Consider the following 252,260-nt stretch of genomic DNA (forward strand, 5'->3'; position numbering starts at 1 on the left):
GCTCCTCGATGTTTTGTTTTACTATGAGCAGTCGTAATTGTAAACTCTTTATCGATAACTTTATTATTAAAATTCCTATTAGACTTCAATATTGATGATCCAATAAGGCACCTATTACTACCAGAATCTATTAAGATTTTTCCTCCCCATTCATCTATAGTGATATATGGGAGATGATCTTTATCTAAATAATTTAATTTTACGTCAATTCGTTTTGTGGTCCTGTTTCTTGAAAAAAATCATCGCCATCATACGTGTTGGGGTCATAATTATGTTCGTAATTACCATTATGTTCATTGGTATTTATTTGTGTATTAAAAACTTCTACCGGTCGCGGTCTTGGCGGACGATTTACAGGTCGCCTACTAGTCGCGGTTCTCATTGAAATGTCACTATCTAAATGATCAGTTAATCTTTGAGGTTGGTGTTTTGGCGGGTATGTTTGTCGCCATTGTTCCGGAGTTGGTCGCGGTTGGTTGGCCCAATGCATTTGATTGTTGTTGTTATTTAACTGCAGATTAGGATAAGATATTTGTGCGAATTGGTTAGATTGGTGTTGATTTACGCGGTTTTGATTGAAATTCGGTTTTAGTACAGTATGTTGATTATAGTTTTTATTATTATAGTTAAATCTTGGATTAGATTTAAATGATTTTTCTTGTTTTCTCTGGAAGTACTCGGGGTGGACTTCTAACTCGTGTTTTAATTGATTATACGCGTCATCAAAAGTGGTGTGTTGCGCGGAACGGATTAATCGATCAGTCGCGATATCCAAGTGTTTACATAATTGGTCGATGCAAACGTTCTCCAAAATGGCTGTTGCTTGCGGTGAATCCGCTTTATTTTTCGCTGCGTACAAAAGTTCTTTTATTTTATCAGCAAATCCTAGAGCACTTTCGTTAGGGAACCGTTTAATGCGAGTGATTTCAGAAAGAATTTGTTCTATACTTCTAGTGTCACCAAATTTAGACCTTAAGGAATTTACAATTTCTTCTACCGTGTTGTTTGGCATGTGAGCAATTGCTTTAATTGCTTCCCCGCGTAACTTGCTTTTTAATATAATTGGAAACAGGGCCCTTGCGTCAGCGTCTGCTGCTCTAGCTAACATAGTAACTTGATTTAAAAAGAAATCTAAAGTTTGTCTATCACCTTCATATTTGGGCAAATATTTTTCGATCGTAGTATGATTCAGAGCCATTTTGATATTAAATTAATTAAATCCTATCAAATATGAAATACAGAATGGAACTCTTCTTTTTTTTTTTTTTTAAAGAGAAAAAAAAATTGTGGAAATGCGTACAAAATAATTAGGAAAATGAAAGGAAAATGTAGGAAAACTCACAGGGTAGCCGCCAGTGCGATGAGTACTGTGGTCTTCATAAGGCAGTGGTCGAATCTCTTCAGGTTGAAACCTTCCAGTTCGCGCCGACGATGTGTAGCCGCTGCTCGCTGGGAGACTCGCCCGTCGCTGTCACCAGTTAAGTGTCTTGAGAGAACGGAGGTCTTCTTATAAAACACCGATGAGGAGGTATTTACTTTATTTGATTTTACAATTACGAGTTTAATTCAATATAGTTTAGAAGCGCGAGGGTGTACCGGTACACCGAGCGATTCGGAGCTCACGTGTAGCCTGGTCGCTGGATGCGAACTAGATGAGGACTCGATGAGAACTCGATGAGAACTTGATGAGAACTTGATGAGAACTGGCTTCCGCTGGTCGAGATGGCCGCTTATATTCGTCCCGAAACCGTGGGGATGCGTTGTCTGGAGTCACGTAGGCCATGAGAAGTTTCTGGAGCGTTTATGCTGTCGCTGCCATTAAGATAATGAAGAGTCGATCCCGTGGGAGCGGCATTAATTGACAACCGCCATAAAATAGGTGATGCATTACATACGCCTGTACTTGTATCAAAGGGTGCGTTTGTTTATCCCATTAGGTGCGTCTGCATTCCTTCTATCGACGTTGAAGATAATCTTTAATGTCTTGCCGTCGGTGTGTTGCTGGAGGTCGGGGATACGTGGGAAGCGTTCCTTAACTCATACAATATTTTTTAAGTGGTGATTTCACGAAGTATCGTAAAAGTACCAAAAAGATACTGCGTGTATGCACAAATACTTTTTTGGGGAATAGACTAAAGACTTGTCTTGACAACTATAACATAGGGGTTTAAAGGTGTGTGTACGACCTTTTAAATGACAAATAAAGGTACGGGAGTAGAAAAAGATAATATCGCTTACCTCATCTTTATTACCTTAACATATTTTTCAACCACATCCACTGACACTGTAATTGTAGATTTTCAACTTCAAATGATTCTCGAGGAAACGGGTGTTCTAAAAATACGCCAATAAACTAACACAAACATTTATTACAACTTAAAGTTAATATCACATAATTAGAAGAGGTCGTAGAAGTAGTCAAGTCCCTGCCCGAGCTCCCAAATGGCGACCCCGGTGCCGTACTCGCGCGCTAACTCGAGCCGCTTTTGTATGGAGTATAGCGTGGGGAAAAATATCTTCTTTGTACCCTGCGATGTCCTGAAAGAGGAAAAATTTGTTTAATTAGCTAACTTGTATATCTCTAGACACCCAGACACCTATAAAGAGGCATTCCAATGTCTTTTGAAACTTTACTTTGTCAATAACCAATTTGTGTAGAAACAAGATATATACAGTGTATGACTAAAAGAAATTAAAAACTAGCTTAAATCTAAAATAGGCCCTTGAGGCATTGTACCAAGGATGCTGGCGACATTTCCTCGCTGTATCGCAATGCTGATACGTTGTGCGAGGTAGCCGCCAGCTCTTTGGTCACCAGTTACGTCAACCAGACGCTTCGCGATTTCTGCGAATAACTTATGCGCGCTGGGACCCCATGGACCTAGAGTTTCAACTCCAAATGGTACAAAATGGTACTCTCTACCGAGGCTCTTATATTTGTTACGTTTTAAAATTTCGGCGCTTTCCGCTGCCCCGCCCGCTTTTACATTAGTCCGTTGGAGGTGGGACGGTGCCAGTGTGTCTACGCAGGTAGCATCCCACACTAACATCCGTCCCAAACTCCAAGGAACTAAGGACACTCCATCGGGCCTCTTGCCATCGTCTCTGAAAATGCCAGTCGGCTCAAGAAGAGCAGGCACATTGACGGTGGCAAGAGACCGACGGATTATGTCATTAAGCGACGCATGTCTCGAAAAACGGCCTGCACTTTTTTGACAAGATAATCCATGGTGTCCCAGTCGGTCCACGTCCGTGCCACAAGAGCATATGTGTGGCGTACACACCGCCATTTGTGTAGGCAAGTTTAGATTTATGGGCAGCTAGATGATTATGTAAAATTGCGTTTTTTGAAAAACAAATTATAGCCTGCCTTCTATGTAGTATGATACCTCTGGTGCCTTCGGTACCTTTGGTATGGTGCTTTACGCACACTAGCGTCCCCTCCCCTCCCCCTGACGCAACCCCCCCTATATCTATGACTGAAACTCACCGGATTTCGACATAATTCTCCGCCGTATTGTTATTATACGTCAACGCCTGATTTGCCTTAGCGTTTTTGAGTAGCTCTATGTACTCGGTGCCGACGATGGGCCCGCCGCCGTTGGCCGTGTACGAGTTCCCGTAGAAATTTAGCCCGAGTAGGATTTTGGAGCGTTTGGCGGGGTTATCGTCATCGTCAATAAGTTTCTCTATGCAGAGTTTCATCCAGTATAGTGGTGCGTTTGGTCCTGGAAGCCAGAATATAATAAACTGAGACCTTTGGACGTCAGAAACACCTAAAATTGTCAAGAGTATTCGTGCCTATTGGTTGGTTATAAGCGTTAAGGTGGCGCACGCTGTTAATGTACCTAACCATTATGGTTTCAGATAAGGTTTATATTCGCTCGTTTGTGGAAGGCCTGAGTGGACGCTCGGAGCGGAGCGTTCGGCGGGAGGTGCAGCGTGGCTGTGGGCTCACGCGTGATGTGAGCAGCGTGCACTAAGGCCGCTCCTATACGCTTGCATTTGTTTAACATGCACGCCGCACGCCCCGCCCCGCTGCACACCCAACATGAGCGTCCAATCAGGCCATACACTAAGGGTTCAAGGTCAGTTAAACGCTATTGCAATACAACACCGTAGCTTTATCGCTCCAGTTGACGCCGTCACCGACCAGCCAAAAGGCAGACATCCAACAGTTCAGTCATCGACATAAATTTCAATATACCATCGATATATTTACTTTTACTGTATATAAAAAGTTCCTTACCAGGCTTCTGGGGATTGGAGAAGTCGTACGTCATGACCGACACGGCTCCGACGTAAGGGTAGATGTCGTTGAAGGCCTGGATGAAGAACTCGTCCGTGGGGTAGCCTCGGAAGGGCGGGTACACTAGGATCAAACTGAAATCGTCCTCTCGCATTTCCAGACCTGTAACATTTCATGAAACATTATTAATTACTATTGAACAAGTTTTTTTTTATTAATTTTGACTTTTCTACTAAGTACATAGTTTTGGCATGCCCTCCCATTCCGAAGGCCGTATAATTCTTTTTAAATCGATATCATAGATGGCGCTATATGTCACAATCGGCGATAACGAAATTTTTATCTTACAGATTAAGATGTATTAAGAGACATTTAAAGTGTCATAAATTAAAAACATTATAAATGAAATACAAACATTAATAACAACACGAATTCAATGCATTCATTTTCAAAATTTGAAATCACAATTATATCGCGACTGACTACGTTATGAACAACAGCGCAGGACAGTTATGTGGAGCTGTCGAAGTAATATTGAATATTGTCACTAGATGGAGCCACCACGGTTCTAATATGTGGAGTTTGATTTAGAATAATTACATTTGAGTTATGAATTACGAAATTTAGTACATAATGTAAAAAAAATAGATCGGTCAATAAACATGCCTACTCTAAATGAGTACCTATTTTTTTTAAAGTAGGCCTGACGTTAAAATATAAATTAAAAAAACTCGTAAGCCGATGTTTTTCAAAAGAAATGAATGCTTTGTTTTTAAACACAATGCAAGTTTTTATTTCGCTTGATGTCCAAGTCAAACGCACATTTTACTCCTTTATTGACCGACGCGTTTGCGAAGGTCTCCGTTTTAACTCGGGCCAAATTTCGTTTGAGGAGAACGTTCTCCTCGGTTTAATTCTCAATCGATTCTCATCAAATTTTGTGACCAGATTCTAGGATAAAATAGTTTTTTTTTTCAATGTGATTATTTCAAAATTGCGGAAACAAATATGTAGTCGTATCAATATTATAAGAGCATTTCTTTTCTTTTTGAGATATATTTACAGTGCTTGGCAAAAATGTAGAAATGTTGTAATGGTATAGGCGGTATTTAGATATGTATGTAGGTTTTTACTCGAAAATAAGTAGCCAAATTTCGTCAAATTGGCTAAGTGCTATCATAGCGCAGTTTGTAAACAGTTGCTTTGATGCATGGAGGTTCCAAGTTCGAACCCCAGTAAAGTGCGCTGCTAACTTTTTGTAAATTTTTACACTTATATTATTGTATTATGTATTATTATTTGTGCAAAGCACGGGTTAAACGTATTCGTTTCATTTTTCCAATCTTTTATTAAAATTTTTGTTAATTTAGTTTTTCTAAATAATTCTAAACGGCGTACCCATATATTTTTTATTCAGTTTTAAGCTATGCTCGCGAGGTCTACAGTTTATTAATTTCCTTGTTGTAAACGATGATCGGCTTAAACCGCGAAAATCGAAGTTTGTAAACTTCATGAGGTAGAACAAACTAAATTGACAGCGATTTTGATAACACAGACTATGCAAGTGTTCTTTTAATTACATAATCTAATAGAAGTTTGATGTTTAAAATAACACTAATAAAATATGCTTGGTATGACTCATGCAACTATCTTTGTCACTCGAATTACAACTTAATGTGAGTAAAAGAGCCCAAAATTTGCAATATTCGGTGTTCGCGGGTCGCGGGGCCTGCCTAGTCGAATTTTTGTTGACGGACAAACTCCGACAATGACTGCACTCATGACTACGACGGGAACTGGGAAGTATGGGGGTGGTCATGATTTGGTCATGGACTGGCCACGGTGTGACATGCGAGCTATCCTTGAAAAAAAAAAATGCTACCTAGGTGTTCGTATTTCCAATGCAAGGTCATGACCGCTATGACTGGTCAAAAGTCGATGTTTCGCTTCTAAACTGAACACAGACTTGAATTGACAAGACGGTGTGTTATATCTATAGGTTTGTATTTATTTTTAATTTAACACGAGTACTTATGTCCTCAATCGCTCCAGCGTCTCAAAGCCGCACAGCGACGTGCACACGCACACTCGGATTAAGTACTAATTGTAAGGTGCGTCTGTGTGCTTACGAAAACTACCATACAACTAGGTACATAGGCGTGAACGCTGAACGCCACAGTCATTCGTGCCGTCCTCTTCTTCTTTCTAATAGGAGCGACAGGGACAGCATGCACGGTTTGAAACTTCTAACAGTTCTAACCATGTTAATAAAAGAGGGACGGGCAATATATCTCGCCGCGAGATACTGTCGTGCCTATCATGGGCTAGCCCGGCTGTAAATATTTGTTTTTAGTGCAAATATTCCCTTTTTGTATTTTAAAATACTACAAAATAAATCGTGTTACTGCCATTTGTACGAGAATGTAAATTTTTAACATGAAATAAATGTTTAATAAATAAATAAATATTATAGGGACATTCTTACACAAATTGACTAACGATACAAATGTGTAATATACAATTAATACTTAAATACATAGAAAATATCCATAACTCAAGAACAAATATCTGTCTCATTATATAAATAAATTACACTTTATTTTCAATATAAAAAAATCGATCGAGTAGGTAATTCAAGGTCACTTTTTTTGTAACGTTGTGGACCTGCTACTTACGGGTTAAACACCCTGCTTGACCATGGAAACCGGCATACCCTTATTATTTTCCCTCCTCTTTTTTATTTCCGAGACTTGGTGCGCGACTGACACTATCAATAGCTGGCGCGCTCGAGTAACATTTTTAATAACTAATCCGTTTTGTATATATGTTTTCTTAGGTACAGTCAGCAGCAGAAGTTGCTAAGCGGGCGAGGCGTTCATAATTACCTTGACGCGCTCTTATTCACTTAACAATAAAGTCGCGTCAAGATTATTTTGAACACCTCGCCCGCTTAGCAACTATTGCTGCTGACTGTACATGATAGGACAAGTACGGCTACCATTAATTGATGTTTGACTTTTACGCCACCGACTGCGTGAACTCGATCGCACCAATACATCAATGCGAGTGCGAGCGAGATAGACTGCGATCGACTTCATGCAGTCGCTAGCGTACCTAAATGTCAAATGCCAACTCATGAGCCGTAGCGAATAAGCTACAAAACTTTTAGTAGCTAAATAAAAAAATGAATAAATCGGAAATACAATTAGTTTATTTATTAATTTAAAAGCATGGCAAAAAAAACGTTACACACATTTTTTATTGCAATATTACGAAATAGAATGTAAAACACGCAAAGCAACGTACATATATGGGGCATTATCTATGAAAAGGGACCTTATTGTCGATGGCGCTTACGACGCACGGCGTGGCGCGGCATTGTATATATACCGGAGCATCGTTGATAACGATGTAGGCGCCATCGACAATAAGGTCCCTTTTCATGGATAACGTCACATATGATCTGTGATCCTTACAAAATACCTACTCCTTCCTTTCCTATATACATGGTCTTTTTAGGGTTCCGTACCCAAAGGGTAAAAACGGGACCCTATTACTAAGACTCCGCTGTCCGTCCGTCCGTCCGTCCGTCTGTCACCGTGTCACCAGGCTGTATCTTACGAACCGTGATAGCTAGACAGTTGAAATTTTCACAGATGATGTATTTCTGTTGCCGCTATAACAACAAATACTAAAAATAGAATAAAATAAAGATTTAAGTGGGGCTCCCATACAACAAACGTGATTTTTGACCGAAGTTAAGCAACGTCGGGCGGGGTCAGTACTTGGATGGGTGACCGTTTTTTTGCTTGTTTTGGCTCGACTCGATATTTGTTTATGGTGCGGAACCCTCCGTGCGCGAGTCCGACTCGCACTTGGCCGGTTTTTTATTTCATAATAAATCTAAGAAAATACCGCGTAGTATTATATCTATATCTCTAGGTACTAATATGGGGCATTATCTATGAAAAGGGACCTTATTGTCGATGGCGCTTACGCCGCACGGCGTCGCGTGACCTTTTATTTATATCTGAACATCGTCAATAATGGCGTAAGCGCCATCGACAATAAGATCCATTTTCATAGATAACGTCACATATAAATTTAGATTTTAATATGCGCATATTTTTTCAAGTTATTACTTTCGATTTTATTTAACGGACGTTAAAAATAGATTGTTTCGTCGGCGCGACCTTGGGCTTTGGGCCTCTCAAGGCTATGTGGACGGCACGCGGCAATGCAACGCTTAGCTCCAAGAATTATTTTATTAAAACAGATCATACCGCAATGCCGTGTTCTTTCTGCCCTAATGTGAAGCATAGGTACCTACTAGATACCTTCAAACCAGCATAAGAGTCCTCTTTGATTATGCATTATTATTGTGTATCTCAAAGTCACAGTTATGCTGGTTTACCCGAACGCTTGTCGTGCCGATTTGCCGAAGCAAGGTAAGCGATAAGAATACGACCTGTGATTTGTAACGAAACTTTGACGCCTTCGCTAAAGTAGGTACCCATTCAAACTTCTATTTACAATACAAAAAAAGTCAAATTGATTTCATAATCGTAAATTATGATATGTAAATAAATTTCAATTTTGTCGCCGATGGCTGAAACGCCATCTAGTAATGATTGACCTTAAAAATGAATGTGATGTGTAGGTTTAGTGCGTGAAAGCTACAACAGATGTCGCGCGAGAGGTGTTTTGACGCCATTTCAACGCATGTTTGTCGTAAGAGTTTTATTAGCTCCGTGGGGCTCCGTGCGCCATCTAGTTTGTTACTGTGAACTAAAAAATTGCCTACAAGTATTTGCTACTTAGGACGGTGCGCGTTTTTAGTATGGGATTGGGTATCTGTACTAGTATTATATGATCTGTGGTTTTGGGCAGCCCATTTGACCTTTTTTAGGGTTCCGTACCCAAAGGGTAAAAACGGGACCCTATTACTAAGACTCTGCTGTCCGTCCGTCCGTCTGTCACCAGGCTGTATCTCACCAAACCGTGATAGCTAGACAGTTGAAATTTTCACAGATGATGTATTTCTGTTGCCGCTATAACAACAAATACTAAAAACAGAATAAAATAAAGATTTAAGTGGGGCTCCCATACAACAAACGTGATTTTTGACTGAAGTTAAGCAACGTCGGGCGGGGTCAGTACTTGGATGGGTGACCGTTTTTTTGCTTGTTTTTTGCTTGTTTTGCTCTATTTTTTGTTGATGGTGCGGAACCCTCCGTGCGCGAGTCCGACTCGCACTTGGCCGGTTTTTTAAATGTTGTGTATCTATTACTATTAGTACTATTACATAATTTTAATACTAACTGAGAGATACTAATATGTAAATTGTTTATCTTTTCATAGTTAACAAGATAACAGTAAGAATAGCATTTTGTTTATGCCTCATTTTGTTAGTAAAATAGATATTTAATTCAGGTTCAGCAGCATTATTAACACAGAAACACTAAAAAATTCAAAGAGAATCTAGTATACAGGTTAATGTACCTTCAAAGCAATTAAAACCCAAATTGGTAATAAAATAATCAGAGCAAGTGAACTCACCAAACTGCTGTATGAATTTAACAGAGCGGTCAGCATACTTCCCGACCTGCGAGAGCATCTCTAGCACGACCCCGTCGAACTTCCACTGTTTGCAGGCTTTCTTCACCTCTTCGATGAGGGCTTTCTGTTCTGCGAGTGACGAGGGCTCCATGAAGAAGGCCTTGAGGTCTGACAACTGCCAGTTGTCAAATAGGATTCTTGGCAGAACTGCAAGTGAAATTTTGGGATTTATTTCATTCAAATGTATTAAAATAGAAGTTTTGCACAAAAGATGAAACAGAGAAATCAGAAAATTGACATAATGGTACAAAAAATGGTTTTCTATGAATTTAAAAATATTTATTCTGCAGAAAAGTATTAAAGGCTTATGACTCTACTAAACTTATGTGTAATATAACATACTAGCGACCTGCCCCGGCTTCACACTGGTTAACAAAGTATACATAAACATTCCTCTTGAATCACTCTATCTCTTAAAAAAAACCGCATCAAAATCCGTTGCATAGTTTTAAAGATCTAAGCATACATACAGTCAGACAGACAGACAGCGGGAAGCAACTTTGTTTTATACTATGTAGTGATAAAAAATAAAAATATCTGGGATCAAAAAGTTGAATACATATGATAGTTAAACAGTTGTGAGATGGAAATTATATCCAATAGAAGAATTTTTGGAAACAAAATCTTAGTTAAGTAACATATGTGGTTACACTGGGTTCAGTGTACTTTGATAAGGGATAAACTTATATCACTGACTTTTTAAGTTTCTATCAGATCCCTTTTGGCGGAGAGATTTCATCCAAGCATGGTCCACATCATGCAGCCCCGAGATAATGTAGATGTTAGGGCTCTGCCGCTTGATCTGCAGCCACACCGGGGAGATGTAGTTGAACTTGGGCGCCCAGGTCTTCGCCACATCATAGCCTTTGTTGTTCCACTGAAGCAGAATAAGTTAATTTTTTTTAACATGTCAAAAATCAGTGTAATCAGTGCTTTAAAGTTGCGCAAGATCCCTTCAGGCACATTGAAAGAAAAGGGCCTCGCAGATGTGACTTCACCCACAGCTAGATTAGTTCACGCTAGGCCACTGATTACATAGAAAACATCCATAACTCAGGAACAAAATTTGCATTAGAATTCTCACAGTGAATGTCTAAAACAAGTTTACATCCATCTCACAGTGAATGTCCATAATGGCAATGACAATGCATCTACTAAACGAGTGTTCCCTTTTACATCGGCCTTTTCTTATTTGTGAACATGCAACCATAGGGTATTTGGAAGGTTGCAAAAATCAATGCATAAAAATTCTATTCTTAGAATTTATAAATGCATTGATCGAACCAAGTGCTGGTTAATATTAACTATTCTATGATAAGATTGATAAGAAATAATTCATTCATGAAATACATACCGGCGTTACATAGCCCAACACAATGTTCTCAAAGTTCTTTGTAGAAACGTCTTGATGATAAGTGGCATGATATTTTATTATGTCTTTAATGTAGGGTGCTTCATTCACTAATTTCCTGTCCAAAACATTGTGTTTTCGAGGTCCTTCCTGAGGTTTTATACCTTTTTGTCCCTTCTTATCAGACGGTGGTGATAATGTCGCTAAACAGACGCAAAGCAAAACTAAAACATGTAGAATAATTTGAAAACATTTCATTTTTCTATTTTATTTACACGCCACGTTTTAATATTAATATATTATCTCGGAAAATAGTTATTGCAGATTTTATCGACTGATGCGAAAACAATCAATTCGCCGCCGGCCACGATTTGAGGCGAAACGTCAACACTAGAGTTTGGTCCAAACCGTACGTTAGTCAATGCCAAATTGCCAGTTAAGCCCTTGCTACACGGTCGCCGACAAGCCCCTCAGACCGCGTGGCCTTAGTCTGGACGGACCGTGTAGACAGTTGTTTCCAACAAAATTTGACCAAAACTGACCAAGGTCAGACCAAGGACAGACGGTTAGAAGGCTTGTCGGCGACCGTGTAGCAAGGGCTTTATTGGATAACAATCGGTCGTCAATCGGTCGTCAATTATACTTGGTCAACCAGATCTTGACAGTAGAAAAAGGCGGCAAATTTGAAAAATGTAGGCGCGAAGGGATATCGTCCCATAGAAAATTTGAATTTCGCGCCTTTTTTTACTGACAAGATTTGGTTGACCAGCTATACCTATTATAATGGCTTCTTGGACATCGAGGCGGGAGGTGGATTCCACATAGTTCAAAAACATCGTGCAACGATACAGAAAATGTCACTCTACCACCAACAACAGTAGTTACAACAGTAGTTCAAGTTATCTCTGTAAGTTAATAACAGTATCACCCCAACTTCAAGTATTTTAACTCGTTAGTACGATATTGTTAAGACTCGAAAAAAATATTAGTTTAACAAAACAATAAAAATATCATAGGTAAAGTCCGTCAACCAAATCTTGTCAGTAGTAAAAGGCGGCAAATTTGAAAAATCGCGGGTTAGCAACACTGTGTTCGAATAATTCCAAAATGCGTGTCATCTGTGTTTTATCTGTGGAATGTGGATCGTGAAATTCGTGAACGACAGCCGTCACCTTATTTGTTTTCATTTGGTTTTCATTCTGAATCGTTTCTGTTTCAAGAGATATTTCTGCTGTCACCATTAAATACCAATACATTAAATGAGAATAAGCAAAGCTAAGGGGCCTACAATGTACAATCATGCTCGTTGATGGTAAACATTACTAAAAATTGAGGTTATGACAAGTACATGGAAGAACTCTTTCGAACTTTTAAGATTATGTTCAGTTTTTTTGTTTTAGGGTTAAAAGGCATAAATAAAATTAAAACGTATGCCTAAATCTATCCAACAAGACCATAAATTGTGTCCTGGAAACCGTCCATAGGCCCACATGTCTAATATTTTCAGGAATCAGTTGTGACTATTTACAAAGATGCAATAGAATACTACAGAGTATTATGCTTGGTTGAAGTGACCCGGTAACATTGGTAACTTCATTATATTTTTTCAAATAATGACCTGAATTATAGTGTAAGCTAAAGTGACCCTTATCTTATTTACCTTTAAATTAAATAAACACCCAAATATCAGTTGTTTTATTTTCAATATGTAATCCTATTTTACAATATATACCAATCAAAAAAATTACACAGGTATGTCATATTCATCCAGAAGAGTACACTAATTTACATTAACAAGTGGCATATTATATTGTAAATAACAAATATATGCACTATCTAATTATCTGCATTTTGATATGATTTTATTTTAGTAAACTTAGAAGACATATTCATATTTATATTCATATTCATATTCATTTTATTGGTAGTATTCAATTACATGTCAACATTAAGATATACAAATTACATAGTTATTATTCGAGCGTCTTACAATTATGTACTAGAGAATAACTCCCTATGGTCGTAGAACGCCTGTTCGAGAAGCCATTTTTTTAGCTTTGATTTGAATATAGGTGCACTTGGTGCAGCAGTAATGTCAGCCGGTAGGTGGTTGAGAACCTTACGACCCATGACGTTCGTAAGTTTTTTGGATTTTGCGAGTCTATGGGACACAAGGGGCAACTTTCCAGCGTGAGTGCTGCGGGTCGCGTACCTGCGCGTAGCCGCATTAGTGATCCCGGGTGTCGCATCTACCTCTTCTCGCGTAGTTACTGCCATAGATAGGGAACAAAGAGAATATAAGCACTACAATATAAGTTGTTTTTGATATCTTCAAATTTGTTCATCATTTTGATTAACATTGTTTTAACATCGCTTTTAAATTGTCCGTCCGTTTCAATTTTTTTCAATAAACCGCGAGTGACAATTTGAATTGACGTACGCAGGGCGCGCTCAGCGGAAAAAAAAATTATTTTGGTTCGACGTACATTGCTGCTTTTCTTAGCGCAATACTGCTCTTTGAGTGTTGCCCTACTTTAGTTTGCTTTACATTGCTACTGACAAGATTTGGTTGACGGACTATATCAAGCCAAGTGACATAAACACGAACCTACATTTGGGACCGTTATACTAGCGCGATAGTATAAAGACCCCTCCACACTCGTCTTGGGGATGCTTTTACTTAAAGTACTATGAAAATGAAAACTACTGAAGACATTGATATCGGAATTGACCTAATATGGATATAGTATTTACTGAAGACGTTTACCGGATTGAACTCACTGAAAAGAAAAAAAATCTACTTATGACAAGGAAGGCAGTATGGCTTAGAGCTTTAGCCTGTCCAGATGGACGAAAAAAAAAGAGTGGAGGGGGGGCTAAAGCGCGCGAAAATTAACATTGTAAATATTGTAATGTCGGTCCTTCGATCCGGATTTTGTAGAGTTATACAACTGGAGAGTACACAAGGTTCTATGGTCTGTAAATAATTACCTATATTGAGCTCACGTTGAGAACTTATTATTATGCAAAAAAAATACATATGTTAAAAAGGTTAACATATATATATTATGTATATGTAGTCAGGCCATAATTATTATATACCTACTCATTGATACATGCTTTATTAGCTTTTTAGGTACTGTACAGGTTTGTTCAAAATAAATTCGAATCGTAAGGGTGAGACAATGAGGACAGGATAATAATTTTAATTATAAAGTATGTATTTAAAACGTCAACTAGTACCTACTTATGATATTAGTGTGTTTTTTAGTCGTTGCGATTTAACTTCACTGATTATGTATCTAACAAAAACATTTGATATTTAATTAATGCCTAATTTATAAAATCAGGTAGTTAAAAGAATGTGTAACACGTACAATACGCGTAGCAAAATATTGAGTATCCACTATTTATGTACTACATATGTATTTCATTCATGTCTTTCGCTCACGTACAACTTGAAGTCGCCATATTCGTTCCGCCTGGTCGAACGGCAAGCCGTCGTGGAGGTGGAAGAAAGTAACCCCCGACGATAATGACTCGTTGATAACTCAGTGCTTCCAAGCCCGAGCTCGCTACAGTCGCACCATGCGGCTCCTTCTCGCGACCCTCGCCGTGTGCGCGGCCTTAGGTAGTTGTTCGAAATTAAAGGGACTTCCGACTAACCGTAAACAAAAAATAATATCAGCGTTACGCGGCCAAGATCCCAAATTTCCATTGCTTTCGCCGGAGAAGCAGTTTGAATATTTGCTTTACATTAAAAAAGTTCCTAAAGGTTTCAAGCAACCTACCAATACGATCAGTGATTATGCGAAGTTATTTTCGAATTTAATTACAGGAGTGCAAGGAAAGCACAGAAATAAGAAACATGTGCTAAGCAAAAGAAGCACCAGTAATTTAAAGTGTCATGAAAATGGAAGATTTTACAGGTGTGGTTACAATACATTATTTTTCCTAAAAACATAAAGCTACATAAAACTTATTAGATCCAGCCATCTTTCGATCATTTCATATTAGGATTAGGTAATAGGTACAAATGGGTGCAAATACAATTTTTGCTCTCCTGGAAATAAAGGGCTGATCTGATCGTTGATGATGATAATCATTATCCCAGCATTTGTATTGGCACCAGGCAAAACATACTCGTAAGTTAGGCTAATAGGCTGACCGACACACCCACAAAAAGTGTTGCGAATTAATTCACCTCTTCCTTAACTTTTATAAACAGCAATAGTTAGATTAAAAAATTGATAGGTGGAATTGAGTTCATTAATTGGTTATTAATGTGTAGGTAAAGAAAAGGAAAAGCTTAACACATAATCGACCACAATTCATACCTTTCGAATAGAAATCATTATGTCATTACTCGGTAATACGTATCGCGCGAGGTGAAATCGGTCCACTTTACAAAAACTGGTCGAAAAATGACATTTATACTCATAACATAATACGAATATCCGGTCATTAAATAGACACGAAATTCAACTACTCACTAAAGTATACACACTATTACATAAGATAAGACGCAAACACGCACATAATTACCTATTATAAAAACACTAGTTAATGTTCAAGACGCAGCAGCTCATACCTAAATAGGTAGAGTCTGTACTGAAAGAGATGAGTCGTGAACACTGAAATGTATTGGTTCTCATATATTCCACGACTCTGGTCTTTATGCACCTACCCTAGGTACCTACCTATTAACCTATTCATAAATTAGTTGCTTATTAGCGGACGGGCAATCGGTAAGGTGCGGAAAGATAATTAGGTAATGTAGGTATACAATCTATTCCATTACGGTATGAGCTGCAAAATACCATCAGATTACGTTAACGAATCTATACCATAGCTATAATGTTTATCACGATCTGCGGTCAAAGAGCATTAAAGGTGCAGTCGCGTCGTAACCACTAACCTTTTAGTTTCATAATGCTACTTAACTGTTTGGTGAACCATGGCTGTTAAACAGAAGTAATAAGCATGTGTAATTCAAGATACAATGATACTTTGGATGACCGGTAACAAAAATTGTGGTTATCCGTTAAGGACATAATCGTTACTTATCGTATTCCGATTGAGAATAAGTACCTATCTATTTAAAAAAATACAGTAAAATAATATTCTATGGGGCACAAGGCAGATCGTCCAAGTAAGTCAATATTTACATATTTTTTTTAACTCTAATATTTTTGTTACACCTTTTAAACCAACCAACGATTGATAAACTGACATGTGTGATGACTGTGGTGCGGATTTGATCATTGATTTTTATCGTTTATCGTTTCAAAACACGATAAGTATAAAAGCGTGACTATAAGTATAGGCCAAATGATGTACTTTTAGCCTATAGAAAAATCTTAGACATAATCTATCAGAGTAAGGCCATAAAAAGAAAACAAAATACTCTATTTTACGTAAGACGTACATATAGATATATAGATATATACGGTATATAGATACCTAAATGCAAATAGACATGGACGTCAATCTTGTCCGCGAATTGCATTGATTGCAAATTTCCCAGCAGGGCAACGACCCCGATCGACTTTCGCCGCAACCTTGACTGACGCTACCGTACGTCCGCCGCATCTACATTTCCGCCGTCCAGAGAAACTTTCGCTCTTCATGTAATATTCACATACGTCACATAATCTCACTTCATGTGGCCAAGGCAAGACATAAAAAACTTTAGACAACCCTCGGGCGGTAATTCGTAAAGCCCCAGATCGCATATTTATGGTCCTCACCTTCGGTTCGGGCCACAAACTCCTGCGATCTGGAGCATTCACGAATTCACCTTCCTAGGTATGTAATGTATTATTCATATCCACGTGATAAAAATAAACGTCAACTTAGCTTAGACAAATACGCTCATCATATCCATACTAATTGATTGCCATGAATGAATATGTAAATGTAAGCCTATCATATGAAACTCTAACATTAGTTAATAGTTTTTTGTTCTGTGATCGATTGTCTTTTGTTTGTAAAGCTTGAACGCGCTTTTCCGCCCTCGAGATAAACTTTTCTTGAAGCGTGAATGATGACTGTGAATTTATGTAACTTTCCTAGAGTTGCCTCAGAAAGTGATCGATCGTCAATGGTTTTGTCCGGTCCGAAGGACCAGCTTTAGAGGGGGCCTAGCAAACGGCAATCGTTGGTAGAAAACGCTAATCGAAATTTAAATAATGTATGGAAATAGTTACGTGGCCAAATATGTAATACTCGTAAGTGAAGTACGTAATTAAGTTTCACTCAACGACAATAAAACATTTCCGATCCATATAAGAGTTAGGTGGGAGGTTGACAATATCTTCATAGACATTTAAACGCAACTTTTTGTAAATAAATTTTCACCTCAGCAGCTCGAACAAGCTTGTTCGGGCTGCTGAGGTGAAAATTTAATTGTTGGTATATATTAAGAAAACATTAGTGAATAGAGGTAAGTGATGAAGAAGGAATACATTTTTCGGGTTCTCTAATATGTTCTCACTGCTGAGGTGAAAAGTTTTGTGAACTACACGAGATCAAAGTTATTTACATCTCGTGCGCTTTTGAGTACCTTACTACGCTCATGATTCTAAATTAGATTCACGAGCGTAGCGAGCGAGAGAGTAGTATAGAATCTTTCGCTTGCACGGGCCTCAAAATAAGCACTCGAAGAAATATCAAACTTTGATCTCTTGTTGTACAAATAACTATTGTAGGTACTTGCCTTTTATTAACTCACTCATTTTCTAACCAGAAACCCGGATCGCACGGAAGGAGCAACGTGGACAAATGACGAGTGCGCCAAATATTACCTGTGCCTCCAAAACGAGGTGTTCGAGTTTCGTTGTTCCCCGGGCCTACTTTTTGACGTGAACAGGCAACTTTGTGACCAAGCGCAGAATGTTCACAACTGTGACGTGACTACTGGTGAGTTGTTTGTCTTGTATTGTTGCCGTGTATGGGCTCTTTATGAAGCCAAATATTACCTGTGCCTCCAGAACGAGGATATTGTAGCTCCGTGGTTTCCCTTGTTGTAAATGAAGTACTTAGTTCTCCCATTTGACGAGAACTCCAAGTCGATCCCAAGTTCCAAAATTTTCAACCTCAAAAGTGCGATATTTATTCTAAACAGTAATTTTAAGAATTTCTGTTCGGGTCAAAGTACATTATAACAAACCACGTCAGGCCAGATTTCGCGTACCTACGAATATCAAACTACCTTTGTTCCAGAGACACATATCCCGAAGCCTCTGCTAGAAAACGGTTCATGCGCTAACGAGACGCACCTCGCCTGTGCTAACGGGAACTGCGTGCCTGCGGAGTACTTCTGCGATGGATCCAACGACTGCGCCGACTCCTCTGATGAAGTAAAATACCTGGTTTTTATCTCAAGAAACTTGTATGTCGCGGCAGAACAGCCAGTCCAAAGTGGAAACTCTTTAGATTGGTTCTATCTTAAGCAACAAGCATTTTTTTTAATGCATTTACTAACTGGACTCTGCAAGATTATCTTTACATCCCAACATATTTCAATAATAGATCAAATGATAAAAGCTCTAAAAGTCATATGGCCTAAGGAAGTTCGTTTAAATTCTAATAAAAGTAATATTCAATTGAAAAGATGTCTTCAATTGAATATTACTTTTATTAGAATTCATGTCGCGTAGGTCAAGTAAGCGTTGTTTATCTGTTAATACTGGTGCCCAGTCAGTGTGTCCAGTCAGCTTTCTCTAGACCACACGTAACGGCTCAACTTTGCCAAAGAAAAAGTAGTACTAGATGGTTCACTCCAGTTGCCCATTTATAGATTCACCCGGATAGATGCTATGTTGTTTGACACAGAGTTTCTTGCAGTTAGCTAGTAATATAGTTTCTTAGGAACCGAGATCAAGTGGCCTAGAGAGTAGAGATAATGGCGTTAGCCGCATATTAAGATGAAGACGCATCGCGCAGGTTCGATTCCGGTCTCAGCCACTGGAAGGCTTCAAAGGCTTGGTCAATTTTTTTAAGTAAATGTCGTCTATATGTCATCTATCAAAAGTATATGTCATCTATTTCAGTTTACAAATTAGTTATCAAGGTAAGTGTAACTTAATTCCCTGTAGGCACGCTCTACGGATATACCCACAATTAGGTACTATAAGGGTTAGGTACTTTTGCGTACGTAACCACGAATTATGTGTTTTTAAATAAATTATATTGTGATGTTATATTATATTATATACAATAATCTGACTCCAAAAGTCTGTAGGTAAATATTGATTAATTAATGCAAATCTTGTGCCAGTTCTAGTCATCGAGTTTTATAAACACTCCGTGTCATGAGTTTATCTACCTACATAATCTAAGCGATCTTTCATCAGTTCATCACCCATGTAATAGGTGCAACCACAGAACATAATTAAAGAGGTTAGAACGGCTATCGCGCGCAGTTAGTATCGGAACCGGTGTCGCCGCTCGTTCCTCTCCACATTTCCACATTTCTCGCGCAACGGTAGTAAAAACTTGTGTGCCTGGTGAATGGATACGCCTCCTTTAGACAGATTTGATGTCTGGCTTCTTAATCTGAACGTTATTGTGGCGCAAAAGGCATGTTTACGTTTTTCGGTCAGCGCGGGCGAGTACTAGCATGCGAGCGTTTGCTCATAACCGGCGGCGACACGTACCCTGCTCGCATCGCCATTCTACTTGTTCTGTGGGTGCAACAGCACTGCAATTACTTTCTCTGAGCCTGACCAAGCATTATTTCAGGGCTGGTGCGACGTGCAATCTGACCCTAATTCTGCGGCGCCCTGCGACAAGGGCCTATGCCAGCTGCCGGACTGCTTTTGCACCAAAACAGGGACTGAGATCCCTGGTGGTTTAGTACCAAATCAGGTAAAAAATAGGTACCCAATTAAAAACGACATATTTTAGGTGTAACTAAATTTCGAAGCACCTATTTGTTGTGTTGTTTGTGTAATGTTTAGACTGAGAAGTTTTGGTTTTCCCGCCTAAAAAACGAAATAAAAATTTAACACATTCATTGCCACCCAGCTAAACAAGACATCCGGGCCAGGCCACAAAAATTTCGTCATAAGCATAAAAGCTGTAGTACCACCCGACTAACGGGTCGAACTAACGAAATCATAAAATACCCGATAGTCGGGTTTTCGGCACTGAATGTGTTAATGTAAGTAGCAGGAATCTGGAAATGCTCTCAGCAGCAGTACAAAAATCAAAAATTTCTTTGCCTACTCCAGCTCGAGTCCGAGTAAGATGAACACCGAAGGAAACCCTAAATTCTCTACGTCGTAGTGTTATTCTGTTGTAGACTCCTCAAATGATCACCCTGACCTTCCACGGTCCAGTGAACCACGAGAACTGGGACGTGTTCACAAAACACTTGTTCACTCCCGAGCGCAGAAGTCCAAACGGCTGCAACATAAAGGCCACGTTCTTCATCCCGCATCAGTATACCAACTACAGGCACGTGCAGAAGCTGTGGAACGAGGGGCATGAGATCGCTGTCAACTCTATTACGTAAGTTTTGTGTTCACATACTTAGTACTTGCTAACGCCGAACCCTGAACGGGTGCAGCACAAAGACGACGTTGTTTATCCTGCACCAGAACAACAACCAACAGGTCCGTGCAAAAGCTGTGGGTGGAACAAGGGGCATGATATCCGCCATCAACTTTATTACATAAGTGTACTTTTTTTCTTGTACAATTTCCCAATAGATATCTCTTGCAATTTCCCCAATTTACAATGAATAATTGAATAAGTACAAGACAAAATAATAAATTAAATAACCTTTTGATTACAGGAATCGCGGCCCCGAAGAATGGTGGTCCAAAAACGCCACTGTAGAGGATTGGTTCGATGAGATGGTCGGTCAAGCGAACATAATTAACAGATTCGCTAAAGTACGCATGGAAGACTTCAGGTAAATGCATAATACTTATTTCTTTGAATTGGAAGTGACTGAATGATAGTAATCATTCAGTCACTTCCAATTCAAAGACCATTTTGTATCCGGCTCGAAGGACCACTACGGTTATAAATTCGGAAAAGCATCGAAGGACCATATGCAGCTCAAAGGTGCAAAACAAATGCAGATTGTTAACGATTTTCAATTGTTTCAGGGGCATCCGCGTCCCGCACCTGTCGCTTGGCTGGAACCGTCAGTTCCTCATGATGCAAGAGTTCGGGTTCGTGTACGATGCGACGGCGGTCGCGCCGGTGTCCGACCCGCCGTACTGGCCGTACACGCTCGACTATAAAATGCCGCACAAGTGTTCCGGTAAACATTCCTTATGAGTACCTTGTTGATTACCTTCCTACTGAAGTTTAGGGTTGTTACTCATGCCTCATATGTTCGAGTTAGTGTAGAAGAAGAGTGTACTGTACGGCGCACGTGAATCGACCGTAGGTACACGACACGACCCACTGTGTAACCATGTAGCGTCATCGTCACTAAGAGTTTTAAGACTGGATGAAAAAGGAAAATCGAGGTCATAAAGGCTACCAACCTTAATCAATAAACAAGTAGAAAAATACAGCTTTTGAACCGTATACCCGCTCTAAGAGAACAAACAGATATACTAAAGAAAACATAAACAATGCAAAAAGAACTGTTAATTCTTTTTAATACCCGATGTTCATTGTGTACGAGACATCTTTGATCAACATGTAATTAGAGCGTGAGACCGATTAAGTAACAGTTATGCCGCTGTCGACTAGAAACTCGCTAGATGTACGTGTAGATTACATAACAGAAGCATCACACTACTCTTTCCTGGCATAAAAGTGCTAAGCCTTTCCGTAACGTAAACATGCATGACAATATCGGATTTCGTTAACGCATGTTTCCGCACACAGTTCCGAATATCGTCATGCGATTGCATGATAATAGCGCAATTATCATTCGACATTATTGTTTACGACTTTTTTTATTCGAGCCGTTATTAACAGGAAGGAATCTGCCTTCACGCTTGTGCGGTTTATTTCCTTAGGAAGACCTTTCCTTACATTAAAAGTGGAGCACGGACTTAAGTATTTATTAACCGAATGAGACGTGGTCCGTGGATTCTAGAATCGAGTGAACACCATGGACATTATTTTAGGCAATAAACTACTCGAACTCGAAATCCGGATGAGAATGGAAGTAGGAAGTAGGTGACAAAAAAAACTAGATACAGCGCCTACTAAAATATCAACTCCTTACTGCTTACACCTTGTTGACTTATATCGTCATCGTAGGTACCTATACAGTTCGCGCATTAGCTCCGTCTTTAATACAATACCTAATTATAGATTGGTGGGAGACATGGCGCCCGCAGGCTGTGTTTTAAAATCACATAAATTTTTAACTGTTTCGACAGGAAACCAGTATTGCCCTACTCGGAGCTACGCCGGCCTGTGGGAGATGCCCATAAACCCATTCCTGAACGAAGGAAAGGAAGGCGACGAAGTGTGTACGACCCTGGAACACTGCCCCAAGCTGACTGACAAAGACGTGTATGATGTCCTGGTCAGCAACTTCAAAAGACATTATCTGAAGAATAGGGCTCCATTTGGCATTCATTTGAATTCTACGTGGCTGAAGAATGCCGAATATTTGCATGCATTTAAGGTAATTCTATTTTTGAACACAGTTTTGAGGCATGGCAAAAGGGATGCCAATAGATAAAGTAATTTTTTTTATTCGGTAGACTAAAATGACATTTCATAGTATGAACATAAAATGACATTTCATACTATGAAATGCCATTTTAGTCTACCAAATAAAAAAATAGACTTTAGGTATCAGATAAACAATGTGCTCACAAATATTAAAACTAGAGTCTATTGCCAAGGCGCTATTACAATGCATTTTTGATTTCTGTACAACTTGCATAGTCCCTATGCCATAAATATTTTTAATGGCCGTTGTTCTACCCCTGAATAAATCGTCGGGTGACAAGCAAGTCACTAAGTACTGTCAAAAAATTAAAGTAACAATGCACTTTATTACACTTGTAACACGGTTTATTGTCCAATAATTTCAATGGTGTTAGTGACTTTTAAAATTAATAACAGTTAACAGTTTATTAGTTATTTTTTATTATTTTTAATTGTCACCCGACGAAATATCAAATATCATATGTTTCTTTCTCAGTCAGATGATAATGAAAAACCGTCAATTTTGCTAATTTAAAATATGACAATATGGGCAAAAGAAGAAAATGATTTCTCCCACAAACCTCATATCTCGTCTTCCTCAATTTAATTTTATTTTACAGAAATTTATTAGTGAATTAATGAAACTACCAGACGTCTACTTCGTGACAAACAAACAAGCCATAGAATGGATGAAGCGGCCAACGCCAGTGCTCCATATAAACAAGTTTGAGCCGTGGCAATGCAAAAATCACAGTTTGGACGATGTTGAATATGCCTGCCACAAACCAAGGACTTGCAAACTACAGTCAAAGGTTCTACAGCATGATAAATACATGATAACCTGTCAAGGTTGTCCACAGAGCTACCCATGGATACGAAATGAGTTTGGACTAGATTAATACTTAAAAATAATGTACCATCATTGACACAGTTAATTGACTATTTATATACCTTGTCGCAACTATACTTGCCACAAAACAAAGTGGAGAGTCTGGTCAGGTGTCATCACTTGCACGGCTTTATGGAGTGGGACTTGCGATAATAGTGCAGGTAGCCTAAGCATAAAAGGGACATGGTACCTGACTTTTATTGCCCAGCTATACCGATAATCAGTTAAATGTGTTGATGCTAGTATATGCTATAACTTATGACTTAAGTTACCAGTGGAGCAGATGACTTGATGAATGGATTTGGACATGGTTGTTCCATAGTATTATTTTAAATGTTAAGAATGTGTGCAATAATTTATTTTTTGTAGATAATAAATAAAATAAAAATAAATTGTTGGTTTTGATTTGAAACTTCAGAATGGTCCTTAAATTATTTAATGTAGACTTAAAGATATAAAACATACATTACACAGACTATCCTTCCTGGGTGATGAACGGGTTTGGAATTGCCTCCATTCCGTCCATGGGACAGATCAACACCACTGAGGTTCCTCGGCACACTACTAGTCCTAATGCTCTAGTGTCATCTAGCAGTTTGTATGGGTCATCAGGATCTGTAAGAGAAAAATAAAACTTATAAACAATAGCTCTACGATATATGTTTAGAATCTGATAAAAACACGAATACACTTTGGTAAGCATGTTATTTAACAAAAATATATAATTAAAACTGACAGTCAAGGGCTATTTGATTGAGGCAATAACTAATACTTAAATTTTTTTTAAACAATCTTATTAACTTGGTTTGCTTTCTGCACGGCATTGATAATTTTATCATGAATCATGTGAAAAGCATGAGAGCAGCCTGATTTTTGTTACACATTGAAAGTATTGAAACTAGAATTTAGATTTAAGTGCCTGACTTTGGTGATGTTGAAAGAACACATATTACTTCTTTTTCTTCTACAGATATACCGTTTTTCTACTAACCTCTAAGAAATTCCGTGGTGTTGTCGAGCACCAAGTTTAGCAGAGGATCATAACCCTTCAGAATGCCGGCGGCCTCGCGCCCTCCAGCGAACTTTACTCGTATACTCTTCTCCAAATATTTACTCAGGTCGAGAATAGACTCTTTCCTTCGCTTCTCTTTTCCATCTCCTGCTCCTTGAGGACCCTATGAATGAGGTATAAATAAAATCGTTATAAAAAAGCAAGAGAATATTAAACTTGTGTTCCATACAAATATTGTTTTTGTTACCTTTGCCTTATCACCGCCTCCTTCTTTTGAAGCCATTGTACGACAATACTAATCAATAATTGGCTAGAAAGTTCTACTGCTAAAGTGCTGCTGCTAAAGTTTTACTGCTAGTATCAGCTGAGTTTGCATGCAAATAATAGCGAAATATAGAAATATTAGAAATGCAAGTTCAAAACAATGTTTTAAGGTTATCTCAATTCTCAAACGCGAACGGCAGCTGACGCAGCTGTCAAATGATCAATCGCATATTGGAGGGAAACAACTAGTTTCTGAACGAATATGAAGAAAAAACAAGTTTGAGTGTCGCATTTTTTTTTTTTTTTAATTTATTTCATGACCATGGATACAAGTCCTTCAGTCGTATTCATAAACATTACATAAAAAACCATAAAATACACAAGAATAACCACAAAGAATACAATTGAATAGCCATAACAATATGAGATAAATTAGTACACAGAAGAATAACAATTTCATCAATTAGTCTTAACTTTTTTTTGAAACATTTTACACAAGCAATTTATCAGACATAAAATAATATAATTATATACATTCAAATTTAATTAAATTTCTTTCACAGTATTTAAAATAAAGTTAAATACTGGTATAAAATAAACAGGGTTAGATAGTAAATCTTGAACGCGGCGGGGAACACTTAGGGCCCGGCCACATGTGCGCGGTGCGGCGCCGCCGCCGCCTCGCGGCGCGGCACCGCAGAAATCTGCGGCGCCGCAAACCGCTCTGCGGCGACGCCCGCCGCAACGCAAAATTTTGCGGTGCCGCGCCGCGGCGCCGCAAAGCGGTGCGCGTCGCCGCGCGCGGTGCCGCGCGCGGTGCCGCAGCGCGGTGCGCGGCGCCGCGCGCGGTGCCGCAAAGCGGTGAGTTTCGCCGCGCGCGGTGCCGCCAAGCGGCGTGCGGCGCCGCGTGCGATGCCACGCTGCATAGTAAAGAATAAAATTCGACTACCAGTTGTTTAATCAGACATGGATCCCTTCACACGTGTTCTGCTCTTGCTGTTGTTATAGCGATAGCGGTTCGCCAAAAAACGCTGTAAATGGTGTTAAAGGTATCAAAATCGGTACGATTGATCTTTAGGACATTTGAAACAATTTGACCCGAAGCACCAACAAATAAAAAAACGAGAGGAGTTATGACGTCATCTTTTTTTGTATGAAATTAAAAAAAAATTGTTTAGAAACCTATCGTGTGTAGTATTAAACGAAAGGGCTTTCTAAGACGATTCCAAAAATATATCACATCATTACATTTGAGTAATTTTTTTTTTAATTATAATAAAAATATTTTTTAAAACATACCAAGTTTGGGTTTCTCCAGATACAATACCGTTAAAAATTTTTTTGTTAAATATACCTCAAATTATACCTAATATCCTCATATCTAATTCTAATAAAGCAATTTTGAAAATATTTACATTTAGTATATTTGTTTTAATTTTTTCTACTCCCGTACCTTTATTTGTCATTTAAAAGGTCATCTCATACACACACCTTTAAACCCCTATGTTATAGTTGTCAAGACAAGTCTTTAGTCTATTCCCCAAAAAAGTATTTGTGCATACACGCAGTATCTTTTTGGTACTTTTACGATACTTCGTGTAATCACCACTTAAAAAATATTGTATTAAATACATTGTTGCCAACCTAATTTTAATTGATTGATGAGTACTAAGTGCATTGCTGCTAATTTACAAAATATTCATTAGGTTCTATAGTAGAAACAATAAAATTCCTTCAGAAGTCAGAAACGCGCATGTGACACCCGTAATATAGCAAGATCCATAGACTACGAACACCGCTTAGCGTTGCTTGTTAGTCTCCATAGGCTACTGTGGCCAAAATCGAGAAAAAAAAAACTATCCAAAATTGTAATTTAACTAAGAGCAAGTACCAGGGCCTCACGAGTTACTAGAAGGTGTCGCTGACCATCCGGCCGTGGGGCGCGGGGCGCGGTGGCCGGGTCGCGTATCTTAGCTGTATACTTTTGGTTTGTTTACCTACATATATGTCCTATATGATTCCACTTGTTTAAAGTATTATTTTTGTTGAATGAAAAATATTTGTTAAATTTACAATTTTTAATATTTAAAGGTGAGATTTTTCAGTTAATTCTTACATAAATAATTTTTACTACGAATTATAGATTCCGAGATATAAGCGACTTTCTGGAAAACCGTTATACTTATATTAATTTTATGCTTTCTATTTAAATATTTAATTGAGAAATTCATAGATCACACTTTGTAAAATTGAAAAATTAAAAAAAAGTACTTCATGTAATTATTTTCAAAATTGCTTTCTTAGTGTTAGATACCTAATATCCTCGTAGGATATTAGGTATAATTTGAGGTATATTTTACAAAAAAATATTGAACGGTATTGTATCTGGAGAAGCCCAAACTTGGTATGTTTTGAAAATTATTTTTATTATAATTAAAAAAAAGCGGCCAAGTGCGAGCCGGACTCGCCCATGAAGGGTTCCGTATTTAGGCGATTTATGACGTATTAAAAAAAACTACTTGCTAGATCTCGTTCAAACCAATTTTCGGTTGAAGTTTACATGGTAATGTACATCATATATTTTTTTTAGTTTTATCATTCTCTTATTTTAGAAGTTAGGGGGGGGGGGGGGGGACACACATTTTACCACTTTGGAAGTGTCTCTCGCGCAAACTATTCAGTTTAGAAAAAAATGATATTAGAAACCTCAATATCATTTTTGAAGACCTATCCATAGATACCCCACACGTATGGGTTTGATGAAAAAAAAAATTTTTGAGTTTCAGTTCGAAGTATGGGGAACCCCAAAAATTTATTGTGCTTTTTCTATTTTTGTGTGAAAATCTTAATGCGGTTCACAGAATACATCTACTTACCAAGTTTCAACAGTATAGTTCTTATAGTTTCGGAGAAAAGTGGCTGTGACATACGGACGGACAGACAGACGGACAGACAGACAGACAGACAGACAGACATGACGAATCTATAAGGCTTCCGTTTTTTGCCATTTGGCTACGGAACCCTAAAAACCGGCCAAGTGCGAGTCGGACTCGCGTTCCAAGGGTTCCGCGCATTACACAATTTTTAACAATATGTTTTGTTTAATGAAAAGTCAGTAAAATGTCTTTAAAAAACCCGTAGGGGCCGGATCAAAAACTAAGTACTTAAGTCCGACTCACGCTTGACTGCATATTTCTAATAGGTTTTCCTGTCATTTATAGGTAAAGAACTATTTAGTGTATTTTTTCAATATTGTAGACCCAGTACCTAGTTTCAGAGATAAGGGGGGGAAAGGGTCATTTTTTGCCTATTTTCTTGAATAACTGCTAAACTATTTATCTTAAAATGATCATTCCAAAGTTTAATTAATAATTAAATTAATAAACTTTATTTTGAAACACTTTTAGGTACAGAAATTTACAAACTTTCCTCAAAATGAGCTCTTTCATTTGATATGTAACACGATATCTTAGTTTGAAAAACTTTATTTTTTAATTTGCTCTTTTACCTCCCAAAAGTGGCCTACATATTTAAAATTCATTTGTTTACGTTACATATATGTCCGTCTTTGGGTCACAAACTTACATAGGTATGTGTGCCAAATTTTAACTTCATTAAAAGTGAGTAAAATGTCTTTAAAAACCCCGTAGGGGTCGGATCAAAATCTAAGTACTTAAGTCCGACTCACGCTCGACTGCACATTTCTAATAGGTTTTCCTGTCATCTATAGGTAAAGAACTATTTAGTGTAATTTTTTCAAAATTTTAGTCCAGTACTTTCAGAGATAAAGGGGAGGAATGGTAATTTTTTGCCTATTTTCTTGAATAACTGCTAAACTATTTATCTTAAAATTATAAAAAAAATATATTTGAGATTCTCAAAATGAGCTCTTTCATTTGATACACACACGATATATTTTGAATAACTTTATTTTTTTATTTGCTCTTTTACCCCCAAAAAGTGGCCTCCATATTAAAAATTCAGTTGTGTACGTTACATGTCCGTCTTTGGATCACAAACTTACATATGTGTGCCAAATTTCAACTTATTGAAAAGTGAGTAAAATGTCTTTAAAAAACCCGTAGGGGTCGGATCAAAAACTAGTACTTAAGTCCGACTCACGCTTGACTGCACATTTCTAATAGGTTTTCCTGTCATCTATAGGTTAAGAACTATTTAGTGTATTTTTTTCAATATTTTAGACCCAGTACCTAGTTTCAGAGATAAGGGGGGGAAAGGGTCATTTTTTGCCTATTTTCTTGAATAACTGCTAAACTATTTATCTTAAAATGATCATTCCAAAGTTTAATTAATAATTAAATTAATAAACTTTATTTTGAAACACTTTTAGGTACAGAAATTTACAAACTTTTCTCAAAATGAGCTCTTTCATTTGATACACACACGATATATTTTGAATAACTTTATTTTTTTATTTGCTCTTTTACCTCCCAAAAGTGGCCTACATATTTAAAATTCATTTGTTAATGTTACATATATGTCCGTCTTTGGGTCACAAACTTACATAGGTATGTGTGCCAAATTATAACTTCATTAAAAGTGAGTAAAATGTCTTTAAAAACCCCGTAGGGGTCGGATCAAAATCTAAGTACTTAAGTCCGGCTCACGCTCGACTGCACATTTCTAATAGGTTTTCCTGTCATCTATAGGTAAATAACTATTTAGTGTAATTTTTTCAAAATTTTAGTCCAGTACTTTCAGAGATAAAGGGGAGGAATGGTAATTTTTTGCCTATTTTCTTGAATAACTGCTAAACTATTTATCTTAAAATTATAAAAAAAAATATATTTGAGATTCTCAAAATGAGCTCTTTCATTTGATACACACACGATATATTTTGAATAACTTTATTTTTTTATTTGCTCTTTTACCCCCCAAAAGTGGCCTCCATATTTAAAATTCATTTGTGTACGTTACATGTCCGTCTTTGGATCACAAACTTACATATGTGTGCCAAATTTCAACTTATTGAAAAGTGAGTAAAATGTCTTTAAAAAACCCGTAGGGGTCGGATCAAAAACTAGTACTTAAGTCCGACTCACGCTTGACTGCACATTTCTAATAGGTTTTCCTATCATCTATAGGTTAAGAACTATTTAGTGTATTTTTTTCATTATTTTAGACCTAGTAGTTTCAGAGATAAAGGGGGGGAATGGTATTTTTTTGCCTATTTTCTTGAATAACTGCTAAACTATTTATCTTAAAATAATAAAAAAATATATTTGAGATTCTCAAAATGAGCTCTTTCATTTGATATGTAACACGATATAGTTTGAAAAACTTTATTTTTAAATTTCTATTTTACCCCCCAAAAGTGGCCTTCATATTTAAAATTCATTTATTTACGTTACATCTTCGTCTTTAGGTCACAAACTTACATATGTGTGCCAAATTTCAACTTTATTGGTCCAGTAGTTTCGGAGAAAATAGGCTGTGACAGACGGACGGACGGACAGACAGACGCACGAGTGATCCTATAAGGGTTCCGTTTTTTTCTTTTGAGGTACGGAACCCTAAAAAAAATGACTAAAATATAATGATATGATATTTTTGGAATCGGCTCAGAAAGCCCTTTCGTTTAATACCACACACGATAGGTTTCAAAACAGTTTTTTTTAAATTCCATACAAATCAGAAATCAGAAATCTGCGGCGCCGCAAACCGCTCTGCGGCGACGCCCGCCGCAACGCAAAATTTTGCGGTGCCGCGCTGCGGCGCCGCAAAGCGATTTGACCCGAAGCACCATTAAAAAAAAACGAGATGAGTTAGCTTTTTTTTGTCAAAAGGAAAAAACGGAACCCTTATAGGATCACTGGTGCGTCTGTCTGTCCGTCCGTCCGTCTGTCACAGCCTATTTTCTCCGAAACTACTGGACCAATAAAGTTGAAATTTGGCACACATATGTAAGTTTGTGATCCAAAGACGGACATGTAACGTACACAAATGAATTTTATATATGGAGGCCACTTTTGGGGGGTAAAAGAGCAAATAAAAAAATAAAGTTATTCAAAATATATCGTGTATGTATCAAATGAAAGAGCTCATTTTGAGAATCTCAAATATATATTTTTTATAATTTTAAGATAAATAGTTTAGCAGTTATTCAAGAAAATAGGCAAAAAATGACCATTCCCCCCTTTAACTCTGAAACTACTAGGTCTAAAATAATGAAAAAAATACACTAAATAGTTCTTAACCTATAGATGACAGGAAAACCTATTAGAAATGTGCAGTCAAGCGTGAGTCGGACTTAAGTACTAGTTTTTGATCCGACCCCTACGGGTTTTTTAAAGACATTTTACTCACTTTTCAATAAGTTGAAATTTGGCACACATATGTAAGTTTGTGATCAAAAGACGGACATGTAACGTACACAAATGAATTTTAAATATGGAGGCCACTTTTAGGGGGTAAAAGAGCAAATAAAAAAATAAAGTTATTCAAAATATATCGTGTGTGTATCAAATGAAAGAGCTCATTTTGAGAATCTCAAATATATTTTTTTTATAATTTTAAGATAAATAGTTTAGCAGTTATTCAAGAAAATAGGCAAAAAATTACCATTCCTCCCCTTTATCTCTGAAAGTACTGGACTAAAATTCTGAAAAAATTACACTAAATAGTTCTTTACCTATAGATGACAGGAAAACCTATTAGAAATGTGCAGTCGAGCGTGAGTCGGACTTAAGTACTTAGATTTTGATCCGACCCCTACGGGGTTTTTAAAAACATTTTACTCACTTTTAATGAAGTTAAAATTTGGCACACATACCTATGTAAGTTTGTGACCCAAAGACGGACATATATGTAACGTAAACAAATGAATTTTAAATATGTAGGCCACTTTTGGGAGGTAAAAGAGCAAATTAAAAAATAAAGTTTTTCAAACTAAGATATCGTGTTACATATCAAATGAAAGAGCTCATTTTGAGAAAAGTTTGTAAATTTCTGTACCTAAAAGTGTTTCAAAATAAAGTTTATTAATTTAATTATTAATTAAACTTTGGAATGATCATTTTAAGATAAATAGTTTAGTAGTTATTCAAGAAAATAGGCAAAAAATGACCCTTTCCCCCCCTTATCTCTGAAACTAGGTACTGGGTCTACAATATTGAAAAAATACACTAAATAGTTCTTTACCTATAAATGACAGGAAAACCTATTAGAAATATGCAGTCAAGCGTGAGTCGGACTTAAGTACTTAGTTTTTGATCCGGCCCCTACGGGTTTTTTAAAGACATTTTACTGACTTTTCATTAAACAAAACATATTGTTAAAAATTGTGTAATGCGCGGAACCCTTGGAACGCGAGTCCGACTCGCACTTGGCCGGTTTTTAGGGTTCCGTAGCCAAATGGCAAAAAACGGAAGCCTTATAGATTCGTCATGTCTGTCTGTCTGTCTGTCTGTCTGTCCGTCTGTCTGTCCGTCCGTATGTCACAGCCACTTTTCTCCGAAACTATAAGAACTATACTGTTGAAACTTGGTAAGTAGATGTATTCTGTGAACCGCATTAAGATTTTCACACAAAAATAGAAAAAGCACAATAAATTTTTGGGGTTCCCCATACTTCGAACTGAAACTCAAAATTTTTTTTTTTCATCAAACCCATACGTGTGGGGTATCTATGGATAGGTCTTCAAAAATGATATTGAGGTTTCTAATATCATTTTTTTCTAAACTGAATAGTTTGCGCGAGAGACACTTCCAAAGTGGTAAAATGTGTGTCCCCCCCCCCCCCCTAACTTCTAAAATAAGAGAATGATAAAACTAAAAAAAATATATGATGTACATTACCATGTAAACTTCAACCGAAAATTGGTTTGAACGAGATCTAGCAAGTAGTTTTTTTTAATACGTCATAAATCGCCTAAATACGGAACCCTTCATGGGCGAGTCGCACTTGGCCGCTTTTTTTTAATTATAATAAAAATAATTTTCAAAACATACCAAGTTTGGGCTTCTCCAGATACAATACCGTTCAATATTTTTTTGTAAAATATACCTCAAATTATACCTAATATCCTACGAGGATATTAGGTATCTAACACTAAGAAAGCAATTTTGAAAATATACATGAAGTACTTTTTTTTAATTTTTCAATTTTACAAAGTGTGATCTATGAATTTCTCAATTAAATATTTAAATAGAAAGCATAAAATTAATATAAGTATAACGGTTTTCCAGAAAGTCGCTTATATCTCGGAATCTATAATTCGTAGTAAAAATTATTTATGTAAGAATTAACTGAAAAATCTCACCTTTAAATATTAAAAATTGTAAATTTAACAAATATTTTTCATTCAACAAAAATAATACTTTAAACAAGTGGAATCATATAGGACATATATGTAGGTAAACAAACCAAAAGTATACAGCTAAGATACGCGACCCGGCCACCGCGCCCCGCGCCCCACGGCCGGATGGTCAGCGACACCTTCTAGTAACTCGTGATGCCCTGGTACTTGCTCTTAGTTAAATTACAATTTTGGATAGTTTTTTTTTTCTCGATTTTGGCCACAGTAGCCTATGGAGACTAACAAGCAACGCTAAGCGGTGTTCGTAGTCTATGGATCTTGCTATATTACGGGTGTCACATGCGCGTTTCTGACTTCTGAAGGAATTTTATTGTTTCTACTATAGAACCTAATGAATATTTTGTAAATTAGCAGCAATGCACTTAGTACTCATCAATCAATTAAAATTAGGTTGGCAACAATGTATTTAATACAATATTTTTTAAGTGGTGATTACACGAAGTATCGTAAAAGTACCAAAAAGATACTGCGTGTATGCACAAATACTTTTTTGGAGAATAGACTAAAGACTTGTCTTGACAACTATAACATAGGGGTTTAAAGGTGTGTGTATGAGATGACCTTTTAAATGACAAATAAAGGTACGGGAGTAGAAAAAATTAAAACAAATATACTAAATGTAAATATTTTCAAATTTGCTTTATTAGAATTAGATATGAGGATATTAGGTATAATTTGAGGTATATTTAACAAAAAATTTTTTAACGGTATTGTATCTGGAGAAACCCAAACTTGGTATGTTTTAAAAAATATTTTTATTATAATTAAAAAAAAAATTACTCAAATGTAATGATGTGATATATTTTTGGAATCGTCTTAGAAAGCCCTTTCGTTTAATACTACACACGATAGGTTTCAAAACAATTTTTTTTTAATTTCATACAAAAAAAGATGACGTCATAACTCCTCTCATTTTTTTATTTGTTGGTGCTTCGGGTCAAATTGTTTCAAATGTCCTAAAGGTCAATCGTACCGATTTTGATACCTTTAACACCATTTACAGCGTTTTTTGGCGAACCGCTATCGCTATAACAACAGCAAGAGCAGAACACGTGTGAAGGGATCCATGTCTGATTAAACAACTGGTAGTCGAATTTTATTCTTTACTATGCAGCGTGGCATCGCACGCGGCGCCGCACGCCGCTTGGCGGCACCGCGCGCGGCGAAACTCACCGCTTTGCGGCGCCGCGCACCGCGCTGCGGCACCGCGCGCGGCACCGCGCGCGGCGACGCGCACCGCTTTGCGGCGCCGCGGCGCGGCACCGCAAAATTTTGCGTTGCGGCGGGCGTCGCCGCAGAGCGGTTTGCGGCGCCGCAGATTTCTGCGGTGCCGCGCCGCGCGGCGGCGGCGGCGCCGCACCGCGCACATGTGGCCGGGCCCTTAACGAGTTCTCTTCTGCAACATCACTAATGACACTGACAAGTAACAGCCTTTGCATGGCAAACGATTCACAATCAAATATAACGTGTTTGATGTCCGCATTTTCTTTAAAACAATAAGTACACTTATCATCAGTAATAATATTCTTCCTCTTGAGATGTGCTGGGACCAAACAATGACCAAAACGCAGACGGTTAAGGCACGTTATGAATTTCCTGTTGGTATATTTAAAGCCATAATACCACGGTGTTGTTGGTAAGTCTTTTTGTATATCTGCGTACCATCTTCCTTTATCCTGTACTTCTGTGTTATGCTTCCAATATTCTTTCCACATTCTCTTAGAAATAATTTTGAAGTTATGGTAATAGTCAGTAAATGGTACTTTAAACGATTCTGTGAGGTCCTGGTCATGGTCCCGACGAGTCGCCTGATCCACAACCTCATTCCCTGTTATGCCACTGTGGGAGGGCACCCATACAAATTCTACATTTTTGTCTAACTTACATAACATATCCTTAATCTGGTAGATAATATAATTTTGCTTATATCCTAATGAACTATTACACAAGGCAGTCAAAACACTCTTAGAATCACTTACAATAAGAATATTTACATTATTTACATTACTATTTACATATGTTAAAGCTTCTAGTATTGCCCAAGCTTCAGCAGTGAAAATACTACAGTTACTGTCTATTTTAATACATTTTGTGACTTTCATTTGTGGGTCATAATATGCAGCTTTAACATGTTCACTTTTAGAGCCATCAGTATACATGGTATAGAAGTCGTGTTTTTCATTTAAAAATGCAAAAAAGTCAAATTTGTTGTTTACTAAGTCTAAATGAGATTTAACATCAAAATAACTTAGTATAGTATTATATGAGTACTTATAAATTGGCCACTGGTTATTTATGTACATATTTTTTGCCACATTTTTGGTGTTCATCATTATTATGGATATTTCAGGCAAAGAACCTGTAATGAGAGTATTAGCCGAGATGTTAGCTGACTGAGCAATTTCTACTGGGTATAACACTTTATCCAAGACAACAAGATTCTCACAAGATAACTCCTTTAAACAAAATCTCTCAGCCAGCTGTAAACGACGCAAGGACAATGGAGGTATACAATTTTCAATTTCCATTGAGTTAATGGGAGTGGTGCGCATGGCTCCACTTATAACTCTCAAACCAATGTTTTGTAAGACATCCAACTTTCTTAAAAGTGTGCTACTTGCATTCATGTATGCTAGGGAACTATAGTCAAAATGGCTTCTGACTATGCTTTTGTAAAGCATGTTTAGTGTTTTTGGGTCGGAACCCCAGAATGTTCCTGCTAAACTTCTCATAATATTTATGCTTTTCATGGCATTTTGACTTATATAGTCTATATGTTTATCAAATTTCAATTTATCATCTATAATAACACCTAGAAATTTGTGATGATTGGCAATAGGAATTACATTATTATTATAACTAATATTTACAATGGACTGTGCATATGGGTCTCTACTGATTACTAAGACTTTACTTTTATCAGGACTAACTTCTAATTTTAAAATGTTGCTGTAGTACCTTTGTAATTGAGTTAAAGCAGTGTTCATATTCTCAACAGCCATATTTAGATTTTGACTTTCACAGTACAAAAGCAAGTCATCAGCAAATTGCAATATTTTAACTTGGGATGTATTTACAAAACTAAGGATTTGAGATGTGTAAAGGTTATATAATAAGGGTGATAAGGTTGCACCTTGCATTGTTCCTTTATTAGCTGTTGTGGGGCCATACAGCTTATTGTTAAATTTTACATATACAGTCCTATTATATAAAAAACCAAAAATCCAATTTAAAATTTTTGCAGGGAGATCTAATTGATGTAATACATTAATTAAGCTTTCATATTAACATTATCAAAGGCACCTTTTACATCTAGAAAAACACATATAACATTTGTATGACTAAGTTTAGCCTTTTTAAGGTCACTAATAAATGAAACAAAACTTTCAGTGCAGCTTTTGCCTTTTCTGAATCCAAACTGAACATCCGGTAGCTTTCCCTGAGTTTCCGCATAATAATCTAAACGTAACTTTAACATATTTTCAAAAAGTTTACCTAAACATGATGATAATGAAATTGGTCTATATGATGAAGGACTATTTACTGGTTTATTTGGCTTTAAGATGGGAATAACACATTGTGTTTTCCATGACTCTGGAATGACTAAATGATCCCATAATTTATTATAAATATGCAAAAGTATTTCTATAGCATTAGGATGCAACTTTTTTACTAACATATATGGTATATTGTCTAACCCTGGTGTTGTGTCTTTTCTACTTTTGAGTGATATAAAAAGTTCATTAAGTGTAAATGGTCTATTCAGAAAAGTGTTCCTTGGAGTTTCGTCTGACTGATTAATAATGTTATTTAAATGATTTTTATTTAATGGAGATGAGTCTGATAATTTTTCTAAAAAACTTGGCACCCATTCATCATTTAAATGTCTATTGTGAGAAGAGCCAATTCTTTTAAACTTTTTCATGTATCCCCATATCCTAGAAACCGGTGTCATCCTATTAAAACTACTGCATAGCTCTTGCCAAGACCTCACACGTTCTTCTTTTAATGTTCTTTTTTTCTGAGCATCAAGCTTTTTGTAATTTATAAAGTTAGCAATGCTGGGTGATGTTCTATACTGAGTTAAAGCATCTTTAGACTTTTTAACAGCCTCAAGGCATGTTTGGTTCCACCAGGGAACAGGTTTCCTCATGACCTTCATGGATTGTTTGGATTCTAGTTTTGGAACTGTTTCTGAACGAATGTCATATAAAATATTTACAAAATTATTATACAAATTAAGAGGTTCTGTATTATCATCAATGTCTAAATGTGAAAAACAGGTTTCTGATAAATTATAATATTTTGACCAATCTGCTCTATTATAAATATATTTTTCTTCCACAGGTCGGACTTCATATATGGATGGCTTCACATTTACATCAACCAGAGTTGGATAGTGGTAACTGCCCATTGGATCATCATGAACTCGCCATTCACAAAGTGGAGCTATTGTGGGACTGACAAGAGCTATATCAATTGCAGATGGATTCCTATTTGGATATTGCACTGTTGTTGGACTACCATCATTTAAAATACACAAATCAAATTCATCAATAATATTGTATAAACTATTGCCTCTACTTTTATTTGAATGACAGCCAAATAATATGTGATGAGCGTTAAAATCGCCCATGATGAGACATGGCTTGGGTGTTTCAAGCAACACCTTTTTCATTTTACGAACATCAAACCTGCTACCATTGGGTGGACAATAAACACAAAGAATGTATAATTTACCAATTGAAGTTTCTATAGCTACACAGATATTCTGAATGGACTCATAAAAAGTTGTGTTTATGATACTATATTGTAAGTTTTGTTTAATAAGTATACCTACTCCATTTTTAGCATTATTTGAAATTTTATGTACAAAATTGTATGGGGCAAAGTTAGGAATGGTACTTGAACTTTTAAGCCATGTTTCATTAAGTAAACAAATGTCTATCTGCTGCTCTGCAAGAAATGTATTTAATAGGGCTTTCTTATGTAACAAACTTTGAATGTTAAACTGTGCTAAATGTAAAAAAGTGTCCATGATTTAATTTAATAAATTTTCTTTGAGTATTTCTTTAATTCTTTTATTATTAATTGGAGTATCACTCCTGTCATTTCCCAGCATAACCAAAGATTTGATTAAAGCATTAATGATGGTCTCGTTGTTCAGTAGTTGCTCAATATTCAGGGAAGTTTGGCTTACGCCTACAGTAGTAGTATTATTAGGTTTGGTTATGGTTGGAAATACTTTTGGATTAGTAATAGGTACAGGGGCTGATGGTGCAATATTACTCACCACAGTGGCAAAACTACGGCTGAGGTTTTCATACTTAGCTTTCTTTTCTTCCATTTTCTTTTGTTTCACAGGGCAATCTCTGGAGATCGCCAAGTGATTGCCTTTGCAATTAATGCAAGTGAGTTCGTCTACATCACAATCTTTATATGAATGCTGTCCAGAACAAGCTGAACACATTTGTTCGCCTCGACAAATTCTTGCTGAGTGGTTGAATTTTAAGCATTTGTAGCATTGCAGCAGTGGTGGTATATACATATGTATCGGGTATCTGTACATTTGCATATATGCATATTGGGGTAAAGTCGTAGCCGCAAAAGTAACGGCAATGGTACCTAAGGGGACCAATTTGCCGTCCACTTTTCTCATAAATCTCTTGACCGAGATCACCTCCGTGTCACAGGTAATGTTTTTATATATCTCTTCATTACTCATCTCCTTAGGCACGTAACGTATCACGCCTGTTGTCTCTGTAAGGTGTGCTGGTACAAAAGCTTTCAACTTATGTTTGCCCAAAAAATTGTCCATTTTGAGAAAGTTATTGGCCGGTGCAGGTTTTTTAAAAGTGACGCCTACTTTATGCGCGTTCACTCGATGCACGCCGACTATTCCTTTAACATTGTCCGTGAATAGTTTAGTCAGAGCAATGGGATTCCTATTGCCCAACTTGTCGTTTTCCTGCGATTCTACGTACACGACGCACTCAGCGCTGTGATTGTCTGGGAATTGTCGCTTGTAATTTGGCTTAACAAACATTTTATAGTTTGCGGTAACGTCCGAAGCCGCCAACTTTCGTTTCTTTCTTTCTTTCTGTTCTTTATCACCGGGGGGCTGGCCCCCGCCGGTGTTTTCACCCATTTTTATTTACACAATGTTTTATGTACACAAATTTATTATTTACACCTAAATTAAACTAATATATACAAAGAAATCAATTTGAGAAAATCTGAGCAAAATTAAATCGCCCGCTTTTTTCGACTTCCCGCCAAAAAGTCTCCTCTACAAATGCAGGTCTAAAGTAGTTACCAGTTATTCACAAACAAAAAACAATAAAATGGGATTTTAAATATTATAAATAACATTGAAACTGATTTATAATTATTTTATATAGGTATAAAAAGTTTTTATTACGTTTCCACAATTTCTGAACGAAACCTACTTTAGGGTTGCTAGTAGTTATAACTTTACTCAATTTGAATATTTTATATTATTACAACTTTATACTCCGTTACTGTAGTTTTTACAAGGGAATTATTTAAGGATTTAATAAAACGAAACGGTAATTGCGAAAAAAATAAAAAAACTTGATTTATATAGGTTTTGGACGTATGTAAAATCATTTTTTCTACTCCCGTACTTTTATATGTCATTTAAAGGGTCGTGCACACACCTTTAAAACCCTACCTTATAGTTGTCAAGACAAGTCTTTAGTCTATTCCCCAAAAAAGAATTTGTGCTTACACGCAGTATCTTTTTGGCGATTTTACGATATTTCGTGTAATGACCACTTAAAACATATTGAATGAAATACAGTGTTGCCAACCTTATTTTAAATGTCATTTCTGACAAATAAGTGAACCATAGACAAGATTTTTTTTAATTTCATTCATTCATTCATTCTTTTCCCGCCCGTACCCTCCATTTTTACTACTTCTTGAATTAAAAATATTTGTTAAATTTACAATTTTATTTCAAAGTAAGTGCTTGGTCGTAGAAAAAGTATTGTATGCAACGTTGTTTAACCGAGTCAAAAAATACTCGTGGCGTCTTTATTAACAATTTTCGGCTTCGCCTCACATTGTTACTCACGCCACTCGCCTTTTTTGACCCCTCTTAAACAACGGTTGCATAAAATACTATTATCACTTCTCTCAAGCTTATTTGTCTCGTCGAGGGTGTTAAGTGGTTCATGGCAGTTTGTAGGGATTTTGTTTTTTTTATATGCCCACCCCAATTTGACGTTTCAATGTTTTGACGTAAACAAGAAATACGCCCGTAAAAATATTTTGCTGTTCAGTTATGTATTAATTCGAGATTCCAGAGCTCTAATTAAAACGGTCAGCTCCCGTGGATAATTGCATAAACTTTCCATTAGTTGCAATCCGATCCTGTAGTATTTCCTTCTTCAAAAGTACGTGAAAACATATCAAAGAGTGACCAAATGAGATATCAATGCGATCGTCAGTGAGTTACATCCTGTCTCACGCGCCCGGAGAGTCGGTGATGTCGCACCCCGACTACGCGCAGCAGGCGCAGCACCATGCCTGCCTACTGGTGCTCGTCAAAGGCGTCGGGGGCATGCTGAAGAACTTCAACAAGCTGTGGGAGAGGATACAGAGAGTCAACAATATTAAAGTTACTGGTGAGCTACTTTTGCCATACTAAGGCTGATAACTTGTTCTATGTGTATCTACACATTGTTGCCTTTAAAACCAGCGGTTGTGGATTCTGTTTCCAAACCTCATGTGGTAGAAATTATCTATCATATTTGTATTCATAAAGTAAAGAAAAACTGTATAAAGTAAACCTTAATAATTTATTTATTTAATGCGAGTAATAATAAGTCAATAAGTATTTATTTGAATAAATATCAAGGGACAATCTTTAGCCAATACTTTTTGGTTTGTTATTGCATTGTATGGCTTAATTTAATTTTGTTAAAGAAATAAGGATGTCAAATGTTTAAGCAAATATGTGGTGCTGGTATTGTGGTATTTATCTATGTGTTGGCGGCCGATCGTAAGATCAGGCATATTGTGAAATTCCTAGGCATATCGTGAAACGTGAAAATCTTTGACCCGTTCCCTGAGTCTACGGATCTTACGATCGGCCGCCGACATATGCACCAATAGTTGCCTGAAAATAAAGATTATCATTCATTAATTCTTCTTCTTCTTCTTGTTGTTAGGGGCTATATAAGGCTCCAAAGCCTATGTATCACTGCGACCATCGCTGATCTATTGTGATCGCCACCTACTACAACTCTCGATCCAAACATGCAACTTCAAATAGCTGCAGGATCTTTTTGAACTCGAGAGACTTTACCTCCTCCGGGCGCAATATGTGCCCGCCCAGGATTAAGTCACGAGTACGCATTAGGCAAGGGCACTCTGTGAGGATGTGCAAGGGCGTCTCCTCTGACTTAATAATTTATTTATTTAATGCGAGTAATAATAAGTCAATAAGTATTAATTTGAATAAATATCAAGGGACAATCTTTAGCCAATACTTTTTGGTTTGTTATTGCATTGTATGGCTTAATTTAATTTTGTTAAAGAAATAAGGATGTCAAATGTTTAAGCAAATATGTGGTGCTGGTATTGTGGTATTTATCTATGTGTCGGCGGCCGATCGTAAGATCAGGCATATTGTGAAATTCCTAGGCATATCGTGAAACGTGAAAATCTTTGACCCGTTCCCTGAGTCTACGGATCTTACGATCGGCCGCCGACATATGCACCAATAGTTGCCTGAAAATAAAGATTATCATTCATTCATTACACAACAAGCCAAGCCAGCAGAGCGATAATATAATAATTATAGGAAGAAAATTGTGCCACAAACATTGTTTTTTCTAGACTCCACTGGCCAAGTCAGAGACATCTGGGTGCGCTACGTCCGAGACTACCCAGTGGAGAACAATGACTGGGGCGACTTTCAGACACACAGGTAATGTGACTAAAATGCTAGTCTTCCTAATTTTTTCCTAGGTTTTTCAGTATTCCACAATTTAAGTAAATTATGGGGCATTCTGCTTTATTGATTGTGAACTCTGAATCGTGTAAATAGATATATTCACAATTAATATTTTATGTGCCATAGAATATTTTGTACTAATTTTGTCAAAAAAAAGACGTTTAAACAACATAAGTACATTCAGATCCACAGCTAAATTTTGTCAAATAAATAGCTGTATTTCTTCATGAGTTTCATGACATTCTTAAAAATACCTTGATGGGTGATATGCAGAAAAGATGTACAATTGCTTACAATGCTGTGATAAAATTGTAATTAAATAGTTTTTCCAGGTTTGAATTATTAGTGTCCACTCACTTCTTTGTGGGGCATCTCTTCCCCAAAACACCTATCCTCCATGAAGCTAACAGCCATATTTCTATTAAAGTGTCATTCAATAGAACTTGCTAACTATGTAAACAAACCGCCATACTAAAATTGACACTGAATGTCAATTTACTAGTAACTTTTGTTTACATAGTTCGCAAGTTCTATTGAATGACACTTTACTACTGATGTTTCAACTTTTGATGCAAATAACACCAACCAAAACCAAAATAAGAGTTCTTCTGGGGTGTAGTGTAGGGCTCAAATCATACTCTTCCACCAATTTCAATCCTGGCTATGCAATTTTCCCAAGAGAAAATCTGAGTGTTGTTGTTATTCCCGATTGCGTAAATATCTGATTTCAGGAGACTCCTTGGTCTAATAACACTAAGCAAGTTCAATAACCAAGTGGAACTGAACGAAGTCTGCCGTGTACATGAATCACTAAAGGTGAAGTACTCCAACACATTGTATGATTCCCGCGCGTTCATGTTCGGTCCCGTGAGCAATATGAAGAGACCAGAGCAGGAACCTGAGACTTACAGCTACGAGGATGACAAGTCGAGAGAGAGCTTTGGTGACAAGTAAGAATAAATTGGTTTAATTTTGCATAGTATACCCTCGTGCCGCCAATGTACATTAGGATGTACACTCAGTTTCGATGGAAAGTCAACCTTAATTAAAAACATTTCATTTGTCTCGTAAAATTTTCGAACAAATGAAATTCAACCTAATTGAAAATACACCAACATTCTAACTTCCTTGGTTATCAATTTGTATGGTGGGCGGCACGAGGATACAAATGCACTTGGACTCAATTGGTCCAGGTTTTTGTATAACTCAATGTCTATAAAAGACCAACTATAATTAAGGAATAAGAAGGGAGTGAAAGTTTCTTCAGTCTTCAATCTTCCAAGGGCATACAAAAAGCCTCGAATAAAATGGGGAAGTGCGCCGCGGCTGCGGTAAGCCGGAAATCAAAGCCTTGTTTAGCCAAGTGTGAAATACGTTCGCACATTTCTTTTCGTGGCGGATATGGTTAGTCAGGCTAAAATAATATCTCAAGAATCATAATCAAAATGTCTTTAACTGACATAAGGGTTGAAATAAATTTAAAAGTGGAAAAATTACTGTCTTGGGTGAGACTTGAACTCACGGCACAGTCTGGATCCAGAGGCCGTGAGGTCAAGTCTCACCCAGGACAGTAATTTTCCCACTTTTAAATTTATTCCAAGCTTAATAGAATCGTTCGCAGACGTTTCTGCTTGTTAAAAATTAAAATGACAAGGGTGTCAGAAATTATGCAAAATTGAAATAAAGCTCAAAGTTGTAAATATACTCCATTTGCATTGTAAAGGCTTGACATTACTACATTTAAATCTGTTATTTTAGGGCATCAATCCCCAGTGAACAAGCGGACAGCCTATCCTCAGCAGAAAGCTTCCCTCAATCTGCTTCATCAAGTGCTTCCATTCCACTCCCAGAGGAAAACTTTACCACCCCCTCGAACTTTAAGACCAACGCTATGTTCTATGGAGAGAACGACCCAGTGCCAGACTTGGAACAAAATGTGGCGGATCTGATCAATGCCCTGTTCTGGGTGGTAGAGTCTAGGAGGTTGGAAAGGTCTAGGGAAAAGCTGGAAAAGGTGTCACTGCTTTTGGCGCCTTTTGAGAAGAAGGACTTTGTTGGTGAGTTAATTTAGTGCTCGGGAAACTTTCTAACTGCCACTTGCACCCCACTAACACGGGGTTAACCGGATAAACCGTTAACCCAGTGTCAAAGTGTACTGGTAACCATGGTAACTCTAGGTTTAATTGTGTTATATATTGACATGTGTGGGTAGATAAGAAGATCTGCGGGTACCCCCAGTTCGGTTCTAGCCAGCAAGCCAGCATACGTACGTAACATTCTGGCGACGGGATTTAATTCGGAAATAGACTAAAAGTGCATTAAACATAGTGTTTGAATGTTTAAAAGTGTTATTTAGTGTGGTGAATAAAATGGCGGTAAAATTTTGTGAATTTCATATGGACAAAGACAATTGGAAAAATTACGTGAATAGGTTCGACTATTGTTTGCTCGCGAATAGTATTCAGACGGATGAGTTAAAAAAGGCGAATTTCTTTGCAGTTTGTGGTCGTGATTTATATGATCTCGTTGAGTCGTTAATTTCACCGAAAAAGATCACAGACATAACCTATACAACGGTAAAGACCACGTTAGACGATCATTTTAATCCAAAACAAAATGAGATAGTGCAATCGTATAAGTTTCATATGAGGTGTCAATCGAGCAGTGAAAATATAAAAGAGTACGTGGCTAGTTTGCGTAAATTGGCTATAGAGTGCAATTTTTCCGATTTGGATCGTACGTTGCGCGACCGGTTAGTATGTGGCATTCGTGATAAAGATATACAAAAGCAACTGTTGCAACAGACAACGTTAACTTTTGATCAAGCGGTAAAATTAGCGTTAACGGCTGAAACGGCGGACGCCGGAGTGATAGTCATGGCGACGCCAGCGACGGCAGCGACCTCTAGCGTGGCGCCTACTAGTACAGGCGGTGACGAGCCAATGGAGGTTAATAAAATTAAAGCTAAACCGTTGGAACCGAGCAAGGATTGTTGGCGGTGTGGCAAAAAGCACGGAAATTTTTGTAGGTTCAGATATAGTAGGTGCTATGTGTGTAAAAGAATGGGCCATATTGCAGAGGTATGTTCGGAGACACGAGACAAAAGTAAGTCAAAGGAATTGAGTCGGGTTAATGGATTGTATGAGGATGTCTCGTGTAATTGGGTGTCGAACAAAGTGGCTCCATTCTATGCAAATGTAGAATTAAATGGTCGACTAGTCAATTTGGAAGTCGATTCTGGAGCGGCATTTACCATGTTGAGAGAAAGTACAGCGAGGAAAATTTGGAATGGAAACTTGCCAAGGTTAGATGACTCAAGAGTTAGGTTAACAACCTGGACGGAAAATCAGGTGGAGTTGTTAGGAGAAGCCACAGTTGATGTAAGGTTTAAAAACATACATACAAAATTAAACTTGCTGATAGCGAAAGGCAATGGGCCTGATTTGATGGGCCGTGATTGGTTTCCAGAGTTAAAGATTGATATTCATGGAATTTATAACGTGAAATTGGAGGACGGAGGTATAGATACTTTACTGGAAAAATATAAAGAAGTTTTTCAGTCTGGTTTAGGAAAGTACACCGGCCCAGTAGTAACCATACCTTTGAAACCTGATGCGAAACCAAAATTTTTGAAGTGTAGGCCTGTGGCGTTTGCAATTAAAGAGAGAGTTTTACAAGAGATTGATAGATTAGTTGCAGAAGATGTTTTGGAACCGGTGAGTCATTTTGAGTTTGCCAGTCCTATAGTACCTATCATTAAGAAGAATGGGAAAGTCAGACTTTGTGGGGATTACAGGGCCACTGTGAATACGGCTACTGAGACTGATACTTACCCTCTGCCTACGTTAAATGAAGCTTTTGCGGTTTTGCAAGGAGGAATTATTTTCAGTAAGATAGATTTAGAGCAGGCTTACACCCAGGTGGTAGTCGATGAACCGACTTCAAAACTACTTACTTTAAATACTCCTAAAGGATTGTTTCGGTGCAAAAGATTAGCTTTTGGAGTTAAAGGCTGTCCTGGAATTTTTCAGCGCATGATGAGCAACTTATTGGCAGGCGTGTCAGGAGCAGCAGTACTGTTGGATGATATTGTGGTCACCGGACGCACAATACAAGAACACAGTGACAGACTTCAACGCATCTTGCAGGTCCTAAAGGAAGCTGGGTTAAGAGTCAACAAGGAGAAGTGCAAGTTTGGGAAGGCAAGTGTGGAGTTTCTGGGACATGTGATTGATGCCAATGGCCTACATCCTTGTGGAGACAAGATCAAGGCTATAATGGAGACGCCGGCACCAAAAAATGTAAAGGAGTTGCAGGCTTTTCTTGGATTGCTGAATTTTTATGACAGATTTATAGCACAGAAAGCAACGGTAGCTGAACCACTGTACAAGTTGTTATTGAAAGGAGCCAAATGGGTATGGTCACCAAATTGCCAACAAACTTTTAGTCTCTTGAAAAGAATGTTGACTACAGGGAACACATTAGTACATTATGATTTAAAGAAACCGGTGGTTATCACATGTGATGCTTCGCAGTACGGTTTGGGTGCAGTTCTGGAACACAGGATGGAGGATGGTTCTTTGAGACCAATCATGTTTGCTTCCAGGACGATGAGCTCTCATGAACGAAATTATTCGCAGATTGATAAAGAGGCTGCTGCAATTATTTTTGCAGTACAGAAATTTTACTCATATATTTTTGGCCGTAAGATAGTGATTCAGACAGACCATAAACCACTTTTGGGTATATTTGACCCAAAAAAGCCAATACCTAATGTGATATCACCCAGGATGTTAAGATGGGCTTTATTGTTAAACTCGTACGATTACGAGTTACAATATGTTGAGGGGAAAAAAATTGGGAATGCTGATGCCCTAAGTAGATGGCCCGGTCCTGAAAGCAGTGGAAAAGAAGAAGAGCTGCAAGAGGTGAATGTTTTGTTGCTCAATGAGACACCAGTGGAGTTACAGATGACGGCTAAGGATGTGGCTAAATTGAGTAAAACCGATGGTATATTAGCAAAGGTGATGTTCTGGATTAGGAATGGTTGGCCAAGTACAGTAGAAGAGAAATATAGAGATTATTATGTAAGAAGGGATGAATTAACAGAATACAATGACTGTATATTGTGGGGAGGTAGAATAATTGTGCCTCAGAAGCTACGTGAAGGCGTTCTTCAAGAGCTCCATAACAATCATGATGGTATAGTTATCACCAAAGCAATTGCAAGGAGTTATTTCTGGTGGCCTGGTCTCGACAGAGATATAGAGAGCTTGATAAATAATTGCCAAACTTGTAAGGAAGTAAGGAATATGCCAGCCAAAGTGACTCACAGATGGATTACTCCACCAAAGGCTTGGTCTAGGCTGCATATTGATTTTGCAGGGCCTTTCATGGGCAAAGTTTTCTTAATATTAATTGACGCTTACTCAAAATGGCCGGAGGTCAAAATAGTTAGTGACCAAAGTTCAAGTATGGTAATTAAGAAGCTAGATGAGATATTTGCTGAACAAGGGCTGCCAGACACCATAGTGAGCGATAACGGGAAAGCGTTTACGTCAGAAGAGATATGTCAATATTTTAAACAGAATGGTATTAGACATATACTGGTACCTCCATATCATCCTGCGTCTAATGGACAGGCAGAAAGAACGGTCCAGACAATAAAATTGAAGTTAAAAAAGATGTCACATCTCCCATGGTCAAACAGACTGCAAAAGATATTGTATGGGTTGCGGACAACACCCAGTTCTGTCACCGGTAAAACACCCGCGGAACTCCTTAACAATAGACGTTTCCGAACTAAATTTGATAGGCTACACCCTCTTTCGATTCAAGAAAAGGAGACAGAAGATATCCAGGAAAATGAAACAAAACGTGTGAGAGAATTTAGAGTGGGAGAGACAGTCTGTTTCAGGAACTATAGAGCTGGGCCGAGATGGTTAGAAGGGACAATAGTCAAAAGGATTGGAGTGTTAAGATATAAAATTAAACAAGGAAATAAATTATTTATTAGACATGTCAACCAAATGCTTGGTTTTACTACAAGTGGCACAGAAGAAGAACCACAAGCGGAAATCAAGGCAAGTAATAGTAAAGAAGTTCAACAAGGGGAAGAAGAAAGAGAAGATGAGGGTTTTGGCACATTAAGAATCCCTCCACCGAGTCAGTGGGCAGAGATGATTGGCGTTAAAGGTCCAGAAGAGTGTGTAGTACTGGATTCAGATGATACAGTGCCTAGAAATGAACTGAACAGTAATAAACGACCCCGGTCAAGTGAAAGCCCACCGTCCAGCAGACCATCCTTGAAAAAGATAGCTCTTCAAGAATATGGTAGTACTGACATTGAGTCTGATAGTGGAGATGATGAACATTATAGTGCAGATAGCCAATAGTTAGGTAGTTACTAAATAATAACAAAGACTATGAAAGCATGTTAGGGTATTAGTGAACAATATAGTTTAAGTGCATAAACAGTGTAGTGCAAAACTGACTTTAAATATTGAATTCGAAATATAGTGAAGTATCATCTATCCAGAGGGAAAGGCATGTTATATATTGACATGTGTGGGTAGATAAGAAGATCTGCGGGTACCCCCAGTTCGGTTCTAGCCAGCAAGCCAGCATACGTACGTAACAAATTGGTTAACCCCGGGTTAGTGAATGGTGCAAGTGGCCCTAAGAGTCAGCCGGAGTAGATATCACAGTTTTAGGAGTCACAAATGTTGTTTTAAGCGGTCTAAGAACACAAACTGTGAAGTTTTTAAGAGCCGCTATTTGCCGACCCCTGAGTTAGTTGATTCTTGTTATTTTTAGGTACTTGTTGAAAATGCAAAGTGAAATCGGAAAAACTTAGATGTTTAGCGCATACTTAATCGGCGGCTGCTACTAATGTGTATTTCTTGAAATGTGCAATAATGATGTTTAGCCTGGCAAAAAAGAGTAGAAATTAAAAAGTGGCAAAACAGTAGTGTCGTCCCTTTCAAATCAAGCTAAGAAAAACGGGACGACACTACAGTGTTGCCACTTATTAATTTCTACTCTTTTTAAATGAGCGTTTGATTGCCAGACTTATGAGTGTTTGTGATTGTGTGAATTCATTGTGTGAAAGTGTATCTCTAATCATTTTTTCCAGGGCTGGATATGGAATCCCGAAACAACAAAAAACGTTGCATGGGCCGCGTCACGAAGAACCTAGCAGACTTGACCCTTCAATCCGGTCTCGTGAATGAAAGCCTGAGTCTCTACCACTCGTCTGCGGAGATATTGAGATCGGTCAATGACTGGCTGTGGCTGGCCGCTGCTAAAGAAGGTATTCAATGCAAACATCAAATATATTTACGGCATTATTCATAAACGTCAGCAAAGTTAATCAGCTGATGATCTTCGTTTGTCCCTCTCTATGGCATAGCAACAGATAGGGACAAATGACAATCATTAACTGATTAAGTTAGCAGCCGTTTATAAATAACGCCATTAGAGTTCAAAAAGGGTGAATCAAATGGAACTGGGAGGTAAAACACCCCTGGAGTTGCAGGCCTGCATAGGCTACGGTGATCGCTTGCCATCAGGCGGGGCGTGGGCTTGTTTGCTATCGACGTGGTATAAAAAACAATTAAGTAGGTATTATGAATATTATGATTAAATGCAGATTTGCCATTCAGAAATTCAGGTGGTTCAAATTTAGACTGCACGCACTTGCAACGTTATTTGCTCGATTTGATCCGCGCTTTTTTGAAAACTCTTTATAACTTTTACAAGAGCCCTTTCATGGGTATTATTTGTCCTTGACTTTTATAGTATCTTTGCTAATAGAAGTATTAGAACAAATTTCGGTAGAAAATATTTCGGTTTATAGTATCTTGTAATTGCCTACTGAAAACTGTTTATTTTTTTCAGGCCTCTGCGCATCATCCGCCATTCTTCTCTATCCAAACTTGAGAAACCCCGCCCCTCTGCAAAGAAACGCAAGCTTACAAGAGAGCTCCCCCAACAAATCGAAATCTCTAACCCTATTCCAATCCCAAGCCGACCCTTTCAGAAAATTCAAAACCTCCCCTCTCCGGTCTTCAAAGACCTCTAGCCCAGTCAATCCCCCCGGTGAACTAACCCCTTCGTCATCAGACAGTATCGAATCCTCTTCGCGACAATCTGAAACTGACAATGCAGACTCAGAATCCTTAGCATCATCCAGTGACATTGAATACCAGAGTCAAAAATCCTACTTAGGTCCAGACTTGCCTTCGATACCTCGGCAGCCTCAATCTCAAATAATCAACCAATACCTGCTAAATGGGGATGATATTGTAGAGAAATATCGTAAAGCTATTATCCATTATAGCAAGTATCAGAATGCTGGTATAATTGAGACGGAGGCGTGCTTCAAAGCGGCGAGGATCGCAGTGGAACAGTGGAACTGTCTCCACGTGTCGGGGTTCCTTCAGAATGTGATATTTATCAATCTCACTTTGAGCGAGCAGGAAAAGATACAGAGATTTGACACGCTTGCTGAGCTTTACATGGAAATAGGTACGTTATTTTATTATAATAGATTGATACACAAAATAACTACAATTATTTACTTTTTTTACATCGTAATTTAATTAGGTACCTACATAATTTTGATTATATACTAAAGCATTTCTAGCAATAGGAACCTTGGGCATTTTTAGCTATATTACGCTGGGTTTGAAACGAATACATCAGATCAAAAAACATATTATTAAATTAAAAAAATCTAAATACATTTATTTCAGATAACTATGATCCATACATGATATATTCAAATAAAATTACAAAAACAATAATAATCATACATCACAATAATACAAATAAATGTTAAAAAAAAACAATTTATTAAAAATGTAATAATATTTATTTAGACAAAAATGCAGCCAATTTTATTCATGCGATCTTGGAGTTACCGAGTTGAAATAACGACTTATAGAAATGCTCTTATCTTGACATCATGACATGCAATGTGAGATTCTAAATGCTATACGCAACATACCTACAGTGTCAACCCAAGACCAAGGCCTAAAAGATTACAATTTTAAAATAGAATTGTATGTTTAGGGTTCCTTCGCAAAGCCGCATTCTGCCAGCGCCTGGCGGCATCTAGACACGTCAGCAGTAACAACCCCAACCCGGACTGGCAGCGGTGCTACTACCTCATGCTGCACAGCTTCCCGGGGCAGAAGCTCAGTCTAGACCCCAACTACGTCATACAGCATCAAGTTGGTGAGAGCTACGCTACTATTTCTGACACCACTGTTTCACTCTTTGGTGAAGAAAAACATCGCTACGAAACATGCATTTTAGATCTGGGAAGTAATTAAAAAGTGTTTTGTGTCCTAATCAGCACATTCAGCACTGAGAGTATAACCTAAACCTTTTAAACAACAAGAGCAGGCATGCACTGAGCAGTCGGCCATTGAAACAGTGGACCACTTTAAACATCGAACTGAAAGGCGTAAAAACTACGTGGGAAGGGTTAGGTATATGGGCCAAAATTCTTGCTGAGTTCTGCAGTTATTTTAGCCGCCTTGTATTAAGGCCAGTGATGATATGGATAATGATTAAAATCCCATGCAGTCAGCTATAAAAAAACTTTTTTTTTCTACAGGTTGGCCAGCCCTTCAAATCCAGTTACTCCAAGAGTTGGTGATCGCTGCACGCCGTATGGGGCACCCTGCGCTTGCTACACGGCACATGACGTTTTTACTGCAGACTATGTGGCCGCATCTCACCAAGCAGCAGCATAAGGAGTTCGCTATACAACTTCAGGTAAAAGTTACGATTTTGAAACAATTAACATGCAAATTCAGCTGCTTCAAGTGTACTCATGACGACAGAATAAGTAATAGTATTATCATACAGAACGGCCACGCACCGCCCCGCCCCGACTCGCATTACCTCGCCCCGCGACATGATTCTGGCGGATTTCTGGCGTCCTCAGTATAGTGACTTACCCACACATACACAATGACGCGTGTACAGACGTGCCGCGCACACATATAAACGCAAATGATTTTTGATGTATACAAAATACAAAAATACAACAAAATTCTTTATTTCATTAAAAACCATTACATATTTTTAAAAATGGCTGGTGTCTCCCTGTAAGTTATTCACAAAATAACCTGTGCTGGGAGGCACCGCTCTTCCATATCTAATTTACAATTTATTTAGTATTATACTATTAATTATATACATACTTAATTATAATGTGTGTGTGTGCGATTGTGTGTGTGTGTTTGTGTGTGTTCGTGTGTGTGTGTGTGTGTGTGTGTGTGTGTGTGCGTGTGTGTGTGTGTGTGTGTGCGCGTGTGTGTGAGTGTGTGTGTACTGATGTATGGCGCGTCCGCCCTGTGTCATGACACATGCATGACGATCTCATAGCGGATAATGCGGTCGGCAGTATTTTTTGTACAATTTATTGCAACAACGTCTAATAGTTTAAAAGATACGGGCAACAAAACTGAACAGAGGACCATTCCCTTCTTTCCTCCGTCGTTAATTCATCATCTCACCACTACTCACCAGGAGAACTCATTTTCGAAACTAAACGAATATTATTTCTGGTGCTTAACAGTAAATGAACATGTTTAATAGTACATTATTGTCGAGGTTCGGAAGTAGCTACTTGCTGGCTGAGGATTCGTTTTAAACGGACGACCTTGGGAGTCCGTTTAATTGAATCCGAAGCCAGCAAGTAGCCTTCCAGCCGAGTCATATATAGTGCTTTTCTCAAAAATGGTGCAAGAAATGTAATATAATACATAGAAATATTTTACAGAAGCAACGTTCTAATTTTCACAGAAAAAAGTAAAACCATTAAAAAGATTTCAGCTGAAAATACGCCAACCTATTTGAGACAACCTAAATAGTTGCGGTACCAACATTATAATAATAAGTACTGATCTCTGTTTGGCTGTTTAATGGACCTATGCCTTCATTTGATATGGCCATTTCAACGTTTAAAAAGTTTGGAACCCGACAAATAATGGAATTTGTATGCAACATTACAGTCCCGAAATCGAGACTGCAATGTTTTTAACTTTTTAATTCTTTGACTAACCATAAACTACGCACTTCGCGACCTATTTTTTAACCGGCAACGTCGACTTTGCCGTCCATTTTTGAGAAAAATAATATTAAACATAACTATAGATGGTCAAGCAGATCTTGTCAGTAGAAAAAGGCGGCAAATTTGAAAAATGTAGGCGCGAAGGGATATCGTCCCATAGAAAATTTTAATTTCGCGCCTTTTTTTACTGACAAGATTTGGTTGACCAGCTATAATTATAATTTCTTTACATGCACAGAAGATGGAGGTAAGATTATTTTATCTCATTGTTCAATGAATAGTTATGAAACAAGACAATACCTATTACTCGATGTGTCCTATATTTAGTCCCACTTGCACCATCCCAATAACCCGGGACTAAGCTGTTAAACCGTTAACCTAGTGTCAAATTGTACTGGTAACCATGGTAACTCCAGGTTTAACCGGTTAACCCCGGGTTAGTGGAATGGTGCAAGTGGGACTGTATTGCTTCTGCTTGTATTCGTAGAACGTTACAGACGTTTGGTTACCTAATACCTAGACCTACGTCTTCTTTTATGAATCTGGCGATTTTTTTAGCATTCCTGTTTGTAAAGCGTCTACTGATTTCTGCATGATTTATTGTTTTGTTTATGTATTTTGAATGTTACGTTGTATGTACTATTGATCGTAGGTTAGTAGGTAGGTTCGAGGTTTCGTTAATAAATATTGTTCCGAATATATCAGATCATGAGTCAGTGATCAGTGCACCCTCGATAAACTCTTTTAAAAACAAACTCGATGAACACTTTCGTAGACTACAAAACACAAGTGGACATTGATGTGCACGTATCAGCTTTAAGCTGCCTGTGCATTCACATATAATAATAATAATAGCTTGGGCCTTGCCCCGCTGCTGGCGGCACCCTAGGTTAGGTTTTTTTATAATATGTTTATAAGTATTTTGTATTGTTAGGGTTCCGTAGCCAAATGGCAAAAAACGGAACCCTTATAGATTCGTCATGTCTGTCTGTCTGTCTGTCCGTCTGTCCGTGTATGTCACAGTCACTTTTCTCCGAAACTATAAGAACTATACTGTTGAAACTTGGTAAGTAGATGTATTCTGTGAACCGCATTAAGATTTTCACACAAAAATAGAAAAAAAAACAATAAATTTTTGGGGTTCCCTATACTGGAGGCTGCACTTTTTGTCAGACAACATACAGAACTATTCCCACCGAAAATCGATACGTATAAAACTAGAAGCCAATATAGAAATAAGCTGTTAGTGCCAAGATCTACCTTAGCTATGTATAAAAAAGGACCGCAGTACAAATGTATACAAATTTTTAATAATATCCCTAATGCTATCAAAGCCGAACCAGATGACAAAATGTTTAACACTAGACTAAAAACCCTGTTAATAGAAAATTGTTATTACACAGTCAAATCGTTTCTCGAAGATAATACGCTAGATAATAAGTATGACATTGAATTAATTTAGGATTTAATTATTATTTTTTTTTAATTATAGCTTGACCTACTAGTACCAACAATAAATCTACTATTAACTATACGATTAGAAAAGACGTCCGGAAAATAAACTATACTATATTTTGACAAAATAATTCCATTAACTATTTAATATTCCAATTTATTTATTGACATTATAATCCTGAATTAATTTATGTGACTATGTAGATGCTATTTTATTAAATAATTGGTAACTTTAAATGATTATGTTATATAACCTGATAGAATCGTATAAAGTCCTATATAACTGTAAATATAAGTACCTACTATTGTGTGCCCTTACAGGGTGTCATGAACTGGCCTCTTAAATTGTAACACCTTATTATGTACATGACAATGCAATATTGAATAAATGACTGAATGACTACTTAGAACTGAAACTCAAAATTTTTTTTTCATCAAACCTATACGTGTGGAGTATCTATGGATAGGTCTTCAAAAATGATATTGAGGTTTCTAATATCATTTTTTTCTAAACTGAATAGTTTGCGCGAGAGACACTTCCAAAGTGGTAAAATGTGTCCCCCCCCCCCCCCTGTAACTTCTAAAATAACAGAATGATAAAACTAAAAAAAATATATTATGTACATTACCGTGTAAACTTCTACCGAAAATTGGTTTGAACGAGATCTAGTAAGTAGTTTTTTTTTAATACGTCATAAATCGCCTAAATACGGAACCCTTCATGGGCGAGTCCGACTCGCACTTGGCCGCTTTTTTTTTTGTAAATGTTTTTGTATTTTATTTTTATATCCATATTATAAAATAACCTAACTTAAGCTTGGAGACAAATAAAGAGAATAATAATACATATACCTACATTACATACATAATATATAATCACGCCTAAATATTTCCCGGAGGAGTAGACAGAGACCACGGATTTCCACTTGCTACGATCCTGACATACCTCTTTAGCTTCCGTTACTTTCATAACATTCCTCATACATACACGCTCGCCGGTTTAGGGTGCTCTTGACCTGGCCTTTCTTCTGTTCCGAAATTGGCCCGATATCGAAAGTCGTTCCGTACAACCACAGACAAGACATCCTCTAGACTGAGCATAGTAACGCTACCCCCTCTGCCACTTATACGGTAGTTTTACTCCATCTTCGAGTCAATCCCGTGCCGTGATTGGTCCCTGTCTTTGAACGGACCAATCACGGCACGGGATTCGCTCACCTCGTCCCCCGCACCCCCGTATTTTTGGCAGCATCGGTTTCATGAAATAATTGCTCTAAACTCCGTTTAGAGGATTCCTAGTAGGTTCGAGGTTTCGTTAATAGATATTATTCCGAAGTTGGCCCGATATCGAAAGTCGTTCACATTCAATGTGGACTGTTTTTCCAGGCCCTATCAGCGCAGTGCGAAGGCGGTCCCGTCCCGCTAGTCCTAGAGACGGGCGAGGTGATCCCCCCGCCAACTTCACGCTTAAAAACACCCCGCATGTGAATGTAGACTGTTTTTGCAGGCCCTATCAGCGCAGTGCGAAGGTGGTCCCGTCCCGCTAGTCCTGGAGACGGGCGAGGTGATCCCGCCCGCCAACCTCACGCTTAAAAACACCCCGCATTTGAATGTAGACTGTTTTTCCAGGCGCTATCAGCGCAGTGCGAAGGCGGTCCCGTCCCGCTAGTCCTAGAGACGGGCGAGGTGATCCCCCCGCCAACCTCAAGCTTAAAAACACCCCGCATTTGAATGTAGACTGTTTTTCCAGGCCCTATCAGCGCAGTGCGAAGGCGGTCCCGTCCCGCTAGTCCTGGAGACGGGCGAGGTGATCCCGCCCGCCAACCTCACGCTTAAAAACACCCCGCATTTGAATGTAGACTGTTTTTCCAGGCCCTATCAGCGCAGTGCGAAGGCGGTCCCGTCCCGCTAGTCCTGGAGACGGGCGAGGTGATCCCCCCGCCAACCTCACGCTTAAAAACACCCCGCATTTGAATGTAGACTGTTTTTCCAGGCCCTATCAGCGCAGTGCGAAGGCGGTCCCGTCCCGCTAGTCCTGGAGACGGGCGAGGTGATCCCGCCCGCCAACCTCACGCTTAAAAACACTCCGCATTTGAATGTAGACTGTTTTTCCAGGCCCTATCAGCGCAGTGCGAAGGCGGTCCCGTCCCGCTAGTCCTGGAGACGGGCGAGGTGATCCCCCCGCCAATCTCACGCTTAAAAACACCCCGCATTTGAATGTAGACTGTTTTTCCAGGCCCTATCAGCGCAGTGCGAAGGCGGTCCCGTCCCGCTAGTCCTGGAGACGGGCGAGGTGATCCCGCCCGCCAACCTCACGCTTAAAAACACCCCGCATTTGAATGTAGACTGTTTTTCCAGGCCCTATCAGCGCAGTGCGAAGGCGGTCCCGTCCCGCTAGTCCTGGAGACGGGCGAGGTGATCCCGCCCGCCAACCTCACGCTTAAAAACACCCCGCATTTGAATGTAGACTGTTTTTCCAGGCCCTATCAGCGCAGTGCGAAGGCGGTCCCGTCCCGCTAGTCCTGGAGACGGGCGAGGTGATCCCCCCCGCCAAGCTCACGCTTAAAAACACCCCGCATTTGAATGTAGACTGTTTTTCCAGGCCCTATCAGCGCAGTGCGAAGGCGGTCCAGTCCCGCTAGTCCTGGAGACGGGCGAGGTGATCCCCCCGCCAACCTCACGCTTAAAAACACCCCGCATTTGAATGTAGACTGTTTTTCCAGGCCCTATCAGCGCAGTGCGAAGGCGGCCCAGTCCCGCTAGTCCTGGAGACGGGCGAGGTGATCCCGCCCGCCAACCTCACGCTTAAAAACACCCCGCATTTGAATGTAGACTGTTTTTCCAGGCCCTATCAGCGCAGTGCGAAGGCGGCCCAGTCCCGCTAGTCCTGGAGACGGGCGAGGTGATCCCGCCCGCCAACCTCACGCTTAAAAACACCCCGCATTTGAATGTAGACTGTTTTTCCAGGCCCTATCAGCGCAGTGCGAAGGCGGTCCAGTCCCGCTAGTCCTAGAGACGGGCGAGGTGATCCCGCCCGCCAACCTCACGCACGTGCCGGCCTGCTCCGCGCTCGCGCCGCGCCCCGCGCCGCCGGCGCGCGCGCCGCACCTCATCAAGTGCAAGACGCAGAGCGGACCGTTCATATTCACGCCCATACACTTTGGCAGTTTGGAGAGGAAGGCTAAGAAGGATGAGGGGAAGATGGGTGAGTTTTACTTTTTTATTTACTAATACTTTAAAACGTGCTTTTCTTTAGGTAATAATGCATCTTTTCCTTTCTTTACGCTCTCAAATGTTTAGTTTTGGGTAACATTTAAAATTGTAATCTTAAAAAAAAAAAACAAAAAAAAAACAAAAAAAAAAACAGACTGTTGATTTTATGAAACAAATGAAACTCTAGGTCTAAACTTAAGCAATATTGTATATATAAGTACTGTTTGTAAACGACTGTATGTTTCTAAAATATAAAAAAAAAAATTACAATGTGAATGCAGACTAGTTCCCCCTAATCCTATAGGTACTCCGTTCCTGATGCCAGATAGGATTTTGAAGGAAAAATGGTTCTATGTGGCAGTTTTTAGGATGTTACTCATTCAATAAGTACCATTTATCAATAGGGTATTTGACTGTATATAAAATAGATTATTTCACACCATGCATAAAATAAAGCATTAGATAATTACTAGAAAAATATAGATATGGCAGTTATTTTTAAACATAAGTTCTATTTAATAAATCGTTTAGAAATATAATAAAAGCGGCCAAGTGCGAGTCGGACTCGCCCATGAAGGGTTCCGTATTTAGGCGATTTATGACGTATAAAAAAAAACTACTTACTAGATCTCGCTCAAACCAATTTTCGGTGGAAGTTTACATGGTAATCTACATCATATATTTTTTTTTGTTTTATCATTCTCTTATTTTAGAAGTTACAGGGGGGGGGACACACATTTTACCACTTTGGAAGTGTCTCTCGCGCAAACTATTCAGTTTAGAAAAAAAATGATATTAGAAACCTCAATATCATTTTTGAAGACCTATCCATAGATACCCCACGTATGGGTTTGATGAAAAAAAAATTTTTGAGTTTCAGTTCGAAGTATGGGGAACCCCAAAAATTTATTGTTTTTTTTCTATTTTTGTGTGAAAATCTTAATGCGGTTCACAGAATACATCTACTTACCAAGTTTCAACAGTATAGTTCTTATAGTTTCGGAGAAAAGTGGCTGTGACATACGGACGGACAGACAGACGGACAGACAGACAGACATGACGAATCTATAAGGGTTCCGTTTTTTGCCATTTGGCTACGGAACCCTAAAAAGAAGATAATTTGAGTAGTAGGAAAATACCCTATTATACGATCCCAACCTAGTTCTAAATAAAATAACGAAGAAGGCAATTTTATTATTTTAGCGACTAGTTAGTTAAATACATAGTTAGCGAATTGCGTTTAGCGAGATTTAAGCAAAAAAAAGAATTAATGGAAAAATATACAAATGAAATGAAATGAAATTTATTATTAATAACACATCGTTATAAGTCAGTATACAATAGTATTTAAGTATAAGTACATAGGTATCATAATTGCATATTCTTGCATATTATTATATTATATTCTACAATATACAAGGCTAGAGCAATTTTTTGTAGTTCTCAGCCGGTCTGGTCCAGTGTTCCAGAAGAGCACGAGTTCGAATCTCGTTCGAAGCAAAATTTCTGTCCATTTTGTTTAAGTGAGCTTTATAAACGTAAATGATTTAGCCACCGTTTTGACTTAGTAAAAAAATAGCTGTTAATGTGTTGTTCGCCGGATCATACTGTAATTTAAAAAAGTATAAAGTTTAGTTTTTATGTAAAGCAGGTTTTCCAATAAGGTGTATTTTTTTTTCAGAATACCTCTGGGTAGAAGACGACATATGCGAGGTCCAAATGAAACTAACCAACCCGCTGCCGTTCGAATTAAAAGTATCTAACATGCGCCTTCTAACCTCGGGAATAGTCTTCGAATCCATTCCAGAAACTATCATCCTACCCCCCGACTCCCCCACCACAGTCAATCTCCACGGAACTCCAAAAGAAGTGGGCGATTTACAAATTATGGGGTACTCTACACATACACTAGGCGTCAAGTCGAACTGTAGACTCAAAAACATGCCTACCCCTAACAAATTCCCAGCTTCATACACTATAGAAGTAATCCCAAGCCTACCCACGATAACTATAGAGACTACAGTGGCGCCATCTGGAAATTTGAACCTGCCTAATGTAGAGAATGTTGGGAGTATTACGAATATTTCGCTGCATAATGGTGAAGGCACGGATTGTACTATGAAGATAACTAATACGAGTAATGTGCCTATTGAGTATTTGGATTTGGCGATTCAGGTAAGGTTTTGACAATCTTTTAGTTATATTTCGCTATACCTACCTACAATATATCTAAAATAACGTCCCAATCGTACACTAAGTTTATTGACTGCCAAGTTTTCCAGTTTTTGCGCATGATCCATTATGTATTATGTTACAACCATACCCCGGTCATCCTGGGTTTTGGATGCGGGGATGTTTTACACTAGCCCAAAAATAGGTAAAAAACAGAAACTATTTGAACATTTCTGAGCACATTTACATATTTTTAATACACGTATTAATAATTTCTGCCCTTAAAAGTTCGGGTACAATACAATACAATACATTTAATCATTTAATCATTTAATCATTGCAATCATGTACAACATTATAAGTATACAAGGTACACATATGTGAACATGAACCCGGACAGGGTATAGCAATTAGTTTTAATCTTATACTAAAGTCTTATTACAATAAATGGTCGTAGTTTATATAAAAAAAAAAATTGCATTACATAAACCAACAATTACTCTAATTAGGTCTTAGATATATTTGCAAGATTATGAAAAATAGACCATGTAAATTGTGAAAGTATGGACATAAGATTGTTATTCCTCCAAAAATTCGGCTATTGAATAGTAGGCTTTATTTATAAGTAGTTGTTTTAATTTATTAACAAATGTATTATAATTTTCTTCTGATTTAATTTGTCTGGGAATGCTATTATATATGTGGATAGACCTGTAGTATGGACTTTTTTTAAACATCTCTATTTTGGGTTCCGGTAAGGCTAAATCATGATTTCGGCGAGGATTTGTATTGGATTCATAGAGGTTAATATTTTTACGTACAAATTTGGCTGTTTCTATATATAATATATATAATGAAGGGAAGGTTAATACACGGAGTCGAATGAAATGTGGTTTACAGCTAGAGGGTATTTTGATGTTAACTATGATGCGTATACACTTTTTTTGCATAATAAATGCGTCATGTGCATCAACGCTGTGTCCCCAAAGTAGAACGCCATAACTTAATAATGAGTGAGCATACGCGTAATAGGCTGACAGAGCACATTGCTCATCGGTATTTACTTTTAGATTATATAAGGCAAACACAAAGGAAGATAATCTGTTCTTAATTCGCGCAACATGTCGTTTCCAATCCAAATGAGTATCAATTGTGAAGCCTAATAATGTAAAGTCTGATACTTCTTCTACATTTAGTTTTCCGGATGTTGAACTTATATCTATGGGCTGTTTTTGATGGGGTCTGAATTGGACGGCTTTCGTTTTCTTATTATTAATTTCCAGATTGTGGTCTTGCAACCAATCGCCTATTGTTCTATATGTTTCGGTGATGAGAGTATTAGCGTCTTCGCTTGTAGGGCATTTAAACAGGAGGGATACATCGTCAGCGAACATAATGCATGTGTGTTCTGTTATTTTTGGTAGGTCATTTATATAAATTAAAAAAAGTACGCAACCGAGTACGCTACCTTGGGGAATGGAATTGTTTATGGTTCGGAGAGTAGATTTAAATGTCTGCATCTGATGAAGTTGGTTATTGTAATGATCTATTTGTACATATTGTTTTCTGTCCTGTAAATATGATTTTAGCCAAGCATGAACTGGGCCACGGATTCCTATATTGTATAATTTCTGAAGTAGTATGGGATGTGAAACTCTATCATAAGCTTTAGACATGTCTAATAACAATCCGACCCCGTATGTTTTATCTCTGATGTGTTCCAATATTGTTTGTATGTAAGTGTATACTGCAAGAGTGGTTGAATTATTTTTCTGAAATCCAAACTGGTTTTTGTCTAAGAGTTTATATTTTTCTAAGTAGTTATAAATACGATTGGTTATACATTTTTCAAAAATTTTTGATATTATAGGGAGCAAAGCTATGGGTCTGTACTGATTAGGATCATCTTTTTTACCGTTTTTCTTTATAAGGGGTCTAATTTTCGCTATTTTCAATTTTTCTGGGAAACAACATTCACGGAAGGATTGGTTGATTAATTTAGTTATTGGTGGGGTTAGTTCATCTGCGCAAGTTTTAATTAGTATAGGGGGCAGTTCATCTGACCCACAACTGTATTTATTCGGCATATTACGTATAGTTTTAAGTATTTCTGGCTCAGTTGCTGGAAGTAAGTACAATGAGTTAACAGGTGAGACTGCACCAGGCCGACTCGTAGTGCCATTGTAATGAGATTGCTCACTTATATCTGCAAAAAAATCATTGAAGTGATTAGCTATCTTTTGAGGACAATTAATATCGATATTTGATATCTTTAATTCAATATTTTTGAGCTGTGTTTTCGATGATTGTTTTCTCGTAATTTGTTTTATAGCATACCACATACTTTTGGTCTTATTCTTAGAAATACTCATACTTTTTATGTAATTTATTCGCTTAGCTTCCTTTACACAATGTTTTAGTATTTTTGTAAAAAGTTGATAGTGTTTTGTTATAGTTAAATTGTTTGTTTGGTTCACTAATATTCTTAGCAACCTTTTGTGACGACATGACTTTTTGATGCCTTTTGTTAGCCAGACTTTACTTTTTTTGGTTTTTTGTTTGATAAGTTTTAGAGGTATGTATGTGTCTAGTAATTTCTGTAGTTTATTATCAAAATTGTTATAGTTGTTATTTATTGTTTGGCAGTTTATGATTTGTTTATCCCAATCAATTTGACTTAGCGCGTTTTTAAATAGCATAATATTATGCAGGCTATAGTTGCGTTTATAAACAAACTTATCAGTGTAACTATTATTCAATAAATTATTCTCTTTAAATTCGTATAATAAGCTTTTGTGGTCGGATATACCTTTATCCTCAACTGTTAGATTATATTTTTTATTATTAGTAAACAAAAGATCTATACAAGTTGAACTCTTGTTTCTCTTGTGGGCACATTTACAATTTGGTGGAGGTCATATTCAAGCATCACATTTATGAGTTTTTTAAAGTTATTCGAGTTACTAAATTTATTTATATTAAAATCACCTGTTATTATAATATGTTTGTGGCTTTTTAGTTTTAATTTACCTAAGAGTTGCTCTAGTACTTCGAAGAAGGTTTCGATCTCACGGTCTGCTCTATACACAACAATTAATATAATATCAGGTTTTAATTCTATTGCACAACATTCTATAACTAATTCTACTGATAGGTCTGCAAAGTCCGGTCTATCATGGTAAGGAATATCTTCTCGTAGCAATATTGACACTCCTCCGCCTTTGTGTTTCAGACGATTGAAACTTGCAGCTGTTACGTAACCTTCAATTTGTATAGCATCTTTTTGTTCATCTGAGATCCAAGTTTCTGTAAGGCATAATGCTTGGTATTGTTGATCTGTAGTCAGGGCTTCTATTATGTGGGTCTTATTTTTTAGACTTTGGACGTTCTGTATGAGTAACTTAAAATCAGTTTCGAAATGAATAAATTCCTGTAGTACATTCTACAGGTGTCTGGTGTTGAGCTGTGTTCTTGTCATATCCAGTTATTTGTTCTGTGTAATTGACTGAACTTTCAGGCAATATTTCTTTACCGTTAATTACTAGTTTGTTGTCTCTTATTATTGCATGTTTCCCCGTTCTTCTTGCTTCTCTTAAAGTTTCGATTAGCGTTCTTCTCTCAATCAGGGACTTTTCATCCAGATACTCAGTAACACTCAGTCCTGAATATTTAAAGTAATTTTTGTGCTGTAGTATGTACCTAGTCATTTTTTTGCTTAAAAACTCGATGACCAACGGGCGCCTGTTTCCTCTTTTACCTAGCCGATGCAAGTCCTCGATGTGTCCAACAGTATTTATATTCATTATGTCATGGAATATGCTTCCGAGATGTTTCTCTACCAACTCCCCGGTTTCACCCCATTGCTCTTCTAGTCCATGTAGAACTATTTTCTTACAAGTAGACGAGTCCATTTTTTTTAAATTTGAAGAGTCCGTCACATGTAAATGTGTATCAGATTTTATCGACACCTCTATTTTTTTCAGATCATTCCGTAGTTTGTTGTTTTCTTCTTCTAATGTTTTTATTCTCTGTGACATTAAATTGATGTTGTTATTTATGTTTTTCTGTTCTAGGCATAGATCATTAGTGCGCTGGTCTAATTCTATTTTCAAGCCTACTATTGCTGCATTAATTTCACTTTGAATAGTAGTTTTTATTTCCGATAAAATTGTTATTCTGTGGTTGTTTAATCGCTCGTCTAGTATTTTTTTAAAGTCGTCTACTGATAACGCGCACGTCGCATTACTTGATGGAAGATTCAACTTGTTTGGTGTCGTGTCATTCGGCGAAAAAGTTATGCTAGCTGGTGTTGATATTATTGTTTTGTTGGGTGTAATAGTTATATCCGGTGACGTCAACGTGTCTCCCAACTCATAGAGTGTGCAGGTGCTCTCTGTGGTTGAATCAAGCATCTTCGGGCTTTCTAAGTGCAGGTCCTGGAGATTTCTTATAGATGTGATTTTTAAGTTCTCCGTTGGGGTCTGATTTGCTTTAGCAGTACTGGGTTTCGAGAGAGGTGTGCTTGTATCTTTCGATTTTTTATTAAATGGAGGCTTTTGGCAGCATTCACGGCATTTCCAGTTCTTTTTATTGTCAATTGTCATTAAAGTGTATCTTTTATTAGCTACTCCGATGCGCTCCAGACAGTCTACGCAGTATCGAAGATGACATAAGGAACAGTCCAGTGAACGCCTGCTGGAGATTCTTTTTTCGCATTTGTCACACTTTGCCGGCGGACTCATAGTATTAATCTCTAACTCACTCAGTAATAATATACAATACAACAATAACTTAACTCTGTAAGTGCAGTCTTCAAAATCGATATTTACATGCTAGTTTAAAAACACAAAGTTCGCGGCGATTCCTGGAAATCTCTCGCAGTCACCAAGCAGCGAGCTTCTGTATACTAAAGGGCGTAAGTGCGGCAGAATTTGAATACACTTACGCGTTTCACTGAGTCAGTCCGGGTTTTCTGTGTTTTGTACTTTATTGCAACTTATATTTTTAATTACATTCACTTTAATTTTATTACACGGTCTTATCGCTAAAAAGCGATCTCTTCCAGACAACCTTTGGGTACGGTTTTTTTTGCCTTCGTATTTTTAGGGCCAGTGTACGATCTTGATTTTTTAGGTATACTTGGTCAAGCAGATCTTGTCAGTAGAAAAAGGCGGCAAATTTGAAAAATGTAGGCGCGAAGGGATATCGTCCCATAGAAAATTTGTATCTCGCGCCTTTTTTTACTGACAAGATTTTCTTGACCAGCTACACCTATCTTACCTTTTGCCTTTATTCTAGTCAAACATGGACACCCAGCTCCAATCAAAGGTATTCCAATGGTCAAACGAAGACATCCAATCGCAGCTGCCGATCCAGCCCGACGAGACTGCCACCATAACCATGAAGCTATACGGGGAAGCGGACTTCCTAGACCTAGGAGGCGTGGGCGGTGAAAACATGTTCCCGAACAGTTTGAATTCGAACTATCCTTCGAGGGTTGGGTCGCCGGTGCCTAATGCTCAGACATCGCTTCCTACGCAGAGCTCTAATGCACATACGTCGCTAAGCAGTGGATTGGTGCCTAATAGGAATCTTTCTGGCAGTTTCAGGTATTTCCTTTGTCATTTCTAGTGTTTTATCAGTCTAGTAGGCGCTCCGAGGCCTCTAGTTGTCATTTATCCGGTACTACGAGCATGATAACTAAAAAAATATTCGATAAAGCGAACTTTTGTGGTTAAAGAAACTTTATTTTCTCAAAAAGAAATTTAACATTTCACTTAAATAGAGAAAATACAAGATAAATCATAAAATATGAGTGAGCATGCAGGTTATTAACAAATTAATTAATAACAAATAACTAATTAAAACTAGAACGTGTCATTTACGAAACATTACATATAAAAATAGATACACGAACATGCTTATAGTGAAGTTGTATAAGTATATTCTTATAAATATGTGGGTATGTCCAAATTAAATACAAGTTGCTTATTATTTCTCACGAACTACCAAACTGTTGCTAAGTCATTTTACATTTACACTTTTGCCGCATTGCATTACTTCTTCAACGTGGGAAGATAAAACAATATTGCATCCCTGGGTGCCAATGACAAGAACTTCGAAATAGACTCTCAGCAAATACTTTATATGGTTGTTGTTTTCAGGTCAACCAATTCTCACACGACCAACTGGTCAGCTCCTATATCCGTGATGCCACCTTCGCGCGGCAGACAGATTGAAACACAGGTTAGTTTTATTTATTGATGTTAGATTTGAACTGAATAAAAACATTGTATCATTATAGGTATTTAAAAGTCAATTCTCGGTTGAGAGCTATTCGCATTGATGCAACATCATGATTTCATACAGTTTAATAATTTTTATGCCAAGAAAACCTAAAGTCGTACTCAAAGCGCCAACGCTTATAGTTGTTATGGCGTACGCTGTCATTGCTCATTGTAAACTTAAATTATGATTTCAAGTACGGTTAGATTGGCACGCTTGCGCCCGTGATCTTTTCGGATCTTGCGAACATTCAAAAGCACGTAGAATTAGTCCCATGTGAAAAATAAATCAAATAAAGCAGTGAAAAATCTATAGCTAATACTTGTATTGTTTTGTAGGTGATAATAAGGTATTCCGGAGGCCGAGGTAAGGATATGCACTGTCGGCAATCCACGCTACAGATCAATCTAGAACTTTTGCCGAGTGTGTCCATCACTCACTGGGACGTGCTGCCTGCGGAAATGTAAGTACATTGGTACAGTCCACTATAGGTAGGGTTGCCAGATGGTCGGGATTCGGCGGGATTCTCCCGATTTCTAGCATGTGTTCCCGATTCCCGACAAAGTGAAAATTGTCCCGAAAAACAGCTTCACGTTATAAAACAATAATTTCAAGTACCGAACTGTCGTCGAGCGAGCGACCCGCGTCGAGCCCGTCAGCGCGCGCGGGGCGCGCGTGACGAGATTGGGCAGAGCAGCTAGTGCCAATAATGTAAAATATCGTTGTTTTTAATACAATTAATTTAATTTGAATGGTTTTTATCCCGACTTAAGGCCCAAAATCCCGAAAAATTTATATTTTTTCCCGATAATAACACACTTCGATCTGGCAACCCTAACTATAAGCGGCGTGCATGAACCAGGGTTCGAAAGGATAATTATCAATTATTCTTTATTCTTTAAATAAATACAGGTATAAGTTTACAGCTCTAGATATGCCAACACACTGTTAATACATAGTCATAACTATCTCTAGGATCTTTATTTGTCTTTACATATGTAGATATTAAAAAAAGGCCTGAAACTATACTAATTTACATAGGTACTCGTAGAGTTAAAAAAACTACTTTGTAAATCCTGATACTATACTAATTTACATAGGTTGAGTTTTAAAAAATCCTGATACTATGTTGTAATCTTAGTAATGTTAGTTATCTTGATAATTATCGCGATTTTTATGCCTGATAATTATCGATTTAATAATAACCTAAAATTTATAAAAAAACGCCTTCAATGTTTTACTATCAAAGAATTCAAAGAAAATAAATATAGCACCATCCATCCGATATTTATCGGATAATTATCTGGATAATTTCGAACCCTGGCATGAACTGTAGAAGGCAGCATTGAGACCCGCTCCCGCCGTGTGTGTGCATTAAGGGGCTCCACGCCGATGATCTTCGATCTAAATCCCTTAGTTTTCTAATGTTTTTAGTAGCTTATCATATTAACAGCAACTGCATTAAGCAATATAGTATCCCATATTTACTTCAAAGTTCATAGTCTTAGATATTTGGCATCAAAGTTGAACAATTTTAGGCCAAAAAACTGGTTATCTGGCCAAAACTTTGTGTTAATTAGTTTAAAATTAAAATCTTCGAGACGTCAAAGACGAACCCAAATATGTAGATTTCGTATATCTAAGATTTCACAGCTAACTAGATACGAAAAAAATGTTTCTTAGACCATGTTTAAAAAAATCATAAAAAAATAAGCGTTCGTTTCTGTCAAAATCCGGTTGACAAAAATTGAGATAAATGATTGAAGAACTGATAGCCGTTTGTCTTATAATTCTATCTGTGGTGCAAAAATAGGAGATACGAGTCAAAAATCGATGAAAACCGCAGGTAGCCCCTTAAGCTTAATTATCCTAATGTTTCACAGCCCCAGCCAACTGTACCTAGTCCTTGACGTATCAAACCTCACGTCAGAAGAGATGGAATTCCACTACGCGCCTCAAAAGCACATCCTCATCGAGAGCCGCGAGTCGTGCCGCGTGCCCGTACCTCTACCGAGGTGCCCGTTCAACCTGCAGCCTTGCAAGAAAGACGAAGGTAATTCTTCCTACAGTCGACATCAGAAATATCGGAGCGGCCATGGTGTTTACAAATATCTAAACATAGCCTCTATTGTCAAGATGTTAAGGTGCCTGTTCAGATTTTTGAGCACTTTGGCCGCTCCAAATTTTCTGATGGCGACTGTAATCCCCTCTCCTTCTCTTTGAATGTCACGCATATAGTCTGCGATTTACGTTTTTTTAATAGGGAATATAACGCGAAACTCTGCGTATGGGGCGCCACTCCCACAATAAGTCACAATCTAGGAGTCTACCGCAAACGAGAAAGTCGAAATTTTGTTATCTAACCTAACCTCTCTATCACTCTTGCATATTCGAGCGATAAAGAAGCAGATGGCTGAGTTTCGATTTCGCGTTTCCCGGTAGACCCTTTGTAAACAAACCGCCTTGATGTATCAATGTCATATTTGATTGTCTGTGAAAACTTGTCAAAAAACCGGCCAAGTGCGAGTCGGACTCGCGCACGGAGGGTTCCGCACCATCAACAAAAAATAGAACAAAACAAGCAAAAAAACGGTCACCCATCCAAGTACTGACCCCGCCCGACGTTGCTTAACTTCGGTCAAAAATCACGTTTGTTGTATGAGAGTCCCACTTAAATCTTTATTTTATTCTGTTTTTAGTATTTGTTGTTATAGCGGCAACAGAAATACATCATCTGTGAAAATTTCAACTGTCTAGCTATCACGGTTCGTGAGATACAGCCTGGTGACAGACGGACGGACGGACAGCGGAGTCTTAGTAATAGGGTCCCGTTTTTACCCTTTGGGTACGGAACCCTAAAAACAGTTTAAGGTACAGTATGTATAAGTTATTCTATTATTTACTAAAGGCGCTAGTGCACTCTGGCGGCAAAACATTGCAGTAATACTCCAGAGATGCCACTACCATATTCTTCAAAATTAGTTACATTTTATACCGTTTTACCATAACAGATGCCATGGAATCCAAGTCAATAAGCACTGGAACGTCGACCAACAGCCTGGAGGTGATGTGCTCAGAGCACATCACCAACAACGTGGAACTGCAGTGGCACCTCGTCCACTCCGACACTCGTGGTCGCGCCTCCGTGAAAGGCATCACGCTCTCGCAAGCTATGATGGATATCGTGCGCATGTCGCCTTTGAATTGGGGTAAGTGTATACATAAGGCCCAAGATACACTTGTAAATTTTACTTACTTAAGTAGGGACACGTACGTTGGACTCGTTGGAACAATTTATAATAACAGTACAGCCAACATTAAATTACACGCACCTGGTCCTGTGTTTAAAATAGAGAAAGGCGTCAAACAGGGCGATCCGCTGTCTCCGAAACTGTTCACCAGTTGCCTAGAGGAGCAATTCAAAAAGCTGGCGGTCTCGTGGAAGGGGCTGGGCATTGTCGTCGGTAATAAGCGGTTAACTAACCTGTGTTTTGCCGACGACATTGTCCTTTTCTCCCACACGGCATCTCAACTGCAACACATGCTACAAGATCTCAGCACTGCGAGCCCTGAAGTTGGACTCACAATGAACAGAGCGAAAACTAATTTGATGACCAACGGAGCAAAACTTGGGGTCACGGTAGATGGACAGGATATACAATATGTTGATGAGTACATTTACTTGGGCCAGATAAGCTTCCTTCGAAAACAGGCAAACCATAGAAGTCAGTAGACGTATCGAAAACGCCTGGAAGAGCTTCTGGTCCATGAAGGCGCTATTGAAGGGTAACCTTCCCTTGTGTCTCAAGCGCAAACTCATCGACATGTGTATTCTGCCTATCCTAACCTATGGCGCTCAAACATGGTCATTAACGGAGGCTCTAAAGTCCAAACTCAAGGTCTGCCAGCGAGCGATGGAGCGCAGTATACTAGGTGTTCGCAGAACTGATCGAATCAGAAACACGGAACTGCGCTCCAGAACTCGAATTGTAGATGTAGGTGTCAAGACCGCCAAGCTTAAATGGGACTGGGCGGGACATGTCTGCCGCATGCACCCTGGAAGTTGGGCCAAAATGGTTACCGAGTGGGACCCACGGAACACCATCGATGGTGCAGGTCGGGGTTCAGGCAGACCGAAAAGGAGATGGCGGGACGACTTGGACGCATTTTATCCGGATTGGTGGGAGGGTGCAAACGATAGGGTTGAGTGGACGAAAGAAGGGGAGGCCTTTGCCCAGCAGTGGGACACTAAACCAGGCCAAAAAAAAAATAGTAGGGACACAGATATACTACAGAATGAAAGATGAATATCGTTATCTCACTCTAAGAAATCCCTACTTTGTTCCTACTTACGTAAGTAAAACTTACAAGTGTATATCAGGCCTAATACCTGTGGCAGGAGGAGGAAGGTACAGTTGAATGCTTTTACAGTTAATAAAACGGAAAACTAAATCAGCTCAAGTCTGCCAACGAACATTTGTTATGGATATTTTGCATACAGTAAAAAATGGAACTAAACGCCACTTTACTCGCTCACTCACTTTCAATCCCCACTAGATTGTTTTATGCAAAATTGGTGATATAGCAATTAGGTGATTTGCAGATCTGGTCCGCTTCGGAAGGGTGTCCAATCTGTCTATGGACCCTATGGACGAGCTTCTTGCCGATGATTGTCCGATTTTTTTATGCATTCATCACCTCTTCCTTTACAGAAGTAAGCGTAAACTCCCAATGCATCAAGCCACAAGAAGAGTACAGCTGCACAGCCGGCGAGTGCGTCTCGCTCGGCGTGGCCGTGTGGAACCACCTTAGCAGGCCGCTGCACCGCCTCTGTCTGTCCGTCCAGCTGTACCAGGACTATAACAATGGCGTGCTGAGCTATAAGCTCGATAACAGGGTCGCTACTGCGGGGAATAACAAGTGAGTCATCATTTATAGGTGAACCAGGATCTATTGAGGGTGCGCCATGTTGCGGAATTTCACTGGAACTAATTTTTTCATACTACACTGAATTGTCACCCTATACATGAGAATAACAGCGCCCTCTTGACAATTATCATATATTACTGGTCAGGCTATACTTGTGAGAAGAAATCATGCAAATGTCTATAGATCTTATAGCAAGAATACATTGCACAGGCGACTAGTGGCCGTATAGAACCAGCAGGCCGCTGCACCGCCGCTGTCTGTCTGTCCAGCTGTATGCACCAGGACTATAATAATAGCGTTCTGAGCTATAATAGGGTCGCTACTGCAGGGAATAACAAATGAGTTATTCTAAAACTAGGAAAAGATGAGATAATTAAAAACTGCAAAACCCTCGTCATTTTATGTTGATAAATTCGTTGATTGGGCAACTTCAAGAGGCTGTACGACTCTTTTTGACTCTCGGTCACTATTTTGGTAATAATACGAGTGTATAATGTAGAGTCACCATCGGATATATCGGAGCGGCCAAGGTGCTCAAGAAACACGAACACGCACTCTAGCGCCTTTACAATACAGGCGTGTTCAGATATTGGGTCAACCAAATCTTGTCAGTAAATAGGAACAAAAAAAACTATACTCATCCTTTTCTTTTGGGTGCTAGTACTAGTGTAGACAAAGATGATTCTCTCTGTCTATGTTTGAAATCAAACAGACCTTTGACACACTATAGTTTTTCATTTGTTTTCAGAGTGGTTCTCACTACACTGCCAGAATCTGCTAAAGCTTATCACGAATGCACAGTCGTGTTCCTGACGCCCGGCGAATACAAAATCGACATCCAGTGCTCCACGACAGAACCAATATTAGATGACCCATCTATGGAAGACCATCAGTCCCTAATCCAAACCTGCGCGGAGGTCAGCCACACCTGGCGGTTCATACCACCCGTCGCTATTAGTGTAACTGATTAGTGTTAAGCGTAATTATTTATTTTGTTATGAATCTAAAATATTTATTGCCACGTTTATTTTTATCTCAGGCTCATTATTGTAATTGTAAGTTCAGGTTACTTGGTGATTAGGGCGCTAGAAATTATATTACTGTTCTGAAGGTATTTTTACTCGACAATTTCTACATGCTCTTAAACTCTATGTAAGGGAAGTAGCCTGCGCTAACGATTACATTGTAAAATATATTTTTCATTAATTATTTACACTGCATTTTTATTTTTAAACCAATTTTACAGATGAGTTCCACCTATAGTTGCACCAAGAGAAGTCTGCAGCGGATTTGATACGCGCGCGCAGTGTAAGTGTTATTTATACGTCATAATTTCATAGAAGTTTGACGTTTAAAATGACACTTGCACTGCGTGGACTATCTAAATCGCTGCAGACTTTTCACGGTCTGACTTTAAGTGCCTATTTGACATTGTCACACTTTGTATTTGTTAGTGCCATGCAGAGTTATCTTGCTCCGACTCTACCTATAGCCCCCCCACACTCGTGCACATAGTCTGGAGGGGGCTTATCCAGTTTTTCGCACAATCTGATTCTGAAAATGAAATTAAAGGACATTGGCTCACCAATCCCTTTTTAAGTATTTATTCAATTTTGTACATGTGGACGTTAGATAAGTTTGGGCACATAGATATTATACTACTCTTTGGCACGTAGTGATTTAATTAATTGTCTTTGACCGGGACCACATAATAAAATACTATCATCTTGTCCCTCTCAGACAGTGTGGAGCTGGCATTATGGTTCGTGATAGTTTGGCCAGGGACCAAGGACTGTCTCATTTCAAACATAGACCGAGAGAATCATACACTGTCTTTGTCTTTCTTACGCTAGTTCTAACACCCAAAAAGAATAAGAATAATTTATTTATAATAAAATAGGTACGCAATCACAAAGGTGTATAGGGGATATAATATATATTTGGTCAACCAGATCTTGACAGTAGAAAAAGGCGGCAAATTTGAAAAATGTAGGCGCGAAGGGATATCGTCCCATAGAAAATTTGAATTTCGCGCCTTTTTTTACTGACAAGATTTGGTTGACCAGCTATACATATATATAGTGTGTCAAAGGTCTGTTTGAATTCAAACATAGCCAAAGAGAATCATACTCACACTAGTACACTACTACTACTACTACACTACTAGTACTAGATGTAGTAGTGTTGTCTAACACTAGTACTAGCACCCAAAAGAAAAGGATGAGTATAGTTTTTTTTTGTTCCTGTTTACTGACAAGATTTGGTTGACCCAGTATAGCTGGTCAAGCAGATCTTGTCAGTAGAAAAAGGCGGCAAATTTGAAAAATGTAGGAGCAAAGGGATATCGTCCCATAGAAAATTTGAATTTCGCGCCTTTTTTTACTGACAAGATTTGCTTGATAAGTAGTTTTATTCGTTTTTTATTTATTTAAAATTTATTGTACAGCTGGCGGACTTAATACCAAATGGCATTCTCAATCAGTCAGCCAAACAGAGATACAATTGGTGCTATTGTTTACTGATAATTTGGTTTGTCAGACTATAATACACATCTGCTCGGCTGTATGTCCAAATTCCTAAGTCATAATGTTAACCGAATAGTAAAAGAATAATTTTACTTAAACTGTCAACTTGTATGTCAACAGTCGGCTTGTTTATTGTATTTAAAAATTAATATTACTAATAAACAGCAATTACTGTCGTTCTGTTGTTACTGTGTCCTTTACCAATATATAAATAAACCCTCAGCAAAATGGCTCCTGGTAACTGCGTGGTGAAGGGCTGCAAAACTACACTTTTCAACAAAGGTCTCGCCACAAACTTCCATCCGTAAGTTAAATTCTTGATTTACTAGCTATAGTAACATTCGTAGTTACATTAAGAAGTTATAATACTAAATAATATACATTAATTATGTAAAAGATCTTTTTCTTTATGTACTTTGATTATTATAAAGGTTGTAACTAAACATAACCTAAAATAGTAGAATTAATTTATTTTATTCCACTCTTTCTCGATTTCAGATGTCCAACTTCACTGGAAATGAGGAACAGGTGGTTACAAATTTTGAAGAACAGATGTACTATACTGGATTGGGCGAAAAGTAGAATTTGTTCAAAACATTTTGAGAATAAACACTTTGATGCCCAAAGAAAACTTAAACCAAATGCCATACCTACACTGTTCCCAGCAATGGGACCAGATTCAGCTTCTAAGACTATTGCCAAGGTAAATATAATCGTCACATTCTATTAGGAAATCAAAAAGTACAGTCAGCTGCAGAGTTAGTTGACCCCCCTCTGCAAACAAATTTATATGCATGGGTCAGCTATCTCTGCAGCCGACTGTACAGATCATTGCTTATATCATGAACTCCATCAAAATTTGGATTTATTGGGATGGAAAATTAATATGCTAATGCTATGATCATAATCAACAAACTATATTATTTATTTGCAAATAACTAATAGTACAAAACCTGTCCTGGAGCATGCCCTAGTCTAGTTAGATGTAAATTTTTGATCGGTTTTGAATTGTATTCATGTACCAATTTTTTTCTTGTTATTAATGTTGCAGAATACTAACACTTCAAGCTCTAAGCTGGATAAGGCTCTCAGCAGGATGACACAGTCTGAACTCATGTCTGACATCAAGTTAACTTTAGTTCGAATGAAAGAGCCCATTAACTTGAGTGTATTTGTGTATGATGACATTAAATGTCTGCCTGATGCCCCAATGGAAGCTAAGCTATGGGTATTGATCAAGAAACAAGAATATTTGAATAATATGCTGACTGAGGCAGTTGTGAAAAGTAATAAAAACCTTGAAAATCTACAGAAGAATATGACTGATACTAAATCAGGTCGAAAAGAAATGGAGCAAAACATTGAGAACTATAAGTATGTTATCAAATGCTTACAAGAGAAACAAGCCACTTTAGAAGAACAGGTGGAAATACTGACTGCTGTTGAGGCTCGGTAATACAGTAATTAGATTTTTTTTAGTACTTTAACACTAGACAGACTGAATATTTCAGTTATTTCATGAAGTGAAGAATGGTTTTGATTTTGCATTAAATATTACATACAAATTACTCCCATTTTATTGAGTGTCCTTAATTTGTATTTGGACTGAGATAAATAAATACACAGATAATTACTGGACTCATTTTATTTAAAACTCCTTAGCTATTTTTATTATTTATAAGGTTTATTATTTAAAATAATTTAAATGGAATTTACTAAAACTTAGTTGGATCTACTAAGTATGTAAGGTCGATGCGGTCCCAGTACATGCCATCTTGAAACTTAAGTCATTCTCAATAGAGGTGACAGCAGGGTGACATCTATTGGGCATTAGCATGTCAAGCATTCATACGTTTACCTTATTATATTATGAAAGGTCTCTAGAAAAAAAAATACAATTCAGTCTTAGGGAGCGTTCAAGTATTACGTAACGAATTTGGGGGGAGTACAGAAAAACGTTACGCGCGTTACATGGGGGGGAGGGCGGGTCAAAAATGTCCAAAAATTGCGTTACGTAATACTTGAACGCTCCCTTAAATCATAATTAAAATTGTCAATAATAAAATTAAACTATTTCCTTCTCATTTGTTTCTCAAGAATTTCTCTTAATTTTAATTTTTTGTTGGTTTTGTCAGCCAAAGGTCTCCCAAGAGGCACAACTTCCATTTGTTGTAAACGGCGCCTGAATTTTTGGTAGAACTCGAGTACACTGGTGTCAGCCCACACATGCCTGGAATCAAAGTCTAATACTCGCAATGTGTCTAAACTCTGCGCCCTACTAAGAGCTACATAAGCCTGTCCCGCTTCAAAAATCTTTGATAGAGACATTTCCACACAATCTAAAGTAAGACCTTGTGATTTATGTATTGAGAATGCCCAAGCTAAGTTCAATGGAATTTGTCTTCTGCACAACAGACTTCCACTAGCATTCTTCACATACCAACGCTCAGATCTGGCTGTATACTCTTTTTTATTCTTAAATCTTACAACAGGATATCCTTCTTCAAATCTGACTACAACTCCTCTGGCTCCATTTACTAAACCTGAATTCACATTTATATTTTTGAGCAACATTACTTGTGCTCCTATTTTTAAGACCAGTTTTGATGGAGCTATAGTTTGCATGTCAAGTGTTTTACTAGCATTATCACTATCTTGAGATGTAAACAGTTTTTCTTCACCTTCCAAATCTTGCAATTTAGAGTTATTTATCATTTTAGAGTCATTTGTGTGAGAGCACAGTCTTGTTGCTAAAATTCCATCACTTTCAATCTTTTGTCTAGCAGTACCTATAAGCCTGTCACTTATCTCTTTTGTCACTCTCCCTATTCTTATACTGTTTAATATGGATATAAATTCTTGATCCTTTTGTCTGTGGACTTGCTTTAGTTCATAGCACAGCTGTATACATTTATCCCAGCAGGCTGTTTGGAAACAGAATCTCTTTCCTGTCTGCCCCTTTTCAACTACTGGTGGTAATTGTAGGAAATCTCCGCACAGAATGAGCTGTATCCCTCCAAATGGTTTATCATTTCTTCTAACATGCCTTGCTACTGCTTCTAATTTCTGTAAATTGGAAAGGACAATGTAATTTTAACATAATACTAATTTCATAATAACAGTTGAATGATTCACAGTTACTTTCACTAGACTTATATTATTAACAACTACAGTAATTACCTCAAAGAATACACCATCAACCATGGATATTTCATCGATGATTAAATGTTTACACTTTCTCCACTTTTGTGCAACAAGTGGCAGTTTCATTGCTTTCTCACACAAGTGGTCAATAGACCCGCTCCCATCTCCTATACCAGCAAATGCATGAAGTGTTGTCCCACCTAAAATAGCAACAAATATTATTTACTGTTCCAAAAAACATCAATTAAGTTAACACATTCAGTGCCGAAAACCCGACTATTGGGTATTGTATGATTTTGTTCCCAGGCCGGACGATCCCATAGTCAGGATTGTCTGCGGATGTCTTGTTTGGCTGGGTGGCAATGAATGTGTTAATGTAAAATCAGAACATCACATTTTTACTCACCAACATGGCAAGCAGCAACTCCAGTAGAGGCAGTGGCTATTGTGACATCAGGAGGTAACGCTGCAACAATTCTTTTTAGCAAAAAACTTTTGCCAGTCCCCGCAGACCCTGTGAAAAATACATTCTTCCCTCCAAGACAAGCCTCCAACACTCTCTGCTGCTCTGGATTCAAAGAACTAGTTGTTGTGAGTGGTGATGGAGAATACAGTTTTTTGGGTGCAGGGCCCCTTGTAGGGTCGTCATGCTTTCGCTTTTTTGAAGGAGGAGAAGGTGTTGTTGTAGTTGACTTTGGAATTTTACTTTTAGCATTGTGTATATCAGCTACAGTTATAGGACTTATTTCCTCAAAAGACTGTGCTTTCCCACTGAGCAACTTAGCTCTCATAGATTGTTTAGACGGAGTAGTCGTTGACGATGCCTCCTTATCTCCAGTCATCTTAACAAAAATGGTCCTTAAAAATGACACGAGATTTGTTGGCGGCGCGTTTGATATAAAGAGCGTGCATCCCGCCTCTTGGAACTTTACACTTGCCTTGCCTTCAGCCATGAACTTTTTGAACACGTTTATTCCTTTTAATGCCAGTCGAATGGCTGCGTGTTTTTCACTTGATATTTCCATATACATTTCACGGAATTCATTACGAATAAGTCGAAGAGATGCAGTTCTGTAGTTGACCTTTTTCAGGATGGATCCTTGAGGGGTCGTCCATTCTAATGTTGTTGCACAAGACAAAAACGAATCCCCAGCCTCCATGATAAAACGTGCGATTCAAACTAATGTTTTTATCTCATAAATTTTAAATTTAATACAATGAAACTGCAAGAATGCGCAAACACAGCGCCGCCGTAATTTGCTTTGACAGATAACGGCCTGGCAGGTGACAGACGCCAACTGGGTCATTAACCCTACAACGGTCCAAATTACATTTCTGCAGTTTTATAATTAAGATCTATTTTATCTCACATATCAACAATACTTTAACTATTAAATGAGTAATATTTAATACGCAAATATTATTTACTACAAGTGGAAGTTATTATGATTAAAATGATATAAATAATACTACTATAGCTGGTCAACCAAATCTTGTCAGTAAAAAAAGGCGCGAAATTCAAATTTTATATGGGACGATATCCCTTCGCGCCTACATTTTTAAAATTTGCCGCGTTTTTCTACTGTCAAGATCTGGTTGACCAAGTTTATTAATTCGGACCGTAGAATGTCGAAAACTGATACATCAAGCGATTATAGGCTGTCAAGCCATTACCGTCAGTAGAAAAGAACGGTAAATTTAAAAAAGTAGGCGTGAAGGGTAATCGTCCCATAGAAAATTTGAATTTCGCGCCATTTGCTACTGACAAACGTGTTTGACCGGCTATAAAAATATCGTAATGCTCTATAACATACACTATACATACACTGTATGTACATTTCAATACACAGAATTTTTAGCTTAATACCTATGTACCTAAGTTGTATTGTACTCTAACAGCAATAGCCACTTATTTGTATTTAAAGTTTATTAAAAGTAGAGTAAGTACTTATTCTAACTCTACCGCAGCTTTATGACCGCAAATTTCTATTTCCCAACTATGGAACTTAATTTTGTTTGGGGGTTGATTTGATAAAACTTAGATACGACATTCTTTATTCATATTCTAGACAAATAATTTAATATGAAGTTTATGTTCACTTGTGCCTGAAAGAGCAAAGCAACAGACGAAATTAATACCTACCTGCCATCTAGTCCAGTCACAGACAAGACATCCTCTAGACTGAGCATAGTAACGCTACCCCCTCTGCCACTTATACGCTAATTTTACTCCACCTTCGAGTCAATCCGGTGCCGTGATTGGTCCGTGTCTTTGAACGGACCAATCACGGCACGGGATTAGCTCACCTCGTCCCCCCGCACCCCCGTATTTTTGGCAGCATCGGCTTCATGAAATAATTGCTCTAAACTCCGTCTAGAGGGTTCCTAGTCTATGAGTCCAGTCAATTATTACCTAGTTTAAACGATTAGTCACTAATCATTAGGTAGTGCATTGATTTCAAACCTACATTTACTAAGTTCATAAAATCTACTTACACTACGCGTGGTAGGCACAGTTCTCGCTAATGGATCAATAAAACAGTACAAATTTCGTATTTATTTCCATTTTATTTCATTCCCGGAGACAGGCTGTCAGGCGGGACGGCTAATAACTCATCGGCGGATCGTAAAGCGCGGCTAAAGATAAACACACTGTCAGAACTAAACAGAAATAGCTCATTATGTGTTTCAAAACACTTTTTACCTACATACGGGTGTAATTGTACTTAGTAGAGTTAAACCACAATGCAGGTTTAACTTTGCTAAATTATTAGCTTAAATAAAGTGATCAGCGCAATTCTGTTTAACCCACTTAAACATTAATGATCGCTTAGCTATTTAGTTCTTGAATCAGCAAATTAATCTAGGTGGCCTTTATTTAGTAGAGTTTGGAGTAGGTAGTTAGGTACGACGTTAACAATAAATTGACGTATTTACTTTCCAGGGTGGCCGCTGCGGACCGGCCGGCCCGGCCGGCCTTAGATCGACTCCCTTCGGCTTACCTACAGATAGGGTATGGGGTAGTAGTATGTATGGGTCTCTAGCTCTAGCTACTTTCATAATATAGATTGTCACTGTGACAAGCAGGGCTCGGAACCGGTTTTATTGTAAAACCCAAAATAGCCCAATATTTTTAATTATTTTATGCTCTTTACATAGAACTGAATCATGCATTTAGGTAACAACTTCTTATTATTAGATTGTCTAATTTAAAAATGAAATTATAAACCAAAGAACGAAAAAGAACGTAAGAATGCCGGTATTTTTTGTATGAAGAAAAAACCGGTTCCGAGCTTTGGTGACAAGGTACGAAATCGGTCGGAAATTAATTTCTTTGACTGTACTTCTAAATACAGAACTGAAAGCGACTGTTTTTTTGACAATCAAATGAATGCACACATTGTAAATTAAACAATATCTAATACTGATCGATCCGACCGCGATCATTTAAGTAAATCAAAATACGGTTAAACAGAATCCCGCAGCTCGTAGTTATATAATTACTTACATATATTTTCGCTGATTCAATTAATAAATGGCCAGTGTAACTACAAATATCTAATCTGTCTATATTAAAATACATACTTCAGAATAGAACTTTATCTACCTACGTAAAACTTTAACTACGAATAGCTACTTGCAAAAAATATAAGTCCATATACATAAGGATCCTGTCCCTTTTTGCCTTCATTAATCTAAGAGAAGCGCTCTATAACGCTTCAAGGAAGTTTTATGTCGTGTCTTTTTATTGAGGTTCCGGCAAAAAACTGGGTAGAAAACTTTTTATACCGCACAAAAAAGTTTTTCGTTTTGAATTAACTATAAGCAAATAGATATTTGACTTTCAGGTGGCGTTACGAAGCGTTTCTCAATTCGTGATTCCTTTTATGTACATATATTTAATCTCACTCTTTCTTTTTCTTCCTGAGGTTTTGATCGCATAAGTTGCGTTCTCGCGCGCGAGTCCACACTTGAAGTCGCGCTTGATCGGCTTGATGTATGGAGTCGCGCGCGAGAACGCGACTCATGCTAGATCGTCAGGCGGTCTAGCACAACTTGCGTTCTCGCGCGCGAGTCCATACTTGAAGTCGCGCCAGATGTATGGAGTCGCGCGCGAGAACGCAACTCATGCTAGACCGCCAGATGGCCCCAGTTTCATCAGGACAGAAGTCAAGACGATGAGATCCTATAAATATTATAGGCACACGTAGGTAGGAAAGATTTTAAGTTCCGTTGACCATTCCGTAACCTTGTCACAGTGACAATCAATATGAAAGTCGCCAGGGACCTCATTTTCTATTGTCACTGACAAGGTACGAAATGGTATCTTGTACTCGACCGTACCTACACATAGTGATTATAGGATAGGTGTAGCCGTGTAGATAGTTCGTGAATTTCCTCCCATGAATCATCATTTACTTATTTAGTGTCGTTTTTTTTTTAATTTATTTCTATAGCTCACAGAGACATTCGTATAGAGTTAGACCAAGAAAAGTCTGCAGCGATTTTGATAGCCCACGCAGTGCAAGTGTTATTTACACGTCATAAATTCATAGAAGTTTGACGTTTAAAATAACACTTGCACTGCGTGGGCTATCAAAATCGCTGCAAACTTTTCTCGGTCTGACTCTAAAAGGACTGGCACTTGACCTACTTAGTCTATAATAAATTTCGATTTTGTTTCAATAAAAAAAATGGCACTACTATGTATACTACATATGGTACTTACCTATATATTCCATTAGCAACTTTAGCAATACCATTCCTAAATAACCCGCAGTTAATGCTAAGTAACGTGATCCGCGGACAGACGGACAAGACAGTGTTATTATCGTTTCAGAGCCCCTCTGTGCAGAATCTCCTGACAAGAGACTTGAGAATAATAAAAACTGCTAAATTTATCGCAGTTGCGCCTCATATAGAACGGTACAACTATTCCTTATAATTACTGTAGATGGCATATTGGAGAGGTATCAGTTACGGTTATACTTGAAAGATGAATTTTCGTTCGATGTTATAATATTACACCGATTAAAACGTTCTTCTTCAAAACCCTCTGAATTATCAAAGAATCATAAATGTACCTAATTAATTAATCGTGTCTTTGAGAAGAAGGTCACATTTCGGCAAACGATACTACATCCGTAAATATGTATTTCCGAATATCGATAGGTAATAGCAAAGGTTACCGCAATATATTTTCACCAACGATCTTGAGCCCTGTCACACGATTTGAAGATTTTTTTCTTCTATAACAAGAGATAAAAATAAGAACGTACATAAATGGCAGAAATTAAATTATTTTAAATTTCCAGATCTCAACATGTGGCGTGGCGCGTGGTGACGCCATCTTTAACAATAAGAGTAGCCCACTCCGAATGGAATTTACAGTCTCTATTATTACATCTTCTCTGCACCTAACGTCATTAGGTACATGCCTTCCGTACACGAATTTCATTACCTACACCTTATACTCAAGCATCCTCGTAAAAGATTTATTTTTATTACAGCAAAGTCTACTTTACCAAGTTAAACATAAATGTCATATTTGAATGCGAAGTGTAGTTAGATGGAGAAGATATGCAATATTTCAAAAGCACGCTGTGACAGAAACCATTCCTCGATGCCAGGCGATACATGAGGTCATCAGTCAATCGTGCTGTAAGTAGGTGCTTACACATTAATCTACAAAGTGCCGTTTAATGAGTTACATTTTGCTACGACTGCTACGAGTAAGCATTAGCAGACATAATAAGAGGGCAGATTGACATGCGTCTTTAATGATCGAAATTAGAAGTTGATTTACTCGTAGAGCATTGGATCTTAACCGGTGATCCGTAGGGTCACTGGTGGTCCCTGGAAGCAACAAAGTGACCCAAAAAATATAAATAGAATAATATTTTATTATTTTTATTTACCTCAAAACTTTATAGAAATTTGACAAATGGTCCTTTATTACTGGCCTGATTATCTTATTATCTGATCTAGAGAATCATTTAATAAATCAGTACCTTAGTTAGATGTTAGTGTTACTCGAGTCGAAAGGAAGTGAGTGGTTACAGGTTACCGAGTGTGCAAAAACCAAAATATGATCTCATGTGACACAAAAATATATTAGGCACGTATTCTATTCCGATGGGAATCGATTCGATATAAGAAATTAAGTAGGTTATAGGTAGGTATCAAACGCCTATCCTTTCATTCCTTAAAGCAGTCTATAAACATATAAAACTTTATTAGGAATTCATAACTGATTTTCGCAACAGCACAACATTAAAATGAAATACACGTAGAGGTCCCGGCGGGATATTGAGTATAATAACATTTTATTCGAAGAGACTTGAATGCCAGCGGAAGCCACCACTAAACGTATCAACACTCGGCTGCTTTCAAAGTAAATATCAACTTATTTTCATCGGTTGGAATATTAAATGGCATGGAATTAAAGTCAGTTCGATACAAATTCGTACTTGCTTACTCACTCCGGTTTGTGATCCATTTTAGAAGTCCTTTGGGTTTTACGAATATTTGAAAAAGTTCAAAAAGTACTGCACTTATAGAAAGATGCTCCAAATTTTACAGATCGTGCCAAGAACTATTACTTAGAGAAGTTAAATTGAGTTACATACGTGTTGTGAGATTCAGATTCAGAATCCTAAATTGTAAAGGTACTGTATTAACGTAAGTACTTATCTGGTCTAACCGCGTTTAGTAAGTTTGACTGCACTAACTATTAGGAATATATTTTTTAGGATCCTAGTTAGGACGACTGAATTCAGTAATTAAGGTGTATGAAGCGTGTAACTCGCGACCCCTTGCCCCCTCGGAACACAGATTCGATCGCTCTATCTATAACCAACTGAAGTAGGTTTGTTAATGTTAATTAATACATATTTTACAGCAGAGTCATACACATTGCTTGTGTTCTTATAATAAAAAACTTACCATCACCCCTGTGTACAATTAGTTACTTTTTTGTGCATATATACAGACCTACATACCTACCTACTGTGTATGATCCAGAAATCAGCGACAGCACTTTCGAATATTACCTAATAGGTATAAGCGAGATAATTATACAAGGTTTATCACGCAGTTATTTTCTACATAATTGTTGACCGTTTCTCACCATTCTAGGAAAATATCCGTAAGATTGTAGCGTAGCTCAGGTCGGGGCTCCGCAGATGCGGCCCATGTGTGCGCTCACGCACCGCCGCCGACGCCCGCGCAGGCTGGCCATGCTGGAGGGAAAATGAGGACGGTCTCGCTGGGGTATTTATTTATAAATGTGATATTCATCGTCCTTTCCGTCCATTCTTCAAACATAATGGAACTGTTAACTTAATTATTAAATTAATTTAGGTATAAAACAATGTGATTTCCGTTTTGTATATCTAATATTTATTATCTAAGATTATTTACTAAACAATTTTAATACTAATAGGTAATTTATATGTGTGAATAAGTAGAATATTACATGAGTTTTACCGTTCAGGATATCGTACCGTACGTACCCGGTACGGGAAAATTAAATTTGACCCTTTTTCCGTTTTTAGGTACTTATAAGTAGGTACTAAGTATAGGTATGAGGAGAAATTTGGTTTCCCCTTATGTAGCGAAAATTAACGAAAATATAAAATTAAGGTTTAATTAGCGAACCTACGTAACTCCGAGGACAAAGCAATGTTATGATACCTACCTACCTAACAAGTCTAGCATTTGAGTAGCCATCCCTCAGAAAAGTTTACGAAAAAATTTTTAAAACTAAAATTGTACTATGCTGGATTCATTCAACAAATTAAGAAAAAAACATGTTACAAATAGCTATAGTCTGGCAAGTCAACTTTGAGAAAATATTTTAGAAAAAGACACGAAGTTGAAAATTTGAATAGGACATCGACCTGTCGCGCCTACATTTTTTAAATTTGCCGCATTTTTCTACTGGCAAAGTTGGCCAGATTATAATAAAAATATTTTGTCCTATTAAATACGGCACGATGGTGTCAACAGCGACACCCTGCATTGTCCGGCGTTCACACGACGTTTGGTTTCAGCAGCTGCGCGGGCGCGGCGCGGCTCGGAGCCTTGCCAACTACAAACAATACTAACAAACCTTCGATGCTGTACTAATTGCTAATGTTATTACAATATCGATTACTGCTAGATTCAATTTAGTTTAGGATCGATCAAAAATAAACATGTGGTTAGTATGAAAACATAGAAAATGGTAAATTAAATAAAATCAATGTCGACCTACCTCGAGATTTCATTCACATGTCGGTAATTCTTCCTTATTTTAATAAAAACAAATGAAAATGTCACCTAGGTGAGAAATTGCACTTATAAATAACGCGCAAGTAAGTTTTTTATGCTAAACAAATGAAAAGTAAGTAGGTATGGTTTTCTACCCCATTCGCAAAAAATACCACACTGTAACTCTTAGGTAACCTAACCGTTGTTAAAATGTTTCTCACAGCTATATTATACATATAGATAGTATTATCTAGGTATTCTAACAGTACAATTTTAGGTTAAGAAACATGCTGGCGAATCACCAAAAACTTCCGCATAGACCACCTACAAATTATGCAAGGAACTTCATAACCTATTTACCTATGATTCTAACATTAAAGTCTAAATTCCTCCAATCCACCCGCATTCCAGAAAATGCAATATGCAACTGTGATAACGTAATTTTACAAAAAGGCGTATGTGGCGTGTTAGTTGGAATGCACATGTAACTTTTCGATGTAAGGTGATACAGCCAGATGACAAGAGACATTCGCTAATTCTGCCGCTTCCTGAGATCGATTCCGCGTGTCGCAAACGCTGTAACATTTGTTTCTGCGTTTGTGGGGTTTGTTTGTGAGTATTTTGGGGAGTTATGTGATTCTTCAAAGAAAGCCGTTGCACTATTGAGGTCAAAATGTATAATTAGGTTAGGACCTATCTGGTCATAAAGTTACCTATATGTGACTTACTGCCAAATATGGCACAAGACTTACCTACTTGTACAAGCTCAGTTCTAATCAGTCGATTAATACCTATCAGTGGCGTAATGTTCATAATTCGATACTATCCGGCTAGATCAGATCAGACAGGGGTAATTTTTCACAGAATGGATGAAAGGAAATTTATATTATAGCTTCGGCTTACCTACGAATAAGTTATTTACATTACATACCTATCTACAATTAACTCGTAAAATTATTACTGATTGCATGCTATGGATAGAATAAACAAGATTCTTAATTCCGTTTTACAAAAGTCAGTTAAGTGCATATTTCCGTCGCTTTGATTTTATTTCAAGGCTTTAGCTGCCTTGAATTTTAAATAATTTTTGAATTAATACAGGCAGTTGAGCAAGGACAGGTAGTTATTTATAATATATTTGTATATATCTAAGTACTTTCTATACCTAAATAGATATATAATAATAACCATAAAATAAATTTATATAATATAAGCTAAGCTATCTTATAATAATTGTAAATAATGTTTGAGTCTGACGATGTACAATTAATACAAATAAATATATTCTATTCTATTCTATACTTTTTCAAGTCACGATAGTGTGCGAAAAGGAAAAAAATCTCTTGTGACAAGTTAAAAGAACATTCAAAACAAAAGCCGGTGTAATGATCACTGTCTTCCAAAAGCAGCAGCAGGTGACAGTTGCCACGCTGTGTGGTAAGCCTTCTAAACCTAATATAGGTACCGCTTTCATTTCCAAGGATTCTGATTCGATTCAAAGTTCAGGTGTGCAATCCCAATCCCGCTAGAACAATGGTTTTTATCGGCAAGCAGGTAGCTTAGCCTAGCCGATTAGCCATCAGCCACACGTGTGATGCCCTACGCAGCTGCGTTACGCTTGCAGATGTTTTATGGCTCCGACAATTCCAAGACTTTACGACGATACTGTTTAGAACCTAATCTTTGTTTTTATTATCGAAAACAATGGTCATCGCCGGTCATTTTTGGCATACGGCGCGCAGATGTGGCAAGCAGACGTGGGAAACGGCGCTGGACCGTCTTCGGCGTTTCACTAAAATAACTATAATTACGTACTTTAATGATTTCCGTTTTGGTTCCGTTTGCCGCTTACATTACAATGACCAAATACATACAGCAAGGCCGAAAGCCAGATGTTGTCTAATGTGCTGCTTTTGTTTGTACATTACTCTGTTAAGCTACAGCCAGATACGCATATTGACTAATAATGTTATGTTATGGTAGTTTCATCAGCCTGGCCTTAATATTGCACCAGCAGCATCCATCAACGAGACATTTAACTGATATATCGTATTATTTATGTAGCTGCATGCTTGTATGGTGGCATCATGCCTTTTTTCTAGGCCGGCTATAGATAAATGAATATTGAATAGGGAGTAACCGACGACGGGAGAGGAACATATAATATGTATGTAGTTACATAATACAATTAATATAATATTATGAACTTGGAATAGTTCGAATATAGTAAAGGTAAACTGAAAAATAATATGTAATGTGAAATATATCTAACGATAAGTAATATCGGGCTTCGTTAGTCGTGTTCTTTTGTCTATCGGGAAATTCGGGAAGAGAAAAGATATATCCGAACTATTGCGAACTTAGAAAAATGTGCTTAAGTCTAAGTCTCGTGGATTTTATGCTCTTAGCCTAAACTTAATTTACTTAGTGCCTACTGTCTCTAAAACTAGCAAGGTATGCTGTCAGAGAAAAAAAGCGCTGTTGGTGAATTGGTGTTCCAAATGGAATGCTCTACCATAACATTTCCTATCTAACTGCATACCTGTAATCAACTAAGTTTTAAGTTTAATTAATAAATAACCCTAATTTGTATATCGTCGCGTTGTTTAAGGTCTCATTTCTCCTAATAAATATAAGTTTTTCATGAATTTTCCTAAGTTTTCACTTCTTATAGCTTACTAGTAGAGCCGCAACGCACCTTAAAATAAACTACGAGTGTGCTGTAGCCTGTAAGTGATCGTAAATGTCTTATCTAAAGCAGGTGTCACTTTCAGAACAAAAACTTCAATAGGTAACCACAATGCCGTAAAACGCTTAACCAAATAAACTGAGGCGTTAAACTCACAGTTCAAACATCTGTACACTCGAGTAGGGGATGACAACGCGTCGTAACGTGCTTTCCCTAATCTCGAGAGATTAGTGTTAAAAAGCGTTACAACATTACTTTCTAATTATACTGTAAGGGTATAGTCAGCGTCAGAAGTACCATTCTCTACAAACATTAGTAGTAAATAGTTACTTAACAAATAGAGTTGAATAGATATATCTCTCTATTCTCTCTACATGTAGTACAATTTGCTATGCCCTTACCACGGTTCATGAGATACTGTTAATTAGTCTATTTTTAGGAATTGTATGAAATTATGAATACTATGGTTGCAATAAAGAATTAAAATATATTTATTAAATACAATAACACTGGGACGGACACTTTTGAACGCGAACTGCAAAGCTTTATCTTTATTTGTTAAAATATTTCAGTGTGGCAGATAATTTTGGCGCGTTTGTTTCACTCTCTTTTATTTATGCTGACTGTACTTGCCACTTAATGAAATGTAAATTAATTTTTCAGTTGGTATAACATTTAATAGGTATTTATATAAATGGTACGAAGATATAAGAACCATATTACAAATACCTACCTAATAGACTAACATTGGTGATGCATAGGTATTACATGTATTAATTTCCACAAAATCATAAACTTAAAACTAAGACACTTTTGGCGATAGAACTGCGATACGGTATAAACTATAAAGATCTATGAAATAAACAATATTAAGTACCTATAGTTAGGTATGTATTAATACGTATTTATGTATAGTTTGTCGGGATGAACTGATCATAATTTCCTGTTTGCTAAGTGTGCCGGCAAGTCAGTGGTGAAGAGACAAAATGTGTGTGAACTGAAGACTTAAAAAGCGAGATAACGGTGAGTGGTGCGGTGTTTTGAAGCTGCCTCGATAGTTTGCATCCTTTGGGAAATACAAGGACGACATCTGGCCAAAGTGGCTAATGACTCATTGAATACTCAGAAAGTTTCTGTAGATTCATATAAAAGAAGCATCCGGTATTTACGTGGACTTCATTCTCAAAAAATATTGTAGGTAATAGGCAGGGTTTCTTAAACTTTTTTCAGTCACGGACCATTTTCACAATTTCAACAATTCTACGGACCCCGGTCAAAGGGCAAGTTTACTACATTTCCTAATAAGTATGTTTACAGTAGGTAACTGACCTACTGCGGACCCCTGATAAACATGCTACGGACCCCTAAGGACCCCACTTTAAGAAACCCTGGTATATGGACATAAATTGTAAAGAACTAACGACGGACCAGTTTGATTGAATGTCCCATTTAGATATGAGCGCCGCGCCGGCGCGCCGCCGCCGCCGACAAAATTTTCGCGCCGCCGCCGCCGACGCTGCGCTATCGGCGTGGCATCGGTGTGACCTTGGTAGTTACTACTACTTTCAGAATCAGATAATATATTTTTAATCCAGTTTAGATCATTAACGGCGCCACTTCGAATAGTTTATAGGCATTCAAAAGGTATTTTAGGCCCATATAATTCAAAAATATCGAAGGCAAATGCAAACTTATCTGTCTAGTAACCGCGCTACTAGTCTTGGGGAAACGAAATTATTTAATATCAATTTTAACATCAATATGCTTGTAATAAACATATTGATTTCCTTCCATTTTTATTGTGGAACGTTCCACATTACAATTTATAGATTGTATATATACACTAGACATGTCAATCACAATGAAAAAATTTACTGTGATCAACTCTAGCTAACGTGAGACTCGAACCCACATCTTTGGATTACCGATCCAATGCATAACTAATTTTGCCAGCTAACCATCCGTCATTTACCGCGAATTTAACCATTGCAAGTATGGTTAAACGTTTTTAAAAGGTATAAAATGGGGTTAATTTTGAGATATTAAGCGTTTCCACGTCCAAATGTCCGGCCGTTGGCTTCGCATGGAAGAGTGTCGGAATCGGGTCTCAATTAAACTTGGCCACTGTTGAAATTTCAAGCTATGCTCTCTCGCAGCTCAATCTTTGGCCTTGCACCGCTCGCATGGAATTAAGCCGCTATCTGAACCTGCAAGTTTTTGGCCCTGTTTAGAGCTCAACTTTCGGCCTGTTTTAAAACGCTTGAGCATTGGTCCTTATCCGATCTTAGCTCCATTTCAGCTCGGCCTTTGGCGTCGCACGAATGCGCCCGCAGGAAAGCTCCATCTTTAACACTATGGCTTCAGTCTTTATCGGCCTGCACCCTCGCTCTGCTCTCTTGCAGCTCGGCCTCGCACAGAAGCGCGCCGCAATCGGCGCTCCAGGCGTTCAGCCGTCAGCCAAGCTTACACTTGGCATTCGATTCTTAGCTGTATGCTTACCTGCAGCTCATCCTCTGGCCTCGCATTGGGAGGCGTCGAAATCAAGTCTTCGGTGTTACATGGAGCTCGGCGTTGGGCCTCACTTTTTGACATAAATCGGTTTTGTTGGGTCGATATTGGTTAATGACGGAGCTCGTTTTTTTTGGACTGTCGACAAGACGTTTCCCTGATACAGTCAATCCGCAATTTTTACCTTAGCAGTCTTAGCACAAAAGATAAGGGCCTCGCTAAGATCTTCCTGCCAAAGCCTCGCCATGATTAAGACCGCCTCTGATGCCGCGCGATACCGCTTATCCACAGTTTATACGATATCAATTTTTTTCGTACCATTATTCAATAAATTATCCTTGAAAATAAAAAATGCATTTATTTCATAACTTCCTTAGAGCAAAAACATGTTTTTTCGGTAAAATTTTGGTTTGAATTCTTTTTTCATTAATCGAAGGTGTTTCAAGGCCACGCCGCCGATTCGCCGCCGCCGCCGACCAATTTTGACCGGCGCGCCGCCGCCGGCTATATGCCTATCGGCGCTCATATCTAGTCCCATTTACTACTCCGTAAGTAGGTACCTAGGTATATCTACTACTTACGTCACCCTAGCACTACGTACCTACCTACTTACCACCTCAAATTATAGTTCGGTAGGCCTCTAGCAATTTCCTCATGTAGGTACCTAAAGTTAATCTACTTAATTAACCGCAATCTATATTTCTTAAAGTTTCTTCGCAATTCGATACTCGAACCCTGAAACCATAGCCCTGTCTACATTGCAATCCTATTGCAGTTTAGATCAGATATGGCGACTGTTTGCAGTCCCTCCTTTAAATCCCGTGAGCCTCATTGGACAAGAAGACACAATGGGCCTTCCGCGCGCCAATAGAACGCACCTGCATTATAGGTACTGCATAGGTAAGAGTGTGCGTTTGAGTCATCGTGACTCAAACAATGCAATATTTTTTCAGCAACGTTAATACTTCTGGGTTGAAAATTATTGCGATTATTCGAAATTAAACAGTCTTCATAATTTTACGGTTAAATACATAAACCTACGCAGTGTTTGATTTCGCGTTTGAGGTTTAGCCGGTGTGAGGTGACGCTGACACCTCTACTGACTCGATGCCGCTTAGATTGATTGTTGAATCAACAGAGTCATACGAGCTTACAGGACTATTTGCCTCAACTACGCCTCCCCCCTGTAGTCTCCTCTTCCTAGTCCTTGCTGCAGGATATGCTGGCTGGAGTTACCCCTAGTATCAGTATCAGTAAATACATAAACCTACGCAGTAAATAAGTATACAGGTAGGTAAGACCACAATATTTTTATAGTGTTATATAGATAGGGTCTGTTCAGAAAGAAAAGAGTCGTGGAATGTATTGGCCCCCATACCATACAACCTACATTTCACGACTCTTCTCTTTCAGACTCTACCTACTTCAACTAGGAACCTACAAACAGGAGAAAAGAAGAGACTAGGTGCTGATAGAAACCAGGCTAAGACTTAAGGCTCCGTTAACGATTTTAGAGCCAAAATGTAAAATTGATAGATTTATTCGTTGAAATTGTACTCCTTTTGTTACGTAATATCTAAATAACAAGTATTGGTTTCTATTAACACGTCTTCTCATCTTGCCTTTTAATAATAAGGTCCCGAGCGTGCGTCACCGGCAATATATGACGAGAAGGGGCAGTTTTTAAAAATTCATCAAAAAATTATAGTTATAAATTATAAAAAATGATGTATAAGAACAGTTTCAGGAAATGTTGTAGATTGTTTAAATATCAAAATTACGTTGAAATTAAGTCGATTTTCACGAAAAATGTTCACTTGTTTTGAAGTAATTTCTGGTGAAAATTGATTTCGTCTTTCATTTACTCTTGTTCAATATCATGTAACAAAAATGTAGTCTATGCAAGTTGGAGTACAGGATATGTGTAATATAAAATTACCATTTTTAGCAGTCCAAACTTTACGAAATTTACAAATAAGATCGACTAAATCAGTGCCTTACGCGCGTTTACCTAAACGTCCACAAGAAAAAAAATCATTACTAATTTAGTGAGTCAGTTTTCAAAAAAATGGTCTCTACAAATGCAAGATAAGAAGATGTGCTAATAGATACCAGTACTTGTTGTTTCTATTACGTAACAAAAGGTGGACAATTTCATCGACTCAATCTATCAATTTGACATTTTTGCGACTAAAATCGATACCGGCCTCTTAACGTAACTGAAACTGTGTAAGTAGGTGCCTAAACATGTACTCAATTAATTTCAATGCTTATATGTATAGTACCTACTTATGACACACTATTTGGTTGAATTTTAATGTTTATTGTAATTATTTTATGTTAGCATATCTAATAATATACTGTAGTGTTATATCTGTGTAGTCTGTACCTACACTTATCTATAATTATTAATTATGTTATTTTAGTTCCTTAAAGTAGGAAGGTATACCTAGGGGTACCTAACCTACCTACCTACATATTTACCTATCAATTTTAAAAATAAATTAGTAAGTATATATGTAAGCCTATTGTACGCATTTATTTAAATTAGAAAACTGAATATTAATCTTAGATATTAATCACTAATCCACCCGCGTTACGGCGTGGTGAGAATCCCGAAATACAGTGAAACAGCTCCTAATAATATGACGAGGGTTAACCTATTATGAGTTGACTTTTTAACTTCGGCCTAAATCTGTTGCTTTGATTTACCTTGTGTTAAACCGACGTTCCAACTTATTTTCGTGCGGTTTTAATCTTTATTTATCTTCGTAACTGAATGCATAGATCATGAAACGCTCTAGTATTTTGGACGTTAACTATAGTTATAATGAGTTTTCGTTTCGAAATATTTGTTTAGGTACATCATTGTACATGGACAGAAAGGCAGGCTGTTAGTTAAAGTAAGTAGCTTAGGTAGCATAGCTAGTAGGTAGCTACGTAGCATAGCTAGTAGGTAGATACGGAATTACGGACCACGCTAAGTTTTCATGATAACTGCTACGTCAAGTAGGTAGGTAGTTATGGAGTGTATGCATTCTTACTGTCAAGTTTGTGCTAGTTGGCGTGGTCAGAGTCGACCAATTTAAAAAAACAATGTGCCTGGCCTTTAGCTATGGTGTGTGGCGAACATTTGTCGTTTCCTTTTTTAATGGTAGGTAACTATGTACCTACATATAAAAGGTTACTTAAATTAGGTACACATACATAAAACTAGCTAAGCTTTGCAAATAGGACTCACATAATACTTAGGTACCTACTTCTCACAACAAAATATCTATTACCTACCTACACAAACAAAGTAAAAAAGTAGGTGTTATATAGGTAGGTAATTGGCTATGACTATGACCAACATTACCAACAGAGCCCATCAGATAGGTTTTAAGATGGGTAGTTGGGTACCCAAAATAATGCAGCCGTTGCGCATCTTGGACTTATACCACTTCAACTGATGTTTACTTATTATTCTTACTAATATTACTAATAATTAAAAAAATAACATCAAGGTACACGGTAGAGGGTACTTTAAAATATAACGTTACCCAGATGCCATCGGTGTTACAGAGCGTGAGATAAATAAATTAAATATTTATAACGAGTTGTAACAAAGAGCAGGCTGCGGCGCGGCGTGGGATCACCGCCGTGGTCTGATTACGTCACGGGTATTTTTAGTTCAGGAGCTGCGGTGCGAGGCAGGACGAGACAAACAAAAAACTCGCGCTGTTTCATAAAGTTTACCGATATACCGACTAGTATAAGTTTGAAACCCGATTGCGTGTCGTTGTTACGGATGTGGAGGTCTAAATATGCTAGTAGCGAGTTTAAAGTCGAGTAAAATGATTTGAGATTGGAAGGAGCTTGGGTGGCGCCGAAGGCAGACTCGCTCGGATGACGGCGGTCGGAGGGTGGTGTTCGTTATTTTGCGTAGGTGCTTTTGAGCGGTAAAGGGACATCTCGCTTCAAATCATGCAAGCTGAAGGAACAATAATTAATTAGGCTGCCAATATCCGGCAGCTGAAGCGTTTTATTGGGTAATGGTCACTTTGAATTTCTGTAGGTAATCTACCTCCAATCCCATTATTATTGACCCAATTATCATTTGGTAAGTATACCCTATTGAGGGGCCATGTGATACCATCATACCATATGAAATGTATTAGAACTAAATACATACACTCATGGCCAATTTAGAGAAACTCAAAAAAAAAGTTTAATGACTAATTTTGAAATTACTTTATCCAGTAATTAAACCTTTTTTTTGCGTTCCTCTAAATTTGCAACCATCCATGGCTTGCAAGAAATAAATACTAAACAGGTATAGTAGGTAGGTAGGTAGGTATACTTATTTTAAAAGCAAGTTTGCATAACTAAGGAGCAATTGAATTCAATGCTATTTCAAATCCTTTGTAACTGGGTATTATGTATGTATGTAGGTACCTAAAAAAAAATAATCTATGTAAAAAGGTAGGAAGACAAAGTCCTGTCATCATACGTCGACGTTATTCAATGTAGGTACCTGAGTACAAAACATTTAACAAATTAAACTACGTTCAAAAATATGACTCATTTAACATTTTAAAAGAAAAACAATAAAATTCCAATCCTCACAACAGGGTACCCTATACAGGATGCGCCATAACCGATGCGATCAGAATGGCGACCGTACACATACCTCTATATACGCGGTAAATACGCTCCGAAGATGATGGACAAGATAAACAAACGACGAATACGACGATCGGCTATACCCGTCTCGCTCACGCCAACCGGGAGGCGGAGCGAGTGGAGGGAGGCGCGATGGAAACGGTTAAATGGTTATTTTTTGTGTCTTGTCAATGAAGGGACGCCCGGCCCCAGGAGTCAGTCAGTTGCACCCGCTTGCACCGCGCACCCATGTTGCACGATTACACCGACCCGCGAAATATGAATTACGAACACTGTGACTACAGAACAGTGCCTATAAAGCGAGAGAAGGACTCCGAGTACCCCGACGACGAGAACTTCTATAGCTACCCTCCTATGGAACTCAAAAGGCAATCCGCGGAGCAGGGCTTCGCTCCCTCCTCCCCTACACACCTCATGGACCTCAGCAATGGCACCGAAAGACCGACGCAACAACAGTGGCCGTCAAACGTCATATTCGACAGCGACGAACGCGAATACCAGCCCCAATACCATCCGTACGAACCAGAGTACGGCCAGGAGCGGCAGAGGCAAAAAACATTCTACTTCGACGATTCCAACTCGCAAGACAACGTACGGACGTTCTACGAACCGAATGAAAACGGGGAATACAGAGCTTCCACTGAGGAACGCAGCGACGGAAGTGACGAGCAACGGAGATCGAAGAGGCGTTCCTCGAAATCGTCAAGAAAAAAAGCACAGTCGTTCCAGGAAATGCAGATACAACGCATGATGGCTAATGTGAGAGAACGCCAGCGGACGCAGAGTCTTAACGAAGCCTTCGCTAGCTTACGGCAGATCATACCTTCGCTGCCGAGCGACAAGTTGTCTAAGATACAGACTCTTCAATTAGCGACTCAGTATATCGAGTTTCTGTATCAGATTTTGTCGAATAACGAGTGCGCACCGAGCGAATCAACGGACTCCGGCGGTGAACACGGCAAGTACTTAGCACAGGACAAGCTTAGCTATGCCTTCTCTGTATGGAGAATGGAAGGAGAGTGGAATGGACAGACGTGATTCTCATAGTGTTTGACCAAAGAAAAAAGACGCTTGATTTATTCCATAGTATTAAGGATTGTTGATTATTTTTAAAGTGATGATTTTAAAATGATAGGAATCATTCGCAATGTTGCATCTGGCATAAAGGACTTTCGTCCAGAACCAAGTGATTTTGTACATAATGCATTGTTACAAAAAAATGTGATAGTTAAGTAGGTATTTTTTTAAATACCAAAGATGTGTATATGAAATTTACACGCTGTAAATAAGTTATTAGTAAATCCAAAGAATCGCGAAAGCATGTTAAAAATAAATATGTAATATTAATCTCGTAGGATTAAATGTTTATAATTTAAGAAGCTGATTACCAAAAATAAAAGCACAATGTTGGTAAGAATCATTAGAACCTACATGTATTGTGTTTTTAATTCCAATAAATATTAATTATGAAAACTAAAACATTTTTTTAACCTACCCCAATCGATTTTTATGGGTTTCAATTCAAATATAAAACAACAGAAATCATTATTAACCAATTTATTGATCACATTTACACTATTTCATTTTGGTAAATCGTATCGTACAATAATAACTATATATATTAATAGTAAGACTCCCTAGTTATAGTTGAGTTCAACCGGCCCCTAATATTTATTTCCTTCCATTTAAGAAAACAAGTTTGTTCCTTGTAAATTGACAATAAGGACCTAATGGTCAAGAAATCGTGACAAGTGACAAACTTTTTACAATTCATCAATTTCTTTTGAAGTACCTAGGTATAATTTGTGGATGAGCCCTTACTAGTTGTAATCTGTATGCCAGTAGTGCTTTAGAAAAAACAGCGAATTCGAGACATTTATTATCGATCTCTCTTAATAAACAAGTGTTTATGGTAAGTATAAAGAAGAAGCTAGAATATGACTTGTAATATGAAGTAAATGTTAAAAAAACAAATTGTGCCAACAATCAGACCATAAACATTTATATTCAGCCCTAGAAAGCGCAAGTAGCTACAGCAATAAAATAAAACCACGTCTCAATGTCACGCAAATCAGTAAGCAAAAGAGATTAAAAAATATAAACTGTAGGGGGTCCGGTAAAAGCCCACGGCGGTTACCGCAGCTGCCTGCCACTAACATTAGCAGGATAATACCACTGATAATAAACCTTTGTTCTTAATGAGCTAGATACAATAATCCCTTTAACAAATGTGTTACTTTCCCAAACAAAAACACTGTACAAAAATATGCGTAAAAATGGTGTTTACAATTTGATTTATTTTATACAGTCAATCAAAATTTTATATAAAAATAATTTGCGATTACGATTATTGCCTTAGGTAACGCGTATGTACGTATACAAAACATATAAAACGACAAAACGAGGTCACATCTACCAGTTTAAAAGAATGTTTTAATTATCTTATAGTACTTATTTTACTTATGGCTTCCATAAATCATCACAGACTCTGCTTCTACCAGTTGATTTATCTGCAAACAAAAATGTTACATTTATAAATCGTATACTTATACCTAAGATATCAGTAATTAACGCAACAGTTATGTATTGGCTAGTCTTCACTAACGCGTTAAACCCTGGGGGGTCGACTATGCCATCATAATAGAACAAGACAAGACAACTCGACTAAAAATGTTATAACACATATGACAAATAGTAATCGCAATAAAAATAGAGTGACACTTACATTTTTGACTGTTTTATACAATAAAATAACTATAAACAAGCCCGTAAACGCTTCACAATTGGGATTTAATCGCAGAATCTTGATAACTAATTAAGTACGTCCACTATTCCCAAGCCACTTAGAAATGTTATCGACGAATACGTTAATTTGTACGATTTTAATAATAAAAAATCATGGAAACTGTCACGTAGCCCGTAGATTGCTAACTCTTAAATAATCTGACTGAAAACTCTTCCTTTTGAGGAAGAAGATTATGTATTTGACTTATCTAAAATTATGTATGTGGCAACGTGGCCTTACAGCTTCTAAGCTAATTAAACTGATTTTACAGATTTTTTACAGATTTTTTTACAGAATTCCGTATTTTCTTTATTCAGTGATGAGTTAGGTATTTATTATTAATCATACATATATCACTAGCCAACAACTCATACGAAACTTGCTAATGAAGCTAGATTCATTATTAATGAAGTATAGTCTGTAGTCTCTAAATACTTATTTCTATAAGCAATGCTTACCTCATTTGGCACAGTTTTGTCGAGAGACACCTGCATGTCGGCATCGCCTTCCGACAATATCCATCCCTCCTCTTTGAGATCCACCGTCTTTAACAAACGACACAATAAGTTGACTATACTCTCGATATAACGCTTTAGTATTTAGATAAAAAGAAGGTTGTGGTTTTAAATATCTCAACATTCTATGAGATTTCTAGCTCATTAGTATGCTACTTCGCATCATCTGTAGTTTTTTCAACGGTAGGTTGATTAATATTTTTTAAAGTATGGAATCAGGCTACAAGGGTTCTGATACAAGTTAATAAAACATTTTTAGTGACCTCATAATTATAGTGACATGAAAATTCACAGCAGCATTTACAAATAAAATAACCAATATTTGGGTACACTTTACATTAAAATTGTTTTTATTTAAACAAGGCACAACGTAGCATCACCATATTATACAAGTAGCACTCTTTTGCATATTATATAATTATATACATTAAAATAATCTTAAAACTACTGGCTCGTTTCGCGACTTCGTTCGCACATAATTCGCTTATCAAGTTATCAATCACACATACTATAAACTGAATCCGAAATATAAAGTGTTCCACATGTTATTCCAGGTAATAAACTATCTGTGTGACAAGTCGATGCACGCGAATAATAATACATTGTATTTTCATGTTCTAATGACGCATGCCAAAACATTTCAGTTCAAACATCTTAACTGAAGACTGAACTATTGATGAGAAGAGTTTGTGAGTTACTACGATTTGATTAAAGTTTTGGCTGTGTAAGGCTGTGTTAGACTGTATCCTACTCAGTAGAATACATAGTTATTTACGATACAAGTACGAGAAATAGGAAATTCGCAACGAGTGTTTCAAATCGACACGAGTTGCGAATTACCTATTCGCACGTGTATCGTACATAACGTTTTACAGTACATAAGGTCCTTTAAATTTTTGACGTAGTTACGTAATGTGCTTATTATCGCACAGGGTATCGTAATGGAGCACCAGATGTAATGTAAAATAAAATACTTTAGGCTTCGTCACACTGTAGCGGGACGAGCGCCGCGTTCAAGCGCGGGATGCGCGCACTACGTACCGCGCCCGCTGCAGTGTTACAATTAATTGTTACAAAGCATTTTGTACTAGGTATATTAGCTCCAAAATGAGCTACCTTCTACAAGAAACTTTATTATTGATTGTCACAGTTAAGCCAGCACAGCAGCACCACAGCCATACTGTAAAACCGCTTAATGATCTTATTTGATGTGGTCCTTGAGCGCGAATGTCCGCGCGTAGCTCGCCCCACACATATACGCTAACTTGAGTTGAGATGGTTCCGCCGCGCATGGTGTTACTAGCAAACTTACCGTTTTATTGACGGCATAATAGATGAAAGTAACTTAAAAGATAGATAGATACGAGACTACGCTTGCGTTCGGGACATATTCCGTGTAATAAATTTTATCACCTCATGAAAAAAAGAAATACAAATCTGTGTGAGCTTTGTAACAGAACAGAAGACCTAGTTCACATATTTACAGAATGCACTAGAGGTCAAGTCGAGCGAAGAAACATTTTAGGAAATATTTTGGACAGTGCATTATCCTTGAATAGCTTACTTTCTCAACCGCTATTCTGATAGGAGCGAACAAAATATTGACATATTATAAAAAAAATCTTGAACTTAGGTCTGAGGGCTAGTTACACACGTGAACTCCCCTATGAGGCTGGCATCGTCACCACGAGTGTACGAAAGCCTCTATAAAAATTAAGAAAAAAAAAATTGACAGCGTCCAGCTCCTTGTTATGGACTTGTTTGATGTGGTCCTTGAGCGCGAATGTCCGCGCGTAGCTCGCCCCACACATATACGCGAACTTGAGTTTAGATGGTTCTGCCGCGCATGTGGTTATATTAGCAAACTTACTGTTTTATTGACAGCGTCCAGCTCCTTGTTGTGGACTTGTTTGATGTGGTCCTTGAGCGCGAATGTCCGCGCGTATCTCGCCCCACACATATACGCGAACTTGAGTTTAGATGGTTCTGCCGCGCATGTGGTTATATTAGCAAACTTACTGTTTTATTGACAGCGTCCAGCTCCTTGTTGTGGACTTGTTTGATGTGGTCCTTGAGCGCGAATGTCCGCGCGTAGCTCGCCCCACACATATACGCGAACTTGAGTTTAGATGGTTCTGCCGCGCATGTGGTTATATTAGCAAACTTACTGTTTTATTGACAGCGTCCAGCTCCTTGTTGTGGACTTGTTTGATGTGGTCCTTGAGCGCGAATGTCCGCGCGTAGCTCGCCCCACACATATACGCGAACTTGAGTTTAGATGGTTCTGCCGCGCATGTGGTTATATTAGCAAACTTACTGTTTTATTGACAGCGTCCAGCTCCTTGTTGTGGACTTGTTTGATGTGGTCCTTGAGCGCGAATGTCCGCGCGTAGCTCGCCCCACACATATACGCGAACTTGAGTTTAGATGGTTCTGCCGCGCATGTGGTTATATTAGCAAACTTACTGTTTTATTGACAGCGTCCAGCTCCTTGTTATGGACTTGTTTGATGTGGTCCTTGAGCGCGAATGTCCGCGCGTAGCTCGCCCCACACATATACGCGAACTTGAGTTTAGATGGTTCTGCCGCGCATGTGGTTATATTAGCAAACTTACTGTTTTATTGACAGCGTCCAGCTCCTTGTTGTGGACTTGTTTGATGTGGTCCTTGAGCGCGAATGTCCGCGCGTAGCTCGCCCCACACATATACGCGAACTTGAGTTTAGATGGTTCTGCCGCGCATGTGGTTATATTAGCAAACTTACTGTTTTATTGACAGCGTCCAGCTCCTTGTTGTGGACTTGTTTGATGTGGTCCTTGAGCGCGAATGTCCGCGCGTAGCTCGCCCCACACATATACCTACGCTAACTTGTATTTAGATGGTTCCACCGCACATGTTGTTACTAGCAAACTTACCGTTTTATTGACGGCATCCAGCTCCTTGTTATGGACTTGTTTGATGTGATCCTTGAGCGCGAATGTCCGCGCGTAGCTCGCCCCACACATATACCTACGCTAACTTGTATTTAGATGGTTCCACCGCACATGTTGTTACTAGCAAACTTACCGTTTTATTGACCGCATCCAACTCCTTGTTGTGGACTTGTTTGATGTGGTCCTTGAGCGCGAATGTCCGCGCGTAGCTCGCCCCACACATATACCTACGCTAACTTGTATTTAGATGGTTCCACCGCACATGTTGTTACTAGCAAACTTACCGTTTTATTGACCGCATCCAGCTCCTTGTTGTGGACTTGTTTGATGTGATCCTTGAGCGCGAATGTCCGCGCGTAGCTCGCCCCACACATATGCCTACGCTAACTTGTATTTAGATGGTTCCACCGCACATGTTGTTACTAGCAAACTTACCGTTTTATTGACCGTATCTAACTCCTTGTTGTGGACTTGTTTGATGTGGTCCTTGAGCGCGAATGTCCGCGCGTATCTCGCCCCACACATATACGCGAACTTGAGTTTAGATGGTTCTACGGCGCATGTGGTTATATTAGCAAACTTACTGTTTTATTGACAGCATCCAGCTTCTTGTTATGGACTTGTTTGATGTGGTCCTTGAGCGCGAATGTCCGCGCGTAGCTCGCCCCACACATATACCTACGCTAACTTGTATTTAGATGGTTCCACCGTACATGTTGTTACTAGCAAACTTACCGTTTTATTGACGGCATCCAGCTTCTTGTTATGGACTTGTTTGATGTGGTCCTTGAGCGCGAATGTCCGCGCGTAGCTCGCCCCACACATATACCTACGCTAACTTGTATTTAGATGGTTCCACCGCACATGTTGTTACTAGCAAACTTACCGTTTTATTGACCGCATACAGCTCCTTGTTGTGGACTTGTTTGATGTGGTCCTTGAGCGCGAATGTCCGCGCGTAGCTCGCCCCACACATATACCTACGCTAACTTGTATTTAGATGGTTCCACCGCACATGTTGTTACTAGCAAACTTACCGTTTTATTGACGGCATCCAGCTCCTTGTTATGGACTTGTTTGATGTGATCCTTGAGCGCGAATGTCCGCGCGTAGCTCGCCCCACACATATACCTACGCTAACTTGTATTTAGATGGTTCCACCGCACATGTTGTTACTAGCAAACTTACCGTTTTATTGACAGCGTCCAACTCCTTGTTGTGGACTTGTTTGATGTGGTCCTTGAGCGCGAATGTCCGCGCGTAGCTCGCCCCACACATATACCTACGCTAACTTGTATTTAGATGGTTCCACCGCACATGTTGTTACTAGCAAACTTACCGTTTTATTGACAGCATCTAACTCCTTGTTGTGGACTTGTTTGATGGGGTCCTTGAGCGCGAATGTCCGCGCGTAGCTCGCCCCACACATATACCTACGCTAACTTGTATTTAGATGGTTCCACCGCACATGTTGTTACTAGCAAACTTACCGATTTATTGACAGCATCTAACTCCTTGTTGTGGACTTGTTTGATGTGGTCCTTGAGCGCGAATGTCCGCGCGTAGCTCGCCCCACACATATACCTACGCTAACTTGTATTTAGATGGTTCCACCGCACATGTTGTTACTAGCAAACTTACCGTTTTATTGACCGCATCCAGCTCCTTGTTGTGGACTTGTTTGATGTGATCCTTGAGCGCGAATGTCCGCGCGTAGCTCGCCCCACACATATACCTACGCTAACTTGTATTTAGATGGTTCCACCGCACATGTTGTTACTAGCAAACTTACCGTTTTATTGACCGTATCTAACTCCTTGTTGTGGACTTGTTTGATGTGGTCCTTGAGCGCGAATGTCCGCGCGTATCTCGCCCCACACATATACGCGAACTTGAGTTTAGATGGTTCTACGGCGCATGTGGTTATATTAGCAAACTTACTGTTTTATTGACAGCATCCAGCTTCTTGTTATGGACTTGTTTGATGTGGTCCTTGAGCGCGAATGTCCGCGCGTAGCTCGCCCCACACATATACCTACGCTAACTTGTATTTAGATGGTTCCACCGCACATGTTGTTACTAGCAAACTTACCGTTTTATTGACGGCATCCAGCTTCTTGTTATGGACTTGTTTGATGTGGTCCTTGAGCGCGAATGTCCGCGCGTAGCTCGCCCCACACATATACCTACGCTAACTTGTATTTAGATGGTTCCACCGCACATGTTGTTACTAGCAAACTTACCGTTTTATTGACCGCATACAGCTCCTTGTTGTGGACTTGTTTGATGTGGTCCTTGAGCGCGAATGTCCGCGCGTAGCTCGCCCCACACATATACCTACGCTAACTTGTATTTAGATGGTTCCACCGCACATGTTGTTACTAGCAAACTTACCGTTTTATTGACGGCATCCAGCTCCTTGTTATGGACTTGTTTGATGTGATCCTTGAGCGCGAATGTCCGCGCGTAGCTCGCCCCACACATATACCTACGCTAACTTGTATTTAGATGGTTCCACCGCACATGTTGTTACTAGCAAACTTACCTTTTTATTGACCGTATCTAACTCCTTGTTGTGGACTTGTTTGATGTGGTCCTTGAGCGCGAATGTCCGCGCGTAGCTCGCCCCACACATATACGCGAACTTGAGTTTAGATGGTTCCACCGCACATGTTGTTACTAGCAAACTTACCGTTTTATTGACAGCATCTAACTCCTTGTTGTGGACTTGTTTGATGTGGTCCTTGAGCGCGAATGTCCGCGCGTAGCTCGCCCCACACATATACGCGAACTTGAGTTTAGATGGTTCCACCGCACATGTTGTTACTAGCAAACTTACCGTTTTATTGACAGCATCTAACTCCTTGTTGTGGACTTGTTTGATGTGGTCCTTGAGCGCGAATGTCCGCGCGTAGCTCGCCCCACACAACGTACACGAAAACTTGAGGTTGTTTTGCCGCGCATGCGTTTCCGTGTGCGCTCGTACCGCGTATAATGATGCGAAAGGCCTGTAGGAAAATATATTTCAGATGTAGCAATATAAGGCTACCGGGATATGAACCGTGATTACCTTTTGTATTGTTCATATCCCAGTCAATATAAGTGAAACCTAGTGAAACTAACAGTGAATCATTCAAAACTGTTATTTTAGATATATCTGACATAGTTGAAGTTTGATGTTTACGTTGACTTAACTTATATAGTTAATGACGGACTATAAAATGTTAATTAATGTAATATGTAGTTAACTACTGAATGTAAATTGTGATTTATGCAAACTAATTATATTCACCGGTTATCCGGTTAAGTCTAGTTGGTTCGTGACTCTGCCCACAAAACTGATGGTTTTGGTTTTGAATACCTATAAGAGCATTTATTTGAGTTATAGCCACAAATATACTCTAGAAGTCTAGAATTATGGATGTTGTCTATGTACCTACATATTTAAGTACATATTTGCATCATCTACGCTTTACAAGTAATGGGTACTCAGTCAATATAGAAAACCACCACTAATAACAATTTGAACACGTGTATTGCCGTGTTGTTTGTGGTCCAGCGATACAGTAAAAGTAAAAGAAATCAATAAGTTTAAATTTAAAATACCTGTTACAGTGTGTGCATGAGAAGGGCTTGGTGTGCGAGTACTTGTGCCCCGCGAGTTGCACGCTGGTCTTGAACGCCTTCGGGCAGTACGGGCATTTGTACGCGCGCACTTCAGAGCAGGGATGTTGCAGATGCCGATTTTTTGACATCCGCGGATGCGGATTTATAAAGGCTCACATCCGCGGATGCGGATGTCAAGATAGGTACATAAAAAACGTCAAATACTACATTTTAGTAATTTTTATTTAAAAAACCGGCCAAGTGCGAGTCGGACTCGCGTTCCAAGGGTTCCGTACATTAAGTCCCACTCACGCTTGACTGCTAATTTCTAATAGGTTTTTTTGGCTAATGACTATATTACCTAGCAGTCTAGCACTTACGCCGATGCTAAGACGTTCCTGTACCGAACTGTTCCACATCCGCATCCGCATTAAATCCGCATCGATTTTATGCGGATGCGGATGCGGATGTTGAAAATAATGCGGAAGTTCCGCGGTTGCGGATGCGGATGCGGATATTCGCAACATCCCTGCTTCAGAGTGCGTTAGTAGGTGGTGGTTGTATACACTGTGCGCTTTAAATACCTGTTGCAGTGTGTGCAGGAGAAGGGCTTGGTGTGCGAGTTCTTGTGCCCCGCGAGTTGCACGCTGGTCTTGAACGCCTTCGGGCAGTACGGGCATTTGTACGCGCGCACTTCAGAGTGCGTCAGTAGGTGGTGGTTGTATACACTGTGGGCTTTAAATACCTGTTGCAGTGTGTGCAGGAGAAGGGCTTGGTGTGCGAGTTCTTGTGCCCCGCGAGTTGCACGCTGGTCTTGAACGCCTTCGGGCAGTACGGGCATTTGTACGCGCGCACTTCAGAGTGCGTCAGTAGGTGGTGGTTGTATACACTGTGGGCTTTAAATACCTGTTGCAGTGTGTGCAGGAGAAGGGCTTGGTGTGCGAGTTCTTGTGCCCCGCGAGTTGCACGCTGGTCTTGAACGCCTTCGGGCAGTACGGGCATTTGTACGCGCGCACTTCAGAGTGCGTCAGTAGGTGGTGGTTGTATACACTGTGGGCTTTAAATACCTGTTGCAGTGTGTGCAGGAGAAGGGCTTGGTGTGCGAGTTCTTGTGCCCGGCGAGTTGCACGCTGGTCTTGAACGCCTTCGGGCAGTACGGGCATTTGTACGCGCGCACTTCATAGTGCGTCAGTAGGTGGTGGTTGTATACACTGTGCGCTTTAAATACCTGTTGCAGTGTGTGCAGGAGAAGGGCTTGGTGTGCGAGTTCTTGTGCCCCGCGAGTTGCACGCTGGTCTTGAACGCCTTCGGGCAGTACGGGCATTTGTACGCGCGCACTTCAGAGTGCGTCAGTAGGTGGTGGTTGTATACACTGTGGGCTTTAAATACCTGTTGCAGTGTGTGCAGGAGAAGGGCTTGGTGTGCGAGTTCTTGTGCCCCGCGAGTTGCACGCTGGTCTTGAACGCCTTCGGGCAGTACGGGCATTTGTACGCGCGCACTTCAGAGTGCGTCAGTAGGTGGTGGTTGTATACACTGTGGGCTTTAAATACCTGTTGCAGTGTGTGCAGGAGAAGGGCTTGGTGTGCGAGTTCTTGTGCCCCGCGAGTTGCACGCTGGTCTTGAACGCCTTCGGGCAGTACGGGCATTTGTACGCGCGCACTTCAGAGTGCGTCAGTAGGTGGTGGTTGTATACACTGTGGGCTTTAAATACCTGTTGCAGTGTGTGCAGGAGAAGGGCTTGGTGTGCGAGTTCTTGTGCCCGGCGAGTTGCACGCTGGTCTTGAACGCCTTCGGGCAGTACGGGCATTTGTACGCGCGCACTTCAGAGTGCGTCAGTAGGTGGTGGTTGTATACACTGTGCGCTTTAAATACCTGTTGCAGTGTGTGCAGGAGAAGGGCTTGGTGTGCGAGTTCTTGTGCCCCGCGAGTTGCACGCTGGTCTTGAACGCCTTCGGGCAGTACGGGCATTTGTACGCGCGCACTTCAGAGTGCGTCAGTAGGTGGTGGTTGTATACACTGTGCGCTTTAAACCTGGGTACAAGAATTAAGTTTTACACGCATCCATTCATATTATCTAAACCTCAAAATGGTGAATATCTGTTTTAATTGCGTACATAAGTATCAGATACGGTTACCAACAACAAAATCTGGTGGCTTGTATAGTCAGCACAATAAATACTTATGTTGACGGCCCAAGTGAGATCCTTATTTCTCTGGTAACAAAGGTGTGTTACGACTTAAGTATTTGGCCACTTGCACTTAATCTTGGTGATACACATGTTTTCAAACAGGAGAACACCACATAATAACATCAAGTTCTAGGCCAGAATTTTTACTTTATCATGAAGATGTCATGAGACCATGATTTTATTGCAAAATGCATCTAATGATCCATTTTCTAAATTTTTGGGAGGTTAGTTAGTTATTAGAGATTGAGAGGATAACAGACAATTTTGAATTACAAAACTGGCACCGGTGATAATGGTTTACGAAAGAAAACATCTTTTTTTCGCTAAGGCATTTCTCTAAACTCAGGTGCAAATAAATAATAAATAAATATCAGGGGACATCTTACACAGATATGTAAAGTAAAGCTAGCCCCAAACTAAGCAAAACTTGTACTATGGCTGCTAGACGACGATATACATATTTATATAGATAAATACATATGTACTTATAGCTGGTCAAGCAAATCTTGTCAGTAAAAAAAGGCGCGAAATTCAAATTTTCTTTGGGACGATATCCCTTCGCGCCTACATTTTTCAAATTTGCCGCCTTTTTCTACTGACAAGATCTGCTTGACCCAAAATCACGTTTATTTTAGATTGGAAGATGTAAAATAAACAGTACTAACCTCTTGTTGCAATGTGGACATGCGTAGGGCCGCGCGCCGGTGTGTGTTCGCATGTGCAGTGTCAGACAATATGATACCCGGAACGACTTGCCGCATATTTCGCACGAGTGTGGTTTCTCGCCTTACAATACAAAATACATATGTTAGATACAATTTCCTGTTTATTTTTGGCTCATCATTCTAATACCTTTAAACGCGCAATTCTTGTTTATTTATTTATATATATATTTCGGGGATTACGGAAACGGCTCTAACGATTTCGATGAAATTGACTATATGGGTTTTCGGGGGCGAAAAATCGATCTAGCTAGGTCTTATCTCTGCGAAAACGCGCATTTTTGAGTTTTTATATGTTTTCCGAGCAAAGCCCATTCTCCCAGATATTGGTATTGGCACTAAAGCGAGATCACTAGACAATGTGGCAAAGATCGTTGTTCGATGAATCACTTTCCCACATATTCACAATCATCAATCAATTTTTATTTGAATAAAAGTACACATTATTTTTCTGATTATATTTTTCTTTTCGGTGTTACGCTATGGGCAATTTTATTTACTTATCACAGATTATTACCCTAATAGCAATGAAAATGAAAAAAAAAAATGACAAATTCTTTATTTGCATAAAATATGGTAATAACAAGGTGTTATGATCGCAGTATTCGCAGTCCATTTAGATAAATTATTACTTTTGGTGGACTTCCTTTTCATATTATTTGACGTCAACTCTCAAATAGTATGTTATTAGTATGTAACTAGGCGTGATTGTCGCCACTGTCATAGGAACCAATAAATAAATCAATGAAAAAGGGTAATTTTTTACAAGAAATTCCATATAGTCGAACTACTCAAAGTTTTCATGCCAAGTACATATGTAACTTGGTTAGAATCGGCGTGGTTAGAATCTACAGACTGACTCATTGCTTTGAGTGTACAGTCACCAGCATAAGTTGCTAAGCGGGCGAGATTTTCAAAATTACCTGGACGCGCTCTTATTCTCTTAACAATAAAGTCGCGTCAAGATCATTTTGAACACCTCGCCCGCTTAGCAAATTCTGCTGCTGACTATACTTATGGAACTTATAGAGATATGTATGCATTATTACTGCCAAGTTTGTGTAAAGTTAGCGTGGTCAGAGTCTACAAACTGACTCATGAGTCATGACTCGTTGCTTTGAGTGTACAACTCAATACATACCAGGGATGTTGCGAATATCCGCATCCGCATCCGCAACCGCGGAACTTCCGCATTATTTTCAACATCCGCATCCGCATAAAATCGATGCGGATTTAATGCGGATGCGGATGTGGAACAGTTCGGTACAGGAACGTCTTAGCATCGGCGTAAGTGCTAGACTGCTAGGTAATTTAGTCATTAGCCAAAAAAACCTATTAGAAATTAGCAGTCAAGCGTGAGTGGGACTTAATGTACGGAACCCTTGGAACGCGAGTCCGACTCGCACTTGGCCGGTTTTTAGGGTTCCGTAGCCAAATGGCAAAAAACGGAACCCTTATAGATTCGTCATGTCTGTCTGTCTGTCCGTCTGTCTGTCCGTCCGTATGTCACAGCCACTTTTCTCCGAAACTATAAGAACTATACTGTTGAAACTTGGTAAGTAGATGTATTCTGTGAACCGCATTAAGATTTTCACACAAAAATAGAAAAAAAACAATTAATTTTTGGGGTTCCCCATACTTCGAACTGAAACTCAAATTTTTTTTTTTCATCAAACCCATACGTGTGGGGTATCTATGGATAGGTCTTCAAAAATGATATTGAGGTTCCTAATATCATTTTTTTCTAAACTGAATAGTTTGCGCGAGAGACACTTCCAAAGTGGTAAAATGTGTGTCCCCCCCCCCCCTAACTTCTAAAATAAGAGAATGATAAAACTAAAAAAAATATATGATGTACATTACAATGTAAACTTCCACCGAAAATTGGTTTGAACGAGATCTAGCAAGTAGTTTTTTTTTAATACGTCATAAATCGCCTAAATACGGAACCCTTCATGGGCGAGTCCGACTCGCACTTGGCCGCTTTTTTTAAATAAAAATTACTAAAATGTAATATTTGACGTTTTTTATGTACCTATCTTGACATCCGCATCCGCATCCGCGGATGTGAGCCTTTATAAATCCGCATCCGCATCCGCGGATGTCAAAAAATCGGCATCCGCAACATCCCTGATACATACCTGTGTGTATCCTCTCATGCTTGACCTTTTCGTGCGGCCGCGCGAACTGCCGCGTGCAATACATGCAGTTGTACGGGAGGGATTTATCTTGCTTGTTCACTTGGACCTGAAACAAATGCGATTTTGAGCCCTATTGATTTGAAATAAGGACTGATATTGATTGTTCTATGAGTAAGATGATAATTCTATTGATGAGTCGTTCACAGGTCATACAGTATAATTGCGTAGCAAACGGCTTAATTGGTTACACGTTCTTTTTATGACTTCTATCACTTCTTAAAAAGACAAAACATGGAAAAATAATACAACGTAGTAAAACGGTCTATAGTATACAGTTGATCTAAACAGCATCTTGCAATGTATGTGACCCCTTATTTTATACGAAATTAAAAGCAACTTAGCATACAGACAGTAAAATGGTAATAAGTATCAATTATGAGTGCCTAGATTTGTGTCGATCCATATAAAAAGGTACCTTAGGATGATCGGCTCTTCGGAAAACGGCGTCAACGGCGTACCTACAGTTTTTTCGCTCCTTATCCATATTTTGTGACGTGAATAGAAATAAAGTTTTCGTATGCCTGTTTCATGCATTTTGGCAGGACATTATGACCTCTTGTATGAGGACTTCAGACCCCTTCCAAAATTTGACTAAGGATTGAAAAATACCCCACGTTATGACTTATGACACTTAAAGACATTTACACATACCTCTAAATAATTTTAGATCATAGTTTTTGTATCTTTGTGTTTTTTTTTAAATACTATTAATTATTATAGTTTTTTTTTGTAATTCGACATTTAGAGACTTTATACATCTCTATGTAATACTTTAGTTTGATTTGATATTTGCGGTTAGATGTATTTTATAATTGTTGATGTGTTTTTTTTTTGCTTGTATGTAAATTCCATGTTGACGTGTAAAAGTGCCCTTGTGGCCTATTTGCTGAATAAATGTTGATGTTTGACCCATACGCTAAGGGACGCATTTTATTACCGTACCTTATCTAAGTTGTGCACGCTCATGTGCATGTCGAGGTACTCGCTGGAGTGGAACTTGCGGTTGCATATGTCGCAGTTGTGCTTGTTGTCGGTGCTGTGCGAGTTGTGGTGCACGGCGCGGTAGTCGATGGGGATCAGTTTGTCGCATATCGAGCAGATGTATTTGTCGTTGCTGGTTTCCGTGCCTTCGGATTCCACTGGTAGCTCTATTGGTCGTGCTCTGTCGAAAAAAAGCTATTATAGGTGGAATGTATTAAGTAAAACGCAAGCTGGGCACTAACTGACTTTATTATATAACTACCCGACATATTACAATTGTTGGCATACCCTACACATCCCACCACCAAATCAAGACATAGTCCTTTAAGAATCACTAATTTAATTAACCTCTAATAATTTTTTATATAAATAACAATATTTACCCTATATACCCCTCCCATCACTGGAAGACAAATCGAATGAAAAAAAGTAGGTACATGATAATATTCATACACTTCGATTGATATACCTAGGAAAAGCCTTAAATTTCCGTGAACGTCCGTTAAATGTTGTAATTAATTACCTTATTGTACCTAACTCAAGTATTGTGTTTTAAACGTCGAACCCAGAAAATAAGGCTTGTGCTAAATATCTTAACAAAAAAAAACTTATTTGTTATAGAATTATACTGAAGACTAATGTAATGCATTTTTTTATCCTTAACTTAATTAAACCTTAAGTTCGATCAGGCTCCATTATAGTAAGCTTTTTATTAGCCCTACGTTGGGCCCGAATGCTTCGAGCGGAAGTGGCTGTGAGCCCTGCGTGGTGCTCGTCATTGTCTTCACCCGGCAACCTGTCAGTGTCTACCGCGTCCCCGTACTCGTAGTCAGACTCGGCATCTGACTCTTCGGCTGACTTGGTGAAATCAGCTGCGCTTTCCCTATTAGTCTCCTCACCAACCCCTGCAGACTCGCCAGCCACCTCCGTCACCGATCCCCCACCGGCGCCATCCGTCTCGCCAGAGTTGGCGTCCGCCGGCAACATACTCGCGCGCGACAAGGAGAACCTAGAAGTATTACTATTATCCCTTAACGGAATAATTTGGTCTTGGTGCCGCCGCCAAATCGCACCGTTTCCGACGTCCACTTTATACGATACTGGACCCGTGGTCGCCGTAATCTGGCCCTCAGACCATTTTTCGCCCCTTTTAGAATAATCACGCGCCAGCACAGGTTGCCCCACGTGAAACCGCCGGTACTGGCCGCCGGCCGCCGCGACCTGCTTGCTCTGCGCAGCGTGCGCCGCGGCCGCGGGGTCGGGGCGTAGCGCGTCGAGGCGCCCGCGCAACCGCCGCCCGAGTAGTGCCACGGCTGGTGCCACACCCGTGGTGGCATGCTCGCTGTTCCTATATTGGAACAAAAATCTACTTAAAGCCTCTATAATGTCTACCCCCTCTATAACTGCCCGTTTTACTGCTTTTTTTACTGTTTTTACCGCATTTTCTGCTTCCCCATTACCCTGCGGTCTGTATGGCGCCGATGTGGTGTGTCTTATCGAATTTCTGTTACAATACGTATTAAATTCCTCCGAAGAAAATGGCGGGCCATTGTCCGTGACTAATTGAGAGGGCAAGCCAAATCTGGCAAATACCGAACGGAAAGCTTTTATTGTCGCCCCCGCTGTCGTTCCTGACATAGGCAAAACTTCTACCCACTTAGAATGAGCGTCAATAACAATAAGGAAACGTCTATTCGCACAATCAAAAAAATCGGCGTGCAATCGCCTCCACGGGTATAAAGGAAACTCCCACGGGTGGAGCGGGGCGTGCGCGGGCGCGTCCCGGACCGCGCGGCACGCGGTACACGCGCGCGCTGTCGCCTCGATTTCTGCATCCATGTTCGGCCAATAAATATAATTACGAGCTAAGTTTTTCATTTTGTTAATGCCTAAATGACCTGCGTGGATTTCCTTTAATATCTCACTCCTTAATATAGTTGGAATCACGATTCTATATTTAAATAAAATACACCCTAAGTCCGCGTACAATTCGTCCTTACGAATAAAAAAAGGTTTTTCTTCCTCTCGATTAGGGGATAATGGCCAACCGAACATTATGTATCCTAGAATCTTACATAACAGAGGATCTTTTTTTGTTTCATTAGCCACATCCTTAAAATTAATTGGCATTGTTTCCAACATATTAAAACACGACGTCTCTGAGGCGGGGCGACGCTCGTGTGACAATGGAAGCCTAGATAGACTGTCCGCCGGGCCGTTATCCGCGGACCTAACAAATTCAACCTTATAATCATAGCCCGCCAGCCGCGCAGCCCAGCGCTGTAACCGGCTGGCAGCCGTCTGTGGAATACCTTTCTTTTCACCAAAAATATACATGAGCGGTTTGTGATCCGTGCGGAGCAAGAACTGCCTCCCAAACAAATATTGGTGATGCTTAGTCACCCCATAAAATATGGCCAAGGCCTCTTTATCGAGTTGGCTGTAGTTCTTCTCCGCGTCGTTGAGCGTGCGCGAGGCACAGCTGACGGGCCGCTCGCTGCCGTCCGCGTACCGGTGCGCCAAAATCGCGCCAACGCCATACGAACTGCTGTCCACAGATAGCACGAGCTCCCGCCCCTCCTCATAGTGCGCCAAAACGCGATCACTAACCAACATCTTTTTTGCCTTGTTGAAAGCCTGTTCGCAATCACTGTTCCATGACCAGTTGACATTTTTTTTTAAAAGCGCATGCAGTGGATGTAATAAGGTACTAAGATTCGGAATAAATTTCCCGTAATAATTTAAGAGACCTAAAAAACTTTTTAACTGCGTGACGTCAGTAGGCGTCGGTAAACTAGTGATTGCCTCAAGCTTAGTCGGGTCCGGGTGTAAACCGGTTTTATCAATGATAAATCCTAGGTAATGTACTTTTTCTTGAAGGAATTGACATTTTTCCATTTTGACAGTTAACCCCATTTCCTTAAGCCTCTCAAGTACCATCCTGAGATTGCGGAGGTGTGTATGGCGGTCCGGTCCCGTGACGCAAATATCGTCCAGAAACACCACTGTGCCCGGTACCCCCCGCAAAGTCTCCTCCATTAATTTTTGAAATTTTTCCGGCACACATGAGAGGCCATAGGGTGTGCGGCGGTAAGAAAATGTACCTATATGCGTGGTGATTGTGGTGAAACGTTGCGAACTTTCAGTTAACATCACTTGCTCGTATGCATGTCTAAGGTCGATTTTTGTGAATTCTTGCCCGTTACTTAAGTTGGCAAATAACTCCTCTATACGCGGTAGAGGGTAATAGTCCCGCTTTAGCTTAGGATTAATTGTTATTTTATAATCACCGCACAACCTAAGTTCCCCGTTTGTTTTGATCACCGGCACAATGGGAGTTCCAAAATCAGAATGACTCACCCTGTATATAGTACCGTCGCGCTCCAGGCGCGCCAGCTCGCGCTCGACGCCCGCGCGCAGCGCCAGCGGCACCGGCCGCGCCCGCATGTACACACCCTCGCAATCCGTTAGCTCTAAGTTGAGAGTTTTTTTACATGTTCCTAACTTGTCAGTAAACACTTCTGGGTAATCTTTGCACAATTGCTTCACGAATTGATCCTCCACTATCTGGTTAATTTTTATCTCTTTAATACCGAACGCTCTAAGCCAGTCTCGACCTAGCAGTGGCCTGCCACCGTTTCTAATAACATATAGATATTGGTTATACACTCTCATACCTTCAAAATACACTTCGACAGAGAGGTATCCAAGAGGTTCAATTCGTGAGCCATGATAACTACGAAATCTGGAATAATCAGTTAACAATTCTTTATTTTTAAAAAAACGTTGATAAAATTGTTCATTAATTGCTGATATTCTACTGCCGGTATCGATTTCCATTTCTACATTTAACCCATCAACTTCCATGTCAACAAAATAAGGGTCGTTACCTCGGGATTGCATCTGAATATGGTAAAACTCGTCCTCGGAATTATCACTTAAGTAATGCTGCCGCTTGTCACTATTACGCCGTTCACTTTTTGGACACATCACTTTTAAATGTCCGCGTTGGTTACACTGATCGCAATTATAATTAGCAAAACGACACTTATTTGCGCGATGCCGTTTACCGCATCTCCAGCAAGCCGTATCCTCGCCCGTCGAGTTATATGCGGCGCCGCCGCCGCCGCCGCCGCCGGATGCCCTTGCGCCGACGCCGCCGCCGCGCTCCGCACCCTCGGTCGGGCGTCGCGGCCTGGCTCCGCCGTGTCGCGCGTGCAGGGCGTGCAGGCCCTCGCCCGTCGCGCCGACGCCGCCGCCGTTCGCACCCGCCGCCGTCGAGCCCCCGCCGGTCCCGCTTAGGACCGCATGTTTCTCCGCGGCCTCCAGTGCCAGAGCTAGTTCCACTGCTTTGCTGTACTTAATATTTTTCTCTGCAAAAATCCGTGATCTCATGGCCTCACTTGCCAAACCAGAGACGAACTGATCTCGCAACTCCTCCTCTAACCTTCCTGTAAAATTACAATTGACTGCGAGATGTTTCAGACTTTGTAGGAAATCCGTCAGCGTTTCACCAGGTTGTTGCCTCCGTTGTCGGTAAATATGCCGCTCAGCGATTTCTGAGCGCTGCGGCTCGAGGTGATCGGAAACCAACTTGACGAGTTCATCAAATGTTTTTGTCTCTGGGTGGCTAGGAGCACAAAGGTCGCACATTAACGAGTAAGTCGCGTCACCAACCACGGTAATTAACGTAGGCACTTTTAAAGTGTCTTTAATTTCGTTTAGTAAAATAAACTGTTTGACACGTCGTACGTAAGCCGGCCATTGCTTAGAGCTTAGATCGAACGCTTCGATTTTACCGATTGGCATTTTACAATCCACAAAAACTTATTATGCGCGGCACACCACACTCCTATATAATCACTTAGATAATCGAAAACGCGTATATACTCGCTAATTAATTAAAAATCCCGACTGCGCCAATGGAATGTATTAAGTAAAACGCAAGCTGGGCACTAACTGACTTTATTATATAACTACCCGACATATTACAATTGTTGGCATACCCTACAATAGGAATATTGAAAGCGCCAAAGGCCCCGGCCGTTCTTAAGCTTGCTTGCAACGTGAGAAATGCTAGATATAGACATGCAATACAAACGAGAAGTGGCAAAACTGCTTTATTAAGGAAAAGTATATTAGGCATGGCGTCCATAATATACAATTCACTACCTGAAAGCCTTAAAGAATTAGAGATACAAAAGTTTAAAAACAAATTAAAGACAGAGCTCATCAAAGGAACCTACTATACCATCAATCAATTTTTATCTGACAAAAACTTCGCCCGTGACCAAAATTGTCCTTTCTATTAATTTATTTTATTTGACATAATTTCAATGTAACCGAATGTTTCAATTAATTTGCTATGATGTAAATATGTAACAAGTTCTAAGCTATCTAGATAATAAGTTAGATATAAGAAGACTAAATATTTGTACACCTATATGGTAGATCACAGAGTACTGTATCAACTCACTGTCATCTGTATATAACCTGTGTTTCACAAATAAATATTACTTACTTACATTCAAAGTTTTCATAATTTTATAAGTGTGAATGGGTTTAAATTTTGTGTCCATTTTCGCTGGTAACATAGACAACACTGCTAGTTCTAAGAATAATCACTGCACCTTATAAAACTAAGTCCCCCGCCGCGTCTGTCTGTTTGTGTATTTATATGTTCGCGATAAACTCAAAAACTACTATCACCTATCGATAGAGTGATTCTTGAGGAAGATTTGTGTATAATTTATTAACCCGTGCGAAGCGACCCGCTTGTAAAAATAAAAAAAACGATGGGCCTTCTTTGGCGTAAGTACCTTAGGTCTTGTTGACTTAAAATATGGGTCGGCTAACTTTTGAGGCGAAGAGCCTACCGCAACAGAATTTTTTGGAATCGCAAATGCTGTTTTCAGTTCTTATTAATCTTTGGGAGGCTTCAAGAGCCACATGCGTCTCGCGAGCCTCGGTTTTCTGACCCGAAAGCGAAATATTAACCCCCTTATCCATAAAACTTTATGGGCCTGATTTAAACTATGTTTTATTTTATCGCTTTCTTACAAATACATAAGTCAAAATGATAGATAAAGACAAACGATTCATAGCTAATTCAGGCCAGTATCACGTTTATAAATAACGCCATTCAGGTTATAATAGGATTGATTTGAATACGTACTTGACTGGATCATGCATCCGTTTGTGCAACTTTAACGATTTGTTACTGGGAAACACGGTTGAACAAATGTCACATTTGAACGGCCCTGTTGAGTCCGTGTCTTCTGAAAGCAAGCAAAATCATCCTGTAGATACTGTCTATAAACCGTCCTACTAAAAATATAAATCTAAATATCAGTCATTGAATATTTGTTTGTAATTAGTGAAGATTAACCTGCCCTGAGGTGGATGAGTTTCTGAGCACACAGGTATGCTTTCATTTTAATTTGCTGAGCAGTTTCTGGTGACATTTGGTACACAAATAGCTTATATACTGAATTAAACTGTCTCTGAAATAATGACCTAAGCCTAAAGGCATGAAATGTAGGGGGAAATATTAGTACGGGAGTATAATATTATACAAAGGTGGAAGCAGAAGTTAGAACATAAAACTAAAATGTCTGTCTAAATAATAGGTTGTGTGTATCATGAACGTTAATAAAATAGGACAAAATCATACCAGCATGAGCTTTGTGGATTTTCATATGAGCACTTAATGACTTAGAATTTTCATATGCAACAGAGCAGTGAGGACATTGGAATTTTTCTGAAATATAGACAACATTAATCCTTAAGTAAAACTTTAACTAAATGTATCCTATAACACTTCTAACACTAAACTATAGTTCGGTTTTTTTAGCATTAGAAAGAAGGTAAGCGATCTTGACATGACTTTTACTTAATTGAAAAACGCTTTTTAAAAATCAGTAACTATTACTTATGAAAGCAGAAGAATATAAATGATGGTATTAGATTCATAATTGTTACATATTTGCCATTATTTATTTTTAAAACGTGTTTTCAATAAAAAGACACGTCAAGATTGTTTACCTTATTTCTCATGCTAAAAAAAGCGGCCAAGTGCGAGTCGGACTCGCCCATGAAGGGTTCCGTATTTAGGCGATTTATGACGTATTAAAAAAAAACTACTCACTAGATCTCGTTCAAACCAATTTTCGGTGGAAGTTTACATGGTAATGTACATCATATATTTTTTTTAGTTTTATCATTCTGTTATTTTAGAAGTTACAGGGGGGGGGACACACATTTTACCACTTTGGAAGTTTCTCTCGCGCAAACTATTCAGTTTAGAAAAAAATGATATTAGAAACCTCAATATCATTTTTGAAGACCTATCCCACACGTATACCCCACACGTATGGGTTTGATGAAAAAAAAATTTTTTGAGTTTCAGTTCTAAGTATGGGGAACCCCAAAAATTTGTTTTTTTTTTTCTATTTTTGTGTGAAAATCTTAATGCGGTTCACAGAATACATCTACTTACCAAGTTTCAACAGTATAGTTCTTATAGTTTCGGAGAAAAGTGACTGTGACATACGGACGGACAGACGGACAGACAGACAGACATGACGAATCTATAAGGGTTCCGTTTTTTGCCATTTGGCTACGGAACCCTAAAAACGAACTATAGATAGAGGCTATTTTTCTGTCTTATTACGCTCCAACAACAGAGTAGAAATGAAAGAAACGTATCAGAACCACCAGTGACCAGACGTATTACGGATACGTTTATTACACATGACATGACATAGCATTCGTCTGTTCCTTACGCGCGTTGTCGGAAGTGACATTTGCTACTGTTTAATAAAATTATTAAATTCAGTGAGGTGGACTAGCAGAAGTATTTAACAAATGGCGCCGGCATAAATTTTCCTGTCAATCCCAAGTATTGTGTCAAATTCTTGTTTTTTTACCTTATTTTAAATATTTTAATGGCCCGGGTGCCCTTAAGCCAATCTCATAGAACAAAACGAGAGACAGGGAAAAACCTAGTGCTGGCGCCATCTATGCAAACCTTTGACAGTTGCCAACCCCACTCACCCAGCCACTTCTTTCTCTTTTTCATTTTACTTGATTACAATGGGTTATCTTCAGTGATGTACTGACTCTGTCTTCTTTAGTAGTCACATAAAGCAGTATATCTGTGACTACTACTTACTATTTGAGCCGTGGCCCTTACTTCATGTGTTTACTTACGAGGTTTACAGGGTTGTGACTTGAACTCGTCCAAGGTGGTGACGTAGATATTACAGGTCATACAATTGTACACTTTAACTTTGTTGCCGCCCTCGAGCATTTGCATCTCTTTCACTACCACCTTGTGGTATGGACCTTTTTTAACATCTGAAAATTAAATTGCATCAATATAATTTTCATTTTCGGAAATATCGTTTTCATGTTATCTATAGCTAGCAGTGGCGGCGCGTCCATAAAAGCCGGCTCCCACCGGCTTGCCTGTTTTTGGATGTGTTAGAGTTGTAAAGGAAATATGTAAGCCAAATTAGCCCCGGCTTGCCTATGGATATGTTTGACGCGCTGCCACTGATAGCTAGGTTTTGCTTTTGCGTCATACTTTTTCTAAATGCCTTTTACGATCTACTCTTCTACTGATAAAATGTCGAATTAAAAAGTAGACTGTATTAACAAAGCACTTATATTTGTACCCATGTCACTTTTGTGCCAAAATATCTGAGTTAAATTAAGACTCATTTAACAACTAATTTCAGCATCATTCAGTATCCTGTAAAATTTTGCGCAAATTATTTATTGTGGTTTTTATTTTTAAAGGACACCCCTCCAAATGAATTTGTATGAATGAGAGCATCAATCAGTATGCGATTTACCCTACATCTAATAACGCGGCTTACCTTCCTTGTTCTTCAGATTAGTAACAACGCTGTCAACTTGCACCAGTTTCCTCTCCACTACGGCCACGGGCCGCGGCGACTTTGGCTTCCTTTCAACTAGAGTGTTCAGAGGTTCGATTGTCACTGTAATGATTAAATTGGAATAATAATTTATAGAGATGCACCGGATATCCGGTTACTATCCGGTATCCGGCCTATCCGGCCGTTATTTTAGTATACGGCCGGATACCGGATAGTAAAATTAACACATTTTGGGGTCAAAAATGGAATCTAAAAAACAGTCACGGTCATAATCGAATCAATTTATTCTTTTAAAAGTGATAAAACTCGTTACGATCCTAGAAATGTGTCCGCGCGAACGTTCACTACGAAACAGGTCGAAACCTGCACGACGCGCACCTGCAAAACTTAAAATATAGGTATAGTTCCGCCGGCCGAATATCCGGCGGCCGGATACCGGATATTCGGCCTGTGTCCAGGCCGGATATCCGGTAACCGGTATCCGGCCAAACAACTATCCGTTGCATCTCTAATAATTTATTTTGATACGTTAGAGTTCAAACAGGGCTGTTCAACTTGCTCCGGCAGTTCAATGAGTTGATTATATTTGGGAGATGGTAAACCAAGTGCCAATTCTAAAAACTGGAGCAGATAAGTTTTGAATGATTGACGGTTAGTTTCACTAGACTTATATCGACCGGGATATGACAAGATGCATGTAACTGTGTCTAAATATTGGGAGCTCGGAAACAATTTAATACAAAAGGTACTTAATCACGGTTCATATCCCGGTTTATATAAGTCTGGAGCAGATAGATGTTGATGTTTACTTTAACCAGTTTCTCCGGGACCATGTGGTAACAGATTTCAGCAATTCTTAGTTTTAGGCATTTGCTTGCCTGCTTTATTCTCTAGCCAACCACTAATCAAAACAAGACTAATGTATTTCTGATTTAAAAATATATACTACTAGCGACCCGCCCCGGCTTCGCACGGATTAACAAATTATACATAAACCTTCTTCTTGAATTACACTATCTATTTAAAAAACCCGCATCAAAATCCGTTGCGTAGTTTCAAAGATCTAAGCATACAGACAGACAGACAGACAGCGGGAAGCGACTTTTGTTTTATACTATGTAGTGATGTACTTTGAGTACAATGAAATGGCTTTAAAGACCTCCGTTGTTTGAGTTTATAGCTTCTACATTTAAGGTAACCTAAATTTCTTTTACAGATACATATTACATCATCATCATTAACTTAAGAGTTATTCTCTTGTCGGTGGAGTATCTTCCAGCATTCCCTATTTTGCGCCAGCTCTTTGACTTTTTGATATGACACGACCCCTACTTTTTCTTTCACATATTACAAGAATAAAAATATAATTGTTAAGGTACACATACAATTATTGTCCTCTAAAGTAGCATTGAGCAGCACCGGCGCCTCCACAATATCCCCCGTGTCTGTGATGACGCGCCGCGACTGTTGCAGCTCCCCAGTTGCTACATCTTCACCATTCATTTGCTCATATTCTATGGGTAACTGGCAGCTATCTAGAGACTCCTATAATAAATTAGAAAGTTTACTTAAATTATCAATCAATGTTTCTCTTGCCCAAAATTTTTTTATCTCTGGCTATGACTTGCTTGGAACATAATTTGATTTTAGTTTAAACTTGTTAGCAGTGGCTGGAAAAGAGGCCTTACTAACGCACTCTGCCCTTTTAACAAACTCTGTAGAGTTTGACTTTAAATATTTTAACAATACATGTGCCATAAGTAAATTCTGTTGCGATATTTGACAGCCTTGGAAATGCATGTAGATGCATAATAGGTTTAGTTTGTACACTGGCTATAAACAACACAACATATAAAAATCCACAATAATTTCCAGTATGCCTAATGTTGGTTTAACACCTTTAAATTATTAAATCAAGCTATGGAACATTATCAGACAAGAATATTAAAAAATCCAAAGGCAACACTCTTGGCAGGCCTATGGAACTCTCCGCGCGAGCTCGGATTTATACCTACGATTCTGTTCCCGTTCACGGTAGAAAAGCAAGCCAGTTGGTTGCCACACGCGCTCACGCACGCACGTTACCGCGCGCCGCACTGACAATTTTTACGATAGTTACAAGCTATACGTAGGTACTATTGAATTACTTTAAACATGTAGTGTTTATTACGACAAAATGTACCTATACTTAGATATCTATTTGAAATAGGTAGCTAACTTGGTAAATGATCATTTTATCAACAGTATAAGATATTAATTTTACACCGGAAAATAGGTAGGTACTCATTTATGCTCTGGTTATCTTACAATTAATTACCTGTAATCATGGGTTCTCTATTATTCTTCTTTATTGTGTAACATTAATCTATATCTGGTTTTAAATTACACGAAGTTTTAAAACTAATTCTTGCTGGGTTCATTGCGTGGTTTATAAAACGGCGTAAACACTGCGGTCACTGCAGGGACATATAATCTTTTAAAATGAGTATTTTGCAAACACTAACCTAACGTAACGCATAAACGGAATATTATAAATTATTGCAACTTAACTTGCTTAAATGAAGTTATTTAACGCTATGCTGTTATATACTTTATGGCAAGTTCTAATGTTAGTTTGATAGTTTGATCAATCGAATTAGAAACCGATCTTCACACGTATTAAAATTTCTAAGCGTCGCGGTGGCAACCCTAGCGTTGTGCCGGTGCGCGCGGTGCGGGGAGCGCGCTCTGAAGGTCACTCCATTGTATTTTTGTGTAGGTATCAAAACGGTAGGTATTTGCGTTTTCTTTGAGAGATAAGTATCTGTTCGTAAGAACTATTATATAATCTGTGCTCTTGGTTGAATCTGTCTTATATTCACCTCAACAACAACTTCCTGGTCATTGTGGTAGTTCTGTATGTGCTCTATTACGGATGAAAAGGAGACCCCACATGTGTTACAGCTGTAGATCTCCTGGGGCTCCTCTGGTTCATTCTCGGGCATAAGTGGATCTACGGGGTCCGCCTCTAACTTCATATCTGGAATATAATTAATAGTCGTGATGGTTGAGCAGATTGGTACATACTTTTGATTGAGACCAGGAGAATATTTAAGGATTTTACATTATAAATTCCTATGATCTTTATTGAAGAAAAAAAAAACATTTTCCTTAACATTATTTTTTGAATGTAACTGGTGTATTTGGTATTTTTAGTGTCTAGGAGTGTAATAGTTAGTGCTTCTGGGCATTTTCCGCAAATCGACAACCATTGTGCCTATTTTGCGTGATAGTTTCCTAACTCCTGTGTAATATTATCCACTTTGTATATTGTGCATCCTGCACATAATAATTAAAATATTGCTATGTGGGCATTTTCACTTAACTGTGACGGTTAGACGTTACTGAAACACAACTTAAGTCGAACTTTAAAGTACAAGTTTAAATAAAATGCCCATCTAAAAGATAATTTAAATAATAATCATAATGCAATAACTTAACATGCCTTATTCCCAGAGTGTATTTTCAGTATCAAGTTTTAACTAATAAAGACGTTTATAAATATTTACAATTAGTAAATAATAGTTTTATCTTTACAAATACTAATAATTTTTCTATGCTTTTATGCTGGGGTCCTATTTTAGCGTCCAATGTTTTTTTATGTCTGTATGTCTTCTTTTCTATATGTAATATGTTGTGGCGTTAAATAAATGTATTTTCTTTCTTTCTTTTAAGTCCATAACAAGGAGAACTACATAATTACCTTTAACCGTAGTCAATGATATAGTCCCATCACTGTTTTGCTTAGTGAACACCGTGCTCCCGGACTTCAAGACGGACTCCTCCTGCGTGACTATGACATACCGGCTCTCACCGTCTTCCTTGACTAGCTTCAGCTCCTGGGTCTGCAGGCAGGGCTTGGCTAGCTGCTTGCTCAGTAGCTCTACATACATTCTACTGACATCTGACACATCCTGGGTTTGATTTAACATCTGATCTGCTTGGTTTTCTGAAACATTAGAATTTAATAAGTATTAATAAGTTTTCTCAGAATTTTAGGTTGTAGAATTCTCAGATTATAGATTATATTATAAATCTAAGTTATCACAGCACCTACACTTCTGAAATGGTGTAATTCAATATAATAAAGTAATTCAAATTGGAACCAACAGACCTGCGACATTGTGATGTTCTAGATTTGGAGTCTCTTCAGCAATATTGTGGATTGCTGCCGGAACTATAGGGTTTGAGATCACCACCTCAGACTTAGGCTTTGGTACACAGATAACTTGATTTAAATGATCTATCATATGTGATATTGAGGAACATTCGTCATTGCAAACTGGACATCGCAAGTTAAGCCAAACTTTAGACAAGTGATGAATTAACAATTCTCGAGAGTTAAATACCTCGCTACAACATAAGGGACATTTTAACAATAGGTCGCCCATTATGAGGTAATTACATGCATTTATTCTTAAACCCTAAATCTTAAAAGTTAGATCACTATTTTGTAAACATAATCTAATCATTCCTAGGTGACAACCAAGTGCTAAATTCAGATTATTTATATACACTTTTTAACCTGAACAACTTCACACTAATACAAGATAGACGAACGAAAATCCAAATCAACGCAACGAAGTGCGGCGGACATGACACATCTTGACAGTACGTGTCTATGAGTAGAGCGACTAGAGCGCCTCAAAATACCAAAGACTAAGCATACAAAGTTTTTTTACAACTATTCCACTGAAGCGAATCGAAAATTTGATACAAGATACAAGGAACTTGGAGGATACAACTAAACGGAGTAGCCATTAACAGGCTTTCCCCTCTGTCGAAAATAGGCGGCCAACGGTCATACACAATGTATGGACTGACGTTTATCTGACATGGCTATTTTTACGTTACGCATACATTTGACGTTCCCCTCCCCCGCAAAAATCGGCAGACTGTTTTGTACAGAAAATTACAGACATGGCGTCTCCGTTTGATTATATCCTCCAAGACAAGGAACGACGATTGTAATATTGTATTACAGTGTGTCAAAGGTCTGTTTGATTTCAAACATAGACAGAGAGAATCATACTATCTTTGTCTTATACTAGTACTAGCACCCAAAAGAAAAGGATGAGTATAGTTTTTTTTTTGTTCCTATTTACTGACAAGATTTGGTTGACCCAGTATATATCTTACTTTAGAATAAAACTTTCAAATAATATGTTGCAAACGTTTAAAAAAGCAGGGAACAGTTTTTTTACAAATATAAAAAAAAACTATATAGTTTGCAACACTAATATTAAAAAAAAAGAATAAAGAATATATATCGCCATTTTGTAGTATTCTTCGTGGCATCTTCTCATTATTTTGTGTTAATTAAGCAAATATATCGTTTTCAGACCATTTTAACGGTACACCTCTTGTGTTTGATAGTAGTAGTTTTGGAAAAATAGTTTGATCCAGAGGTTCACTGTTATACGTTGTAATGATGACACAAGCCCAGTAATGTGAACACCTATATATTTGTTTATGTACATCGATTTGGCGCGGGAAAATTTGGATTGTTTATCAAGATGCTGGGAAAGAGGATGCACCACAACAGCAAAGGTAGATTAGCGAGCAAAGGGCACGATGGCAAACCATCTAGCCCGGGCATTCCACCGTACAGTAAGCCAGCGAAAATGCCCGGTTCTGTGTCTGTAGGCAAAACCAAGGTAGAATCGTGCCCGATCCCTTACATCAAAATTCAAGATAATGTTGTCCATTTGCCGCGGTACACGGCTATTGCAGCACGATCTGCAGATGAACCTATTGGCATGGACGAATTAGATGCTTTACAACTAGAGCTGGAGTCCTTACTCTGTAACACAGCACTCCGGGTGAGATATTTTCAATCAGAAATTGAAAGTATTGACACAAATGAATCAAAACGGGAGAAAAAGGGTAAAGCTGCTGGCAAACAACTACAATACCCTGTCAAGAGGAAATTCCAAGATGATAAGCTTGTTAAGACGAAAGACTACACTAAATTGTCGAACCAGCCCAAAATGCCCAAATTCAAGAACTACCCTAATCCTAATAATACATCATCTGGAGCATCACATAACAATTATTCAAATGATCTGATGAACTCTGATAACTCCGTAAAACTGGAAATGTCCCAGTTAGCGCTACCTAAAAACAATATTCCATACAAGTTTTGGAATTCAGTAGAACCATATTGCGCACCTGTAACATTGGACGACATCAAGTTTCTTGAGTCTCTGCTGGCTCAAAGCAGTAATACAACTCTACCTCCCATCCCCCCTCTCGGCAGACATTATTCAGAGGTATGGGCTGATGAACATTTGACTGAAGACCAAAATGCATCTAACCCAAACAAACAAAAATCGTCAGGGCTATCACCAGATGCCTCTTTGTTGCGCAAAAAGTCAGAGAAGTTGAATGAAAATATGATCACTGGACCTTTGACTCAGCGGCTAGTGTCAGCCCTAATGGAGGAAAATGTACTTCCATATGAAGTGCCAGACATCAAAGTGAAGCAGACAACCAATGCCAAGAGCAACTACAAAAACTCTCTCACATTAGAGAAATGTCTAAGAAAAGAGCTTATAGAGCAAGGCATTTTGGACCCTGAAGACTTGCCTCCCTTGACCAATCCTGCTGATGATGAAATACTTGCCGAGATAAAAAAATGCCAGACTGAACTGACGGCTGTGAGAAAAGATAACTGTCGTAATTTAAAGAACCTTATAGGCCTGTGCAAGCAAGAGATGATCCGTCTGAACCTAAAGAAACAATTGGACCAAGTGGACATGGAATGTATTGATATTTATAAGAAGATGGTTGCAGCCAAACAAAAGAAACGGCCAATCACAAAGAAAGAGAAAGAAGATGCATGGCGTGCGATAAATGAACAGATAAGGCTTAATAAGGAAATTAATTCTTTGCCCCTTACAGGCCCCAATACCAGCTAATTAAGTAAAACTAGCATTAAGTATCAACTTTAATTTTGGCTTAATATTAATAAAGTATGGCAAGCAAATAAATTGTTTTAATTAACATTAGATAAAAGTAGTGTCCGACCGAAGGTTCGGTTTCGGTTTCGGTTTCGGCCAGTTTCGGCCATAAAATCATGTTTCGGCTGTAGTTTCGGTTTCGGCCAAAAAACGGCCGAACCTTTCGGCCGGGCCGAAACTTACGAAATGGTACTTCGTCCGAAGACAAAGACCAAAAGTTGGGGAATAAGTAGGACAACAATATTAATACCTACATATACTGATTCATGTATATTAGGTACAGACATTAATTGTTTTATTATAAAACACAATTCCACTAATGAGGGCGCCACTGGACGGTTGACGCAGTCTTAAGAGGCTGTCAATACATAAGTGAATGAGATAGCACTGTCGCATGTTACTGGGCCCTGGGCAAGATAATAATAAGAAAACTAGCCTCACTTTTTACCTCAATTTACCATTGGTTTGTGTTCCACATGTCCTCTACTTCAGCTTAGCCTTTGGCCTCGCTGCGCCATGCTCGGCCTGCGGTCTCGCTTTTGAATCCAATGGACATTGGTTGGAGTCTGTGCTCAACTACTTATCCTGAAGCCTTAAGCACGGCTAGCCGTGCTTAAGGCTTTGACTTCGCATGAAAGTTCGCCTCAATGGGGCACTTCGGACTTTTCGGCCCAGGTGAAGATCAGTACCCGGCCTTGCGATATTGTTAACAAAAAATTTCGCGCTCGCTGCGCTCGCGTTTTTGGTTGACCCTGTGTCTACATGTTAGCTTGACTGGTGAATTAATAGAGTTAGACCCAGAAAATTCTGCAATGATTTTGATAGCATACGCAGTGCAACTAGTGCAAATGTTATTTATACGTCATAATTTCATAGAAGTTTTGACGTTTAAAATAACACTTGCACTGCGTGTGTTATCAACTTATCAAAATCGTTGCAGAATTATCTTGGTCTAACTCTAGTAATTTTCATAAAAAACTGCTTAAGTAACATCAATTTCGAGGACATTGGGGTGTTGACGGCCCCATAATATGTGTGTAAAAGTGGTTTTATTACATTTTTTCAACGATTTTAACAAGTCTACAAAAGTTTCGGTTTCGGTTTCGGTTTCGGCCGAAACTAGAGCCAAAGCCGAACATTCGGTTTCGGTTTCGGTTTCGGCAAAAAAACATGTTTCGGTCGGACACTAGATAAAAGGTCCTTAAGGCTATACTGTACAGGACATTAGGTGAATTAGGTCCATGCTAATTGATGCAGCTATGTATGAGAACAAGAAAGTAATAATTAATAATAATAAATAGGATACAACAAATAAATTATTATGATTAGAGCAGGTTTATAGATATTTTCGGAAATAAAACTAGGTATTTAAATTTTATTCATTGTTAGAATATGTTATAGCCATAACACACTACCGCACCGCACCAAAGTCACGGTGCGGTAGTGTGTTAGGGCTATTAGACCAAGCTAAAGCTGTATACAGACGGGCTGGGCAAATCGACCGATTTTATCAGGAAAATAATTGGCGTCAATCACCAATTTAAGATTTATGGTGATATTTGAGCCCTCTAAGTTAAAGAAATGCTCCAAACGAAAAGGATGAGTATAGTTTTATTTGTTCTTATTTACTGACAAATTGGTTTGACCAACTGTAGCTGTATAGATATAGATATATATTTACCAAGTATAGATATATATAGCTGGTCAACCAAATCTTGTCAGTAAAAAAAGGCGCGAAATTCAAATTTTCTATGAGACGATATCCCTTCGCACCTACATTTTTCAAAATTGCCGCCTTTTTCTACTGTCAAGATCTGGTTGACCAAGTATATTTGGTCAACCAGATCTTGACAGTAGAAAAAGGCGGCTAATTTGAAAAATGTAGGCGCGAAGGGATATCGTCCCAAAGAAAATTTGAATTTAGCGCCTTTTTTTACTGACAAGATTTGGTTGACCAGCTATACTACTCTTTGCTTTGCCCCGGGCAGTGAAAATCAGCATATCAATTTTGCGTGTAACGAAACGTTATAGCCATATGTTGTCACATACGTCACTTGATTTGAAATTTCGAATTTCAACGAATGAATTGTTGTTATGGCCGATGTTGTGTCGTGTTTTTGTGATATGCTAAAATTGTTTTTATCATTATTGGTTCGTTAAAAAACTTGTTAAATATGGATCCTTTAACTCCAAATAAAATACAGAGACTGATGCATTTAGCCGAAGATGCATCTTTCAATAAACGCAGGCAAGAAGAAGTGTATAAGTTCCCAACGGAAGTGAAACCGTGAGTAGTTTATAATAATTAATATCATGCCTGTAACTGAATTAATGATTTATGATAGAACTATTTCCGTGAACATTTTGGCCTGGTCTTGTGGAGTGAAAAGAGTTCAACTGATTTAGCTCGACTATATCTCTGGTTTGCATATTGCAGTGGTTCCTAACCTTTTCAGTCCAGTTACCCCTATTACTAACTAGGGAACATGATTTTACCCCTCCTCCCAAACTCCCAATGGTAATAAAAAATAAAACGTGTACGTTTGTTGTATTGTTAAATTAGGTTAGCTTATTACCCCCGTAAAATACCAGTTTTACTCCCACGGGGATAATTACCCCCAGGTTAGGAACCACTGGCATATTGCAACAAAAATGCATATGGATGCAAGAAAATTACCACGTTTCGTGGTTCCCTGGCTCCACTCAAAGGGTTTTCGGCTTTTTGTGGACAACTGGTTCCTTTACCCTAAGGTTTCTTGTGTTTCTGACGATTTCATAGAAATTTAGAAATTTCTCTTAGAAATTTTAAACAGAACCTAATGACAACAGGTTCATGTGAACCAGTGTTACTGAGCATCAGTGAAGATGGAAAAATATATATTACTAAACTTACATGATTTAACATCTACTTACTGTATACTTCTATATTTCTATCAGCTGTGTTGTACTAGGTAATAATATAATTATAACTGTATATTTTTCATTACCAGCCTTGGCCATCACTTAGCAGCCTTGTATAGTATGGAATCCGGTGCCTGTGAGTCTTCATCAGGGCTCTTAGATTTAGACCAAATACAAGGTAAAATTATAAATTGAATTGTGGAGTATGACTTAAGTTTTACATAAATATACCTCATAATTATGTTTGTATGTTTGTAAATTTATTAGATTCATAGCTCACTTGCTACTTCCCACTGTCTGTCTATCCTATCCGTTATTATGATGGTGCATGTTCCAGTTAGCACAAGAAAACAAATAAGCAACCTTTTAAATGTAAGCCTTGAAATTAGCACTCGGCAAGCTGCGGCCCGCGGGCCGCATGCAGCTCGTGAACCTGTCACTTGCGGCCCACAAGCTTCCCTGGCTATTTTGTATGTAATATTGACAAACGACAATGTCTGATAAAGTCATAAATATTAACAAAGTACAGCCCACATCAACTGTGGCCCTTGGCTGCTAAAAGGTTGCCAACCTCTCCATTAAATGATGTGTTAATCTTATTCTGATTTTAGGTTTTGGTGAGTCGGAGGCTGGGTCCATAGGCAAATCTGTAAGTCATTAAAGCATGTTTTTTTGGTCAAACAAGTAGTAGTAGTAATAGTAATATACTAATAAGTTTATAGACATACATAGCCTTATGTTGGTTGATAAGGACCTGTATAGAAAGCTCCTCATGTTTCAGACTGGCTTCTTCCCCGGAGAGATGACTGGCCGTTCCACCGGTGCTGAAGAAAACTTACCCAATGTACACATGGGACTCTCACAAACATTCAACTTAGATTCTCTTAGTAAGCAATTAGACGATCAATCCAGTGAAGTCAATCATATTATGAGACATTCTATTGCTACGAATTTTTCACTTCATTCCAAGGTGAGATATTTGCAATTTTTTTTTAATGTTTGTTACTAAACGATAAACGTTTAAAATCCAATCCAAACTTAAAATATTAATTAGTTAATTAAAGCTTTATTTATTCCATAATTTTAACAGTTTTATATATATTATTTGACATGAATGATAGTTTTATATGGGCCCCGTTTGGGTAAAAGCCTCCTCCAACCCATGCCATTTTACTCGGTCTTTAGCTGACTCCATCCAGCTTGCACCTGCGACCTTATGAATGTCTTCTGCCCTTCAAATATTAACATGCTTAAAAGGTGTTAATTTATATCCCCAGCCGATTTATCAGCTCAACCATATAAAAGAGTACATGCAACAAATGACGATAGCTACACTGTATTAGGATATAGGATTTTATACCTTTAACAAATGTCATGGGTCCACTGACACTCAGTGTCATTCTTTGTGTGTGACTGTGGTGTTCCCTTTTTATCTCAGTCCCAAAACCATCAACTTTTAGCTACAAATTACAAACTGCTAAAGGAGACTGTAGAATTGCTTTTTGGAAATCATTTATATATTTATTTTATTTATTTAATAAAATCATTTATTTATTTAATAAATATTTTTTATTTATTTAATAAAATCAAACTCAGCCTCACTGTGCAGAGGGGGAACGCGGCCAATGTCCTGGGAACAATGCCCCAGGCAAGTTTAGGGCTAGATTTTTATCATTTTGTTATTCAGAGTTACCATGTAAATATTATACAATAAATTGCTGTCAACTTTTTTTTGCATCTTGCTCGTATCTTTATCTACTTTTCGGACATTTTTACGATAAATAAATAAATAAATTATTTTGTGCCAAGCTTCGTGCTAAATATATTCTTTTATTTTCAGAATCTAACAGCAAGTGAAGCATCTTTTGTGGCTAAGTACGCCCCTATCCCGGTGCTTCAGACTCGGACCATCATACCTTCGTCGTAAGTCTCTACTCTACTTATAAACTAGTAATTCCCATTAGGTAGTGATTGTATAAAAACACTAGCGACCCGCCCCGGCTTCGCACGGGTTAACAAATTATACATAGACCTTCCTCTTGAATTACTCTATATATTAAAAAGAACCGCATCAATATCCGTTGCGTAGTTTTAAAGATCGAAGCATACAGACAGACAGCGGAAAGCGACTGTTTTATACTATGTAGTGTTAATGTTATACATAAACCTTCCTCTTGAATTACTCTATTTATTAAAAAAACCGCATCAATATCCGTTGCGTAGTTTTAAAGATCTAAGCATACAGACAGACAGACAGGTAGCGGAAAGCGACTTTGTTTTATACTATGTAGTGTTATACATAAACCTTCCTCTTGAATTACTCTATCCAGGGATCGGATACCGGTATTTTTTGTATGGGAACGGAAACGGTATTTTTTCGAGCTAATTACTCCTTTTCTTATTGAGCAATCTAATAATACGAAGTAGTAACCTAAAACCACATTTAGAGTATAAAATAATTCGAAAAATATGGTTATTACTAAGTTTTTGCAAAAAACCGGTTCCGATCCCTGGCTCTATCTATTAAAAAAACCGCATCAATATCCGTTGCGTAGTTTTAAAGATCTAAGCATACAGACAGACAGCAGAAAGCGACTTGGTTTTATACTATGTAGTGATTAACAGATCTTTTTACTGGCAGTGGACATTTTCATTACTTGCTTTCCCCATATTTCTTGTGAAGCTGTATTTAAAATACTTGAATGTACATAACCCATTTGCTCATAAATATCTTAACATAAACTTGCAGGATCGACATGTCTGCAGACTCTATTGGAGGTTACTTCAGGGACAGATGCCCTGAGTTTAGCAAGGTTCTTGGCCATTCGGATAGTCCTAACCGATCTAGCATGCAGCCTAGCTTAACTGAAGGTAAGCTTTTATTTTACGCATTTTAAACCTTAAATGAGATTTTTTTTGTATCATTCTTGACTTGATTCTTGAGGCACGTGGCTACAGCCAGATATCAACCTTCGTGCATTCCGACAAGGTTTACGTCTCATTTAGACGGTGCGAGTACTCGCATGCGAGTTTCATTATATTGCGTTATTTGATCGGTCGGCTGAATTGTTGTAACCTCAATGGTCCGCAATGTAACTATACTTGGTCAACCATATCTTGACAGTAGAAAAAGGCGGCATATTTGAAAAATGTAGGCGCGAAGAGTATCGTCCCATAGAAAATTGGAATTTCGCGCCTTTTTTTACTGACAAAATTTGGTTGACCAGCTATAAAATCGCATGCGAGTTCGCGCGCCGTCTAAATGAGCCCTTACGGTGATGCGCTGCACACGATAGGCGTGGCGTTCAAATGGTTTAACCTCCTAAGGCCCAAGGTCCTACCTATAGTACTTATTAACTTTGTTATTCAGACCCAGCTCCTTCAACAATTGTGTAGTCATAGCGTACCACGGTCCTACCAGTAGGACTTAATAGAAAACCCATAATTTTGTTTTCAAATTTCGCGCTTATCGAAATTGGCGTACGTACGAACTTCTAAAGGACTGTTTTGTTTTGTCTGTGAGCCCTTTAACTAGTTAGTAAAAAAAAAAACAAAGTGTTGTACAAGGTGCTGTATAAGTACAATAACATAAAAAAAGAGTCTTCTAAGTACTTGGGTCTGAATGAGTATAAAACAATAGTACTACTGGTAGGACTAGGGGCCGTACTGACCACATACTCAATTTTTCGTTGGGCCTTAGGAGGATAGAGTACCTATGCGCAAAAATTGTTTGCTTTTATTTTGGTAATTGTTTTTCTTTGGTTACATTTTTACACCAAGTTTTTTTTAGTATCGCATTTCGAACAATCGGAGCCACTTCAACACTTGCCCTGCAAACTCGACCCATCCTTAGACAGTGTCCCAGTCCGTCAACCCAGAATCATGAACGAGGCAGACGAATTAGAAAAACAAGCTGTCAAACAACAAGAACAAATCAACCGCCTACTCATGAACCCATTCACGAGCCACACAGATTACAGACTAAAGGCAGAGGGTGACGGTTCACAGAATATTGACCCATTCAAAAAGCCTCAGCTATGTACGCCTAAACTGGAACCTCAGAAAGCAAAGGTTGCTACGGGCGCTAGTAATGAGTATTTAGTGAAGGCAGTCACACGGTCCTCTATTAAACCGACCACTGCAGATGAGAGCTCTGTGGTGGATAGCTCGCTTAGTCTTTCCAAAATTGCTGAGTTTTTGGGTAAGTTTTTTGTTCTTATTTTAAGGTCCCATTCAAAACACTTTTAATACCTAGTATACGACCACCGAAAAACCCTTACCCTACAGGGATGTCTCATGTGAGTTGCTAAATGTGATTTAGGTATTCGATTTGAGTCGATTTTGTTCGAGACTGGAGTCTCAAGTCACGCAATTTTTGAAGTGAAAACTTCTTAAGCGGCGCTGGGCACTTTTTGAGGTGGGGAAAAAATGATAAACTCGAGACAGCGTAAGGCGATCACGTGACCGTAAGCCCCGTAAGGTGGCCACTCATAATTTAAATGGCATTTAAATCAATAAAGAAAAACTCAATGTTATTTGACATTTATGTTGCGGACTCCTTTTCAAGACTCTTTACCTATGTTCAAATAATTTGACGTTGTCATGGCAGTATGTAAATAAACATGTCAATGAAAAAGTGTGATCTTATTAAATTTGAGAATGATAATAATATATAATACATAAATAGAATACCTCCGCTAAACGTATGTATCGTGTTACCGGGCGTCGGTAACATAGTGAGGTGAGTTTTCACTTCTATCGGCACTCCCGGAGTGCAACCGTTGTTGCTTTTATTTTATTTTAATTATTCACTATGTCCCATTTAAACAGATTTTGCGTAAAGCCCAAACACGATCGAATTTTCGTTTTAACGTCATTACAATTTTCAGGTAACCAATCTGTCGTCAACGTCTCCGACATAATCGACAAATACTGCAAGAAGGACAAACCCAAGCCGCTGCTAGAAGCAAACAAAATACCCAAACAAGAACTACCAGTTACCTATTTGAAAGACACTCGAAACGTCGAATCTGCCAACAGCGCAGGCAGCGTCAACACAGTGATTTCAATGAAAAACCAGGAAAAAATCATTCCTGAAGTGTTAATTACGAGGGATTCTCTAACTAAAACCGCTCAGGGTGATAAGGAAAGTATTAGGAGCGAGAAAACTAGGTCTAAATCGCCTTCGTCTCGAAGTCGCTCTACTCTGAGCACGGTGCAAGAAAATTATGCTGTGGGGAGTCCCGTGCGAACAAGTACAGGTGAGACATATACAGGGTGTAATCTAAAACGTGATACAAGATAATCAAACCTGAATCTTTTCATGATTTTGAACAACTTTTACTATGGGGTCAATTTTGTAATATTAAAAAAAAATTGAGCTGTTCCATAGAAATGGTCAAGGAGAGGTAGACAAAAATGTATGGCAAAGATTTTTTTTATTGTTAATTTACAAAGTTGACCCCATAGTAAAAGTTGTACAAAATCATGAAAAGATTCAGGTTTGATTATCTTGTATCACGTTTTAGATTACACCCTGTATTATGGATAATTCAATTTATAAATATGAAATATTGTAATTAGCATAATATGAAGTGTAAGCCTCTTGCTTGTAGTGTTATTCTGCTAAAACTATCAAGTATCTCTTCTTGGTGGCTTAAGGTTTCTGGATTTAGATGGTAAAGGCGCGCTCACATACTATGTCCATAAATAAATGGTGGTTAAAAATACCAATATCACTAGATGGCGTCTTATATGCCTTGTTCTAATGAACTATATAGTGGGTTATTCATAAACGCCTGCTAACTTAATCAGTTGATGATCGTCGTTTGTGCCTATCTGTCGTTATGCCATAGAGAGGGACAAACGACGATCATCAGCTGATTAACTTAGCAGATGTTTATGAATAACGCCGTTAGAATATAGGGCTTTGACTACTAGAATCGCCATTGCAGGCACAAGTATATATGTATCTTATGTGAATGGCAATACTTCTATCGTAAATTCAATCTGTATTTGTTACTTGCACTGGTATTTATAATGGTTGCACTTTTCAGGCGAGGTTAAACCTACACATGTCCTCTCCCCAAACTTTGAGTATAAAGAGTTAGATAAGTCGGTAGATTGGCGGGAAGTCATGCAACAGAAGTGTAAGCGGCAGTCCAGCTTGGCTAATCAAGGTTTGTGGGCGCTTTGGCACAGTCGCTGTGGGGTGTTATCTGTGACAAAAAAAAAATTGTTCGTTAACAAACTTCATCTTGCATTCTGGGGACATCAGTTATCATCATAACCAAGAGCATTCCATTCATTAAACATCCATCCACACTAATGACTTCTTTATTTTTTTTAATAAGTGTTTGCCTACTTTTCTGCAAGCTGTCTAAAAAACCATGCAGTGTGGTTTTATTCTGCCTTATTTATTTATAATTCTTTATAGCAATATTTGTATTTTTAGGACATGTCATTATTGAAGTCACTTTGATGTGACGGAAGGTACCTATAGAAATTTAGATCATCTTTCTCTACACAGTGTCATCGGCTTTTTCAATGTTTACTAACAGTTCAAAACATACACATTCACTAACAAAGTGTTGTCCTGTCATATGTCTGTCGCCTGTTAACAGTGTTAACACACTCATTCTAAGGGCTCATTTAGACGGTGCGAGAACTCGCATGCGAGTTTCATTACATTGCGTTTTTTGATCGGTCGGCTGAATTGATGTAACCTCAATGGTCCGCAATGTAATTAAAATCGTATACGAGTTCACGCGCCGTCTAAATGAGCCCTAATGATGACGTTTTACTATTCGAAAAACGATGATTGCATGTTGTCTTATATCAAAATTCTATACATGTAATCCATAGGTCATAAGTTTTTAATTAAAACCAAAAATCATTGTTTTATTGAATAAGAAAATAATCAATTAACATTGTACCGATTTAAATAACACGGAGCTCAAAAAAATCTACGAAATGGACTGAATATGACTATCTCATGCTTAGGTATTCGTTTGTTTCAGGGCCATGGATTGAAATTAAAACAATGGCTGTTAAAGGATTTGTAGGTAAATTATATTAGTATATTTTTTCTTTACATAAATGTACGACCACTGAGCGGAACCATTACTTTTACTGTAATTTTTTTTATATCAGGGGTCACCAATTAGTTTCTTCAGGGGTCCGGTTCTTAAAAGAAAATTACCATCGCGGTCCGTTTCTCCTTATTTATTAAATAAGCAAAAAATTAAAATAGGTCGGCGGTCCAGATGCGGACCGCGGTCCGCTATTTATGACCCCTGTGTTATATGGTTCATTCTGTTTGTCTGCGTTTGCGAGTATCAGTTGGAAGAAAAAAATAACATTATCAATAATTCCTTTCACAATTTCAGGCGTAAACTGCCCTACGTCAATTTCAATAACGACTAAATCTGACAGCTGGCTGACTGCCACATTCAAATACGACCGCTCCGACACCACGAGGCCCCTGCGGATCGAGCTGCCCCGTCAGCCGTTACTTCTCTCCCCTGGCAAAACCGAACAACTAACTCTAAACATCACATCAAATGCTGAACTGTCTACTGACATACCGTTCATAATTAATGTCAAAGATAGCTCGATAGACTGCGAACAAGAGCAACAAGGAACTTTGTCAGTGGATTTCAAAATGCCTGAAGTTCAAGCTATATCCAGTTTCGGACCCAATAAAGTAGTATTTTCGCCGACTCAAGAACGAACCTTACTAGCGACGACATTGGTTTTGCTCAGCGATTCACCGGTCGATCTACAATTATCATTGTCGCTGGTCGACGGAAAGAATGTGTTTTCACTGAAAAATGTTCAAGAGATTAAAATGAGTGAGGTGAATAAGATGCTCGGGGCGGCGGAAGAGAAACATGCGCTGACGAAGCTTAAGAAAACTAGCTCTGCTGTCCAACTGTGCCGGTTGACGAAAGGAAATGCTATTAGAGCGACTGTCGTATTCGAAGCTCCGTCTTTAACTAAACAAGGTAAGTATTTGTTACATTTTAGTACATTTTACACATTGACGGGACGAGCTTTTGAAAAAAACTGGCGGAAGACTACTGAAGATCGGCATATGTGGAAGAATAAGACGATATTTCGGCAGTTTTTATTTATAATCTCGTGATCGAAAAATAGCCCGTGATAATATCTGTTTAATATTGGTTTGAAAGGGTATATTTTATTAATTTTGTTTTGTTTTGCTGCAAGTTACAACGCACACAGCAAATCTACCTTTTATTGATGCTTCTTGCTCTTTATTTCATTTTTAGGGTTCCGTACCCAAAGGGTAAAAACGGGACCCTATTACTAAGACTCCGCTGTCCGTCCGTCCGTCAGTCCGTCCGTCCGTCCGTCCGTCCGTCCGTCCGTCCGTCCGTCCGTCTGTCACCAGGCTGTATCTCACGAACCGTGATAGCTAGACAGTTGAAATTTTCACAGATGATGTATTTCTGTTGCCGCTATAACAACAAATACTAAAAACAGAATAAAAGAAATACTTAAGTGGGGCTCCCATACAACAAACGTGATTTTTGACCGAGGTTAAGCAACGTCGGGCGGGGTCAGTACTTGGATGGGTGACCGTTTTTTTGCTTATTTTGCTCTATTTTTTGTTGATGGTGCGGAACCCTCCGTGCGCGAGTCCGACTCGCACTTGGCCGGTTTTATTAGTTTTATATTGTTATTGTTTCTATTTTTCAATACGTGTGTATTGTGGCAAGCGAATAAATTCTTTATCTATTACTTAAAAAATGTAACTTATACCACCTTATACCATATAGTATACTAACATAGTTAAGTTGATTCATCATCTTCCTCGCGTTGTCCCGGCATTTTGCCACGGCTCATGGGAGCCTGGGGTCCGCTTGGCAACTAATCCCAGTAATTGGCGTGGGCACTAGTTTTACGAAAGCGACTGCCATCTGACCTTCCAACCCAGAGGGTAAACTAGGCCCGTATTGGGATTAGTCCGGTTTCCTCACGATGTTTTCCTTCACCGAAAAGCGACAAAAAAGAAAAGTTGATTATTATTCTATTATTTGTATTGTAGGTAACGAATTGGAGAAGTATCAAGGCTCAGTGGTGGTCAATCTTATCGGCGTCGAGGCTTCGGTCAAAACGGTAGAGCTGTCCGCTTCCGTCGGTGTCGCGTCGCTCCGCCTTAGTACGCAGGACAAGCCGTGTTTCACAAAGGGTAATATGACTACAAATACATATAAATAATTTACTGAAAAAAGTATTTTACAGTGGCAGCTCTTAAAGACGTGAGAATTGTTACCAAAAACTGTTTCAATAATTTATTTCTTTATGGTTCTTCGTTCCATTCCAAGTCAACCAATGGTTGATAAACAGCATTTCTGCTTATACATTTTGGAATATGTTAGGTACCTCACTTCTTACCGACCACGCAGTTTCCAAAATGCTTCGTCAAGTAGGTATGTCACTGCCAAGTTGGTGAAGACTTAGCTTAGTCCTCGACCTCAGCACAGAATAAATAATAGTACTAGGTAGTAGGTACAGAAGATTCACTCTAACAAAACGCGTCTGTTACGATCAGGACAGATATGGCCGCTAGGTGGCGCAAGCGCCACGCGCGGCTTATGGCTAGCCACCAAAATTGGTGTGGAACGGATGTACTTTTAGCCTTAGGTACTTGTTGCGAAGCGACGAAATCGCGGAGTGAGCCACGCCTGACCTCAGTAAGAAAAAGGCGACTTTCCATTGCTTTAGCAATTTATTACCGGCCTTTCAAATGGTAAAATCACTATTACAAATACACAATTTTCGTTTTAATACAATCCACCACCCGATTCCTATTTTTATCTCGGGCAATCTATTTAAACGATCAACTCTTATAAATACATCAATTGTTTTTCCTTACAGAACCAAAAATATTAACCTTAGTAAACGTCGGCTCCCTGCGAGGAACTTGGAACCTCAGGCAAAAGTTTGAAGACAGCAGGGTGTTTGTGTTATCCGCGAAGATGGTGGAACTAGGCCCCGGGGAAGCCAAGGGGATCACTGTCTCGTATAAAGGACCGGAGGATGTTGTGTATAAAGCGTAAGTTGTAATTTAAACAATAATATCTGGGAGCTCGGAAAACATAATATACAAAAACTCAAAAATGCGCGTTTTCCCATAGATAAGACCTAGGTAGATCGATTTTTCGCCCCCGAATACCCCCATATATTAAATTTCATCGAAATCGTTAGAGCCGTTTCCGAGATCCCCGAAATATATAAAAGATAGATAGATTAGGGCGCAGTCCTACATAGGTTGGACTAGTTCTACATTACAAAAGAGTTAAATATATATTTGAACGCTGCTAATATTTGTACGCTCAGGTACACATTCACCTGCAGAGAAAAGGTACCAACCAACATAGAAATTTGTATGCAAAGGTGCTAAGCTAATAGTATTGCTGACTGTACATCAATATTATTGCTAACCTTACGTAGTGGAGAGTACCTAAGGTTAGCAATCCAAATCAAACTAGTATTGAATTATACGGATGTTGAACCCCGACGTATCTTGTTCGGTTCATTTGATATCCCAATTGTAGACCCTAGCGGAGTGGAGTTTAGGTACATTTTAATTTGCCCATGATACTTGATAAGTATATCCACAAGCCTATTAACCATATGATTTACCAATGCAACCATTCCATTCCACAGAATGTTGTCGTTCGAAGAAACATTCTCCGGAGCCAAAACCGTCATAGAAATACAGGGGGGCACAGAAAAGTTCCCCATCAAAACCAGCAACCCCATCCTATCGTGGGTCCGAAGCGGCCGAAAGGAAATAAGCCTCAAGAATTTCTCCGACAAGAAAGTTTTGGTTCGCTGTGATATAGTCGGTGATGCGTATACTATAGACGTGCCCGGTGTGGACGCGAGGGGCATTAGCTGTATAATAAGCTTCAGCCCGAACGAATGTCGGCAATTGCCTATAGTGTACGCACCGACGACGCATTTGCCGAATGCTGCGACGTTGTTTATAAAGATGGATAAGAACAATGATCACGTTAAGAAGGTAAGTCACTGACAATCCAACCTCTAGACTGAGCTTAGGCCAATTCTTTCAAAAAACCGATGCTGCCAAATATACGGGGGTGCGGGGGGACGAGGTGAGCGAATCCCGTGCCGTGATTGGTCCGTTCAAAGACACGGACCAATCACGGCACGGGATTGACTCGAAGATGGAGTAACGCTACCGTATGTGTGGCAGAGAGGGTAGCGCGACTATGCTATGTCTAGAGTTTGGATTGTCTGTGAGGTAAGTAGACGTGTGATGCATACATTTGTTTGCCTGATATTTCACTTGTATTAGGGGCATTTCACGTGAAGCGGACAGGGTAAAATGGTTGAGGTTTCCGATTTCGGTTATATTCGAGTATGTTACACATGTATGAGTTCTCGACACAACCACAAAATATTTTTACAATTGGAAGCCTATTTCATAAATTATGGGTCTTGGAAGATTTGACTTAGGCGAGATTTACACTTCTTTAAATGCCACGACTCAGTTAGAGGAAGTTTAGTGAACCAAACTAACTACTACATTTAATTAACCCTTAACTTGCCTTTATTACCTCATATTTCGATTTCGTCTATAACTTTTTTTTATGAAAAAAAAGGGTAAAATATTTTTTTTTACTTTTTTTACAAAGTTCGCATTTTGTAAAAAAGTGAAATGCCCCATTAGTTGAAAAAGTCCAACCAATTATTACTTTTCCTTCTAGAACAGGGTTTGATCATTTAAGCTTAAAGATAATTTTGTTTTGTTTTGAACTAAACGGTACAAATGCGGTCAACAGCTGAAATAGCTAAGCGTGTATGGTATTTAGATTGCCTTACATATGCTCTTATTGTTTCAACAAATTCAACAAATCGTGTTGTGTTTATTTTAAACACTTCGGTCGTCTAGTTATTTTTAGGAACTATTATAAAAAATATACAGGGTGCCCAGTAATTAATGGATAACCATCTAACCACCAACAGGGCACCTTAGGCTGGTCCAGAAAATGCACTTATAGGTCTAGTAAAAGTTTCGTGGTTTTCGAGATAATCGAACTTTTGTCTTTTTTAATAGCTAGCACCATATTTCACAATTAGACTTTTATATTTATACATTTTTGTAATTACTTATTAAACTTTTAATCAAATTAATATTATTTGCACCAAATTTTAATGTTATATGTTAATTTTATTTTATTTTATTCAAGAATAGTAGTATCATGTAAATTATTAGATATAAGATATAGTTATAAGATTGCTATGCCCTAACAGGGTTCATGTTTGATCTAGAAATGAAATACCTTAACACCTTGTAAAAACAACATGAAGATGCAATAAATATACTGAATACTGAATACCATACTTCAAATTTAGAAAAGTGCGATTATCTCGAAAACCACGAAACTTTTACTAGACCTATAAGTGCATTTTCTGGACCAGCCTAAGGTGCCCTGTCGTTGGTTAGAAGGTTATCCATTAATTACTGGGCACCCAGTATACTCGTATGTATAGCATTTATAATTCCCGTTTAATACAGATAGACCTTTTCGGTTGTGCGAGCGGGGACGCGCTACGCTGGGTCGGGCTGGCCACCTACGGCGAGACTGCGCTCGTGCGGGCCGTAGCTCGCTCCTCCATAGATCTCAAGCTGACTAATAAGTCCCCCATGCCGGCTTTCGTCTGCGCCAGGGTCAACTTTAACCGTAAGTATAGACAACTATACGGCTGTGGCCCCTACTCTAGACTAGGGATGTAACGGATGTGGTTTTATCGGAACCGAAAGCGGAACCAGATGTTTTAAATTTAGTTTATCGGAACCAGAAACGGAATCGGAACCGGAACCAGAACCGGAGCCTGACTCAGTACTATCAGTAGGTATACATTACACAACACAACACATACGAATAGGTACTTTAAATTCGAAAACACGGACATACCAGAACATCTAATTACTGCAGCACGTCAAGCACGTGGCAAGCGGGGCTATGAGCGAATGACTGGTATAAACCTGTTTGTTTTTGATGTACATCGCCTCATGTCACGCTGCCGCGCTAAGCATTGACATCCGATATAACTTCCGTTTCAAAAGTAACGGAACCGGAACAGAAACGGATGTGTAATACCAAACGGAAGTTCCGACTTAACGGAAACGGAGCTCTGTAACATCCCTGCTCTAGACCTCAAACTGATGACCAAGTCTCCCATGTTGGCTTTTGTTTGCCCCAGGGTTAACTACAACTGTGATAATAAGATACAATGTATTCTAAGCGTGTTTTTGAATACTCAGTAAAAAATTAAAATGACCTAATAATACCTAAAAAAAAACATTTATTCAGGTTAAATAAACCCTAATAAATATACAGATTGTTTTTCTTCTGCCAAACCGCAGGACAGTTTGTTGGCAGATGGAACTCCCTTAAAACATAGATGGGTAAACTTAGCTAATTGCTTAATTAATTGTTAACAGACCATCTTATTGCTTATGGTGGTAACTTTAATTTAATTTTGTTTAATAGAAACATTTTCATTTAAAATTTAAACATCCTAAATGATTTACATTCCTTTATATCGTACGGTATTTCGTTATACAATTTTGGGATCAAGTATTTCCTACTTCTTTTTCCATAATATTTTTTACCACATGGCGGAACCTCTAGCATTTTTTTACTGATTGTTCTCGTGAACCTAGAGTGATTCACATTGTCCTTTGACTAGAGATGCCCCGAATAGTGGTTTTGGCCGAATACCGAATATTCGGCCAGTCTCTCGGCCGAATACCGATTATTCGGCGACCGAATATTCGGCATGAGATGCGAACATTGTGAGTCACAAATTTTATTTTTATTTAGTAATTAAAACTTAAATCTATCATTACAGGTTTTACCTAATGCGATAGATAAGCGACACACCAATAATCTGAGTTATTGACAATATAAATAAAACTTTTATAAAACTTTTAACTTATTATGAAAACTGTATTATGAAAATTATTGTCGAGGTTCGGAAGTAGCTACTTGCAGGCTGAGGATTCGTTTTAAACGGACGACCTTGGGAGTCCGTTTAATTGAATCCGAAGCCAGCAAGTAGCCTTCCAGCCGAGTCATATATAGTGCTTTTCTCAAAAATGGTGCAAGAAATAGAAATATTTTACAGAAGTACAACATTCTAATTTTCACAGAAAAAAGTAAAACCATTAAAAAGATTTGCTTGCCGCCTTAAAAAAAAAAGAAGTGTATTTTTCTGCTGAAACACTTCTGTTTTGAGACACCTAAATAGTCGCGGTACCAACATTATAATAATAAGTGCTGATCATCTGTTTGGCTGTTTAATGGACCTATGCCTTCATTTGATATGGCCATTTAAAGTTTTAAAAAGTTTGGAACTCGTTAAATAATGGAATTTGTATGCAACATTGCAGTCCCGAAATCGAGACTGCAATGTTTTTAACTTTTTAATTTTTTGAATGACCATAAACTACGCACTTCGCGACCTATTTTTTAACCGGCAACGTCGACTTTGCCGTCCATTTTTGAGAAAAATACTATTAGATCGGCCCAGGCGGGGCCGGGACGTGTGCAATAAATGCGTCGTTTTCAGTGCAATACATGTCGCTGGCGGGGTCGTGCCGCCTGTTGGGCGCGCGGCACGTGGTGGCGGGGCGCGGCGCGCACACGCTGGCGCTGCGCGTGGACTGGCCGCGCGTGGCGCGCCGCGCCGCCGAGGCCCGGGCGCCGACCCTGGCCACGCTCACCGCGCTCACCGGGCCCGAGCTCACCCGATACCGGATACTCAGGTCATTCTCACTCTAATATTACAACATTATATAGTTTGTAGCTTTCTAGTAGAGCCCGAAGGCTTATCCTATTGTCTATTGTTCAGTAAAACCGCACGTGCTACTTACCTGCAAAAAAGGGTCCTAATTATTCTATTTGGCACTTGAGCGCGGGCTAGTCCAACGCTCAAAAAACTAGTGTAGGTGCGCTCTCCGATAACGCGCCTTTGTTACGCATCTCGATGACACATTTTAGACTGGTTCTGTAGCGTTCGACTCGCCGGCACTCAGTAACCGAAGTACCGCTTTTTTATGCAGGTGGTTGTGGCACGTGGCACGAGCGGTTTTTCTTAACAATAGACAATAGGATTAGCCTTCGGGGTCTATTAGAAAGCTACAAACTATACCACGCTCGCCCGTGGTATACCCTTCCGAGGCGCTCTACGCCTCACAATATAGGTATCCTGAAACCGAGTGGGTTACTTACCCTTCGCTTTTTAGGGTTCCGTACCCAAAGGGTAAAAAACGGGACCCTATTACTAAGACTTCGCTGTCCGTCCGTCCGTCCGTCCGTCTGTCACCAGGCTGTATCTCACGAACCGTGATAGCTAGACAGTTGAAATTTTCACAGATCATGTATTTCTGTTGCCGCTATAACAACAAATACTAAAAACAGAATAAAATAAAGATTTAAGTGGGGCTCCCATACAACAAACGTGATTTTTGACCGAAGTTAAGCAACGTCGGGCGGGGTCAGTACTTGGATGGGTGACCGTTTTTTTGCTTGTTTTGCTCTATTTTTGTTGATGGTGCGGAACCCTCCGTGCGCGAGTCCGACTCGCACTTGGCCGGTTTTTTAATAATGGATATCCCATAGTTCGTCTATATATTCTATATTTTTAACGCCTTCCCGTTAATATAATTATGTTGCTTTTATTGTAACATAACAGTTTCCCTGTGAGAGCACCTGTTACTTAAATATTGTAACGATTGAAAGAACTCAATTATCGAAACGGAATAATGAAATTTTCAAATTACATGGCATATTTTATTTTCATTAAAAATCCTGATGTTGTCAATCTTAGGCCCTGGTCTCCTATAAACGCCATCGGCCGCTTACAGCGTCTGCGTCACGATGCTTACTACAGAGATGTACTGTTGTGATCTGTTTTAGACGTCGACGTCAGCGTCTTTTTTGTTCAAAAACGTTGACGCTGACGCCAGACGCCGCGTACAGCATAAAATAGGAGACCAGGGCCTTACTTAACAGCTAAAATAATGTTATGTTATAATACAGAATACTCAGAGACGAGAATACTGGCGAACTGGATACCTCGCTGCTGCCGGACAACCTCAAGATGCTGGTCGGACCGTTCGAAGGCGAGGAAGTGGACTTGGATGCTGTGCTCACGGATTTCGAGGAAACTAAGGTAAGAGGCAGGGCAAAAAGGATTTCATTTCCGTTTGCGGTTACCAGTTAAGCTTTGGATTCCTCCGAAAAAGGTGCCGTCATATGACGGCCGTCATATAGCGGCAGCAAAAGACGGCCGTCTTTACGGTGGCGACATGTGGAAAGTACCACGGCGTCATAACACACCGTCATCCACCAAGGTCAAAGCGGCAAATTTGAAAAATGTAGGCGCGATGGGATAACGTCCCATAGAAAATTTTAATTTCGCGCCTTTTCCTACTGACAAGATTTGCTTGATCATGTATAATTTACTTGGAGGATGAAATATCATCAGAAGAGGAAAATAATCGTAGTACGGAATCATTTATTCAAATCTCGTGTCATTTATTCAAAATGGCGTCACCGCTATCTAATAAAACGTTCACGAAACTATCGACAAGGTCATGACGGCCGTCATCTTACGTTACGTTGACAATCAACGTAACGTAACGCCGTCTAGGAAACCGCGCCATCTTGTTTACATAGACAACGTTCTAGTGACGTCAGTCAACGCTATATAGCGGCCGCGTAATATGACGGCACCGTCTTCGGAGGAATCCAAAGCTTTAAAGAACTGTTCTATTGAGATACTGAATTATGTCAAATTCGTTCGCCTTCCGTTTTTGTGGAACGAAATCAACCGGTTAAATTGAAAATATCGAGGCGAGATAGAAAGAATAAGTATTCCTATCTCTTTCATGTATGTCAACGAGTTTAACCGAGTCTCCGAAAGCCAAGCGTAACCGGTATTATATCGTTCTTTGCGAACGATAAAATTCCGTTCCCTCTTCTTAGGGCCACTTGTACCACCTCACTAACCCGGGGTTAAGAGGTTAAACCGTTAATCCAGTGTCAAATTGTACTGGTAACCATGTTAACTCCAGGTTTAACCGATTAACGCCGTGTTAGTGGAATGGTGCAAGTGGCGCTTACCGGTTAGGAGAGAGAACGTAATTTATTAGTTCGCGTTTCATCAATGAACCGGTTTTTTAATGAACGAAATAATATACATGTAACTAGTTTTAGAACGATATTAACAGGTTTTTCAATACCGGTTCCAAGCCCTGGTAGGAGGCATTACGTTATAAAACATGACAAAATTTACTTGGAACTTGGAACAACATCGTGAACCTTGTTGGAATGCACGAAGGTTGCATGCGATTTTAGTTACATTGCGAACTGTTGGTTACGTCCAATTCAAGCGACCGATCAAAACCCGCAATGTAATGAAACTCGCATCGTCTAATTGAGCCCTTAAGCGGGTTCCTGGCAGTGGATGTATTAAAACTCGAATGTTTATGGGAAAATAAAACATTTGTGAACTATTGATTATAGCATATCATTCACAAATAATCAATCTAACAACAAAAACAACGTACAAAAACAATTTGTGCAATGAAACCCTAAAAAACCGGCCAAGTGCGAGTCGGACTCGCGCACGGAGGGTTCCGTGCCATCAAAAAAAAAAAGAGCAAAACAAGCAAAAAAACTGTCACCCATCCAAGTACTGATCCCGCCCGACGTTGCTTAACTTCGGTCAAAATTCACGTTTGTTGTATGGGAGCCCCACTTAAATCTTTATTTTATTCTGTTTTTAGTATTTGTTGTTGCAACAGAAATACATCTGTGAAAATTTCAACTGTCTAGCTATCACGGTTCGTGAGATACAGCCTGGTGACAGACGGACGGACGGACGGACAGCGGAGTCTTAGTAATAGGGTCCCGTTTTTACCCTTTGGGTACGGAACCCTAAAAAGCAGAGTATTCTAATACCATAATAATACTTACGAATGTTTCAACTTTTCCTCAGGCATCTCTGGTTGATCTGATTGGAGGTCTGCAGGAACTGAAGGCGCAGATAGACCTGCCCGTCGACCTCTCCGAGGAAACCATCATCATAGCCGACGACACGGTGTTAGAACACCATACGCTTTTCGAATAAATAATCATCCGAGGTTTTCCCGAGGGTCTACAGTATGGGGTTCTTCAAAAAAGGAGTGTACAGGTTTTTAAAAAGGTCGGCAACGCGCATGTAACACCTCTGGAGTTGCAGGCGTCCATAGGCTACGGTGACTGCTTACCATCAGGCGGCCCGTATGCTTGTTTGCCACCGATGTGGTATAAAAAAAAATCAAAATGTTTCTTGTCGAACGCGATCAAATGCTTGACTAATAGGAAGTATTACTGCAGTGTTCTGCCGCCAGAGTGCAGCACTAGCGCCTTTCGTATACCATAGAATTTCGTTATACATACTGCGCCTTAAACTGTTTTCGACAAGTTTTCACAGACAATAAAATATGACATTGATACATCAAGGAACTGGGAAACAAGAAATCGAAACTCTGCTATTGCCTCTTATCGCTCGAATATGCAAGTGATAGAGAGGTTACATAACAAAATTTCGACTCTCTCGTTTGCGGTAGACCCTTAGATTGTGACGTGACTGATTGTGGAAGTGGCGCCCCCTACGCAGAGTTTAGAGTAATATTCCCTATATGCGACTGGTTCGCATTCTCGTACAGTCAGCAGCAGAAGTTGCTAAGCGGGCGAGGTGTTCAAAATTACCTCGACACCGCTCTTATTCTCTTAACAATAAAGTCGCGTCAAGATCATTTTGAACACCTCGCCCGCTTAGCAACTTCTGCTGACTGTACTTCTATAAATGAGCAAGCATAAGGAAAAAATGGTCTAGCCTTTAGTATCCATTATTTCCGCCAACCACAGTATTTTTTCTATAAAATATCAACTTCCATCCGCGTATCGTAAAAGTCTTGTAAACTTTTTATGTAAATATATATTACTACGAATTTAACCTTGTTATTTAGAAAATAAGACATATCCTGAATAAGCAGTACCTAATAATAATGAATTGTTTGATTACTTGGACTGTGATAACTGAACACAACCTTATTATTAACCCTTCGTATGTCTAAGCACTGATCAGTGCGCACAATTTTATGTACATTGTTTATTACAAAAAGGTTTAAATTCGTTCTCACTGATCAGTGCTAATACATACGAAGGGTTAAGTGAATTAGAGATTAAGATTATTAATTAGAGTTAAATTAAGTTAACTAACGTCCTGTACGTCATTTAGAACCACAGACAAGACATCCCCTAGACTGAGCATAGTAACGCTACCCCCTCTGCCACTCATACGGTAGTTTTACTCCATCTTCGAGTCAATCCCGTGCCGTGATTGGTCCGTGTCTTTGAACGGACCAATTACGGCACGGGACTCGCTCACCTCGTCCCCCGCACCCCCGTATTTTTGGCAGCATCGGTTTCATGAAATAATTGCTCTAAACTCTGTCTAGAGTAGAGGATTCCTAGTCTATGTTTAGAACAGTACTCGCCCGAGATAGGAATAGTACTCGTACTTAGCGTTCATATGAATAATTCCCATGTAGGTTGGTGGTCACGTGGTTTCCCCGCTTAGCTACTTTTGCTCCTGGATGTAAACTAGCTTGCTCACCATGCGAGAGGAGATAAAGTAAATTAATTATGTGTAGTTAATATAATTTTTCTTTTTGTAAAAATAACTGTTTATTTAAAAAGGGTTGTTCTACTATAATCTCATTCCCTGGGCATACCTATTTCAGATTATTATTTCTGGTTTATTAGCATTTAATTTTTGTTCACTGTAACCCGTACCAAGTTCCAACAACCATAACGGCTGAGCGCCATCTCCTGGGAATTTGAGAATAGGTATAGCCCCCTGGCATTCCCCTGAATGAGATTGTTGTAGAATGACCAAAATCCGTCCTTTCAAATCGGCGTTTTGCTCAAAGAATGTTTTTTAGTTTTATGAACTTGATATAGAATAACTAGCTGTAGCATGGATATCATAATTTTGATTTAGATATAAGGTTTTGTATTGTTTAGTTAGGATATACATACGTAATTTATATGAAGCAATAAAAAACTATTTTCAATTCTTTATCATTTATTATTTTCTTAACCATTTATATTTATTCCAATCGTTTTCCTATTTTTTTTAAATCATTGTATCTAAGAGATTCCGACTGTCAATCGTAGTTATCCGTTAGAAATGATCTTTTAAAAATATTGCCTAAACTTATAAAACTAAAATGCATTTCCACTTATAATGTAGTCATTAAACACCGCAAAATGATAAACTATATATACAGGACTAAAGACGGTTCATACAATTCAAATGGTTACTTTTTGCTACTAACGTGACAATCCTTTACAGTAAACCCCTTATTGGGATATGAGAGAGAAGTGGGAGGTAAGATGAAATAATTCGAATGCAAACAAACTATACTTTGGGTATATCGAAACGAGAAGTCGTTGGTCCTTCAGTGAGGGGTTTATCGTAAGGGGCCGTGGCAACAGTTACATCAAGTTTGGTGTATATCATGATTATATCACTTACGCAACAAAAATATCATTCTAACGCGCTTCCTCGCACATTCCTCGTCACTCGTCCCTCGCCTCGCACGCACGCTCCGTCTCCACGCACACTCGCACACGCTCTCGCACGCACACAATCATCGCATTTGGCAGTTTATCATCGTCTATTTACGTATAACATGTCGATATTCACATGAAACTCTGACTATTACAAAATAATGCTGCGTTAAAAAATAACATCTCCCGACAGTCAACTAAACGGCGTACGTCTAATATATATTTATTTCGGAGATAAAATGGGAATATCAACATCGTACAAAAGTGGATTCCACGAGGGACGCCTACATGCCGTACGTCTACATACGAAAAAATTCTTATTAAAATGGAAGTACTTACACATTTTTAGGTTACGATACAACTAATTTGGGTCAAAAATGGCTGACGAGTCGATTAGTACAGTGCTTTCACGATACTATTTATCTTTAATTGCAATCTACATACTAAGTCGCAAAACAGAAGACTTAACGAGGAGCGATCGACTTGCAAATCATACCAATACATACTAGGAATCGTCTTAAAGCAAATGTCTCAGAAATGTACATCTAAAATAATCCCCGGGTGACATGTTAACTTCCTGCGGATTAATGCGTATATTATATACATTACACACTCACACGTTTTTTTACATAGGAATTAAAGGTACTAAACTAAAAAATAAACCAGTCGCTTAGTGAGCTATATAATAGTTTGTAAGATCGCCAACGATACACACTGGCCTAGAGCGGCGGCCGACACGCTGCGTGAGGCTCCGCCTGTTGTTCTTCTAAAATATACTTCTTAACGAGGAAACACGGCCCTCTGCCGTCACCCCACAGAGTCACGGCAGAGATCGTATTATTTAAGAGATCAATATGGCTTTAAAACGTGCGGCTTGCATTACAGGACAATGTAAACACATCGCAATATTTACTGCCACATCTAACTTATAAATAGTGTCGTATATAAATCGTTAATTCGTCGCGATTCGAGGTAACGATACCCGGAACTAGCCCACCATTACACTTCCAAAATTAATTAGGCGATATACATTTAATGAGAAATGCCCTTTCGGAGCACAGGAGATATCGATAGATATCATTGCAAACTTAAATGTTTGAAAAAATAATTCATCACTATTTATATAAATTCTGACTTTGATTAATCAATAAAATATTATCACAGTAATTATTGAAATAAAAATAAATTTAAGGTGCTGCAATGCAAATCAAAATAATTAAATATGTCTTCTATAATCAAATTGTTTTCAATATTTGTTTGGTGTTATAGGTTTCACACGTCCATATTCGTAGTTACTATTATATTAGCCACTACGTCATTAATTTATATTTATTTTAACAAAAATCAGTCGGTGCAAGAAGGTAATGTCAATCGGAATAGGCGCTACGGTTCTAGTGAAAAATAAATGTTACACGTCTGCATTGAAACACCGTTCTCTTTAAGATTGGTTTTCCTAGGATAGCGGTGCCGTCATATAGCGGCCGTCTCCATACTAAATAATACGGCTAAATATGGATGTCGTAGTATTTGTACGGAGACGGTCGCTATATGACGGCACCGCTTTCGGAGGAAACCAAAGCTTTAGCGTATGCACTCGTCAAAATGCTTCTATTTGAAGACATCGATTGATAGAAGATTCTATCGCTCAGTAACAATTTGTCATATCATTTAACAAACCTAATGGTGCGTTCTCACGCAGATACATCTTGGAGGACAAGATACAGGATGTCTATTAAAAAAAGCTTGTTAGCCGTTTCTGCTCGATTGGAGCAAATTGTACATGAGAATCGATACTTTATAGATAGGCATGCTTGATATTACACTTGTCGGTTAAATATGTTTCCGCGTGGAGCGTACACGCGTGTTTGTAGTCACACCGCAAGTCTAATCTTTTTATATCTAATTTCCTAAAACTGAGCGATAGAATAGGCGGGCGCTCGACGTCTCGTCGAGAAAGTTTTCTACGTTGAGCTAATTCAGCGGACGCCTTTCCACGGGCATAGTTAAAGCTTTGGTTTCCTCCGAAAGCGGTGCCGTCATATAGCGGCCATCTCCATACTAAATAATACGGCTAAACATGGATGTCGTAGTATTTGTATGGAGACGACCGCTATATGACGGCACCGCTTTCGGAGGAAACCAAAGCTTTACGGACGGGCTCGGGGGCTCGCACATACGAAATCCACTCGCGGGGTTCCGCATCCGGAACCATATTTGAATTCATTTATTTTTACTCAAGTTATTTGGCCGTTTTATGTTTGGAAGGGGGAGTCGAAAAGACTTCTTCGGGGTCTTCGAGCCCGTTATTCGTATCGCCGGAAAATATTATCTACACAACACGAGGTACGCCTCTGGAGAACGGCGCGATAATCCGAAGACATCAATCTTAGTGTAAGGCCTGAGTGGACGCTCGAAGCGGAGCGTTCGGCGTGGCGTGCAGCGTGGCTGTGGGCTCACGCGTGATGTGAGCAGCGTGCACTAAGGCCGCTCCTATACGCTTGCATTTGTTTAACATGCACGCCGCGCGCCCCGCCCCGCTGCACGCCCAACTCGAGCGTCCACTCAGGCCTTAAGATCGGTTTTCCTAGGATAGCGGTGCCGTCATATAGCGGCCGTCTCCATACTAAATAATACGGCTAAATATGGATGTCGTAGTATTTGTATGGAGACGGCCGCTATATGACGGCACCGCTATCGGAGGAAACCAAAGCTTTACACTTAGCGTCGTCGTCAAGTAGACTCCTTTACTTTAGACTAAAAACCAACAGGTCCCAAATAGGAGTAAAAAGGAATGAATGAACGTATCGTTCTAGGTGGTAGTATCTGTCGGGGCGGTAGACATGGGTAACTCCGGAGTGATAGATAAAAAAGATATATATCTTTCTCGTTTCATGAATCACTCTTGTCTTTACGAATCCGAATGTATCAGTATATCCGTACGTCTCACTCCCTCGGCGACGATTTATGAAAGCGATAAGCGAAGTCTCGGTCGCGCATCGACCGAAGTAACACGAACGAGCGACAGCGGTCGTTCGGACGGATTCGGACGCGTCATTATAATTAACTACTCTCTCTCTCTCATGACTCAAAGTCAGCAAGTGCCGATGTTGCGAGCGGGACGACTGTTACACACGGATATAAAGATATAAAAGAGTGATACATATCCCAATGATAAAAAGATATATATCTATCTTTTCCCTCTACCATAGAGAAAAAAATACATAGAGTGCTCACTCCATACATCAGTTTTAGTACCAAAAAGACTATTAGCGTCTAGCATCGAGTAGCGGAACTATCAGTACTGCTACTTGACAATAGATGTAGCCACCGACCGGAAAGTCTTATGCTGTTGAGATAAGACTTTCCGGTCGGTGCTACATCTATTGTCAAGTAGCGGTACTGATAGTTCCGCTACTCGATGCTAGATGTAGACACTGAAATTAATAGTCTGAACTGATGTATGGAGTGAGCACTGTATTTTTTCCTCTATGCCTCTACTGAGACATTTCGGCCATGTGTAGCGCCGGGTACTAGGGCGCGCGGTAGAGCAGGTAGGCGGTGAGCGCGGGCGGCAGGGCCAGGCGGCCGGCGGCGGCGCGCAGGCGCGGCCGGCCCACGCGCTGCCGGATCACGCGCCGGCACAGCTCCATCAGCGGCAGCGGCTCCGCTGAAACGGAACACGAACGGTTACACGAGGGAAGGGAAAACAAATAACCTTGGAGGATACAACTAAACGGAGTAGCCAACGGCTTTCCCCTCTGTCGAAAATAGGCGGCCAACGGTCATACACAATGTATGGACTGACGTTTATCTGACATGGCTATTTTTACGTTACGCATACATTTGACGTTCCCCTCCCCCGCAAAAATCGGCAGACTGTTTTGTACAGAAAATTACAGACATGGCGTCTCCGTTTGATTATATCCTCCAAGCAAATAACAGATAAACTGGAAAACCACTAAACTTGAGCCCCGATTGGCCGGGTTAAAATAGTAAGGGGTCACGCTGGAGCTGCAAAGTAGCTCTAGCGTGACGCCTTCCAAGAATTAGTTCGAATTACGAGTCACCCTATAAGTATAATCTGTCAATTGCAAACGTAAAAAAACGGCGCCTTTCCTAGATACGACCGCTTATAAAAAGCTGAAGTCCTTTTCGCTGTGACCGAACTTTCACCACTGAGATACATTCGTAGCGCTATGATACATGAGTTTCCCGGTATGTAGCGAAAATGCTTCGTAAAGGCAAAACGACAACGTGTACTGACTAATCGCTGAATGGGTTAATATATATTACAAATAAATACAACCGAAACGACATCTCTAGCCGCCATATCTCCAAAACTTATTTGAATTACAAAAAGCACGTATATAAATTCATATGAACCGCCCCGTCTGGTTCAACGGAAAGATAACGTTTCCAGGACGTATTGTGTCTATTGACTAGCTTATCTATAAATCTAGGTCGGTGCTTCCATACATTGTCAAACGATTACTGATTTATGTACTTTGTTATATACACTACACAGTTAATTGTAGCATGGAATAGCGTAATTATTGTTTAAGTATTAAATTTAATAACGCAGGATAAAAACGTTAATTGTCACAATAATTCTGCAATTAACTGTTGCTTGTTTCTCAAGATCCGTCTAATATCAACGGTCATTACAAGGTTTCTTAACAATGGGCGCTAAACTATAAATGATTAACAACTGTTATTATTGACCAAGATTAATCTGAAACAAAACAAATACCTATTCATAATCGTACTCTTGTGTCCGTCCAGGCTAACTCTGCACCGACTTTGACAAAACAAAGTGTGGGATGTCATTATAAATCTCATAGTTACGTAGACATTTGACGTTTATTATGACAGTTCCACATTTTGTTACGTATTGATTGCATAAGTCCATGCTCCGACTACGAGTCTAATCGAGTTTGCTCCGACTTACACTTAAACAATCACATACCTGATGGTATGTGACTGTAATGTAATTTCAAAAGGGAATCACCGATTTTTTTTTTAAATAAATCTCTTTCTCTCAGGCGTTTTTGATTTATCATATATTTTCTGTGGCATCTCCAGTGCTAGGGGAGGCAAGGCAGATAAAACTTTTGTGCAGATGCAATATCCCGACGTTAGGAGTTGACAGGTGGATAGTCGTCGAAACTTTATAGCGAAAGCTAATATTAGGCAAGCAAGGCAAACTGAATTGTTAACTATAGGCGCTGGACTTAGACCTCAAAATCCGAAGATGGAAGTCGGTTTAACCAAATCTTTAACGCTTCTCGCATTAATTGACGGCTGAAAAAGTTGACCCCTGGCTACAAATACTCGTCTTGTGTACTCACGATCGAGCCCGCCGATGTACTTCATGGTGATCTCGGCGTGCCCCCAGACGGCGGAGACGATGGGGAAGAGCGTCAAGGCAAACTGAATTGTTAACTATAGGCGCTGGACTTAGACCCCAAAATCCGAAGATGGAAGTCGGTTTAACCAAATCTTTAACGCTTCTCGCATTAATTGACGGCTGAAAAAGTTGACCCCTGACTATTAAATACTCTGCTTGTGTACTCACGATCGAGTCCGCCGATGTACTTCATGGTGATCTCGGCGTGCCCCCAGACGGCGGAGACGATGGGGAAGAGCGTCAAGGCAAACTGAATTGTTAACTATAGGCGCTGGACTTAGACCACAAAATCCGAAGATGGAAGTCGGTTTAACCAAATCTTTAACGCTTCTCGCATTAATTGACGGCTGAAAAAGTTGACCCCTGGCTACAAATACTCGTCTTGTGTACTCACGATCGAGTCCGCCGATGTACTTCATGGTGATCTCGGCGTGCCCCCAGACGGCGGAGACGATGGGGAAGAGCGTCAAGGCAAACTGAATTGTTATTTGTTAACTATAGGCGCTGGACTTGACCCCAAAATCCGAAGATGAAAGTCGGTTTAACCAAATCTTTAACGCTTCTCGCATTAATTGACGGCTGAAAAAGTTGACCCCTGACTACAAATACTCGTCTTGTGTACTCACGATCGAGCCCGCCGATGTACTTCATGGTGATCTCGGCGTGCCCCCAGACGGCGGAGACGATGGGGAAGAGCGTCAAGGCAAACTGAATTGTTAACTATAGGCGCTGGACTTAGACCCCAAAATCCGAAGATGGAAGTCGGTTTAACCAAATCTTTAACGCTTCTCGCATTAATTGACGGCTGAAAAAGTTGACCCCTGACTATAAATACTCGTCTTGTGTACTCACGATCGAGCCCGCCGATGTACTTCATGGTGATCTCGGCGTGCCCCCAGACGGCGGAGACGATGGGGAAGAGCGTCTTGCCGCGCAGGCCGCGCGCCGCCACGCCGAGGTAGCGGCCGTCGGCGCAGAAGGCCAGCGTGCCCTCGTCCATGTCCAGCACGACCAGCACGCGGTCCGGCACCATGAACTGCTCGTCGGGCCGCAGCAGCGCGGGGTACGTCGTCCCGCTGCCGCCCGTGCCTTTCGCGTTGTGGTACACCTGAAACGGAGCGGTAGTCATTTAGTCATTTATTCAATATTGCATTGTCATGTACATAATAAGGTGTTACAATTTAAGAGGCCAGTTCATGACACCCTGTAAGGGCACACAATAATAGGTACTTATATTTACAGTTATATAGGACTTTATACGATTCTATCAGGTTATATAACATAATCATTTAAAGTTACCAATTATTTAATAAAATAGCATCTACATAGTCACATAAATTAATTCAGGATTATACAAGGTACAAGGTTTAATAGTGGTTCTTTGTATCAGGTCGGTTGTGGTACACCTGAAACGGAGCGGTACAAGGTTTACTAGTGGTTTTTAGGGTTCCGTACCCAAAGGGTAAAAACGGGACCCTATTACTAAGACTCCGCTGTCCGTCCGTCCGTCCGTCCGTCCGTCTGTCACCAGGCTGTATCTCACGAACCGTGATAGCTAGACAGTTGAAATTTTCACAGATGATGTATTTCTGTTGCCGCTATAACAACAAATACTAAAAACAGAATAAAATAAAGATTTAAGTGGGGCTCCCATACAACAAACGTGATTTTTGACCGAAGTTAAGCAACGTCGGGCGGGGTCAGTACTTGGATGGGTGACCGTTTTTTTGCTTGTTTTGCTCTATTTTTTGTTGATGGTGCGGAACCCTCCGTGCGCGAGTCCGACTCGCACTTCGTCGGTTTTTTTGTATCGGGTCGGTGGCAAACGAGCATAGTGCCCGCTTGTTAGTAAGTGGTTACCGTAGCCTAAGGACGCTTGCGACTCCAGGTCTTAAACTTCGTTTGCTCTAGTGCTGTGTTTCAGTTTTCAAACTTTAATTTACCAATTACTTACACATCTTTTTAAACAGATGAGTGTGTCCATTTATGCAATTAGTCTACAGCGGTATTGATATACGGGATAAAACGGGACAGGTAAAAATACGGGACGCGATACTTAAATACGGTGACAGTCCCGTATATATACGGGATGTATAGCAACCCACAATAGATAGGTTTGCTATACGTAATCACCTTGTCATTCATTAATTTTGTTTACAATAACAATACCTATACGTTAACTGTTTTCGTCTATAAAACCATCATTTTGCATGTTTAGAGTTATAAGTACTCTCATCTTTATTAGCTTATTTTAAATAGTCACTATTGAATAGTGTATCGTCGTCTGACTCCAAATTTATAACATAATTATTTGAACATTTTGAACATCTAAAACTGGTACCGTAAGCTTACACATTTTGAACTAATCCTACACGTGAATAAATTTTGAAGCCTGTAAAAACGTTGTTGACGTTCCAACGCACGCCACGCTCACGCTCAGTCGTCACGCTATATTGCGTTTTCTTGGCGTTGCAAGTTACGACGTCAAAATACGTGGCAGAGGGATTTTTTAATGTAACGAGGTGTACTTAACGTTTATACAGACTATAACAGAACCTTGTTTATATATCCAGATACTATAATTACAGTTTAATTGCCCTGATTAGTCCGTCTGGGAAATAAAAACACAGATTACAATTCATTTATACACTAAGTACAGTCTAGCCCGCTACATTCGCGCTACTATTTCTAAACTAAATTCTTGCTAATATCGATTTTTAATAAGTATTGAGACTGGTTATGTCCTATCACAAATTAATCACAACACTAATTGACATTTCTGCAAACCAATAGCAATACATTAATCGTCAATATCTACAAAACAGGAAACTAAATGTTACTAATTCAGTGTGCAAATACTAATTCGACGCTGAATGTTATTGGCAACATCAATCCATCAAAGAGTCAATCGATTGCAACTAGATCGCAAAACATTTCCATAGAGAAGTTCGTAGTAAATTAGGGGAGCTTTGGTACTATGAGAACTGTGCCGTGTAGCTCTCTAGACGCCTCTCTCTATTTCGACATTAACCAAGCGAGCGAGATTAGCGAGAATTACGGGGAACTACATAGCAGAAAAGCTAAAATAGTTCGTTATTCTGTTTGCAAGCTACGTAACAATGACTAAGAACCATATTGTGAATTAACTAGTGAGGGAAATATGCTGCTAACCGTTTCATTTGCATTTACAGTTACAAAATGGTTTCTGCTCATTTTAAAGGTTGTTTAACTCAAGTAAAAAGAGTAACGTGAAAAATATTTTTGCATGATCACCGTGATAACGCTAGAGGAAATTGCCAATTTAAGAGGGAAGCCTTTGCTTAGACAACCAGGCTAACAAAATATCCGTTTGGGGGAACGTGGCATGATACAGAGTAATTCGTCATGACAATCCTTCCTATGCACGAAGGTTTTTCTTAAATGACTAAACACTAACTCGGGATTGCGGCGTCTTCATAAGTTCGTTTTAATGCACATTTACTCGCTGCTAAAACCTTATTATTCGCATAGAGGTCTTGTATGTCGAATCAAGCTAACATTCAACGTATCGAAATATTAGGTATGGAAGTGGCATAAATCATAATAAACGTCAAGGTTCGATTCAAGTTTATGTTTGATCGCGCGTTCGCACGAGGAAAATTCAGTAAAGACAAAATGTATCGGTTACATTTTTGGATAAATAATGATGATAGATGTGATAAATGTGACCGTAAGCCTCACCTTATTTCTCCCGAGGTCCCATCCCCAGCTCTGGTCTGTAGCGCCGACTAGGCTCTGGTATCCGACGGAGTGTAGCGGCGCGTGCTGCGTGGCCACCCCGACGACGGCGTGCGTGCCGCGCTGGCGCGACGGCCACACCACCTCCCAGCAGTGTAGGCCCCGCGAGTAACCCGTACGCCCGCGGATGCAGTCTGTGCTCTGTGCCACCGGGTGCCGGTGAAACGTTAACGCGTCTTCTTCCTTTACGAATATGTTTAGTGATCTGGAATTGAACGTAGCTTTATGTTAGAGATTTCAATTGTAAGATGGAAAATCTAGAGATATCTCTCTTGAACACTGGAGTTAATTTCTAGATGTTAAGTACCTATATATCTAAGCATAAATAAATCATCTAAATTTACTTTTAGTTTGCATATAAATTGTACCTACAGGGTATACTACGTTTAGAGAAACATTAGCATCTAAATCTCTCTGTAGATCTCTATGTACTATATTGTACATGCGCTGCTAGCCTAGCCTAAATGAGCTGGAAGTAATATTCGAGTCCCAACGGACTGCAAAATTTGTTTACTAATCCATATTTAGAACAGTGCGTTTGCAATACGCGCAGAGCTGCTGAAAAGTCACTATTGTAGGAAAGCGAAGGGAAATATATTATGTTGTACAGAGCTAAGGACAAGACTCGTAACGAAATGAGATCCATTGAAATGCTAACGTTTTTACCGTACGGTTAACATGAATAGCAAAAAATGTGGGACACGATATTTTACCATAATCAGCTGTTAGGGCAAAGGGTAATCCGTTTAGACCGTTTATGGGGGTTTAAAATAGCCTGTTTAGAAGCGACCCTATTGAGCTAATCCGGAATTGGGACGCGGCGGAGAGAAACTCGCTATAGGAGTTACGTCGTACGTATCCAGATGTTTAGTGTATGCAGTAAATCAGGTCAATTACTGTATTGGCATTTATTGCTTCTGTACGAACACTATTAGTTCGCAAAACATTCGGATGAAGTGACGTAATTATGAAAACATGTTTTAATTCATACAATAACATAAGGTAGCCGTCCTAGTGTTCGTGACTGTCCGAGTGCATGTCAGCTTTAAACGTAAATCATTGTCAATAAAGGTGACAGGAGGGTGTTATCTATTGGGCGTGAGCATGTCAGGCACTATGACGTTTACCTTACTGTTATTTGGGATTCAGTTGAAAATATGTAAGAAATGTCGGTTGTAACTTTTCACAAAATCTCAGCATTCCATACGTCCTCATACAGATATATATCTCAAGGGAGCCGAGAAAGGATAACTGAGATTGCTCTGTGGGTGTCCACACAGTGATAAATTATCCAGATAGTAGGTAACTGCCCAGTTTCGGACAAGAGACTCTAAGCCGGGACTATTTGATTACCATAGGTACATTGCATGTTACACACAGACGAAGACGCACGCAATGGCCCACAATAGAAAATTAAGGGTTTCGTAAATTCGTATCAAGATTCAAGAGCCCGAGCAATCCCGAGCTCCGTAGCTTGAGTAACTAGTTTTTGTGATAGCTCAATTAAATGATTCTTGAAGAAAGTAAAATAAGTTATTAATTCAATGGAACGTAAAGGCGTGAAACATTTACTTTTTGGTTGAGGTGCACTCATCAAGTGAGATTTTTTATTTTTATTTGGTGAGCTTTTTCGACTTCCGATTTGATCTGGAAACAGGTAAGTAAAAAATGATCCCGAAATAAACACGTCCTATGGTAGTGAGTGAGTAGTGACAGCTATGACGAATGGATTATTAAGCCATATCCGTGGCTTTATGATTTAAAGTTATTCATACCCCACTGCGACTTTACACTACAAATAAGACTTTTTTTATTTAGTTACAATATTTAGAACTTATTTCAGTTTTTAAATAAAACTACCACCAACTTGAATAATGTGAGTGTGGCGAAATGCACAGCCACTTTATGAATTCATTCATAAAGTCACAAGTACCTATTCTGCACTTTTGTGGCTCGGTGTACAATTGTACATCCATTGGGAAAAACAAGTCTAGTAGGCTAAGTTACAGTTCTTGTACACAGGTTAGTACATAAAGTGAGCTCACCTATCGCCCGGGTTCCAGGCATGTTTGAGTTGCATCTCCGGATGCGCGGGCGGCGCGTCGAGCAGCGCGTCGAGGCGCGCCGGGCGCGGTGGCTCGGGCGCCAGCTCGCGCGCGACCACCGCCTTGTACGGCGCCGAGCACTCCCGCGACACCGATTTGACACCGCCGGACAGCTTTTGCCCCATGTTCATGCCCCTGCAGCGGGTGCGGGCGCGCTTCGGCAGCGCCTTGAGGCCGCCGCGCCGCGCCTCTTCCGCGCCGCCGCCAGCCCCGCTCCTCACTGAGCGCACCCCGCTCTTGTACCTGCAATCAATAATAACACTATTTATAAACTGGAATTGTAGGTATATTTATGGTCGGTTGCACCAAACCGTCTGTCACCGCTAATGGTAGGGGAGCCCAAGAGGGGATTTTTGTGTTTACTCGAGCGCGTCAGATTAAGATATGAGTGATATCTTGCTACCCCGTGTAGTCTACCTTTACCCCTTTTAGCCATCTATGTTGAGCCCTTGGTTGGTGGGGGGTTCAACAAATTGTTAAGCAGATTGTGGATTTCGTCGTATTAGTTCAAATTAACGCTATAATTGTGCTATTACTAAATCGGATATTTATTTGCACGCATTTCCTTAATCTGACGGTTACAATGTAAAACTTTATATAACTTTTTTTTTTCTTATCATCTAATATTTCGATTCCAATAGGTCTGTACGACGCTCGAGTAAGTACACATTTAGCATCGTGGGCTACTATAAAGCGTTCGCTTAATTTTATTGTATGGGAAATTTCATAGATCTCTCGTCTAGTCTGTTAACTGTGGCTGGTGCAACTCGCCCTTAATCTTGCCAGCCTGTTGAGAAAGATTTTAGTTACGACAAAACGAAAGGGCCGGTTACAAGATGTTTGACATTTATCCATCTAAAGCTTGACAGCTGTTACACTTTAAATGGAAATCGACCCATGAGGGTTTAGTTTTTATTATGAGTATTCGAAACTAGGACGATAATATGTAATCCTCGTAAAACTTACAGGTATCTTGGTCTAGCTTATCCTCGGATAAGCAGGTGCGAATTAGACCCTAGATTCGAACCCTTGGCACTGACAGGTATAACATTGTATAAAGCTACTTGAAATCGCGCGCCCGACCCGATATCGTAAAAGCGTGGGAAAACACCACCCACTGCTGTATCTACTACATACTTGGATTAGATTGTATAAATAAAATATATAACTCTGTGGCTACCTACTAGCTTATCGCGATGTTAAGATATTATTGGTCGTGAAATTAATACTAAAAAAATTCCATAACTGTATGTATAGCTATAAATTTAATTAAAAAGATGCCGCCAGATATAAATTATGAAAATAGCTGGATTGAATAAGTCAAAAGATAAACAGTTCGAGTAAATTGTAAGACGACGTCGATCCGATTTCAGTTCCAGTAATCGTCTGGTGGCAATTAAAAGTGCTATTGTTTGATTTCTGGTAAGAGGGCGGTCCGCGTGAGTGGTCTGGTTGCCTAGAGATTACGGCGGTGTCGTCACTGCTGGCGGATCGGGCTCATCTTAAAACGACCGTCTAACCGTGAAAGTCGCCGCTCAAAATCCAAGGTTAACATGCCCCTGGCTGCTTCGTTCTGAGGCTAACGTACTACTCTAAGGTTATGACTTATGTACAGTGGCTGTATGTTTTTCCTTAACAATGATGTCATATAATAAAATTACATATAATTGCTCCGCGCGGTAAGCCCGCCGACTTCTAAATAATAATGACGTCGCAAACGATCATTGTAATTGATATGCCGACACGAGCAATGTCTATGATGTCACTGCAGCCATGCAACACGAGGACGGTGTCTATGTTTGAGTTTACAAATAAAGTTAAGTCGTAAATTTACAACAATGCTATGTAGGTAGGATGCGAAGGGACGCCTAGAAGGCATGTAAGTTACAAGGCCGTCTGCCTTTCCGTAGCCTAGAGCAGGCCGCACGACAAAAGCGGGAAGTGAAAGGCACTGAATGCGTCCCGTTCCGTTGCCTCTGACAAAACTAAACAACGACCGAATACCTACCGCGCCGGCGACAATCGCTTCCAAATTATGCCTCAAATGGCGAATGGGTACTGCGGCCGCAGACAGGTTCGATAAACTTGACACGACTATTTGAATTCGTAACGAATAATGCGCAATTATCGATGCCATTTGGTCCGCGTGCGTGCGAGCCATTTCCGCAATGCATCTTGGTTGCTCTCTAGACGAATAATATACAAAAAATATAAATCCATACTTCACATCCACAAACGAGTTTTATTACCTACTTAGGTATCTTATTAAGCATCTAGCTTTTCGTGATACCAGCTAATATCCCTATTAAACTTATCCAAGAATATTAATCCCTTCTCATTCTCATGTTTGCAGGCAAGGGTTGTTAAAACTGATAGCATTAGATATCCGTAAACTCACGTAGCCGTTTGTGTACAAACCTACACGTGACAGGACCGTTTGGAGATCCTCAACCGAGTTCCGTCAATCGTTTTCATGTTTAAAATATGCGATCAAAGTAACAAGGGAGTATTTTGGATGACACGTAATTGAATATAAATTATCATTTAAAATTCGTTTACGTCATTAATCACGCGCGCTGAAGTAGTAGCACTGATATCGCGTTGCATTGCCTCCGGCACCGTGGGAAGCAGCGGATAAAGGTGACGGGATTTCAGAGTGACTTTGTCGGCGATATAAACTAGGAAATTGTCTTTTGAAAAAGGGGGGAGTTGGGTGTGGAGTACCTAGATCGCGGCCGTTCACGCTCGGTGAGAGGTGAATGGAATCGGTGAACGCTACGCCACTGTATTAGCGTGTGCCAACGAGCCCGAACAATGAACTAAACACGTGACGTGCTATGGTAAACATAGAGATAAATGAGTTACAGGTACGTTTAAATATTGTATACTGTCCTAGTATGTTTAGGATACCTACTGGTTTATTGAATGATGTGCAGATTTAATCAAATAAATTTATATTAGGTACGAGTAAGACTGTATTTTGATAGAAAATAGCCCAATAATGTTGTTGCTTTATAAAATATACATATGAATTGTTTGACGAGTGGTTCCTACATACATCTCTATGGTACTCTTCTAAACGTGACACAAATCATCTATTAGTGTAATGATTTAGTAAAATGATTCTAACAACGAAGATTCGGCATCTTGAATGATTATACACTTATAGTTGTATGTGCAATCAAAATAAAAAAATAAAAAATATATATATGTGCGCAATAAGTACGCGTACATAATGAATAATGATTGTTTATAATCGTTTGTAATGTGTTACAACGTTTATTTATAATCGACGGCCGACGTGTCATTTGTCGTAAATAATGAACTGGTTAACCGTGGCTGTTTAAAATCGCCACAAACATTTCACTCAATTTTAATCGGGTTTAACGACTCATTTGGCAGCGTGGTGTTTGTTTACTTATGCACTAAGCGAAGGTTTGCCTTTGCTGGCTCGATTCCTTGTCGCGAATGATGTTATAATAAGACAAAATTTCAGTGACACTGATAACTTGGAAAGGCGAGGCCGTTGCGTAAAACGTAAATTATTTTTGAGAAAGCAGTTGCATTGAATATTTATTATGTTAAGGTTCAACAAGCCTTACAGGTTCGCCGTAAAAGTCGACTGCATATAGGTAGCTAACATATAATATGACAGATATTTCTCAAATCAGGGATAAGTACTGATATGGTACACAATAACATAGGTCAGTTTTTCACCGGCAACGGATGTTGCTCAGTGTTAATGAAGATGTATGTACTTACTCAATAAAACACTCGAATAAAAGCTGTTTTTATAAACGAAATTGAAATCGTATCGGAAGGATTAAATCATTAATTGGATCGGATCGCATCATGGAGATTTATAATTTAACAGAATTTAAAATGATACGATGTCCAACAGTTCTTAATTGGAGAAACGTCGCGATTTCCGTTAATGATATCAGTGTTCATCATTTAAAATAATTACATATTCGCATTATATTTGGCTGTCGGGATAAGTAGGTACATAGTTGTCAATGCAAAACGATGTCACGACATTTTTATGCTTTAATTGTATTTCGTATGCAATATTTCAACATGCGCTGCGTAGGCAGGCAGACGTTAATATTTCAAGTCAAAGGCTCGGGTCGAGTGCATGCACTCGTGCACTCGAGCCCGTGCACTTCCCGACGGGTCAGACGGAGAAAGTGCGGCTTCGAATCGAGGGTGGCGTCTCTTGCGAAAGATGCCACGAGCCGAACCGAGCACAACACGGCCTTTTTGGGATACGAACTTTAATCACGTTTTAAGAAATGTCAACATTGTCAGTTTCTTCTTCGACTTTCAAAATCAATACAGCAAGTTTCGATAGTATTCTCTTTATCGCGCTCCAAATCGTATTTCTCAAAAGTTACGCCAAAATCGATAACCAAAGTTAGTAATCTTCCGAAGATAAGCTTCTTGGGTATGGTTTACTGTATCGTGTTCCCAATATTTAATATTCGTCCCTTGTTGGGATCAGTGGCCGGGATTATCTTCTAATCTAGGTGTCTATCAGAATTTAAACACCTGTAGTTACCTGTTATGGAAGTAAATATTAATAAAAACATGGTTTAAGATTACTTGCTTGTTCTAATGGTTGCACATTCACAATAATTATTTTCTTGTGGGGCGCGACATTGCGTCGATGCACTATCACTAGCTTAAATAACAATTAATAATTGCTAGGGCGTGTCGTTGTAACCTTGTCTCGGTTGCAACAGGGCCCGTGTCAAGGAAAAACCTACATAGCAGTTTCCCTGACCGCGAGAAATCACCAACATAGATTTGGCATGGATTGTGCCGATAAACCCCATTTGTACTGACACTACTGACTCAGTAAAACTTGTAGGCACCTATAAGTTTAGTGCCTATCGATTTTGTTACGCAACATTGCCGTGACCTAAAGAAAATAGCGCTGCATTGCCATGATCAATAACTTGAGCGGTAGAATTAGACTCGTAAACTCGTACATATTTTCTTTGTGCGGGTGACAGTTTTGACGGACAGTAGCAAGTACTGGAGGGGTCAGAAATTCAGAATAAATGATATAAGAGGCGTGAACAAACGATACTCGGTGAAGATTACATAACTTGCGCGCGCGCCTGTTGCTGCGCCGCGCTGCGCTCCTCGTGTCAAGGATGCGCCGACTTGGGCATATTTTAATGAAGCTATTGTGCCATGGTCATCTGTTTATATTTAAGACTTTAGTTCCTTATTTATTATTATGCGTATCATACTTTCAATTGATAACGCACGTGACGTTCATAACTTCATACATACAACTACATAATTTCAAATCATAACGTAGAACGTACTTGCAGAATAAAATACTATCTCAATTACTTCGTCAGTGAACAGACAGTTAGAATTAGAAGTCGGTTAGGTACATTACGACGAGTAAGTAACTCAACTGGGCATATTTAATCATTAATTTCGGAATTTGGTCACACAAAACAATAACCAATTTGCGACGCCTTTACAGTTAAGTATATGTAATCTGCCTACACTTGGCCGATATTGTTTCATTTGTACAATGTATTGTGTGCAGTTTAGCCGGGTCGGACGCGGGGAGAGGGGAGGGGGGGGGGCCTTGACTGCAATGCGCGAGCGGCGTAGCGTGTCAAGGGAGCGCTGCTTTCGCCGCCACCGCGCCTGCGCCGAGCCTAGATATACAGGCGGTGCTAGAAAATCTAACCTTCACCCATGGTATAATAACATACTCCGCCTGGTACTCTCTTCCAAGATTCGCGAATGACCTAACTGTCACTTGCCTATAGGGTTGCCAGATCGAAGTGTGCTATTATCGGGAAAAAATATAATTTTTTCGGGATTTTGGGCCTTAAGTCGGGATAAAAACCATTCAAATTAAATTAATTGTATTAAAAACAACGATATTTTACATTATTGGCACTACGTCAGCTGCTCTACCCAATCTCGTCACGCGCGCCCCGCGCGCGCGCTGATGGGCTCGACGCGGGTCGCTCGCTCGCTCGACGACAGTTCGGTACTTGAAATTATTGTTTTATAACGTGAAGCTGTTTTTCGGGACAATTTTCACTTTGTCGGGAATCGGGAACACATGCTAAAAATCGGGAGAATCCCGCCGAATCCCGACCATCTGGCAACCCTACTTGCCTACGTCATCATGCTGTTTACAGGTTCTCAAACTTTAAAATGTGGGAGAATTTTAACCAACGGTGAAAATTATTTTAACGGCATTCATTTTAAGTTATTCATATAGAAACATAGTAAAATAAAACAAATCTATACTGCACTTTTCACTCCTACTCTTACAGTTCCGAATAGAGCAGCCAACTATTTTCGTAACAAAACATTAATTACCAAGCTTACGACGTGAAAAGTTTGGAAAACACTGCGACTGCTGACACTGTGCGAGAAGGAAATAACAATTAACACGCGTTCGACAAGGATGACGGTCAGGGACAAAATGGCGGATTGTCAAATGTGACAGCGCTATCCTGTGTTGCCAGTAGTGTAAACAGAATTACCCGAATGTCTGAAATTTCTTTCGTGAATCGGAAGATATTGCTAACGAATAATTAAAAATGACGTGTTATTGTAAAATTTAAGAGAAAATACATACCTATAAATGAAAATTATAAAATTATAAAGAAATATTTTAACTTATTAACCATAGATATAATGTACCCATGTAACATGTTATGTTGAAATAAAGTGGCAATGTTATTGTGACGTAGGCAAGTGACACTCTGGGAAGAGAAGACCATGTTTTATTAGACCATGCCTTCACCCATGTGAAAGTCAAACCATAAAAAAAAATAAAGCTATGTAGGTAAAAATAAGCTAAATATGCTGTCCTAAATATAAGTACACAAGTAGAATTTATTTCAGATGCATTTGTAGAATTCCTAAATTCTGTTATGCTAAAACTACCTACATCTTGATAGGAAATTACATACATAATACGCGCGGGCGGAAGTTGCGATCGTGTTCATTGTTGTGGTTTCCTTATTTTTTGACAACTAATGTTGGCCCATTTATAACTTTGTAGACCTACTCCATGATAATAATAGTTAGAAAATAGAAGCATTAAACATATGGGTTAACTACTTACTAAAGATATTTACTGTTGATACAGGTGCGATAAACTCTACCGATAAGATGTTGTAAATAGAAGAAATAAATAAAACAGCTGTGGTCTACACAATTGACAAGAAATTTGAAAAAAATTACGGACGTATGAAGAAGCAAGGTTATAAAACGCAACAATATAAGATAACAGTGTAGCAATGTATGTAAATTGTCATCGGTCCTGAAATACTAATTAGCGACCTGACCGAATGCCGGAAAATTTCCGTGGTCTCAGTCAGTCGGATGACGGTTCAGCATTGACACACAATGGCTTATAACAACACAGCGAAGGTAAAAACGATTTAAGCAGCCTTCGTGCACCGTAGGCCTTAAACGTCAAATGAATTACCCATATATACGACCGATCCGTGCATCGCTGCATCGTACGTTCGCTTCGCTATGCGGCCTGATTAGATGCAAACAGATTTCGCCTTGTGAGGACCGCGTTCGCATTAGTGGATAAGCAGTTTTAGTCAAGGGCGGTACAGCTGTTTAACACGTTTCTTGTCCCCAATATTTAAACGCAAAAAATTACTTCTTGATGTCCATTATCAATATTTAAATAACATCTTCGGAGACCACCATAAAAAAGGCACTATCTCCTGAAGGCCAGGCACTTCAACATAAATGCATCCTTCTAGACCAGATGCAAAAACTGTACTCCAGATAAAGTGAGATTTTTTATTTATTCCAGAATTTGTTTCCTTACGGATAACTCAGACAAGACACGCAGAATACAATATGTATTGCATCTTTCGAATACGAGGATTTCTTTCCCGGTAACTTTGTATTTGTATCCATTCGGATATCTCCTTACTATGGCCCGGAGGTGTTAAGTACATATGTAGAAATAAAATGTAGAATTTTCTAAATCTAAAACCCAAATTGAAGGCGAGAAGTAAAGTGTGGAAAGACAAAGCCGAGCAATCTTCTAAGTGGTCGGCAGGCGGGTTGGGAACAATGCTCCGCTCCCCGCACACCTCCTTCTGAGATAAGCGCACCCTCCAGCTCCAAATGCCTTTAGCGCCACTGAATCAACCCGCCTTCACGGAGCCGAATGAGAAACAGAAATATCGCCCTCTGAAACCTTCCTTTAATGTATATCTAATGAGGAATGAATAACTTCATGTCGAGTTGAAATTTATTCATGTTTAGGAATCAAACTGAATTTTAGCTTATTTCGAAAGAGAATAAATGATCAATGCTTTGTTTAAACAAGATAACACATTTTGAATCGAGTTTTACGAGAAATCTCACGAAATGTCCGATAGAGTTCCATAAAATATCTACTGTCCAGTATTCCCACAGGAGAAAACCATTACCTACGTTGTTCTACTCAATATAGATTTTTGGAGAATGTAATAAAAAAAGCCACGTGACTGTAGTTCGGCCAATGATAAAATTCAATGGATACATAATGTTGAATTCAGTTTACCTTATTGACCGAGTGACAGCCACGTGTTTTTTGTTTACATTCTTTAAAGATCGATATGGAACGGGATATGGAAATACTATCATGTAAATATGTCGTGGTCGTGGCCAGATCTTAGAACTGATCATTCCATGAAATGATCGGTTAGCGGTCGGCGGAAAAAGTCAAACCTAACCTAACTATAATCATGAAGTGATCAATTCTAAAATGCCATTTCACGAAATTATCAAATTCTGTGATCTGGCCACGACAAATACGTACTTCATATTCTTAAGTCATTTCTTAGAATACGATTTAACAATTTTCCGGCATCGCTTGTCAATCAGCTGGAAGAAAAAGAAATCTAATTGAACACATATTTCAAATCGCAATGTCTGCACAAAAAAGGAAAAACAGTATAAGCAGCAGGGCGGAGTTAGAGAAAAACAATTTAAAGGCTGTGTACGTTGCCGTTAAAGTTGGCATAAACGTAAGCGAGAGACTCAATTCCGTGGGGCGCTGAATTCTACAGCCAGCGCCATTCTGATCATTTACCAAGCGATTCGCATGCTCAGACCAACCAGTATAAGTGTACAATCAGATTCACATTACGTTTAAGGAATGATTCTGGTGTCATGATCAAGGTCAACTAAGTGATTATCAGTTCTATCAGTTGGTCACCAAACAAGCCCTGGTTTCTTGTTACTTTTGTTAAGAGTCCGGGCTTACTACAAAAGTATCGGTTGTGATAAAAACATACGACAATACTTATACGTTACAAAGAGGGTATTGCACGAACCTCACGATTGTTAACGTAACACAGTTTATTCCATATAGAGAACTGTTATTTGTAGTACAATATAAGCTTCAAAAATTTGCGGTTATCGACATTGGTTGGGATCGCAAGGATATGGATGGTCCCGACCATGTCACCGAAATCACTTATTAGTCTTATCTCGACTGGTTCTCCCGTGTTCCTTCGTTTGCAATAGGAATACACAGCCTGGATGGTCGGGAACGGGGCGCGACGGCGTAGGGTGCCGGGATCTGAATTATTCATACAATCGGACCTCAGCCGTCAGCCCGTCGCAATATGCAACGGCGGAACCACCTTCGTCAGACACTACAGGTTCGTGAGAACATTGAATCGGCATCGGCACTAGAATTATGGAACAACCTGAATGACACATCGTTTTCTAAGCGCCGGTATAGGTACCTACACTTACTCGTACATAGGTTGCATTTTGTATAAAGCTTAGGAAACATTTATATCTACAAAAAAAATTAATTTCACGTCTGTCTAAGACAATTAATAAAACAATTCTGATTTCTCCAATTGCGATTTAATTATTAGTGTCTAATATTTTACCTATTTGTATACAAAAGATAAGAAATGTACCTGAGAATAGCGATGAATTTCCAGTTTTATATTACGGTACAAAACAAATGGTACAATGTAAATTCAAATTCATTGATCGTAATTTCATTAGTCTAACATAGTTTTATACGTGTATGGTCTGTTACGGACGAAAATAGTTGCGCTTAATTAAACTCGTAATGTCAACTTGTGTCGTCCCCACAGGTTGTATTACGTACTTTCTGAGGCTAGCTGTATTAAATGGATATTAGGTATTTGATTACATTGAGTCAAAATAGTAGTTTAGATGTCTTTAACGTACAATTTTGTTCCATACCCATTTCTTGATTTCATTATATGCCAAATATGTTAAACAATAGTCAAAACGGCAGTAGCACGTGCTTACTCATCTAAGTTATAATACTGAAACAGTAGCTACCATACCAAGACAAAGGCACATCGCCAAAAGTCGTTTAACGTGCTTCAGTTTAAGAAATGATTTGCACGCTTAGTCTGAGTGTCTTACCTAAAGCTGTTTTCACACAACCTATTGGGCTTGTTAGCTCTTGGCTAGTATTATCTGACCCATGGAAGTAAAATCTACGTATGATCGACGGTCTCAGTGATAGTGGTTAGTCTGTAGGGGAGTGGTAGGCAAGGTTTCTGAATAGGCCAGGGCACGGGCAGGAAACAGCGATGTTTGCTAGGCAAATCGCGTCGGCGATGCGTGACCAGCGATGACGAGGATTCTGACCGATTCCGACGCTTCCGCAAATGATATCCTTACACAAAGTTTGCACCACGTAAGTAATGTGAACATCTTTAAAACTTTGTAAGTAAATATGTTGTTTACGTTGCATAAAAAAAGTAGATTTCTATTCAAATGACAAAGTCTAATCCCACTAGGGGCCACTAACCGTAGATACAGTGAAGTTTAACCCAGCTTAAACCCGAGTTAGTTGGCTAACCCTGGAACGCGCAAGTGTCTCCTAAGGAAACTCAGAGGGGAAATAAGTTTTCCTTCTGAGTTCGTAAGTATGAAGGTATTTGCTAGAGACAAAATACTATAGGTAGGATTGGACAATGTATGTTTGTTACATTCTATTCATATAATTTAAATAAGAAGGAATTCTATAGGTATTTATAAAGTTTTTAATTTAGTACATATTTAATATCATCGGTAGGAATGCTTATTTATGCAGCCAACAAAATGCCTTTTATACCTACTATAGAATGGAAGATTTTATTACGCATTTGCGAAACTCGACGCTTAATAGTTTTAGAGATCCAACTAACACAAAGTCGAAATCCAATACCTATTATTTATATATAAATATTGGCACTTTCGTTGATTAGGTCATAGAACCTAAATTTTAGAGATAAATTAACAAATTAGGTAATTAAAATAATTTTAATGTACAAAATAATCATGTAACTCTAAACATTCAGTTACGAATTTAAGTCTTTCCAATTGTTTATATATAATTTCTAAACGTTAGCAAACGTATGATTGATTTTTTTTCATATTGATAACAATAACTACAACGTGAAATGTGACAAACAATCCCTAACTAAAAGGATAATCGGGAGCGTGCAAAATAAAAAAGCACAGGCGCAGGGTTGAATTAAATGAATGAACTATAAATAATAGAGTATAAAGGGCAATGGATAAATTGTATGTGGTGTATATGTTAGGCACGGGGCTGTGGGGTCAATGACCCGCACCCCGTACGGTGGTGCACATCATGCAGTGGGGCACAGGACGTGAGTCACTCGTGGGGTAGACAGCTGCTGCGGACAAAAACTACCCTCGCTTTCGATGGAGCACGCCGCCTGTTCCGTGTAAACTTTGGTTGGTTAGAAAATCATTTCCTTATAGATACGTATTGAAACAATGTACTATCAAACGTGTCTTTGTTGTGAAAAATAAATGATTATTAGAAGATTTTATCACGTTGGTAAAAAGGATTATGGTCGTCGACTCATGTGGTCGTAACTGTGACGTCTAGTCTGTGACGTTGATGGTATGGCAATGACTGTTAATACAATCATTCTAGATATTTTTGCGGCAAAATTGCTGCTGTGTTATACCTAACTATAGTATTTGCACTACTGTTCGGGTAGGCAACCTAGGATTTAGGGCAAACTAAAAAAAAAAAAACAGTAAGCCATTCTCGCAGATTTTATTTAAATAAGGATTTTTTTTGATCATTATTATCTATTCATTCTTTTTTGGCAGAACTAATCATGGCAATAAATAATATTTGTCACCTTTTCTTTTAAAGCCTGGCGAATTGTATAGACAGATTCGTGTATGAATTGTGTAGTGTAGGGAGTGAAAGCTGTAACATATGCCGGCCTCATTCGCGTTATGAAGTGTGGTGCGGTCGCGGCGCCATATGTTACGGGGACAGCTGATTCAACTTTTTGTGGGCATAACAATCTCGGCAGGTAACTATACGTATTGTTATTACAACTAAAACAAAGTAAACAATTGCGACATACTGAGTAATTACAGTACCTGCGCGTTTGTATAAGACGATGTTGATGTTGACAGACAATAACAAGAAACAAAGAAGTAAACTGAGTAGCATGTGAAATCAAATATCTGTAGAAGCGAGCGAGCATTTAAGTTGATAAATGCGAGTTATAAGCTGAGCAAAATGAATTTATTGGCTCGTCAATGAGAGCTTGTCTGCAGGGGGCGAAGAACTACAAATGGTCGACCTTCACCTAGGATTGGCTGGGCGTCGATCCTGCCCATGCTCGCTTGACGCGTGCATTTATTTATAGATGCTTCTCGCTACAGTGACAATCAACTCGGCTACTCTATGTAATGTGTTGTCTTCTCAAGTACATAGCGACAGCGACGTAGCTACAGCGGACAATGCTCCTGAGCTCGTTTTGTTTTCAGATACAACGTGCTTCTAACGTATTACTATTAAAGCGTGTCAGTTGCGTGACTCATATCGTTAACGAAATTTAAAGGCGGAAATTCATTTGGCAATGACGTAATAAGTAGCTATTCATTATAAAGATCAGCGTGAGAACAATCGCGTCAAGGAGAAGGCTAACATTAGCGTGGAAGTCGAGTCGGCTCGGCTCATTGGTGATTGCGATTCCTTGTAAAAGAATGTAAAGCTCGGGGGCTGCAAGCTTGCGAAGCGTCAATAACCTCGTCGGTACGGATCGTGGAGGTTGCAATAAATACGACATCGGCGGCGTTGGCCTGGTCAAGAGCCTTTCAAGGCCGGGAGGTGAGGCGGGGTGCGCCTGCGCCCCACATTTGCGCCTGAGCCGTGCCACTCTTGCCCTACCGCCTGCATTCCTTCAGAAAGAAGGCGCAACAATTCGTAACTGTCCTTTTAAAATCCTATCAGATTTAATCTATAGTAAAAGATTTTGCGAACGCATAAGTTAGAAGAACTCTGTAGTAGTCTATAGATATGTAGGGTTTACACTTACAGTTTACAAAGAATTCATCATTTTGAACTTAGTGTTTGCAAAAGCTACAAAGAGAAAATCGTGACCGTCAATATGCCTAGTAGATATTACGTGTACGGCTCGCTGGTTTCGTAACTTAGTCTGTCAAGGTCACTACACTAATGACTTTGTACTTGAAATGTTAACGTAACTGACGAAGAAACTTATTGCAGTAGTATTTCCTTCAGCTGAGCCCTTGTCCTTACCGCTTGTGCACCTATAATTGGTCTATTAGGCGTAATCTCACTTGAAGTATCTTTGCTACATCAACAATGAATAGCACTGCAACAATGATTTCAATAGAACGTCTTACAGGATCATAGTTAATCACTATAAGCACAACACAACACAGACGGAGCATCTGTCGTATCGGCATGGCATCATCGGCAGGTATAGTTGTGCCGTTCTGAAGAACGTTCTTTGCTTTGTATGGAGAACGTTCTCGCTCGAGAATATTCTCCATATTAAACGGAGAACGTTCTCGAGAACGGCACAACTCTATCGGCAGGTAGAGCGCGATGAAAAGAGACAGACACATACATCAATTCACTCAAAGTAAGGATTCAACAAAGGATCCGTGGTTGTTCGTAGTCGCGGGCAGTGACAGGAAGCATGGGGCGGCGATGAGAACTCACCGCAGATCGAGGTAACGTGCGCTTTTTTTTCTCCTATCACAGGACATGACGTCTGTTGATTATAGTGCACTTCGAAGACCACTTCACCAGCGAGGCATTGACACCATGCTCACGCTCGCACGCGCAACGTCGAGGCACCACGGACACTACCACTGGCGGCGAGAGAACGCGCGCACTGAGGCACGATCGGCCGGCGGAGCGCGAGCTACCTGCCGTTTCCGCGGCGCGGCGAAGCGGAGGTGCGCATCGCAGCGCGCGCGCAGGTCCGCACCGCTCGCAGGGAGGGGGAGGGATCAGCCACTCTCTGCTATGCCGCAAAAGCCCTGCATGCGCCCGCCTCGACCGGCAGGGATCGAGCTCCCCGTCAAAACATACTTGCTGTCGCTGCCCTACCACCACAAAACAACACCGCAGAGAACAGCCGGTTTTTATGGGGTTTGGTTTAGATGTAGCTGCGTACACATTTCGGAAAAAGTTTCTTGTAATAAAGTTCGAAACGATTGTAAAGTTTTAAAACGGAGTCGAATACGCATTTTAAAACGGGCCGTATCATAAATTCGGTATATTTTCATGATGGGTTTACAAATATTTTAATTAAACTGTAACCACAAACCACAACACAAAGTTCAAATTGTTTCAGTAGTTTGACGCAGGTTGGTTTGGGTAAGCCGTACAAAATTATGTTTTTGATGTTATGTGGTGTGGGAGTTTAATCATGCTTATGAATTGATAGTGATACCTATTCCGAGTTATTAAGAAACAATCGGACCGCAGTGTTTCAAAACTAAAGAGAAACTTAAAACTGAGTTTACGTCCTAATTTACATGCGAATATTGTTTGCCTCAAACATGAGTCATTTCCGAAGGCCCGGTCGACTTTCACCCGTGCTCGTGCGCCTACAATTAAGCGTATTTCGTAATCAAACGGCCCTTTGTTGCAGATCCCGACGCGATCTGGGAACGACCAAAAAGGAACTAATCGCATTCATCCGAGCCCGAAGTCAAAAGACAGTTACATATTTGAACTGCAGTATTATAATATGATGTATGATCCAGCCAGTCAACTCCGCAACCCGCAACGTTACATTATATGGATGCCTGTCCTGTGACAAAATTGTAAACCATTCATTTGCTGCAAATAATCTAGGTAGCATTTTTTATATTCTTACAATCGCCCCTGTTTTATGCGAGGGCCAAACGAGGCTCAATAATGGGATCAATTGCATTAAAACAATATAATTGTCGGATATAAGAAGTCGAAGTCTGACATTCACCCCTATTCAATCATACAAGAAACGTCATTATTTTTAAAATTTATCTGTGAAGATACAGATTTACAGAACAATTAAACAGAACAGAACAGTTAAAATCGTAAACTCTTCACAAAAACCCTGCGTCTTATCCAATCAAATATCCCATAGGCCTTATGACGGCGGGTTTCTAACTTTCTATTTGACTCTCCTTTGTTACCATATGTCCTGTGTAGTTACTATCATCGAGAAATCAGTAAGCTTAGAGTGCTCACTCCATGCACGGCCATCCTTATTTACTTACTAATAAGTAATAAGTTGTGTGGGAGGTACTACGTTAAAACTTATGATTAATAAGTTATAAACTCGCTTAAAGATTAATACTTATTAAGTGTAAATCTAAAAAGCTAAACACTCTGCGCTGCGAGGAGCACAGGACGTTAAGTTTGATATCTCACGCTTCTAAAATACTATGTACTTACAATAATCCAAAATAGATTAAAAGCAAAGATTTAAAGTCGATTAGGACCAGCTCAATATGGTTTTTTAGAAAGAATAAAGGAACAAGGGAGGCTATCTTAGCACTGCGGATCATCATAGACCGGCGTATGGATTTGGGTTTGAATACGCACGTTGCCTTCATAGATTTGGAAAAGGCCTTCGATAAAGTAAACTGGAAACTTATGATGAAAACGCTAACAGAAATAGGAATAGATTATAGAGATAGAAGAGTAATATACGAGCTATATAGAGATCAGGAAACTTTAATTCAGATAGGGGAAGAAAAGGAAATCATTAAGATCAAACAAGGAGTAAGACAGGGGTGTCCACTTTCGCCATTAATTTTTAACTCCTTCATAGAAAACTCCATTACCAAAATAATAGAGAAGGAACAGGGAGGAGTCAAGTTCAATGGGAACAAGATACATTTCGTACGTTACGCTGATGACATAGCAGCATTCGCAGAAGACATTAAACAACTAGAATTATTGCTTAACAACATGAACTCAATTTTTCAGGAATCACATTTGAAAATTAATATTAACAAAACAAAAATCTTAACAGCATCAAAGGTATCTAAGAGACATAGACCAATTAAACTAAATGACACTATTTTGGAACAAGTCGATAGCTTTAAATACCTCGGGAGTATAATTAATAACAAATCAAGATGTAGTCAAGATATTATTACTCGAATCGCGATAGCCAAACAAGCCTTTAACAATAAAAATAGTTATCATCGATAGAAGTGCGAAAAAGAGGAAATTCGAAACGAGTGGCGATAAATTAAAACAGGACCGAAGGGAGTGTTTTAAATCGACACGAGTTGCGAATTACCTATTCGCACGTGTATCGAACAACGTTTTACAGTACATATGGCACTTTAAAGTTTCGACATACGCACGAAAAGTGCTGTTTTACGCACTAGTGCGGAAAAGTAGCCCCATATGTACTGCAAACATATTTTCAAATTTAAAATGTCTACCAACACTAAAAACATTTTATTAAATCTACATCTGGAGCATCGCCTTAACCCCTGCGAAACGTGGACACTGACAAAAAGAGATAGAGAAAGATTGGAAAGCTTCGAAATGTGGTGTTGGCGGAGAATGGAAAGGATTAGTTGGACAGAAAAAATATCAAATGTTAGGGTTCTAGATAGGATTAAAGAGAAAAGAAATATAATAAAAACAATAGAAAATAGAAGAGGAATACTAATTGTACATCTGCTAAGACACGACCTGTTCCTTAAGAACATCATAGAAGGAAAAATAGAGGGAAAGAGAAGGAGAGGAAGACCGAGGAAAAAATATTTCAACCAAATAAAAGAAAAGGTTCAGGTCGTGTCACACCAAAAGGTTAAGGAGTTGGCAGAGGACCGGATGAGTTGGAGAAGACTCCACTGACAAGAGCACAGCTTTTAAATAAGAAGAAGAAGAGAAGTGTAAATCAGCGCAATTTATTCCATATTTTAAGTGCAATTTAAGCAAAAGTCATTTAATACTTATCTCTTATATTTTTTATTTACTTTAATATAGCATGCTACCAAAGGGTAATTCGTTTAGCCATTCAGGTTTATGTTGCTGCTTTACATTTGCGTGACGATGTAAACAGCATTTAATTGGAGCATCCTGAACGCTTCCGAGTACGACCCGCAACGGGTACTATATTCCCACCGGGTCCGGAATTAAATGACCCTCTCGTTTTTTCCTAGCTGCCAAAATATCATTGTTGCCTTTGCCTCGAGCTCCGTTGTTCTCTGGGTAATTTAGTTTATTGTGTACCAAGTTTGTAACGGAGCGCAAAAGGCAACGACTTCAAATTTTAAAAATGAGAAAATCTCTCCCGAGTTCTACATTAAATTGTTGTAAAGAGTAACATTACTGAAGTAGCATGTTTTTATTGTCATTAACTTGTAAATTCGTATCTACAAAATGAAATGCTTTTAAGTTATTTCAAATTTGTATAAGTAAACTACCTAATCTAAAGTGAATATTAAAACAGAATTCAACGAGCATCGGTAATATTATGTTGGTATTAGAATACATTAATCGGTGTTTAACGTAGATTCAAGTTTAGGTCAACAACATACTAAACGGCCAAGTGCGTCAATATAACCAGCTAATTATGTATTTAACTATCTGACTGAATATTAATATCAAATTATTTTATGATTTTATCATATAGCCTTTGCCCGTAACATCATCTTAGCAGATTATAAGACTGTAATTATAGTAAATATGTCAGTATGTACAATCAGTGCCCTAACATAAGGCTGTACCAGTACAAACCAATATCTAGTTTGTGTTATTATCGTTTAAGATTACTGATATGTATGTAGGCAGGTAGGACTTCTTATTAGATAATATCATATATTATTGGACATAATATAAGTACGAACAATGTTAGAAATAGTTAGAACACCAATAATAAAGTCCAAAAAGTTCATAATATGATTTTTATGAAGACCTGCGATAAGATAAAAACTGTACGGTTACCATCAGTTTGTCACTGACATAAATGCCGTCGAGAACGTAATTTACTTTCTATACATCCCGTTTGCACGAATATGCGAGTGCGAGCGAGATGTATAGAAAGTAAATTACGTTCTCGACGGCGTTTATGTCAGTGACAAACTGATGGTAACCGTACTGCCTACTTTGAGCACCCGACGCACTTACGAATTGCGTATATGGTCAGATAGTAGATGGCATACATCGATAAGCAATTATTGGATAAATTCGTTTCCTTTGAAATGTAAAATTCATGGTGAATTAATAACAGGGGTACTGCAATCGCGGGCGATGACGCGGTTGAAAGCAGATAATAAGTAAGGCAGCGAGATCCGACACCGGCGCGGAAATGCGAACCGACATTTTCATACACGATGGCTCGCCGAATCGATAGCCTATCATGAATATCATGTTTATGGATTTTGCATGAGCACTTGAAAATTAATGCGTCTATTTTACCCGGTGCTATTTAAATATACCTAAAGAAGTATTACATTTCTGCAACATGTTAGATTGTTAGCCATACCATTGGGTTGGACATTGACTAAATGACCAATTAACCATGATACGTAAAAGTCATTCGATAACTTCTTTATTTAACAGTAAACATTTGTACTAATAAAAAAATTATGATTATAATTTTTAAATCTTTATTTTGTTAAGTTATAAATCTTTATTTTGTTCTTAGTTTTTGCACTATTGGTGTCCTGTCACCGGTAGTAGGTTTGGCTTATGTAAGTGAATGTTGTTAGTTCTGTTTAGTTTTGGTTTGAGTCTTATCTCTTTCATGTGTGCAATGTGTGTGTGTGTGTGTGTGTGTGTGTGTGTGTGTGTGTGTGTGTGTGTGTGTGATGCGTGTTACTTAAGTATATGTTTTTATTACATATCTAATTGTGAGTTCCTGTAATTGGCTCTATATATCTATTTAAGATTCCATTGTCAGTTAGTTAGCTGTTGGATCTCCTTATGTAAATAAGTAAATTCATAAATAATAAAATCCATCAGAAAAAAAACAGCATGGTATATTTAAATTTCCTACAAAATACCGCCTAATTTTAACATTCAACATTGACATAATTAAGGAAATCCGTCTTTGTCAAGGTGAGGTTAATCCGTTCCATTTGGGCTTAATAACGCTCCGCTTAGGCAAAACTAACTTTCTAAGCCTGTGATCGTTTCCCCGTGGAATTGGCTCAAAGGGTTGTTTATTTCAGCGGTTCTTTAAAACATTACAACAAGCGTGCAAGCGTTTTGTTTTGTTAAGATTGAATCCTTGCCTGGGTGGTTTAGTATAGGTATAGTCACATCTCCGTTATTAAATCAAGCTTCTTGGTGCGTACCTGTAACAAACAAAAAAAAAAGATTTATTTAAATGTACTTTAATTAAAGTTTAGTTTCGCGAAACGTATTGTTGTTTTCGGTTTAAATAAGATAGTCCTTCGGCGCCTAATAATGGAACACTAAATCGGGGGTGATGATGAAGTAAGTACTAAATAAGGAGTGTATGGTACATTACCAGTTAAATACCAATGTACTATAAAAGTGAGATGAACTCAAAAAGCATAAGCTATAAGTACTAGACTACTACTCGAATCAGACTAAAAGTACAGATATTTAACAATGTGTTTGGTTAGACATTTAATAAAAAGCTGTCTACACGCGAAACGGCCATTAGAAAATGGGCGCCGCCGCAGCGAACGATAACGATTTCACTGGGCGGCCATACTGAATGGGAAAATTGCGCTTTTCAGCAAAATGAAAGCTCCGCACCGTTGCAGTAGCTAGATAAAAAGTAACATAAATTTTCGGCTCACCAGCTCCTTTGATGTCTATGAAACCGCAATAAAACGTGTATAAGTGATGTTTTAATCCATTTTTGATTATCATAATTTATTTTCTTATGAGACAACGGACTAAACTATTTCAAGTTTGTCATAGGTAACATACATTTGATCAAGTGGTTCAAATTGAAATTTCATATTTATGCGTGCAATAGTGGCGGGTCCGCGTCCATAGGACGACGTTTTTCTACCGGTTACTTCGGCTAGCCTAGTTTTGAGGAAATGACATCCAAGTCAGCTACAGTTTGCTTACGAATATTTTTGCCGCCCCGTCACTGGGACCCAGCCTGTGAGTGACAACTACGTAGTAGGTAGTTAGGTACTCAAAAGAAATCGTATCCGTTCATTTTTGATAAAGGGACAGACATTCAAGAGTACTCAAGAGCTAAGAAAACACTCCATATAGACTTTTCCATTTCTTCTTTTTATTCGCTCTTCGCTTCAGGATACGCTAGTCTATATAGTCACACATATTAGTAGGTAGCACTAACCTAACGGCTGGATTGGGACCGACTTTTATATTTTTTAATTATCCAAACAGCGGGCAAACATAGCTTATATTGATTAGTTATTACTCGTATCTTATAGTCTGTTCGGAAAGAGAAGAGTCGTGGAATGTATTGGGCCCCATACATTACACGACTCTTCTCTTTCCGCACTGACTATTGCATACATACTTATTTTGAATGAACATGGCAGTATGGTATGTGTTGTGGCTTGTGGCCTTGTGGTAGTATGGTATGGTATGAGTTGTGTGTGGTGTGACTATTAAATAATAACTACGAATAGAAATTGTTTCTTACCTTTATTGTGGGGAAAAAAGTATACTATGGGCCCGATTCGGATTTTGTAATAGATATCTATTAGACATCGCCAAGATACGATAACGATATGTTTAAGATCTAACCTGTCAAATTTGACATTTCCGCGATTCTGGAGATACTTTTGAACGATTTCCACAAGATATTACTTAGAGATCTAATTCACATCTAATAGATATCTAACACGATCTATCGTAAAAGTGACATTGGTTGCCCGAATTGCGCTGCAAAAGAGAACTAGTTGAAATCTAAACTAAAACGTATCTAGAATGGATCTAGTACGTGTCGTCTCTTGTGAATATCTTGAAGTTCGAATACGGCAGTTGGTCTTTTACTAGATTATAGTTTACATACTACCTATTTACTATCTATTTACCTTGTGGTGGGTGTAACCGATTTTTTTTTTAAATACCGTTTAGCCATTTTTGCGTACAGGAGGTACATGTATACAAAGATCCAAACTATCAGATTATTAGTTTTATATGTGTACTTGTGTACGTACACATGTTCGGATAAGTGCTACATTCGTTTGACGCTACTGTGTAGAGATTTCATTTCCGATACAGAGAAATCGATGGTATCTCCTCTGCAAAAAGAATAAACTTTAAAATCTCTCTACCGTGATTGCGAAGCACGAAAAATACCCACTATTTCTTATAAAGTGTAGTTCTTATACAGTCAACTTGAAACTTATCAGCAGTTGGAGATCTTACGCTATTACACATTATTACGAGTATGCTATAAGACCACAACTACGTATAGGTAAAATTCCGTGGTCTGCCTGACTGAAACATAATGCTGCAGTGAACCAAGTTCACGTTATGTAATATTTATTTACGTGTTTTGAGTTGACGGTAAAGCAAAGTAGCCTTGATAAACATTTCACATTTCACGGCATTTCTAAGTTAAGTGTTGGCCTTAATTGCTACTCGTATATAATAAGCATAAATAAACAAGTGAGACTATTTTTTTCGGGTCATAATAACAAAATCTATTTCGGCGATATTATTTTATCAGAATCAATCTAATTATTTCACTTTTTTCTAGGAATTCGAAATATGTTAGTTATTATATTATGTTTGAGAAAAGTTAAGAGTCTGGAGGTCGAAAGGCTGACAGACTAGATAATAGCAATTGGCTCTATTGCCAAGAGCTTACTAAGTGATGGTGAGGGATTAGATAAGATATGAATACATTTGGTATGCTTTAGACATTGTTAACTAATTGCATATGTATGACTAGGAATCAATTCTCGGTGTCATCTAGATTGTACTAGGTAGGTAGCCTAGTTTGTAAAATTGATTAGAACGATTGAGTCTCCATACGGTGGCATAAATTAATCTTGGCTCCGAATATACCTATCAAAATACCTCGCTCAATGTTGACCTCTACCTTAATAGGCAAAATATCTCTTCCAAACTTGTCAATTAGGAAATTTTAAACCATGCAAAATTAAACAAGCATAATGAGCGGGTCTGGAGCGCGTCGCTAATCCCGAGTTAGTAAACTTGGTCTCTTCGGGACAAACTCGGCGTATGTCGTGCATAAATTATTGTCTAACCATTTGTACTTACTTGGTTATTGTTATCAAGTATCTTGGATGAGGTTATTATGCTTGGATGTAGAACGTGTGTTCGTACTTCAGGTATGTGTGGCTATGAATATAAATAAAGTGTCTCCTGAAGTCGAAAAGATATTCTCGGAAACTGACTGGAAGATCTTTTTTTTTTGCTTTGTTTCTAGATAACCTTTGAAACCTTTTATTGTCATTAGTCTATGTTATATTGATGAAAAAGTCTCGTTAAACTTACAGTCATTAAACAATTATTAACATATTGAGTTTTGTTTGATTAGGCACTGAGTACCTCCTAGTTAAGGATACAATATTTCCGTCGTTTAACCCGTGCAGCGCCCTAGTATCACACGTGTGACACTAACTCCATACTGTTCTGTATTCTGGGCACTCCACGGGTTAATAATGATAGAATTATTGTTCTTGGAAACTCACACATAGTGCGCTCCTGAGAAACGTTTCATAAACGGAAAATCACAAGGTACAGAACAGGTACCTATAAGAAACGAATGCCATACCAGGAGTCTGACATTCTAAACGCGTTTGCATAGTGAAAATAAATTGAGCAAGAATTTTCGGTGTCCATGGACATAAAAATAAGAATATGCAAGAAATAAGTTTCAAGTTCACACATATTATGTCTCATACAAAGGTGAAAAATATGTATCACGAAAACACGAAGAGTAAAATCTTACGAATGCCCCGAACGCACCCTGGTATTTGTTCCTTGTCAAGGCGTGGTACGTAGTGTACGTACGTGCCCTCGTTACCTGGAACATCTTATGTTGTGAACACTGCCTCCCTCGTTTGTTATTACATCGACGTGCTTTACTAATGAAGTTACTACTACTATTTTACTACTACTACTACTATTTTTCTGTTCCATCAAATGGTTTATTAACTTACATAATGTTACGATCCGTCACCTATCCTATGACGGTTACGATATAAAATATTCTGGTCTAACCGTAGGTACGATTCTAAAATATATATTTGCTAATCCAACGATTGGCCGTCTCTAAATGACTGCACATATGTCTACCCTGCTCGAATATACCAAGGCTTACCACTTTTAGTTAGCGACTGCTTAGTGCTTACACGTATGTTTTCGTCTTTGCACTAAGAGCTACGCTCACTTCTGTAACGAACAACTTAAACCTTCATATGTGTGCAAGACTTCGTTTAAATTTGAATGTTTAAGCGTAAAATAAATGTTTATGCTGCGACATTCATTCATAGGTAGGTATTGCATACAATGAATAATGAACGAAGTTTCGTACTTCACATAATCGCAAGGACAGACAAGACAAGTGAGAGGCGAGAGGATAGGGTGACTATTTGTCAAAATGTCAATAACATAATATGGGAGTCTTGAACATTTGCTCTCTAAAATATTCAAGGTACATAATTGAATACATATAGACACGCGAAAGATAAGTTTCGCTGATAGAACGCGATATTGCTGTCATTGTTAGACTGGGGTCAAGTCAAACATGATTTTAACAAACGAAAAAACCTTATTTTCCTTACCGATATTATTGTTCCTCGCCATTTAGTACATATAACTTGAGGGCAGAGGTCAGTGATATCGCAGCGCAGTGTTCGTCGATCTAATTGTTATAGTTGTCTGAGTATGATAACATGCCACCCGAATAGGGAGTTTCATATCAACGAAATGCACTTGCAAGTTGTTCGTTAAGTAAATATGTATACATAATAAATGTTACATGTACAATCCGCTGCAGAGATAACTGATTGAGACATAGACATTTGCTTGCAGGTCAACTATCTTAGCAGCTGACTGTACTTTCGCTTTAGCTTTGTTTTCTCCATTGTAACAGAATATTAGCCTTCGTTTAATTTAACCCTTGAACTACTTCTGATTTCCCATTATTATGTTAAAAACAAGCTCCAATTAACTGTTTATGTAGGTATGATGGATATAATATAATAAATTAATCATCATCCCTACTTCTGAAGAAGAAAAATCGCAGTTCAGGGGAGTAAACAAATATAGGAAATAGGTGTTAGACCATTGGGCGTTTTTAATGATTATGTATGACATTTTCCAAGGCAAAGTAAACACGTCAAGGCTGCAATTAGATTACATCTTGATCTGCCGTGTAGTCGATACCGACGATCGTTTCCTTATGGATATAATAATAATGTGAGGCGATGCTGATGATCTTGACTACGACGTGCGTAGATATACATTTACTGTACTTACCTAATGATGATCAAAACAACGACAAAAGGGGATGAGCAATCACGAAATGACAGTACTTTGTGTAAAATAACATACAATGAAAAACAAAAACTATGGATTTACATTTTAGAGTGGATTTTCAATAATAATATTGTTTATTGGTTTTTGATATAATACCTATAACGCACTCACAAGTAACACTGTAATTTCTAGGAGGAATAGAAAATACAACTTAAAAAAACGTTCTTATGTGCGATAATAACACAACAAAAATGGTAAACCTTAGAGCGTGAAGATCAATACTGCAATATAACGTTCCATGAACGGCACTAAAGACATCACTGTACTGTATTCAATAAGTCACGGTCCACAATATGCACATTATTGCAGAGTTGTAGGAATGTAATCAAGCCGCGTGCACGCCGCGCGCGCCGAAACCAACTGGGACAGACGACGATATCGGTGCGCCGTGCGCCGGAGCAAGCTCTCGGTCCATTTCCCCCACGCGTCTTGCTCCGTTAGATTTTTGTAGCATCGATTATGTTTTCCGTATATGATGCTCACAAACGGGATCTCCTAACACAACTAGTACTTTTATATTCCTGTTCCTCCTCCTCGTTTTTAAAAATGTATAATTACACAGATTTTCCATGTTTTTACGCCGTTTTAACCATACTTAAACAAATATGTAGTTTAAAGCCCAAATTACCTTGTAGATTTTCAGAGTCTATTCATCTCAAAAACATCTTCAAAATGAGTTTAATTGAGGGTTCGAAGTTCGTATGGGCGTACAATTTAAGAGTTTTATGTAGAAAGTAGTGCCGGGGTTAAAATACTCGTAATGACGTTATTTAACCTAACCCCTGACTTAATTGGTTGGTGTGATTTCCAATTCTGATGGCAAATTAAATTGGGAATTTAAACCGCTGTTCTAATATAGAAGACAGTGTAATTCATTAACATTCAGTAATTGTGTCATCGAGGCTTGTCTAACACCCCTTTCGCTACTTGCATCTTATTAAAGGGTCGCGGATCCCGACGACAACAATGTCCAAATTTGCATTTTAAGATAGGAGAGTTGGATTTTATTTACATTTTAAAGTCAGCCTTTTCTTATGCTTATTAGATAAAACATGAATATACTTCGGATTATCATATTCTGTGGCTCCCAAAATATCAAATAATTTCGTATAAATATCGGAAAGTTCGGTAAGGTAAAGCACTCATTTGATTCTGGTTGTACCAGTGTACCTACTATATTAAGTAGATGAAAATAAATGTACAAAAATAACATAACTCTCTGATGCAAGCTTCTACGGTATGTAGGCTTGATGAAAAGTAGCATCAGGTTCACTTGTTGTGATCAAATGCGAATTTCTCCTTCGCTATGCTGCATATTGTTGGAATACCGACACTCGGCACGGATATGGCACAAAAGCGATAATGCGTTTTTCAATGCATTCGTGATGTTCAAGGCCGTTATTCACCGGCCTGGAGACAGGTGTCACAGTTATCGTCACGTTCTCTCCAACACAACGTTCCAATCTCCGAGTTTCCAAGCGTTACTTTCCCATTTTACCGTTCTCTGAAAGGGGTATACGTCTTGATCATACGGTTGGAATATATTACACATAAAAACTGAGAAATGTTAGATTGGAATGGAATTGATACTTGATTGGTAATATTTAAAATGTGTAAAACGAAATTTGGCTCAAACAAAACCCATTTTGCATTTGTGATTATAGCTTCCTTAATAGCTTAATACCCGATAATAAGTAATTTAGGTTAGTCGTCCTTTTAAGGGAATGTATGCTGCATGTAGGCTGTTATACGAAACATAACAACCACCTGTGTCATATTCATCGGTGGTATGTCCCTCGAAGTGCTTAAGCATAATAAATAATACGAGGGTAAATCCGGGTCCGGAAGAAGTTCCACGTGTATCAACCAATTTTTAAACAAAATGTTTTACTCTAATATTATAAAGTTTTGAAGCAATCATTATTATATTAATTATACATATTACCTCCATCGATCGATGCTCTTTTTGATAAAATAAAAACAATATATTAAAGATCAACTATGGTATCAACTATAGTATTCAGTCGTGAAGATCAAAGCGACAAGAGACTAACTTTGCTGAATAAATGCATCAGAAACTGAATACTATTTGGCAGCGCGCGACGTCACGGCAGGGAAGTTTTAGGCTGGAGATAAGATACGAGCAATATTCCGTGAGCGACACGCCAATAATGTCGATATTGCACTGCATGACATAACACGGATGCACCAAATGTACTTCGGGAAAACAGGAACCCACTCATATTATTCCAAAAGTTTCAATTTTCCCAACTTCAGGATTACATTTGAATAATAGTCTTCTTTATTACAGCCGTTTACATAACATTAAAATAATAAAGCATTCACAGTGAAACCTAGTTGCAGTTGGAATTCAATGTGGTAGCGTTTAACACAAGGTCTTAATTGCATCTTGATTACGTAATGGGTGATGTGGATATGAACATGTTTAAGAACTTATACTTCCACACGTTTGATACTGGGGGTCATGTTGCGAAATGTCCACAACGCGCGAGACGAGTCGTGAATCAAGAATTGTGCAGCGAGCGGGCAAGGTTAACCTACTACGCTAACACTTGACAGTGGACGTTTAACGGCCACGTCAAATTTTATGAAAAAGGGCTATTGCTTAACGAGATTTTTTTTCTGCGGAAATTGTTTTCAAATGTACAAAAGCATTTCTTTTTGCCTTTAACAAGTGGCAATGTACATGTAGCCACCTATATTTACTGGTCTACGGGCACATCGATCCTTGAAATCGCTTCCATCAGTCGCATATTAATTACATAGCAGGCAAATACACGGAGAGAAAAAAATTTGTTCGAATTAAAAACCTGATTTCTAAAAGACGGGATTATCAAACTTTATTAATTTTTACATTTTTTTTCTAGGCGATAGAAAATAATATAATTTCAAGTAAGTTTTATTAATTTCATAGTATAGGAAATACAAAACGGTTTTACTTAATCGTGAAATTAATATTCTTTACTTGGAATAACAGATTTGTATAAATTCTATAAAACTTTCCTTGAGTTTATAAAATGGTGTACTAGTTACAGTACGTAAAGATTACTAGATAATACAAATGGGATTTATTAAAATCGGTCGCTACAAATGAGTATTAATAATTATAAGTCAATTCTGATTTCTATACTTGGTAATCTTGTAATAACAAGTCCCTTTCTTATTCTTATGAGTTTTATTCTTATTTCCGTAAATAGTAAATAGCTTTATAGATATTAGTAAAGTGTACTAATAACAAGATTCCTAAACGCACTGGCCGCCCCTCCCCCCGCACGCGTACTCCGTATCCATCTTTGACTCGTCCATTTTGCTTGTAACCTCATCGGCGAAAGGAGCTCATCGGAGAAATTATGTTTGGTGCATGTGGTGTGTCGTTGAATGGAACTATGACTAAGTCTAGTTTTAACTACGTTGAACATATAACAAAGAAACCTGTAAAATTGGGCCAGCGACTTGTAAGTAACCATAATTGCAATTGACACCTGATCCTGATCCAATCCATTCAAGCGTGATTGGAGCGTGCCACGCAAATTTAGATCATGTAAGAAGTGATCGTTCCTTACGGGATCTAAATATGTCTGAGGGCCTACCGCGAACCACGTTCGACGTGTTGCCTCTCTGTCGCACTTGTAAATTGGTACGTAAGTGTGACAGGGAGGCAACACGTCGAACGTGGTTCGCGGTAGGCCCTCTGGTACGTTTCGATAGCGTTTGGATCGCTTGGATCAGGCTCAGGTGCGGACGCATATGTATATTGCAATTATGGTTACTTGAAATCAAATCGCAGCTTACTGAATCCCATGAATTATTCTATAGATTTGTAATTTTTAGTAAAAATATTACTGAAAATAAGAGTGCTGCTTTATTGTTTCCAAGCAAACTATTGTGAATTTTAGTCACGAGATTAGTAAAACCAAGAAACAAAACACTAGATAAAACTTCTCAGCTTTATAAATTCCATGACTTTTTTTGTAATTTCTAGTAAAGTTTACTTGTTTTTAGTAAACAGTATTTTTGTTCCAAAAAGGACAATTTTTTTGGTGTTAGTAAATACAATTAGTAAAACTGGTTCATAACCGTTAGTATAATCTACTTGTCATGGGATTCAATAAAATTTTACTAATGATTAATATTTTTTACTTGATTCTACAAAAAAATTCTCTCCGTGTAGGTGCAATGAAACACGCTAGTGGAGTATAAATAAATTATGCAGCAGAGTTGGACGTAACCGCAATCGAACATAACGCTCTTTATTGCCATTGATAGGTTCATAACGCGGTCATTGTCGTGACATCAATTAAGGGCCTACTGCAGCCGCGTCTGGCGCTTCGTAAACCACGCCCGCTAGTTCTTCCCTCCCCGCGAGTTCCCCGCTAACAGGCACACATGGAAACGCTTCGCGCCGCACGTGAAGTTTGTGTGACCTTTTAGCACCATCTAACGTTACAGAAGTTAACTACCATTATACGCGGTCGCTGCGGTCGGCCAGAAACTTAAATTCGGAAAAAATTTAAACAGATGGCGTTGTTACTTGTTCATAATAGCAAACAATAAAATAATTAATTAATAAACCTGAATATTTATTGTTGTTTTGGAAGATGTTAACAGCATAGAAGCAGCAGCGTATATAGCATATAAGTTAAGAGTATTGATAATAAGAAAATAGCACAAGAACAGAAAAGAGATTATTTTTGATAAAATATGATGAAAACAGATTTACTTGATTACGCTCACCTGACTTTGCGGTCACTAAATGCAAATTTCAACCTTATTGTTATGGAGTTACAATACCCCTGGGGTTGCAGGCGTCCATAGTCGTTATTATTATAAATGCTTTGGTTGAAATGCTTTTTAACCCTCGAATTTTTCATAGGTACAGTCACCTGCAATAATATGTTACTCTTCGACGGCCGCAAAAATATGTGACACGCTCTTATGGCTCTACAAATAAGATCTAACATGATCTACCGCAAAACGGCCTTCGGTGTGTAACATATTATTGCAGCTGACTGTACTCGTATTCATTGTTGTATAGGTAGGTATTAATATCTTTTATCCGATCGATTTGCATTTATTTGAAATAAATCACAGTGTTTAGTAATTATATGTTTTATTGAATAAGAGATTATTTAGGTATGTAAGGAATACAGGGTGCCTTTTTGAAACACTCATTTTTAGGGTTCCGTAGCCAAATGGCAAAAAACGGAACCCTTATAGATTCGTCATGTCTGTCTGTCTGTCTGTCCGTCTGTCCGTCCGTATGTCACAGCCACTTTTTTCCGAAACTATAAGAACTATACTGTTGAAACTTGGTAAGTAGATGTATTCTGTGAACCGCATTAAGATTTTCACACAAAAATAGAAAAAAAAAATTTTTTTTGGGGGTTCCCCATACTTAGAACTGAAACTCAACAAATTTTTTTTCATTAAACCCATACGTGTGGGGTATCTATGGATTGGTCTTCAAACATGATATTGAGGTTTCTAACATCATTTTTTTCTAAACTGAATAGTTTGCGCGAGAGACACTTCCAAAGTGGTAAAATGTGTGTCCCCCCCCCCCCCCCCCCTGTAACCTCTAAAATCAGAGAATGATAAAACTAAAAAAAAATATATGATGTACATTACCATGCAAACTTCCACCGAAAATTGGTTTGAACAAGATCTAGTAAGTAGTTTTTTTTATACGTCATAAATCCCCTAAATACGGAACCCTTCATGGGCGAGTCCGACTCGCACTTGGCCGCTTTTTCTGGATAATTTTGAATTTCAATTGTCAGGGGTGCCTACATTATTTGTTATTTATTTTGATTTCTCGCAAAGCACTTGTTATTATTCCAATATTTTTTTGATAACACGTGTTAAATAAACAGATAATTGTAGAAATATAAAATTTTCGAGTGTAGGATGAATAAACATATTTTTTAAGCATAAAATAAAAAATAAAAAATCATAATAAATAGATCTCACGGTATCCGAGTGGTGCAATTTTCAATATCAATTGAGATTAATATTATGACCTAATCATCAAATTTTCGAATTGTGTAGGAATTTTTAAGTTACATTTATATCGATTATTTAAAAAAAAACTATAGATTGAGCTTACTGTACACAGCTCACAGGAAACTCTCGGGATTTCTTTGTTATTAATCATGAACTAACTTAAGACATATAATTGATACATTATCCCGACTGTATGACTTAGTCTGTATAGTGTTCTAGATATTGACCCTAGGGTCATTAATTTCATGAAGAGCTCAATTACGGTACTGGAGATAATCGTATCGTGGGCATCTGTAAACCCTAAATATTGATTAGAAAAAGCTTTCGAAACTGTACGAATTAATGCAAGCAAAATTTTTTCTTCCCCCGCCTAGAAGAAAAGCATTTGTGTTCTTTTATACAGTGTGGAAAAAGTAGGTTCGATTCCCGGGCGCGACTAAGCGAATTTTAAAAAAACAACGTGTTGCATTCCGGGAGTGCCGACAGAAGTGAAAACTCAATGACTAGTCCAAAATGTCTGCAGCACTATGTATAATTGACCCATCCTCCTTTCTATTGAAAACTTTTGGTTCCGAAATTGCTGGTCAGTGAGCTTGTTTAAAATTCGAAATTCAAATTTATAGCGTTAATTGTTTAAAATTCGAATAGAAATTGTAAAGTTACCTTGCAGACCTCGCATCTAAATATATTTGGTCATGATATTTTGAGTTTTATTCACCAGTACTAGAGTTCACTTTTATTAGCGATTTCATCAAGATGTAGCTTTATTGAATTATATTTGAGTGATATAAAGTTATAATATTGTGAGATCCTCGTATTTCAGCCCGTACAAGATTATAACCTTTTTCATGTAATGTCATTGAGTTTTTCTTTATTGATTTAAATGCCATCTAAATGATTGGCCATCTAAACCTTACGGTCACATGATCGCCTTACGCTGTCTCGAGTTTATCATTTTTTCCCCACCTCAAAAAGTGCCTAGCGCCGCTAAAGAAGTTTTCACTTCAAAAATCTTTGAATGCAGTTGTTTCTTTAAAAAACAATAATGTTTCATTTAAGTAAAATTGTTATATAGGTATATTAGAGGGTAGACTAAGATATGTCATGTGTCAAGGGCAGTTGCAAATATATGTGCTAAGCCAGCCTCATGGTGTTTCATTTAATCAGACAAATTAATGGCGACGAATGGATAAAAGTTACAAATAACTACTTTAATACGCGTAAATAACTTAGTGACTGTGTAGTTATCAAGGAAAGTGTTAAACAATGTCGATTGGCAAGATTAAAGAATTCGACGTGATTAACGATAACTGGCTATCGTATTGTGATCGAGTGAAAATGTACCTTACGGCAAATGACATAAAGACCGAACGTCATCTACCAACTTTAATTTCACTAGTGGGTGATCGAACATACGAACTTATGGTGAACCTTACTAGTCCTAACAGCGTTTCGGATTATAGTTTTGATCAAGTGGTGAAAATTGTAGGGAATCATTTACAGCCTACACCGTCTGTAATGGCGGAACGGTATCGGTTCCGGCAGCGGCGCCAGCAGGCTGGCGAGAATGTGGCACAATACGTGGCGGAGCTTAAGCGGTTGTCCAGATACTGTGAATTTGCGGCGGCACTGGATGATAACATGCGCGACCAGCTAGTGTGTGGAATCACGAGTGAGGTTATTCGGCAAAGGCTCTTCGCGGAGCAGAAACTTACCTATGCGACGGCGGTTACACTCGCGACCGCTTTAGAAACCGCGGAGAAAGATGCTGCGTTGGTTGACGGCAGCGGGAACCGTGGCCAGCTACAATCGCAAGAAGGGCTGAATGCCGTATACGCGAGCAACTCGCGGGGCGCGGAGCGGTGCACGGCATGTGGCGGTTATGATCATATTGCTAAGGTCTGCAAGTTTACGACATACCAGTGCAGTGGGTGCAAGGCTATTGGGCATTTACGAAGAGTATGTCCTCGTCTGCAGCCGTCCCGGGAAGTGGGGCCTGCGAGGAGTTTCGGCAGCCGCAGCCGCGGCCGTGCTGGATCGCGGGGGCAGGGGCGCAAAGGACAAGCGACTCATCTTGTCACAGAATCGTCTGCTGAGGCTGAGGAGGAAGAGGACGTGTCTTCCGAGGAGGAGCCAATGTACCAGATGTCTTTAAAGAATTATCCTGCGGTGAGCGTTCTTATCACTATACATAACAAAGTAGTACCCATGGAGGTGGACACAGGGAGTGCGTGTTCATGCATAAGCGGGGACACTTACAAAGAACTTTTTAGTAGTGTACCTTTGCAATCATGTCCAATCTCACTTAGATTTTATAATAAAAGTGTAATTAAACCTTTAGGTATTTTGCGTACAAATGTTGCGTATCACAACATAAATAAAATACTAGATTTGTATGTAATAAACAATGGTACAACTCCAATAATCGGACGTCAATGGCTTGCCGAATTGTCAATTAAAACGCCTGCGATCAAAAAGTGTAGCGTAAATGTAATGCAGTCTGTATCGGAGGTCAAGCAAACGGAAATTGATTTAGATGTATGTACGCTTGTTGACAGATATTGTAAATTGTTCGACGGAGCGCTGGGCCGGTACACGGGCGGCCGGGCGACGCTGCACGTGCGCGAGGGCGCCGTGCCCGTGTACTGCCGTGCGCGTCCGTTGCCTTATTCACTGCGCGGCCAGGTGGATGCTGAACTGGACGCTATGCTGCAATCTGGTATTATTGAACCCGTTGAATTTTCAGAATGGGCCACGCCATTAGTGCCCGTTGCTAAACCAAACGGTAAAATAAGGGTGTGTGCTGATTTTAAGATTACTCTTAACCCTGTTTTATTGGTAGATAGGTACCCATTGCCAAAGGTTGACGATTTATTTGCGGGGCTCAGTGGGGGTGAACATTTTACAAAAATTGATCTGTCGTCCGCTTACAACCAAATCGAACTTGACGAGAGTTCAAAATTGTTCACAGTGGTTAATACTCATCGTGGTCTTTTCCGCTACAATCGTTTGGTATTTGGTCTATCGTCTAGCCCGGGGATTTTTCAAAGGGTTATGATAAATTTAATGAGGGATATACCCAATGTGTCGGTATTTTGTGACGACTTGTTAATAACGGGGAAGGACAGAAAATCTCATTTGGAGTCCCTAGCTGCAGTGTTTAAAACCTTAGATGCTAACGGATTAAAACTAAACAAAGACAAGTGTGTTTTTTTTGCTGATTCAGTGTCGTACTTGGGTCACATTGTTGACAAAGGTGGAATTCGGACAGACCCAGAAAAGATAAGGGCAATACAAGAAATACCAGAACCAAACAATGTAACGGAATTACGATCCTTTATAGGGCTAGTTAATTTTTATGGAAGGTTTGTGCGGAATTTGAGTACTATTTTATCGCCTTTGCACAATTTATTAAAAAAAGAAACGCCATGGGAATGGTCACGTAGATGTAAAACGGCGTTTAAATATGTTAAAGATTTGCTAACAGGGGCGGAGGTATTGAGGCACTACGATCAGGATAATCAGCTGATTCTAACTTGTGATGCGTCATCAGTAGGTATCGGCTGTGTGCTATCGCAACCCCAGCGCGGCGGCGGCGGCGGCGAGGGGCGCGCGGGCGGGGAGCGCCCGGTCGCATACGCATCCCGTGCGCTGTCCCCGGCCGAACGCCAATATAGCCAGAAGGCCTACCGCGAACCACGTTCGACGTGTTGCCTCCCTGTCACACTTACGTACGAATTCACAAGTGCGACAGAGAGGCAACACGTCGAACGTGGTTCGCGGTAGGCCCTCAGATACAGCGAGAAGCACTTGCTATCATTTTTGCGGTTAAAAAATTCCACCAATATCTATATGGTAGGCGCTTCTTGCTGCGTACTGATCACAAACCCTTAGTGTCTATTTTTGGCCCAAAGGTGGGCATTCCGCCTATGGCGGCAAGTAGGTTGCAAAGATGGGCCGTAATTTTATCAGCGTATAATTATGATATCGAATACGTGCGTACGAATGACAACGGAGCGGACGGGCTGTCGCGGTTACCGTTACCTTTTAACAAGAAGCTAGATCCTGAACAAACTTACCTGCATTTTGCTCGCGACGCGTTTTTATTAGATTATAACATTCTTAAAAGCGAAACCGGTAAAGATGCAATATTGAGCAGAGTAATAAGTTTTGTTCGAGATGGTTGGCCGGTTGAAAATGAAATGCGGCTACTGCAACCGTATTTCAATAGGCGAGCTGAGATTTATCTTGAATTAGGGTGTCTAATGTGGGGGCATCGGGTGATTGTTCCCGAAAAATGCAGAGATCGCGTGTTGAAGGAGCTGCACGAAACGCATATGGGTATGGTTAAAATGAAGAGCTTAGCGCGTAGTTATGTATGGTGGGCCGGCATCGACGAGGCTATAGAGAGTCTGTGTCGCACGTGCGAGACGTGCGCCGCGCATGCCACTGCGCCGCCGGCGCACGCCCCACGCCCGTGGCCTTTTTGTGTTCGACCGTGGTCTCGGCTACATGCAGATTTTTTGGGGCCGTTTGCGGGTATGAAGTTTTTCATTATTGTCGACTCCACTTCGAAATGGATAGAAATATTTAAAATGAAAACCACGACGGCGTCCGACGTAATTGGCAAATGTCGACGTCTTTTCTCACAATTTGGATTACCCACCCAATTTGTTTCTGACAACGGGCCACCTTTTACGAGTGAATCGTTTAAGTCGTTTCTAAGGTCCAATCACATTGAACAATGCTTGACAGCGCATTACCACCCATCCTCTAATGGTGCCGCAGAAGTTGCAGTTCGTATTTGTAAAAATGTAATTAAAAAGGCGTTGAGCGACGGTGTTGATGTTGAAACGGCTCTCGATAGGTTTTTGTTGTTATATAGAACTACGGAACATACCACTACCGGGGAGAGCCCCGCTATGGTCTTACAAAATAGGTCGTTACGGACGCGTCTCGATGCTATTAAACCTGATAGGTCAAAAAGAGTGGAACAGAAACAGCAATTGCAAGTAGAAACAGCGGGAGGTAGTTGTCGAGAGTTTAGTTCGGGGGAAGAGGTATACATTAAAGACTTTAGTCGTACTCGTAATGGTGTAGGGGACTGGACGCCGGGTCAAATTGTTCAGCGTGTTCGGTCAACCAACTATAGAGTTAGAGACAGTGTTGGTAATGAGGGTCACCGACACATTGACCAATTAAAACGGCGGTCTAGAGTATCCTTGGCAATGGGAGGTGGTGATACAACGGGTCCAATAGATACGGGTAATCAAATCGATACTAGTGACAACAAAAGAACAACCCCAAGCAAGGTGTATAGTAAGAGACCAGAACCAGTTACAGCATCCACCAGCTCAGCAATAACTGAGCCTTCAGTTCAAAACGAATCTCCGGTTCGAGCTGAACCCTCAGCTCCCGTTGGCGAAGGTCTTGCTAGAAATTCTCCTCAGCAAGAACCAAGCCCTGAACCACCTTTATTATGTAAGAATAGACCCAAACGTGACAGGCCTACGGTTAGACGTTATGGGTTTGAATTTGATTAGTTTATAATAGGTAATTACTTAATTAGTTATCGGACTTGGTAGTTAGGTACTTGGTGAACTTGTAATGTTATAAATTTAACTTTAAACATATATGGTTAACTTACTAGTTGTCTACTTAAATAGTTGAAATTAATATATTAGCGCGCGCTGACTTAGTAGTAAGATGTATTAGCATAAGTTGTTATGTACTTATTATGTTAGTGAGACCTAAATTAAGTGGTGAGGTGTTATATAGGTATATTAGAGGGTAGACTAAGATATGTCATGTGTCAAGGGCAGTTGCAAGTATATGTGCTAAGCCAGCCTCATGGTGTTTCATTTAATCAGACAAATAAATGAGCAAACTTAAGGTTTTAAGGCACTTTCCCTCCAGGGCCCATAATTTTTTTCCACCCGGTAGTAGACAACTATTTTTTTCGACTAAATGAAGTTTTATTAGATAAATCGTTGATCACATGGTTCGTTTCACACATCACATCAAATCGTTTGTCATCACAATCAAAATTTGTCAAAAGTAATGAAATTTATGCCAAAAACCATAAATAAAACATATAAATTCAACACATTTTTTTAATAAAAATCTTTCTCGATGATATAAAAAAGAACATCGACAAATTATTTTCAAAGAATTAATATCAAAACAGATGTCATAATTAGGATTGGCTACTTTAAGAAAGGGACAGAGAGATTTAATCCTCTCGCTTTGCACGTTTTTCTCATTCCTCCTTGTCAAGCCAAAATAAACTATAAAATGATAGTAACACAGTACATTGTAATATTCACTTTTTCCACGGTATCATGTCATTATAAATTACTTATGTGAAATTGTAGTGGCGTGCGACTTTCAAACCGGAGGTCACGGTTCGAACCCCGGCCCGTGCAAGTGAGTTTTTGTAATTAGGGACCTTTTTTTAGTGGTACTTAAATATAATAACTTTTCGTATTATTGAAATAAAATATTTTATTCAAACAAACTTAATAATATAATAATTAAAACGAATAATATCAATTAGTTTTTAATATTTATTCAATTATTTTAAATTATTTGAGCATGAAACATACTAGATTTATTTTTATCATTACAATAGAAAAAAAGCAAAAAATATATTCTTATAGATATTTTATTTTCAAACAAAAATAAAGCAAAAAGTTACGGTTAGATTCTGATGGCTAAATACCAAACAGCTACCGATACATTTCAATATCTGTCGAAATTTCCTAACCCGTTGTAACTGACAAAGAGTATAGATTTCGAAGTAGCATGACGTAGCTAAGCAAACACGCACACATGCGTAACGTATAGGCCTGTAAGAAGGCACCATCATAGGTTTACCTCCGATTCCGTTACTACTCAATGGAGTTACGACTCAACGTTTATTGGATATTAAAATTTTACGTAATTCGGAGCGCTGCGCGAAGTGACATAGGTCTTACCTCTTTGAGGCACGACGGCCATCTAACATTACTGGCATAAAGGATGCATTTATGACTTTGACGCATGACAGAAAGAGAAACCGAACTGCGTAAAATGGGCGTTTGCTGTTGAATTCGTAAAATCAAAAATCGATAATAAATCCATCGGTAAAGGATAATAAGTTAATATTTAGTTCTTTGAAAGTTAAGACGAGATGAAAACCTTTGCTGTAAGGTGGGTTGTGCTGGATATGGATGTGTTTTCTAGTTGCACGAAGCTAAAACCGAAAAATGAACACGTAAGTTTGGATTTATTTTCTATCGAGAAAATTTTAAGCATTCCTGTTTCGACTACTACGAAATCACTTATCATATAGTCAAGAAACATATATCCGAAAATCACTACTGTTTGTTTCCGGGGCTAGCCACTGCCACGTTTCTAAGATCCTGTTATTTTTCGATGCACGGCCTTAACTGCCATGAATTGGTCGGTTCGCTTCCGACGTGATATTTTTCTGCGAAATAAAACGCGTGAAAATTAATGGCCTATCCGGGACGTACGCCCATAACATTGGCTTTTAAATCAAACTTTTCATAAAGCAAATTCAATCCCCAAAATTCATTACAATTCGCGAGACATCCATTTCATCAAGTTAATTAGATGCTTCAAATTAGATCCCCAAGATGTCTAAATGTTATATTATTCGAGCTCCTAGCACAGAATAACTAATAGTACTACCGTACAGAAAATTCACTCCTTCACAAAAGTCAGATTTAGGTATAAAATTACACATATATTGCCGCCTGCAAGCAAAATTGAAACTTATAACCGCGCACGAACCGTGAATCTCCTTTGCGCGCCGCAGTTTTATGACCGAGCTGTGAGTGTCGGCACGGGGTTATCACTTGACAAGTTTTATACATATACCCACTGATTTATTATTTTTAAGATAAATATGTAGGAATTACAAACGTTGATTATGTAAATATACATTTTTTATCCGGAGATAGTATGTCTGATTCTCACGGAAGTAAGTTTCGAAGCCATTGTGTATTTTCAATTTTGCGCGAGCGCCACGTGACACTACTATCGTGCACGCCGAGCGGCAGCCCACTGCCATACGCCTGTCCGATGGGCGCGCCGGCCAAATATACCTAAACTGCGGAGTGACACCCCCCTGCTCCTAGTTTGTAGTTGTACTTTTTGAGTTGAACTAAAATTAGAGATAACATTGTTGAAAAGACACCATCAAGAATTTCACCACCACCATTCTTATTTAGAATGGCAAAGTTCAATCGCTTAGAATTTTACAATTAGGTACTTTTTGGACGTACCTAGTAAATGTTAGTAGTCGCTTGAGGAAGAGTCCCATGGAGGTTTATTGTTGGTAGGCATTCAAACGAATAGCAAGATGAATTGAGCAGAGGCTTTCTCCATCAGTTGGCGGCGAGGATCTAAGATTCAGGGGGCGATTAATCACTGGGGAGGACGGCAGATAAGGGGCGAGGGCCGGGAGGGCGACCACAGCCACAGCTGATCGCTATGCGACCTATGATTAACGCTCCGGTTCCGCTACAATGGAGTTGCACTGTAGTGTTGCTAGCGAAAACTACATAACGAACATCTTTGATACAATAATCAGTATAATTAGTAATGTTTACTTTCCATATGACCGCTTTAAGTAGGTATCGCATACAAGGAATTTATCGTACGAAGAGGACAGAGAGGAACTTTTCAAGCGTTCACGGGCTCGTTATCTTGTTTAAGTTAACGGGCAACCGAGCAGAAACGCCAGGTGTCGTTTTCGTATGAGAGAAAAATATAAAAGCAGGTCCTTGACGTCCAAGATATTACAGAAACTTGTTAAGGGTCTTGTCAGTCAATGGCTCTCTGGGTAGGACGAGTGTTCCCTTGGTCGTTGCACGCCGAAACGCTCCGCCGACCTTCTGTGTACACTTGGTCAGACGATGCGCGCGCAGAACGATCAATATCTGCGACCGGCCGCCGCTGCGCCGAGTTCGCACCACGCGCTCACTAAATTCGTGATCCCACTTTTTGCAATGCAAGCTTTTCAACAAAGTTGAAAATACTTTAGAGAACATGATATTTTAAATGATACATATGTATGAAATGACAAAGCTTTTACCAAAGTTGTAATACATAGAGTAACAAAAATGATATCTGAAACAACTTTATTTACGACTGCTTGGAAAGTTTGACAATATCGCCATACATGTACATATTGCGTGTTTAGGTAGCCCTGCCGCTGGCATATGTCTTTAATAGATGTTCAAAACAACACGTTCATGAAAACTGAAACTGAAAGCAATTTTATAGATTCTTAACTGAGTTATAAAAATGAGAAAACTAAGAAAGTCATACTTATTAAATAGAAGTGGTGGTAGTACGTACATCTAGTCAGGCGAATGTGCAGTGCAGTTCAGTTCTGACATATCGCCGATATTTTAAACGTTGGAAATGTTAGAATCGATAGTTGCTTCGCTATCTTCGGCTACTCGCAATTCGGATACCACTATTTAGTCCGATACAGGTATACTTGAGCCTTAAACTCTTGTAATTCTTTTACCCGATCCCAAGAAAATAGAATGAGCTTTCTTGGCTTAGATGGGATTACTCTACTAAATACCACGTCTTGGTAATTTAGTTTGCTAAGTACCCAGACACGACGAGTTTTGTAGTGTTTTTATCGATGCAGGGAAGTAGTTTGGTCTCCAAGCGGTTGCTTCGAAGAAAAAAGCTTAACAAAAACCAGTCCTACTCGCCAGTCGCCTTACTGGCACCTTCCAAAGACAATTTTCGTTCGATCGACAAGTTTATGGAAGAAGTTTTTCTAATTTAAGTTAGGAAAGTATTTATAGATGTTTTGATATAAATATAAATATATGAAACGAGTTTTTAATTTTGTTATCTTTATAATTAATAGGTGCTTAATCTTATTATTTACGCTTAGTTACCTATTTCATTCTGAGTATACTTTCTTCTTCTGATATACCTTTCAGGGGATTTACTAATTATAAATTGACGACCTGTCTGGCCTAGTCGGTAATTACACTGCCTATGGTCCCGGGTTCAAATACTGGTAAGGGCATTCATTTGTGTGATGAGCACGAATATTTGTTCCAGAGTTGAATAATTTTATGGTTTGTTTTTATTCAATGTTATTGTGTCTCACAACAGTTTAAATTCGATTATATAGGTATATTATAACGTTGTCTAAGTACCCACAACACAAGCTTGGGATTTAGTTAATTTGATAACGTCCTATAATATTTATTTATTTATATAATAATATCCTGCGGTTGCCAACTTATACTAGCAAACAAAAAAAATTAAATAAATAAATAATAACTTACCGAAAAGCTTAAACTAAACTCAATCGGAAACTTACGGCTTTATTAGCAACATGAATGAAAAAGCTCCATTGATATTACAAGCGATAAACTTTCCTTTCGAGTCCAATTAAATAGACTCGTCGATTCATCGGTAAATAGAGTTCTATTCGAAGGAAAGTAATGGAAATGTTCTTTACAAGGTTCTTTTGTCGAAAGTTAATGTGGGTCTTTATTCCGATTAATTGTGTAAACATGTGCGTCTGGCTCTGGAGTAACATTAATTATTAATGTAACTACAGTTAGGTAATAAAAATAAAATCTATTATAAATGATGATGAATTTTCTATGGTTATTGGAAATGATTACAATAAGTAGTGTAGTTAAGTAATTAGCAATAAAATTAACAGACGCCCGTTTCGATTAATATTGGACAATTAGGCATGCTGCGTAGGTGCCTGGTTCTAATGCGTTTCTGTATGCAAGCTGAGCAAATTGGTAAATGAATGTGTACAATTTTACATGCCAAAACTATGTCGGAGCCGGATTATGCGATATTAAATATTAGTTCCAACACTTCCAACATTCACAACCAGAAATTATATTATATGCCGATGCCTCACCTATATTAATCATGGGTTAATTTTACCCAAACTATGTATCTGATAGTGGTTGAAATGGCGGTGTGCAATAGATATGAGCGCCGCGCCGGCGCGCCGCCGCCGCCGACGAAATTTTCGCGCCGCCGCCGCCGACGCTGCCCTATCGGCGTGGCATCGGCGTGACCTTGGTAGTTACTACTACTTTCAGAGGTTTAAGAACCAGATAATATATCTTAAATCGAGTTTAGATCTATAACGGCGCCACTTCGAATAGTTTATAGGCATTCAAAAGGTATTTTAGGCCCATATAATTCAAAAATATCGAAGGTAAATGCAAATTCATTTGTCTAGTAACCGCGCTACTAGTCTTGGGGAAACGTTTTTTTTAATATCAATTTAAACATCAATATGCTCGTAATAAACATACTGATTTCCTTCCATTTTTATTGTGGAACGTACATTACAATTTATAGATTGTATATACACTAGATATGTCAATCACAATGAAAAAATTACCTGTGATCAAATCAACTCTGGCTAACGTGAGACTCGAATCTTTGGAGTATCGACCCAATGCATAACTAGTTTTGCCAACTGTTAACCATCCGTCATTTACCGCGAATTTAACCATTGCAAGCATGATTAATCGTCTTTAAAAGGTATAAAAAGGGGTTAATTTTGAGATATTAATGGTTTCCACGTCCAAATGTCCAGCCGTTGGCTTCGCGCGGAAGGGCGTCGGAATCGGGTCTTATTTAAACTTGGCCACTGATCAAATTTCAAGCTTTGCTCTCTCGCAGCTCAATCTTTGGCCTTGCATCGCTTGCATGGAAGTAAGTCACTATCTGAACCTGTAAGTTTTTGGCCCTGTTTGGAGCTCAGCTTTCGGCCTCTTTTAAAACTCTTGAGCATTGGTCCTTGTCTGATCTTAGCTCCATTGCAGCTCGGCCTTTGGCGTCGCACGAATGCGCCCGCAGGAAAGCTCCAGATCTTTAACACTATGGCTTCGGTCTTTATTAGCCTTCGCCCTCGCTCTGCTCTCTTGTAGCTCCGCCTCGCACAGAAGCGCGCTGTTGGCGTTCGATTCTTAGCTGTATGCTTACCTGCAGCTTATCCTCTGGCCTCGCATTGGGAGGCGTCGAAATCAAGTCTTCGGTGTTACATGGAGCTCGGCCTTGGGCCTCACTTTTTGACATAAATCGGTTTTGTTGGGTCGATGTTGGTTAATGACGGAGCTCGATTTTATTTAAAAAAAATTAAAATTTAAATCTATTTATTTCGCTAAAAAAGTACTTAAATCTACATACATTTGTGTGTAAAATCTCTAGTATGAGATTATGTGCGCGGTCACTAAAACTCGCGTTTTGATGTTACCTAATAATACATTGAGTAATTCGAAATGTAAATATCTACTGTTCTTAATTTAACTAATGGGTTTATTTTAGTTTGTTTGCCAGTATATTTGCCAGAGCATTATCATTTGTGAAATATTCCTTTAGAATTTTATTGAGTTACGATGATTTTCTATTTTCTAAAATGTGTACTAATTCCTTAGGTAATTTATTTAATATATCTGAACTGTCGACAAGACGTTCCCTGATACAGTATATCCGCAATTTTTAACTTACCACAAAAGATAAGGGCCTCGCTAAGATCTTCCGGCCTGAACCTCGCCAAGATTAAGACCGCCTTTGATGCAGCGCGATACCGCCTATCCACAGTTTATACGATATAAAACTTTTTTCGTATCATTACTCAATAAATTATCCTTGAAAAAAGAAAAAGCATTTATTTTATAACTTTCTTACAGCAAAAACATGTTTTTTCGGTAAAATTTTGGTTTGAATTTTTTTTTCATTAATTGAAGGTGTTTCAAGGCCACGCCGCCGATTCGCCGCCGCCGCCGACCAATTTTGACCGGCGCGCCGCCGCCGGCTAAATGCCTATCGGCGCTCATATCTAGTGTGCAATCGCAAACAGGTTCATGAAATAATTAACGAATAAGCCCGTATGATCAATATTAATATTGGGAATTGGAGGAAATTGTGAAGACACTTCAAAATCGATATATTGGACAATAATTAATAACATTTAATTTAACTACAGATAGTCGAACATTCGTTGATGAATCAAACCTGTGATAACTCGGGGAACATTCTAGGGATTGGATGTGGATAAATAAGATGTCGATATATAATAATAGGTAAATTTACTTTTTATGTACATTAAGCAATAAATGAAGATGGAGTAATGTTTAAGAAATAATGATATAAAATGATTAGAATATCACATTTAGTGGCAATGTGGAAATACCTACTGACCTGGTTTAAAAATAAAATAAAATCTTCGACAAAACACCTTTAGAGAATTTAAGAAGCAATGCGAGCAGAGCTTTTACAATGCGATTTTCTATAAATATATTTATTTTGTAGATCATTTAGATGTTGACAGTAATATCTATATATTTTTGTCGATAAAATATTTTGCTACGTCACTTTAGTATAATAAGATTAATAAGTGCCCCGAGTTATCCCAGGTTTGTTGATGATATTATTGATATTGTTAAGTAACGTAACAATACCTTGTTATTTTTATAACACAAAGCATTATTGATGTGTCAATATGCATTAAACGTTTCTATGGGCTGGAACATACGCGGCAATAAGTACGCCCACATACCTATATAACACCAATAGTCTGTAATTAATTAAATTGCGCACACAGTTCGCCGCCTAGTCGCTTCGACATTCTCTGCATGCTCAAAAAGTTAATGGTTTAATTTCGTTGAAAAGCGGGAAAATTTCATCATTTGTTTTTTGTGCTTTGTACGAACTTTATCGTTTAATTCACTTGTAGGTTAAATAAGTAATTATTTAATTAAGTACGTAGTGTCAGTCCAAAACACAACATAAATGGGCTATAAGCAGCAAAGAATATAGAAGTTGGGAAGCGTGCCAAAATGTATTGGGAGTGATTCTAATTCCTCTACTCTATGTTGTCTGTTAAAGCTGGAGAGTCTTGCAAAAGTTAGTCGAACTACGACGCGTTATAGAAAGCCAACGTCGGGCGTAGTTAAGAGGAAATTTTAGCTACCGTTCCGTCTACTCGAAAACTTAGATTTCGATTCCAGGTTCCGTTCTTCGACTGTTCCTCCTCCAAACTTGAATCTATGTATTTGTATAGGTTTAATTCAAGATGCAATTATATCTTACTTTGTCCCTGTACGGCCCATTCGGGGGTTTCATGTAGACCTAACTCAATATTCTGATATGGTGTCAGGCGGAAAAGTAGGAAAACATACTACAATATGTTCATCACATAAATATATTTATGTTGATGAAACCTGTAAAATATTATTTTTCAATAGCATGCATGGAGAAAAATTGGAAAGAGCGCTTAAGTATTCTGGCGTCTTGCAAGAGCTCGAACTACAAACGCGCCTGACGTATAGAACAAATTAAGAGGCAACAGGAGTGGTCATTTCTCCATACAAACGTACTCGACTGTTTCCTCCATGGGTTTTGAAGCTAGAGCAATGATTTTTTCAACACAGATTAATATTGTCAATATCTGTGTTGGACCGTTTTGCTCTTTTTGTTTTTTAAGGCGCTAGAGCCCTTCAAATATGACCAAAATGGCCTAATTGACTATGCCGCAATGAGAGGCGTGGTATTCAAAACTGATATCAATTAGCCAAAAAAGCAAAACGGTCGGACACAGATAATTTCATAATCATTTAGATTTCCAAATTTGGTTACGATTGGTTTGGAGGAGGATACAGTCGAGTACGAAACCTCGATTTTTGAGATATTTACGCAGGATTTTTCGCCTTGTCCTTATTATCGCACTAGTTTTAGGAGCCGCTTCCGTTAGCGAGACGGGTATATTTACCTAGATATTTAAATCTCAGCTCCTGTTTCGCCTTAATGCAGCTAAGTATCGTATACTGTGTGGTTATGGTTACAAATAGTACTAAAAAATATATGTATTCAAATATGTTGTACCTAAAGACGGAGTGTCTGATTACATTATCCCTTAGAGGTAAACATCTAGTAATTCTAGTAAAAGTTTTAAATTACAAACGCGTCATAGCAAGCTAACTTCCTGACAGTAGCTGGACGCGACGTTTAGAACTATTAATGCAGCGAAGTATCGAATACAGAGTAGTTTACCGCAGTGCCTGATCATAGCTGCGTGTTTGTGAAGCGCTTACCTGGGGCTCATAAACGAAAATCCTATTAGGTCTGTGTCCGGCCTATATAATGTTCCCCCTTTGTGCACAACAAATATGATACAAGCCAATATAGTTTTAAACTCAACAACGAAATTAAATTTACATCGCAATAAGAGGGAAACGATGAAACATTGTCCGATATTAGTTTTCCGTTCCAAATTTGTGACAAAGGAACACTTATTAAATCACCACAGCGTCTGTTCGCGGGCATTACTGCTTCTCATTTTGATGCTTTTGCAGCAAAAAAAATATACTGTCGTACAATTTTGATACAAATAAGTTTAAATTTGGCTTAAATTAGATGTCCGGTATGAGACAGGTGTGGATAAAGAAACAAACGTAAGAAAACTCCACTAAAAATCAACCCTAATCCTAATTCTTAAATTGGCATAAAATATTTGAAAACAATTTCACTGTCAACTCTCTCACTAACGTTTGATACTATAGTGTAGACTGTGCACATTGCTGGCGTCGCAAAATAGGCCTCAGGAAGTGACAATAGAGGAGTGTTCCCCCAACGACACAATGACGGAGTGGGTGGGCGCGGGGTTACTGAACGCTATTGTGAATCTTCAGGTACTGAATCGAACGTCTGCGTCTCGAGCCGTACAAATGCATAATAACAGAGTTCCCTATTATCAATGGAACCTAAACTATTTGCAGTAAGTCCTTGCCTTTGTTATACTACGTTCAAACTCTTACCGGTGACTTAAGGGGATCCAATCAATTGGAGGTTGAATTTAGGTTTCATATATGAATTCATAAAAGCCAAATGCGTTTGCAAACACTTACTGTAGAATACAATTTATTTCAACATTACATGTCATGTGCATTACAAAAGATGTTAGTTAAATCTCGCGCTGGGTCTTATAAGTTGACGTAAAAAACATGCGTCACTTTTCTGGTTTAAAAGTACATATTTATTACTTTGGCCTTTATCAAACTTGCAAATATCCCGTGTCCTATTAGGGGTTAGGAAAGACAGAGAAGAATTGGGTTTCAAATTTTCAACGATGTCGATATGGAAGAGAAAATGTAAGTTGCAGCATATCGTCGGTGCGAATAAAAAAATCGCCATGTATTTTTAAGTTACTGTTTATTTTCCGGTTTGTAATATATTTGTTGCACCTGTATTTTTTTTCTAATAGATCAATGATTTTTACACGATACTCATGAAGAAAATAAACAGTTTTTTTTCGTAATTTTTTACAATATTATTATTTTAACCAAAATTTTGCTACATAGCGACTTAAATTTGGTTCACTTAAAATCGTCATGTGTGAAGTTTGTACACATAGCGATTTGTTGCCAAAGTAACATAGTACGAGAAATTATACATAGCGATTTTAGGGTCTATGTCGGGTAATCCATTCTACAATAAATCGCCATGTGCAACATTATCGCCATCACCCTCGACGGAAAACAAGGCATTTAATTTCGTTATGTGCTAAAAAATCACATAGCTATTTTTTTTGTTTCTGTTCTATTTTTTTTTTGTACAAATGTTGTTCTGTGTTCACATAGCGGAATTGTTATTTTCAAAACTAATAAAGATATAACAAAAATATTTATGTGGGTCGACGGGAAATTGAAAAAGGAATTCAAATATGCTAAAATCAAAAATCGTAAAAAAACACATAGCGATTTTTTTATTCGCACCGACGATATAGGTTGTTTTTGTGGTATCTAAATATCGTATTTTGTGATTTAAAACAGTCTCCAAGCTCTCCAGCTTGGTTGCTGCATAGTATTACCACTGTCAGCGCACACGTGTTGCCGTAGTTAAATATAACCGGCGGTTCAACGCACTACGGGGGGGGCGTGCCGCGTCCGGCTAACCTACAACTAGATACTAAATTATAGAGATTGACTGAGTATAAGGAAACCTTTGAATGCCCTGAATTGGTAGAAATTGTTCCTTGGAAGACTTGTATGTGCAAACAGATAAGAAGTGACGACAGGACGGGTCCATGGATGTATCTCACTGGTCCAGTCATTTGAGTAATTTCATTCAGCTTTCGTATTTGTTCGAGCAAAGTCCAAGATTGGAACTGAATCATAATTAATTTTTCACCTCAGCAGCTCGAACAAGGGTACTTTGATTCTTAAAAACAGTGAGCAAAATGCGATTTTGCTCACTGAGTGAGACAAAATGACATTCAAGTGACCTTTATAGTCAAATGTCATTTCAACATGCGGGGTCTAATAAAATTTCGAAATACTTGGGTTCTATTATCTCTGTCCCTTTCACACTGTTAGCAAAAACAAATAGACAAAAAAAAGTTAAAACAACATTCAACAGTATATTCACGGTTTATAATAGACCCCCGAAAAACTTCAGACCGCATCGTTCCAAACCACGTACGAGTATGAATTCTTAATAATTAATAAATAAAAATAAAGTTTAAGATGAGCTGTTGCCGCTGCGCCGGTAGGTTCCCACGACACCATGCCTTGAACGACATCATCCGCAGGGCATTAGTGTCGGCAAACATCCCCTCCACGCTAGAACCGCCAGGCCTTAGCCGGTCGGATGGCAAAAGGCCTGATGGCCTGACACTAGTGCCATGGGAAAAAGGCAAGTGTCTACTATGGGACGCTACATGTGTAAGCACTTTTGCCCCCTCACACCTTTATCGCACCATCCGGACGGCGGGCGCAGCCGCTGAGGTGGCGGCCCTACATAAACATCAAAAGTACTCAGCACTCAGCACTAATTACCTTTTCGTTCCAGTAGCCGTAGAGACGTCCGGTTGTTGGTGCGCTGAGGCAAAAACCTTCCTTAGGGAAGTAGGTCGCCGCCTGCAAGAAAGTGGCCTTGACCCGCGCTCCGGGTTTTTCCTGGTGCAAAGGCTGTCCATCGCAATTCAACGCGGTAACGCAGCGAGTGTGATGGGCACCTTTGCACCGGGGGTAGCGCGGGGAGGCCTCTTTCAGTAGTTTTTATATTCCTTGTTTTATTTTAGATATATTTAGGATTGTTAGTTTTAATTTAGTATTATTCATAGTTGTATTTAGTTCATAAGTTATTTATTTGTCTTTTTACTGTATTTTTCAATGAAATAAACGTTTCTAGTTTAAGATTTGATAAAAACTGATAAAATACTATATTTTAGGTATTTTATTATACAATTAAAATAACGAACTCAAAAAATACACAGATCATCACGCAAAATTAATTATTTTACTTTTAAGAATTTCTACCATAGTTGACAAATAGTACGTATCCGCAATTCGGACCGTATCTTACAAAGATTTTTTTTTTTAAATTGTCGATTGAAGTGTTAGTTAATGTTTGTTATTTCTATATTATTTTAATGGAATTTATTATTACGTTTTGTTTTTGTGTTCCATTGCGGTAATTAAACTTAATTGTTTGTATATCTTAAGAAAACATGAGTGCAGGTATTAAGTGATGAACAAGGATTACATTTTTCAAGTTGTCTAATAGGTATGTTCTCACTGCGCTGAGGTGAAAAATGTTGTGTACTACACGAGATCAAAGTTATTTACATCTCGTGCGCTTTTGAGTCCCTTACTACGCTCAAGATTCTTTCGCTTGCACGGGACTCAAAATAAGCACTCGAAGAAATATCAAACTTTGATCACTTGTTGTACAAATAACTATTTCCTTATGGTTGAGTTTCCAAAAATTCTTTTTTAGTGGAGCTCTACAACATTTGAGAAATATGTTTCAAATTCCAACCTTGACCTATTTAGGCAAGTTAAATAATTATATTATGCGACTATTTATATATTTAGATAAATTGTCACCATAACCACTGTCACCTTGTAGACTTTTTAATCGGTAAAGCTCACTAGCTCCGAGTTGTGCTAACAGTTTTTGCAGATGTTTCAAGCAAGCAAATATACTTTTGTTTCCGGAACCCTTTCGCAAACAAATTCAACACATAAGTACCTACCAACAACGCGCGCGTCCCCAAGTGGTATGACGCTTTTTTGTGATATTCTTTTACCTTACTTTTCCCATGTGGAATAAAGGAATGAAATTAATCCTTAGCAATATTTCAAGAAAAATGCGTGTGCCGCGGTACTTTTTACACCTTTTGTTAAGAAAATGGAAACTGTTGGCAGTGACGCTACATACATTTATGGCAAATTAAGTTTTCCATGCGGTTTTGTTTGTTTAAAAGGTCCAAACCATTTGTACCTAATTGAAAAGTAAGATAACCGAAACAGTTTTACAAGTTTAAAAAAGCGGCACAAAAAGGTTTCCATTCAATTCCATCTGAAACATTTTTCAGGAGAAACCGTTTAAATATAACTTGCATTCAACTATTAGACTTTTGCCGATGTCAATAATATTTAATTTCACAAATGGGTCTAACGCGATATAATTTCATTGTTTTTACCTTAAATTCCGACGTATCAGCTGCGTTGCAGCAGTGGTATGTCAATAATATCGAAAACCAAGAACACACTATCAGTCCGACCACAGGCACTGTCTATTTTGGCTCACAGAAGGCAATTGGTAAATGACTGCAATATTATTGCGGTCTGCGCGTTAATGGAGTCTGGTCGCTTCCGTCATACGAACGACCCGAGCGAATCAATCATAAATAAATCTAGATTCTGACACGTGATTGCTAAAACTAGTTACTGGTGGAATTCGATTACCCGTATATTGTGTGAGAAACAAATTTGAAATGTGATAAGTGGTTATGATTGGTATATTAAAACGAGTTTACATCAAATCAATATTATTAAGCTCAAAGGTATAAACTTTAGAAGAGCCCATGATCTCTATACAAGTGTCTTTTTAATTAGTTTTGGACACAACACGTACATAAAACAAAGCGCTCGCACTCTTCTACGAATACGAAATACATGTATATTATGTGATGTAAATTCGGTAGTAAATACAAATTGTCGGAGGGGTAAAAGATATCACAGTCTCCTTTTAAACCTGGAAGCATTTACATGTAAATTCCAGTAGCAAGATATTGTTGCTACGCGAAGCTGCAGGCACGTTATTCGGGTAGTGTTAATTTTACGACAAGCTCATGATCCATGTTACACGTCGTATTCGCCGCGAACAAAGGTCGGTGATGTTATTATCGCATGGCCGCAGGCAAGGTAAGAACGAAACAATGATCTTGTTACGTAACGTTTCCGCGGCTAGACACACATAGAGGTACCCTTTCTACTCTAAAGTATGTTGCGTTGCGTTCTCTTATAAAAATGATGAAGTTGCTACATATTGTTACCATGAGCTGAGCGTATGGCCAATATAGGTGCGTACGTACGTAAACATACAACACACTTAACTACGCTTGTAAAACAAACCCTCCCTTATTTAGTCAGTCGGGGGATAATTCATTCAAGTACGATGCTGCCATTAAAAACAATTGAGAGCCAAACTTTGCTTTGTAAAGTTTTACGACAATAAGCTGACTACAATTTATGTTCAAGAAACTAGGGAAATAAGCAGCGAGAAACTACTGATATAACGAGCTAACATTGTCACGATAGTCTCTATTGCAAAACGTCGTTTAATGTCCGGTTTGCTCAGAGAGCATTTCTTCGCAACCGCTTGCAGTCTGCTGTTGAGATGCTGCAACTAAATAGTTACCCAATTTACGGAAGAGTGAGCAACTAGTAAAGCGGCTGATAATGGCAATCGCAGCGAATTGATTTACTTGATTCACCTTTTTAATAAGTTGTACCGACCTATTTCGAGTAGGCTCAATTACTTTGTCGGTTTTGGGGGAGCCAATTTTATTAATTAAGAAACGTTCGTGAGCCACGGTTGTTACCGCGTCTGCTGAAAAATACGTTGTAATAAAAGTGTAATAAAATGCTTCCAAAATAATTAGGCTACGATAACTTTTAACAGTCGGTATTATACTAAGACTTAGTTTTTTACGAGGCTAGATGACTGGTGTGCACTTGCTCGGTCAATTTATGCGGTCGCTCACAAGATGTGGCATGTGAATAACCGCGAGTTGGATTTATTAGGCGTGCCCACATCGGCATAAAGACAAAGAGGTTCGCACGGCCTTGCCGGCGTGTGCCATGCTGCCGAGGCTGACGAACGCGGAAGTGCCCAAAGACTGCCGCCTACTAGCTCCACGAATTAAATCCGATGCTACGAGGATTACATTATTCTTATTCCACAGTACCTAACTACTTATTACATACTTACCTACAACCCGATCAATTCTCGTCAACATTCTTGTAACTAACTGGCTTTAATCTAGTTAAGCTAGGCTTGGAAAAATGAAGAAACCATTAGAGACGGTTACACTGTCTAAGTTACCTTAAATATGAATTAGCATTTACAAGGCTGTATTTAATTCAAATAGTGAGTAAACCCCGACTAGTCGTTATGAAGGAGTTGCCAGGGTCACTGGCGAAGCACTAAAAACTTTTGAATTTGCTTAACTTTGTTTAGTTTGTATAGTTGTTGGGCCTTAGTTCAATGCGGAGGAAATAAATCTGATTTCACCCGACCCCATTCAATTACTGAGCGAAACGTAACATCCGTGAAAACATTCCGAACTTTCCCAGGCAACACTTTAGTGGCATTAACTATTGCTAAGTCTAGCCAAATTTTAAACGTTACCCCTTGTTGCGGTCAGGACCACTGACATGCGGTCCGGCATGGAATCGAAAATTTTACACCAATATAATACATATTCTGCGTCATGATCAGAAACAAAGTGCTCTAATTAAATGGTTCACCGCAATGAATACGTTCCCAGTATCATTTTGTCATGTCTAAGAAAAATACACTGAGAAATAAAGACTGTGGTTTGGTAAACTCTATTCGATTTGCGAAGCAAGCAGTAGATGAACAACTTCCTGAAATAATATATTAACGGTGTAACTATTCATAAGACCACAAAGACATATATTAAAACTTTCAAAGGAAGAAATTTATCTAGAAATTTTGCAACACCAGCCACGAAATAAAGTGCAGTGTTGTATAAAGCCAGCCAAGCTTCTTGGGCCATTAAAGAATGTTTGTGGGTATAGCAAAGGCGTAAACACTGTCAGCCAGCCAGCCAATGCTTTTACGAAACGTACTCACAAATAGGTGCATAAAGAGCATCCGGCCTGCATACGCTATGTAGTTTTGAAGGCAATTTTAAAATAATATCACCAACAATGTAAAGCCCGATTGTATTGTGATAAAGACTGAGCTTAACCAGTCACACATACTTATTTTAACTATTTATATGTAAGAAAGCTTTATTTGGCGTACTACATTCGTGATCTCGCGCCGTAGTTTTAGCCGAGTTTGATGCAAAATGCCTTATTGTATTGAATCGCGCCTGTCATACATGACTTTAGCGCAGCGTTTATTGCAGTAAACGACCGCGCGAATAATTGTCAGTCGCAGATACATTGGTCGCGGAAGACAACATAAATCGTTATCGCAGCTGGAACGATCCTATTAGTTATTTACATAGGTTCTTCATTTCTTAAATCAAGCAACAAGCACTATGAAAAGGTAATGAGATTTAATGATAAGGTATGATAAAATAAAATTACCTATACAAACGACTTGAAGAAAATTTATGCATAGGTATCAATCATGATATATTTTTTTATAAATGAATACCGGTGTGGATACTGTGGATGCTAATATTCTATGTATTTTAAGAGTCTATCATCTGTAACGTGTTTTATGATACATTAAAACATAAAATTCAATATTAAACTTGTATTTCTTTATGTGAATAATAAGTAATAACTATACGTTTATTTGTGCAATGGAAATGGTAGCGGTTATTCGACACATATATACATATACCTACTTAATGTGATTTTATTTATTAAGTGCATATAAGGATACAGATAATGTTTACCCAGAAGGTACGTTGAAACTGTTGAAAGGTACGTGTGACATTTGGGTGATCAAAGTGTGTCAAAGTGTCATCGAGGCCGCGAGTGGCCCTCCCGGCTCGCCACATGTTCGCAGTCGTGCACTGAACTCGGCCAGATAAAACGTTGCCGGTTCATGGAAACGGGACGTGCCGCCGCTCCTTTAGGCGCGCTAATGGAACCGTGAAGCAAGAGTATATATTTAAACACAAGCTTCGTACTCGTATTCACTTTCCTCACTGAGCGCAGGCGAGTCTACGCTCAAGAAACCCAGTGAAGCTGTCGCCTCGAGATCCGTAATATCTGATGCATATTTTCAAGACCTCATATACTGGATCGGTGTGCATTCGACAAGACTGCGTTCTATAAGTACATAGAATAACACCGCTTCGCGCTTCTCATTGACTACAAGACAAGCGAGTGTATCTCAGTAAATTTACGCTATGGGATGGGATGAAAAGGCAAAAGCTGAGGATATTTTTTTTCATTAAATCTCTGCTGTAAACAGCACGGTCTGGGAAATTAATAAGCAAGGATCTTCCACTTTAAGCGCTCTCTGATTTGATAACTCGCAATAAGGGCGAAATAAAGGCATCAAAATTACGAAATATTAAATTCTCCAAGCGATTACCCGCTCCGAACTTGAAAGATTGTTCTCGCAAGCGGCTGTCGAGCTCAATGAAGGTTTACGAATTATCTACCCAATTCTTATGGATATTTTAATATAACTCGCAATTTCTGATACTTTGTTAATGAAGCTGAAACCATTAACCATTAAGACCTGAGACGTCGTTTATAAAGTAATATTGCAATATTTACATAAATGACGCATATTTTTTTAGGTATTATACTATTTAAAGGTCAAGAAGCGACCTAGAAAATACATATAAGAATATTATGCCAAGTTATTATCAGTCGTTACGAACGAAGGCGAAATGTAAATGCATAGTTGACTCGTTAAACAACAGATAAAAATATTGAATTATTTACGTAAGCCTTATAAAACATGGAATAACATTTAAAACCAGTAAACAGTGGGATGCAGCTACAACAATTTTGCAACGTAAACAGCCCACATAAAACCAACTCGAGCAATAACTGTAATCTATTCTAGCAAAGTGTGATGAACAGCAATAAAGTCTCAGCAGTGGCTACATTTTAGTTGTTCATGTACCTACTTATATACCTACTCATACAAAAATGCCATATTCCTCTCGAGTCGGTTATACAGGGAGTTGTCGAGACCGGGCAACTCCTCGGGGAGAGGAAATAGATTGCCATTGTACAACACACTTTGCACCGAACTTACATCCTCTATTTGTCTGAGCAATACGTGATTTTTCTAAAGTTTTCCTTTGCTTTTGTAGACTCGGACGGTTTATTTTAATAGTAAGCAACTAAGGCCCACTTGCACCATCCCGCTAACCCGGGTTTAAGCTGTTAAACCGTTAACCCTGTGTCAAATTGTACTGGTAACCATGGTAAATCCAGGTTTAACCGGTTAACCTCGGGTTAGTGGAATGGTGCAAGTGGGCCTAAGTGATTTATGGAGTGCTCGTCTTTGGACCTTAATTCGGGAAACAATTAATGGTTCTTGTCGCTGTATCTATTTAACGTTGAACATAATTTTGAATGAGATTGTGCGTGACCCTGAAAGCATCGCTTTTAAACGATTACGTGGAATAATTAGGCTCTCAATATTCATGATCAAGTTCCTATCAAATAGGCACAAGTTTATTTCCTTGTATTAACCGCAACTGCACTAACTAAATTAAGTGATTCAGATAAATGATTACGATCGTGCTTAGGAAAGCTATTTACGAACGTGTTTGAGATAGTTTAGCCAGTTATTGCTAGTAGTAAAACGAGCGCCGTGTGACTCGTATATGACTAATATAAATGTACAATTGTATAGTCCCGAGACAGCTCACGCTAAACTAATATACGTGGGCAATACTGAAAGTTTCTATAATGAGCCAGTTAGAGATCATGCAGTGAAAGAAAAGGTTTGTTGTTTGAAAATCTAACTCATATTTGAGGTACCTACATTTGTTTGGGTGTGATTGTATTTTGGCAATTTATTTTAAAAATTGTTTGTGGAGCGTTTTTATCATTTTTATAATGTAGACTTCTCGTGCGACTGTTTGTAGTAGGTTTTATAAACTTAGGCCCTTTTTTAGGGTTCCGTAGCCAAATGGCAAAAAACGGAACCCTTATAGATTCGTCATGTCTGTCTGTCTGTCTGTCCGTCCGTATGTCACAGCCACTTTTCTCCGAAACTATAAGAACTATACTGTTGAAACTTGGTAAGTAGATGTATTCTGTGAACCGCATTAAGATTTTCACACAAAAATAGAAAAAAAAACAATAAATTTTTGGGGTTCCCCATACTTCGAACTGAAACTCAAAAATTTTTTTTTCATCAAACCCATACGTGTGGGGTATCTATGGATAGGTCTTCAAAAATGATATTGAGGTTTCTAATATCATTTTTTTCTAAACTGAATAGTTTGCGCGAGAGACACTTCCAAAGTGGTAAAATGTGTGTCCCCCCCCCCCTGTAACTTCTAAAATAAGAGAATGATAAAACTAAAAAAAATATATGATATACATTACCATGTAAACTTCCACCGAAAATTGGTTTGAACGAGATCTAGTAAGTAGTTTTTTTTTTATACGTCATAAATCGCCTAAATACGGAACCCTTCATGGGCGAGTCCGACTCGCACTTGGTCGCTTTTTATTAATCTTACCGCTGATAATCGAGAAGGACGTGTTTTTCGAGAATCGCAAAATAAATATCTGGGGGCACGGCAGTGCCCCCGCCAAGTCGAGCGCGAAGCAAACACTGCCGTACCATCCTTTACTGGAACCATTTCGCAGCATTTTCAGGCCCCTATTTGAGAACCTCTGGATAAGACCAGAACTCAGAAATTTTCGTCATCCAGTAAGCTATAATCACATACTTAAAATCCAAAATTTCAAGTCTGTAGGTCATTTAGTTCCGAAGTTAAGCGAAAGCAAAGTTTCGCATTTATGACACTCACTCACTCACTCATGATCATCAGAATAGAACTAGTACTTCCCATAAATTCAGAGAGCTGAAATTTGGTACAGAGTTAGGATTTAATGGCCACATAAAGGGAAAACCTAAAAATATTGCAATATCAGTCACGTTTTAAAGATCTAAGAACTGCATAAGTAAGTTTGTAATCCCATATAAATATATGATATTACAAAGTTACTGTTGCAGTTCCTACAAATAGTAGGTAAAGTAAAGGTACACTACGATGTACGATGTGAGTATGAATGAAGATGTGTTTAGTTATGATATGTGTATACATAGTATGGGTATGAGTACCCGAAAAAAAGGACTGCCTACAAAAAGAGATGAGATCCCATCAAAAACATTACATGTAAAAAGTTGCAAGTCTCGCAACGCTTTTACTACAAAAAAGTTTTGAGATGTAATGTGAAACCAAGTCGGTTAGTTTAATCAGTGCCAGGGGGTGTTAAAACCGTATCAATAAGATATCTTTAATTTGTAATACATATAATGACTTGGCAATCGCACATAATGCTTTACTCGTACCGTACTCGTAAATATGTGTAATGCTCAAACTGCAATTAGCGCTAGCGTTATGTTCAATTAGGATTATTTTTAATAGGTGATCCTTTTGTCATTATGCAGCCGTGCGATGGCCAAGTCATTATAGGTATTACAAATTAAAGATATCTTATTGATACGGTTTTAACACCCCCTGGCACTGATTAAAATAACCGACTTGGTTTCACATTACATCTCAAAACTTTTTTGTAGTAAAAGCGTTGCGAGACTTGCACCTTTTTACATGTAATGTTTTTGATGGGTTACATATTCTGGGATTGCTGGACCTTTCAGGTTGACCTAAGTACAGAAGGGACTTAGCTGTGTACTTTCGGATTTCGCGTAGCCCGACGTGAGCCGTCGTGGTTCGTGGTCTTTATTTCTACTTTATTTAAAGACAGATAACACGACGCAGGCAAATGCCATTTCTTGCCTTTTTTCAAAAATTCTTATTTCATTTACCTACTAGAAAGAAAGAAAGAAAAAGCATTTATTAGCACAATAACAACCTTAAAAACTAACAAAAGAGAACACAAAATGAGAGGTTGCGCTAAATGGTCCTCACTCAGCTAGGTGTCACGGTATGAGCCACATGGCACACTCCGCGACGCTGATTTTCAGTAAGGCCCAGTGGATGGACTAGGTGGCACTCAGTACTACATTTCTTGTCCTCCTTATTGGCATGAAGCCTAAACCAACTTTCAAAATGAAATGATATGTATGATTACCAAAATATTAAAAATAATGCTGAGAGCGGACAAGCATTTGCCACAAAATTACATGCATGGAGCGAATAATACCGATATAGTAGTTGAGGAATGCAGCGCTAAAACCACCGTGAATCACACCATACTAATGTTATGGCGAGTTAGGTACGCCACGATATCGTGATGCCAGTATGGATAGCCATAGCCACCAACAGAGTATCTCCGATTTCGCCGCGCGTCGCGGGTGGTACGCCCTTCTGAATATAAACGTCTCGTAAACGTTACACGACCACTTCAATTCCAACGCCGTGAGCTATGACTACATCAGCCTTTATTTTGACGAGCCAGTGGAAACGAAATGGACGAATAAAAATATCCTTACAGCCTGCAATTGAATATTTATATCAATATAAAACGTGAGGATAAAATATGAGAGAGCGATATAAACCATAAAAGTGATGTACCGAAGCAAGCAAGGCCAAGGACTTTATTTGACGACACATTTTATTGTTATTCTCGTGCTTATTGATTTGAGTTATTGATGAATTCCTTTCAGAAAATATAAAGCGTAAACAAGTGAAAACCGTGTTATTAAACATGATGGCTTCGGTACAGATGTCGGAAACTATGTGACTAATAAGGCTTTAAATTTGACTCCACAGCTCGCTTTTGACTTACTGATTGATTTAGACCCTTAGGTCTTAGGTCGCGTCTGTTACGATCAGCACAGATATGGCCGCTAGGTGGCGACAGCGCCACGCGCGGCTTATGGCTTTCCCCAAAACTGGGGCCGAACGGATGTACTTTTAGCTACCTGGCTACAGTAGCAAAGCGACGAAATCGCGGAGTGAGACACGCCTGACTGTACTTATACAGTCAGGCGTGTCTCACCTGGCTACAGTAGCAAAGCGACGAAATCGCGGAGTGAGACACGCCTGACTGTATAAGTACAGTCAGGCGTGTCTCACTCCGCGATTTCGTCGCTTTGCTACTGTAGCTAAAAGTACATCCGTTCGGCCCCAGTTTTGGGGAAAGCCATAAGCCGCGCGTGGCGCTGTCGCCACCTAGCGGCCATATCTGTGCTGATCGTAACAGACGCGTTTTGTTAGAGTGAGTCTTCTGTACTTAGTACTATTATTTATTCTGTGGTACAGTCGCCATCAGATATATCGGAGCGGCCAAGGTGTTCACAATATCTGAACAAGCACTCTAACGCCTTGACAATAGAGGCGTGCTCAGATATTTGTGAGCACCTTGGCCGCTCCGATATATTTGATGGCGACTGTACCTAAAATTATGCATTACAAATGTGTTTTATACGAATCTCTGTTTTATGTTTGATATATAACAATGCGCCAATAAATAACCATACACCCTCAAACACAATAACCCTCAAACAGATTTTGCATTTCGTCGAAAGAACAGATCAATCACGTCGTTAATAATTAGTAACGTCACAAATGTATAGAAACGCGCGTAACCAGTTTCTATAGCAAACTGACCTTTTATGACACAGTTGATAAGGAATTGCGTCGTTAACGCTGTAACTGTAGTAGTAATCAATATTCATTTTGCAATAACAAACGCTGTGTGCAATAGGAATACGAATACAATCGTGTTGACAAAATTTCATTGCTATACTGGCAACTCGGGGCCGTTTCACCGACAAAAACTACACGGGGAGTCCGTTTACTGCCAACTACCTACTAGCCGTTTTTTAAAGACGTAGAATCTAACGTTAGTTTTCATATTACATAGGTACACGTACCCTAAACTTATTATGTATAATGAACATGATTTCATGAAAATAAGGTACCTTATTTGGTGGATTCATCATACCGTCCTGACCGGTTTCGACCACGCACGCATAGCACTGATTATTGAGAGCGATGTTCGTGAGCTCTCAGGTGGCTGTCATAACCAATTTTAGCAGTAGATGTACGGCCACATTCACTGCAGGTCAGCACCCCTCCGACAAAATTGTAGTTGATGACCGCAGGTGGTCGGGCCTTTAACTCGTCATGCTTCGCGTCGAGTTCCACTCGCCTCTGCTCTTCGAAGGCTTGCACTTTTGTACTCACTGTATGCCCCCACTTCGGCCGATCTTGTGCCAAGCTGGATTACAGACGGTTTGGTGCAATCAGTTCGGACGGTTTTTTTACTCAGAAATCAGACCGTTCTTGGAGTAGGTACATATTAACAATTTCGAAATTATTCGTCTTAAGAGTTATTAAGACGAGTTATTAAGAATAAGGGCATAAAGGAATATATATAGGTATTCCTATTCTGTATATATTAAACAGATTATCGCTGGGAGACACCCAACACGAACTGACAACGAAATCCAAAAGATTAATGCATTATGTGCATTGTCAACGGAGCTAAACGATGAAAAGCGAAACAAACCTACAGTTTTTAAATGTTTAGATTTTAGATACGTTTCTCTTAAAATGTTTGTTGAATAAATAGGGCTTCAAGATAAGACTCCGCTCCAATCCCGCATTTAAATGATTCTGAACCTCAAATGACAATTGAATATTTTAGCGAAATAATTCGAATGACTGTCAATAAAAACCGTTCAGATGACATTTAGGTTAATGAAAATCGCGGTCGGTATTGATGTTTCCAGTATTTCTGTTTATTTTAGAGATATCGTTTAATGTCGTTGAACATTTGCGACTAGAGTCCGCAGTCCGGGCTATTGATTAAATATTAGCTAGAGATTATCCATCCTCGTAAATATTAAAATGTTTTGAAGAACTGTGAGTACAGTTAATGGATTCTTGTTTTTCATTTAATATTAAAAGCGCATTAGCGGTGTAAAATTAGTCTGAAATGTTGAATAAAACGGGATCTAAGTAAGGTAAGCTTTTATACTAAATGATGACTGCTTGGATAAATAACATGAGTCGATCTCTTAATGATTGTTGGTATCATTGAGATCGATCTTTGTCGTGACATTAGGTAATGGAATTGAATACAAGAGACTACAAGGGTTGATCCGAAAGTTGGTAGCTGCTCCAGCTCTACTCATGCGATTTGGGTATATTTATACCATATGTGAAGGATATTTCAATGCTAAATGATCACCATGATTGCGTTAGGCTTCAATACATCAAAGTAAAAAAACTATTTAAAAAATTAAGCGTTTACTATAAATGATTTACACACCACCACAATAAGCACTGAAAGATCCCTCACAATGATATAAATATTCAAATCGCTAAAGTAGAGCTGGAGCAGCTAATAACTTTCGGACCAACCCTTGTAGAGACGGCAGTTTAATCAAATCCAAGGTATTAGGTAGAAGGAAAATTCTAATTTAAGAAGAAATCTAGAAATGTTTTCCTCGAAAAAGAAGATTCTAACATTCTTTAATCGCGTGATAAAGAAAATGTGTCGTTCATCATCTCCAACATGTTCAGACGTCCAAAACTATAAGCTTTATCCACACGCGACGAGCTTTATCCTATGAGCACTTCCTGCGTGTACGAACAAAGCGTACAATACAATAACATAATAATTTTAGGAAATAAGTCAACGATGTATTGTAGCACATTAAGTTAATTACCTAGTTAGGTCAAGAGCTGCTGGCATTCCAAACTGCACGATCCACCACTTGGGCAGCGGCGTGGACATCCGCTGCGGCGGCGCCCGCGCTCATGCGCCGCTAAGTCCTCGCCGGGGCGCCCAACACCACATTCACACACTATGACGACTTGTGACGACTATGTCAACGCAGTGTCATGGTTCAACGCGATTTAATTGACCTAAATACAGATAACGATGACGCAAACCGTGTGGAAACTTAGATTCGCGCCCGGAAGGCGATGCTAGCGAAATCGAAAAAAAATTAATTGTCCCCGTCTAGTAATTAAACGGTCGAGGAAGTGGACAGAAGGAAACGTGATCGTAATGGAATCGACTGACGAACTGCACGATGAAAGGCGAATCGAGAGCGAAGTAATAAAAATATTAAAGCAATAAAAGGGACGAATCGAGAGAGATTTTTAAAACTTTAGGGGAGTCAATAATTAGAGGGAGCGACTACGAGAGAAGTGAATAAGGGTTGTTATGGCAGCAAAGTTGGGGTCGATAAACTTTTGTATTAAGTTAAAATTACAGTCAAATGGTAACTCTACCAATGAATTTTTCAATTTAAAAGCTTGCGGGCGCGAAGGTAAGCAACACAAAGTTGGAGCAGTTGGTATACGGAGAGGATAGATTCGCGAGTTGGAGCGTTAGCGGCGCGCGAGGCGATCGGTCGGTACGTCGCTCCGAGTGGGACTGACAATCGCGCCCGGCGCCCCCGCGCGGCTGCCATGTGCCGCCCTATGATAACGCGCCCGCCGCCGCTCGCCCGCGGCTCCACCGACCTGCCGCCGAGACGACACAATCTGACAAAATCCATCATGACATGAAAGGCTTCCGCGACAAGCCTGATATAATACTTTTCTCTTAGAAATAATAGCTTCCGACAGATATGAAACGAGTGCTACACAGGTTTTTGTGTCCGTAGAGCAGAATAATAACATATCAGGGAAACAATTGGTAGTGGTACTAATAGAAAGATGTAGTAGCGTTAAATTATAGAACCTAATTTCCAACTTCCAAATGAGTAGTCCTTTTGAAACCTCGCCTCTGAAATGAGTAATAAAATAACATATCTCAATTTTATATATGTATCAGTTCTATTTTAATTAATTAAATCAATGTTCTTTGTTCTGTTTTTGTTGTTGTCGGTCAGGTAAATTTAAATGGAAATCTACACAGCTAGGCCGTTGACGATTTTCTTAATTTAAGTTTTATTTTAAAATCGAAACACCGTTTTTCTTTTCGAAACCGTTCATACCTTAAAAAATATTCATTTCTACACGTGGAAATATAAAATGTGACAAGTATGTAGGTACACTAGGTACGTAGGTACACATAGGGGCGCATACACAAATAAACATAGATTATCCCGTTGATCTCCAGGTAGACCTGAGAACGCTTACTTAACAATATACATAATAGATTTTATTCAGTTTTATTACCAGTAATACGAATGACGTAATGTAGAAGTGTATGTAGATATATGTAGCAAAACTATAGGTAGGTAAAGTTACATGGGCGTTTCCATAACAGTTTCAGAGTTGGTATCGTAATTAATCGAAGAGTTCTCGTTATGGGTCGGGAGTTGTTTCAGTTTAAGTCAGTTAACTTCCGTGGCACGTACGCACGGCATTGCCCATAAACCATTCCGATATCCAACGTCACGGGCTCACGGGGTCGAACTGTTAGCCTGCGTGCAGTTCATAGAGCTCCCGAGGATGTTTCGCGCAAGTTTTTCAATTTACGAAGATCACGTCACACGTGTAGCAGCAACATAGTCTTGATAGTTCTTACATTTTATTTTTGGTTAGAATACCCGTAAAATGCGCTCTACGCCCTGATCGACATTAGGTATAACCAGAAATTGCTCAGTCTTCAATATCGATATTCACAAAGCTAGAAAGCTAGTGCGATTTAGGAATTCTACATAATTTTGCAACTTGTCGCAACTCTCGTGGGAAAAACCAATAATTTGGAATGTCATTGTAACTAATGTTTGTAAATACATAATCGAATTAACACTGTGGTATGCATTTAATTGGATAAATCGCACTAATTGTAATTTATTCATCGTTACTTCTTTTACTAAACCGCCAAGGCAGTAAATGGTAGTTAGCCCTAATTAAAGTTATCGCGGGAACGCCCAGAGTAAGCCAAGGCTGAGATGCTAAACTGATCGTGTAACACGGCTACCGCTGAAATAATACCAGTAGAGGAAAATAATATTTTGTTATCAATTATGACCCTGATGAGTTAATCATTTCCCATCACGATATTACAAGACTCTAGCTAGATTTATTAAGATTATCATGAATCTTATTGACATACTATTCTGTAATGATTCTAAGTCGATGCCAGTAGAATTTACTTCGGTGTAAATTTTATATTAAACTGCCTGCCTTATTTTACAGCAATGAAGTTAAACACATAAATGATTAAATCACATTACCCTACTTTAGACACACCATAAAGTAAACGCAAGGTAAAATTCACGAGTGAATGGCTTAGCAGTAATTATGAATGCTCGTAGAGTAGAGGAGGGACTCGGCTTTCTGACCGAACGAAGACCTTCAAAATGTCACCTTCGCAGTTATACATATTTACCTAGACACGACGCATTCAATGAAACCGCAAAGCGTGTGATCTTCCAATTTAAGCAATTTACATAACATTGTTCAAAGAAAATAAGCTTTCCGCTTTGGTGCGTTGATCTGGTAAGTTTCTGAAACGCTGGGCTATTGCAAAGGGTTTTAATCTTCTCGGAAACAATTTGTAACAAAGTTATAACCCCTTTTTGAATAAAATGAAAGGTAAGGTTTGTGTTCAAGTTCCCATTCGACAATTTGAAACTTCACGTGGATGGCTTCATAACCTCGAGTGCTATTTAGCCTTCGAGTCTACTTACGATTTGAGTGTCGCGAGGTAACATTGCGAAAGTTGACAACAGTCGTACGTGAGTGGATTGTAGAGGAATCCCATTCTTGTTGTCTGGCGGTACTTTGCATTTCAGTTTCCTTTCTTATTTGAAACGCTGGCATCGCTAAATGACTCCGTAGGGAATTCAAGTATTTACGCTGAGGATGGTATTCACAGTTATTATAGCACCTAATGTGGGTTTAAAGCCCCTCTGGGTCTTTGTTTGCAGTTTATGATTTATTTCATTATATGTTAAAGTTTCAAGAATGAGATGGAAGTTTAAAGTGGTTCTTTACATTTTATGACCTCATTAGATTTCAGTGTCTAGAGATGCAAGTAGATTTAGAATAAATTGTGGTTTTTAACTTGACCACAAGTAATAAGGCGAGACAGTCTGACATACCTGTTTCGCTTCCTTTTGCTAAGTAACCCTTATAATAATAAAAAACCGGCCAAGTGCAAGTCGGACTCGCGCTCGGAGGGTTCCGCACCATCAACAAAAAATAGAGCAAAACAAGCAAAAAAACGGTCACCCATCCAAGTACTGACCCCGCCCGACGTTGCTTAACTTCAGTCAAAAATCACGTTTGTTGTATGGGAGCCCCACTTAAATCTTTATTTTATTCTGTTTTTAGTATTTGTTGTTATAGCGGCAACAGAAATACATCATCTGTGAAAATTTCAACTGTCTAGCTATCACGGTTCGTGAGATACAGCCTGGTGACAGACGGACGGACGGCCGGACAGCGGAGTCTTAGTAATAGGGTCCCGTTTTTACCCTTTGGGTACGGAACCCTAAAAATCGAAAAAAGTCAAACGAAGGGGCATAACTATGGTTAGTAAAAATAATATACAATATTATACAACCGTGTAAAAATATTTTTTCCACGATGTCTATATCCAGGGAGGGAAATGGGGACTACGCTTGTATTGGGAAGCGGTCATCCACTATCCTCTTAACATGATATGTAAATTTAAACGAAGTGCAGGGTAGAATATTACTATGCAAATAAATACATAAAGTCAAACTAACGTTTGTTTTGTTTATGATTGATAATTATAGTAGAGTCGAATGACGAGAGCTAAATCCAAATAACTAAATAGTCGTATAAAGAGATAACGGAGCTGAACTGTAACTGACTATGTGAATTGCCTTAACCGAACCACTTGAAACGTGACCTTCTATTACGCAGCGGTTTTACGGGTCTAGAGGTTAAGTCGTATTATGGTAGAGCTCAGTCAAGATGCTTTAAGAATTCAGTAGTTGGTGACATCATAAGAAACAATCGGGCGGCGATAATTACAGAGCGTCATTTAGGCTCAGGCGTTAGTTAATGGGTTCGGTGGTAACAATGAGATATAACGACCCACTCGAGGACCTACACAAATAGCGAATTATGTCCATGTAAGTCTAACGAATGGGCGCGACGACCGCAAGGTTGCGGTAGGTGGCGTATCCTTCTTAAATGCAGTGAGTTAAGTTGGTACTACAAAATTATCTGATACTCGTACCTATATTACAATAGGCGACCACGACAAGTGGTCTTATATTCATTATTCAATTCATTCACTAATGCCCACTTGCACCATCCCACTAACCCGGGGCACAGAATAAATAATAGTACTAAGTACAGAAGACTCACTCTCTAACAAAACGCGTCTGTTACGATCAGCACACATATGGCCGCTAGGTGGCGACAGCGCCACGCGCGGCTTATGACTTTCCCCAAAATTGGGGCCGAACGGATGTACTTTTAGCTACCTGTAGCAAAGCGACGAAATCGCGGAGTGAGACACGCCTGCCCGGGGTTAAGCGGTTAAACCGTTAACCAAGTGTCAAACTATACTGGTAACCATGGTAACTCCAGGTTTAATGGTGCAAGTGGGCCTAAGACACTTTGCTTTGTTACTTGATATGCTAATAACCAATGATCGGAATAGGTAGTGCCATTTGGGGTCAATGACCTCAAACATTGTACTTAACATGGACAAGACTCGGGATTCCAAGACTCTTATTTTTTTACGAAAATATTTATTGGCATGTCTTTAATAGGCTACATGACTAATTTTCATTTATGGTATCAATCGATCGGGTTTGTTTTTAGGATCAAATGTCTATATGGGACATGGGACCTATTGCATTAAAGCAACACAAAAGTCAGAAATTATAGTCAAAGTCCGAGAGTCGCACTTCACTCGCGAAACGCCCCTCGCAAAAGGATAAGTGAACGTGACGTCAAGGTCATTGAGATCCCATCTTGAAGTATGGACAAAACAAGAAAATTGCGTTTTTGTCCGTGAAATATTGCGTTTATGTATTTGCTATACAATATTTTTTTGGATAAAATGTAAGGAATCGAATGGTACCCTTACTTTTATCGTTTTTGGAAGTTAAAAAAAACTTAAATTTTGAAACTCTTAGGTCCTGTATTTTTGTAACATTTCCGTATTTTAATATCCACATTATTATGATAAATGCTCATTTGCTATCTATTTTACTAGATTTTGTTATAAAATTCAACATGTGTCATCATCCCTATTGAAGTAGGTAATATGAAAACCCGGGGTGAAAAGGTATATCCATACTAAGCTTCCGCACCGAAGTCCCGTGAAATGGCACTACCAATTCCGATCACTGCTAATAACAAAGACCTATGTGACTGCTGAAGAGGGTGAAGCGTGTTTGAGACCAGTCATGCAAGACGACCGAATGTAGGATTGATTTTTTAACCCTGGCTGGCAGACAGACGATCGAAGGTGATAAGGATAAGGAATTTGTTTTGGTTGGGATTGCTTGCTAGGATTTGTATTATAAGGATGGTTTAAAAACATACATACTAATGATATTCTTCCCGTTGTATAACAAAAGTTGAATAGTTAAGATAATTGGGAATTTAAAATGGTGCCTAGCTTCATAATCAAATTAAACGTAAACAACTTGTGTTAAGTACAACAAGTACTAATACTTAATTAGAATAATAATATGCGCAACGATGCGGACATTACATTCACTACTCGCAAAACCCGAAATAGAAAGTGTTCCTTGAGCCGTCTGTCTCGCATGAACCTCTATTGTGCAGGAAATTAACAAAGCTCGAGACAAAAGTCCTTACTGTCTAACAAGTATCAGGCTTGGGTCGGGTTATTATGAGTAACTCAATTAATCATCGTCAAAACGGCGTTTGATAGACCCCGATGTCTGTTGCGGAATCTTGCAGAACACTAGTCTTCCGCCTCGTGGCATTGTAGTTACATCGATTTACGTTTTCTAACGCTGTTCAATGCTAAATACGTTCTGCGGATTATCTTTATCCTTATTGATAATTACTTCTACATATTTTGGTTTTCTACAAATATTTGTAATGCCCGTGGTGGCTAAAAGAGCGTTAGGTTCTCTCCCGGACATTAGCAACAAGAAATTACGTCTAAAAATTTGCGATGTTGGCAGTTTGAGGGAATAAGCAGGTCGTCGAGGCGAGGACAACGCGCCACATTCTTAAGCTGTGGCACGACGACCTTAGGTTCTCATCGCCAAGAAAACACAAAATTACGGGCAAAAATGTACTTCATATCGGCATAGATAGTACATTTTTGTGTGCTTTGTCTAAGTACTTGTTTAAATTTAAATGATTTTTTCATCGAGTGATATGTGATTAGACGTTAAACACCTTGTTCAAAGCGTGCCGCTTTTATAATAAATTATTTTACAATTAACTCTAATAAGACTACGAAGTACAAAGTGGTCTAATGACAAATTGTCTTTCAAGAACCTCTTCTTGCTAACTATTGTTGTTTCAGTTTTAGTGGACTTACTGACGAGAACTAGTGTATTTCGATGATTTGTGTATTTAGAGACTCACTAATAATCTGTTTTAAAATGCGTGGTGTTAATATGTAATCCTACTAAATATGTCTGCGAAGGCAAAAGTAATTGCTATTCTAGAGTCGTGCTGATTGACGTATTCCTAAGATTGGTTGTTTAATTAGGCGCTTAATTAATAAAGAACACAGAACGAATATGAAGATGTTGTTAAATTAGAAACGTTAATTATTAAAGCAATTAAAATTGCTATAAAACATTAATTCTACAGCAAGTACAACAACTAAAGTGAAATTTCTGATTTTATATTAGGTACCTATGTTTCCCTGCATTTTTATGTTTGGTTAGATTTACTGGCAATAATTTAGTAAAAAATATGTGCCATATGTATATTGTATAGTGAGAAAATAAATCGTTTCTGAAAAAATGTCGACTTTGGTCTTGTACATAATAAAGTTTTAATACATTTTATTGCAGGTATATTATTCAAAAAAATTAAACTACCTATTTCATAACACAAACGTACAATACGTCTTAAGTTATGTTTGTTAACAATACGCGACGCATATACGTATACCTCATATGAATGTAATAAACACTTAGAATTACAAAATACGGCATCTTAGCAGCAATGTGTTTATAGCATTACCAGCGATTCTTCTATGAAAGTTATGGCACCCACCATAAAACCTGTGACGAGTGCCAAACGCGAGAGAGGTATAAAGATTAATGACCGCCACTTCATAAGACAGGATAGTTACCCCGCTCGGCCATATCCGCACTCTATAAATACTATCTCAGATATTTTTGTTTATTTCAGAGCGAGAGGCTATTTTAGTGATAGGTTGAGCGACCATATAGACTTCAAGGCCTAGAACGCACGGGGTCCAGCTGAGTTTGTGAACCGGCGACGGTGACGGGTGAATGCCACCGGCCGCAAGTTTTTTGCCATCGACATTCGCTAACGTGATGATCGGCACTATCGGCAGGTATGACTTATCGAAACCGGATGAACGATATTCGACAAATTTTAACAATATTAAGTAGAAGAAAGACAACACAATAATATCAGTTTGAAAGGTGCCATAGTAATAAAGTTTCTTCACAGTGAAAACACAAAGTGTTTCACGTCGGTCCTATGTCCTATACTTTCAGGCCATAGAAACATCCGAGTTATCTCAGTAAAAAGGAAATAAAGAAATTCTCGGTAAAAGATAACAAGTTACACCTGCGGGGAGCCGGAATAACTAGCTATAACTAGGTAAGAGTAAACCTTTGTTCTTTCGTCCGAGGCCCGAGTCGTCGAAAATTATCTTTTTACTTTTTTGCTGACGCTCACGGAGCGGAGCGGTGGGGTTCAGGTAGGCTGCTTGGTATAATAATAAGAATAAGCGTTCCTTCGCGAGTACTCGTGCAACTTGAGTCGAGGATGCATCCTCAAGATATACCTACACGATGTTGTGCAAACTATAGCTGGTCAACCAAATCTTGACAGTAAAAAAAGGCGCGAAATTCAAATTTTCTATGGGACAATATCCCTTCGCGCCTACATTTTTCAAATTTGCCGCCTTTTTCTACTGTCAAGATCTGGTTGACCAAGTATACATTAGAAGTTTTTATAAATGACTAGCGACCCGCCCCGGCTTCGCACGGGTTAACAAATTATACAAAACGTTCCTCTTGAATCACTCTATCTATTAAAAAAAACCGCATCATAATCCGTTCGTAGTTTTAAAGATCCAAGCATATATAGGGACAGACAGCGGGAAGCGACTTTGTTTTATACTATGTAGTGATTCCGCAAACTATATTCGTAAAGGTGATTAAAACATTAGAACACGTTATAATACTTATAATGTGTTCAAACTGTTTACAATAAGGCCGTGTCTATTTGTTTGTTCGTTCATAACGCATTTTTTGCTTAAGACCTGGAAAAATTGTTAGAAGTTGGTCAGCGTAGTCAGATTCCACGAGTTATACGAATACGTTTCTAGTACGGCCCAACAAATTTAAAAATAAATTACCACCCGGCAGAAAATATTTCAGCTTCACTTGCACGTAGCATTTCGCTTTTGCTGGTACAGGCACAAAAATATATTCATATATAGAAGTACAAAAAAAAGTCTTCAACTGCCGTTCTTCCCTCCTCCCTCCACTTTTGTGCAGAATAGCTTTTCTTTTATCATAAGAACGGTTAAAGTTATAAAATTGTTAATGAACAATAGGTATAATAATATTCCTTTAAAAAAATGTTCTTTCATTCAGTGTTCCCGTGTAGGTAAGATATTATATATATGTATGCTATGCTTGGTAAACATTTTGAAAGGTAGGCAGCTAGTAAGGTATTAAAGAATTACTAACCGTTTGCCCGGACCCGAATCATTGTTCAAGTTTAAACATAAGCCATTATATTCAAATCAATTCATTTATTAATTAGACAATACACATTGTATGTAGGTAACTTCCTAAGTATGTGACATTTAGGGCCACTTGCACCATTCCACTAACCCGGGGTTAGGCGGCTAAACCCCTAACCCAGTGTCAAATTGTACTGTTAACCATGGTAATTATAGGTTTAACCGGTTAACCCCGGGTTAGTAAATGGTGCAAGTGGCCCTTAGTCAGACAGACAATACCCATGTGATCCCACCGATGTTTTCTTACCGATTTTGGTACGTTTCCTTTACAGATAAACTTTCCCTTACGTACATGTGTATGTATATTATGTATAGTATAAGAATGGAGAGGAATGGATATATTTTTGGAGCGCACTCCCCTTTGTGTGGGGTATTGTTGGAGAGGTCTTTACAAATGCGGTAATGCGTCTCTGTTACATTTTCCTCGGGAAACTTTGGAAGTTAGGGAGGGACGTTTTAAATTTAATATTATGTCTGAGGAAACCAAAATGTTACATCTCAATTAGTGTTTTTTTTTTCTATTCGAATTATGTATCTTTTGTTCTAAAACTAATTTGAATACGTACTAAATTAGGGACGCTACGCACGAAGAATTTCGAACATTGCCGCCGCTCGTAGTGGTATTGACCTCCGGAATCACGGGTGGGACAGCAATATAACTACGCGCGTGTGAAAGAGATAGGAATAGGAGGGTTAATGTACGAAATTCTCCGGACTCAGCATCCTTACTTTAACACAAGTCCGTGAGGAATTAAAATGATAGTAACATGAGACCGGTAAGGTGAAAGTAAGGGATAGTTTTATGTTGAGTTGATGTTCTACATTTTAAGTATCTATTTTTACAACATTAGAGGTGTACTATCGCTGTAATAATAATAAACTTCGTTGCTTGTCGGGTTGTGCTTTATAACAAAGTTTAAATATGTAAGTGATAGCGTGCGATACTAATGTCATACATGCTATTTTCTGCCAGCAATTTAATTTACGCTAATTTATATTGATTATTACTGATAAGAATGAACTGTGCTCAAATTCGTCAACAATCAAAATCAAGTTTACAAAAGGCCCTATAGGTAGGAACTGTAGGTATAGGTGTTATACCAATGTCAATGAAAACACTTTGCAAAAAGGGCAAGGCACTTAGTTGCTAATAATACAATACCTTGAAACAATCATGAAACACTGTCAGTTCAGTCATTCTTCCATTTTTTACCTGAAACAAGAATTTATTTAAATGTATTGTACCTACATTGTTCTTGTTATTTATGACAGATCATTGCCATTTATACACTGTATTTAACCAAGCAATTTCCATTCAACCTAAAGGTACAGTATATAGGTACATTAGGTACTTATATATATCATGATTGCTAAAAAGCTTCATTTTTTTAGGGGCGAGAGAAACATTATGAGGATTCCTTACCAGTGTTTCTCTCACCGCTGTGTTTCTCATATCCCAACTGACTTATTTAAAATGTTACTTTCTGAAACCCTGTCGCAATACAGTTTCTTAAAGACATGCTGTTTTTATTATATAGGTATTCTCTGAGATATTTTCTCACCCCCATGGTGAGGATTGAATAATAAAAGGTAATAGATTGTCTGAAATATCATAATTTTAACTAAATTTGATTGGCATGACAAAGGCAGTCTCAGACACTCGTTTTGATTGTGTACTTATTTTTGACAGTTCTATTCTTTCTTCACTAGGTATATCATTACTGTCAATTTTATTAAACCTGAATTACCACTAAAAATCCTTAAAGTTACTGTTGTCAAATACAGGGACAGAAAAAACACTTGGTACGTTCTAGGTATTCTGTTTATAGGTGAATATAATTCATTTTAGTTCAGGGTGGCCAGTTACTGGCGAATTACCCTATAACCCTCTATTGAGCATAATCTAATGTATTTATTCATAAAGTGGCCATTCATTTTTGCGGACGGGTGTATCTTCTTGCACAGTAAGCAGCAGAAGTGATTGTGCAGGCAGAGTATCCAATATGATCTGCACAGTGCACACTCTTATTCTCAGTAAAGCTGTGTATAGGTCATTTTGAACATTTGGGCACTCCTCATCCTTCTGCAGAATGTACAGTGAGAGTAAGCATGTGCCTGGCAGTGGGGAATGGCACTGGTGATGATAGTAATAATTTGCCAAGAAAAAAGTAACAAGGTATCTATATAATTGAGTGACATGACATTACTGTCTCCTTAGGTAATAAATGCCACCACAAAACATTGAAATTCAGATGATGAGGTAATTTCGTCAGAATCAAGTGAACATGTGGACAAATAATCAATTTCACTACACAATGGTGCATGTAAGACACCTATCAATGTTGGGGCGTACATAGAACTCAAATTCTACCGGCTTGCCATATCTTCAGACAGTTGAGCATTTTTTCTTAGGCCATTGGGGAAAATAAGGAAAGCAAAGATAGCTCCGTCTAGTATTCAAAGACAAAATGTTTGATGCACCATCACAGCTAACTATATAATACCTTTATCAATAGCTTGGAAGATTCCGAAGGTCATTGTTAGAATGTCGAAATGAAATTATTAGTATAAAAAGTACATTGTTTGTCAGAACCATGATTACATCTATTCTTACTCTTAGCTGCAATTGGTATTATCTCTACAGGGTCATAGTGAATGAAGAATGATCAATCCAAGCCGATTCCACGGTATCCACACTGCCAGTAACAAAATTCATTCAGTGGTACTTAAGTTTTTTTTTAATAATATCGTCGGGTGACAAGCAAAAGTCACTAAACTAACAACATTGAAATTATTGGACAATAAACCGTGCTACAAGTGTAATAAAGTGCATTGTTACTTTACTTTAATTTTTTGATAGTACTTAGTGACTTTTGCTTGTCACCCGACAATATATATATTAAATTATGATAGAATAATAATCATAACTTTATTCATACATTATAAATTACCTAATTGCAGATCTACAATTGAATAAAGGAATAAGTTTGAACTAATCAGAAACCGTGTTTCCCTTTTGCTATTAACTATTGAACCATATTAAATTAAATAAGATATGTGTCAAGAACCCTTAGATAATGTATGTAGATTATGATGAATTATTAAAATTTTTCTTCAATAACATATTTGTTTGAAAACTGTGTTATTATAGGTAAATGCTCTACATAGTAGTTTTTTTTTTAAGTTTATATAAAATGCATATATATGTTAGTCTGTCATATATTTGTAATATGGGCCTTGTTGTCTGATTTAAAATGTTAAATAAATAAATAAATAAATAATAGTGGGTATCTTGCATAAGTTCAAATGTATTTAGGTTGGCATCCATTAGCTGCAAATTTATTTAAATTATTCTTTAGGTGAATTAGCATATCAATTTACAGACATCTGTGTCACCCTGATAAGAATTATGTCATGTTAGTAAGGACTTTAAGTAATGAGGTTCATACATATAGTATACAAACATCATATAAATGTACAGTCTGCTGCATAGATAATTGACCCTCCCTCATATAAGATTGTATGCAGGCGAGAGAGTTTTTGCAGCTGACAGTACATAAATTACAAAATATTATCTTCTGCCTTATTAGTAACCATCGATCGATATTGATAGATTCGTCACTTGATTACGAAAGGTTAAATCATTAGTATCATTACCAACAGGACAATGACTTTGTTTATTATGTTTGGTTTGACACATCTATTTGAGTACGAAATATTGACACAGGAAAATGTGAGTTTATCAAGGTAAATAACAACATAAGCTAAGAGGAAAATTGTATGATAAATACATAAATAATTGTGATGTGAGTACTTATACAGCTGTGTATTGACTCTCAACAAAGCTTCACATAGTACCTAATATAAGTAATATAGCCATTCTAACCTCAATTTAATTCCTTAGTAATCAAACTACTAACTGTAGAATTTAAATTAATATGTTATCTTGATTCAAAAGGATTGAGCTTAATTACTTTGACAAAAATTAAAAAATATGAAATTCAAATAATAAAATTGTCAGCACCGCTAGAGATTATCGACCCATGTGGCTAGTAAAAACGAATGTTTACCCCACATGCGCCTTGAAATTAATTTAAACCCAAACCAGAATAAACGAAGCATATAACTATGTATTTACAAGGAGGAAATACCACTTGTACACGGATCGATTTCCAGTTTTTCGCTGTAACCGAAGCGTCAGTAGGAACAATGAAAACTTTTTTACCTTCGTTTTCGTGACTCCACGGTGCCGCTTTAGTTTCCCAGCCTAGAGTACAGTTATTCACAGCACTTATCATCACAATACTATCTTATGTTTTATTACTATTTCTACCATTAAAATAATAGTTGCTTTAGTTTTAACAACAAAAAATACACAAGCAGGTTATTGCAAGCAAGGGTTCGGACATGACACAAAACAAACCAATCCAATCCAATAGAAAAAGAGAAGGAATAAAAACGCGACGCGCACGCGTTTAGCCAACCACGAACCTCTAAAAGTGCTCAGTCGGTAAAACAGACAACATTAACAGACGGGTAGGGATGTCCATTGAATGCTTTTGTTTCTTTTAAATCGATATCGTTTTAATTTTACAAAAAAAGCTAAAATGTATAAATTCGCATGCAAAGGTAAATCCTTTTTAGTGGTAAGCAAATAAAATACGTCAAAATGTTTAAAAATTCGCCTAATAATCACGTCTCATAAAGAATAGGTAAGTATCTTTTGTTTATATTTACATCCATGACATCACTATTAGGTAAAGCAGATTTGTTGCTCTCAGCGCCATCTTTTGATTTGAATGAGACAGTGTCGTTGTTCTTGACGTTTGTGAATGTATAGAAGTTAAAGTGAATAATCATAGATGTCACTACACGAGAACTGATATTTAGCGCCATCTATTCGAAATATACTGTACCTTGCAACCTACAACAAACGTATTGAGATAGTTCGGAACGTATGAACTGTTGTGATTTTCGGTAATGATAACAGATGGCGTAAAACTGAAATTGTTGAACATCAAAATTGCGAACTACATAATACTAACAAAGACATACAAATATACTAACAAAGACATAGATACTACGTCTAAATTCTCAAGATATATAACTCCGCCTAAATTATCATTGATACAAGATCAGTTTGCAGTACATCATAGGAACAGGTCATAATATGTAGGTATATTTCGTTTTTTGGTGGTTATGCACGTTACTACTAATTCTTTCAACGTCCTGGAAATATTAAAGGGATTTAATTTCATGCCAAGTTAACAGACAAGTTGTAAATTTTTAAGGTTGAACAAAAAAGTCACCGTATAGTATATCTCAGACTATATACGGATAAACCACTTCCGTAACATCTGTATCTTATAGAAGGGATAACTTTAGTACTTAAATTGATTAAAACCGTTGAATTCTATACGAGTAGGTACTTTTTTGCTTGGAATTTATTATTTATTAGTTACTAGCGACCCGGCCCGGCTTCGCAAGGGTTAACAAATTATAGATAAACCTTCCTCTTGAATCACTCTATCTATTAAAAAAAACCGCATCAAAATCCGTTGCGCAGTTTTAAAGATCTAAGCATACATACAGACAGACAAACAGACAAACAGCGGTAAGCGACTTTCTTTTATAGGTACTATGTAGTGATAAGATAGTGATTTGCTCGGTAATTTTATAATCAACCTTTTAACCGCCGTAGACTGATATATGTATAAGACATATAAAATCGGGCTCATTTCGCAACCTTATACCGCCGGCGACACGAGCAGTCGAGCACGCTCGATGAAAAATTCCTTGAAAGGTTAAAGAGACCAGTAAGTTACTACCGTAAAAAAAATCAAATGTTTACAAATATATCTTGTTTTACGCGACGCTAACCGTCATTGCGCCACTACAAAAGTCTTAGTCTTAGTCAAAAGTTTAACTTTTCATGCTAAACATTTTTTCCTTAGACTTATACGGAGTTACATATGTCTTTGCTAAGCATAAACCTAAAGAAAAGTATGCAGACGTCGGACGATCAGACTGCGCACACTCGTTCTCTCTGTAACGACGGTAGCACGCCTTTCCTTCTTAAATTACCTTCATTTTGCCGGCCATGTCAAAGGGAACCCAAAGGGCCGAAGTGGCCTTATTAGGTCCACTTGCCTTTGTCAGGTCGCTGGGCGTGTCTTTCAGATAGGAATTGGGTCGACACATCAAAGCTCACCTTATGTACTGTAAATGCCAATTTTGTTAGAACCGGAAAGGAATTTTATTTATGTATATGCTTTAAAGAATAGGTACCTACTTGAGCTGAAAGCGCTTCGCTGCATCTTGAGAATGTATTCGTTTTTACATTTTGAATTATACTTTGTGTGTGAGGTATAGATGCTAATTAAACTTGTTGTGTAAAACCGATTGTGTAATGCATGAATTTTCTAATATGGTATCGCTTAGTGTGAGGCCTGAGTGGACGCTCGAGTTGGGCGCGCATGTTAAACAAATGCAAGCGTATAGGAGCGGCCTTAGTGCACGCTGCTCAAATTACTTGTGAGCCCGACGCCACGCTGCACGCCCCGCCGAACGCTCCGCTCCGAGCGTCCACTCAGGCCTTACACTAAGGCTTAACTTAAAAATGATTGCTACTATGCTGTATTTGCTAAATGTTCGATCAAAATCAGAAACTTTGGTTTGAGACGTTATAGGGTCATTGCGCTAGTTTCCGTCCATGCTCTAGTTTTCGCGTCCACTTGGCATATTAGCCATTAGCAAATAATATTTTTGATATTTAATTTGCTACTTGCGAAACGTAATTTTTATGTAGATAGATATAGGTGTTGTTTCGATATTAAGGATTGCAATAAGTCCAAATTTGTGCAGCAATGTAGGTTTTTATATTGAAATTTCGTCAAGTGGACAAAAACTAGAGCTGCACGAAAACTAACGCACCTACCCTATATGGGATGATAAAATAATGCATCGCAACAGAAGCCATTCTAATTTCTAACGTATCATATGAGCACACAATCATTAATAGCTATGTCTTTTTTGTCGTATGAGCTTTAGATAAAACTTAGGTAATAAGAATGTGATCAAAGTTTAAGAGAACCACTGAAATCTTGTCTGAAGGCAGTGCCTTCGAATGACCTGAATCCGGGGGAGGCTGCGGCGGCGGGGGTGGCGCGCGGGGGCGATCGATGGGTCGCCATGGCAACCGCGACGTCTGCCGAGGAGCCTGCGCTCTACTGTCCCTTTCTGTCTCGCCTTGATAATCATATCACATGGCCTGCATGAGCAGAGCAGCTTAGATACCCAGCGGTTTTCAAGGAGTTTAAGCTTTAAGTGAATGAAATTAAGGTTCGGATTCGCTTGGGACTAGTGAATTAAGTCGTCGTTTCAGAAGTGGAAGTGCATCTTCGTGCGATATATTATAAGGAAGAAACTGTTTCTAGAACGAAGAAAGACAAACCGCCGTTGATGATTATACGAAAAGCGATCCTTTGTTTTAAAGAGTTACAGTGCATTATTGCATGATGTTTATTGTGATGTGTTTGTTGTAACTCTGTCTATGTGTGGCGACTGCGGTAACCAGTGGGTGGCTTAACAAGATATTTGGGGTTTGTTTGAGCTCTGTTAACATCTGGCCCCTTAATTTATAGGAAGGGTGAACTCTGCTTTACCGTTAAAGGTGTTGTAATTAATAATTTATTTCGTCCGTGATTACTTGCGGTGTTGTGAGGGGTTCAGAGCGTGTCTACAGAAATTCGCCGCAGCTTCCTGTCATTAGGGAGTTCGTTGCGCTTAAAACATTCAGTTCCTCTAGTAAAAGTAGTTAAGAATAAAGAAAGTTGGGGCATTAAATATTAGGTTCGTATTTCTTGTCTAGAGGTTAATGCTAGGAAAATCTGTTCTATGAAAATTTTGTACTTTCTTTTACAGTAGTTTCAATACTTAGCTATATGCAACTTGTAGGTATGCAACACTGCTCATCTCATCAAAAATCATTTCATCTTAGATCGTAGCCCAAGTCACAACACATTAATTTGAAATGAACAACGAATTCTGTCGGTTCCTTCCGACACTATTGTTTCAACGTCTAACCCTGACATCGAAAAACATCCCTATAAAATTTTGAATATGCATGGCAAACAGGGCGTCCCCTGCCGCAGTGACCATTAATCACTCATAAAAAAGACACGACCAGCTATCTAACATCAACCTTATTGCCAACGCCTACAAGTACTAACGTCTCCAAACGGAGACATTTCAGCCAAGAATTCTTAGGCTGTTGGCATTCGCCGCGCCTACAACCAAGAAAGCCCACGGCTACTTTAGGAATCAGTTTTATTCACGGTATTTGAGTTACGGGCGTGGGAGCTTGAAAAAAGTGGCTTCCATCGTAATGACCGTCGTGTGACTTGTGTGTCACGGCACACTAATATTTATGTAAATTGCAGTGAATATGATTAGTCCGTCGCCTCCCTCGCTGATAATCATATTTACGGCTTCCCCCCGGCCGACCCTCTAAGGAACTTTGGATTTGAGCGGCTTGACTTGACCGTTTCAAATATTTTCAGTGTTTGCTTTCATCGAGATGTCGAAGGGCTGCCATCCTTCCGGGTTTGACTGGATTTTTTCTTGTTTATTAAGGCCCGACCGCAGGCATATTGGTGAATCAATTAAAAGCGTTCGGGTAAACAAACTATTTTTGTAAGAAGAAACATTTTTTCTAAGATGTTTGCGAAATAATGCGATTTCACCATCTAGGCGGGTTAGGTGATGGTAGCCTTAGATATCATGCTAATTCACATGCTATCACAGATATTGAAACTTGTATGTTTGTGTATCAAAGGAACACAATTAGGTATGCTTTGCCTTTACTTTCCACTCGATTGTCGAAGGTCTTTGACTCTTCGTTAGTAGCTTTGATTGCGCCTACCCCATAAATAAACCATGTCACAGACTATAAACCGGGCTGAAGTATTCCTGATAGGCCAGTCTATTCTGCAAGTAAATCGATACTAACATCTTACTTAATTCCATTGTGGCGGTAATCTATAGGTTTATCGGGCCACTGGCCCGAGCGTATCGAATGCTGCCGTACACAGCATATTTGCCATAAGTACGTTTAAAAACTTAAACAATTCTTCACCTTATGTGATATGGGAAAAGGTATATAATTAAATGATTTTTCAGATATAGTTATGCAGTAGGCTTGCGCGACAGAACGGCGGGCTTATGTCCCATTGTTACATCTATTGCTGCTTAGCATGTAGGTAGGTTATGTCTGGAATATGTAAGGGTCAATTCAAATGTACTTATGGGTACTGTTGGCGATGCGCTCGTTATATCTGTACCTAGTTATATCTTATTTATGAAAAATCATGGTCATGTTAAATTAGATTTTAATTCCTTAGTATTAAGGTTGATATTTGTTTGTAGCATATCTAATGCAACTTGTTACTATGCGCCGCGGGGCAGTCCGCTGCTGGCCGCGAGCCTACGCACATACGCTCTCGCGACATTTTTTGTAATTGTGTTTTTCCGAAATACATCTTCGTGTTAGAACCTCGGCCTTTCCTTCATACGAACCCCATACAGTCAACAAAGTGGTCTTCAAACCGGATCCATGCACCGCACTCCGACCACGATCGAAACGCGTAGGTCGAAAGCGCGCCGTGCAGAACAATTAAGGAGGCTTCTAGAAGAAGAACAAAGGATGTCTCAAACGGGCCAGCCGAGTGAAGCACCTTATGGTCATAGTTCTACAGTCAGGTTGGAAGATATTAAGCCAGCTTCAAGTGTTCCAAAAGATTTAGTTATCATAAAAACAACGGAGGGTAGCGTGAAGTCTGAACCAACCGCGGCAGAATTGCGCAAGAAAATGCTTCATACTTCTGCTTCGTATGCCAGCAAAGCTTCTAGCAGCAAGGGCTCAAGAACTTCATCGGCTTCTAGAACAGCAAAGAAGAAGCAACTTTTATTAGAAGCCGCAAAACAAAAAGCTGCCATACAGATGGAGATCATCGATAAGACTCTGGATGCTCAATTAGCAGAGCTGGACGACGAGGAACAAGAGTACGGTTCACAAGTAAGTCGAAGGAGCTATTCTCGAAGTCACGTCGCAAATTGGGTGGATAATCAGAGCAACTTGGAACCGCAAGACGATCTGCAGCCAGCCCCCGATAATGGAATTATTAACATGGGTGAGTTGCATCAGCAAATGCCACATATGCTGCCCGTACCCGGCCCAGCGCCACGCGCCGCCACGCCCGCGCCAGCCCCGGCGCCCGTGCCGCCCGCTCCGCTGCCGCCGCCCGACGGCACCGTCATGGCACTCAACAATGCGATACAAGTTATGGCCGATGCTGTGAAGAACATCTCCACTGCCAGTGCACCGAATACCAGCTTACTCAGTCGACTCAGCACGCCAAAAGATCTCCCCGAGTTCTCTGGCGATTATTTAGAATGGTTGCAGTTTAAACAAGCATATTACGAGTCCACTGAGCTATGTAAATTCACCGATAAGGAGAACCTTTGGAGGCTTAGAAAATGTTTGCGCGGAGCCGCTAAGGATGCAGTCAACGCTTTGTTTATAAGTGCCACGTCACCTGAGAAAGTCATCTCGGCGTTGGAACTACGATATGGTAACTCCGAGTGCATCATTTCCCGCATATTGTACGACATTAAAAAGCTTCAACCATTACACCAAGATTACCACAAAGACATTATTACGTTCGCGTTAAAAGTTCAAAACTACGTGGAAGCAGTACGAGCAGTCGGTCAAGAGGAGCACCTACAGGGGGTAAACATAGTTTCCATTATTTTATCTAAGCTGCCGACAGTACTAATATCGAAGTGGTCAGATTACAGCTTTAATTTAATCAAAGATGGTAAAAAACCTAGATTGGTCATCATGTCTGACTTTCTTAACGACGAGGCAGTCAAGATTTCAACCACTGCAAGTACCTATATTGCCACAAAAAGTGAGAGTTACAAACATAAAACTCAAGACAGTAACAACACACGTAACCACACAATATTAGTGCACGGCGAAGGAAGTGATAAGAAATGCCTTTTTTGCCGAACATCTGTTCACAAGATAACTGATTGTAAACAATTCAAACGAGCGCTGCGCAAAGTAAGGTGGCAATTCGTTAGAAAAAACGGGCTATGTTATAAATGCCTATTATCCAAACACGAACGAGAATCGTGCCTTGCGCCTGCTTGCGATAAGGACGATTGTGGCGAAGCACATCATCGACTTCTGCACTACACGGTAAACAAGATCGAGGCACCGCTTGCGTCATCATCATCATCGGGCCCTTCGAGTTCTACAACATGTCCTACTACGAGTGCGTCAGCGCAGCAAGACCTCGAGTCCAAATCGGTACCTGAGACTTTGACGCATATTAACGCAAGTGATAAAAGGGTGTTGCTGAAAGTAGTACGTATCAGCGTTAATGGACCTAACGGTGTATTTTCGACTACGGCTTTATTGGACGGTGGTTCTTCGGTTAGTTTAATAAGTTCGAAATTAGCGCGGCGCGCGGGATTAACTGGACGTACTAGCACGTTTTGCACACAAGGTGCGTTTGTCGGCAGCGAATTAGTACGCGAATCTACCATTGTGAATGTGAACATTACGGGTATAGACAATAAGGTGCATAATGTAAGGGCGCGTAGTGTAGACGATTTGAGTGTACCGTTACAAAGTCTATCACTTTTAAAATGTGCTAACTTTGCTCACTTAAAAGATATTAAAGGTAAATTATGTACTTCCGATTCAAAACCTGAGATTTTAATAGGTCAAGACAACTATCATTTAATGATGCCTTTACAAATTAGAGAAGGTAAAAATAACGAGGGTTATGCTAGCCTCACTCCCTTGGGTTGGTGCGCTCATGGGAAGGTGTGCGTGCCGCAGGGCGTCCGCCCGCCCACGCAGGTCGAGTCTAACCTTTTTATTTCAGAGTCGGAGCACACGACGGATACCTCAGAGGGTATCGATCTGTTAAGGCAGATCCACGAGGAGGTCCGGCTGTCATTCAAGGTGGACACGATGGGCGTGACGTGCGCGCCGCGGCAGAACGCGCAGGACGCGCGCGCGGTGGCGCAGCTGCAGCAGTCCGCGGAGCTGCGCGCCGGCCGCTGGCACGTCGGCCTGCCGTGGAAGGAGGACCACCCATCCATGCCTGACTCGTATCCTAGCGCTCTTAAAAGGATGAAAGGTATCGAAAATAAAATGATCAAGGACTCTGGTTTTGCTGATAGGTATCGGGAGCGCGTGACTCATTTACTTCAAAATGATTACGCATCTGAGCTGTCGGATACTCAGGTGAGGCCCAAAACATGGTATCTCGCTCATTTTGGAGTAGATAACGTCAACAAAAAACGTCTGCGTTTGGTCTTCGACTCGGCAAATAAGGTAAACGGCTTATGTTTAAACGATTTCTTATTAACAGGTCCCGATTTGCTGTCATCACTATTTGGTATTATGTTACGCTTTAGGGAAAACAAGATTGGAGTAACCGGTGACATCAAAGATATGTTTTTAAGGATCAAGATTCGAGCCGAAGATCAACACGCTTTAAGGTTCCTATGGAGGGACAAGCCTACTGACCAACTAAAAACGTATGTAATGACATCACTCCCGTTTGGGGCTAATTGCAGTCCGTTTGTTAGTCAGTTTATCAAAAACTTGAACGCGCGACGGTTCGAGTCAACTATGCCGGAAGCTGTCGATGCGATATGTAATTCGCATTACGTAGATGACTACATAGACAGTTTTGCAGACGAAGCCTCGGCCATCAAAATGGTAAGAAATATAAATTCAATTCACAGTGCCGGCGGTTTCGAGATGAGAAACTGGACTAGCAACAGTGTCTCAGTTTTAAATAGTCTGCCAAATCAAACCTTAGGTACAGCGGCCGTAAGGTTTAAAGTCGATCAGCAGCAACAAGGTGAGCGTACTCTCGGGCTAATATGGTATCCAGTCGATGATAAGTTAACTTTCGACTTATCATTAAAACGGATTCCCGAAAGTATTGTCAACGGTGATGAGCGTCCTACAAAGCGTCTTATGCTTAGGGTAATAATGTCGATTTTCGATATCTTAGGATTCTTATCTCCTTTCACCATTCAGGGACGTATTATGCTGCAGGATACCTGGCGATTAAATGTAGACCGGAATGATTACATTCCGGATGCTATTTACAACAAGTGGCGAAAATGGATTGACCTACTTAAGGTAATTAGCGACATACGTATACCAAGGTGCTATCAGTCAGCTATTCGCAACCACAACCACGGAGATGTCGAGTCTCCATCTGTGCGAGTAAGCGAGACGGCAGATCACCCGAGCGGAGCATCTGCTGGTACCCCGAGCGCGACGTTGCCGCTATCGACGATCGCGCCTGGCAACGGTGCGCCTGCGTCATGCGCTACGAAGGTCTACGAATCCGTAGCAGAAGCTACAAGCGCTACGCGTACGGCAAAGGTAGGTTATAATAACTTACAATTGCATGTGTTTTGTGATAGTAGTACTCGGGCTATGTGTACTGTTGCTTATTGGCGTTGGGAGATAAATGGTTGTATTAAAGTTGCCTTTATTGCCAGTAAATGTAAAGTTATGCCTGTGAAACCATTGACAGTACCTAAGGCCGAGTTACAAGCTGCACTATTAGCCGCAAGGCTGGCTAATACAATAGGTAAGGAGCACAAGATAGTTCCCGAGCGGCGTTACTTCTGGTGCGACAGTTCAACTGTGTTGCACTGGGTGCGTAACAATACGCGCTCATATAAAACGTTCGAAGTGAACCGGTTGGGCGAGATTGATGAGTTATCCCGCGTAGACGAGTGGAATTATATACCTACAAAACTAAATGTAGCGGATTTAGCTACGCGGGAGACTTTCGATCACGCTCAACTAGATGAATGGTTCGCGGGTCCGAATTTTTTATATGAAGACGTATCCTTATGGCCAAAAGATGTGATTTTGTCACAGTCAGACGCCGCGTCGCCTGAATGTGTTGCTGTCGTACACGACGGTTCAATTGGACTGGCTGTACCGGACCCATTGCGGTTTTCTTCTTGGTTGCGCTTGAAGCGGGCCACAGCTACGGTACTAGCGTTTATCGACAGATGCAAAGGTACTCAGAGTCAAGTCGACTGCGGTACTATGGAACGAGCTGAAAGATTGCTTATACAGCACGCACAGGCGGAGTCCTTCGGCGAAGATATCGTCACTATTAAAAATGGTAAGCCATTGCACCGCTCTAGTAGATTGCTCTCTCTGTCACCGGTGTTGGACGAACATGGTCTGCTGCGGGCGAGCGGCCGCATCGATGCTGTAACAGACGTACCTATTGATGTTAAGAGGCCGGTGATACTCGATGGTCGGCATCAGGTGAGTAAGTTGATCGTCCGAGATTATCACGTGAGGCTGGCGCACGGGAACCAAGAAACCATAGTTAATGAGGTAAAACAACGGTTCTGGATCTTACGTCTAAGACCAACCGTGAAGTTCATAGCATCATCCTGTATGCTGTGCAGAATCCGTAAGTGTCAACCGCGTATTCCGCGAATGGGGGACTTACCGAGGGCACGAATGGCGCACCATCAGCGCGCATTCTCATACTGCGGTTTAGACCTGTTCGGACCGATGGAGGTCGTCGTGGGACGACGACGCGAGAAAAGGTATGGAGTTTTGTATACTTGCCTGACGGTGCGCGCGATCCACATTGAGCTAGTCTCCTCTCTGACTTCGGACTCGCTGATAATGTCGCTGCGTCGGATGGCAGCCAGGCGTGGCTGGCCATCACACCTGTTCTCCGATAACGGAACAAACCTGCGTGGCGCCTGTACTGAGCTGCAGCGATCGATGCAGGAACTGAACGCCGAAGAGCTGAAAAGCTACGGTGCTAACAAAGGTATGGAGTGGACTTTTATCCCCCCCGCTAGCCCCCATTGGGGTGGGGCGTGGGAGAGGCTAATTCGTAGCGTTAAAACGTCTCTTAAAGTAGTTTTAAATGAGCGTGCACCACGGGACGAAGTTCTAAGCACGCTTATGGCGGAAGTAGAGAATATAGTGAACAGTCGTCCCTTGATGCACGTCTCTGTAGAAAATGGAGGTGTGGAATCACTCACACCGAACCATTTCCTTCTTGGCACGTCGTCAAATCTGCCCACTATCGGTTCTTTTGACGGCTCTGACCTGTACCTGCGGAAACATTGGCGTACAGCTCAGCGGCTAACCGATATGTTCTGGCAGAGGTGGATGAAGGAGATCCTACCCGACCTCATACCAAGAAGGAAATGGCACGAGGAAAGTAAGCCGCTGCAGGTGGGCGACCTGGTTCTTGTTGTGGACCCGAACTCTCCTCGCAACATGTGGCCAAGAGGTTTGGTCACTCAGGTGTTCGCCGGTAAGGACGGGCGCATAAGGTTGGTGGAGGTGAAGACCAAGACTGGGACTTGGCGTCGGTCTACGGCACGCATCGCACCTATCTCTTTAGTTAATTAGTGCTGAGACAGCACTGGGGTGGGGAGTGTTGGCGATGCGCTCGTTATATCTGTACCTAGTTATATCTTATTTATGAAAAATCATGGTCATGTTAAATTAGATTTTAATTCCTTAGTATTAAGGTTGATATTTGTTTGTAGCATATCTAATGCAACTTGTTACTATGCGCCGCGGGGCAGTCCGCTGCTGGCCGCGAGCCTACGCACATACGCTCTCGCGACATTTTTTGTAATTGTGTTTTTCCGAAATACATCTTCGTGTTAGAACCTCGGCCTTTCCTTCATACGAACCCCATACAGTCAACAGGTACATTTGAAGTAAGTAGGTATAGTGCAATACTGTGGTGGTTAAAACAAAGTCGTTAAAACTAGAAGGTTTATTTATAATTTGTTAACCCGTGCAAAGCCGGGTCACTAAGTAGTGTATTATAAAAGTTTATATGCAGCAGCGACATGCAAAAAATATTCTCCCATTGAATCAGGAATTATACAAAGAATATAAAAAAAAATTAAATAAAAAAAAAACGTTTATTCAGAGATCTTGCTTACAACTAATTACATATATTCTTCTGCCAAACCACAGAGTGGTTTGTTGGCAGACGAGGCTCCTTTATGTATAATCATGCAAGCTAGGTAGTTGATAGGTAACTTAAACTTAGGTATCTACTTAACCCTTTACCGCATGCGCAGCCCTATATAGCAACTATTAAAGTTCATTTTTAAACAAATACTTTTTATTTATGACATGAAGTAAGGGGTTAACTCTATATTCTTAGCGTACAGTAAAAGAAAATCAAAATAAAATAAAAATGTAACGTATTATTGACTTTGTATTTTGTTTAATAAAAAATTGCTTAGTTTCTTTTTAAATGTTTGTTTTGTCATCCTTGTGGTCTTTAAATCCGACGGTAACTCATTATAGATCTTAGGGACTAAATATTTTCTACTTCTCTGGCCATAATAATTCGTAAAACTAGGTACCAGCAATTTATTACTATCTAATTATCTATATAATTTATGACATCACAATAAATAACAAATCGGTATTACAGGCACCTGCCGCGATAGCAGAGGACGCTGGTTCGTTTCCAGTCTGGGGCACTGGAGGCCTTGGTCACTTTTTCTTAGTATATGACATTTATTTAAAGTTTATAAATCGGTATTAGGTCTAATATAACCACTAGGTACTTTTTCCTCTATTTTTAATGGTTATGTTACTCTCTATTCTCTATGATTTAATGATTTGATGTCAAACACATTGTCAAACAGGTGTTTTTTGTCAGCAAGATTGTATTATAATATAATTTATAAGATGATTATAATATTATAAGCCATAGTATTTTTTTTGTGGCTCGTAGCCTCGTACTAAAACCAAAACCAAGACACTACAACATCAACCACTGTTATAAGCCTGAACAGGTGTGGACTGAAAACATCAAGGGAATGTGGTATCGGTTTGTTGTTGGTATTTGATACTATAATATATAAATCAACGAAATAATTCAAAAGTTTAAGATTGCCTGCGCTTCCTCCGGCGTTTTCAAAACAGGACAAGCTGTCTTGTACATGTAGATATTTATATATGTATAGATAACGCGAATTTGAATAAGCATAGTTGCCGATTGATACTTCACAATTATAATACCCACATTCTTAATAAAAAAATATTTGCTTTGCTTAGTCCTAGAATATATTTTATGCTATTCGTGCACTCTGTAAATAATGTATATAATGTTTGTTTGTATTTCTCTATGTAAGTGAATGTAATATTCTTTTGGAGAAATAAATTCTTAAACCATAAACCATAGATCAATGATTTATAACTCAGGATAGGTTATAGGCGTTCCAAAATTGAAGCGCTTAACTTGTGACAAATTGGACAAGTTGCCTTTAGACGCGGCTGGACAAGCGAGAAATGTGCACGTGCTAACGAGCTCCCACACACCGTAAGAGAAAGAGACGACCTTATGTTTAACAACGAGTGTGACAAAGATGGATGGAATGAGAAAATTAATCAAAAATAACAGATTTCTTCGTAGGCACAGAAATAAATATGGAAGTATATTTTTGTGCTCCTCAAGTATGAGTATAACCTATCTATGGTTATATAATATCATTGGCATATATATGTCCAGAAGAAGATTGCTCTGGGTTCATTAATGAGGATGAAGACCAATATTGTTGTTATCTTGATGGACAAATTGACGAAGACTGAGCACAGCATTCTCCTCTTCGTATAGGTAAGTAAATAAATAAAGTATAGCTATTAATTATATGTAATTATGTATTATTAATTATTTTACTTGTACATACCGTACCTACCTATACCTATACTTGATATTTACATTGATAATATTAATAAGTAGTGTTTTTTATTTCAGTAAGTCTCACAAACTTGCATGAAAAGCGGCAGAATTGGATTTACGGCGGATACTTGAAAATTATGGACACAATATTTTCTGTAGCCGCGAAAATGTATCTCACAGGTAAGTACGTAGTATATTTGACTAATAAAATAAGCTATGTCCCTATTATATTTAACGTTCTTATCATTGCCAAGTTTTTGACAATTTCTTCAGATAATTTTCGAGGGCATATTTACCATGAAATTAAAAGGCCCATGTACATTAAAGGGCCTGGCAGACTTACGTCGTTGTGGTGAAGGGGCTCTGTTCAGGCGTTATCGGGTGGCGTGCGGCTCCAGGTCGTTGACTCGCGATTAAGGCCAGTGAACATAAAACGCTGGAGTTAGACGATGAATATCTTCTATACAGTGACGGCGTAAAATACCATCGACACCCATAAGCAATATCTTGGATGAGTAGGTTGACGCTTGGTTGTCAGTCGAAGATGCCGACAATGCTTAAGTTTGGCCTTATTGACTGAGCATGAGCGAGGTCGAAACGAGGGCGAAGCATATTCGTTTTAAGCTTGACCGAAAATGCCTTCGTACAGGCTGTTCTCTATAATTGGCATTTCTGAACCGGTTCACGTGCGTTTTTCTGAGCAGGTTTGATAATTATAGGATTAAATTTTGTCAATTAATAATTTGGAATTTTTCAAATGGCCGAGCCTCGGGGTTTACCAAGTTCACCGTGTACTGTTCACCGTGTATTACTAAAGCCCATAAGTAGATTATTAATCTAATAAACAGCTAGTCTAATCACAGTAACAAGACGTAGAATAAACCAAAACATAGTTACTAGCATAGCCCATTTCAAACAGTCAACCTAAATATAGATGGTCAAGCAAATCATGTCAGTAGAAAAAGGCGCGAAATTCAAATTTTCTATGGGACGATATCCCTTCGCGCCTACATTTTTCAAATTTGCCGCCTTTTTCTACTGACAAGATCTGCTTGATCATCTATAAGTTGCCATCATGTTCCTTTCAATGTTATTAATTAGGTTTATTCCAGTTGAAAAGTTAATAGAACTTGTAGAATACCTTTGACCGACTTGCGATCAAACCTGGTTAAGAAATTACAATCTCTGACGCTAGTTAGCAAAGTTTGTTTCATTATTTAAAACTTAAATCTGCCAACGATAAAAAAAACATTAAAGGTATAAACAATCTTTAAAATACCTAAAAGGGAATCTATAAATACATATTAACTCACATAGACGGGTCTAACGCGAAATTTATTCACATAGCTTTATTTACCGACGTTTCGACACAGGTTTCACTGGACATGGTCGCGGCTAACTGATGTCCCAGCAAAATAAATATAAATATTTATAAATTTTGTAAAGGGTTTTAGTAGGTTCTTGTTGTTTTAAAAGCAAAAATATTAGGTATGTAAACTACCATCGTCAAATTTTTCTTTAAAATGTGGTAGCTCTCTAATTTAATGTTTTTTTTTAATAATAAAAAGA

At 38.9% G+C, this 252,260-nt stretch overlaps 11 protein-coding genes and 1 long non-coding RNA gene across 19 annotated transcripts; 7 read left to right on the plus strand and 5 right to left on the minus strand.

Annotated features, from left to right (window-relative positions):
• Nucleotides 1–2,349: 2,349 nt before the first annotated feature.
• On the minus strand, nt 2,350–11,603 carry LOC134653995 (chitinase domain-containing protein 1). The gene is made up of 6 exons (XM_063509366.1): nt 11,223–11,603; nt 10,565–10,745; nt 9,809–10,015; nt 4,250–4,411; nt 3,491–3,728; nt 2,350–2,538 (listed from the first exon to the last, which is right to left on the minus strand). Exons 1-6 carry the CDS (start codon nt 11,475–11,477, stop codon nt 2,397–2,399), a joined length of 1,185 nt encoding a protein of 394 aa, XP_063365436.1. The 5' UTR covers nt 11,478–11,603; the 3' UTR covers nt 2,350–2,396.
• A 3,060-nt stretch (nt 11,604–14,663) lies between these two features.
• Nucleotides 14,664–23,803, plus strand: LOC134653812 (chitin deacetylase 1). Its single transcript, XM_063509176.1, has 9 exons — nt 14,664–15,148; nt 17,968–18,140; nt 18,444–18,580; nt 19,965–20,090; nt 20,527–20,735; nt 21,022–21,141; nt 21,341–21,498; nt 22,580–22,830; nt 23,480–23,803. Exons 1-9 carry the CDS (start codon nt 14,808–14,810, stop codon nt 23,756–23,758), a joined length of 1,794 nt encoding a protein of 597 aa, XP_063365246.1. The 5' UTR covers nt 14,664–14,807; the 3' UTR covers nt 23,759–23,803.
• A 365-nt stretch (nt 23,804–24,168) lies between these two features.
• Nucleotides 24,169–25,073, minus strand: LOC134653813 (U6 snRNA-associated Sm-like protein LSm7). Its single transcript, XM_063509177.1, has 3 exons — nt 25,008–25,073; nt 24,740–24,923; nt 24,169–24,363 (listed from the first exon to the last, which is right to left on the minus strand). The coding sequence occupies exons 1-3, from the start codon at nt 25,041–25,043 to the stop codon at nt 24,224–24,226; spliced, it is 360 nt and encodes a 119-aa protein (XP_063365247.1). The 5' UTR covers nt 25,044–25,073; the 3' UTR covers nt 24,169–24,223.
• A 9,682-nt stretch (nt 25,074–34,755) lies between these two features.
• On the plus strand, nt 34,756–38,430 carry LOC134653997 (uncharacterized). The gene is made up of 3 exons (XR_010097300.1): nt 34,756–34,998; nt 35,713–35,868; nt 37,710–38,430. It is a non-coding gene; the product is annotated as an uncharacterized LOC134653997 (long non-coding RNA).
• Nucleotides 38,431–40,579: 2,149 nt separating this feature from the next.
• On the plus strand, nt 40,580–72,588 carry LOC134654013 (protein brunelleschi). 5 transcript variants are annotated; one of them, XM_063509392.1, is made up of 18 exons: nt 40,580–41,014; nt 42,231–42,321; nt 43,080–43,298; nt 44,107–44,405; nt 49,484–49,660; nt 50,248–50,877; nt 51,424–51,588; nt 51,974–52,134; nt 57,008–57,064; nt 57,917–58,097; nt 59,787–60,280; nt 65,576–65,886; nt 66,442–66,523; nt 66,901–67,025; nt 68,446–68,615; nt 69,574–69,771; nt 71,275–71,482; nt 72,240–72,588. In XM_063509392.1, the coding sequence occupies exons 1-18, from the start codon at nt 40,825–40,827 to the stop codon at nt 72,460–72,462; spliced, it is 3,981 nt and encodes a 1,326-aa protein (XP_063365462.1). In that variant the 5' UTR covers nt 40,580–40,824; the 3' UTR covers nt 72,463–72,588. The 5 variants fall into 5 exon arrangements, with proteins under 5 accessions (XP_063365462.1, XP_063365458.1, XP_063365461.1 ...); XM_063509388.1 differs by lacking the exon at nt 57,008–57,064 and adding an exon at nt 57,495–57,551; XM_063509391.1 differs by lacking the exon at nt 57,008–57,064 and adding an exon at nt 57,616–57,672.
• Nucleotides 72,589–74,122: 1,534 nt separating this feature from the next.
• Nucleotides 74,123–75,596, plus strand: LOC134653815 (uncharacterized). Its single transcript, XM_063509178.1, has 3 exons — nt 74,123–74,320; nt 74,515–74,719; nt 75,068–75,596. The coding sequence occupies exons 1-3, from the start codon at nt 74,244–74,246 to the stop codon at nt 75,470–75,472; spliced, it is 687 nt and encodes a 228-aa protein (XP_063365248.1). The 5' UTR covers nt 74,123–74,243; the 3' UTR covers nt 75,473–75,596.
• A 458-nt stretch (nt 75,597–76,054) lies between these two features.
• LOC134653998 (ATP-dependent DNA helicase PIF1) lies at nt 76,055–78,402 on the minus strand. The gene is made up of 3 exons (XM_063509367.1): nt 77,567–78,402; nt 77,197–77,360; nt 76,055–77,082 (listed from the first exon to the last, which is right to left on the minus strand). Exons 1-3 carry the CDS (start codon nt 78,318–78,320, stop codon nt 76,087–76,089), a joined length of 1,914 nt encoding a protein of 637 aa, XP_063365437.1. The 5' UTR covers nt 78,321–78,402; the 3' UTR covers nt 76,055–76,086.
• Nucleotides 78,403–95,276: 16,874 nt separating this feature from the next.
• LOC134653999 (protein twist-like) lies at nt 95,277–96,748 on the plus strand. The gene has a single exon (XM_063509368.1). The coding sequence runs from the start codon at nt 95,504–95,506 to the stop codon at nt 96,311–96,313; it is 810 nt and encodes a 269-aa protein (XP_063365438.1). The 5' UTR covers nt 95,277–95,503; the 3' UTR covers nt 96,314–96,748.
• A 7,248-nt stretch (nt 96,749–103,996) lies between these two features.
• Nucleotides 103,997–124,760, minus strand: LOC134654331 (zinc finger protein 595-like). Its single transcript, XM_063509796.1, has 13 exons — nt 124,264–124,760; nt 123,853–124,098; nt 122,972–123,129; nt 121,496–121,655; nt 120,090–120,212; nt 119,419–119,565; nt 117,881–117,967; nt 117,383–117,485; nt 111,169–111,388; nt 110,167–110,272; nt 107,969–108,089; nt 106,987–107,145; nt 103,997–104,516 (listed from the first exon to the last, which is right to left on the minus strand). The coding sequence occupies exons 1-13, from the start codon at nt 124,538–124,540 to the stop codon at nt 103,997–103,999; spliced, it is 2,427 nt and encodes an 808-aa protein (XP_063365866.1). The 5' UTR covers nt 124,541–124,760.
• Nucleotides 124,761–125,412: 652 nt separating this feature from the next.
• LOC134654000 (transcriptional adapter 3-A) lies at nt 125,413–127,141 on the plus strand. Its single transcript, XM_063509369.1, has one exon. It carries the CDS (start codon nt 125,666–125,668, stop codon nt 127,067–127,069), a length of 1,404 nt encoding a protein of 467 aa, XP_063365439.1. The 5' UTR covers nt 125,413–125,665; the 3' UTR covers nt 127,070–127,141.
• Nucleotides 127,142–129,246: 2,105 nt separating this feature from the next.
• LOC134654015 (uncharacterized) lies at nt 129,247–148,225 on the plus strand. The gene is made up of 18 exons (XM_063509394.1): nt 129,247–129,398; nt 130,102–130,190; nt 130,624–130,661; nt 130,794–130,982; nt 131,853–131,935; nt 132,762–132,883; nt 133,803–134,213; nt 134,902–135,273; nt 136,069–136,191; nt 137,032–137,076; nt 137,401–138,018; nt 139,083–139,226; nt 139,916–140,093; nt 140,708–141,065; nt 142,587–142,752; nt 144,647–144,842; nt 146,119–146,251; nt 148,082–148,225. Exons 1-18 carry the CDS (start codon nt 129,286–129,288, stop codon nt 148,211–148,213), a joined length of 3,510 nt encoding a protein of 1,169 aa, XP_063365464.1. The 5' UTR covers nt 129,247–129,285; the 3' UTR covers nt 148,214–148,225.
• Nucleotides 148,226–154,231: 6,006 nt separating this feature from the next.
• LOC134654033 (protein gustavus) lies at nt 154,232–237,380 on the minus strand. Of its 4 annotated transcripts, XM_063509423.1 has the most exons (6): nt 224,274–224,535; nt 223,703–223,901; nt 161,935–162,237; nt 159,833–160,094; nt 156,965–157,220; nt 154,232–154,372 (listed from the first exon to the last, which is right to left on the minus strand). In XM_063509423.1, the coding sequence occupies exons 2-6, from the start codon at nt 223,768–223,770 to the stop codon at nt 154,236–154,238; spliced, it is 1,026 nt and encodes a 341-aa protein (XP_063365493.1). In that variant the 5' UTR covers nt 223,771–223,901; nt 224,274–224,535; the 3' UTR covers nt 154,232–154,235. The 4 variants fall into 4 exon arrangements, with proteins under 4 accessions (XP_063365493.1, XP_063365495.1, XP_063365496.1 ...); XM_063509425.1 differs by lacking the exons at nt 223,703–223,901; nt 224,274–224,535 and adding an exon at nt 237,104–237,380; XM_063509426.1 differs by lacking the exons at nt 223,703–223,901; nt 224,274–224,535 and adding an exon at nt 187,000–187,215.
• Between the last annotated feature and the right edge of the window lie 14,880 nt (nt 237,381–252,260).

This window comes from Cydia amplana, chromosome 14 (genome assembly GCF_948474715.1).
Source record: "Cydia amplana chromosome 14, ilCydAmpl1.1, whole genome shotgun sequence".
Taxonomy (NCBI): Eukaryota; Metazoa; Arthropoda; class Insecta; order Lepidoptera; family Tortricidae; genus Cydia; species Cydia amplana.

Bases quoted from the DNA above. Each gene is read 5' to 3' on its own strand.
- LOC134653999 (XM_063509368.1), top strand. From the start codon at position 95,504: ATGTTGCACGATTACACCGACCCGCGAAATATGAATTACGAACACTGT.
- LOC134653815 (XM_063509178.1), top strand. From the start codon at position 74,244: ATGGCTCCTGGTAACTGCGTGGTGAAGGGCTGCAAAACTACACTTTTC. The intron at 74,321-74,514 runs GTAAGTTAAATT...TCTCGATTTCAG, and splicing joins CTCGCCACAAACTTCCATCC to ATGTCCAACTTCACTGGAAA. The intron at 74,720-75,067 runs GTAAATATAATC...TTAATGTTGCAG, and splicing joins CTTCTAAGACTATTGCCAAG to AATACTAACACTTCAAGCTC.
- LOC134654033 (XM_063509423.1), bottom strand. From the start codon at position 223,770: ATGTCCACGCCGCTGCCCAAGTGGTGGATCGTGCAGTTTGGAATGCCA. The intron at 162,238-223,702 runs GTAATTAACTTA...TATTGATTGCAG, and splicing joins GCAGCTCTTGACCTAACTAG to GTACAAGAGCGGGGTGCGCT. The intron at 160,095-161,934 runs GTGAGCTCACTT...GTTCAATTCCAG, and splicing joins GCCTGGAACCCGGGCGATAG to ATCACTAAACATATTCGTAA.
- LOC134653998 (XM_063509367.1), bottom strand. From the start codon at position 78,320: ATGGAGGCTGGGGATTCGTTTTTGTCTTGTGCAACAACATTAGAATGG. The intron at 77,361-77,566 runs GTGAGTAAAAAT...TTGCTATTTTAG, and splicing joins AGTTGCTGCTTGCCATGTTG to GTGGGACAACACTTCATGCA. The intron at 77,083-77,196 runs GTAATTACTGTA...TCCAATTTACAG, and splicing joins TTGATGGTGTATTCTTTGAG to AAATTAGAAGCAGTAGCAAG.
- LOC134654013 (XM_063509392.1), top strand. From the start codon at position 40,825: ATGCGATCGTCAGTGAGTTACATCCTGTCTCACGCGCCCGGAGAGTCG. The intron at 67,026-68,445 runs GTAAGTACATTG...AATGTTTCACAG, and splicing joins GACGTGCTGCCTGCGGAAAT to CCCCAGCCAACTGTACCTAG. The intron at 69,772-71,274 runs GTAAGTGTATAC...CTTCCTTTACAG, and splicing joins CATGTCGCCTTTGAATTGGG to AAGTAAGCGTAAACTCCCAA.
- LOC134653813 (XM_063509177.1), bottom strand. From the start codon at position 25,043: ATGGCTTCAAAAGAAGGAGGCGGTGATAAGGCAAAG. The intron at 24,924-25,007 runs GTAACAAAAACA...CCTCATTCATAG, and splicing joins GAGGCGGTGATAAGGCAAAG to GGTCCTCAAGGAGCAGGAGA. The intron at 24,364-24,739 runs GTTAGTAGAAAA...TTTCTCTTACAG, and splicing joins CACCACGGAATTTCTTAGAG to ATCCTGATGACCCATACAAA.
- LOC134653812 (XM_063509176.1), top strand. From the start codon at position 14,808: ATGCGGCTCCTTCTCGCGACCCTCGCCGTGTGCGCGGCCTTAGGTAGT. The intron at 18,141-18,443 runs GTGAGTTGTTTG...CCTTTGTTCCAG, and splicing joins CAACTGTGACGTGACTACTG to AGACACATATCCCGAAGCCT. The intron at 18,581-19,964 runs GTAAAATACCTG...GCATTATTTCAG, and splicing joins GCGCCGACTCCTCTGATGAA to GGCTGGTGCGACGTGCAATC.
- LOC134654331 (XM_063509796.1), bottom strand. From the start codon at position 124,540: ATGGGCGACCTATTGTTAAAATGTCCCTTATGTTGTAGCGAGGTATTT. The intron at 123,130-123,852 runs GTAATTATGTAG...ATTATATTCCAG, and splicing joins ATCATTGACTACGGTTAAAG to ATATGAAGTTAGAGGCGGAC. The intron at 117,968-119,418 runs GTAAGTAAACAC...TCTATATTTCAG, and splicing joins GTCACAACCCTGTAAACCTC to AAAAATTCCAATGTCCTCAC.
- LOC134653995 (XM_063509366.1), bottom strand. From the start codon at position 11,477: ATGAAATGTTTTCAAATTATTCTACATGTTTTAGTTTTGCTTTGCGTC. The intron at 10,016-10,564 runs GTCAGTGATATA...TTTCACTTGCAG, and splicing joins ATCTGATAGAAACTTAAAAA to TTCTGCCAAGAATCCTATTT. The intron at 2,539-3,490 runs GTGAGTTTCAGT...TTCCTCTTTCAG, and splicing joins GAGAATTATGTCGAAATCCG to GACATCGCAGGGTACAAAGA.
- LOC134654015 (XM_063509394.1), top strand. From the start codon at position 129,286: ATGGATCCTTTAACTCCAAATAAAATACAGAGACTGATGCATTTAGCC. The intron at 136,192-137,031 runs GTTTGTGGGCGC...CGTTTGTTTCAG, and splicing joins GTCCAGCTTGGCTAATCAAG to GGCCATGGATTGAAATTAAA. The intron at 140,094-140,707 runs GTAAGTTGTAAT...TCCATTCCACAG, and splicing joins GAGGATGTTGTGTATAAAGC to AATGTTGTCGTTCGAAGAAA.
- LOC134654000 (XM_063509369.1), top strand. From the start codon at position 125,666: ATGCTGGGAAAGAGGATGCACCACAACAGCAAAGGTAGATTAGCGAGC.